The sequence below is a fragment of the Salvelinus namaycush genome, chromosome 27 (assembly GCF_016432855.1).
Source record: "Salvelinus namaycush isolate Seneca chromosome 27, SaNama_1.0, whole genome shotgun sequence".
Classification (NCBI taxonomy): domain Eukaryota; kingdom Metazoa; phylum Chordata; class Actinopteri; order Salmoniformes; family Salmonidae; genus Salvelinus; species Salvelinus namaycush.
In genome coordinates this window covers 25,513,444-25,801,801 of record NC_052333.1, presented here as the reverse complement: position 1 = coordinate 25,801,801, position 288,358 = coordinate 25,513,444, and the positions used below count along the sequence as shown (strand labels likewise).

Below are 288,358 nucleotides of genomic sequence, written 5' to 3'. Positions count from 1 at the left end.
ATAAACACAAAAGATGGCTGAGTGGTTAAGGTGTTAGAGTCATTATCAACTTAAGTATCATTCTTCTTGCTTCGAAACCCCGTTCTTGTATTAAGTTTGATTTGGATGTCAACAAGTCTCGTTTAGATATTGTCTGGCTCAACGCCAAAAGAACTGACTGTGTGCTCCTCACTTCCAATTTCACTGGGCTCTTGATGATACTTTACTTACACCAGGATGGCTGAGTTGTTTAGACTGTTGGAATAAAAATCTGACGAACAGTATGTTTTTGTGGGTACCAACCCCATTCCTGGAAAAAGCTTACTTAGGATGTAATCAACCCTCATTTCACTCATTTACATTTAGCGTGGATCAAATCTGAAAGAAATGACTATGACAAGTTCTTCCATTTTTGACTCAGCTCTTGTTAATCATTTAGAAACACCTGGATGGCAGTGTGTTTAAGGCATTAGACTCATGATCGATATTAAAATGTCCTTGTTGGTTCGAAACCTACATCTGTTAGAATGTTTGATTTGGATGTAATCAAGTTTCATTTACATATTGTCTGGATCAAAGCCAAAAGATCTGACTGTGTGCTCCTTATTCCATTTTGACTGGGCACTCGATTTCATGTTCTTTACACCAGGATGGCCGAGAGGTTAAGGCGTTGGACTTAAGATCCAATGGACATATGTCCTCGTGGGTTCGAACCCCACTCCTGGTAGAAGTTTATCTTTGATTTGGATGTTATCAATTGTTTGGATCAAAGCTGAAAGAATTGACTTTGTTCCCCTTATTCCGCCTTGACTAAGCAAGTGTTTATCCTTTATAAACACAAAAGATGGCTGAGTGGTTAAGGTGTTAGAGTCATTATCAACTTAATTATTATTCTTCTTGCTTCGAAACCCCGTTCTTGTATTAAGTTTGATTTGGATGTCAACAAGTCTCGTTTAGATATTGTCTGGCTCAAAGCCAAAAGAACTGACTGTGTGCTCCTCATTCCAATTTCACTGGGCTCTTGATGATACTTTACTTACACCAGGATGGCTGAGTGGTTTAGACTGCTGGAATAAAAATCTGACGAACAGTATGTTTTTGTGGGTACCAACCCCATTCCTGGAAAAAGCTTACTTAGGATGTAATCAACCCTCATTTCACTCATTTACATTTAGCGTGGATCAAATCTGAAAGAAATGACTATGACAAGTTCTTCCATCTTTGACTCAGCTCTTGTTAATCTTTTAGAAACACCTGGATGGCACTGTGTTTAAGGCGTTAGACTCATGATCGATATTAAAATGTCCTTGTTGGTTCGAAATCTACATCTGTTAGAATGTTTGATTTGGATGTAATCAAGTTTCATTTACATATTGTCTGGATCAAAGCCAAAAGAGCTGACTGTGTGCTCCTTATTCCATTTTGACTGGGCACTCGATTTCATGTTCTTTACACCAGGATGGCCGAGAGGTTAAGGCGTTGGACTTAAGATCCAATGGACATATGTCCTCGTGGGTTCGAACCCCACTCCTGGTAGAAGTTTATCTTTGATTTGGATGTTATCAATTGTTTTGGATCAAAGCTGAAAGTATTGACTTTGTTCCCCTTATTCCGCCTTGACTAAGCAAGTGTTTATCCTTTATAAACACAAAAGATGGCTGAGTGGTATTAAGGTGTTAGAGTCATTATCAACTTAAGTATCATTCTTCTTGCTTCGAAACCCCGTTCTTGTATTAAGTTTGATTTGGATGTCAACAAGTCTCGTTTAGATATTGTCTGGCTCAAAGCCAAAAGAACTGACTGTGTGCTCCTCATTCCAATTTCACTGGGCTCTTGATGATACTTTACTTACACCAGGATGGCTGAGTTGTTTAGACTGTTGGAATAAAAATCTGACGAACAGTATGTTTTTGTGGGTACCAACCCTATTCCTGGAAAAAGCTTACTTAGGATGTAATCAACCCTCATTTCACTCATTTACATTTAGCGTGGATCAAATCTGAAAGAAATGACTATGACAAGTTCTTCCATTTTTGACTCAGCTCTTGTTAATCATTTAGAAACACCTGGATGGCAGTGTGTTTAAGGCATTAGACTCATGATCGATATTAAAATGTCCTTGTTGGTTCGAAACCTACATCTGTTAGAATGTTTGATTTGGATGTAATCAAGTTTCATTTACATATTGTCTGGATCAAAGCCAAAAGATCTGACTGTGTGCTCCTTATTCCATTTTGACTGGGCACTCGATTTCATGTTCTTTACACCAGGATGGCCGAGAGGTTAAGGCGTTGGACTTAAGATCCAATGGACATATGTCCTCGTGGGTTCGAACCCCACTCCTGGTAGAAGTTTATCTTTGATTTGGATGTTATCAATTGTTTGGATCAAAGCTGAAAGAATTGACTTTGTTCCCCTTATTCCGCCTTGACTAAGCAAGTGTTTATCCTTTATAAACACAAAAGATGGCTGAGTGGTTAAGGTGTTAGAGTCATTATCAACTTAATTATTATTCTTCTTGCTTCGAAACCCCGTTCTTGTATTAAGTTTGATTTGGATGTCAACAAGTCTCGTTTAGATATTGTCTGGCTCAAAGCCAAAAGAACTGACTGTGTGCTCCTCATTCCAATTTCACTGGGCTCTTGATGATACTTTACTTACACCAGGATGGCTGAGTGGTTTAGACTGCTGGAATAAAAATCTGACGAACAGTATGTTTTTGTGGGTACCAACCCCATTCCTGGAAAAAGCTTACTTAGGATGTAATCAACCCTCATTTCACTCATTTACATTTAGCGTGGATCAAATCTGAAAGAAATGACTATGACAAGTTCTTCCATCTTTGACTCAGCTCTTGTTAATCATTTAGAAACACCTGGATGGCAGTGTGTTTAAGGCGTTAGACTCATGATCGATATTAAAATGTCCTTGTTGGTTCGAAATCTACATCTGTTAGAATGTTTGATTTGGATGTAATCAAGTTTCATTTACATATTGTCTGGATCAAAGCCAAAAGATCTGACTGTGTGCTCCTTATTCCATTTTGACTGGGCACTCGATTTCATGTTCTTTACACCAGGATGGCCGAGAGGTTAAGGCGTTGGACTTAAGATCCAATGGACATATGTCCTCGTGGGTTCGAACCCCACTCCTGGTAGTAGTTTATCTTTGATTTGGATGTTATCAATTGTTTTCTATCAAAGCTGAAAGAATTGACTTTGTTCCCCTTATTCCGCCTTGACTAAGCAAGTGTTGATCCTTTATAAACACAAAAGATGGCTGAGTGGTTATTAAGGTGTTAGAGTCATTATCAACTTAAGTATCATTCTTCTTGCTTCGAAACCCCGTTCTTGTATTAAGTTTGATTTGGATGTCAACAAGTCTCGTTTAGATATTGTCTGGCTCAACGCCAAAAGAACTGACTGTGTGCTCCTCATTCCAATTTCACTGGGCTCTTGATGATACTTTACTTACACCAGGATGGCTGAGTGGTTTAGACTGCTGGAATAAAAATCTGACGAACAGTATGTTTTTGTGGGTACCAACCCCATTCCTGGAAAAAGCTTACTTAGGATGTAATCAACCCTCATTTCACTCATTTACATTTAGCGTGGATCAAATCTGAAAGAAATGACTATGACAAGTTCTTCCATCTTTGACTCAGCTCTTGTTAATCATTTTAGAAACACCTGGATGGCACTGTGTTTAAGGCAGTTAGACTCATGATCGATATTAAAATGTCCTTGTTGGTTCGAAACCTACATCTGTTAGAATGTTTGATTTGGATGTAATCAAGTTTCATTTACATATTGTCTGGATCAAAGCCAAAAGATCTGACTGTGTGCTCCTTATTCCATTTTGACTGGGCACTCGATTTCATGTTCTTTACACCAGGATGGCCGAGAGGTTAAGGCGTTGGACTTAAGATCCAATGGACATATGTCCTCGTGGGTTCGAACCCCACTCCTGGTAGAAGTTTATCTTTGATTTGGATGTTATCAATTGTTTGGATCAAAGCTGAAAGAATTGACTTTGTTCCCCTTATTCCGCCTTGACTAAGCAAGTGTTTATCCTTTATAAACACAAAAGATGGCTGAGTGGTTATTAAGGTGTTAGAGTCATTATCAACTTAAGTATCATTCTTCTTGCTTCGAAACCCCGTTCTTGTATTAAGTTTGATTTGGATGTCAACAAGTCTCGTTTAGATATTGTCTGGCTCAAAGCCAAAAGAACTGACTGTGTGCTCCTCATTCCAATTTCACTGGGCTCTTGATGATACTTTACTTACACCAGGATGGCTGAGTTGTTTAGACTGTTGGAATAAAAATCTGACGAACAGTATGTTTTTGTGGGTACCAACCCCATTCCTGGAAAAAGCTTACTTAGGATGTAATCAACCCTCATTTCACTCATTTACATTTAGCGTGGATCAAATCTGAAAGAAATGACTATGACAAGTTCTTCCATTTTTGACTCAGCTCTTGTTAATCATTTAGAAACACCTGGATGGCAGTGTGTTTAAGGCATTAGACTCATGATCGATATTAAAATGTTCTTGTTGGTTCGAAACATCTGTCTGGTAGGTAGTTTGATTTGGATGTAATCAAGTTTCATTTAGATATTGTCTGGATCAAAGCCAAAATAGCGGCCTAAGTGCTCCTTATTCCACTTTCATTGGGCTTCAGATAGTTACTTATTTGCACCAGGATGGCCGAGAGGTTAAGGCGTTGGACAAATGTCCTTGGATGTTATCAAATGCATTTCACTCGTTTGGATTTTGTGTGAATCAAAGCTGAAAGAAAGGACTGTGTCCCAGGTATTCCACTTTGACTCAGCACTTGTTTATCAATTAGAAACACCTAGATGGATGAGCGGTTAAGGTGTTAGAATCAATATGAAATGATTGATTCTTCTTGTTGGTTCCAAACCCCCTTCTGGTAGAGTTTTATTTGGATGTAAACAAGTCTCATTTAGATATTGTCTAGCTCAAAGATAAAATAGCTGACTATGTGCTCCATATTCCACTTTGAATGGGCTCTTGAAAGTACTTTATTTACACCAGGATGGCTGAGAGGTTTAGGTGTTGGAATTAAAATCCGATGGACCACTGTCCAAACCCCACTCTTGGAAGAATTTTGATATGGATGTAATCAACCCTCATTTACATTTAAAGATGAAAGAAATGACAATGGATGGGCGAGAGGTTAAGGTGTTAGAATTAAAATCCAATGGACTACGTGTGCGTTCAATCCCCACTCCAGGAAGTTTGATAGGGATGTAATCAACCCTAAATTTATTCATTTGCATTTAGTGTGGATTAAAGCTGAAAGAAATGACAAGTTACTCCATTTCTAATCAGCACTTTAGGTGTTTATCCTTTATAAACACCTGGATGGCAGTGTGGTTAAGGCCTTAGACTCATGATCGAACTGAAGAATGTTATTGTTTGTTCAAAACCCCCTTCTGGTATAAAGTTGAACTTTTATTTGGATGACTCAAAGACAAATATCTGTGTCCTCCTTATTTCCCTTTCACTGGGCTCTTGATTGGACTTTATTAACACCAGAATGGCTGAATGGTTAAGGCATTGGTTTTAAGATCCAATGGACATGTGGGTTTGAACCCCACTCCTGGTAGAAATGTACCTTTGTTTTAGATGTAATCAAGTCTCATTTAGATACTGTGTGCTCCTTATTCCATTTTGACTAGGATCTTGATTGTACTTTATTAAAACTAGGATGGCCGGGAGGTTAAGACGTTGGATGAAAATCCAATGGATAAATGTCCTCGTGCGTTCGAACCACACTCCTGGTAGAAGTTTGATTTGGATGTAATCAACCCTCCTTTTGCTCATTTGTATTTTATGTGGATAAAGGATGAAAGAAATGTCTGTGACCCCTTTCTCCACTTTGGCTGGGCTCTTGAGTATATTTTAGCTACATCAGGATGATGAGAGGTTAAGGCGTTGGATTGAAGCTCCAGTGGATATATGGTTTCGAACCCCTCTCCTGGTAACACGTTTACCTTTGATTTGGATGTAATCAACTCTGATTTGGACTTTGTGTGGATCAAATCCAAAATAAATGACTATGTCCACTTTGACTCAGCACTTTTTAGTCTTTTGGTAACAGCAGGATGACCGAGTGGTTAAGGCATTGGACTTAAGCTTCAATGGACATCTGTCCACGTGGGTCGGAACCCAACTACTGGTATAAATATTTACCTTTGATTTGGATGTAACCCAGTCTCATTTAATTCCTTTGGATATTGTCTGGCTCAAAACAAAAAGGTGACTGTGAGAACCTTATAATGTACAACAGAATGAGTCATATTAAATGGCAGGGAAACTGTCCAATTGCAGGCTTACCCTGCAGTGAAGTTTTGACAACTGTGTAAACCTCTTTAGGACTAGGTGACCTTTATCAATATATTTGCGTGTATTTAACCAGAAAAAATGAAACGCTGATTAGGCTATCATAAAGAACATCAAATGCAATGATGATCTGGACGAGACTGCCGAATCAAGGCAAAGGTAAGAATCTCTGGATTAACTATCCAATGTTAGCAAAATGTAGTAATAAATATCTAGGCAAAATGTCTTTAAAATTGGACAATTCTGTGCAAGTTTTAAATTGACACAATACTTGTTAGCAAAGTTGTCTGCTAGAGATGACGTGCAAGAGCTTGCAGTTATTTGTAGTTTTGCATGTATACTTTGACGCTAATAGGCATTTTCAAATCAGAGTAAATAAAGCTGAATATATTGACAAAAAGTCACCTTGTCCAAGAGATTGCTGGTTATCAAAACATCACCCCAATAGTCAAAATGAACAATGGATAAACGATTGGAACCATTTGTTTGACCGCTAGGTTTTATGGGTATTACGACACCTCCACTGTGGGGCTCTACAAAGACTCTCATAAATACACTTTAGTGGGTTCATAAATTTAGATTTACCCATTTCACAGGATAAATAGGAAAATGCTTTGACAGGAAGTTAATGGCACTGTCAGATAGTGGACTTTTCAGTAAAAGATATGCCTGCCTTCTTGCATCCACCATCTAATATATTTAGTGGTAGCGTTGGTAAGAAAGTAGCTGGCACGAGCCTTTGCTTGAGCGAGCCGGAACAGCTCATAGGTTAGGAGCCCATCTCCTGTTTCTGTAGAGTGAGGCAGCTTAATGTACAAGTACACCCCCTGGACAGGATGCTAGTCTATCACAGGGCCTTACCCAGATCCAGCTCCTTTATGCTGAGTGCCAAGCAGAGATTGAACTCTCAACCTTCCAATCTCAGGGCGGACACTAACCACAAGGCCACTAAGTTGGGTGGGACGAACGTTAATGTCCAGGTTGAATGATTAGAGAGGAATGGGCACATAGTGAAGAAAGGCACTCCTGGTGGTGTGTCCTGACATAAGTTCACAATCACAGGCACATAGAAAAAGTTACAAACATGACAGGCAGGTGGACTCATTTTGTCATCAACAAGTTTATTGATTTTAACCAAATGGACTGGTGGCTAGCTACAATGGTAGAACCAAGCAGGAAGCGTGACGAACTGACAATCAGGCCATTTTTTTCTCCTTTACGTCCACTGTGAATTGCAAAGGTGGTGAGGATGTGGCAATGACCCCAAAAACATTTGGTATCCTTCTGACAGCATTAGGTTTTAAAAGTTGAAACGTAGAAGGGAAAAATAATGAAAGCTCCAGAATCATGCAGTAGGTCAGTCAGCATACAACGTTATCTATGAATGAGTGACAGTCTAGCAGTTGAAAAGAAAGACTCAAGTAAAGGTCTGGGCCATATTCAGTACAGACTTACAGCAGTTCTAAGGCCTGGTCCTGCAGCGCCCCTGTGAGTCATGGTTTTCAAAACCAGTCAATGAATGACTTCTGGAGTTCGAAAGACCTGATTGAATGCAGATATGGATTTCACCAAACATGGGCCACAACGAATGAATGACATCCAATCATACAAACCAGAATACACAGGGATCCCCCACAATGACAATTACAAAAAACATACAAATAAGGGAGGGACCAATAAAATGTGACAAAGGGCTCCCCGAAATAAAAATCCTATTGTATTTCAAACATCAACAAAAGGGTTATTCTTACAAGCTAAAAGTAAAATAATAATTAAACATTTGGTTTAGCATCCAAAATCATAGGACAATACTCAATCAAAAAGGTATCTTTGCTCCAGTTCAAAAGGTTTGAAGGACCAGTCACTCACACCGAAATATCAAGGTACACACAGTACACCACTCAAAGCATGTCCCACAGTGAATAGTATAATAAAAAACCAGAGCAACTTCAAATCAGAATCGTAACAACCATGTACCCAGACAGGTCGTCTACACAGTGTTGAAGTGTTCTGTTTTCACAGGTGGCCCAATATCACAATAACCAGGACACCATCTTGTTGGACATTGGCTGATGTCCTTTTCATTACATTGTCACCATTAAAGCACCATAAAAGATGGATGACATTGTACATGTATGGACAAATGAACAGTGCAGTGGATATTAACATGAACTATCAAGAAATATATTTAAGACATGAGCGATAACTTACCATAGAACCCTCATATTCAAATCTGAACCTTGAAGCCATTTCCACTGCTTTCATTTAAAAATGTATTATTCCTTCCCTCTAATCAGGGACTGATTAAAACCTGGGACACCAGGTAGGTGCAATTTATAATCAGGTAGAACTGAAAACCAGCAGTACTCCAGACCTCCTGGGTAGGTTTGAATGCCCCTGCCATAGAACAATGTCCTTCCTAGTCATCTTTCACACCTGGAAGTATTGTGCTCCTTCAAACATGTCACTGGTTAATACCAACAGTTTCACAAAACATTCAGGAATGTTTTTCTTGCTTTTAAGAATGCACCTTTAATTTTGGGGTACTTTCTGAAATATAGTTTCCCCTGAACTATTTACATGTGGGAATTTGATAGGGCTAAAGTGGAATGTTTCTTACAGAAGAAACATGAAAAGCAAATGCATAAGCAAGGTAGCAATGGAAAGTGAACAGTTAGAAGATGGAAAAATTTGACCAAAAGTTGAGGACATAACAGTTTACCTGACAAGACTGAATCCAAACAGTACACTTGATTTTATGTGCATTTTACATTTACTGTACTTTGCCACATTTGTTGATCAAATCTGAAAATACTCTGGATACATCCAGTAACATAAGAATACTCCTGGAAAATGTGGGGTAGGTGCAACATAAGGGTTGGAGTGAGAGGACTATCTGGTGTCTCCATGTGGCCAAACACCTCTCCAAAGTGTGCACAGTTACTAAGTAATTCCAATGCACTTTAATGACTCAAAGAGTCGTCAACTATAGGGTGCTTTTTTGAGCTCTCCTAGCCGTGCCATTGAGGAACTAGAGCAAGCACACTTGTAGTCGTTTTGTTTGGAACCCAACCCTGCATCCACGCCATCACACAATTACTGTTTATGCAATCCAAAAACAGACCATTATAATTTGAAATCTGGGTCAGGTGGGCATAATTTGAAAGCTTGTTCTATTGCCAACATCACTAGCTAAGTTATAAAGTACAATCTTACAATGTTAGGCTTTCACAAGGAAATTCAGAGAAATGGATAGTAATTTTGGTGTGCATAGAAAGGAGTCAAGTGCATTCAGTTGCGTGAACTGCAGCAAATTTTCTTCACAATAGACAAACACAGGCTCATTCTGTTCAGAACCACCCAGGATATGACGCCATGTCATCTTGTAACTGTACATCAAACAGTGATCATAAACGTTGACACAGAATATGACATGAGTTTTACAATATAGAAATGTGAAGTGCACATTTGGACTCGGCTTGCTTGATGGACATCAAAACAGTAATTATTATCTTCAACATCTCATCTTTCAAAATACATCGAGTCCTCTTAAAATGTAAAGCATTTCCCTCACTCAGACAAATTTGCCAAAGTTACCGAATTGGCGGGAGGGATGGCGGGAGGGATGGGGGCAACTTCTTCTCGTGTGCAGTACTCAAGTTCAGAACGGCTGTCAGTCAAAACCCATACAGCACTGTGAGGCACAGAACCTGAGCTCTGCCGTCATTTATAGCATGTTACTCTACAGCCACTGCATTCCAATTTAGTTGCTTATCAGGCATTTTTCAACCAATATACAGGTATGAGTGTAACATGTTAAGACAGGGCTTTGCAAAGTGGTTTTGTTCTCTTGTATTTGTGTTAATGTGAATAGATTTGTGACATTCAATAAAAACAGTGAATTCTATGGGATCTAAGTGTCAATGAAGACATTATTTGGTCACCTCCCATGTACAGGCAGCATGCAACATGTTATATAGCTTTAAAGCGATAGTTTTGCTAGCGACAACTTGCTAGTGATCTAAGAAAAGTTAAATATCTTAAAAGTGAAACACACCATGAGTAAGAAAATACATAACCTATTTCAAAGTCAGGCCGAGGAAAAACGCAAGTACAATTACTATTATGTACAGTGCATTTGGAGAGTATTAAGACCCCATGACCTTTTCCACATTTTGTTACGTTACAGCCTTATTCTAAAATTGATTAAATATTATTTTTGTCTCATTAATCTACACAATACCCCACAATGTCAAAGCGAAAACAGGATTTTAGAAATGTTTGCAAATGTATAAAATATTAAAAACAGAAATACCTTATTTACATAAGTATTCAGACCATGTGCTACGAGACTCGAAATTGAGCTCAAGTGCATCCTGTTTCCATTGGTCATCATTGAGATGTTTCTACAACTTGATTGGAGTCCACCTGTGATAAATTCAATTGATTGGACATGATTTGGAAAGGCACACACCTGTCTATATAAATTCCCACAGTTGACAGTGCATGTCTGAGCAAAAGCCAAGCCAGGAGGTCGACGGAATTGTCAGTAGAGCTCTGAGACAGGGTTTTGTCGAGGCACAGGTCTGGGGAAGGGTACCAAAACATTTCTGCAGCATTGAAGGTCCCCAAGAACCCAGTGGCCATCTTCTTAAAAGTTTGGAACCACCAAGAATCTTCCTAGAGCTGGCTGCCCTGCCAAACTGAGCAATTGGGGGAGAAGGGCCTTGGTCAGGGAGGTGACCAAGAACCCAATGGTCACTCTTATAGAGCTCCAGAGTTCATCTGTGGAGATGGGAGAACTTTCCAGAAGGACAACCATCTCTGCAGCACTCCACCAAATCAGACCTTTATGGTAGTGGCCAGACGGAAGCCACTCCTTAGTAAAAGGCACATGACAGCCTGCTTGGAGGCACCTAAATGACTCTCAGACCATCAGAAACAAGATTTTCTGGTCTGATGAAACAAAGTTTGAACTCTTTGGCTTGAATGCCAAGCGTCACATTTGGAATAAACCTGGCACCATCGCTACGGTGAAGCACGGTGGTGGCAGCATTATGCTGTGAGGATGTTTTTCAGCGGCAGGGACTGGGAGACTAGTCAGGATCGAGCCAAAGATGAACGGAGCAAAGTACAGAGATCCTTGATGAAAACATGCTCCCGAGTGCACAGGACCTCGGACTGGGGAGAAGGTTCACCTACCAAGATAACGTAGGAAAGGCTTCGGGACAAGTCTCTGAATGTCCTTGAGTGGCCCAGCCAGAGCCTGGACTTGTAACCGATCGAACATTTCTGGAGAGACCTGAAAATAGCTGTGCAGTGACGCTCCCCATCCAACCTGACAGAACTTGAGAGGATCTGCAGAGAAGAATGGGAGAAACTTCCCAAATACAGGAGTGCCAAGTTTGTAGCATCATACCCAAGACGACTCAAGGCTGTAATCGCTGCCAAAGGTGCTTCAACAAAGTACTGAGTAAATGGTCTGAATACTTATGTAAATGTGATATATTTTTTATTTTTTAATACATTTGCAAAAATTTCAAAACAACCTGTTTTTTCTTTGTCATTATGAGGTATTGTGTGTAGATTGAAGAGGGGAAAAAAACTATTTTAGAATAAGGCTATAACGTAACGAAAATGTGGAGGGGTCTGAATACTTTCCGAATGCACTGTACACACCTTAAAGCCAAGAACATAAAGATGTGTTCTTTTTATAAAGCACAACGTCATAGATAAAAGCTATCTAATATTCTCAAACCAACGAACCACAAAACTAAAAACGTATTTAAACAGGATAAGCAGGATTTTGATGTCAAATGGAAAAGCATGAATGTGATGTTCAAAAGATTTCCCCCAACATTGTGTTTTTGTTTGCTTATGTTCAGATTGTTAAGAAACCGGCGGGCATGTGTACTCTCTAAACTGTAATGCATTTTGACACCTAGCAGCTAGACTTCATAATTGCACTTAAAAATAAAAAAAACTGTATATATCCGAAACCCATTTCCTCTTGAGCATTGCATTTCTCCTCACTATTGGTTTGACAACAATTTAAATCCTGGGATATTCAATACCCCCAACTGGCAAGTAAGTTTGTTTTGCCTGTACAATTTCTATATAGGTCTTAACACTTTCCAGTTACTTAATAACAGCAGAAACCTAGCACTCAAAGATTAGCTAATTATGTTGATGCCCAAAATTCCATGGAAAAGAACCACGGGTCCTTGGTCATCCTCGGAGGATTGACGTTAAGCACTGTCAGTCACAGGCTGAAAGAAAAGCATGGAGAAAATGTTACATTGCATCAGTAATTTATGTTTTTAAATAATGTTGGAAATGAACCAAACACCACCAACTATTCAAAGTTAAGTGGATCAGGGGTGAGTTTCTCATAAACCTCGTTGCCAGCACAGTACTACACATCTCCTCATGACACAGCTCGCGTAGGACAGCAAAGTGCTTAATTTGGATTTCGTTAATTCAAGCACAGAAGATTGTCAAGAGAAATAACAGGCCATATTAGCTACAAGGCGTTTGGAAAACTCACCCTGGGTCAGCCCTGATGTATGACCAAATGAATAGATCTTCCCCAAACAGGAGGTTGGTGTAAAACATAGTGAAGGGTACATTCATTATTATTTTTTGTTGTTGTTTTATGTCTCTGTAACTCAACATATAAAAGTCAGCTTCCCTCACCTTCTCTGATGTTAATTGGGCCTCGGTCGGTGGTTTTGCTTGGCTCTCTGGCTTTGGTTCACCCGCAGAAGACAGCGCTGTGGGCTTAGGCCCTGCCTTGTCATTGAGCTTCAGCTCGGTGTCAGACTTCTTGCTATCCACCTTCGAGTCACCTTTGCTCTCTGTGTCCTTAGGTCGTTTAGGAGAGCTCTTCAGAGAGAAAGACACATGACCCTTATTCAAGTGCCATGTTTCCCCAAGTTGGCAAACATATACGATTGCTTACTTTCTTAAGTTTTTTTTTACTGATTCAAATGAACAACCTCTTAAAATCCTTTAAAATACCATGTAAAAACAATTTCTTTACGAATAGCAAAGTGACCCACACCTGCCACTTTCCTATTTAATATTTGGCAGCTCTTTATAATAACACCTTGTAATAAAGAATTTCTAATGGATTAGTAAATAGTTTATTCATTAAAATCAGTACTCCAACATTTGTTAATGTTAGTAAGCTAGCTATTAACATATTTATAAACTTCTAAAGTATGTAGTAATGATCCATACGATAATTTATATGTATAATATAGGTCCTTATATACCATTTAATCATTAGCAATGTCTTTTTGCGTGACTTCATCTAAAGTGAGGGCTATTTATACATTAGAAATACTTTATGTTTTGAGTGACCAGTGTAATTTCTTACAAAAAGATGGACATTAATTGGGAGACATTCCAGCAGTACCTGATGCTCCTTATTAAGGTCTCAAAATAGCCTAGAACATATGGTAAAACAGTAAAAGAATAAGCACACAATACAGGATGTTAAAGGAAATATAGCGAAGATTTCTGTCACAAAAACTGATGTAAAACAACTGTTTCAAGGTCATGAGGAAGTATTGTAATGCTAATGTTTTTCTAACGTTGTCAACCTCTCAAACTAGAACTAATCATAAAACAGGGAGATGTAGCCTACACATACAGCAGGCCGGATCAGCCAGTTTCTCTCTAGTGGATTTTTATTCCTTCATTACATACAGTGCCCTCAGAAAGTATTCAGACCCCTTGTCTTTTTCCACATTGTTACGTTACAGCCATATGACAGAGCTCTAGAGATCCTCTGTGGAGATGGGAGAAACTTCCAGAAGGACAACCATCTCTGCAGCACTCCACCAATCATTCCTCAGTAAAAAGGCACACGACAGCCCTCTTGGAGTTTGCCAAAAAGGCACCTAAAGACTCTCAGACCATGAGAAACAAGATTCTCTGGTCTGATGAAACAAAGTTTGAACTCTTTGACTTGAATGCCAAGTGTCATGTCTGGAGGAAACATGGTACCATCCCTATAGTGAAGCATGGTGATGGGATGTTTTTCAGCTGCAGGGACTGGGAGACTAGTCAGGATCGAGGGAAAGATGAACGGAGTAAAGTACAGAGAGATCCTTGATGAAGGCCCTGAGCACTCTAGAGCAGGTTTCAGACTGGGGGCGAAGGTTCACCTTCCAACAGGACAACGACCCTAAGCACACAGCCAAGACAACCCAGGAGCGCTTTGGAACAAGTCTCTGAATGTCCTCGAGTGGCTTGCCAGAGCCCGGATTTAAACCTGATCTAACATTGCTGGAGAGACCTGAAAAAGCTGTGCAGCAAAACTTCCCATCCAACCTGATGGTGCTTGAGAGGATTTGCAGAGAAGAATGGGAGAAACTCCCCAAATACAGGTGTGCCAAGATTGTAGTGTCATACCCAAGAAGACTCGAGGCTGTAATCGCTACAAAAGGTGATTCAACAAAGTACTGAGTAAAGGGTCTGAATACTTATGTAAAAGTAATAATTCAGTATTACATTCTTTATAAATTAGCAACCATTTCTAAAAACCTGTTTTTGCTTTGTCATTATGAGGTATTGTGCGTAGATTAATACATTTTAGAATAAGGCTGTAAGCTAACAAAATGTGGAAAAAGTCAAGGGTTTTGAATACTTTCCAAAGGCACTGTATGTGATTGAGTTAGAAATGTTACATGCATAACCTTTAAATGCTTCCAGTGCCTCAGTCTTTTTAAAACGCAGACTATTTTCACGCTTTGCTTTGTTTGGCGGCAAATTTGAACGTAATGGGTTAGTTCAGTGAAATTATGTATTCAGGTATTTGTTTTCTTACCACATAAGAAGTCTATGGACTTCTCTAAGGAGCAACTGCAATCCACACTTGGGTTTTGGTAGAAAAACCACTGCCAAGAAAAGGGTCATGTTTGCATTTTCGGATGAAGGTATACACCACACTATTACAACAGTGTGACTGTTTGTATTTGTATTTATTAAGGATCCCCATTAGCTGCGGCCAAGGCATACTCTTCCTGGGGTCCAGTAGAATTAAGGCAGTTATTCAATTTAAAAAACTATACATTCAACAGATTTCACAACACATTAAGTGTCTGCCCTCAGGCACCTACTGTACTACCACTGTTCTGGAATCAAATGTTTATTATATTCCCTTAAACATCCTCTGTAACCATCCTCTGTAGAGAACCATCCTCTGTAGAGAACCATCCTCTGTAGAGAACCATCCTCTGTAGAGAACCATCAATATGTTCTAGGACATTTTTAAAACTTAAATCTGGAATGCTTAATGGTGAAACTGCCATGTTCATTTGCAATATTATAAGAAAGAAGTTACTGCAAACGACAACAAAAGAAATTCCCCTCAGACATCACTACATGCGCGATAAAACAGCAGAATATGTACTGCACGCTGTGCGACACTCCTCACCTCCGCTTAGTCTCCCCAAAAAACAAAAACACATACAGTATAATAACAGTGGCACTGTTTCCCCTACTGCAGATACCATCTTTAAAGGAGCATCGAGTACTGCTGGAATGTCTACCAATGGCATGTCCATCTTTTAATGAGAAATTACACTGGTCACCAAAACATTATATATAGTATTTATAAAGTATAAATAGCACTCACTTGAAATGAGGCCATGCAAAAAGACAAATTTTTCTTAACTGCATTGTTGGTTAAGGGCTTGTAAGTAAGCATTTCACTGTAAGGTCTACACCTGTTGTATTTGGCGCATGAGACACATACAATTAGATTGGAAAGCGTTCCACAGAGATGCTGGCCCATGTTGACTCCAATGCTTCCCACAGTTGTGTCAAGTTGGCTGGATGTCCATTGTGTGGTGGACCATTCTTGATACACATGGGAAATGATTGAGCATGAAATACCCAGCAGCATTGCAGTTCTTGGCACAAACCGGTGCGCGTGGCACCTACTACCATATCCCGTTTAAAGGAACTTTCTTTTGTCTTGCCCGTTCACCCTCTGAATGGCACACACACACAATCCATGTCAAGGCTTAAAACGCCTTCTTTAACCTGTCTCCTCCCCTTCCTCTACACTGACTGAAGTGGATTTAACAAGTGACATCAATAAGGGATCACAGCTTTCACCTGGACAGTCTGTCATTGAAAGAGCAGGCGTTTCTAATGTTTTATACACTCTGTATAATGCAGCCTAAAGCAGAAAATGGTATTATTGCCTGTGAGTAAGTTCTTCGCCAATACCGGCCAGTGCCAGTCATTCGCATGAAGAGGAGACGGAGATACAGGGTTTGCAGATGTGGGTGCCTTGTGAGAATTTGTCGGGGAGTGGGTGTTACTTTTTTCATTTCTTTACATTCGTTTATTTAATAAATATTTTTTTAACCTCTATTTTCTTAACTGCATTGTAAGTAAGCGTTTCACGGGAAGTTCTACACCTGTTGTATAAAGGGCATGTGACAAATACAATTTGATATCAAGAGCACTGTAAGCCTACCGCTGGCCAATCGGATGGCTCAGATTACAGTGTCTGCAGTAACGTAGCATGTATAAAAGAAAGCCACAGTAAAGTTGATACTGTGAGATTTCAAAACATGTAAAAGCATGACTAGAGAGAACCTGTCAACGAACACAGCAAAGAGCTGTTGTTTTTATGAGTGCGTTCATGTTTAAGTTCTTACTCAGCACTGTCAACACTTTGTATTCAACACTATTATGAAGCCATTAAATGCACTTTCCTACTATTTCCACTCAGCGCTACAACAAGCACTCCAGCAGTAATGAATGAGTAGGAAAGTATCTATAGGCTTGCATTGTTGTTATTATTAGCGGCTTGGGTCTTATTTAATGTCAAGTAATATTTCACTTTCTCTGTTCATAAGAGTAACATGAATTTGTGCATGAGGCAGAAAGTATGCGGTGCGAAGGTGTCCCTTTTTGGTCAGTGTCAGTGGAGGAAAGGGAGAGCAGAGGGATGTTGAGAGGCGGACCCTCAGTCTGCTGCTCTCTCCCTCCGCTAAGACCATCAGATGCAGGTGCCATCAGCCCAGTAAAATAAAAAATAAAAAGCACATTTAAAATGTATGCTCACTCAGCTGCACCTCACAAGTAATACAACAGATCTATTACCGGTGTGATCATACAGCCTACTTCATATTTTGAAATATATATATTTTTTAAATGGCCCCAACAACAGGGCACTGGCAGGGCAATTCAAGCAAAGCCAATGTGCTGATAAAGTATTGGGCCTATAGCTTACTGCACAAACCAAGTACTGTTTTTAAATTGGTCAATGTTGCATAAGCTTATGTTTTTTAAGTAACACAAAAAATTATCTGAGCAGTAGATCTCTGCCTGCATTTTTTTTATTTTTTATTTTTTTTTATCCCCAATTTTCGTGGTATCCAATCGCTAGTAATTACTATCTTGTCTCATCGCTACAACTCCCGTACGGGCTCGGGAGAGACGAAGGTCGAAAGCCATGCGTCCTCCGAAGCACAACCCAACCAAGCCGCACTGCTTCTTTAACACAGCGCGCCTCCAACCCGGAAGCCAGCCGCACCAATGTGTCGGAGGAAACACCGTGCACCTGGCCCCCTTGGTTAGCGCGCACTGCGCCCGGCCCGCCACAGGAGTCGCTGGAGCGCGATGAGACAAGGATATCCCTACCGGCCAAACCCACCCTAACCCGGACGACGCTAGCCCAATTGTGCGTCGCCCCACGGACCTCCCGGTCGCGGCCGGCTGCGACAGAGCCTGGGCGCGAACCCAGAGACTCTGGTGGCGCAGTTAGCACTGCGATGCAGTGTCCTAGACCACTGCGCCACCCGGGAGGCCCTTCTGCCTGCATTTTGACTCAGAAAAGGTTGGTGACCACTGTTCTAGAGCATTTCCCTTTACTGTGGCAATTGTGATCGAATCAATGCAATGTTAGCCACTTCCAATGCAACATACTGAAACAAAACAAACTATGCAAGAGATTTTGTTGTAGGCGGAACGCATCAGAGTAGGATACTATTGCATTGACACACACGTCTCATCCCATACTCTACACAGACCAGTGCGGCATAAACAATCAGAGCTGCAGTAGGCCTATATGCAAATAGACCATTGCCTTATATGGATCTGTGCCATTTACTTTGAACTGGACTGTGTTTACAACATGAGCAGTCGTGAATAGATGAGCTTGGTTTGAGATCAAAGCGAGAGCTGCATATAGCCACTTGTGCACATTTTTTTCATATCATTTGCGAGGTAGTGAGTTATTAACCCAGTTATAGATCATTTGTAGTTCCTACACGAGCACAAAATGTATACATTTCTAGACATCTTCAAAAATCGATCAGTCACCTTGTCTGAAGGACAAGCGGATAAAGAGGTTAACTTCTCTAGGATAGGGGGCAGCATTTTCACGTTTGGATGAAAAGCATACCCAAATTCAACTGCCAGCTACTCATCCCCAGAAGATAAGATATGCATATTATTAGTAGATTTGGATAGAAAACACTCTGAAGTGTCTAAAGCTGTTTGAATCATGTCTGTGAGTATAACAGAACTTATTTAGCAGGCGAAACCCAGAGGACAAACCATTCAGATTTTTTATTTTTTGGGGGTCACTCTTTTCAAAAGGGTTTTCATTGGGAATACAGATTTCTAATTGACCTTCTTGCAGTTCCTACCGCTTCCACTGGATGTCAACAGTCTTTAGAAATTGGTTGAGGTTTTGTCCTTTGTGTAATGTAGAAGTACGGCCATCTTGAACGAGGGTCACTGGAAGTGTACTGTTAGTTAGAGGCGCGTGACCAGAAAGCTAGCTACAGTTTGTTTTAATCCTGTATTGAATACAGATCATCATCCGGTCTTCAATTTTATTGATTATTTACGTTAAAAAATACCTAAAGTTGTATTACAAAAGTAGTTTGAAATGTTTTGGCAAAGTTTACAGGTAACTTTTGAGATATTTTGTAGTCACGTTTCATAAGTTGGAACCTGTTTTCCTGGATCAAACGCGCCAAATAAATGGAAATTTTGGATATATATCGACGGAATTAATCGAACAAAAGGACCATTTGTGATGTTTATAGGACATATTGGAGTGCCAACAACAGAAGCTCGTCAAAGATAAGGCATAAATTATATTTTTATTTCTGCATTTTGTGTCGCGCCTGCAGGGTTGAAATATGCTTCTCTCTCTTTGTTTACTATGGTGCTAACTCAGATAATAGCATCGTTTGCTTTCGCCGAAAAGCCTATTTGAATTCTGACATGTTGGCTGGATTCACAACCAGTGTAGCTTTAATTTGGTATCTTCCATGTGTGATTTAATGAAAGTTTGATTTTTATAGTAATTTATTTGAATTTGGCACTCTGCATTTTTACTGGCTTTTGGCCAAGTGGGACGTTAGCGTCCCACATATCCCAGAGAAATTAAAACTCGAATTTAATGTAGGCCTTCATTGAACACCACACATTGTCTGCTACTGTAGGCTGAAAGATAGAACAGCTATCTCCATATTAAAATGTTATGGGATGCATTTTCTCCATTGTTTTTGATGGTAGGCCACTCTGGTAGGCCTACATTATGATAAAATAGCCAACTTGGCCACTGTTAAAACTAACTTAAAGCGGGTACAGCCTCAGTGTTCACTATAAACGTTCAAGTTGGTGCTCAGCAGACATGAAATTTGCTCTGTGCCGTAAAAATATTAGGGAACATTGCTTGTGACTGACTTACCTCGACGGAATCCCCAGCTTTCCTCTTGGCCCCTCCCTTGTCGGTCTTCTCATCGATGATGAGGGTCCCTTCGTCCTCATCACTGCTTCCTTCTGCATTCCCCTTTCGCGGCCCACCTGCCTCCACCGCCCCCTCTGCTGGGGTCTCCTTTGCCAGCTGAGGGAGAAAGAACATAATTTTGGCAGGAAAATATGGTGAATTACTCCCTGTATTTGCTGAGGTTGAGTATAGGTAAATCTGTATTTGGGAGTACTTTTCGTCATGGATGATAAAGTAATAGGGATTTTGTGTTACTAGAATAGGAAAAATAAACATTGTGTGGTGTGCTTCTTAATATTTGCTAAAATCATATGTCATGTGTCACACAGGAACAAAGGCTCATGCACGTCGGCAGGTAGACAGACACGACCCTTTCCGCCGTAATCTAAGCACACACACACACACACCTCATAACCTGCGGGTTCGTGTATCACAGTAGGGTTGTTCTCAATTTCCCATAGACCCTCACTGAAGCCTTTCCTCTTGGTGGGCTTGCCAAACTTCTCCTTGCCCTCCTCATAGGGGAACAAGTCCTTGGGACCCAGGAATGCACTGAGATGGCAAATGTTAGAAAGTTCAAAGGTTGACGCATGCAACTACCTACAGAGCTTCAAAATACTATTCTATGGAGCTAATTCTAATTCCAAACGAACCGCCTAATGCACTTGTGGAGATTTGGAGAGAATTTGATAGGCGAAAGGAACAATATGGTGGTAGCTCCAACTTGTTCTCTGATTAGCTAGTCTGTATTTTCACCATATTACTTGTACATATCAAAGCCTCTCAGATCTCCACAAGTGTATTGAAGGTAGGGGCTCATTTGGAATTTTGATAGGATTCATCGCATCAAAAACCATATTCACTTACGTCTCATGTGTCCCAAAGAAGAACACTTGGTACTTGTTGGAGGGGGACTTGACTGCTCCTTCGGGTAACTCATTAATCTGCGGAAGGAAACAGGGAGTGCAATCTTTTAGTGAGTGCATCTGTTACGTCCCTCAGAAAGAAACCAAAAACTGTATCTCAAACAGAAGGTGAACTAACAAAGAGTCACTAACATCCAAAACGAAACAGGTTCAGAAAGGGTTTCAGAAAGACACTCATGGGGTGTCCACAGAGTTGTCTAGCAACAACAACTGGGACTTAAAGGCACCAATCATGACTAAATTTGCCCAAGAGGAGGCAAACAAAATTTAAACCCACACCAAACTTAAAGACAGGAAGCAAACCAAAAAAAAATGGAGCAAAACAAAAACAAATATAAGATAAAGGAATGCTTTTTAAGAAATCAAATAGGGAGAACCAACTAAAGGCGTTAACCCTCCACATCTCTCAAGGCAACTGGAGCACTAGGACAGCCGTTCTTAAATATCACTGTGCCAGCACAGGTGAAACACCTTCTGACTAACCAGGTGACACCAATCGGTGTGCCCAACGTCCAACCTCGAAATATAAATGGGAAAAAAACTAAGCATGTAAGACTTCATCAAACTAAATGAAAACTAGTGGCAAAACTTCAAAAAGCACACCTGATATGGATTTATGAATTGCAGGAGCTACCACAAACAAGTATATACAAAAAAATTGTTGGCTACTGAAACAAAGAGAAGAGACAGACCAGTGTAAACAAAAACACCAGTGCTCCAATAAGGTAATTAAAAATGTACTTCACACTCGACAGGCCTGGTTGTCGACAAGTTCTTTAATGACTGACCAACACTTTTGTTTTCTCACTCAAATACACACATAGCATAAATGACTGCCATTTAGTTTTCTGAAAATGGTGTCACTCTCCCAAAGGCAAATATTGGGCAAAAGTTAAGCACCAATCTCCAACCTACTGAGCCACATGAATTTCACATTATAGCATTATGTGACCTCCCGGGTGGCGCAGAGTCTCTGGGTTCGCGCCCAGGCTGGGCTGGGTTCGCGCCCAGGCTCTGTCGCAGCCGGCCGCAACCGGGAGGTCCGTGGGGCGACGTACAATTGGCATAGCGTCGTCCGGGTTAGGGAGGGTTTGGCCGGTAGGGATATCCTTGTCTCAGTATGTAAAATGTAATAAAATGTATGCACTCTACTGTAAGTCGCTCTGGATAAGAGCGTCTGCTAAATGACTAAAATGTAAATGTAAATAGCTTGATACTCGTGAAGTGGTGGAAAAAGTGTCCAATTGTCAAACTTGAGTAGAATTTTAGATACCTTAATCCAAAATAACTCAAGTAAGTCACCCATTAAAATACTACTTCAATAAAAGTCTAAAAGTATTTGGTTTTAATTATACTTAAGTAGGGGCACTCCAACAAAGCACGCGTTTAGTGAGTCCGCCAGATCAGAGTCAGGGATGTTCTCTTATTCAATAATATGAATAGTAAAGTACAGGTACCCTCACAAACTACTTAAGTAGTACTTTAAAGTATTTTTACTTAAAGATACAATGTGTAACTTTTTGGGCGACCCGACCAAACTTATAGATCTGTCATTCACATTGAAAGCAAGTCTAAGAAGCGGTAGATATAGCGCGCATAGAACATTTCTATGCTTCCCATGCTTACGTTTAGTTTTTTGCTCCACCATTTTCTGGTTGCTAAAACTAATAGTGGACTAATTTCAGTTTGTGACAAAATAAGATTGTACACTATCTAAACCGCTGTGAAATACATTTTCCATAACCCAAAATATTGTTTCAGCTCTTTGAGGCTGGTGTAAAAAAAAAAAGTAAAAGAAGCAAAAAAAATTAAGAACGGGAAGCATAGAAAAAGCACACCTAGAACATATTTAAATAGTGCAAAAACCAGTGTTGGAGAAGAAATTAAAAGTGCAATATGTGCCATGTAAAAAAGCTAACGTTTAGGTTCCTTGCTCAGAACATATGAAAGCTGGTGGTTCAATATTCCCAGTTCTCCAATATTTGCAGTTAAATTAAGAACTTTTAGGTTGTAGTTATTATAGGAATTATGACGCGTCGACTATTTCGCTCTATACCATTTGTATTTCAAATACCTTTGACTATTGGATGTTCTAATAGGCACTTTAGTATTGCCAGCCTAATCTCAGGAGTTGATAGGCTTGAAGTCATAAACAGCGCTGTGAGTCAAGCATTGCTAAGAGCTGCTGGCAAACGCAGTAAAGTTTGAATGAATGCTTACGAGCCTGCTGCCGCCTACCACCGCTCAGTCAGACTGCTCTATCAATTATCAAATCATAGACTTAATAATAATATAATAAACACAGAAATATGAGCCTTAGGTCATTAATATGGTCAAATCCGGAAACTATCATTTCGAAAATGAAACTTTTATTCTTTCAGTGAAATACAGAACCGTTGTGTATTTTATCGAATGGGTGGCAACCCTAAGTCTAAATATGTATGTTACATTGCACAACTTTCCATGTTATGTCATAATTATGTAACATTCTGGCAAATTAGTTTGCAACGAGCCAGGTGTCCCAAACTGTTGCATATACCCTGACCCTGCATGCAATGAACGCAAGAGAAGTGACACAATTTCCCTAGTTAATATTGCCTGCTAACATGAATCTTTTAACTAAATATACAGGTTTTAAAAAATATACTTCTGTGTATTGATTTTAAGACAGGCATTGATACTTATGGTTAGGTACATTCATGCAACAATTGTGCTTTTTTCACGAATGCGCTTTTGTTAAAACATCACCCGTTTGGCAAAGTAGGCTGTGATTCATGAAAAATTAACAGGCACCGCATTGATTATATGCAATGCAGGACAAGCTAGTTATTAACCTAGTAATATCACCATCATGTGTAGTTAACTAGTGATTATGTTAAGATTGATTGTTTTTTATAAGATAACTTTAATGCTAGCTAGCAACTTACTTTGGCTCCTTGCTGCACTCGCGTAACAGGTGGTCAGCCTGCCACGCAATTTCCTCGTGGAATGCAATGTAATCGGTGTCCAAAAATGCTGATTACCGATTGTTATGAAAACTTGAAATCGGCCCTAATTAATCGGCCATGCCACTTCCGTGAAGGGTAGTGAACAAGTGCACACTTCGGAAGCAAGGAGAGATTATTGGGGCATAACACTGGACACCTAGGCTACCTTGTTTTCAGATTAAGACTACATAAAATTGAGAGGTACCCATTATCTTTCTCTGTGGGACACAGCTATGGTGTGTTGTACAGGAAGCCCTGTGACAACGGTTGGGCCCTGAGCCACCGTGCCTGCCTCGCTGTGCCACCTTGCTTCCTGATGGGCGTCATGCCAAAGAGGCCCTATAGGCGTTCCTGTTGCGTGTCTTACCAGAGTGTGTGTTTGGTGGGCTAGGACAGGGGCATTGACTGTGGACAGTCTGGTAAAGGGGAAGGAGGGAGGGATAGTGGGAGGAGAGACAGACAGAAAACAGGGGGGGTGTATATGCATTGTTCCAGAGATCTGACCAGCCATGTCCTGTATCTATGGTCATCGTAGACTGACAGACATTCTGAGCTTTCTGATATCATGCTCTATATCTTACTTTTGTAACAGTGCCCTTGAGGTATCTGGTTGTGAATTTCTGTAATGTACAGTATACTGCCATCATGAGCAATGCACAATTAATACAAATGAACAAATAACACATTCTCCTGAAGACTACTTTCTTTTATTAATTTTATGTTTCAGCTGGTCATTTCCCAATGTTATTTGGGGGAGGCTACTGTGCAAATGTATAGATTACAGAAGTAAATTGGGCATGACTTTTGACGAAAATAAATTAATGAAACTTTTAGTAGTTTCCAAACGCTGTTGTTGCAGAAATTGGTAGAAGATTCACTTGAAACTAATCCACGTTGCCGAAACAGTTAATTACACTTCAATGGATTTGGAATGCCTCAGGAAGGGAGAAACATTTTCATAGAGCACCAATTCAGGCAATGTGTGTTGTCCTTTGCCCGAGGATATAAAAAATTTTTTTTTAATAAACAATGTCAATTCTCATTAATGACAATAAATCACCTACTTTCCCCTCATTTGTAATGAAGTCTAGGCTAAAATACAACATTTACATTACCGTTACAATAGGCTCATGCATTCCTTCCAGACAATCAAACGCCGCCGCTGCCGCCAAATATTAACCATACGGGAATTACCACACTGTAGCAAACTCGGTTACAGTGTTTCAAAGAATCCATTTCACGACTCGCCTCAACTTTGTCTCACATTCACATTGTAAAATGTTACTGGTTGGACTTGGAATAGCCTAATATCCTAGTGGTAACTGTTCTTAAACGTAGGCTACTCGAGCCTATTTGTTACCGAAGTTGAAGATGTTATACATGTTTGTTTACATGAAGCCAGGATCTATCGAACAGCCTATACTAGGCCTCGTATCAATGGTTAAAGTAAACAGTGCCTCTGCGAACTGAACAGTAATCAGGACGGCATTTGCTAGGTTACTGTAAAAGTATGTTTACTGCTACAAATAGAAGATTTCGCATTTCTCAAAATGAAACACCGAATGTACAAAAAATGTCACTTGCCTATTTCACACCACGTAGTCATAGGCCAATAAACTTTGCAAAGACCAGGGGGTAGGCCTCATTGAACTGATCTAGCAGATAGGCCTACATGCATTGTGTACTAGAAACAAAATGACGTAAGCCTACTATTAGCGTTTGGTTAAGCAAGAAGAAAAGTATGAAGGAGCTTACCCTCGCGGGCCAATGTGGATAACCCTTCATTTTCGCAAACACGAGATCCCCAGGCTTGTATTCTTTTTGCCTATTCGACCTCGGCATAGCTTCTCAGCGGATGAATAAGATATTTATTTTTAAAATATAAATGTACAATGTCAGTTTACTGTTGCAAGTAAGAACAACGAGATATAGCCACCTAGAGGATTGCACTTGTTAGGTTAAGAGCTCCAACTTTGGGTGGCTTCAGGTTTTCGCGTCAAAATTAAATAATGCGTAGAAATTTGGAACGTGGACGCAATCGAATTGGTAACTTTGCGCGGTCCAGTGCTTTGCAGAGTGTGGTTACAAGATGCAGCTATTAAATGTAATTTTCTTATTTAAAAATAGAATAATAATCCCGTTATTCCTGCTGTCGTAATCCTCTGTAGTCTATCTACAGACCTTGTTTTTGTTTGAAATTGGGAACCGCTTCCCTCTCATGAGCAGATTCATTATCTGAGATTGACTAGTATGGTCTAGGCCAAAACCGAGGTAGCAAAGATATTGGAATTCTGCAAGATTACATACCCTCCATAGATTCTAAGGAACAGAAGCCTTCCAATACACCAACAAAAATGCCTGTTTTGTATTTGATTTGTTTTAAAAGGTCAATTGTCTATAATATTCTACTGATAAAATATTATTGATGTATTTGGGTAGCCTATCTAGGGAGAACCAATACCATTTTCTCCACTATTGTGCCGATCCAAAAGGGTACTGTACTGGCTCTATTTTCTTTCACACTTTCCTTTGCAGCACAGTTCCAGCAATCTTATGGTGAATGAATGCATAACCGGGCCAGGCCACAATTCAGCTTGGCGCAGCTCCACTGGACTCAGTACTGTGAAAAGGGTTGAGTAGTACACTAAGTATCTCAAACTGATAATTAATCCTGAATTGTCCAACTCTAAAATGTCCCCGAGTTGCTCCTGGTATTCTCAGATCAAGACACCATGTGGGAATATTGAGAAGTCCAAGGTACCTGTAAAAACCTGTGTAAAAATTATTGACATTACTGGATATATCAAGTACATTTATTTTTAGCAGTAGGCCTACTTTCAGAGTTCATTAGTGAGCGCTGTCAAGGCGAATTTCTGAATTTCCACGAATGGTGGAAGAAATTCGATTTTTTTAAAAATAAGAACAGAAAAGTAGTCTTGTAACAACATAATTTTCCCAAATGCCCTTAGGGAAGACACACCACAACACAGACAACACCTTTACATCAGAGCACTTATACGAGAGAGAGAGCACTTGACAAGGACTGTAACTGTAATCATTGAAACTGGGATTGGTTATCTTGCAGTTTAACCTTATCTTTGTATTTAGGCCTCTTTTTAAGACATTATGCATCAAATAAAGATAGGCTCTGTTTGGAATATCTTGGAGCAGAGACTCATCACTCTTTACATTCATCCAGAACACAATCTGGATGATTGTGTTCTGGATGAATGTAAAGAGTGATGAGTCAAACACAGTGTGACCATCAATAGGCTGTAAAGGAGTCCAGTCTTATTTTTAGATATTAGTAAAAATCCAAGACCAAACAAAGTATCTCCAACCAAACCTGTTGGGTTTTTATCATGATCTGTGATGCCAGACTTACTATAGTGCCTTAGTCTCACATATAATCTTTTGACACTTCATTGTATAGCATCTCAAGTACCTAATTTGACAGGTTCTGAGCCGCACAGACAAATGTGTGAGCCTCCTGTTTGCAGAAAAATCTTTCAGCAGATTTGGGTCCCTCCACAGTCGTGCCTGAGGATAGCTTCCTTGATATACCAAATAAGGCATCTGCAGCTACAATTTGACTCTTATCTGCCTAAAATAAATGAGTCCCATTTGCCTTATGATATTGTTTAAGAAGCCCCTCACCTCTCCACCTGTCAAATCCATCATATTGTTGTTTCTTGCTGTATACCTGAGGACATAGAGGGGTTCTGCTGCCATCTGAGGAGGCTGGTGGAATCCAACAACTAGCGTTGAGTTCATGCTGCCAATGTCTGAATTCCTCATATGACTCATTTGTGGAGATTCGTTAAGATCGTATTGCTGCTTCAAATAAAGTACAGGAAATGAGAACCGTTTTGTTGTTGGCAGTATTAAAATCAATTTTAGGATGTTGGGAAATCAGTATTTCAGTATTTCAAACCAAAAACGGTGTTCTGAGTAAAGACAGTAAAAGTTTTTAAAACACACTCTTTGGATCAACATGATGGCAACATTACATTTGTAATTTTTTTTTAATAACTTCTAAAAAATAAAACTTTTGAGTGATTGGCTCGCTGAAAAGCTGCTGCTACCCCCTTCGAACAGTCCCATGCGGCAGTCTGTGACAGAAACATAGCATAGCATTTACACTTCATTCAACAATATTCGTTTTAAACCCAGCAATTGCCATTTTATAAAAATGTGCCCAGACATAAGGAGATGAGAAAGCCAAAAGCAGAATATGGATTATCAGTACTATGATATTCTATGCAGAATATTACTACTATGGTTAGTCCGATTATGCAGAATACTGCAGAAAAGCTAGAATGATCAGGTGCTAACAAACAGGTGCTCTAAGGTCAATTGACTGTTCATGGGATACACTACATACCTCCCACAATTCCAAATGATGGACAATGTTTCCACCATTGTGAGACCTAATGATGCCAGTGCCACAGTCGCTACACCGCCTCCCTCTTGTGACACTCCACAACTGCCACAGCATGCTGTGTCTGGTGGAGTTGAAGCTCAACAGCTGGGAAGTGAAGCAACAACTCCCACAGTGTCCTCCAGGCATCTATATCAGTCTCTTGGTATTTGTATGTTTAGGGGGTTTGTTTCCCTTACATGTTTGAAGGATATCCATGTACTTTAAAGATACCATGAACTAATGGGTCCTTTTTTCAAATCACCATAGCAATGGTAGATTTGGACCTGCTGGACCTACTGGACCTGATAGGAAATAGGTAGCTGCTGTTCTCATTCAATGGGTAGATTTGTTTTTAGGGTTAGTATTTAGAATTTTTGTTAGTTTTTGTTTTGGGCCATCGGGTGCATGAGTTCAGCAAATCTAGCTTAATGTCAGAGTCCAATCTAACTGTTTGTATCCTTTTACAACCTAAAATTATGTAAATGTACTTTTTTTTTGGTCTGATATAAAAGTTAGTGCAAAAAGGGTCAATGCAGATGTATGCACTACCCTCTGTAGCGCCATGCGGTTGGATGCCAAGCTGTTGCCATACCAAGCGGTGATGCCAGCCAGTCAATATGCTCTCAATGGTGCAGCTGTAGAACTTTTGAAGGATCTGAGGGTGCTTACCAAATCTTTTCAGCCTCCTGAGTGGGAAGAGGCATTGTCGTGTCCTATTCACGACTGTGTTGGTGTGTGTGGACCATGATAGATCCTTAGTGATGTGGACACCGAGGAGCTTGAAGCTCTCAACTCGCTCTACTACAGCCCTGTCAATGGGAATGGGGGTGTGCTCGGCCCTCCGTTTCCTGTAGTCCACAATCAGATTCTTTGTCTTGCTGACGTTGAGGGAGAGGTTGTTGTCCTGGCACCACACTGCCAGGTCTCTGACCTCCTCCCTATAGGCTGTCGTCGGTGATCAGGCCTACCACCGTTGTGTCGTCTGCAAATTGAAAGATGGTGTTGGAGTCGTGCGGGACCACGCAGTCTTGGGTGAACTTGGAGTACAGGAGGGGACTAAGCACGCACGCCTGAGGGGCTCTGTGTTGAGGGTCAGCGTGGCGGATGTGTTGTTGCCTACCCTCGCCACCTGGGGGGCGGCCCATCAGGATGTCCAAGATCCAGTTGCAGAGGGAGGTGTTTAGTCCCAGGGTCCTCAGGGTCCTTGAACACTGAGCTACACTCAGTGGTCAGACAGTGCTGCAATTGTGGTGGGAACCATGTTCCTGAGTTTCAGGAGTGCCCTGTAAGAGTGAAGGAGGTCGAAGTAGCAAGAATCAGGGCTGTCTGTCCAGCAGGTGTCCTATTCAGAGACAGTGGAAATTGCTGAAGGAGTGAGTGGAAATGAGGACGAAATGTGTTTTTTTCACCCATTCCCTGTGTTTTTTTCTGTGTTAATGTTCCCTAGCTTTCACCCCCCCCACCCAGTAGGTGGCATCTCTAACATTTGTTTGCGGACCGCCATAATACCATGAAGAAGAAGAAGAAGGGCTCATGGCAGCAGCGGGCAGCAATCGAAATGGTTGCGATAATTGTTGGATTGCAATGGTGCAACCAAGAGTAGTAATATGTTTGGAGTTTTGTGTAGTTTAAGATCTGGAAAGTCAGAACGTGAGGATTTACGGTTAGAAAGAATTATGCTGTTGTTGGGGTTACACATAAATGGTATTGAAAATCAGTTCTGTTGGATTCCGGCTCATACAGAAGTTTAGTAGATATAATACAAAAAGAGCAGTGAAAAATAATATTGTGGATATACAGGTGCAGTTAGGTAAAGGGGAAATTAAAACATTGATTCAGAAAAATGGGTTTGATTGCTGGCAGAGACAATGGGATGAAAGTAGTAATGGCAGACAGTTTTATAGTACAAGGAAATCTGTACGGGACATAGTGTCATATAATAGGAACAGAAGGGAGGAAGTTATGTTGTGTGGGATGAGATTAGGCCATACAGGAATTAATTAATCTTTGAATGTATAATGGCTTTATGGTAGAGGAAACAGTTGAATATGTATTATTTTATGAAATGTATGATCTAGAAGGGAAAGGTTTTCTGACAGGGTCAGAATGCACCTGTCAGTTGGGTGTGATTCGCCAATAAAACTTGAAGAAGAAGAAAAAGCTGCAGCGGGCAGCTCGATTCTGAATTTCCTGAAGTCCCACACGGAGATGAAAGTCATCAATGTCGGAGGACTGGGGTTGGAAGAGAGTGGATGGTGAGAAGAAGTGAGGCAGAAAGAAGGGTACAAGGTGAAAACCCGAACCTACTGTGAAATACAAGCCCGAGTACTTTCTCCTTTGGATCAAGTACAGGAGAGAAAAATGCATGTTATGTGCCTGAAAACCCTGAGTAGTCTTGCTGGGGATCAGAAACATTGGATGCCAAACACCGTTAAACTCCATCGAAGAAGACCTACAGGGGGTTTTGAGAGAATGTGTTCCAGCCTCCCAGGCTGATGGACTGGTGTAGGATCTGTTGAGGTCAATGTAGTGGGAGGGGGTGGTGGGAGTGTGTTGGGGATAGTGGTATGTTTATATAGGGTTAGAAGGCAGTGCAATTTACTTTTTTTGTGAACAAATGTGCAATGCATTTTCCAAACTGTGAAAGGCAGCAATATGCAACAAAGCGTCTCGTCTGCCGGAAAACCACAAGAAGAAGAAGGTAGATTTGCGTCGAAGCTGCGCAATAAGTAGCAGCTTGAACACTTCTGTTTTGCACGCATCTATCCATGATTGGCATTAGAGACCCAAAAAGGAAATGCTAGCAATTGCTAATGTTATTGGATAGAAATAGCTATTTTGGTGGAGGAAAGAAAGCATGGGGTATTGACTAAATTGATTGCATAATATTAAATGTAACGGTTAACTAGAATTAGCTTAACGTTTACATTAAAATTCTGTTAAAACGACCTGCTGAGGCCTTGTTAGCTTCGAGTCAATCAATCCTCGGCTTGTTTGAAACATTACCCTGCAGTGTGGCTCGACTTGACTTGAGCCTCGCTAGCTAGCCTTTGGCAAGCCAGTTGTTTTAAAATTCAATTTTAAAGCTAGCAATGAAGTTGGTCCAATTTTAAATGGTTGTCCACAATTTAATTGTTCTCATGCAATACGTCTCATATACTTTTCTGGCCAAACAATTGTAGCTAACTATTGTGAGCTTGGAAAGTGGGTCGTTGGTGCAGCTATAGCTAGTTAGCCATATCTGTATTTACCCGCTACTTATGCGAACAAGCTGCTGCAGAAACATCAATAATGTCTTTGGTAGCGTATGCAAGCAGTGATGACAGTGATTCAGAAACATCTAGTTCCATAGTCCCGGGGAGCAAACCTGGGGGACTTTTCGCACGCCTTCCTACCCCAAAAATATCTGCCTCAGAGGCACTAGGAAACGTGCGACCAAGAAAAGGGACAACACACGCATCATCACGGAACACTGTGTCAAGCGATGGCAACGAGGACTCAGTTACCCGTTCTCAAGCATTCAAAGGAGGGTTACTTTTCGATTTACCTAAGCCGAAGAAGCGAACAGAGCCTGTCAAAATCACTATACCAGAGATAAAAAGAGATGTAAGTAACAGGACCACAGGCTCATACCTAGGCTACATTTTAAACATTCAATTACATATCTTGTTTGCTTGTTTTTAAATGGATTAAAAGTGGAGATTTCAACATGATTCTATGTCTTGTCAACAGTCTGACTCTGATGAAGATGAACCAAGGAGAAAGAAATCCCTGCCCCAGGTAACCTGACACTGCACTTGCATTTTAGATAATTCTCAATGACAAATTCTCTATGTGGACATGGGCCTTTCCAACCATACATATCATGATCTAACCCCTGACCTAAGTCACCACTAGCTGGCCTCCGCCCACTACACAGCCCTGAACCGTAGTCACTGTTCTAGCCAGCTACCACCCGGTACTCTACCCTGCACCCTAGAGACTGCTGCCCTATGTACATAGTCATGAACAATGGTCATTTTAATTATGTTTGCATGGTGTTTCACTCACTTTATGTATATACTGTATTCTATAATTTATTTTCTTTCACTTTTTTTATTGCTACTGTAGGTATTACTGCACGGTTGGAACAGGAAACATAAGCATTTCGCTGCACCTGCGACAACATCTGTAAATCTGTGTACAAAAAACTTTGATTTGAAGACATGCTTTCTCATTGTCTTTCCACCTCTATCTCTCTCTTAGGGCCCTGGCACTGGCCTTTCCTCCCTCCTGCCTCAGCCCAAAAATGTGGTTGTGAAGGAGATGCAGAGGGCCCTAGTGCCTCACACCCTCACCAAGCGGCCGGAGCCAAAGAAAACCACAAAGCCCTCTTTAGGGTCCTCCCAGGGCCACGCCAGTGCTTGCGCATCCCCCTCCGCCATCAAAGCAGCAGCCAAGTCGGCTGCCCTGCAGCTAGCGAGGCAGATAGCTGCTGAGGAAAGTGACGAGGAACTGGCCCCAGAGAACTACTTCTCCCTGGGAGAGAGCGCCAAACCTCTCCCCGCTGTGATCCCCAACCTGAACCCGGAGCCTGTCCCCACCTCAGGCCTACTACCCGCTCCTGCAAGCATACAGCGTGGTACCTTCCAGTCAGACGCCCCTCTGGACTTTAGTGCGAACCAAGAGGGAGCTTGGGGAGGTCAACAGCTAGGGGTGTACCAACAGCCCTCGGCAGAGCCTCAGGTACTGAGAAAATGTTGGGTTAATAGATATAGCTGTCTTTCTCTCTAGATGGATGGACAGATATAAACTGTATTGCTTTGCAATGTATTATATAAAACAATGTTGCCAATACACCAAAATAAACTACAATAATACTCAACTTCCACAATATACCAAATACAAATAGACCTGCTGTGCATTACCTACTCAAATCTCCAACTACAACTTATTTTAGAAGAGAGCAAATGATATATATCAGTCTCTTACCAAGCTGATATACAGGTTCAAACATCAGATATACTCTGCCCAGAATGGATCCTTATTGACCCCTACGAGTTGCTCTTGCAGACAACATTTCGCTGTAAAATCTCTCTTGTTTTTATCCATTGAGACACATCAGGATAGCGTAATGCTTTTGTCATGTTGCGTTGATACAGGCTAACAAAAACATTCTTCTGTTGGATAGGGCTACTACAATGAGGCTTACTACCAGGATCCTGAGTCTGACCCAGCGTTGCCTGAGCCAGAGCAACCTAGCTCCTCCGCCCTGTTTGATGATGAAGCGGTATGAAGGTTTCTTGACTTGACAATGGTTTATTGGCTTGTTATTGATCAGGAACGTTCTCCCCCCCCCCCCCCCCCCCCCCCCCCCCCGATTAATCAGGAAGTCCTGCTTGTCTGACATTATCCTGTATATCACTGAAATTGATTTGTTTTATATTGTCCTGATCACATCTTTAATTGTCGAGTTGTTCATACATTGATTAGAGGTTACTGCTTCAAGATATAGAAGAGTATATAATGTTTTCTGGCTACAGTTCATGAGGCTGCAGGGGAAGAGGAACAGGGGCAAGGAAGAGGTGAAGTTCCTGGAGATCAAGGGTGATGACCAGCTGAGTGGCAACCAGCAGTGGATGACCAAGAGCATGACTGAGGAGAAGCAGGAGCGCAAGTCCTTCAGCAAGGTGAGGGAGATTTGCACAGGAGCTGTCCCGATATTGCTTACACTTGTCCACTCCTTCCAGATCTGTGAACATAGGGTTGTTAGGAGCTAGGGTTGTTAGGGGCTAGGCGCTGTATTGGAAACTGGATCGTAGTAGTGATGATGGGGTAGGGGAATATTAGGCAATAGTGGAACGAGAGCTGTGGAGTTGGTGGGGCAGGACTTTTTCCATGTGGCATAGGTGAGGATTTTGTCATCTGTTCTCAACCTTGTTTGGTCTGACTCCTTGACCTCTTCCCTCTATAGAAAAAGGGAGACCAACCCACAGGGCAACAGCGACGCAAGCACCAGATCACATACCTCATCCACCAGGTGAGTACGTATACATTGCTAGATCGTGTTACAGTACTGTCTTGGAATCTAACACCAAGGTCCCATTCAGTAGACACAAACGGGAGAAAAATAAATAATATGTGTTCCCACTGGACAAGTTGGACCTCTCTTCTGTTGAGAAAAAAAACAGGTTTTCTCCAGTTTGGCACCAACTGACCATGCATGACTTGGCACACCTATCACTTGCAATTTTTTAAACAATCAACATGCATGATTATTGGCTTCACATCAACATACCTAAATTTAACCAGATATGGGATGTTTACAAGCATGTGTCAGTTTGAGCGAACTTGTTCTAATTCTTATCACCTATAGGCAAAGGAGCGAGAGCTGGAGCTGAAGAACAGCTGGGCCGACAACAAGCTGACTCGCCGGCAAACACAGGCAAAATACGGCTTCTAAGAACCGTAACAGGAGGCTTGGTGGCATAGCCCTCCCCCTGAAGATTAGAGTAGTACAGTCCACAAGGTTCCCTCAACAACGGGGGTCATACTATACCCTTGCAGTGGGGGAGGGGTTATACACCTCATAGACCCATCCTTGGAGATGCTAGCACTGACTTTCCTTTTTGTTCACCCTTATTTGTTGGCCTCCCTGGATTTGTGATACTTAAAACATTTCTGATTTAAACCATCATTTTGGTGGGACTATTTTATATTATGTTGGTTCTTGGCTGCATAGGAAATCACATGGTTAACAGACACAATATGGTTTCATGGGAAATACTGTTTAAATGCAATTTCATGTGGCGGTATTTTTCATATTACACCTTGAACCACCAATGATCAATAGTCTGGGAATAAGAGGAAAGTTTCCCTTGTGGTGTCGATATTTTCTTCATCTTGTATGTTTCCAAGGGTGGGACAGTGACCTGTTCTTAAATCATGTCAATCCAACCCTAAGCTTTCCCTCGGTTTTTAGATGTTAGAAAACACATTTGGTGCGCTTGGTGGAATTGCCGTGTGGTGGCGACGCTTCAACCTGACCAGTTTGGTATATGTCTCTATTGGATTTTGGGGGAAGAGTTGGTATCTTTTTGAAGGAGCCAGAAACTCCTACTGTCATCTGTGAATAAACATGATCATATACAGTGATGACGGAGAGACTTATTGAAATTGTACACTTAACAAAAATATGAACATAACAATTTTAAAGATTTTACTGAGTTCATATAAGGAAATCAGTCAATTGAAATATATTAATTAGGACCTAATCTATGGATTTCACATGACTAGGAATACAGATATGCGTCTGTTGGTCACAGATACCTTAAAAAAAAGGGGCGTGGGTCAGAAAACCAGTCAGTATCTGGTGTGACCACCATTTGCCTCATGCAGTGCAACACACCCTTCGCATAGAGTTGATCAGACTGTTAATTGTGGCCTGTGGAATGTTGTCCCACTCCTCTTCGATGGCTGTGAGAAGTTGCTGGAACTGGAACACAGTCATACACCTTGATCCAGAGCATCCCAAAACATGCTCAATGAGTGACATGTCTGATGAGTATGCAGGCCAAAAAAACTGGGACATTTTCAGTTTCCGGGAATTGTGTACAGATCCTTGCGACATGGCCAGGCATTATCATGTATGAGGTGATGGCGGCTGAAGAATGGCACGACAATGGGCCTCAGGATCTTGTCACGGTATCTCTATACATTCAAATTGCCATCGATAAAATGCAATTGTATTTGTAGCTTATGCCTGCCCGTACCAGAACTCCACCGCCACCATAGGGTACTCTGTTCACAACGTTGACATAAGCAAACCACTCGCCTAAACATTGCCATACACGCGTTCTGCCATCTGCTCGGTACGTTTGAAACCAGGATTAATCCATGAAGAGCACACTTCTCTAGAGTGCCAGTGTCCATCGAAGGTGAGCATTTGCCTACTGAAGTCGGTTACGACGCCAAACTTCAGTCAGGTCAAGACCTTGGTGAGGACAACAAGCACGCCGATGAGCTTCCCGGAGACAGTTTGTGCAGAAATTCTTTGTGCAAACCCACAGTTTCCTCAGCTGTCCGGGTGGCTGGTCTCAGACAATACCGCAGATGAAGAAGCCAGATATGGAGGTCCTGGGCTGGCATGGTTACACGTGGTCTGCGGCTGTGAGGCCCGGTTGGACGTACTGCCACATTCTTTAAAATTACTTTGGAGGTGGTTTATGTTATAGAAATTAACATTAAATTCTCTGGCAACAGTTCTGGTGTACATTCCTGCAGTCAGCATGCCAATTGCACGCTCCCTCAACTTGAGACATCTGTAGCATTGTGTGACAAAACTTCACATTTTAAAGTGGCCTTTTATTGTCCCCAGCACAAGGTGCACCTGTGTAATCATGCTGTTTATTCAGCTTCTTGATATGCCACACCTGTCAGGTGGATGGATTGTTTTGGCCAAGGGGAAATCACTAACAGGGATGTAAACAAATTTGAGAAGCTTTTTGTGCGTATGGAACATTTCTGGGATCTTTTATTTCTGCTTATGAAACATGGGACCAACACTTTACATGTTGCGTTTATATTTTTTGTTCATTATAGTAATGAGCTGTGCAATTTGAATAAAATAAAACTTCCATTGTTTCTCAAGCTGTGGAAAATCTTTGAGGATGTTGCTTTCTCTTCAGAGGTAGCGTGGATGTAAAATTTGATCTGTTATGCATTTTACTGTCCCAGCTAGCCAACCAGGTTTTTAAATGGCTTCGCTGGCCAGGCCTCAACATTTAGTGATTAATTGGTCATCCATATTTCTGAAGGGTACACTGCACATTCTGCTGGTTTTGTTGTAGCTGGATATGGTGATATACGGGGACCACATCAATTCTGGATCTAAAGACATACTGTATGTGTAAGAAATATGCTAATAGCTCCATATAGCAATTTGATAGATAAAGGTGCATTCATTGCTTACACATATCCAATCCACTCAGATCTTCAAGGGTGAGAATTAAGGGAAATGGAGCACAGAGGGGCAGTTTCCTTAACTACTTTCGGCACTCGGCTCCTACAAAGGTCTGTGCTTTGTCAAGCTCCTTAGGAGGTATTTCGATACTGTATATCAATGAAGAGCTGTGGGAAATACCTTTTTGTTTTACCCTATCCTTTGTTACATGTTTTGTGCTGTTAAAATCAAATATTTAATTTCCTGACAATTTTTGTCCGATTTGATACGTATTGTACGATGTCCTGTCCACCAATATCTCAGCTCTTAACATTGCTTAAAGAGAAACTGAAGTAAATCAGTCGATGGTACCTACACCTGGAAACCAAGACCAAGTTAATGGCTCCATCACAGGCATTTGCACTGCGCACAGTAACTACTCTTCATATCAACTTGCAGTGAAAGTGACATGCATCATATGCATATGGAAATAATGAAATTACAAAATGAAAGAGTAGAATACAATGTACAACCATGAGTTTGTCATTAAATAACTACTTCTTCCACTTTCAAAACAGATCCCAATAATTGATTTACTGTTATTGCCAGGAGTCAAACAGAGTAAACTGTTCTGTGAGCATCTAGTAATGACATTAAGTGCTCAAACGCGGGGTTCTCTGTCTTTTTTCTGGTTCTCTGTGAGTGGAACTGCTTTTTTTTTCTTCCCTTAGTCGCCTCTGGTGTGGCAGCCACCTCTGGGGTAGCCTCAGCCACTGGGGCAGCCTCTGGAGCTGCCAACTCTGGAGCTGTAGCTGCCACCTCGGGCACGGCAACTTTTGGAGCCGCAACTGCAATCACCTTTGAAATGCTAGCCTCTGTAACTGCGACTGCTACATCCTCTGAAACGGCAGACTCTGGAACTGCAGCTGCAACAGCCTCTGAAACGACAGCCTCAGGAACACACGAAAAATAAAAGGTTTCTGGAGTATCCTTTAGGGGTTCTTCTTCAAATAGAAACTGTAGGGCAACCCCTATAAATTCTTTGAAGAACCCCTTTTAATGGATCCTCGAAGAACCCTTTTAAGAACCTTTTGGGGTTCATTTTTTAACAACCCCCCCTATTATTAATAAGAAGAATAATAAGAATATGCATAACAATAACACAACATTTTAGTTGTCAGTGTTTATTATGACTTTAAATAAAAAATTAGGTGAATCCCCAGCAAAGCCCCAAGTCCAATGGGTATATTATCTGGCGTGTTGATGTTCTCCGTATCCATAGCCAGAATGATTTTGCAGTAATATTCAGAGTTGTATGGAATATGGTCTTCTGAATCCAAAAAATAGTAAGTATACAGATGATTAACAAAGCATGCACACAACAGTATTCATACCTTGGTTTTTGTGGTAAATGTGAATGAAAAAAAACGTTTGAAAATGGTTTTCATACACATCCGATGGGATATTCATTGAAGAAGTATCGGAGGAGGATGGTAAATGTGATCTGCATAACATACCGATGCCAATTGACATACCTTTGTATGCCTCCTTGTCTGTATACCTACAGACACAAAAGTGAACAGTTCAGTCAACTGCACCCAATACAGCTATCCTTCAACATATTCTTATAGCCTACATATTCTTACTTCTGTTGGTTGATTGATAGCCATTGAATTGTGTCCATTTTCTGTTTTAGAAAGATTTGCACAAATATGAAAACATAGATGGTATCATCATAAAACAATATAAATTTAGATCATATAATGGACAAACCCTACCTTAAATTGAGATCTTTAAATGTTTCACATAAGTGCCTGCACCTGCTGTCCTTTCTAATTCAAATCCAAATATTTCAGTTGGGCAGAGAGGTTCCTGCTAGAACCCACCCCCCCCCCCCCCCCCCCCAACTAAGGAGATTCCTCGATAAACACCACCTCCTATGGGGTTCTTGGAAGAACCTTTTGAGGACAATTTTCAGTGCCAAGAACACTAAGGTTCTTCAAAGAACTTTGAGGATCTTAGAAGAACCTTTGTTGAAGCCCTAATTTTTAGAGTGCAGCAGTCTCAGAAATGGCAGCCTCTGTAACTGTGGCTGCAATAACCTCTCAAACGCCTGCCTCTGGAACAGTAGTTGCCTCTGAAACTGCAGCTGCCTCTGAAACTACGGCCTCTTGTACCACAACTGCCTTTTCCTGCTTTTGCTTTTTCAACAGTTTGAAAAAGGGCACCACCGAAATGGGCACCACCAAAATGGGAATCAGCACAGTGTCTATCCCGTTAACCTGGGGAGAATAGGCAAATTAACACTAGAACCACCAGATTACCGAAACGGGCACGCAGCGCATGTGTCCTGGGCCCCCAACCCCCCCAGAGGTTGAGGAACCTCCCGATAGCATATGAACACATAAATCATGGCAAAATGTGTAGAATTGCAGGCAATTCACTTTAAAATGGCAAATTCTCTCCACCTCATGACAAAATGTATAGAATAGCAGAAAATGTTGCTTTAAAAATGATAATTTCTCTCAGCCTCATGGCTCTTGATGGAACGTCAAGAGACAACTACTTAGTTAAGTGGCAAGGCATAGTGAAAACAAGCATACAATATGCAAAATGGACTCCCAGTTCTTATGTAGTCCCAGCAATTTTCATTTGATTGTATCTATGTTGATTGTATGGTAGCAGGCTTGGTAGATGAGGTACCTCTCTCTCAGTTGAAGTTGATGATCATTTGAAGGAGGGGAGCGGCGGGGAAGTCCATGGTGATGATTCCGAAGCGCCTGCTTTGCCCTATCTGTGCCGTCAGGTACAGGTGGGCGTTGATTTGCTGCACACACGCACTTCCAGGAAGCGCACACCGGCCTGGAGCTACGACGCCAGGCTACAGGACTGGCACTCGGCCAAGGTGCCGCTGTAGATGGCCATGGTGTCCAGCAAAAGTCCTGCAGGACAATGAGCTTCCCTCTGTTCTGTCCCACAGTGGGCATGGGCCGACTGTTCCACAGCAGGCCCCAGTCGGCATAGAGGTGGATGTAGCTGACTACCGCCTGTAGAGGTCGAAGGTCTCACTGAACTCCTTGAGCCGCACCAGCACCATCTCGCTGGGGTACTCACTTAGGAAGTTGGCCACGCCCTCCAGCACGTCGCCGAAGTGCGCCCACAGGTAAGACACGCCGTGGTGGATGGTGAGGTTGCCACGCACATGGCACACACGCACTTCCAGGAAGCGCACACCGGCCTGGAGCTGCGACGCCAGGCTACAGGACTGGCACTCGGCCAAGGTGCCGCTGTAGATGGCCATGGTGACCAGCAGGCAGCTGTCCGGGAGGCCCGCCATCCAGGAGGGGTTGACAAACTCGTGGGGCTGGACTATGTCGTCGTACTCGGGCCTCTGGATGGCACTGTTGCTCAAGCAAACAGCCCTGGTGGGTAATTAGTTTGGTGTCAAAGGTCAATACCTAATCCTGAAGTTAGCTAATTATACTCACAACTGACACACCACTCTTACACTCCTTCTCTAAGGGTTGTGTCTAAATTCTCCTGGATGTTGTCCTCTCCTTATATCCTTTACTTTATAACTACACAAGGCTTAAATTGGCCTCTACTATATTGCTTTGTCCCCTCCAGTCATTTCAGATCAGTGCTAATGACATTGTCTCCTTAAACTATTCAAGACTATTGAGACACAACCCCTGACTACCTTTGAAACAAGATACTCACCCCAAAAGGACAATCAGCTTGATAAACATATTCCACATCCTGGGGACTCCTTTGCCATATCTGATTCTTCAGTTATATAAATGGGGACTGAGTTTGGGGGTAAGAAAAGGAAGCACAAATGAATCTTTGTTTGGTGCTTTAGTTTTAGATTAGCAGCAATACAGGTGCATTATCCATTTCAATTATTATATTCTGTTTATTTAAAATATACCCGTGGGCTGCCACTCAATCAAAAAACACAAGTAAGAAATACATACAGAGTTTAAGTAAAAATAAATTAGTATAAACAGGAAAAGAAAAACAACCTCCCATCCCATGAAGGAATGTGCCTACCTGATTTAGGCAACACAGTGAACAGTTGGGAGTTGGGGTCAATTTCATCGGAAAATGTTTCCTTGGTGTTCAATACAGTCTGTGAACAAACTTAAAACGTATAAATTGATGGTTCGGATTACAGGATACCAAGGTCATATTTTTCCATATTCTGTTCCATACGCATGCACACACACACACACACACACACACACACACACACACACATAGGCATGCACACACACTAGACACATACACAAACACAGACAGTACATGTACACGCTTAGGTATGCACACACACACCTACGCAAGTGAACACAGATAGATAAATCAAAGTCTACCTCATTCATAACTACGCAGGCAACTGTGTAACCATTAAGAGTGGTTTGAAATTCAATACACAATAGCGTTGGAATTACATATATTTTTGGTTGTATGTTGAGCAAGTTCATGTTTATCGTTCACTGTCTCGTCACGTTTCGGTATGATTGCTGTGCTTGTGTGATATGAAATGTGCCTTAGTGCCAAATAGAAATATATAATGTGAATGATAATGTCCTGCCAAATATGTTTATTTTCACATCACGATGGCAATGCTACATCATTAAAACTCTTAGTGGCAGAAATCATTTCATAATTAAAGAGTAAAATAATGGAGACATTGTTTGCTATAATTGTACAATGAATATATATATCAATATAGATGAGAAAATTAGAAAAGGGGGCAAGCAGACAGGTATGTTGTTATAAGCATTGATGAGCCTTTATGAAGAAGGCCAATTATGTATCTTTATGTTTTCAACTGTAACACTTTTCGATCTTATTGTTTTTACTAGAGAACAAATGTAGTCACTGGTATGGTGCTGGAGATAATGGATAATGAATATGAGGTTAAAAAGTGGTGACATGCACCTTTTCTTATACCTATGTAGTAACAGTGTAATTACTACAGTGTTGTTGCATACTAACTTAGTGATTGCGTTGTAATGGCATACTAATGGATTGAGCAGTTTTTGTAATTACACATGTTTAAGGAGTAACGTTCCCGGTTTCTCAAAACAGCTTAATTTCATTTCTGTACAATTCTAATTCAATAACTGAAGTACAATGTAGCATATCAATATTTTGTTGTTACTAGTGTAATAAGAGTTACACAGGTATAAGATACATTTCATGCAAAGTGAGTAATAAAGGTTTACAATGTATTTCCAACCTGTGATCTCATAGGGCTGCTTGTTTTAGGACCCATCTTCTCTCTATTCCTAATATAGGACAGGACACTGGGAGTGTACCGGCAGTGTCCTGTGTGTCTGTGTGTGTGTGTCCGTGTGTGTCTGTGTGTGTCTCAGCGGTGGGAAAAGTATCCAACTGTCATACAGTACTTGAGTCAAAGTAAAGATATCTTAATAAAAAATGACTTAATTAAAAGTGAAAGTCACCCTGTGAAATACTACTTGAGTAAAATTCTAAGAGTATTGTTTTAAATATACTTAAGTTGTATCGGCTTTCTTCTGTGGACAAAGGAGAGGACCAAAACGCAGCGTGGTTAGTGTTCATCATGTTTAATAAAGACAATAAACGTGAACACTACAAAAATACAAAACAACAAATGTGAAAAAACCGAAACAGTTCTGTCTGGTGCAGACACACGAAGACAGAAGACAACCACCCACAAAACCCAACACAAAACAGGCTACCTAAATATGGTTCCCAATCAGAGACAATGACTAACACCTGCCTCTGATTGAGAACCATATCAGGCCAAACATAGAAACGGGAAAACTAGACACACAACATAGAATGCCCACTCAGCTCACGTCCTGACCAACACTAAAACAAAGAAAACACAAAAGAACTATGGTCAGAACGTGACATAAGTAGCAAAAGTAAAGGTATAAATCGTTTCACATTCCTTATATTAAGTAAACCAAACAGCACAATTTTCTTGTTTTTTTTTTCAAATTTACGGATCCAACATTTACACTCCAACACTCAGACATAATTTACAAACGAAGCATTTGTGTCTAGTGAGTCCACCAGACCATAGGCAGTAGGGATGACGAGGGATGTTCTCTTGATAAGTGTGTGAATTTGACCATTTTCCTGTCCTGTTAAGCATTTAAAATGTAACAAGTACTTTTGGTTGTCAGGGAAAATGTATGGAGCAAAAAGTGCATTCTGTTCTTTAGGAATGTTGTGGAGTAGTAGTAAAAGTTGTCAAAAATAAAGAACAGATATAAAAAAAAAAAATACTTATGTAGTACTTGAAATTATTTTTACTTAAGTACTTTACTCTACTGGTGTGTGAGTGTGTGTGAGAGAGAGAGAGATATATAAAGTTGTGGTGTGGTGTGTTGGTTGAGTACTGTGAAAGCAGAAAATAAAGAATTGCCATGCAAATTGATGAACATAGATATATTATATTCTGATGGATTCCCCCTACCCATATCCCTACATTCCCTACAACACTATAAAACAATTATTGCTACTGAAGGTGTGGATGTATTTGATATACCTAAAACAATAGACACCCTGCCTGTCCTCTGTTTGGGTTACAACCATAAAGCAGTCAGCTGCATTTTCCCCTCCATCCAATCAGCACAGCCCGGACAAGAGTCATGTTTCCTCGTTCCTCTGTCCTTATATGACAGAAAGTAGGCTGGGCTTCTCAAGACTGTGGGACTCCTGGAAAATGGTGGCTTGGAAATACTGACAGCTTGTGTGAAGAGAAGTATAACAATAGCTTGAACGCAGGTAAAAATAAGAAATGCAGCCTCAATGGCTTTATATTATCTTTTGGGGGGTTATCTGAAAAGGAACTCTGTTTAGATGTATTTAATTCAAAAGGGAAATCAGTGGTTCATGATACATGTTTGTGGTTGGAGATACAGGAAATGAATTTAGTTAGACCAAAATGAATGTGATTTACTAATGGCAAAAGGATCTCTGAATTGATGAAGATTGGCATGTGCCTTCATCATTTTGTTAATCTTTAGAAAACTTGCACTGTAATAGGAGGTCAATGATCATACTTAACGTACCCTGTAGACACCCACTGGTCTTCCTGATTTTTTTCTTCATTGCTGGCTTGGGCATGATGAGTAAGAGCGTTTGGCCACAGCCAAACAGATCAGTTGGTGTACACACACAGGACAGCAGCCACTCCCTTTAAACCAGTTACCCAAATAAATGTCTGTGTGGGGTTTTGAATTTAGAAGCATTCTATGCCCTGTATTTGAATGAAATACTCTACTTGATTTAAAACTGATCGCTCATAGTCATTAATATGAAAATGAAAAGTTTGATAATGAAATATATGTTTATCTTAGAATGGCATTGTCTCTCTTTCTCTTTCAAATAAGAAATAACAGTTCATCTTGGCTTCTAAACCTAAGTAATTAGGGACTTGTTGCCCTGGCCTATAGACTTGTTGCTTACTACACAACTAGGGGCTTTATGAGTGGTGTCACTCAGGAGTATTATGACTGTAACTTGATACCTGAAGCTAAAAGACACACAGTGACATAATGCATGTGTAGAATGTAACTTGAGAACTAAGATGCCTGATTTTGCCTGCAGCATTAAAAGTAATAAGATTGGAATTCTACTGAAACATTGGTCAATCCCCCATCTACAATAAAAACAGAAACAGTTCAGTTCATTGTCTACTCTCACAACAGCCTGACAGTGTCTGCTCTTTCTCTCCTTTCTCTTCTTCTTTCTCTATCTTTTTCTCTCTCTCTCTCTCTCTCTCTCTCTGTCTGTCTTGCTCACTGTTTGTCAGAGTCAGAAGCTCACAGCGATGGCTGACGCCGGGCAGATCAGAAAGACAGCGGTCAAGGTGCTGGGCTGCGTGGAGAAGGTATCCTCTTTCGCCTCGTCCATCAACCCCCTCTTCGGCATCGTCTCCTCCCTGGTGGGGGTGGTGCGCATAGGCCTGGTGGGCGATGAGGCGCACGCCCTGGACAAGGACTTCCAGGTGGTGCACGGCAAGCTGGAGAGCATCTCTGCGAAGAACCGCCAGTGCCTGCGGCAGATCCGTGTGGACGAGGTCAATGAGACATTTGGTAAGTACGAGGAGTACATCAAGCACCAGTATGCCGCCTTCAGCTCCATGGTGGCGCTGGTGAGGAAGGACCCAGAGGGAGCGCGGCGCCACATGGCCAACTTCGAGTGGGTCTATGAGAGGGACAAGAGCGACCTGAGCCTGGACGTGTACTACCGGGGCGTAATGGGCACCGGGTCGGTGTTCGGAAGGCCCCTGCTGAAGGTGTACCTGGAGCACTGCAACGGAAACCGCAGGGTCATGGAGCACTGGTGCTCGCAGGTGGGACACCTGTTCCACATCGGCCTGATCGCCCTCATGGCCTACACAGCGGTGACAGAGGACGACGAGGACAAGGTGCGAGAGAAGTGGACCAAGCGTGTGGAGGACATCCAAGCCAAGATGCAGGAGGTTTTGAGTCAGTGCAAAGAGGAGGAGGAGAGGAGTCTTCCCTAAAGCTTGGGGAAGGGGAGAGGTGGGGAACCTGTCCAGAAATTACCCTTACTCCCAGTCCTTGAGTGCTACTGGGTGTGTAGTATTCCTGGGTGTTCCTACCCTGCTCTAATATATCCGATTCTACTAATCAACTGCTGATCATTGGCCTAATTAGCTAAACCAGGTATGTTAGAGCAGGGATGGAATAAAAGCCTGCAGACCCAGTAGCTATTCAGTAAAAAGTCTGACCACCCCTGCTCTAACTCCTTTTTAGAACTGGATAGGTACAAGCAATATGGCTGTAGCTCCACCTTGCTCTATGAGAGGCAAGGTGGAATGTTTTGCCAAACATTTCTTAGACCTGTCCAATTTATTCTGATCAACACAAGTGCCAAGGGGTAGGGGCTAGGGGTTGATTCTTGACACGGCCAACAATTTGAAGGGAGGTTAGGTGGGTGAGAAGTGGAGTTTGGTGGTTAAAACTGTGGAGAAGAGGTTCGTTCCCACTTTCTCAGCAACCAGACTCATTCAAGTGGACCAAGTAAAGCAAGGAAATCATGTATTATGAATAGATGGGAAACTAAATTCACAGTAAAAGCATTCAAATGTATTGTCATTTATTTGGGTCAACTGAACTCTGTTGTTGTGGCAATAGTTCCTAATTTGAACTTGTGTTCATACAGCTGCCTTATATTAGCCTACCTGTCAATACATTATCTGACTGTCCGTTAATGTTTTATACACTGTCTTCAATAAACAAGTCTAAATGATGACCCATATTATGCACAATAATAATTTGACTGAAACACTAGTATCTCTCTCTCTCGCTCGGTTTGCTATGTGGCCAATGATGTCACCATACATCAGGGGTTCCCAACCTAGGGACTGTCAGGACTTCAAAAGTGGTGAGTGAAGGAGTCAGGCGCAGAGAGCAGGGTAGTTCCAAAAGACGTGGATTTTTAATATACCAAATAACCAGAGACGGTCACGCCACACACACAAGGGCGCGTAAAGTCCCAGTCCAACAAACAGGACGAAACTGAGCAGGAACAGACACCACAAGAATAAACAAACACCACAAACAGAAAAACAAGCCCGCACAAAAGCCGGCGGGCCAACTGGGTTTAAATAGCTCACAACCAAACCTAAACACGAAACAGGTGCAACAAATCAGACACAACTAAATGAAACAGAAAAGGGGATCGGTGGCAGCTAGTAGGCCGGCGACGACGACCGCCGAGCACCGCCCGAACAGGAAGAGGCACCATCTTCGGCGGGATTCGTGACAGGGACCTTCCTTGATTTGAGGGGTACAATTTGTAATTGTTTATACCGATATAAAACGACGCAGAAATCTGTGATGCTTTATGCTAGAAACAAGAGGTACAATGCCAGATGAAGACTGATGCACATGGGAATATCAATCAATCAAATGTATTTATAAAGGCCTTTTTTTACATTTGGGGCGGCAGGTAGCCTAGTGGTTAGAGCGCTGGGCCAGTAACCGAAAGGTTGCTGGATCGAATCCCTGAGCTGACAAGGGAAAAATCTGTCATTCTGCCCCTGAACAAGGCAGCTAACCCAGTGTTCCCCGGTAGGCTGTCATTGTAAATAAGAATTTGTTCTTAACTGACTTGCCTTGTTCAATAAAGGTTAAAAAAAATTAACAGTGAGCAATGCAGATGTAGTTGTAGAAGCATGGTGCCTAGGAATAACTCCCTAGAAAGTCAGAAACCTAGGAAGAAACCTAGAGAGGAACCAGGCTCTGAGGGGTGGCCAGGCTGTGCCGGGTGGATATTATAAGAGTAGATGGCCATTAAGGCCAGATCAATGTTCAAATGTTCATAGATGATGAGCAGGGTCAAATAATAATCACAGGGGTTGAAGATGGTGCAACAGGTCAGCACCTCAGGAGTAAATGTCAGTTGGTTTTTCATAGCTGAGCATTCAGAGGTGGAGACAGCCGGTGAGGGAGAGAGAGGGTCAAATACAGCAGGTCTGGGACAATGTAGCATAATTTCACCAGATAGGACAGACTGACCCTAGCGCCTCGACACATAGACTATTGCAGCATAGCTACTGGAGGCTGAGACGGGGTCGGGGGACACTGTGGCCCTGTCCGATGATACCCCTGGACAGGGCCAACCATGCAGAATATAACCCCTCCCACTTTGCCAAAGTACAGCCCCCACACCACTAGAAGGATATCAACAGACCACCAATTTACTACCCTGAGACAAGGCTGAGTATAGTCCACAAAGTTCTCCTCAACCGCACGACCCGAGGGGTTGCAAAACCAGACAGGAAGATCATGTCAGTGACTCATCCCACTCAAGTCGAGTATAGCGAAAAAAGCCTGACATGACATGACGGAGGGCTAGGGACGGCATGGAAGAGCACTAGTAAGCCAGTGAATCAGCCCCCGTAATAGGGTCAGAGGCAGAAAATCCCAGTGGAAACGGCCAGGCAGAGATAGCAAGGGCGGTTCGTCCAATCAGTGCCTTGCCATTCACCTTCGCACCCCTGGGCCAGACTACATTCATTCATAGGACCTACTGATGAGATGAGTCTTCAGTAAAGTCTGCGTCTCTCACATGGATAGGCAGACCATTCCATAAAAATGAAGCTCTATAGGAGAAGGCCCTGGCTCCAGCATGTTTGCTTAGAAATTCTAGGGACAATAAGGAGGCCTGCGTCTTGTGACCATGTAGCGTACTTGTTGGTATGTTCAGCAGGACTAAATCGGAGAGATAGGTTGGAGCAAGTCCATTTAATGCTTTGTAGGTTAGCAGTAAATCCTTGAAGTCAGCCCTAGCCATAACAGGAAGCCGGTGTAGCGAGGCTAGCAGTGGAGTAATATGATACATTTGTTCTGTTCTAGTCAAGATATCAGCAGCCGTATTTATCACTAACTGAAGTTTATTTAGTGCTTGATCCAGGTAGCCGGAGGGTAGAGCATTGCAGTAGTCTAATCTAAAAGTGACAAAAGCATGGGTTAGCTTCTACATAATTTTGGGACAAAAAGTTTCAGATTTTTGCAGTGCTGCCCTTGAAATATTCTTGATATGTTTATCAAAAGAAAGATCAGGGCCCAGAGTAACACAGAGGTCCTTCACAGTTTTATTTGAGACGACTGAACAACCATCAAGATTAATTGTCAGATCAATCAGCATATCTCTCAGCAGAACTAGCATTTCTGTTTTGTCCGAGTTTAAAAGTAAAACATTTGCCGCCATCCACTATTCTCTTTTGTTTGTCTCTGATATTCAGAAACGGAGCTACGACCTAAAGTCGAGGAGTCAAAGAAATTAGACTTTGGGAAGTAATCTTACACAATAGGTGACTATTAATTGATCAAAGCAATTTCTGTAAGAGAATATGTATAATTAAGTTGAGGGTTCATGTAAATGATCATAATACAACACTTGGTAGCAGAATAAGATTTGTCGAAATCGGGTCTAGACTTTATTTTCCTTATCTATTAATATCATTATTATCACTAAATAGCCTACCTAAAAGATATCATGAGTCTTGTTAAACTTGGTAGAATTGCAGGAAATTAGCTTTAAAAAAAAAATCCTAGGTCACTCAAATTAAACAAAATCAACCTGGTGTTTGATTCAAAAGTGAAAAAGGTGCCCTGTGGAAAAAAGGTTTGGAACCCCTGCCATACATAATCTGAAACTAGCAAAAGTGTACCTGGAATTGACTATTTAATATACAAATATTTGGAAACATGCCCGTATTCACAATTTATACCAAGATTGCCTGAATGCAATCAAATGAATTCAGAACAAAATTTACGAGTCAAAAGTGACTTGGCCTTATTTTATACCAAAGCAAATTACTTTCACATCCGATTTGATTTCTGTATAATTTATTTCCATCCGTCTACATTTTCAGAAGAAAAATATGCGCACTAAGTCCACCCGACCAGCAGAGTTCCCTGTTGTCAAAACTAGTCAGTATAGGCGCAATGTGACTCTTTTCCATTTCACTTGCTGTGGTCGCCAACCGATGTTATGCTTTTAGGAAACACACAAATATCTGCTTAGAAGCTTGCCTAGCTTATTGTTACTGCGTGTCTTTGCCTTATTACACCCGGGGAAATGAAAACACCGACAATCTATACTTTTTAAAGTTTGTGATAGCTCATAATTTCAGGTATGTTTGAAAGCGTTTCTCAAAATGTAACAGTGCGATACCTAAGCCTTCAAGTTATCTGACGTAAAGTTTCACATCTACTTTAAAGGACACAATATAGCTTTAATGAAAATTCGTGCCGCATAGTACTTTTCATGTTGTATTTTATACTGTATTGTGATATCAGTAGTCTTCTAGAGGAAGGCAACAGTATGCTTGGTTTCCGGGGCGTGACTTTTGTTGTGACATAACTTTAGACTTTTGAACGCAATCAAATTTGCCTTTGAAAAGATTTTCGCCATAATTATGTTACTATCATTATGCTATTTCATTTTAATGCGTTAAAGTAACAGCCTATGTGATCGTAGATATTAAGTAATTCATTACAAGTTAACAATTTAAAAGTCTTATCTTTTCCAGATTGATCAGTGATGAGAACCATATAATGTGTAATAGCCTAGCCTATTTTTAAATAATTAAAAAACACTCTACAATAGAATAGAATATAGATTATTAATAGAATAATCACGTTTTGCTGTCTCCCAATTAGATTCTGATATATTATTTGTAACATTTCAGGCATGGTGCTCCTCACATTCCTCATAAATCAGTCCTTATGTAGGATGCTTGAAAGGGATTGAAGGCAAGTCAACGCCATGGGCAACCAAGACAACTTGGAAGATGTGTTTGTTGCTGTCATTCGTCCAAAGAATCAAGTCAGTCTGAGCTCTAAGGAATATCGGGCTAAAGCCTATGAGGTAAGACTACAGTATATTTCATATGATACAGTAGCGACCATGCAACATCTAGCAACCTCATCCAGAGGTTAGGATCTCTTTTCATAACAGCAAGGGGTTGGAATGACAGTCGCAGGGTACTCTGTTTGTGTCCCAGTCTGGGCTACCTCCTGAATTTGTTACATTGGTTTCAGAAGTGCGATACACATTTCATATACATGTTTAAGTAACACTGCGAGTAGCAGACTATGGTTCATGCAAAGTGTCAATGCCTTTATTAATACATTTAGTGTAAGGAGGCTCAGTGTGCAAAGCTCCCTGGAAGTTCACAGTTCTGGTTTGTGCCTTGATACTGAGTGGCGCAGTGGTCTAAGGCAGTGCTACAGGCATCACTACAGACCCGGGTTTGATCCCGGGCTGTATTACAACCGGCAGTGATCGGGAGTCCCATAGGGCAGCGCGCAATTGGCCCAGCGTCATCCGGGTTAGGGGAGGGTTTGGCCCGTGTAGGCCGTCATTGTAAAGAATAAATTGTTTTTAACTGACTTACCTAGTTAAATAAAGGTTAAATAAGAAATATAAAAATATTACCATATCATCAACCTCAAATCTGCTTCAATATCATTTTACTTTAACCCAAATATTGTTCATGGCCAATTACAATTATTTAGCTTATGGTTTGATTTCATAAATGTTTCTCGTTCAGTTTATGTTCCCCATCAACATGTGTAACCCTATTACCCATCCTTTAGATCCTGTTGATAGAAGTTCCTTTGGAAGGAAAAGAGAAGAAACGGAAGAAAGTCTTACTGGCGACCAAAATCCAAGCGAGTGGGGACACAGCCAGATCCATTTTGGATTATGTAGACGAAATGACTAAACCCATATCTAACAGCCAGGGTTTTATTGGTAAATAAATACATCTTTGCTTCTTTTCTGTAATTATGGTAGCTTTCCAATTTTGGATGTGAATCGTTTGTTAATGTAAAAGATTTATGAAGAGTAGAAAGACATTTGAAATAACAAATTGTGTCAAAGCGCTGATCCTGTTGTTCATCACAGGAAAGCGTGTGGTGCACATGAGGAAATTCCCTCTCGATGTTGACAATGAAGGGAAAGAGGTCTCCCTCTTTATTGTGCCAGTCAATGTCAAAGGTAGGACTTGACACTAACTTGTCAGCACATAACACATAAAGGGGTATAAAATTATTAGAAATGGTATAAATGCTCATTAATTATATACAGTAGGGACCGGAGTTATTGGATCCCTTGATAAAGATAAGCAAAAAAAGACTGTATAAAATGAATTATGCAAATACTGAGCTATATGTATGCTAAAAAAAGGAAACATTTTATTATTTTATACTAATACAAATTACTCAGATAAATAGATTTTTGTTTAAGAAGTAATAATAAAAATAAAAAATCTCAAAGATGGGGTCAGAATTATTGGATCCGATGTCTTCTATACTCCAGCACCCGCCCCTTGCGAGGACCATGAAACTGGGCCTTTTTCTAAAATGTTTTTTGAGATTGGAGAACACATTTGGAGGGATCTTAGACCATTCCTCCATGCAGAATCTTTCCAGATTCTAGATATCCTTCGCCTGCGCTTATGGACTGCCTTCTTTATTTTCAAAAGACAGGTCTTCATTGGGTTTAATTCTGGAGAATAGGATTGCCATTGCAAAAGGTTGACTTTGTGATCAATTAACCATTTCTTTGTGGATTTTGATGTGTGCTTGGGGTTATTGTCTTGCTGGAAGATCCACTTGTGGCCAAGTTTCAGCCTACTGGCAGAGGCAACCAGGTTTTTGACTAAAATGTCCTGGTACTTGGTAGTTCACAATGCCGTTGACCTTAACAAGTGCAAAATAGCCCCATAACATCAAAGATCCGCCACCATATTTAACATTTAGGATGAGGAATCTTCTGTGTATGCATTGTTCTTTCGAAGGCCAAATCCACCGCTGGTGTGCGTGGCCAAAGACCTTCATTTTCGTGTCATATGACCAGGTTCAGGAGGCTGAAACTTGTCTGCAAGTTGATCTTCCAGCAAGATGATAACCCCAAGCATGCATCAAAAACCAATAATTTTGACATGTATCTTTTTATTATTTATTATTTGTTAAACAAATATTGTATTAGCAATTGTATTAGTATAAAATAATATAATTTCTTTTTTTTGCATACAATATAGCTCAGTATTTGTATTATTTAATATTATATAAAAAATGAATTTTTTGCTCCTTTATCGAGGGATACAATAATTCCGGACCCCACTGTTAGTGTTAGTCCACTTTTGTCTAGTGTACTTTTTAAACCATTCCTAATAATATAGTTTTAGCTAGCAATGTTTTTTTTATTGTTGTGAGCTGCTTATTGGTCTTTCTGAACAGATAACAGCAAGCCTATCTACAGCCCTGGTAGCCCCAGTTTTTACTGCCTGCAGGATATCATACGTGTGTGTAGTGAGACCAGTGCTCACTTCTCCCCTATCACCTCAAAGATGCTCCTGGCTTTGGACAAGTAAGTCTTTGTCTATGATTTCATATTGAAGTCATTTAGCAGGCACCCTGATCCAGTGTGACTTACTGTTTTTGGTGTGTATCAGAGAGCTGAAAATCAGTGTATATGTTAGCATCACTTACTGTACCATCTGCATGTCTGTTGTATTTAGGCCACTTCGGGGTCGGTAGGTAGCCCAGAGGTTAGAGAGGTGGACCGGTAACAGGAAAGTTGTTGGTTTAATTCTCAGTCCGGACGATGAAATAAGTGGGGAACTAGATTGGTTACTGGAGGGCTGCTGGTTTCAGATCATTAATACTATCCACTACTGTTGTTCCCTTGAGCAAGGCACTTAACCCCGCTGCACTGCGACTGTCGTTGTGCTGCTTCCAGCCTCCTGTGAGTTTGTGGTGTCCGGGGAGTTGGGATTGTGAAAAACAAAAGATATTTAAAGCGATATACAGTGCAGTGAGTGACACATAGTAGATAATTCACCTACCATAGAGACATTGGTAAACCTTACCAGAACGTCACCTACTAAACCTTAACCTTTGAAATTGTCCACCTGCCTTATCCAGGTGGCTGGCAGAGCAGCACACCATGCCTCACGCCATTCCAGCTCTGTTCCGGCCCACGCCGGCGGACCGAGTCAAGACCAACGTGAGTAACCCTGCCTACATCAGAGAGGGCAAACCCAGTGACGGGGGTTTGCACATGGGTTACACTGCCTTGGAGATCAAGAGCAAGATGCTGTCACTGGAGAAGGCTGACATGTGCATTCAGAACCCTCTCTACGGCTCAGACCTGCAGTATACCAACCGGGTGAGTGCCCTTTGCCCACATACTGTTTTTTTATTTTTAGGGGGTAGATCAGCTTTACAGATAGATTGTAGCTTCCATCAATGTAATTGTCTACATCATTTTCAATCCCCCATATATATATTTATTTATTTATCAATATATATAGTACCAGTCAGAAGTTTGGACTCATTCAAGGGTTTTTCTTTATTTGTACTATTTTCTAAATTGTAGAATAATAGTGAAGACATCAAAACTATGAAATAACACATGTGGAATCATGTAGTAACCAAAAAAGTGTTAAACAAATCAAAATATTTAATATTTGAGATTATTCAAAGTAGCCACCCTTTGCCTTGATGACAGCTTTGCACACTCTTCTCTCAACATATATAAACTCAGCAAAAAAAGAAACGTCCCTTTTTCAGGACCCTGTCTTTCAAAGATAATTCGTAAAAATCCAAATAACTTCACAGATCTTCATTGTAAAGGGTTTAAGCACTGTTTCCCATGCTTGTTCAATGAACCATAAACAATTAATGAATATGCACCTGTGGAACGGTTGTTAAGACACTAACAGCTTACAGACGGTAGGCAATTAAGGTCACAGTTATGAAAACTTAGAACACTAAAAGGCCTTTCTACTGACTTTGAAAAACACCAAAAGAAAGATGCTCAGGGTCCCTGCTCATCTGCGTGAATGTGTCTTAGGCATGCTGCAAGGAGGCATGAGGACTGCAGATGTGGCCAGGGCAGTAAATTGCAATGTCCGTAATGTGAGACACCTAAGACAGCGCTACAGGGAGACAGGACGGACAGCTGATCGTCCTCGCAGTGGCAGACCACGTGTAACAACACCTGCACAGGATCGGTACATCCGAACATCACACCTGCGGGACAGGTACAGGATGGCAACAACAACTGCCCGAGTTACACCAGGAACGCACAATCCATCCATCAGTGCTCAGACTGTCTGCAATAGGCTGAGAGAGGCTGGACTGAGGGCTTGTAGGCCTGTTGTAAAACAGGTCCTCACCAGACATCACCGGCAACAACGTCGCCTATTGGCACAAATCCACTGTCACTGGACCAGACAGGACTAGCAATAAGTGCTCTTCACTGACGAGTCGCGATTTTGTCTCATCGGGGGTGATGATCGGATTCGCGTTTATCGTCAAAGGAATGAGCGTTACACCGAGGCCTGTACTCTGGAGCGGGATCGATTTGTAGGTGGAGGGTCTGTCATGGTCTGGGGCGGTGTGTCACAGCATCATCGGTCTAAGCTTGTTGTCATTGCAGGCAATCTCAACGCTGTGCGTTACAGGGAAGAATTCCTCCTCCCTCATATGGTACCCTTCCTGCAGGCTCATCCTGACATGACCCTTCAGCATGCCACCAGACAATGCAACCTGCTCGTTCTGTTCGTGATTTCCTGCAAGACAGGAATGTCAGTGTTCTGCCATGGTCAGCGAAGAGCCCGGATCTCAATCCCACTGAGCACGTCTGGGACCTGTTGGATCGGAGGGTGAGGGCTAGGGCCATTCCCCCCAGAAATGTCCGGGAACTTGCAGGTGCCTTGGTGGAAGAGTGGGGTAACATCTCACAGTAAGAACTGGCAAATCTGGTGCAGTCCATGAGGAGGAGATGAGCTGCAGTACTTAATTCAGCTGGTGGCCACACCAGATACTGACTGTTACTTTGGATTTTGACCCCCCCCCCCTTTGTTCAGGGACATATTATTCAATTTCTGTTAGTCACATGTCTGTGGAACTTGTTCAGTTTATGTCTCAGTTGTTGAATCTTGTTATGTTCATACAAATATTTACACATGTTAAGTTTGCTGAAAATAAATGCAGTTGACAGTGAGAGGACGTTTCTTTTTTTTGCTGAGTTTACATACACATGCATGCATACATACATACATACATACATACATATAAATACACATCTTTTAAAAATATATTTTCCTTCTAACCCTACCAACCCTCCCCTAATTGGAATAAACTAAACAACAACTGAACAACAACACTTTGGCTTCTACTTCAAGCTTATACACACTATATACATTTTACCAGAAACAATTTATTTTACAATATTTAGATATGTTTGTTTTTAGTCCGGTCCTTCCTCTTACCTCAACCTCTCCCATCTATTTCTGATGTCCATCCAGTTTGATTTCTATTTGCCATATATTTTTTAACTGTGCTGTTTCACAAAAGTTCTGAACCTTTGTACATTTTACATACACAGTATATTTTACATTTGTTATCTTGTTATTATTAGTCCCACCCTTCAGCTCCATTCAACCCCTCCCATCTATCTCTTAACGCCATCCATATTGGATTTCTATTTGCCATATCTTTTTCAACTGTGCTGTGATGCTTAACAAAAGTTCTGAACCTTTCTACACGTTTCTACAGATTGTAAATTAAAGATAAACATTTTTGCTAAAAGTATTATTACATTATTGATCGGCTGACTGACTTTTCAAATCACCCAGTATTGCTATCTGCAGCGTTAGCTCCAGGTAAATGTTACAATTCTTCAGCCATTCCTGGACCTGTGACCAAAAACAAGCTACATATGGACAATACCAAAATAAATGATCTAGTGACTCTGTCTCTTTGCAGCAAAATCTGCAGAGCTAGGAAGGATGTATCCCCCGTATATATAACATTCTATTGGTTGCAAGAATTTTGTATAATCATTTAAATGGAAAAATTCTAAGTTTTGAATACAGCTTAGTTTTACGTATCAGTTCATAATCCATGTGCCGTGGAATCGGTACTTCAAAACAATCTCTTCCCGACTATTTTTAATCTATATGGAACAGCTGTAATTTTTTGGGTCTTTAAATGAAACTGATATATATATTTTTTATTCATCATAATTTTCTTTAACCAATTTTGGTCTTTAATGATAGCGTTTTTTCCAATCCTTATCCTCTCCTGAGGGACGACTTACAAGACAGTTCACATTTTTGTTTTAACCCTGCACTGATATACTTTTATTTTAAACAGTAATACTTTGTATCATCATCAAAATATTTCAACATAAACTAGTGTTTACGTATCCTCTCTACTTTTGCCATTTCTAGGTGGATAAAGTTATCATCAACCCTTACTTTGGCCTTGGTGCACCAGATTACTCTAAAATCCAGATCCCTAAGAGAGAAAAGTGGCAGCACGGCTCTAACAGTGTGACAGAGGACAAGTGAGTGAGCTTCCCAAAATTTTACTTCAAAACAACTTCATGCATTTTCCAGACCAGGGTTCAAATAGTATATGTTTTCCTTCAAATGAGCATGTCTGGAGTGCCAAATGGGCAACATTTGCACATTTGGGACAATTTCATCTGTTCCATTGCACCAGGCAACCTCAATCAAGCCCAATTCTGTCTGGCATTCTCTGGAGTTTGGGCCTTTTCAAATGCTTCATGACATTGTGAAGTCAGTGATTGAACGGGCCTATTCTCTGTCTCCTCCCTAGGGAGCGTCAGTGGGTGGATGACTTTCCCCTCCACCGCAGTGCCTGTGAAGGCGACACAGAGCTGCTCACCAAGCTCCTGGAAAGTGGCTTCTCAGTCAAACAGCTGGACAGCGACCACTGGGCCCCCATCCATTACGCCTGCTGGTACGTCTCATACGAGGGATGTTGTGTTTTAGCACAGCTGTAGACCAAAACAAGTGGCGGGGCTGCCATTTTGCTGAAAAACAAATCCCAGATTGTAAACCAATTCCCTAAAGTAAATGTTAAGTCCTCTAAGGACAATAACGTTTCTATTGATCTTTTTTTTAATCGAACAGCTGTCGTCAAATAAGAGTAAAACTTCTATGTTGTTTTGAATGTAGGTATGGTAAAGTGGAGGCGACCAAGCTACTGCTGGAGAAGGGAAACTGTAACCCCAACCTGCTGAATGGCCAGCTGAGCTCCCCGCTGCACTTTGCTGCTGGAGGGGGCCACTCACAGATAGTACAGCTTCTGCTCCAGCATCCTGAGATAGACCGGGTAAGACTGAGACGGGGGTTGCTAAACCTAACCCTTTTCTTAATGTTAACCTCATACTCCTAACCTGCTATGTTAATTATCCTAACCTGCCGCCTAAGTTTTGCTAACTTGTTACGAAAAAGTAACTTCCGTATCGAAATGGTATGAAAATAGTCTTTCCCTTATGGCTAAGGTTATGACTAGGGTTAGACTTCAGCCAGGGTGTGGACATAAAGCTAGGGTTAGGGTTGAGCCGGGGTGTGGACGTGAAGCTAGGGTTAGGGTTGAGCCGGGGTGTGGACGTGAAGCTAGGGTTAGGGTTGAGCCGGGGTGTGGATGTGAAGCTAGGGTTAGGGTTGAGCCGGGGTGTGGACGTGAAGCTAGGGTTAGGGTTGAGCCGGGGTGTGGACGTGAAGCTAGGGTTAGGGTTGAGCCGGGGTGTGGACGTGAAGCTAGGGTTAGGGTTGAGCCGGGGTGTGGACGTGAAGCTAGGGTTAGGGTTGAGCCGGGGTGTGGACAAGAGCAAAGGGTGGAGAGACAGCAGAAGGCCGTCAGCATGGTTTAAACCTAGTTCTAACACGTTTGAATTCCCAATTCAACACTTTAATGTGCTGGAATAAAAGCCTGCACACCCAGTATCTCTCCAAGACCTGAATTGGAGAAGCCTGGTTGAATACAGTATATCCTCCATCCTATTTGCATGATGGCCACATACTGTGCTGGTACCAGTGGAACATCATAGTTTAGGACTTCAATGTGTTTCCAGTAGTAAGTAGCAGTTAGAAAGTAACTTTGCTTGCTTGTTTTTATTAGCACACAGAGGATCAGCAAAAGAGATCGCCCATGCAAATCTGTGAAGAGAACAAGCAGAACGAATGGGAGGAGACAGTGAAACTCCTACAGCAAGCCAATAACAAACCAGTGAGTGTGAAGTGTGCGTGCATGTATGCTACTCCAACAGACTTGTCAAAGACTTTAAGTTTAGAAATGTATACAAAAACAGTGTTTTCCTTCTGCAGTACGAGAAGGTGCGCATATACCGCATGGATGGCTCGTACCGCTCGGTGGAGCTGAAGCACGGCAACAACACATCAGTGCAGCAGATCATGGAGGGCATGCGGCTCTCCAAGGACACCCAGCAGTACTTCACCATCTGGATTTGCTCCGAGAATCTCAGTGAGTCACACATACACAGATCCAAAATGTCCGCCCAATATCTAGGCTTAGGTAGTATATGCTTGTATTTGTAGTATCTTATTTCCAGGCTACCTGTGCTTATTATACCCTTTGTGTGTTTCTGTGTCTTGTCTTCCATCAGACCTGCAGCTGAAGCCCTACCACAAGCCCCTGCAGCACCTGCGTATCTGGACCGAGATTGTCACTGACCTCACTGTTCTGGACCCCCAGAGGGAGAACCCACAGCTCTTCCTCCGTAGAGATGTCCGTCTGCCCCTCGACATTGAGAAAAAGGTTTGTAACCAATTTGATTTTGATAAACTTTAATATTCCCTTGAGGAAATTCTGCATCTGTAAAGCAAGGATTTGGGATTTTGATTAGATCAGTGTTTCTCAACTCTGGTTAAGTGAGACCCAGAGGGTGTGCATGATTTTGTTCCAGCCCAGTAATAATACACCTGATTAAACTAATCTAGGGTCTGGTGTTCAAGTTAATCCATCCATGATTGGCTTGAATCTTCTCCCCCAGATTGAGGACCCCCTGTCCATCCTGATCCTGTTTGACGAGGCCAGACACTGCCTCCTCAAGGGCTTCTTCCCCTCCCCAGACAGCAAGCTGATCACCCTGGCCAGCTTGCTGCTGCAGATCATCTATGGAAACTATGAGAGCAAGAAGCACAAGCAGGGTTTCCTTAAGTAAATATCTTAAATTGGTCCCTGAATTGAATCAATTTAGCATAATACTCTTCTTTAAAACTGGTGAAATCTTGGTATGATATTCGAAGATAAGGTACAGTACATAAACCTGTGGTAATATGATATAACCGTAAATGTTTTGTTTTCAACAGTGAGGAAAACCTGAAATCTATTGTCCCGATATCCAAGGTGAAAAGCAAAGCGCATCATTGGACAAACAGGATTCTTCATGAGTATAAGGTCAGGTTTATTTTCATTATTTAGTTTTTGTGTAATATACATTTATATCTGTGGGGTCAAACTCTTACCCTTACTTCACCTTATCTGCCACAGAACCTCAGTATGAGTGAGGGTGTGAGCAAAGAGATGCACCACCTCCAGAGGCTCTTCCTGCAGAACTGCTGGGACATCCCAACATATGGTGCTGCCTTCTTCACGGGCCAGGTCTTCACCAAGGCTAGCTCCAGCAACCACAAAGTCATCCGCGTCTTCGTGGGTGTCAACACCAAGGGCCTGCACCTCATGAACATGGAGACTAAGGTGCCCCTGGGCTATTTGTTTGTTGGGACCAGAGTATATGTATACAGAGAAAACCAATGGTGGGAAAAGTACCCAATTGTCATACTTGAGTAAAAGTAAAGATACATTAATAGAAAGTGACTCAAGTAAAAGTGAAAGTCACCCAGTAAAATACTACTTGAGTAAAAGTCTAACAGTATTTGGTTTTAAACATACTTAAGTATCAAAAGTAAAAGTATAAATCATTTCAAATTCCTTATATTAAGCAAACCAGACGGCACCATTTTCTTGTTTTTTTTAAATGTATGGATAGCCAGGGGCATGCTGCAACCCTCAGACATAATTTACAAACAAAGCATGTTTTTCATGAGTCTGCCAGGCAGTAGGGATGACCAGCGATATTCTCTTGATAATTGTATGAATTAGACAATTTTCCTGTCCCGCTAAGCATTCAAAATGTAACGAGTACTTTTGGGTGTCAGGGAAAATGTATGGAGTAAAAAGTAGATACTTTTCTTTAGGAATGTAGTGAAGTAAAAGTATAAAGTCGTCAAAAATATAAATAGTAAAGTACAGATACCCCCAAAAATGACTTAAGTAGTACTTTCAAGTTATTTTACTTTATTACTTTACATCACTGGAGAGAACCTTGTTTAACCATGCAGTATACAGAATACAGTAGTATACTAAAACGCATGAAACATACTTCAGAAACATACTTAAGCTGAATGCATCGAGCTGTCTGTTTAATCTACTAGCACACAGCTCAGACACCCATGCATACCCTACAAGACATGCCACCAGAGGTCTCTTCAAAATCCCCAAGTCGGGGAATAGACGATGGGAGGCGCACAGTACTACATAGAGCCATGACTACATGGAACTCTATTCCACATCAGGTAACTGATGCAAGCGGTAGAATCAGATTTTTTTAAAATATGAAAATACACCTTATAGAACAGCGGGACTGTGAAGAGATACAGGAACAGACGCACGAATACAGACACAAATGCTAGCACACGCATCTACACATTGTAATATTGTTGTATGGTGGTATTATGCATTTTGTATTGTAGATATGTAGTGGTGTAATACATGTTATGATGTACTGTTTTATCTTTTGTTTCATATGTAATGCAAGCGCATTAATGTGTTTGGACCCCAGGAAGAGTAGCTGCTGCCTTGGCAGCAGCTAATGGGGATCCCTAATAAATACAAATACATTCTTATCTACTGGTCACAAAGTAAGCATTGATGTAAATATCTAAGTAAATAAAGTACGCCTCAAAAGTATTGATTTTAAAAGCTTTGTATATGTTTTACATTTTCATGTAAATGCCCTCTTTTACTGATACTTGTGCATATGTTCTACTGTGTATCTGTAGGTCCTTCTTATCAGTCTGGAGTATGGCTCTTTCATGTGGCAGCTAGGGCACGCTGATCAGTACTTCCAGATTCACAGTCTGGAAAACAAGATGAACTTCATTGTGCACACCAAACAGGTAACTGTAGGACCTTTCCCAAGTCATTCTGATGGATGTACCTGTGATTATCTTGAATCAATGTGTTGTAGCCTGGAAAACAGTGCAGATTGTATGATGTGTAAGAAAATATTAACCGTAGCGTACAGCTCTAACTTTGGAGTTCAATCTGGGCAATATTACATGAAATTGCTTATTCGTGTGCTTCTCTTTTCCTCAATAGGCTGGCCTTATTGTTAAACTGTTAATGAAGTCGAGTGGACAAATGACTCCAAATGACAGAAGTTTAACAGACAAGTATGCATATGGTTGACTCACCTTCAAAGACGATATTATTCCTATGTACTCTTTTTGTCGATTGCTTTGCTTTCTTGTATTGGACCATCGCTTTTTTTGAGGAAATAGTCTGTTTTCACCAAATACATCATTTAGTTTATTTGATATTCAGATTTCTGTAACATTTCGTGGTTGTAAATAATGTGTATTTAATGGTTTATGTTTAATAAAATGAATAATAGGAGTGCGAGTAATTCCTTGTTTTGCTGAAAATACAAGTCAGTCTTGTATTTTAATTTTTTTATCTGTGTGCATGCAGTGCAGTGCAAAGCAAAGATACATTAATTAGGCCTAATAAATTAAGGTCAATCTAAGATAGTCAATGAAAACAGTGTGGTGCCAGGACAATAACCTCTCTCCCTCAACATGGGCAAGACAAAGGAGTTTATCGTGGAATACAGGAAACGGAGGGCTGGACACGCCCCCATTCACATTGACGGGGCTGTAGTGGATTTGACATAGGCCCTCAGATCCTCAAAAAGTTATACAGCTGCACCATTGAGAGCATCTTCACTGGCTACATCACCGCTTGGTATGGCAACTGCTCGGCATCTGACCGCAAGGCGCTACAAGGGTAGTGCGTACGGCCCAGTACATCACTGGGGCCAAACTCCCTGCCATCCAGGACCTCTATACCACGCGGTGTCAGAGGAAGGCCCTAAAAAGGATCAAAGACTCGAGCCACCCAAGCCATTGACTGTTTTCTCTGCTACCGCATGGCAAGCGTACCGGAACTCCAAGTCTGGGACCAAAAGGCTTCTGAATAGCTTCTACCCCCAAGCCACAAGACTGCTGAACTGTTAATAAAATGGCAGTGTGGACTATTTACATTGACCCCCTTTAGAGAGAGAGTATGTGTGTGTGTACACACAGTACCAGTCAAAAGTTTGGACACCTACTCATTCAAGGGTTTTTATTTTTACTATTTTCTACATCTTATAATAATAGTGAAGACATCAAAACTATGAAATAACACACAATCAAAAAAGTGTGAAACAAATCAAAATATATTTTATATTTGAGATTCTTCAAAGTAGCCACCCTTTGCCTTGATGACAGCTTTGCACACTCTTGGCATTCTCTCATCCAGCTTCACCTGGAATGCTTTTCCAACAGTTTTGAAGGAGTTCCCACATATACTGAGTACTTGTTTTTCCTTCACTCTGCGGTCCAACTCATCCCAAACCATCTCAATTGAGTTGAGGCCAGGTCATCTGGTGCAGCACTCCATCACTCTCCTTCTTGATCAAATAGTCCTTACACAGCCTGTAGGTGTGTTTTGGGGTCATTGTCCTGCTGTAAAAACAATTGATAGTCCCACTAAGCACAAATCAGATGGGATGGTGTATCAGTGCAGAATGCTATGATAGCCATGTTGGTTAAGTGTGCCTTGAATTCTAAACAAATCACAGTGTCACCAGCAAAGCAACCCTACACACACTACATATGCTCCCATACACACTCACACATAGACACACTTTCACACTCTTCACATACGCTGCTGCTACTCTGTTTATTATATACAGAGTGTACAGAATATGAAGAACACCTGCTCTTTCCATGACAGAATGACCAGGTGAATCCAGGTGAAAGATATGATCCCTTATTGATGTTACTTGTTAAATCCAATTCAATCAGTATAGATGAAGGGGAGGAGACAGGTTAAAGAAGGATTTTAAAGGCTTGAGACATGGATTGTGCATGTATGCCAATCAGACCCTAATGAAAAAAGATTGCAGTCAGAGTGCAGTATAACTGCCGTATACTGCAAATACTGCATCCAAAATTACAGTAATTTTACTGTGTAACTACAGTTACAGTGTAGTACACTGCAGTTATTCTGCAATAACTGCGTCCAAAATACCACCGTCGACTGCAGTTACTGCACTTTTACGGCAGTTTCAAAACGGCATAATTGTTTTGTAAGGCGAGGGTGAATGGGCAAGACAAAAGATTTAAGTGCCTTTGAACAGGGTGTGGTAGTGTGAAGAACTGCTGTTGGGTTTTTCACACTCAACAGTTTCCTGAGTGTATCAAGAATTGTCAACCACGCAAAGGACATTCAGCCAACTTGACACAACTGTGGGATGCATTTGAGTCAACATTGGCCAGCATCCCCATGGAACGTTTTCAACACCTTGTGGAGTTAATGCCCCAACGAATTCAGGCTGTTCTGAGGGCAATACTGAGTGCAACTCAATATTGGGAAGGTGTTATTAATGTTTTGTAAACTAAGATCCTGATTGCCTACTTGCCTAGTCACTTTTACCCCTACCTATATGTACATGCTGAATTAGCTTAACTACCTCGTATCCCTGCACATTGACTCTGTAACGGTACTCCTATATAACCTTGTTATTTTATTGTGTTACTATTTCCTTTTTTATTGATCAAATATTTGTCAAACTTTTTAACTCAGCATTGTTGGGCTCGTAGGTAAGCATTTCACAGTAAAGTCTACACCTGTTGTATTTGGCGCATGTGACCAAAACAATTTAATTTGACTTGAAAATGTTGTCAGAAATCAGACCAAGGACTGGCAAGGTAACAGCAGTAGCTGCCACATGAGAGCACTCTGCTCAAATAAATGTATTTAATTTAACCATTATTTTACTAGGTAAGTTGACTGAGAACACATTCTCATTTACAGCAACGACCTGGGGAATAGTTACAGGGGAGAGGAGGAGGAGGAATGAGCCAATTGTAAACTGGGGATTATTAGGTGACCATGATGGTATGAAGGACAGCTTGGGAATTTAGCCAGGACACAGGGGTTAACACCCCTACTCTTTCGATAAGTGCCATGGGATCTTTAATGACCTCAGAGAGTCAGGACACCCATTTAACATCCCATCCGAAAGACGGCACCCTACACAGGGCAGTGTCCCCAATCACTGCCCTGGGGCATTGGGATATTGTTTTTTTTAGACCAGAGGAAAGAGTGCTTCCTACTGGCCCTCCAACACCACTTCCAGCAGCATCTGGTCTCCCGTCCAGGGACTGACCAGGACCAACCCTGCTTAGCTTCAGAGGGCCAACCGCACCAGCATATGGTCTCACAAGGGGTCTGAGGATCTCATCTCGGTACCTAATGGCAGTCAGGCTACCTCTGGCGAGCACATGGAGGGCTGTGCGGCCCCACAAAGAAATGCCACCCCACACCATGACTGACCCACCGCCAAACCGGTCATGCTGGAGGATGTTGCAGGCAGCAGAACGTTCTCCACGGCGTCTCCAGACTCTGTCACGTCTGTCACATGTGCTCATGTGCTCAGTGTGAACCTGCTTTCATCTGTGAAGAGCACAGGGCGCCAGTGGCGAATTTGCCAATCTTGGTGTTCTCTGGCAAATGCCAAACGTCCTGCACGGTGTTGGGCTGTAAGCACAACCCCCACCTGTGGACGTCGGGCCCTCATCCCACCCTCATGGAGTCTGTTTCTGACCGTTTGAGCAGACACATGCACATTTGTGGCCTGCTGGAGGTCATTTTGCAGGGCTCTGGTAGTGCTCCTCCTTGCACAAAGGCGGAGGTAGCGGTTCTGCTGCTGGGTTGTTGCCCTCCTGCGGCCTCCTCCACGTCTCCTGATGTACTGGCCTGTCTCCTGGTAGCGCCTCCATGCTCTGGACACTACGCTGACAGACACAGCAAACCTTCTTGCCACAGCTCGCATTGATGTGCCATCCTGGATGAGCTGCACTACCTGAGCCACTTGTGTGGGTTGTAGACTCCGTCTCATGCTACCACTAGAGTGAAAGCACCGCCAGCATTCAAAAGTGACCAAAACATCAGCCAGGAAGCATAGGAACTGAGAAGTGGTCTGTGGTCACCACCTGCAGAACCACTCCTTTATTGGGGGTGTCTTGCTAATTGCCTATAATTTCCACCTGTTGTCTATTCCATTTGCACAACAGCATGTGAGATTTATTGTCAATCAGTGTTGCTTCCTAAGTGGACAGTTTGATTTCACAGAAGTGTGATTGACTTGGAGTTACATTGTGTTGTTTAAGTGTTCCCTTTATTTTTTTGAGCAGTGTATTGTTGAAACAATTTAGCGATTGTTTGTGAGAATGCCAACAGGTGTGGTTCCTGTGGGGGAAAGGTTCCCGTGGGGGTTGCCATGGAAGCAAAGAAGGGGAGTGAGGTGTGTGTGTGCTCAAACACACATGCATGTGGGGTCTGGGAGAGGAAGTGTGTCCATCTGATGAATGGAACTCAATTTTATACACTAATTGTAGTCTCACCCATTCATTTCTAATGACCAGTCATTTTTGACCAGGAACACCACAGGTGTACAAAAGTTAAATAAAACACCCAACATTTCATGAAAATCATAAAAAAAATGTATTTTGTGTGTTCAGGTGCCCTGTGTGGACAAGGTTATGGAACCGTATGACAATCAGATTAAATGAACTACATTTTTCAGAGAGAAAACTTGTAAATCGGTCCAATTCGACCAGAACACAGCAGGAGTATTAAACATGCATCGCTACTGGACGCAAGCTGATTTGTAGGATAGTTAGTCAGCAATCGAAGCATTCGTTTTGATGCTCTCGAGCATCGCACTGTTTTGAGAAGAAAATAAAACAATTTCGGGGAGGGTCTCTTCGGCACCGTTGAACCAATCCTGTAAATGTTGAGGAGGAGTTCAAATGTGTCGTCTTGTACTCTGCCATGACATCATATAGCCAGACATCACTCCAGGTAGTGATAGCCAACCAGAGTGGAGGAAGGCAGCCGCGGAGCTGATGGACACACAGCGAATAGCCAATGAAATGCCTTTATTTGTCAGGCGGGGGCAGGACTAAATTAATATCGACAGGTAGAGATGCTGAGTAACAGTATTGGCGGTCACTTATCATTTAGCGTAATAGGGGAATAAACTATGCTATTGGAATCAAGAAGGATTTGACTGTGCTTTGGGGAACACTATTTTCCGTTTATACAAATAGCCTCGTGCCTTGTAGAAAACCTATTTAGATGGTGTAGAAGTGACAACCGGATTACGGATTGTTTTTATTTGTTGCAAATGCAAGGAATCTGTCGCAGTGGCCTACAATATTTTACAACGAATTGAAACAAACAGAAGACGTGACAATGGCTATGCATTTATATCAAGTTAGTAGTATGCTACTAGAAAATACCGTCGGGAAAATGAGCGACAACGTGACATCGGTGGTCCTTGCAGTGTTTGTGATCACCCTAACTTTGGGATATATTTCTAAACTGGTGCTCAAACAGTCACAATCTTCTTCCGACGAAGACAAGGTACGTTATGTACATGAACAACAAATCAGTTGAGATATATTACATTATTATTAGGGCTGCGACAGTGAATGTTATAGTTTCATGCCGCATTCATAGACTATTGCATATTGTGCATAATCAATTGCCTTGTGTATTTTATTCCTGTATCTAAATTAACGTTTTTATTTTCTCAGAAATACCCACCATACATACCTTCTAGCATTCCATTTCTAGGTCATGCCATAGCATTTGGGAAAAGTCCCATTGAATTTCTGGAGAATGCATATGAAAAGGTAAGAATACAGTACTGCTGCAAAGTATACTTTAGTTTACAAAATGTTACAGTAACTTTTCCTATCATACAGCTTCTGAACCTTACTGGTGTATAGTGCCATTTGAAAGTGCCCGTTATAGAAGGTGCTAAAACAAGGTTTATTTTCTTTATATTCACAGTATGGGCCCGTTGTCAGCTTTACCATGGTGGGCAAAACCTTTACCTACCTTCTGGGTAGTGAGGCTGCCACACTGATGTTCAACAGCAAGAACGAAGATCTCAATGCAGAGGATGTCTATTCTCGATTGACCACGCCAGTTTTTGGCAAAGGGGTTGCATACGATGTACCTAACCATGTAGGCAAATAAATACTTACTCAGATACTCCCATTCGCACTCACAAATGTAGAGAATTTCCCCCCACTTAAAGAAGTCTTGCCAGAAGTTTGTTTGTCCTTAGTTTATGATAGGTTTATGAGCTGAAACAAAGTATTGATTTAGCGAATATTTTGCCACTCATTTTCTTTTGTAGATTTTCCTGGAACAGAAGAAGATGTTTAAGACAGGACTGAACATTGCCCATTTCAAACAGCACGTTGAAATCATCGAGGAGGAAACTAAAGAGTACTTTTCAAGATGGGGAGACAGCGGGGAAGAAAGTAAGATGACAGAGACATTACAACCGGTCTGATCTTTTCACATGGAATACTGTAGAAACTAAATCCAAATGCCCAGCTCCAAATTGACCTCTAGTCCCTACTGTAGCCACTTAATGTAGACCTAAAAGAATAGAAAAGATGTTAGCAGAATTACACATTTTCCACTTGGCCTATCAGATAGCAAAGTGGAATTATTAGTACAGTATACTTATCCAATCCTTTCAGACCTATAAGAGCTCACGGGGTAGGGACTTGGGTGAAGTACAATGTCAACTGTTCAGAAAATTCAGCACAATTTCCCATCAACAAGTTCTCAAGCAATACCTCAATATAACAAAATCAAATCAAAGTGTATTAGTTGCGTACATAGACTTGCAGATGTTATCGCAGGTGCAGCGAAATGCTTGTTTTTAGCTCCAACAGTGCAGTAATACTTAGCAATACAAAACAATACACATGTAATCAATGTGTTGTAACTACTGTAATACAGTTTGAACCTTGCCATCCATTTTAAGATAGTTCATTTTTTTCTGTAAAGGTAGGGTAGCGTTATGACATTACCAAAAGTAGTGTTTAACAGAGCGACTTCTGACATGAGTAAGAAGCAAGCGGCTAATCTAGTCAAAATTTGTTGTCACGTACTGTAGCTACTATTACGTTGCTCAAGAGTGCATTGATCTCCCATGCACATGCACAGATGCTTAATGGGTTGCTAATGACTGCAGTCTTTTGCTTCACACTCTTGCTAGAATCTGTTTGCGAGGCGTTGCTGTTTATGAAGACGCCATATCACTTGTTACACGTCATAACATTTGAGCCGTACTGCACAGTCAAAGTTATCCAGTCCGCAATTCTGACCTATTTTCTCTTTCGCTCACTCATTCCATCGCTCTCACTCCTTCCTGTCTTTCCATCTCTTCCCTCTCTCAGACCTGTTTGAGGCCCTGTCGGAGCTGATCATCCTGACGGCCAGTGCCTGTCTGCATGGGAAGGAGATCCGCAGCATGTTGGACGAGAAGGTGGCCCAGCTCTACGCAGACCTGGACGGGGGCTTCAGCCACGCTGCCTGGCTGCTGCCCGGCTGGCTGCCGCTGCCTAGTTTCAGGTAAGAGAAATACTTCATTCATACTGTCCTCTCAACCAAGGGTCAATTCAAACTGTTCCATCTTCAGGTTAGGTTTTTTGTGTGAAAGACCAAGTTAGACAGTTACCAGAATGGTTGCTGGAAATTATTACTCTTGAAACTTAATTTATACTGTCTTATTGTACTATCCTCAGGTTAGGGTTCTGGGTGATAGACTGAGTTGGACTTAATTCTACTGTATTCATTCTGTAATAGCAATAATGAGAATGTCTTATTTCGTTAAGGCAGGAAAAAAACAAGTTGTCATTTTTGTACAGACGAAGGGACAGAGCACACAGGGAGATCAAGAACATCTTCTACAAAGTCACCCAGAAACGCAGAAGCTCTGGAGAGAAAGTGGACGACATGCTGCAGACCCTCATAGATGCCACTTACAAGTAAGACATAAGTGGGACAGATGCCAGTATTAATACATATGGGACAAGCATCTATGCCTCCCCACAGGACTGAAGTGAATGGGCTTTTGATTTAAAGGTGTTCCATAACTGTTGAACAATTTTAGATCGATTCCTCATTTCAGCCCTAACTATTTCTGCCTTTTTTGAAGGGATGGGCGGCCCCTGAATGATGATGAGATAGCAGGCATGCTGATTGGTCTACTCCTGGCTGGACAGCACACATCCTCCACCACTAGTTCCTGGTTGGGCTTCTTTCTGGGCAAAGATAAGGCTCTACAGGACCGCTGCTACGCTGAACAGAAAACAGCATGTGGAGAAGACCTGCCCCCACTCAACTTTGACCAGGTCAGAATCCATAACTGGTATATTGCCAACTGCACATAAATGGCCATAGATTACACTAGAATTTTGTTGTTGAAAATATGAATAATGTTGTTACCTTGACCTACAAATGTACATACATTTTTATGAATTATTTTGTTGAAACTTATTAAGATCCGTTTATTTTTTGACCATATTCTATTTAAAACTGGGTAATTGGACATTGTATGTGAGCAACTTCAGTTTAGAACTGTTTTTCTAGACTGTTAAACCATAAGTTCAGCTATTCATTTGGCATGGTCTTTTCTTACCTGGTCTCTTGTTCATTCATCAGCTGAAGGACCTGACTTTGTTGGACCGCTGTTTGAAAGAGACCCTCCGACTACGTCCACCCATCATGACCATGATGAGAATGGCACGCTCTCCTCAGGTAAGATCGATGTCATTATTTGTTGGGCGGTTACGAATGCCCATGAAATTATTCCTACTACCTTCATAGACATTTTTTCAATTCCCTTATAATATCAGTAAATAAAAATAAAATTTTGGGACACTGAATTTGAGAGAGAAATGGCCATAATGTAAATTGTCCATATATATATTTTGTACATTGAAATGGAATGGAGCCCCAACCCAGATAAATGCATGTGTATAATAGGTGAGTGACCATTGAACAACCATGACCCTTTACTTCCATTCACCCCCAGACTGCAGCAGGCTACACCATCCCAGCCGGCCACCAGGTGTGCGTGTCCCCGACGGTCAATCACCGTCTGCAGGACACCTGGACAGAGAGGATGGAGTTCAGGCCTGACCGCTACCTCAATGATAACCCTGCCGCAGTTGAGAAATTTGCCTATGTGCCTTTTGGAGCCGGTAAGAATATTTTTTTGTTATTTCCTCCCTTTTAACAGCATGTAATAAGTTAGGTGATCTGCCATCTTTAAGAGAAAACAGAAGTGTCAAAGCATATACACAATGGTAGGGGAAACAGCTGTCATACAGTGTGTTTTCATGTGTAAATAAGTATTTTGTCAGTAGGTGGGGCTCTTGCTCAATATATAAAAATATGGACTTTACTACCATACAAAGCTGTCTCATGCCACAAAGTATCACCTGATTTTACCCTCATTACCATGACTCATTAAAAAACACGGATGTTCTCTGTCTTCTAGGCCGTCACCGCTGCATTGGGGAGAACTTTGCCTACGTTCAGATCAAGACCATCTGGTCTACCATGCTGCGCCTTTTTGAATTTGACCTGGTCGATGGCTACTTCCCCACAATCAACTACACAACCATGATCCACACCCCACACAACCCCGTCATCAGATACAAGAGGAGGCAACACTAAGAGACACTGAGCTCAAAACACAGCAGAGAAAAGAGGTTACACCCAGGAGAAGGGCAAGGCTTTGTCCAAAATGGCTTTCTATTCTATAGTGTACTCATTCTGTCCAGAGCATCATAGGGCTGCGGCCAAAAGTAGTGCACTATATAGGAAATAGGGAGCCATTTCAGATTTCCCCCAACAAACAACCGTACTTACCATAAATGGTTTGATTTAGAGGAAATTATTGTACTTGAATTTAGGAACTGTGCAAGTTAATGCACAGAGTTCTGGCTGGAAATTAACTTTACTTTGTGTTGCCCCCACCTTATGTTTGCCTTGTTTTTTAGTTGTTAGAATGGACACTGAATCAGTTTGTTTCTTCACTAACAGCTTCTCTTTAGTAGTCTAATCCTAAATTAGATCCGTTTGTGCAGGCTTCATCTTTTGGCCATTCCATTTCAACTGTCATGGTAATACATATAACGTGAGCTACAAAAGTATTGGGACAGTGGCACATTTTTTGTTGTTTTGGCTCTGTACTCCAGAACTTTGGATTTGAAATGATACAATAACTATGATATTTATGCCTCTGTAACTTTGAGGTTAAAGTGCAGACTGTCAGCTTTAATTTGGTCCCCCCAATTTTAGGGGACCAAAAGTATTGGGACAAATTCTCTTATGTGTTTTAAAGTAGTCAAAAGTTTAGTATTTGGTCCCATATTACTAGCATGCAAAGATTACATTAAGCTTGTGACTGCAAACTTGTTAGATGCACTTGCTAATAGTTCTGGTTGTGTTTCAGATCATTTTGTGCCCAATAGAAATAAATGGTAGATAATGTATTGTCATTTTGGAGTCACATTTATTGTAAATAAGAACAGAATGTTTCTAAACACTTCTACATTAATGTGGATGCTACTATGATTACAGATAATACTGAATGAATAATCAGTGAGAAAGTTAAGAGGCATAAATATCATAGTATCATTTCAAATCCAAAGTGCAGAGCCAAAACAAATGTGTCACTGTCCCAATACTTTTGGTGCTCAGCGTAGGCTTTCAAGCTTCCACTGTCTGAAATGTGATCGTCTCCTGTGTGTATGAGTGACACTATTACAGTAAGGATGGATATTACTGGAGTAAAAAGCACTGCCTTTTACAGAGCAGTGAGAAATAGTAAAACCACTGATCCTTATCCATTGATTCATAGAGATTAGTGATCAAACTGACGAGCACTGACTTTGTATGTACTACTGTCCATTCATATAATTGTACAAAGATAGAGAACCTGGGCTGGGTCAAACAAAGAAAATGGACTTGAAACATGGAGGGACAACCTGCACTTGCTCAATGAGACAAATTTATGTTGTGTGCACTAATAAACACGACTAAGTGTATTGAGTGGGAATGTTGGACGGTCAGGGTAATATGGGTCAGTTTGACCCATGTAGTGCCTTGACAATGGAAAATTATTAGTCAATTTTGTTTTTGATTGATTTGACTATTTGAAGCCTACTGTTGTGAACATTGGTCCTTGTCTTTACACCATCATTTTATTGACTGTACATTTCCCCCATACCAGATTCACATTTTAGCTCAAGTTCTATTTTGTTTTACAACTGTTAGAACTAATTAAATGTGTACCTGTAAAATCAAATTGTGTCAGTGGAGTTGAATTGAAAAAAAACCCGGTGCGACCACATCTTTCAAGTGTTAAAATTCATATTTATTTCTGTTTTTGACAAAATACCCAGAAAATTCAAAGCTCCTACCTTTACAAAAATATGTCTTCTACAAATTGTCCTCTGTAGTCTGTCCAAGAAACCATTCTAATAAAACACAGTGTGGTGTATATAGATCATGTAGCAGCCTCAACAGTAAAGTCAAATTCTCCATGGCAGAGTTCTCCCAATTCCCGTCCTGGAGAGCTACTGGGTGTGCAGGATTTTGTTCCAGCCCGGCACTAACCAACATTTCCAATAATCCATCAATCATGGACTTCCATTTAAGAAACCACAGTTACTTTAATCTGGCGTGTTAGTGCTGGGCTGGAGCAAAGACCTGCACGCCCACCCGGTTCCTATCCAGGGCTGGAGTTGTCCGGAGAAGCCTGCTCTACGTATTCTTCCACCCACACAAAGTAACATACACAGTATAATTTAAATTATTCCAGGTTTTTCATTTAAATTAGCATTCCACAAATATACATTTAACGTGATTGTGTTCAACCACAACAAAGAGGCAGACCAAAGTTAACAAACATAGAAGCTGTTTCAAGTGCTGGTGACAAAAAGCCAGATTATAAGATGTCTACACACAACACAATGTTTTTTGGTCCCCACGTAATATACTGTACACAGCAGAATGATACAAAATACCGAAGCTCAGCACAAGAAAAGGCAACTGAGTTTCATCAAGCCAGTTCCAACGTAATTTATAGACTTCTATCTTTTTATTCCAAAGTGCAATTGAGCATATGAAGAAGAACCTAGGAAGGGCAAAATGAAGTGGTTTAGATCCCAAGACTGAACTCTTGACAAGAACATTTCAAGCATCATCTGCACATATTTTCATGGGTGATTGAATGAGAAGGCAATTTTTGCTTTTGCATTACATTATTTAACTCTAGATGGTGTGAAGTAGTACGGTTGGAAGTGTGTGTGCGTGTCTGTTACCTGACTGCACGCTCCCCAGTCTCCTCTGCAGGGCCTCCAATCTGGAGATGTAGTCGGTGAGCGCTCGGTCAGGGTCGTAGTTCTGGAGGTGGGAGCAGGTCAGAGGGCCAGAGTCCCCAGCCATGTGGAACCTGTGTTGTGCAGAGGAGAGGGCGGACCTGGGGGAGGCCCCTCTCCTCTCTCCGTACACCTCCACACTCCCCGGTTGCAGGTAGGGTGAGTCTGTCCTCACCTCATTACCTGAAGAGGAAGAGAGACAGTTGTCAGTCCTCTGTGGGGGGGTTTCTCTCACAAAACAGGATCAATGAGTCAGTCAACGAAAAGGTAATTATACATTTTCTGCTTTGCATTGAACCTGGCATTTTAGAATATTCAGGTTATTTATTTAGGTTAGCTAGCATTGTGTACCACCTGATCAATCAGCACTTCATTGACTACACGTGTGTAAGTCTAGGTTAGCCTAGCTTGGTTCTTTACCATTTAACTCAACCAGTCCATTCATTCCATGTGATTCTCCCAGTATATTTTCCTGGTGTTGGGATAGTGTGAGGAAATGTGATTTTCATACCCGTTGACTGCCCCAGGCCATTTCTGTTCACGTTGCCAGATGTTATGGAGCTCATCCCTGTAGTTTTATGCCATCGCTTGACCAGGAAACGCATTCTGGAAGAACAGAACAGTCTGATTCAAAGACTGTGTCAAACTCGCTCCACGGAGGGCCGAGTGTATGCGGGATTTCGCTCCTCCCTTATACCAGATTGATTTATTAAGGTCACTTATTAGTAAGAAACTCCCCTCCCTGGTTGTCTAGCTCCTAATCGAAATGAAGACACAGGCCTTCCATAGAATGAGTTTAACAACTCCATTAGAGTACAGAGGACCATTAGCCTACAGTACAATCAGAACAATCCATCTGTGTTTATTAAAATAACTACTGATATTGTATGATGCTGTATGAACTCAAGTTTTGAAGTAATAACTAATCAGCTATAAACTTGATTAAGGTTTTTAATAAGTATAATTTAGCTATAAGCTACTCATAAAGGTCTTTAAACTGCAGAGCATTATATTTTAGCAGCTATAGCCTCACAACAACAACAACAGTCTACGCTGCTCTGTTGACCAGGAGAGGGCAACATGCTAACAATAAAACCCATATGATCATAAGCAACCAGCTATCCTATAGCCTCCTAACAGGTGCAACGCCATCCTACCACTCCAGTTCCAATTGTTTACCTGAAGAGGGCGATGGAGACGCGGACGGCCGAGCGGAAGCGCGTCAGCCCCCGGTGGCTTTGTGTCAGGGACTCCAGGCTGCAGTGGGAGGGCCGGCTGCCCATGCGGGCGATGATCGACAGCGTGGCTTCCTCGCACTCCTGGAAGCCACCGAGCAGCAGCAGCAGGTACTTCTTCTGGTAGATGAGGGCCTTGCGGAAACTCTCGGAGCGTAGGTACTTGCCATATATCTTCTGGAGAAGGGGAATAGGAGAGAGAAAAAGGAGGGTTGAAAAAGTGTGTGATTGTTAAGTGGGTTGTATAGATGTGCAACAACGTATTTGCTATTCAAATTTGACAAAGAGTGGAAAAGTGGTAGATTTGAAAGAGGTAAGTGTCATGGAGAAATGCAGGGCAGATTTGAGCTCACAGTCAGTGTGGAGTTGTCTGTCTCCGGTCCGGTCATGTCTCTGAGGGACTCTGTCCTGATCTCTCCTCTGAGTCGGGTCACCTCTGCCTGGGCTAGACGTAGGACCTTCTCCAGCCGGCTCCTCTCCCTGGTCCAGGCTTCGCGCTCCGACGAGAACAGAATGCTGGCCGCCTCCTGCTGCTTGTCCGCGCCACCTCTCCTGGACTGGAGGGAAAGAGGTTGAGAGGGGTCGTGTTAGGTTGGTGCAAATTAAAGCAATGTCTCCACAAGCTACTTCTCTGCCATTTCTAGGTGCCTCCGCAATCCAGCATTGTACTCTGTCCCATGTCCCTATATTCCCGACCTGCCACTGGCCTTGTATAGTATTTGACTAGTGTTGTACTGATCCCAGACCCGTCACTAGCCCTTAGCCGCGTTAGTTCTAGTATTGTAACTCACGCTGCCCCCTGATCCCAGACCAGCCTGGCGGTAGCGTCGAAGCTCGTCCTCCAGGCGGAGGGTCTGGTTGCGCAGATCGTTCTTCTCCTCTGTCAGACGGCTGACGAAGCCTGTGAGCTCAGCATTCTGTCTCAGCAGCCGCTCTGCCAGGGAGCTGGACTGGCCACCCGCCACCAGGGCGGTGCTCTGTGGACACAGCGGAGAAGAAATACCAGTGTTCACTAGCCACTGAAGTCATACAAATACTCTATACATCAAGTAGAGTAGCTTCCTCCTACATGTGCAGGTGATGGGCAGGGGGTTACTATTTAAGTTTGACTAAGACTGTAGTTTGTTTCCTGTTGGGTTTTCTATGTGGTTTATGTATATAATGTGTGAGCTGTGCTAAGATATTTTTGTAGGACAATAAACATCAATCTCATCTAAGTAGTCTGAAATGAGAAGTGTCAATTCACCGAGGGGACCAAGGGGAGCGCTGGAGACTGCTGCAGCATAGTGATGACCTCATCAATGTTCGACTGCAGCCACGACAGTCCTTCACTGTCCACCTCCGTAGTCAGCCTGCACACACAAGCATCAATCCACACAACCACAACATAAATCTACACCTGCACATATATTTACCAGTCACTACAACAATTCACTTCAATCAAATGTTGAAGTCATGAATATAATGTACAACTGTTTTGAGAAAGTTGTTAAGAAATTGTGTCATACCTGCCAGAGCCCTTGCTGACCAAGGTTTGGATCTTGGCTGCGATGAGCTGCAGTTTGCCCAAGACCTTGTCTGAGTGTTTGGGGTCATAGTGGGGGGCGAGGTTGCCCCCTGTCCCAGTGACTTTGAGGAGGGAAGGTGTGCTGGGGTTGACAGTCAGCGTGTCGCCAGACTTCTGCTTGAACACCCAGTCTCTGGTCCGGTCTGTGGGCTCGCCTTGCCACAAAGCCTGCTACAGTCACAGACACAGTACAGAAATGTCATTATGATCACTTACCATTCAGAGCCTGCAGGTTATAAAAATTATAAACTGGGTGGTTCCAGCCCTGAATGCTGATTGGCTGACAGCCGTGGTATATCAGACCATATACCCCGCTATGACAAAACATTTATTTGTACTGCTCTAATTACGTTGGTAACCGGTTTATAATAGGATTAAGGCACCTCAGTGGAATATGGCCAATATACGACAGCTTTTAGCCGTCGTATATTGGCCATATACCACACCCCCGGGCCTTATTGCTTAAATATACAGATATTCTGAAAGTATTCAGACCCCTTAAAAGTTTCCCCATTTTATTACGTTACAGCCTTGTTCTAAAATTGATTACATCTACAAACAATACTTCATAATGACAAAGCAAAAACAGGTTTTTAGAAATTGGCACATTTTTATTTATATATATATATATATATATATATAAAAAGAAGAAATATAACATTTACATAAGTATTCAGACCCAATACTCCGTACTTTGTCGAAGCACCTTTGGCAGTGATTATAGCCTCGAATCTTCTAGGGTATGACGCTACAAGCTTGGCACACCTTTATTTGGGGAGTTAATCATATTCTTCTCTGCAGATCCTCAAAAGCTCTGTCAGCTTGGATGGGGAGCGTCGCTGCACAGCTATTTTCAGGTCTCTCCAGAGATGCTTGATCGGGTTCAAGTCCTGGGTTTGGCTGGCCACTCAAGGACATTCAGAGACTTGTCCCGAAGCCACTCCTGAGTTGTCTTGGCATTGTCCTGTTGGAAGGTGAACATTTGCCCCAGTCTGAGGTCCTGAGCACTTTGGAGCAGGTTCATCTAGGATCTCTCTGTACTTTGCTCCGTTCAGCTTTCATTTGATCCTGACTATTCTCCCAGTCCCTACAGCTGAAAAACATCCCCAGAGCATGATGCTGCCACCACCATGCTTTACCGTAGAGATGGTGCCAGGTTTCCTCCAGACGTGACGCTTGGCATTCAGGCCAAAAAGTTCAATCTTGGTTTCATCAGACCAGATAATATTGTTTCTCATGGTCTAGGAGTCCTTTAGGTGCCTTTTGGCAAGCTCCAAGCTGTCATGTGCCTTTTACTGAGGAGTGCCTTCCGTCTGGCCACTCCACCATAAAGGCCTGATTGGTGGAGTGCTGCAGAGGTGGTTGTCCTTCTGGAAGGTGGGAAGGTTCTCCCATCTCCACAGAGGAACTCTGGAGCTCTGTCAGAGTGACAATCAGGTTCTCGCTCACCTCTCTGACCAATGCCCTTCTCCCCCGATTGCTCAGTTTGGCCAGGCGGCCAGCTCTAGAAAGAGTCTTGATGGTTTCAAACTTCTTCCATTTAAGAATGATGGAGGCCAGTGTGTTCTTGGGGAACTTCCACGCTGCAGACATTTTTTGGTATCCTTTCCCAGATCTGTGCCTTGACACAATCATGTCTCGGGGCCCTACAGACAATTCCTTCGGCCTCACGGCTTGGTTTTTGCTCTGACATGCACTGTCAACTGTGGGTCCTTATATAGACAGGTGTGTGCTTGTCCAAATCATGTCCAATCAATTGAATTTACCACAGGTGGACTCCAATCAAGTTGTAGAAACATCTCAAGGATGATCAATGGAAACAGGATGCACCTGAGCTCAATTTCGAGTCTCCTAGTAAAGGGTCTGAATAGGTATTGTTTTTGTATTTTGAATACATTTGCAAAAAATTCAAAAAACCTGTTTTCGCTTCGTCTTTATGGGGCATTGTGTGTAGATTGATGAGGGAAAAATGGCAAGGGTTCTGAATACTTTCCGAATGCACTGTATGCTTGATTGTCACATACATGGATAGGTGCAGTTAAATGTGTTGTTTTACAGTGTCAGCAATAGTAGTACGGTGCCTGGAGCCAATTATGGGTTAAGTGCCTTGCTCAAGGAAAGACAGACTTTTGTTATCTTGGTGGCTCTGGTAATCGAACCAGCAACTCTTTGGTTACTGGCCCAATGCTCTAACCGATAGGCTACCTGCCACCCCTAGACACATGGCACAGAGTTTAAATAACTAATAACTGGCCCTAATTGTGGATTATCCTACATTATTATTCTGTTGCTGAGTGTAAAACAGCACCACATTTACATTATTATCTATTATTACCTTGGAGCAACACTGCACAACAGAGTTAACAAGGCTATGTACTATAGAATATTGTATCATCATACATAGCTGGGTTCTAACAACAAGACAGGCTAATAGACGCAATATCGTAGTATCAATAGCTAAAACATTTTCTCTAAAACATAATTCAATTGTACTATCTGACACTAAAGCGCTGTATTTGGTTCATTCAAAGTGTATGAATGTAGGATATATAAATGTCACCTACGTTTTGGTTATCAGGCTGCTGCTGCGTCCCGCTCCTCTCCACCTCTCTCGTCTCTCCCAGCTGGACCACTCTCTCCTGGAGCCTCTCCTTCTCTTGCTCCAGCCGCTTCCCCTGCTGCACCTCTCTATTCAGCTGCTCCATGGCCTCCCGTGCCTGCTCCCCCAGGCTTTCCAGCTGGCCCTTGGCCTCCCGCAGAGCCTCCTGGTCCTTGCATGACCTCTGAGCTGCAGAGGTTAGCTCCTCCTCCCGTTGCACCGCCGCCAGCTTCTGGGCCTCCACCTCGTCCAGCAGACTAACCACCTGAAGAGGGAATAGATGGTCACAGGATTTAGTGGGAATGCAGAAGTAAAGGTAAATATAGTCACTATAGCAGTAATGCCTATGTAAAGTCGTCATGACAGTTTGGAGAAAGCATATGCACCACCTGATGAGCCACTTTGTCGTGCAATTTAGTGGGGGTGCAGAATCACATCACATAACTGGTCACACTGCCAACACTATATTTTGCGAGCACTTTATGTGAATCTCCTGTGTGCAGGGCATTGATAGCAGACTGGCTGACGCGATCCACGTAGCCACACAGCAAGGAAGAGCTGTGACTCACTGGTCGGGACAGGAGGCCGTTTGTTAATGCAATATTCGCTCAGAAATTCTGCAGACTCATTGATTGGTTCTCTCAAATATTAATTTGAGACCTCTTGTTTGGGATTTGAAAATCCAACAGTTGTAATGGAAGGGGGCTATGTGTGGCCGTGCCTGTGGGTGTTTGAGTGAGAAAGACACAGAGGAGGAACCAACCAGTACAAACACAGCCCCCTTCATTATCGACACATCGTAACGACAACATCAAAACAGCCTTTCCGGACTAAAGTCAGGCGGACTGAGTTAGGCGTTAGCCAGACTACATTGATTGTACCTTGTATCACATACCCATAGAGCATCATACGACTTGATGTAACTAGTGTGTATGTAGGTGTGCGTCTGCTTCATCTACAAACAAACAGTCCACCTGAGCATGCTTCTTGTCCAGCTCCCTCTGCAGACCCTCTAGCAGACCTTCGGGTGACATCGCCCCTCCCACCACTTCATCCTCCCCCTTCTCAGCCACCTCCCCCTCTGGGTTTTCTCTCCAGGAGGAGCCATAGTGGCGATGCTCCTTCTCTCTCCCCAGGGCATTACTCAGCTCCTGGGCCCGGGCTCGCTCCGACACTAGCTGGACGTGGAGCTGCGAGGCCTGGGTCTGCAGCCTGGAGCGCTCCTGTTCGGCCTGGAGGGACAGCTGGGAGGAGGACTGGCGCTCCTGGCCTAGGGTTGAGGTCAGCTGGGCTACGAGACTCTGCTGCTTCTCCAGGGCCAGTTTGAGATCCTGGAGGGAAGGGGTGTAAAGACAAGAGATACTTGTGAAACACATTTGACTAGATAATACCCCAGTGACTAAAGTGAACATATCAGTAAATCACTACATTTAAGTAAACACACACTAAAGAGAAGACATGTGGAAACAAGTAGGCAATTATACCTGAAAACACAGGGACACTAGTCTTCTACCTTCACTACAAACTGTCTTACCTCCAGCTCCTCTCTCTCCAGCTCCTCTTTCTTGTCTGATTTACACTTCTCCTTCTCGAAGGCCCACTGCAGCTCTCTGGCCTTCTTCTGTTCGTCTGCCAGTCTGTCCGCCAGGGTGTCCACCTCAGCAGCCTTCTGTGACATCTCCGTTCTAGAAACAAAGACAATGACACCAGGCTGGATCCATCCAACAGCAACTAGGAAGGTAAACTTTATCTCTTTATCCCTAAATAGTCATACCTGACAATGTTCTGCTCTTTTATGCATCAAACTGTGTGTGAGCGTGCATTAAAACCTTACCTGACTGTGTCCAGCTCCTTCAGGTGTTTGTACTGGGCCTTGAGCGTGGTCTCCAGCTCTAGTTTGGTCTGGGCCAGCTCTCCCTTCAGCTCCTCCAGGGCCCTGTCAGCCTGCAGCAGAATGTGGGGCTCTGGAACACCACCTCTCTCCCTCTGCTGCTCAACACCTGAGTGGGATGAACAGCCAGACAAAACAACATGCAAGGCAATAGAATCAGCTGCTGTTTATCCTTTTTTAAATTAAATTATATCGGTTGCACTGAGTTGAATAACTGTGACCTCGTCTAAGACAATTTACTATATATATTAGTCAGTCATTAAATCAATTAATTTATCCATCCATCCAGCCTCCACTCATTCAGCCCCCCCCCAGCCATTCATCCATCATCCCTATGTGTCCTTACAACTAACACACAAATGGCAGAAGAAACCACTGGAGGCCCAGACTACAGACCATGATTGGATCTGCCTCTCCTGCCAGGCTCCTGGCCTTGGATTTGTTCTAGCTGGGCCCGGAGCTGCCGGACCTCTGTCAGCAAACTGCTTCTGTCTGCAGTCTGGAGCATCCCCATGGCATCTCTGTGATGGGTGTCCTGTAGATACACACAGCCACAGTTTAGCCTTGGAACTTAAAAACAACTGTACACAAATAGATATGACCAAGTTTTTCTACAAAGTGGAGAAACAGGCACTATACTAAAATGGCTCAATATTTTTTCTGTTACCTGTTGGCTATATCCCACTCTCCAGCTAGTTAATATGCTAATAATAACATAAGCAGGTAATGCTAACTTGAGTTTTAAGTGTTTGTTGCTACCTGCTTGGCTAGCCTGTGCTCCAGCTAGTTGAGGCTAATGCTAAGGTTAGCCAGCAGTTAGGCTAAAGTATACATCGTTTTTCAGTGACCTGCTCGGCTAGCCTGTGCTCCAGCTGGTTGAGGTGGATGATCGCGTCGCTAGTGTCCAGCAGGTCCAGTCGGGCATAGGCAGCGCTCTTCAGCACACTCCGCTCCCTCACAAACACCTGCTGCACTGCCCCCAGCAGCTCTCCACGCCAGTCCGCACTACCTGGGGTCTGAACATACACAAGTATGAGAATGAGAGAGAAAAGGGTTTCTGAAGGCTCAATTAAGCCTTAAAAGCTAAGTTTAATTTAAACTGCGACCAACAAAACCCCTACTGTATTTAAGAAAGGCTACCAGCACAAAGTATCCATGCTACAATGTACAGATGCTACCAGTCCTGTACCTGTGTTTCCCTGCTGCGTGTCTGAATCTGGGTTATGAGGGCCTTGAGGGACTCCACGGTGGCCAGCAAGGCCTCTCTCTCGTTGGGCCAGCCCTGGGAATGGTGGAACAGGCTGGCTGGGTCAGCCTCGCCCTCTGGGATTGGAAGTGCCGACAGGGACAGCACCTGCATGCCCTCCTGGTGCACTTCGCGCAGCAGGTTCTGGAGTGGACACACATGTATAGACATTCTTCTCATGAATATTAAACCACGTGCAAACTAGACATCTTCACCAATACACTCAAATTGCCATATAAAGACATTAAGGTTTTACTTCTAACCTACAAAGCATTACATGGGCTTGCTCCTAGCCATCTCTCCGATTTGGTCTTGCCGTACATACCTACACGTACGCTACGGTCGCAAGACACAGACCTCCTTATTGTCCCTAGAATTTCTAAGCAAACAGCTGGAGGCAGGGCTTTTTATGGAATGGTCTGCCTATCTATGTGAGACACAGACTCGGTCTCGACCTTTACAGTGGCTTGCGAAAGTCTTCACCCCCCTTGGCATTTTTCCTATTTTGTTGCCTTACAACCTGGAATCAAAATGGATTTTTTTCCCCCATCATTTGATTTACACAATATGCCTACTACTTTGAAGATGCAAAATATTTTTTTTTATTGTGAAACAAACAAGAAATAAGACAAAAAACAGAAAACTTGAACGTGCATAACTATTCACCCCCCACAAAGTCAAACCTTTGTAGACACCTTTTGAAGCAATTACAGCTGCACATCTCTTGGGGTATGTCTCTATAAGCTTGGCACATCTAACCACTGGGATTTCTGCCAATTCCTTAAGGCAAAACTGCTCCAGCTCCTTCAAGTTGGATGGGTTCCGCAGGTGTACAGCAATCTTTAAGTCATACCACAGATTCTCAATTGGATTGAGGTCTGGGCTTTGACTAGGCCATTCAAACACATTTAAATGTTTCCCCTTGAACCACTCGAGTGTTGCTTTAGCAGTATGCTTAGGGTCATTGTCCTGCTGGAAGGTGAACCTCCGTCCCAGTCTCAAATCTCTGAAAGACTGAAACAAGTTTCCCTCAAGAATTTCCCTGTATTTAGCACCACCCATCATTCCTTCAATTCTGACCAGTTTTCCAGTCCCTGCCGAAGAAAATTCATTCCCTGTGGGGATGGTATTCTCAGGATGATAAGAGGTGTTGGGTTTGAGGCAGACATAGCCTTTCCCTTGATGGACAAAAAGCTACATTTTAGTCTCATCTGACCAGAGTACCTTCTTCCATATGTTTGGGGAGTCTCCCACATACCGTTTGGCGAACACCAAACGTGTTTGCTTATTTTTTTCTTTAAGCAATGGCTTTTTTCTGGACACTCTTCCATAAAGCCCAGCTCTGTGGAGTGTACGGCTTAAAGTGGTCCTATGGACAGATACTCAAATTTTCCGCTGTGGAGCTTTGCAGCTTTATCTTTGGTCCCTTTGTTGCCTCTCTGATTAATGCCCTTCTTGCCTGGTCCGTGAGTTTTGGTGGCGGCCCTCTCTTGGCTGGTTTGTTGTGGTGCCATATTCTTTCCATTTTATTTATAATGGATTTAATGGTACTCCATGGGATGTTAAAAGTTTTGGATATTTTTTTAAAACCCAACCCTGATCTGATCTGTACTTCTGCACAACTTTGTCCCTGACCTGTTTGGAGAGCTCCTTGGTCTTCATGGTGCCGCTTGCTTGGTGGTGCCCCTTGCTTAGTGGTGTTGCAGACTCTGGGGCCTTTCAGAACAGGTGTATATATACTGAGATCATGTGACAAATCATGTGACACTTAAATAATGTCCACCTGTGTGATATCTAAATTGTGTGACTTCTGAAGGTAATTGGTTGCACCAGATCTTATTTAGGGGCTTCATAACAAAAGGGGTGAATACATATGCACGCACCAGTTATTTTTTTCATTTCACTTCACCAATTTGGACTATTTTGTGTAGGTCCATTACATGAAATCCAAATAAAAATCCATTTAAATTACAGGTTGTAATGCAACAAAATAGGAAAAATGCAAAGGGTGATGAATACTTATGCAAGACACATCTCTTCAGTAGGTCCTATGAGTGCAGTCTGGCCCAGGGGTGTGAGGGTGAAAGGCACTGGAGCGATGACCCGCCCTTGGTGTCTCTGCCTGGCTGGTTCCCCTCTCTCCACTGGGATTATCTTCCTCTAACCCTGAGTCACTGGTGCTCTACCATGCCGTCCCTAGGAGGGATGCGTCACTTGAGTGGGTTGAGTCACTGACGTGATGTTCCTGTCCGGGTTGGCGCCCCCCTTGTGTTCGTGCCGTAGGGGAGATATTCGTGGGCTACACTCAGCCTTGTCTCAGGGTAGTAAATTGGTTGTTTGAAGATATCCCTCTAGTGTTGTGGGGGCTGTGCTTTGGCAAAGTAGGTGGGGTTATAACCTGCCTGGTTGGCCCTGTCCGGGGGAATCGTCGGACAGGGCCACAGGGTCTCCCCGACCCCTCCCGTCTCAGCCGCCAGTGTTTATGCTGCGATAGTTTGTGTCGGGGGGCTAGGGTCAGTCTGTTATATCTGGAGTATTTCTCCTGTCTTATCCGGTGTCCTCTCCCTCCCGGAGGCCCTGAGCCCTGGGACCATGCTTCAGGACTACCTGGCCTGATGACTCCTTGCTGTCCCCAGTCCACGTGGTCGTGCTGCTGTTAAAGTTTCAACTGTTCTGCCTGCGGCACCCTGACCTGTTCACCGGACATGCTAACATGTCCCAGACCTGCTGTTTTTCGACTCGCTCTACCGCACTCACTGTCTCTAACTCTGAATGATTGTCTATGAAAAGCCAACTGACATTTACTCCTGAGGTGCTGACCTGTTGCACCCTCTACAACCACTGTGATTATTATTTGACCCTGTTGGTCATTTATGAACGTTTGAACATCTTGGCCATGTACTGTTATAATCTCAACCCGGCACAGCCAGAAGAGGAACCAGGCCTCCCCTCAGAGCCTGGTTCCTCTCTAGGTTTCCTCCAAGGTTCCTGCCTTTCTAGGGAGTTTTTCCTATCCACCGTGTTTCTACATTTGCATTGCTTGCTGTTTGGGGTTTTAGACTGGGTTTCTGTATAGCACTTTGTGACATCGTCTGATGTAAAAAGGGCTTTATAAATACATTTGATTGCTTAACTTTACATTGCCAAGTGCAGTTCTTGTACCTTAATTCTGTCAGGCAGTGCATCGTCTGTTTCTTTTCTGGCTCCCTCTGGTGTGGTCCTGAACTCCTGCTGCAGGTTAGGCAGGTCGTAGCCTGTCCGCTGACTCCACTCAGAACTGCTGTCTGCAATAGGGTACACACAAGGTTAACATTGCATATCAATGGGAGAAAAACACTTTGAATGGGCAAAGCATCCATCATTATAAACACCAGAAAACATGTGAATCAACTCAAAAGAGTCATGCCATGACTTGTGAAATTCTGTGTTTGTTGAAACAGTATGGTATAATACACTATATGACTAAAAGTATGTGGACACCTGCTCGTCGAACATCTCATTCCAAAATCATGGGCATTAATATGGAGTTGGTCCCTCCTTTGCTGCTATAACAGCCTCCACTATTCTGAGAAGGCTTTCCACTAGATGTTGGAACAATGCTGCAGGGACAGCGACAAGAGCATTACTGAGGTCAGGCACTGATGTTGAGTGACTAGGCCTGGCTCGCTGTCTGCGTTCCAATTCATCCCAAAGGTGTTCGATGGGGTTGAGGTCAGGGCTCTGTGCATGCCAGTTAAGTTCTTCCACACTGATCTCGACAAACCACTTCTGGACCTCGCTTTGTCATGCTGAAACAGGAAAGGGAATTCCCAAAACTGTTGCCACAAAGTTGGAAGCACAGAATTGTCTAGAATGTCACTATGCTGTAGCATTAAGATTCCCCTTTAGTGGAACTAAGGGGCCTAGCCCAAACCATGAAAGGCCCAGACCATTATTTCTCCTCCACCAAACTTTACAGTTGGCACTATTCATAGGGGCAGGTAGCAGGTACCATTCACCTGGCATCCGCCAAATCCAGATTCGTCCATCAGACTGCCAGATGGTGAAGCGTGATTCACCACTCCAGAGAACGCGTTTCCACTGCTCCAGAGTCCAATGGTAGCAAGCTTTACACCTCTCCAGCCAACACTTGGCATTGCGCATGGTGATCTTAGGCTTGTGTGCGGCTGCTTGGCCATGGAAACCCATTTCATGAAGCTCCCGACGAACAGTTCTTATGCTGACGTTGCTTCCAGGGGAAGATTAGAACTCGGTAGTGAGTGTTGCAACCGAGGACAAACAATTTTTACGTGCTATGAGTCGGTCCCATACTGTGAGCTTGTGTGGCCTGCCATGTCGCGGCTGAGCCGTTGTTGCTCCTAGACGTTTCCACTTCACAATAACCGCACTTACAGTTGATAACCGCACTTACAGTTGACCGGTGCAGCTCTAGCAGGGAGTAAATTTGACGAATTGACTTGTTGGAGCTCTTCAGTAAGGCCATTCTCCTGACAATGTTTGTCTATGGAGATTGCAAGGCTGTGTGTTTGATTTTATACACTTGTCAGCAACGGGTGTGGCTGAAATAGCCGAATCCCCAGATTTGAAGTTGTGTCCACATACTTTTCTATAATCAAATCGGTAAACATTTTTACAACACCTGCTCATTCAAGGATTTTTCTTTATTTTTTACTATTTTATACATTGTAGAATAATAGTGAAGACATCAAAACTATAAAATAACACATATGGAATCATGTGGTAACCAAAAAAGTGTTACACAAATCAAAATATATTTTAGATTTGAGATTCTTCAAATAGCCACCCTTTGCCTTGATGACAGCTTTGCACATTCTTGGCATTCTTTCAACCAGCTTCACCTGGAATGGTTTTCCAACAGTGTTGAAGGAGTTCCCACATATGATGAGCACTTGGCACTTGTTGGCTGCTTTTCCTTCGCTCTGCGCTCCGACTCATCCCAAACCATCTCAATTTGGTTGAGGTCGGGGGATTGTGGAGGCCAGGTTATCTGGTGCAGCACTCCATCGCTCTCCTCCTTGGAAAAATAGCCCTTACAGAGCCTGGAGGTGTGTTGGGTCATTGTCCTGTTGGAAAAACAAATGACAGTCCCACTAAGCCCAAACCAGATGGGATGGCGAATCGCTGCAGAATGCTGTGGTAGGCATGCTGGTTAAGTGTGCCTTGAATTCTAAATAAACCACAGTGTCACAAGCAAAGCACCCCCACACCATAATACCTCCTTCTCCATGCTTTACGGTGGGAAATACACATGCGGAGATCATCCGTTCACCCACACCGCTGCTCACAAAGACACGGCGGTTGGAACCAAAAATGTTCTAATTGGACTCCAGACCAAAATAACACATTTCCACCTGTCTAATGTCAATTGCTCGTGTTTCTTGGTCCAAGCAAGTCTCTTCTTCTTATTGGTGTCCTTCAGTAGTGATTTTTTTTTAGCAATTCGACCATGAAGGCCTGATTCACAGTCTCCTCTGAACAGCTGATGTTGAGATGTGTCTGTTACTTGAACTCTGTGAAGCATTTATTTGGGCTGCAATTTCTGAGGCTGGTAACCCTAATGAACTTATCCTCTGCAGCAGAAGTAAATCTGGGTCTTCCATTCCTGTGGAGGTCCTCATGAGAGCCAGTTTCATCATAGCGCTTGATGGTTTTTGCGACTGCACTTGAAGAAACTTTTAAAGTTCTTGAAATTTTCAGTATTGACTGACCTTCATGTCTTAAAGTAGTGATGGACTGTCGTTTCTCTTTGCTTATTCGGGCTGTTCTTGCCATAATATGGACTTGGTCTTTTACCAAATAGGGCTATCTTCTGTATACCCCCCTACCTTGTCACAACACAACTGACTGGCTCAAACGCATTAAGGAAAAAATTCCACAAATTAACTTAAGGCACACATTGCAATGCATTCCAGGTGACTACCTCATGAAGCTGGTTGAGAGAATGCCAAGAGTGTTGTGATAGAAACATTACATATTTACCTGTTTCTTTTTATATTAATGGTTAACAATTAATATTTAACTAATAGTAAGACATTTCTGTCCTGTTAGCGTCTGTTTTCATGGGCTCCACTCTAGTTCCATGCAGCTAATCTAGGCGTATGGTCACTGGAGATGGCTTGAGCTGACAAATGAGTTAAATACTGCATTACATAGACAGGAATGTGTTTTACTAGAGAATGCTTAGGAGTAGAAAAATCCCTCATTGTCTCAAAATCATCCTTGCATCTGGGAAACTAAGCCAGGGTGGGGTTAAGACAACAACCCACATGCAGTTAACGACAGGATGAACCCAGGGTGGCTTATGATGCTCCTTAGTCTGCATGAGGGGGGTTGAAGCAACCATGACTGAGCGTCAGCTATATATAGTACTCTGCATTTGTGTAAAGGTTAGGTTACTCGGTCCAAAAATTGTGAAAGTGTTATATAGCCTAGGGCAGGGTTCCCCAACTGGGGCCGAATTTAGCTCACGGGTGCTTTTATACTGTTCCCAAGTATTCCCACGCATAACAGGGAGACACGTGATCGTATACAAATGTAAGCAAGGTTTGAAATGATTATGTTTTAGTCAAACATATCTGTTTGGGCTTCTTGAGGTCAATTTGCAGTCAACTAATTATGTTCCAGACCCCTGACCATCCGCTTCAGAAAACATCGTCCAGCAGCTGAATCTAGTTGATGATCCCTGGCCTAGGGTATTGTGATTACTAGGGAAAACACGTGACCTCAAGAACAATTCGGCATGGAGGTGGGATATGTGACACTACATCAACTTACCACTGGTGTAGCCGTCTTTGAATTGCGATCCTGCGGGACGCTCTGGTCTCGATGAGGGGGCCTGGAGGGCATGAAACCAGGTCAGTATACAGAAGAGTTTGAGTTCCTTTACCTGCCTACTCCCCCATAAAAATGTCATGCTCATCATCTGGGTCATGTTAAATTAGGCACCAAACAGAAGAAAACAGACTGAAACCAGGTTTCTGCTGGGATGTTGTGAAGAGGGCACGACAACACCTTTTTCCCCTCAGGAGACTGAAAAGATTTGACATGGGTCCCCAGATCCTCAAAAAGTTCTACAGCTGCACCATCGAGAGCATACTGACCAGTTGCATCACCGCCTGGTATGGTAACTGCTCGGCAACTGACCGTAAGACGCTACAGAGGGTAGTATGTATGGCCCAGTACATCACTGGGGCCAAGCTTCCTGCCATCCAGGACCTATATACTAGGCGGTGTCAGAGGAAAGCCCAAAAATGTGTAAAAGACTCCAGTCACCCAAGTCATAGACTGTTTTCTCTGCTACCGCATGGCAAGCGGTACCAGAGCACCAAGTCTAGGACCAAAAGGCTCCTTAACAGCTTCTACCTCCAAACCATAAGACTGCTGAACAATTAACCAAATGGCCACCAGATTATTTACATTGACACCCCCCCTATTAGTTTTTTTTTTTTTTTTTACACTGCTGCAAGTTGCTGTTTATTATCTATGCATAGTCACTTTACCCCTACTTACATGTACACATTACCTTAACTAACCTGTACCCCCGCACATTGACTCGGTACCAGTATCCCCTGCATATAGCCTCGATGTTATTTAATTGTGTTACTTTTTATAATCTTTTACTTTAGTTTATTTGGTAAATGTTTTCTTAACTCTTTCTTGAATTGCACTGTTGGTTTAGGGCTTACACGTTGCATTCGGCGCATGTGACAAAAAGTTTGATTTGATGTCGTCCAATGGACTTACTTCGTGGGAGCGTTGCAGCTTATCGATGACGGTCTTGAGAGCCTTGCACTCCTCCTCCAGTATTTGATTGTCCCGCTTCAGGGCCTCGCTCTCTGCGATGTGCCGGGCCTCCATGTCCATGATCTCTGCCGCGTGCAGATCCTGCATCTGTACGATCTTCTCCTGGTACTCCCCGATCATCTCCTCCACCTCTTCCTCCTCTGAAACAGATCTGGGCTGGCCAGATGTCTGGGAGGAAAATGTCTCCGTCTGAGTGCCAGCGTCTGTATGAGGCGGACGTTGAGATCCATTAAGATCAGACGATTGACCGGACAATTTGTCGGAAGACTTTTGGTTTGCCGCGGCAGAGTTCTTCCTGGAGAGCGATGGTTTGTCTTTGACAGAGGCGGCCATTTTTCCCTTGGCCCCCTGGCGTTGGTTTTGCGGTTTGCCGCCTTTCTTTTTTGGATGGGAGGGTGGTGCTTGCTGCTGCTGATCGAGTGAGGGAGACTGAGATGGTGATACTGGGGATAGTGGTGACGGTGACGCCGCGGATTTCGCCAAGGCTACTCTGAGCTGTTGTTGCTCCTCTTTGAGCTGAGCGATTGACAGGTCGCGGACTTGGAGTTCGGTCTGGAGTTTCTCGCTGCACTCTTTGAAGCTGTTCAGGTGTCCTTTGGTAGCGGCTGCCTCATCTCGGACCTCCTGGAGCTCTTGGAGAAGCTCGGATGTGGAGGCACCGTCACCTTCCAATGAGGCCTGGGAGGTGAAAGGACAGAGATTTATCAAAGAAGTCAATAGTCAGATCTTTTTCCATATTGCTGAGTAAAGTTGGAATATTCTGCTTTGCAGCAAAATGTACAGTAGAAGTCGGAAGTTTATTGAAGCCACATCTCATGACATCAGTCAGGAAGTTAAAGCTTGGTCGCAAATGGGTCTTCCAAATGGACTATGACCCTAAGCATACTTCCAAATTTGTGGCAAAATGGCTTAAGGACAACAAAGTCAAGGTATTGGAGTGGCCATCACAAAGCCCTGACCTCAATCCTATAGAAAATGTGTGAGCAGAACTGAAAAAGCGTGTGCGAGCAAGGAGGCCAACAAACCTGACTCAGTTACACCAGCTCTGTCAGGAGGAATGGGCCAAAATTCACCCAACTTATTTTGGGAAGCTTGTGGAAGGCTACCTGAAACGCTTGACCCAAGTTCAACAATTTAAAGGCAAAGCTACCAAATACTAATTGAGTGTATGTAAACTTCTGACCCACTGGGAATGTGATGAAAGAAATAAAAGCTGAAATAAATCATTCTCTCTACTATTATTCGGACTATTCACATTCTTAAAATAAAGTGGTGATCCTAACTGACCTAAAACAGGGAATTCTTACTAGGATTAAATGTCAGGAATTGTGAAAAACTGAGTTTAAATGTATTTGGCTAAGGTGTATGTAAACTTCTGACTTCAACTGTACTTACCTGGTAGAGTTCTCCCTTGAGATGTGCTATGGTCATCTCTCTCCCCTTTGGTACAAAAAAGATTAATGAAATGGTCAGATTGGTTAATAACTAAAATGGTCAACATTTTCAAAAAATGTACTGTTACCCACACAAAATGGACAATTCATAAATCAACAATTAAGTTTGGCACTGGAAGACTTCGACTCCCATAGTTATTTCCTTTGCTGAACACTGGTTGAATGTGACTGTGTTCATACCTGTAGAAGCTCCTGTAGTTTGTCACAGCTTTCCCTGTAGCTGCTGAGCTCCTCTTTGACCTCCTTCAGCTCCCGATGGATCTCAGACATCTTGGCCTCACTGCCTCCCGATGACACCTGGGGAATAGTTAGATGTTAGAAATTCTAGAACTTGGATATCAAGACAATGGATTTAAGATAATGACAAGAAAGTATTGCAATACTTTAGCAAATCTGAGGCAAAGTAGAATTGTACTGTGTCTGGCAATCGGAGGAACTCCCTTTCACATTAGTTTCTTACCTTTTGAAGGTCTTCTTGAAGGATGGCCATTGCGACCTCTTTTGCCTAAAAAAGTAAAACGTGACAATTGTAACTCCCTCTCATGCAATAATAATAGAGGATTTATCCAACATGGTTGTTGAGTGTGATATTACATACCTTGAGCTCCTGCTGGAGTTTATTGCTGCTCTCCTTGTAACTGCTGAGCTGTTCTTTGGTGGCTGAAGCCTCGTCCCTGACCTTCTGTAGCTCCTGTAGAATCTCAGATACAGCCAGCTCGTTGCCTCCAGAAGATGCAGTCTGGTTCAGAGTTCAAAGAGATAGCAGCTTGTCAGCATTTAACCTGTGAAAAACATCTCCAGGCAGTGTAGGCGTAAGCAAATTCATTCATCCATGGAAAGTAGAGCAGGCTAACTCTACCCCACATAAACGAATTCATAGCTGTAGCCTGCACCGCATCCTAACTTAACCCCAGAGACAATATTGAAGGCTAAAGTTAACAACTACCTCTGTGGCTGGAAATGTTCTCTGGCGTCCACCAGGCTTGGTCGTCCTCATCTGATTGAGCAGGTCCATGAGCAAGACCAGCCTCTTCTCGTACTCCAGCACCTCCTCCTCGGAGCTGGAGAGTAACTGCTTCTGCAGCTCCTGGTCCTTCTGCATGCCGCTCAGGCCTACCTCCAGCTCGCGGAGCTTCTCCGTCAGGAGGACCACCTTCCCAGTGGGGCCATGTTTGGCTCCTTGGATCTCCACTGCTTGGGAAATTCCTGCAAACCCAAAGTCCGGTACCTCCATCTGTCCCCTGGGATCTTGGTGGACGGATTCTTTGTCTCTCTGGCCCTTGGACTGCTGCGATTGATGCAGCTGTTGCTGGATGGCACCCAGTTGGGCCTGGCTGACAAGCGCGGTAGCCACCCTCTCCCTCAGCTTGTCCTCCAGGTCCTGAACCTTGCGCTGGAGGTCGTCAGCGTCCTCCTGGGCCCGCTCCACCAGGAACCGGCAGCGGGTCAGTTCAGAGTCTCTCTCTGTGACACAGGCCTCAAGTTTCTGAACGCTAAGGCTCAGCTCCTTCACCCTGGAGGTGGCATTCTGCTCAAGTGCCTGGATCTGAGCCTGCACCACTACAAACGCCGCCGTCTTATCCCTCAGGGCATCTTGCAGCTCCATCGCCATGTCGTCCGACAGCTCCTTTTCCGACTCGGCTAATGCTAGTCTGCTCTCCTGCAAGCACCGGTACCTCTCCAAAAGCGAACAGTGCTCGGCTTTGATGGTGTCCAGCTCTAGTTTGGCCAGGTCCATCTTTTGCTTCATTTCGTCATACTCCTCCTTGCTGGGACCTCCGACTTGGCTCTCCAACTGGCGCTTGAGCTCTTCTTCCGTCTCCGAAAACTGCTTCCGCTCAATGTTGGCCAGCTCCTCCTGGAGCTTGTCGATAACGGCGTTGAGCTGCTCCAACTCTTCCTCGCTGTTCCTCTTCAGGCGCTGCTGCTCGCTCCGCATGCACTCCACCTGGGACTCCAGATCCCGCAGTAGCTCATCCCTCGCATTGATTTCCTGAAGGGAAGGACAGAGCAGTGAATATAGGAATAAGGACGAAGATAAGGAAAAAGACCGGCTCATGCTTTCTTTAAAACTCAGACACAGTTGTGCCACGGCAATATAGTTATTGATAATATTTATGTGATAGATAATATATGCGTCTCAGCCAATCAGGTAAAATGTTTGGTTGGGACCGTAATAAATGGTACTTCAGGTACCAATTATGATTTGTTGGACAATTCTAGGGTGTTCCAAGTGTCTCTTTAGTAAGCCAACTTAAAGAAAAATTCACAACACAACAGAGGCCTACTTACCAAAACCTAAAATAAAATGGTGGGTTACGCCACAACAAAAATACCAAATAAATGAACGGCTGTCACACAACACAAACACTTATCCACTATCACAAATATATACATATATGTGAACAGAAGAACAAGTGGTCTGTCTAACGTATATGTATATGGGGTTACCTTGTTGTCAGGGGCTGTTTCCGTGTGTTGAAGCTTAGCCATCTGCTCATTAAGAAGAGCTATTTCCCTGTCCTTCTCCTCCATCACCTTCAAAAGTTTATCATATGTCGGAGATTATAATCTGCTGGCTCTCAACACACAAAAAAGATCACCCTTAAACTGGGACTAAAACAGTAGGGAACATTAAAGGGGGGGGGTTCTTTATCTTTGGGTGGGGATACTACCTATCACTACAATATTAGCCCAACAGGTACCACATTGGTGCTTTGGCTAATGTGGCATACAAATAGCATTTGCTTGTAAATTACTTCTGTAGCATCTATACAGGCATTATAAAGGGTTTATGAAAGCTACATTAAACCATAAAAGTATATTTTTCAATTAAAATTGGGACTGCAATGTCTATGTAATATACTGTAGCTAGAGGAGTCCATATTAGCCATTTTTAAAGTTGGGTTGTCTTTTAGAATGGACTATGTTAGTGTCACAGTGTATATAGCAGACTATTCACTTAATTAGGGCCAGTTTGCACCGGTGCAGTCTTTTAACACTTGTCATTTCCAAAAGGTTAAAAAGAAAGACCGAAAGGTAAGTTTGAAATTTAAAAAAAGTTAAATGTAATGTTTTTATCACTGAACACTTTTTTTCATCTATTAGCTAGCTGCAAACATTGCCCAGGTGCAGACCTATCGCTTTGACCAAAAGAGAAGTCTACATGAACCATTCTACATAAAATCATTGATCTTAATCTATTAGCAGGTTTTTCAGTATCGATAAACATCGTAATATGTTTTTGTAGTGTAGCAACGGTTAACAGCACACTTGTTTTATCCTTTGATATATCATTTGAATGGTCTGTCTTTATGTAGCTTTGTTTAGCAGATGGATACCACGTGTCAACCTTGCTGGCTTAAGGATTACCTATAGTACAGGGATTCCCAAATGTTTTTGGCCCACGACTCCATTTTGATATCAGAAAATTCTCACATTTCCACCCATGTGAAAAAAAATCACAGCCAATGTTAACATTTTTAATTTGGGGCTATGGCAGTCAATTGAAAAACATTCTAACAATATTTCTGATTGTCCTCAACTCACCATCACATACTTTTAATGTGAGGCAGTCAATTGCAAATTAGTCTGACATAATGTCTCTTATCTCACCACCACTAATGAGATGGGTGCGCTTGACGCATGTCGTAACGGAGCTTCTCAAAGTCAGGGGGCGTGGTCGACAGTACGCACGCATCTCTGCTGTCACATCCAACCTGGATCGACAGGCCCATTTGGTTTTAATGCAAACGAGAGCACTGAATCCAGCATCACACAGACATGAGCTAACAAAGGGCAGCCTACGATGAGTTTTATGATGCTTTAAAAACAACTAGGACATCTGAAAGATACGAGGTCAAATCATGACGCAAGTGATCTTTAGGTCGGAAAGTCAGAGCTCTAGAAAGAGGCCAGAGTTCGAGTTGGAATTCCAATTTGGATGACCGTTCAAAATAATTTTCCCCCCAGTCGGAGCTCGTTCTTTCCGAGTTCCCAGTTGTCTTGAACGTACTGAAGTCTGAGATTTGAGTTCCGAGTTCCCGGTTGTTTTGAATGCGGCATTAATGCTCAGAGGGAGACGTCAAGGTATTCCCTTTGAGTCAGGAACTAAAACTCCTCCGTAGTGACCTGTGAATGCGTTAAGTCTGCAGCATTCGGTCACGACAGCTTGATCAGTTGTTCGATTTCACTTACCGGCATGTCAACTGATCCAGGATCACATTCATTGGGAAGGAGGTCCGTCGCAAAGTGCTCTTCCAAGAGTTGGAGGTGAGCAGTCATCACTCGTGTGGGACACTTACTAATGCTGTTTTCTGTTATTTTCTTTTTATTACATAGAAAGTCAACCAAGTCTATTTTTTATATACATCCATTATGACAACAGTTTTTCTCTCAATGCGAAAAATTCTTCCAACAATCCCCCTTGATAACCACCAAGTCTTGTGTGAAATAAAACACTGTCATGCTCTGATCCCATATCTCAACAGGCATACACGCAGCGGATGTTGTTTGATTTAGTTTACATACAATGCGTCCATATGGCAGAGGGAGACAAGTTCATTACTAGAGTGCAGAAGCCTGCCCGCCATCCCATGATAGATGGAGCCCCATCTGTGCAAAAGCCCACCATTCGATCCCATGGTATCTGTTTTTCGTCAATATAGCCACACAGCACACTGAATATCTTCTGTGCCGTTTCATGCTCGGGAATCATGAAACAGAACAATATGTGACTGACCTGCTCAAATCAGTCTTACGTAGTAAAATTTGAAATAGTGTTTTTTTTACATTGGATAAAAGAGACTCAGAGCTACAAAATGGTATATCATACACTACAACTGAGGAACAACGGGAAAGTAATTCTGTTTTGAAAGTTGATAAACTTGTAAATGTATGTCCTCGTGAATAGCATCCCCCGACATGTATAGCGAACAAAAGTCAATGCATGGGCATCTCGGCCCTCACAGCTAATGTCCATTTGGGGAGTATAAGCTGGGGAGGTTTTGAGTCGTTCAGTCAGTTCTCTTGATTGCTATCAATAGCATAAATTCTTAATTTAACATTGTTATCTGACAAAGGTATTCTATGCCTCTGCCTCCCCACATAATGTTTTCACCACATCAATTGCGGCCGGTAATATCAGTCTCTGCAATAGCGTGTGGTTTCATAGTGTAGCAGGCCTAGCCATTCACTGTGGGAATGATTCAAGTGTAACGATCAAGGCGCACCTTTCCCATTAACAAACGGCGCTCTCTGGTAGAATTGTATATTTTTGATTTAACCTGTTTGGGCTGCAGGGGCAGTATTGAGTAGCCGGATAAAAGGTGCCCATTTCAAACGGCCTCGTACTCAATTCTTGCTCGTACAATATGCATATTATTATTACTATTGGATAGAAAACACTCTAGTTTCTAAAACCGTTTGAATTATATCTGTGAGTAAAACAGAACTCATTTTGCAGCAAACTTCCTGACAGGAAGTGGAAAATCTGAAATCAATGCTCTCTTCTAGGGGCTGCCTATAAAGGTCCTTGATATTTATTAGAATACATGCACTTCATACGTCTTCCACTAGATGTCGACAGGCAGTGAGAGAAGAAATTGAGTGTATAACTTGATCTGGGCTCGAATAAATGCTCTTTGTATGACGTGTCACCAGTTTCCTGTTTTCTGGAGAGCGCGTGAAGGGACCTGGTTTTGCCTTCTGTACAGCTGTCGTTATAGACGACTAATATCTCCGGCTTTGATTTTATTTGATACATGTGACAACATCATCGTAAAGTATGTTTTTTCAATATAGTTTCATTAGATTATTGAAAATTTTTCGGGACGTTAGGCGTGTTGCGTTGTCTGCGTTTGTTCACGAAGGAGAGCTTAGCGCCACTTTGCTAGCTTTCCGTGCTAATTGACTGGAGAAGAGGACATTCTAAATCCAAACAACGATTGTTCCCGACAAAGGACCCCTTGTACAACATTCTGATGAAAGATCATCAAAAGTAGGACCCATTTTATGATGTTATTTCATATATCTGTCGAACATGTTGTACTAGTAGGTTGCGGCCAGGTTTTGGGCACGCTCTCGCCATAACGTAAACTGCATATCGTAATGAAGTTATTTTTAGAATTCTAACACGGCGATTGCATTAAGAACTAGTGTATCTATCATTTCCTATACAACATGTATTTTTTAGTTATGTTTATGAATAGTTATTTGGTCAGAATATGTGTGCCAGAAAAATATCCGGACGTTGTGGGAAAAAAGATGCTACGTTAGCACAATGTATAACCACTGATTTCAGCTCTAAATATGTACATTTTTGAACAAAACATAAGTGTATGTATAACCTGATGTTATAGGACTGTCATCTGATGAAGCTTATCAAGGTTAGTCAAAAATTATATATCTTTTGCTGGTTTATTCGCTATCGCTAACGTGCCTATTGCTATCGCTAACGTGCCTTGATGAATGAATGCGGTAGTGTGGTAGGCTATTGTAGTAAGCTAATATAATGCTATATTGTGTTTTCGCTGTAAAACACTTAAGAAATCGGAAATATTGGCTGGAATCACAAGATGCCTGTCTTTAATTTGCTGTACACCATGTATTTTTCAGAAATGTTTTATGATGAGTATTTTTTGGGTATTTGACGTTGGTGTCTGTAATTACTCTGGCTGCTTCGGTGCCATTTCTGACGGTAGCTGTGATGGTAGCTGCAATGTAAAACTGATTTATAGCTCAAATATGCACATTTTTCAAACAAAACATAGATTTATTGAATAACATGTTATAAGACTGTCATCTGATGAAGTTGTTTCTTGGTTAGTTAGGTTGGCTTTGTGCATGCTACCTGTGCTGTGAAAAATGTCTGTCCTTATTTGTATTTGGTGGTGAGCTAACATAAATATACGTGGTGTTTTCACTGTAAAACATTTTAAAAATCGGACATGTTGGCTGGATTCACAAGATGTTTATCTTTCAAATGCTGTATTGGACTTGTTAATGTGTGAAAGTTAAATATTTCGAAAAAATATATTTTGAATTTCACGCCCTGCACTTGAAGTGGCTGTTGTCATATTGTGCCCGGCTTCGGGCTTGCAGCCATAAGAAGTTAAATCATTTTCCTTTAAATTTTTAAGGTTAACCACATTACAATGACTTTGATATACAAATAATATTATAATATAGTGCCTTCGGAAAGTATTCAGAGACTTGAAATAGAGCGGGTACATCCTGTTTCAACTGATCATTCTTGAGATGTTTCTACAACTTGACTGGAGTCCACCGGTGGTAAATTCAATTGATTGGAAATTATTTTGAAAGGCACACACCTGTCTATAACACAAAGACATTAAGTCGAAGGAATTGTCTGTAGAGCTCCGACACAGGATTGTGTCGAGGCACAGACCTAGGGAAGGGTACCAAAACATTTCCGCGGCATTGAAGGTCCCCAAGAACATAGTGACCTCCATCATTCTTAAATGTAAGAAGTCTGGAACCACCAACACTCTTCCTGGAGCTGCCAAACGGAGCAATCGGGGGAGAAGGGCCTTGGTCTGGGAGGTGATCAAGAACCCGACAGTAACTCTGACAGAGCTCCAGAGTTCCTCTGTGGAGATGGGAGAACCTTCCAGAAGGACAACCATCTCTGCAGCATTCCACCATTCAGGCCTATATGGTAGAGTGGCCAGACGGAAGCCACTCCTCACTAAAAGGCAAATGACAGCCCGATTGGAGTTTGTCTGGAGGAAACATGGCAACATCCCTACGGGGAAGCATGGGTGGCAGCATCATGCAATGGGGATGTTTTCAGCGGCAGGGATTGGAAGAAGTCAGGATCGAGAGAAAGATGAACAGAGCAAAGTACAAAGAGATCCTTGATGAAAACCTGCTCCGGAGTGCTCAGGACCTCAGACTGGGGCGAAGGTTCCCCTTCCAACAGGACAACAAACCCTAAGCACACAGCCAAGACAATGCAGGAGTGGCTTCTGAATGTCCTTGAGTGGCCCAGCCAGAGCCCTGATTTGAACCCGATCGAACATCTCTGGAGAAACGTGAAAATAGCTGTGCAGCGACGCTCCCCATCCAACTTGACAGAGCTTGAGAGGATCTGCAGAGAAGAATGGGAGAAACTCCCCAAATACAGGTATGACGCTACAAATACATCTGTAGCATCATACCCAAGACTCGAGGCTGTAATCGCTGCCAAAGGTGCTTCAACAAAGTACTGAGTAAAGGGTCTGAATACTTATGTAAATGTGATATTTCATATGTATATATATATATATATATATATATACACATACACACACACACACACACACACACACACACACACACACACACACACACACACACACACACACACACACACACACACACACACACACACACACACACACAGAGTTGAAGTCGGAAGTTTACACACACTTAGGTTGGAGTAATTAAAACTCGTTTTTCAACCACTCCACAAATTTCTTGTCAACAAACTATAGTTTTGGCAAGTCGGTTAGGACATCTACTTTGTGCATGACACAAATCATTTTTCCAACAACTGTTTACAGACAGATTATTTAACTTATAATTCACTGTATCACAATTCCAGTGGGTCAGAAGTTCACATACACTAAGTTGACTGTGCCTTTAAACAGCTTGGAAAATTCCAGAAAATGATGTCATGGCTTTAGAAGCTTCTGATTGGCTAATTGACATCATGTGAGTCAATTGGAGGTGTACCTGTGGACGTATTTCAAGGCCTACCTTCAAACTCAATGCATCTTTGCTTGACATCATGGGAAAATCAAAAGAAATCAGCCAAGACCTCAGAAAAAAAATGGTAAACCGCCACAAGTCTGGTTCATCCTTGGGAGCAATTTCCAAACGCCTAAAGGTACCACTTTCATCTGTACAAACGCAAGTATAAACACCATGGGACCACGCAGCCGTCATACTGCTCAGGAAGGAGACGCGTTCTGTCTCCTAGAGATGAACGTACTTTGGTGCGAAAAGTGCAAATCAACCTTGTGAAGATGCTGGAGGAAACAGGTACAAAACTACCTATATCCACAGTAAAAAGAGTCCTATATCGACATAACCTAAAAGGCCGCTCAGCAAGGAAGAAGCCACTGCTCCAAAACGAAATAAAAAAGCCAGACTACGGTTTACAACTGCACATAGGGACAAAGATCGTACTTTTTGGAGAAATGTCCTCTGGTCTGATGAAACAAAAATAGAACTGTTTGGTCATAATGACCATCGTTATGTTTGGAGGAAAAAGGGGGATGCTTGCAAGCCGAAGAACACCATCCCAACCGTGAGGCACCTGGCATCATGTTGTTGGGGTGCTTTGGTGCAGGAGAGACTGATGCACTTCACAAAATAGATGGCATCATGAGGGAGGGAAATTATGTGAATATATTGAAGCAACATCTCAAGACATCAGTCAGGAAGTTAAAGCTTGGTCGCAAATGGGTCTTACAAATGGACAATGACCCCAAGCATACTTCCAAAGTTGTGGCAAAATGGCTTAAGGACAAAAAAAGCCAAGTTATTGGAGTGGCCATCACAAAGCCCTGACCTCAATCCTATAGGAAATGTGTGGGCAGAACTGAAAAAGCATGTGCGAGCAATGATGCCTACAAACCTGACTCAGTTACACCAGCTCTGTCAGAAGGAATGGGCCAAAATTCACCCAACTTATTGTGGGAAGCTTGTGGAAGGCTACCCAAAACATTTGACCCAAGTTAAACAATTTAAAGGCAATGCTACCAAACACTAATTGAGTGTATGTTAACTTCTTTCGTATTCTTAAAATAAAGTGGTGATCCTAGCTGACCTAAAACAGGGACTTTTTACTAGGATTAAATGTCAGGAATTGTGAAAAACTGAGTTTAAATGTATTTGGCTAAGGTGTATGTAAACTTCTGACTTCAACTGTACTTACCCGGTAGAGTTCTCCCTTGAGATGTGCTATGGTCATCTCTCTCCCCTTTGGTACAACTTTTTTTTAAAGAAATGCAATTTTTTTGTCCAAATAACATAACATTGATCAGAAATACAGTGTAGTCATAGTTAATGTTGTAAATAACTATTGTAACTGGAAACGGCTGATTTTAATAGAATATCTGCATACGTGTAGAGGCCCATTATCAGCAACCATCTCTCCTGTGTTCCAATGGCACGTTGTGTTAACTAATCCAAGTTTATAATTTTAAAAGGCTAATTGATCATTAGAAAACCCTTTTGCAATTTATGTTGGCACAGCTGAAAACGGTTTTCAGTTTTAGCTAACACAACGTGCCATTGGAACACAGGCATGATGGTTGCTGATAATGGGTCTCTGTACGCCTATGTAGATTTTCCATTTAAAAAAGTATGCCGTTTCAAGCTACAATAGTCATTTACAACATTAACAATGTCTACACTGTATTTCTGATCAATTTGATGTTATTTTAAAAATGGACAATTTTTTTTGCTTTTCTTTCACAAACAAGGACATTCCTAAGTGACCCCAAACTTTTGAACGGTACTGTATATATGTATATATATTTTTTTTATGGCATAAGATTCTAAAAACCTGGTTTGCTTTGTCATTATGGGGTATTGTGTGTAGATCGATGAGGGATTTATTTTTTAAGAATAAGGCTGTAACATAACAAAATGTGGGAAAAGTCAATGGGTCCGAATACTTTCCGATGCACTGTTCTAGCCTGGCTGTGTGGTGGCTAAGGCTACCTATATGCTAGCCTAGCTGTGTGGGGGCTAAGGCTACCTAAACTAAGCAAAAAAAAAGAAATGTCCCTTTTTCAGGTCCCTGTATTTCAAAGATAATTTGTAAAAATCCAAATAACTTCACAGATCTTCATTGTAAAGGGTTTACACAGTTAACTATGCTTGTTCAATGAACCATAAACAATTAATGAATACGCACCTGTGGAACGGTCGTTAAGACACTAACAGCTTACAGACGGTAGGCAATTAAGGTCACAGTTATGAAAACATAGGACACTAAAGAGGCCTTTCTACTGACTCTGAAAAACACCAAAAGAAAGATGCCCAGGGTCCCTGCTCATCTGTGTGAATGTGTCTTAGGCATGCTGCAAGGAGGCATGAGGACTGCAGATGTGGCCAGGGCAGTAAATTGCAATGTCCGTAATGTGAGACACCTAAGACAGCGCTACAGGGAGACAGGACGGACAGCTGATCGTCCTCGCAGTGGCAGACCACGTGTAACAACACCTGCACAGGATCGGTACATCCGAACATCACACCTGCGGGACAGGTACAGGACAGCAACAACTGCCCGAGTTACACCAGGAACACACAATCCCTCCATCAGTGCTCAGACTGTTTGCAATAGGCTGAGAGAGGCTGGACTGAGGGCTTGTAGGCCTGTTGTAAGGCAGGTCCTCACCAGACATCACTGGCAACAACTTCGCCTATGGGCACAAACCCACTGTCGCTGGACCAGACAGTACTGGCAAAAAGTTCTCTTCACTGACGAGTCGCGGTTTTGTCTCACCAGGGTTGATGGTCGGATTCGCGTTTATCGTCGAAGGAAAGAGCGTTAGAACCGAGGCCTGTACTCTGGAGCGGGATCGATTTGTAGGTGGAGGGTCCGTCATGGTCTGGGGCGGTGTGTCACAGCATCATCGGACTGAGCTTGTTGTCATTGCAGGCAATCTCAACGCTGTGCGTTACAGGGAAGACATCCTCCTCATGTGGTACCCTTCCTGCAGGCTCACCCTGACATGACCCTCCAGCATGACAATGCCACCAGCCATACTGCTCGTTCTGTGCGTGATTTCCTGCAAGACAGGAATGTCAGTGTTCTGCCATGGCCAGCAAAGAGCCTGATCTCAATCCCATTGAGCATGTCTTGGACCTGTTGGATTGGAGGGCTAGGGCCATTCCCCCCAGAAATGTCCGGGAACTTGCAGGTGCCTAGGTGGAAGAGTGGGGTAACATCTCACAGCAAGAACTGAAAAATCTGGTGCCGTCCATGAGGAGGAGATGCACTGCAGTACTTAATGCAGCTGGTGGCCACACCAGATACTGACTGTTACTTTTGATTTTGACCCCCCCTTTGTTCAGGGACACATTATTCAATTTCTGTTAGCCACATGTCTGTGGAACTTGTTCAGTTTATGTCTCAGTTGTTGAATCTTGTTATGTTCATACAAATATTTACACATGTTAAGTTTGCTGAAAATAAATGCAGTTCACAGCGAGAGGACGTTTCTTTTTTTGCTGAATTTACATGCTAGCCTAGCTGTATGGGGACAAAGGCTACCTACATGCTAGCCTAGCTGTGTGCTGGCCGGTTACCTGGAGCATGCTGTCCTTGGTCTCCAGGTCTTGCTGCTGGGTGCTCAGCTCCTTCCTCTGGATCTCCAGCTGCATGTGGAGCTGCTGCACCTCCTCACTCTTGTTCTCCAGCTCTTCCCGGAACTGCTCAAGCTGCTCCTCCAGGTTACTGATCTGGAGGGGAGGAGTGGGAAGGGGGGAGTCAGGCTGGCGTGTTGTGTGTTCTTGTCTAACTGAGGACCAGGGCATCGACACATGAACAGGGGACTTGAAATCCAAGTGGGGACCTGTCTTGTGTACATCATTGGTAATTGAAGGAGTGTGATTTGAGGCGAGGTGAAAGATGGCAGGCAAAGGGATGCAACAAGCAGAGGAATGGCCCATTTTGTGTAAATCATTGGGGGCGTGACAACCAATCAAGATTTTTGCTGGCTAGCTTTGACACTGTGCTGGATTGGCTACTTATATATTCCCTTCCAAACATGTGAAAGAAAGAAACCCCCCTTAAGTCTAATACATTACTTCTTTCTCTTTCCTGTCCAGTGCCTCTCTTTCAGTCTGTAGCTGAGCCTCCAGTGAGGAGTCCCCAGGCTCACTAACAGACACATCCTGCCTCTTATCCTCCACCTGAAACACACATGCATGCAACGCACACAATATTATTATTTAGCAACCAGGTCATGCGTGGCGAACACACACAATAATACACGCAAGCACACACACAATTGCACACGCAAACACCCACACACAGCCATACATCATATAAAGTAGCTGCGATCTCATAGACTTAATCATCTGTGCAGTAGCAAGTTATGGGGACATTTCTTTCACTGCTCAGTGTTTCAGCCTGCCAACAGTGATATTGGTTGCAGTACTTCAGGGGTGTCAAACTCATTCCACGGAGGGCCGAGTGTCTGCAGTGAGGGGAGTTCCTCACCTTAATTCATCAATCAAGTACAAGGGTGGAGCGAAAACCAGCAGACACTTGGCACTCCATGGAATGAGTTTGATATGTGCAGTACTTGGGTGCAGTACTCATTATTATGGGCGCACACACGCACATTCTCAGCCCTGACGTCAGGGACTGTCTGTAGTCTCCTTTCTTACTAATGTACACACACAAACACGCATATGCACATGTAGCTTCACGCTGGCATTCTCTCACACTCTACCAGAACATACAAACTCATTCTGAAACAGTCACACACACCCCATCTTCTCTCACTCACCCCCCCCTAACATTAACACAGCATCATTAACTATTCCCACTCCATTGTCCCGCTCCACTCTTTTTCATCTTCCTCCCCGTCTCTCTCCATCCCTCCCCCTCCCTTCGTCTCTCTCACCGTCTCTGTGCTGGCCAGCAGAGCCTGCTCCAGCTCGCGGATGCGGCCCTCCAGCTTGTCGATCTCCTCGTTGCGCTCGCCCGCCTCGCGCTGCAGCTGCTCAGACGCCAGTAGCAGCTCGCTGCACCAGTCCGCCTTCTCCCTCAGCTGCTGGGTCAGCTGATCCACCTGGGAGAGGATAGGGATGAGGAGGAGAAAGGAGCGGGAGGAGAGAAGGAGGGAAAGAGGGATTTTCAGTGAGGATTGTACAGTCTGTAGCTTCAATGTATCAATGTGGCTAGCTAGTAGCAACACAACACAGTAACTGGGAGGTCAGCTGATCCACCTGCCGTTTGGAAGAGAGGGAGGGAAAGAGGGGGTAGTAGGGCTGGGAATTGCCAGGGACCTCACGGTACAATATTATCACGATACTTAGGTGCCGATACGATATATCTTGCAATTCTCGTGATTCCATTTGTATTGCTATTCGATACTGCAATCTAATTGCAATTTGATGTTCCAAACTTATTGCTCAAAGACCACATGAGAAAATGTTTATTTTGATTGGTCATGGAAATAAAAGTGCTGGAACCATGTTGGCTCACTATTTAGAAAGAATCTATGGAGAAGAAGCTATAGGATGAAAAATACAAGAGTTTTGGCGCAAGTAGAGCGCTAGCTAATGCTAAGTAGCATTGGTGGTATTTTACAAATCGATACTTGGAGTCAAAGTATTGATATAATATTGTCCAAAAATTATACTGCGATAATTAAATGTACCGATTTCCCCCCCCATCACTAGGTGGTAGAGGGAATGAGGAGAGCTTCAGCGAGGATGGCAAAGAAAGTCTACCTGTCATTTGCCTTTTGGTAGGCCGTCATTGTAAATAAGAATTTGTTCTTAACTGACTTGCCTAGTTAAATAAAGGTTAAATATATATATATATATGTTTAATTATGCAGAATGGATGATATGCTTCAATATGAGAGAAGCTGCATTTCAGTATACGTTAGCTACTAGCAATAGCTGTTAGATTTGCTGAGCCACCTGCCGTGTGGGAGAGGGGAGGAGCAGAGGGGAGGAGCAGAAGGGAAGGAGAAACAAGGATGGTTATGCTATGGTGCGGCTGAACAAAGGCAGTATTAATGTAAGCGGGAGCAATTCTATGAGGTCAGAGGATCCACACCTGCTACATGGTAGAGAAAGGGAGAAAAATAGGGAAAGAGGAGAGTAAGGGGGGGAAGATGGAGGGAGAGGTGGGATTTTAATGCAGCTAATGATATTTATTAGAATAGCCTTTTCAATGATGCTAGCAGCACTAATAGCTGGGAGGGCAGCGGATCCACCTGCTATGGTGGACAGAGGAATATTTAAAGGGACAAAAAGGAGAAAGAGAGCAGAGGAAGGGTTAGTGAGGGGATCTAACGTGGTTTACAATGACAGGTTGCTACCATGCAACTGATGGAGTTTCGCTAATGAGAGAGAGGCTGTTTCAATGCAACTAATAGCAATACCTGGGAGGTCAGCTGATCCACCTGCCATAGGAGAGGCGAAGAGAGGGAGAGAGGAGGAAAGAGGAAGAGGAGGAAACAGAGGGAGAGAGAATGGCCTTTAATGAGCATAGCAGTGACTAATAGGAGAAGGTGGAGGGAGAAGGAATAGCGGTAAGATTATGATAGCAGAGAAAGGCTGCTGTGATAAAGCTAAATGCATTTAGCTTAGCAAAAACAGGCAAGTAAAACACTGGAATGGTGAATTTGCAGTGGAAGAATGTGTAAAGTAGAAAAATAAATATTGGGGTGCAAAGGAGCAAAATAAATAAATAAATAAATACAGTAGGGGAAGAGGTAGTTGTTTGGGCTAAATTATAGATGGGCTATGTACAGGTGCAGTAATCTGTGAGCTGCTCTGACAGCTGGTGCTGAAAGCTAGTGAGGGAGTTAAGTGTTTCCAGCTTCAGAGATTCTTGTAGTTCGTTCCAGTCATTGGCAGCAGAGAACTGGAAGGAGAGGCGGCCAAAGGAGGAATTGGCTTTGGGGGTGACCAGAGAGATATACCTGCTGGAGCGCATGCTACAGGTGGGTGCTGCTATGGTGACCAGCGAGCTGAGATAAGGGGGGACTTTACCTAGCAGGGTCTTGTAGAGGACCTGGAGCCAGTGGGTTTGGCGACGAGAGTGAAGCGAGGGCCAGCCAACGAGAGCGTACAGGTCGCAGTGGTGGGTAGTATATGGGGCTTTGGTGACAAAATGGATGGCACTGTGATAGACTGCATCCAATTTATTGAGTAGGGTATTGGAGGCTATTTTGTAAATGACATCGCCGAAGTCAAGGATCGGTAGGATGGTCAGTTTTACGAGGGTATCTTTGGCAGCATGAGTGAAGGATGCTTTGTTGCAAAATAGGAAGCCAAGTATAGATTTAACTTTGGATTGGAGATGTTTGATGTGAGTCTGGAAGGAGAGTTTACAGTCTAACCAGACACCTAGTTATTTGTAGCTATCCACATATTCTAAGTCAGAACCGTCCAGAGTAGTGATGCTGGCTGGGTGGGCAGGTGCAGGCAGCGATCGGATGAAGAGCATGCATTTAGTTTTACTTGTATTTAAGAGCAGTTGGAGGCCACGGAAGGAGAGTTGTATGGCATTGAAGCTCGTCTGGAGGGTTGTTAACACAGTGTCCAAAGAAGGGCCAGAAGTATACAGAATGGTGTCGTCTGTGTAGAGGTGGATCAGAGACTCACCAGCAGCAAGAGCGACATCATTGATGTATACAGAGAAGAGTCGGCCCAAGAATTGAACCCTGTGGCACCCCAATAGAGACTGCCAGAGGCCCGGACAAAAGGCCCTCCGATTTGACACACTGAACTCTATCAGTGAAGTAGTTGGTGAACCAGGCGAGGCAATCATTTGAGAAACCAAGGCTATCGAGTCTGCCGAAGAGGATGTGGGGATTGACAGAGTCGAAAGCCTTGGCCAGGTCAATGAATATGGCAGCACAGTATTGTTTCTTATCGATGGCGGTTAAGATATCGATTAGGACCTTGAGCGTGGCTGAGGTGCACCCATGACCAGCTCTGAAACCAGATTGCATAGCGGAGAAGGTGCAGTGGGATTCGAAATGGTCGGTAATCTGTTTGTTGACTTGGCTTTCGAAAACCTTAGAAAGGCAGGGTAGGATAGATATAGGTCTGTAGCAGTTTGGGTCAAGAGTGTCCCCCCCTTTGAAGAGGGGGATGACCGCAGCTGCTTTCCAATCTTTGGGAATCTCAGACGACACGAAAGAGAGGTTGAACAGGCTAGTAATAGGGGTTGCAACAATTTCGGCAGATAATTTTAGAAAGGGTCCAGATTGTCTAGCCCGGCTGATTTGTAGGGGTCCAGATTTTTCAGCTCTTTCAGAACATCAGCTGACTGGATTTGGGAGAAGGAGAAATGGGGAAGGCTTGGGCGAGTTGCTGTGGGGGGTGCAGTGCTGTTGACCGGAGTAGGGGTAGCCAGGTGGAAAGCATGGCCAGCCGTAGAAAAATGCTTATTGAAATTCTCAATTATAGTGGATTTATCGGTGGTGACAGAGTTTCCTATCCTCAGTGCAGTGGGCAGCTAGGAGGAGGTGTTCTTATTCTCCATGTCCCAGAACCTTTTTGAGTTTGTGTTGCAGGAAGCAAATTTCTGCTTGAAAAAGCTAGCCTTGGCTTTTCTAACTGCCTGTGTATATTGGTTTCTAACGTCGCTGAAAAGTTGTATATCACGGGGGCTGTTCGATGCTAATGCAGAACGCCATAGGATGTTTTTGTGTTGGTTAAGGGCAGTCAGGTCGGGAGAGAACCAAGGGCTGTATCTGTTCCTGGTTCTACATTTCTTGAATGGGGCATGCTTATTTAAGATGGTGAGGAAGGCATTTAAAAAAAATAACCAGGCATCCTCTACTGACGGGATGAGGTCAATATCCTTCCAGGATAGCCAGGTCGATTAGAAAGGCCTGCTCGCTGAAGTGTTTCAGGGAGCGTTTGATAGTGATGAGTGGAGGTCGTTTGACCGCTGACCAATTACGGATACAGGCAGTGAGGCAGTGATCGCTGAGATCTTGGTTGAAAACAGCAGAGGTGTATTTAGAGGGCAAGTTGGTTAGGATGATATCTATGAGGGTGCCCTTGTTTACGGCTTTGGGGTGGTACCTGGTAGGTTAATTGATAATTTGTGTGAGATTGAGGGCATCTAGCTTAGATTGTAGGATGGCTGGGGTGTTAACCGGTCTGGCTCCTGCGTTCCGCTAGCGGAACTCCTCCCACATTCCACTGAAAAGGCAGAGCGCGAAATTCAAAAGATATTTTTTAGAAATATTTAACTTTCACACATTAACAAGTCCAATACAGCAAATGAAAGATACACATCTTGTGAATCCAGTCAACATGTCCGATTTTTAAAATGTTTTACAGCGAAAACACCACATATATTTATGTTAGCTCACCACCAAATACAAAAAAGGACAGACATTTTTCACAGCACAGGTAGCATGCACAAAGCCAACCTAACTAACCAAGAACCAACCAAACTAACCAACAAACAACTTCATCAGATGACAGTCTTATAACATGTTATACAATAAATCTGTTTTGTTCGAAAAATGTGCATATTTGAGGTATAAATCAGTTTTACATTGCAGCTACCATCACAGCTACCGTCACAAATAGGACCGAAGCAGCCAGAGTAATTACAGACACCAACGTCAAATACCTAAATACTCATCATAAAACATCTGAAAAATCGATGGTGTATAGCAAATTAAAGACAAACATCTTGTGAATCCAGCCAATATTTCCGATTTTTTAAGTGTTTTACAGCGAAAACACAATATAGCATTATATTAGCTTACTACAATAGCCTACCACACTACCGCATTCATTCATCAAGGCACGTTAGCGATAGCAATAGGCACGTTAGCGATAGCGAATAAACCAGCAAAAGATATATAATTTTTGACTAACCTTGATAAGCTTCATCAGATGACAGTCCTATAACATCAGGTTATACATACACTTATGTTTTGTTCGAAAATGTGCATATTTAGAGCTGAAATCAGTGGTTATACATTGTGCTAACGTAGCATCTTTTTCCCAGAATGTGCGGATATTTTTATGGCACTCAACTATTCTGACCAAATAACTATACATAAACGTTACTAAAAAATACATGTTGTATAGGAAATGATAGATACACTAGTTCTTAATGCAATCGCCATGTTAGAATTCTAAAAATAACTTCATTACGACATCCAGCTTAGGTATAGCGAGAGAGTACCCAAAATCTGGGCGCAAACGACTATTTCACATGTTCGACAGATATATGAAATAGCATCAGAAAATGGGTCCTACTTTTGATGATCTTTCATCAGAATGTTGTACAAGGGGTCCTTTGTCGGGAACAATCGTTGTTTGGATTTAGAATGTCCTCTTCTCCAGTCAATTAGCACGGAAAGCTAGCAAAGTAGCGCGAAGCTCTCCTTCCTGAACAAAGGCACACAACGCAACACGCCTAACGTCCCGAATAAATTTCAATAATCTAATAAAACTATATTGAAAAAACATACTTTACGATGATATTGTCACATGTATCAAATAAAATCAAAGCCGGAGATATTAGTCGTCTATAACGGCAGCATTTCAGAAGGCAAAACCAGGTCCCTTCACGCGCTCTCCAGAAAACAGGAAACTGGTGACACGTCATGCCGAGAGCTTTTATTCGACCCCAGATCAAGTTAAACACTCCATTTCTTCTCTCACTGCCTGTCGACATCTAGTGGAAGACGTATGAAGTGCATGTATACTGATATATATGAAGCCCATTTATAGGCAGGCCCTAGAACAGAGCATCGATTTCAGATTTTCCACTTCCTATCAGGAAGTTTGCTCCAACTTGAGTTCTGTTTTACTCACAGATATAATTCAAACGGTTTTAGAAACTAGAGAGTGTTTTCTATCCAATAGTAATAATAATATGCATATTGTACGAGCAAGAATTGAGTACGAGGCCGTTTAAATTGGGCACGATTTTCCCCCAAAGTGAAAACAGCGCCCTCTGTCCTCAACAGGTTAAGCATGTCCCAGTTTAGGTCACCTAGCAGCACGAGTTCTGAAGATAGATGGGGGGCAATCAGTTCACATATGGTGTCCAGAGCACAGCTGGGGGCAGAGGGTGGTCTATAGCAGGCGGCAACGGTGAGAGACTTGTTTTTAGAGAGGTGGGTTTTTAAGTAGAAGTAGAAGTTCAAATTGTTTGGGTACAGACCTGGATAGTAGGACAGAACTCTGCAGGCTATCTCTGCAGTAGATTGCAACACCGGCCCCTTTGGCCGTTCTATCTTGTCTGAAAATGTTGTAGTTAGGGATGGAGATTTCAGAGTTTTTGGTGGTCTTCCTAAGCCAGGATTCAGACACGGCTAGGACAGTGAATAAAACAAACTTAGGGAGGAGGCTTCTAATGTTAACATGCATGAAACCAAGGCTATTACGGTTACAGAAGTCATCAAAAGAGAGCGCCTGGGGAATAGGAGTGGAGCTAGGCACTGCAGGGCCTGGATTCACCTCTACATCACTAGAGGAACAGAGGAGTAGGATAAGGGTACGGCTAAAAGCTATGAGAATTGGTCGTCTAGGACAGAGCGTAAAAGGAGCAGGTTTCTGGGGGTGATAAAATAGGTTTCTGGGGGCAATAAAATAGCTTCAAGGTATAATGTACAGACAAAGGTATGGTAGGATGTGAATACAGTGGAGGTAAACCTAGGCATTGAGTGATGATGAGAGAGATATTGTCTCTAGAAACATCATTGAAACCAGGTGATGTCATCGCATGTGTGTGTGGTGGAACTGAAAGGTTGGATAAGGTATAATGAGCTGGGCTAGAGGCTCTACAGTGAAATAAGCCAATAAACACTAACCAGAACTGCAATGGACAAGGCATATTGACATTAAGGAGAGGCAGGCTTAGCCGAGTGATCATAAGGGTCCAGTGAGTAGTGAGGTTGGTTGGGGTCACGGCGATTCAGACAGCTAGCCGGGCCATGGGTAGCAAGCTAGCAGAGGATGGAGGTCTGTTTTTAGCCACCTCGTGCGTTTCCGTCGGTAGATTAGTGGGGTTCCGTGTGGTAGAGGGGACCAATCCAATTGGCAAAATAGATATAGTTATAGTGGCCCAAGAAAATTGTCCGATAGACCTATTCAGATAGCAGCCGATAAGACAGCTAACGATTAGAGGGCCGCAGATGGGCGTTCAGGTTACGTCGCGACGGAGGGGCCAGTTGGATAACGCCCTCGGGCAGATAACGTCGGTAGACCAGTCGTGAAGGCCCGGTGGGGCTCCGCATCGGCAGTAAAACGGGTCCGGATAGGTGATTGTAGCCCAGGAGTGGCTGATGGAACACTTCAGCTGGCTAGCTCCGGAATAATTTATGTTTGCTCCGGGACCGAGGTTAGCCAATAGTCACTCGGATAGCAGCTAGCTAGCTGCAAGATCCAGGTATAAATGTCCAGAGCTTGCGATAGAAATCCGGGGAGATGGAGAGAAAATAGGTCCGGTATGCTCTGGTCTGAGTCGCGTTGTACAAAACTGGCGATAGCTTTTCGAGCTGATGACCGCCAACCGTGGTTAGCTGAATACTAACGTTAGCCAGTGAACTGGCTAGCTTCTGGCTAGCTTCTGTTGTGGATTTCAGATTTGAGGTGAATAACACTTTTTTTTATTTTATTAATTGGTGAGGCGGGTTGCAGGAGAGTGTTTTGAAGTTGAGTTTTTAGAAAGAAAAAATTAGATATAAAAAGATATGCGAAGAAAATATGTAAATATATATATACACGGGACACGACGAGGACAAAGGACATCTGACTGCTATGCCATCTTGGAGGATATACTGTACGTACATTTTCCTTCACAACACATGTTGATGCAACAGTTCCAGTTTGACTAGTCTGGGATCATATTCTGGTAACCACAGGAAATTCTACCTCCCCATTGTCCTGGCTGACACTGAGCCCTCATGTAAAGAGCTACAACAGTCCTCTTTTACAAGCTGAGCATCTACATTACTGCCTCTCCCATTGTGAGGGAACAAAAGGAGGGTGAAACTGACTGTGGGGTCCCACAGGGCTCAATGCTGGGGCCATTGCGGAAGTGAATTGTTACCTCTCTGCTTCTTTGTTCAGAGCCGGGCTGCTGCTTCTGGCTGTTCTTTAGCAGCTGCTCCAGTTTCAAGATCTCCTGCTGGAAGACATCCCTCTCGTGTTCCCGGTCGATGGCTTGCTCCTGGGGATCAGATTTTAAGACCAAGCCTTTAAAGGAGAGTAGCTAAGGGAAATACCTTATGCACTGCCTAATCCCCAATAACCAACATGCACATTCATATAACATTTGTGTAAATCTGTATACTTTAAAACAACATAGTTCCTACGGTCCTCCCCCATCCACCCCTCTCTCCCATCTCTCTATCCATATTCATCCATCCAGTCATGCATCCATCCCCCCTCCCTCATCTCTGCCTTCCCCTCTTTCTCTTACATCCAGGAACCTCCGGTTCTTCTCCAGCTGTTTCTCCAGGGCCTGGATCTGCTGCAGCAGGTCGCCGGTCTCTGTCTTACGGGCGTGCTCCAGCTCGATGACCCGGTTGACCTGCTCCTCCAGCTCAGCCTCCAGTGTTTTCACCTGGTGCAGGAGGCCCAGACTCTCCTTCTCTGCCTGCCGCTGCACCTCTACCTTCTCAGCCATCAGCTTCTCCGTCTCCTCCAGGAGGTCTGGGGGGGAAGGGAGGGAGGGAAGGACAGAAGGTGTCACACATAAGGTCGCTTTAGAGGGGAGGAGTCAATGATTTTGGACAGAGGTTTCATTCGATCAATGGACAGGACAGTATGCTGAGATGGAGTTCTTGTGGACTCAGTTACAGCCTTACTATTAATGTAAAATCTAAGTATATTCAGCCATTTTTGTCTCAGAAGTTCTAAAATGGTGTATTATTCATTTGAAAATCATTACATTATTGAGATGGCTGCTTTTAACAAAATGCCCCCAATACAGTCTGCCATTTCAGCATCACGTATAATATATCTAACAATCTCCCTCCCAGTATCTTCCCAACATATACTAATCCGATGCCATCATTTAACCAACCAACATTAAACCAACCAACATTGCTTCACCCAGGAGATCAAAACCCCCATTGTATTAGTACAACAGATAAAAGGGTAAGAGAGTGCAAACCACAGACCAAGCACGTAGACAGTGCTGAGACATTGCAATATCCATGCCTCAAATGCAATTGCAGGCAAGGGGTGGGACAAATTCCTTATTGAGCAATCATCTTAACTCCAAAGGTAGTGGACATTATCCATGCTAACATCGTGACAAGGTTAGGGTGAGCTAAACTCTAGGAGCAAAGATGATTGCCAATGAGGAAATACTTAAGCTTACAGTATCAACGTATCAAAATATAGCTTATCCAATTCCTTCAATCATGCTCAATCATAAATCAAATGAGAATGATCATACTGACCCATAAGACATTAACATGACAAACCATGACATAGAAAAGTGAATCAAAAAAGAAAAAGCGTAAGCAAGGGTTAGTGATTGAGTGAATGAGCCCACAGCAAGCGCCAAGATTTTTTTGTGAGTTGCTATATTTGGGTGTTAAAAAATATATTTGTGAAGTGCCAATCGACTAGAGACTAAAAGGTAACAGACTGGCCATGCTCTGATGTGGGACACACCTGCTTCAGGTGCTGCATCGACTGCAGCTTCAACTAGGCCTATGGGAGGAATAAGAAAGCACAGTATTTCAACATGCACTTGTTTTGTCATAAAAAGGAGGAAGACTGGAAGAGAAAGGATGCGAGAGGTGAAAACGAGAGGGCGGGGCCTCACTGCATGTGCTGTCATGGTATTGGTTAAAGCTGTGTCGGAAGAGGATGGATAAGCCAATGCCGTGAGGTGAGAGCAGGAGTGAGGTGTTACTGAAATGGCTCCCTGTACATTGAATTCATGTCCTTGCTGTATACTTGCCATTTCCTTATGGATTGTTCATTAACCTATGGAATACCTTGAAATAGTACTGGAAAGAGGTAATGCATCGGAAAATGCTTAGAAAATGTTTTGCAAAGGAAAACAATTGTGTCATTGGTCAAATGAAGGTAGTTCCTTCCTGTTTCAGTCCACTTCATTACGTTTGGTGCCTAATGAACACTACCCAGGTGAGACTTTTGTCAGATACAGTACATGTGTTACAAATGTTCCAGGATTCCGTTTTATCCCAGAGGATTTCCATCAAAAACAATTATCAATTGTAAACTTCATTACAACATGAATGAATTACCATGGTCACCGTTTCTATAGGAATTTAGTAAAGCACAGTAATAACAGAGTATATAAATTAAAATGACAAGGATTTCGTTAAAAAGTCATTGAGTGATAAGATGATAACAATGAGTGGCTACTCTTAAGCTGACACAGTGTGTGATGATGATGACGATGACAATGAGTCACACAAATAGTCAAATGTAGATCTAATCAAGGAAATAAACCAACCTTCTGTATGCAAAAGAACATTTTATCTTCGTCTTAGGACCCACAGAAATAGAATTACTAGAACGGACATGTCAAATTGCCATGGCCTGAGGGGTTTCTCTCAGTAATGCTAGTATTTCTATTTCAATGACACAACCCCCACTTCACTCTGCCCACTCTTTGGAGTAGTGATGTCATATAAATATGTAGTCATAGTTCTTTAGTATCACCAACTGCATGTTTTTGAGCATCTCTTTTGGAATAGGCATTGCGCATATCCAATACACTTTACATGATATGAAAGTAACATTCTCACCATTATTTCACGGTCTAGAAAACCAATCAAATCAAAGTTTATTTGTCACGTGCGCTGACTTACTTAGTGAAATGCTTACTTACAGGCTCTAACCAACATTGCAAAAAAGGTATTAGGTGAACACAAGCAATATTTGAATGTTTGTTAAACTGTATATTTTGTTCCATTCAGATCCAACAAGAAAGTAAGTGGTGGGGTACATACGTAACTCGCGCGGGCCGGCATGCTCCCTCATGGCGTCCTGTTGCCGTGACAGTATCTCTCGCTCCTCCTGCATCTGCAGCCTCTCCTGCTCCAGTTCGTGTAGACGGCTGCTTGTCACCTGCAGGAGCCAATGACATTCAGTTAGAGGCAGGTTGACAATGTGGTTAACCAATTAAAAACACTGACTCACTGCAGTGTGCGAAGTTGCCCAACATAGCGGTAAAATTTTAAACAGATGGGAAGCAACTTGAAACATAATTGTCCACAGTTTTCTTTAAATCTGCATAGAGTGGTTGAGATATATTGGACAAAAAATATTTACCTAGTATTAGGGTTGCAAAGGGAGGGTATATTACTGAAAACTTACCAGTAAACTACCAGAATTTTGGTATCTTTCAAGGATTTTATGTAATCCATCACAAGACATCTAGTGGCCCTTTTGGGTACTTAATATTTTTACAGGTTTCTAATTATCTCTGGCCCACGGTATGTCTTTATCACATGTAAAATATATGAAATAATAAATACGATGATTTTCAAATAAAAACTATAATGAAAGCTGTAAAATATCATCCTAAATATAAAACCATCAACTTAGTGAATACCATTGGTGTTTAATATTACGGTTTCAGTGAAAAAAGTAAATAGTTGTAAGAGTTGCAGAGTTAATTGAAAATAATGCCATTGCTGATTAGAAGCTTTTTTTCAATAAATTTTGTTATTTTCTCTTCAACCATATGATCTATGTATTAGAAACTCATGGACAAAATAGAGGCTGATATAAATGAACACTATAAATAAATATATTTAAAAAAGTAAAAGTATAAATTACCAAAGTTTACTGAAGATTAGGGTAACTTTGGTAAACTACCAGTAGCTTTGCAATCCTACCTAGCAGGCATTACTGGTTGAAATTACATTATTTTGACAAAGACTGCTCGCTGGGTAGTGGACAGAGCATGTCACCCTCAACGGTTATAAAACACAGTGATAATGGTGGTTGTAGACTGGGCCTGTGTCTCACCTGCAGCTCCTGCTCCAGGCTTAGCTGTAGCTCCTCCTTCTGACGCACCTGCTCCTCCAGCGCGGCCCGTTCACCCGTGTAGCCATCAATCAGGCCTAAGGGGGAGAGAGAGAGAGAGGAGAGGGAGTATTAATATATAGATTTAGCGATCGTTGAATGACACGTTAACACGTCACACACAGTTAGAGCCCAACCAATATATCGGTTCACTGGTACTATTGGACGATATTGACCTCTACCAATATTCAATAAATAGGATGAAAAAAGGGAATCTCATGATTATCTGAATACTTGGAGCCATTCTCATGATGCATCATTTTTGTCACAATGTAAGAAATCAACATTTGATGTATATTTCTTGGAATATTGCTATTTTGGATGGCAATTTCAGAACTCTGTGAAAAAATGACACTTACATTTTTCTCACTGTAAAACAGTAGATATCGGTAAGTTTTGTACAGAAACTAGGGCTGGGCGATACGGCCTAAAAATCATATCTCGATTTTCTCAAGCTTATGGGCAATTTACGATATATATATATATATATTTTTTTTTTCTCTAAATAAGCTTTGATGCATAATTAAAGGTCAATTCACTGCATTTCAAACAGTCAGGAATAATCTAATGAATTCTGGACTTGTAAAAGTATATTATCCTAAATAATAGCCTTCAACCATAAGACTCAATAATAATGGTCTTTATCAAATGTAATTATTTTATTAAAATAGTTTAACCTATAATCACTGATCTGACTTTCACAGCTATCTATGAAAATGCCCTTTTTTTTATTACAAATGTCACCAGAACCAAGCACAATGCACACCCACTAATAATTACCAACTTCTGTTAGCAGGCATTATATAAATTTAACACAGGTCTCATAAACAGTCTCTCAAGCACAAGCCAACTGCTAGTGAGTAGCCAGCTAATCTTTATATTTAAAGTCTAGCCAACTTGCATCTATTTGCTTGCTAACAAAGTAGAACAGTTGAACTGTTATGAATACACCCTCCTGTCCGTCTCCAACTGTTTTAACAACATAGCCTGCTTAGATGTTGAAATCAAGTTGCCTCCCTGGATAAGAACATCTGCTGTCTCAGCCACTGCCCGTTACCAAGTGAGTACCACCAGGCTCAATCCTAGGCCCCACGCTCTTCTCAATTTACATCAACAACATAGCTCAAGCAGTAGAAAGCTCTCTCATCCATTTATATGCAGATGATACAGTCTTATACTCAGCTGGTCCCTCCCCGGATCTTGTGTTAAACGCTCTACAACAAAGCTTTCTTAGTGTCCAACAAGCTTTCTCTGCCCTTAACCTTGTTCTGAACACCTCCAAAACAAAGGTCATGTGGTTTGGTAAGAAGAATGCCCCTCTCCTTACTGGTGTGATTACTACCTCTGAGGGTTTAGAGCTTGAGGTAGTCACCGCATACAAGTACTTGGGAGTATGACTAGACGGTACACTGTCCTTCTCTCAGCACATATCAAAGCTGCAGGCTGAGGTTAAAATCTAGACTTGGTATCCTCTATCGTAATCGCTCCTCTTTCACCCCAGCTGCCAAACTAACCCTGATTCAGTTGACCATCTTACTCATGCTAGATTACAGACACAATTTATAGATCGGCAGGTAAGGGTGCTCTCGAGTGGCTAGATGTTCTTTACCATTCGGACGTCAGATTTGGCACCAATTCTCCTTATAGGACACATCACTGCACTCTACACTACTCTGTAAACTGGCCATCTCTGTATACTCGTCGCAAGACCCACTGGTTAGGCCTCACTCCCCCCATCTATCTGAGATACCTACTGCAGCCCTCATCCTCCACATACAACACCCATTCTACCAGTCACATTCTGTTAAAGATCCCCAAAGCACACATATCCCTGGGTCGCTCCTCTTTTCAGTTCGCTGCAGCTAGTGACTGGAACGAGCTGCAAAAAACACTCAAACTGGACCATTTTATCTCCATCTCTTCATTCAAAGGCTCAATCATGGACACTCTTACTGACAGTTGTGGCTGCTTCACATTATGTATTTTTGTCTCTGCCTTCTTGCTCTTTGTGCTGTTGTCTGTGCCCAATAATGTTTGTACCATGTTTTGTGTTGCTACCATGTTGTTGTCATGTTGTGTTGCTGCCATGCTGTGTTGTTGTTTTAGGTCTCTCTTAATGTAGTGTTGTGGTGTCTCTTGTCGGGATGTGTTTTTTGTCCTATATTTATTATTATTTATTTTTTTTAATCCCAGACCCGTCCCCGCAGAGGCCTTTTGGTAGGCTGTCATTGTAAATAAGAATTTGTTCTTAACTGACTTGCCTAGTTAAATAATGGTTTAATAATTTTTTGTAAAAACATGTTCAAATAAGAAAAAGATTCTCTCATTGCACATTTATAAAACACAAACTAAACAACTGCTTGTGACAGAAACTGAGCATGAATTTTCCACAATCATGTTCATTAATACTCCTGTCTCAGTAGGGTCTGTACTGTTCAACATTAGAGTTGAGACATAAAAAGGATATTGTTATTAAGGGTAAGTTCTCCTCTATTACAGTAAAATGTCTCAAAGTGTTTCGGTGTACATATGACCGATTATGTCGGACCAAACCTCAACTACAAATAGCGAGTTGAAACTGCTTGTTGTCAGAGGAAGAAATTATCTTTAATCTCTTGTTGTTGTGAGTGGCAGGGGGAGGGGCTTGGTGTCTGTGTGCGCGTGGGAAGGTGCACAGTGCACACAACACAGAAGGAGTGAAGGAGACAAGACCAAAAATACACACTCAAAAATAGAAACTTAAAAAAAAAAAAAGTAAAACCTCAATTCTTGCGATACAGGCATTTGGAACAAGACGCTAAAACATAAATTAGAACTAATCAAATTAATTTGATATAATCGCCAAGCCCTAACGCAAACAAATATTCAGACAAACAAACAAACACACACACACAGGCAGAAAGTCCTGACCCATTTTGCTTGACAGAGTGTACTATAGAGGGCTATGCTGCCAACAAACACATTTAAAAATTCTATTATTACCCTTGTTACAGGTCACTAGATAAATGCACTACTGGCATGTGATTCAGCTGATGATAAATCTGTTTGGAAGACATGACTGCACACTAGCAATGTTCCCAAAGATCTGATAGAGATTACTAATGAAATCCTATCTAGTACTAGTATGTACTAAATAGGTGAAGTGAATACGCTTAATCATAGATAACTGTCTGATGTTCTTCCAAGAACATTGTTGTGCTGATGTGTGTTAAGCTTGATGTGCCTCATTCTGATCTCTTTGTTTACTGTAAACTCAACAAATCATTTGAATGGGTGGCTCTACCCTTGTGTCTTTGTGAATGATGTTATTACTACAAAAGTATACGAGCCCACGTTATAGTGGTAACACATTTTCACAACAAATGAATGTACCTTAGTAACATCCCCAAAATTCCTAATTTGCAGTGGATTAGACCACTCCCAAGAAAGCCTTCTGCATAATAAATACAACTCATATATAGACCTACCTTTAAGATTTCAATGCTGTCACTAACCAGGTTTCCATCAAACATTTTATGCGAGTAAAGTACATATTGAATAAACAGCCCTTATGGAAACAACAAATTTGTCCGTAAACTTTACAAATGTTGACAAAACAAAATACAAATGTTTATTTTTTTCATTGAACCTTAATCCAGGCGAGTCATTTAAGAACACATTCTTACTTACAATGACGGCCTGGCAAGGTGGGATCTTTGTGTGTCTGTAAAATGCATTATGCGAGAAATGGGAACTGCTTTTGAGCAAATATTGATATGATAACAATCATATCGAAGTAAACTTTGAGTCAAGCGATATGTTGTGTGGTCCTCCCACTACGACTCGGGAAAGTATGCTGTTTATTAGGCTACGGTAAAATGGGAATTTAACCGGAAAAGTAATTTTTATGCCCACTACCTCATCACGCACAGCCTTTTATCCGCAACAATTCAATTTGATGGAACATCTCTGGTGGGAAAATGTGAATATTGTTTTTATGTATTTTTTATGAAAATCTGTTGCCAATTGGATGGAAACCTAGCTAGCGTCATCTTTACAAATGTTGTTTGCGTGTTAAATTGTCAAGTTTTACGAGCACAACAACAGTATATTAATTGATCACTTGTAACTATGCTCCATACTAGCAACCAGAACTAAAACCACATCAGAGTAGTTCAAACAATAACTCATCATGTCTTAACTCATACGCTGAAACTTGGAATGCTGCTGCTCGTGGCAAGATGAGAACTTGGCCGTTCACCAGAAACTCAGCACTCTTGGATCTGCATTCCGATGGTCATAAGAGGTTGATTGTCAGAATCAATCCACCAACCATCAATTCACTCTCTCAAGGAAGTTATATTTTATAATAAATCTGACAAAAATAAAGGTGATATTTGACTACTGATGAGATGGCTCTGGTCTTAAGTATCGTGTCATTTTATTAAGCCACAGTCATGAGCATCTTGATAATATCAGATTATGTCTGATATAGCCTAACACTGGAAGCTTGTGATGGCCTCCTGGCTTCACCCTCCTACCTGGTACAGCAACAGTCAAAACTGGTTGACGTGATCTCATTACAACTAGAAATGGTAGTTTTGCCCTCTGGATAGTGATGGGGGGAAAAAATTTAATCAGCACACATTTCGCAATATTATTTTGGATGATATATATTACTTTGACTCAAATTATAATTATTTGTTTTGTTGCTAGGTAGCGCTAGTTGGCTGTACCGGCGCCAAAACTCAGCTATTTGTCATCCTAACTTGTTTTCCATCTTCTTTTTAAATAGTGAGCCAACATGTTTTTAGCACTTATTTCCTTGACTGATCGAATCTCATTTTCTCACCTTTGACATGGAATCCCTTAAGAATGAAAAGCACAAGGCTCTAGGGGCGGCAGGTAGCCTAGCAGTTAAGAGTGTTGGGCCAGAAACCGAAAAGTCACAGGTTCAAATCCCATAGCCAGTGGTGGAATTTGGAAACATCTGGCGTTCTGCCCTTGAGCAAGGCAGTCAACCCCCAGCTACAACTGCTCCCCGGGCGCCAATGACGTGGATGTTGATTAAGGCAGCCCCCCGCATCTCTGATTCAGAGGGGTTGGGTTAAACGCAGAAGACACATTTCGGTTGAATGCATTCAGTTGTGCAACTGACTAGGTATCCCCTTTCCTTTTCTAGTCTCATGAGAGAATCTATGTTGTCTCTGTCTCATGGAAACATATTGAGTACAATTAGGTGCAAACAGAGCACCATCAATCAGGCTGCAAAACAAACTAACCACAATGCTGACCATCCAGACACACATCACCTTTCTTGCATTAAAGACAATTTTATAAAAGGCCAACACTGTCTTACCAAATGGGTAATCTTTGCTCAGAATTGTAACACACCCCTCTTGCTACAATTGTCCACAATGGCATCACGATGCCATTACATTTCCTATAGGCCTACGTCTCTCTCTAATGCTCTACTGTAAACCTATCCTCTGCCAAACATAATACAGAAATACATCCTAACTCCCCCTGAGAGACTTGAGTGGCCTCAGAGCCTGGCTAATGGTTTCTGCCAGAATGGAACATCTTCAGAATTCAAGCAAAAGCAAGCCTGTTCCTCCATCTGCATTGAAACCAGTTTTCCACACCACACCAGGAGCTAGGTATTACAGAGTGAATTAGACAGGACAAAATGAGGGCATCATTTCGGCTTGACATTAACCGTGTTTGAATACGTGGATGGAAGAGCAAACACAATGGAGGATCATGTGGGTTGGAGGCATCTTCGAAAGCTTTTAAGTGCCTGAAATACATGTTGAAATATATAGGCTAATACTGCAGGTCACGTGAAATCTGGGTGATGTTTTGTTTGTGTACGAGTCCGTGAATGACAATGTCCTTCTACCCTATTTGTGAGTCAAGAAAAAAAGCAAAAGCGAACCAAATGTAAAGGCAGCAACATTTACTATCTTTATCTTATTTGTCCAGCTACATTTGACTGTGTGTATTTAATCTTTTTTTTCTTTTTTTACTGTGAGTCGCATGTCAGATGAAGACATATCACAGATGTTTTTTCCTTGTTTTACTATCCTTGTGGGGACTTTTGGGGATTGAACAAACTCACCCACCCTCACACACTCTCCATATATTAACTTTCCCTTTCACCCACAGATTCCCTAGCCATCTGACTCACCAAAACACACCATCCCCCACAAACACACTTTCACTGCCCTCCACCCACCCACCCAAATTTAAAACAACCCCATCACAAACACCCCCCACCCCTCCACTCACCCTCTGCCCTGTGGAGCTCCAGGGCCAGCTGCTCACGGGCACGCCCCTCCTCCCCCAGCCTTTCCTGCAGATCCTCCTGCCGCCGCAGAAGATCGCCAATCTCCTGGTTGTGGTGGAAGGACTCGCGCATCAGCTCCGTCTGGGTGACCTGCGCATGTTCCAGCTGATCAGGGATGGGAAGATAGGTGGCGAGACAAAGATAATTACTTTAGTGATCAAAGAGCATTTGAGGAAATAATTGAGGTGGAGAATAATTCTGAATTAAAAATTGAGATACACAAAGCCTTAAAGTAAGTTGGTCCACACAGACTGACTCAGTTTGTAAGAGTGTGGCACTAACACCAGGGTTGTGGGTTCGATTACTCCTGGGATCACATGTACAAAAAAATTGATGAATTCAGTGCACTGTAAATTGCTTTGGATAAAATAATCTGCTAAATGGCACATGGCATATTATTAAATATATCCCATGTCATGAATGAATACTCTGCTGTCATTTACAGACATAACCTCTCATTACAGACAACATGCTGAGCCTTGTGACAGTGGGTATAATGGGAATATTTATGATCACCAGTCATGGTTTCCAGTTAGTGTCCAAAGTGAAAGTAAAAAATGAGGACCAATCAATCAAAGCGGTAGGCCCACTTAAGGATAATGGGTGGAACAAAACTACACTAGCACATAAGATACACAGAGGGAAACAGTGGGTTTACAACACACATAGCCTGTGTGGCTATGCTTAAATGAGTAGGGAAACCCAAAAACAACTACAGGGCAATGCACAAAGAGGTGTGGAGAAGTTTAGCCGTATACAGTTCAGTGGTAAGTCTCGAGTTGTACAGTGGCACATCATGACAGTAAATATTTTCTCACTCGCTTCAAATACTCACATACAGAACCTGCATAGCTAAAATTAGTAAACCTACCCCCCAGTTTGACATTCATCGAGGAACTAACAACATGTATGACCTGCCATTTAATTCTTAGCCCTTTAACGTCAAAAACAGATGAGACAGGTCTAGTAGACGTTGCACTGTGACGGCATTCACAAAAGCCTTCTATCCTGGCTGAATTAGCATGGAATTGCTCTTCTGCAATAAACCACTGACTTGCACTATATATACACACACGTATGTGGACACCCCTTCAAATTAGTGGTTTCGGCAATTTTAGCCACTGCAGTTGCTGACAGGTGTATAGAAATCAATCACACAGCCATGCAATCTACATAGACAAACATTGGCCTCACTGAAGAGCTCAGTGACTTTCGGAGTGGCACAGTCATAGGATGCCACCTTTCCAACAAGTCAGTTTGTCAAATATCTGCCCTGCTAGAGCTGCTCCGGTCAACTGTAAGTGCTGTTATTGTGAAGTGGAAACGTCTAGGACCAACATCGGCTCAGCCGTGAAGAGGTAGACCACACTAGCTCACAGAAAAGGGACCGACGAGTGCTGAAGCTTGCCAAAATCATGTCTTCGGTTGCAACATCACTACCGAGTTCCAAACTGCCTCTGGAAGCAACGTCAACACAATAACTGTTCGTCGGGAGCTTCATGAAATGGGTTTCCATAGCCGAGCAGCCGCACACATGCCTAAGATCCCCATGCGCAATGCAAAGCATTGGCTGGAGTGGTGTAAAGCTTGCCTCTGGAGCAGTGGAGAAACATTCTCTGGAGAGATGAATCACGCTTCCCCATCTGGCAGTCCGACGGACGAATCTGGGTTTGGCAGATGCCAGGAGAATGCTACCTGCCCCAATGCATTGTGCCAACTGTAAAGTTTGGTGGAGGAGGAATAATTGTCTGGGGCTGTTTTTCATGGTTCGGGTTAGGCACCTTTGTTCCAGTGCAGGGAAATCTTAACGCTACAGCATACATTGACATTCTAGACAATTATATGCTTCCAACTTGGTGGCAACAGTTTGTGGAAGGCCCTTTCCTGTTCCAGGAAATGCCCCCATGCACAAAGTGAGGTCCGTACAGAAATGGTTTGTAGAGATCGGTGTGGAAGAACTTGACTGGCTTGCACAGAGCCTTGACCTCAACCCCATCGAACATCTTTGGGATGAATTGGAATGCCGACTGCGAGCCAGGCCTAATTGCCCAACATCAGTGCCCAACCTCACTAATGCTCGTGGCTGAATGAAAGCAAGTCCCCACCGCAATGTTCCAACATCTAGTGGAAAAAATTCCCAGAAGAGTGGATGCGGTTATAGCAGCAAAGGGTGGACCAACTCCATATTAATGCCCATGATTTTGGAATGAGATGTTCGACGAGCAGGTGTCCACATACTTTTGGTCATGTAGTGTATAAGCACCACAATTCACATGCAGTTGGCTTTACATCGTGAGACTTCCATATCTCCCACAGCAGCAAAAGTCATACTGCAACATTATGACAACGCGAACGTGCCACACCGAAATCTTGGAGTAATTTTTTGCTCATGTCACATGATCACCTGCTCAGATGAAAGCAGAGTAGGGAGTGTAACCTTTATTTTAACTAGGCAAGTCAGCTGACAATGGCCTACCCCGGCCAAACCCGGACGACGCTGGGCCAATTGTGCGCCGCCCTATCTTGGACTGTATAGGCTACTCACTGTGCTTTTCACTGTAGAAGTTGCCCAGTCAAAAATACTGCTGTCAAGCAAGTTAGCTGTATAACGTATTAGTGTAGACTCCTATATAGGAGGGGTTGTATGTAGGTCATGTTATGAACTGTATACAATAATGGGCAAAATAGCTGTTTAGAACATCAAGTCAGCCAAATGAAAGACACTTTCAGATGAATGAGAAAGAGTAACTGTCCAGACTGAGTCATATTTACTTCACTAGTTATACAGTTCCATATAGGTTACATGGCAGGTCAGCAGCTGAACGTAAACTTACTGTATAGGGCGGCGTGGGCAGGGAGATCTTAGAGATCACCTTAAGGAGGTGACCATTGGTCCTGTGGTTGACGTGCGAGATTTGCGTCTGTACCACCACAGCGTTTTTCTCATTGAGGACGCTGGAGAGGGGGAAAGGTCGGGGCAGGGGCACGCGAGATTCCACCTCGTACACATCCTGATCGTCCCCTTCCACCCACATTGCCTGGTGGCTCGAATTCCAGTAAGAGCGGTAGGAATCCATTGTGGTAGACAATTTAAGGGTTTTCAATTACCAACTAGTGTATCCTTGTGGTGCCTTCACTTCCCTACAAATTTCCACAGATTGTATGAATTCTCCGGTGATCCTTTCAGCATCTATAGTGCACCTGCTGCGATGGATGGAGTCTTCAGCTGAGACTAGCAAAGCAGGGGGAGAGCCCAAGAGGGAAGAGCAGCAGAAAGCAGATGAGTCCCGACTACGTAGCCGGGCTCTAAACAACAGTCTCTACAGAGCTGCCAGGCACAGAGCCTTGGGTAAACAAACTGGAGTCTCAGCTCAGAATCAGATCCACACGCATAGCGTGCTGAAGAGACAATAAAAGGTCCCAAGTAAATACTGAGAACTAGGTCCTCCCTTGAAACAAAGTTTCAAGTCATAAAAGAAAAGATACCGGTCGTGCTTCTCCTTGTGTAGGGGAAAAGTAATCCTTTGTGGGGTAGAAAGTCCAAAGTCACATGTTGTACCTGGGACAAAAAGGCATTCCTGAATCCTGGCAGTGATTGAGGGGGGTAAAATAAAGCGAGACCTAGGTTTAATATCCTGTGCACCTCTGACAGACTTATCTCTCTGTCTGTTTTGCTCACTATCTCAGAGCACAGCGTGACCTTGCCCCTCAGCAGCACTCACTCCCACTCCCTCACTCGGGAAGCTCATTAACAATTCCATGCCGCCACGGCGATGCAGCACCGACCCGCAGGGAAGGGAAGCCTCCCGGTCCCCCCTTAATTGCTTTACACATGGAGCAGCCAACCAAGTGTTAACTCTGAAGCCGCCCGATCCAGTGAGGCTCTCGTTGCTCTCCCCCTCTTTCGGTCTCCCTCTCAGTCGGGATCTATCCCTGTAGCCCCTCTCTAGTCTCTGTCACCACACTTTTCTAGCTCATTCTAGTTCCATGTCCCTCCCTCTCTCTCTCTCCCGGTCTCTCCTTATACACCAGCCTACATTTCATTGTCTATCTCGGTCTCGCTCTATCCCTCTCGAAACAGACATAAAAGAAGAGGTTGTGGTCTAAACTGTTCTCCCAGTGTGTTTTGCAGCAGGCAGGCAGAGTCTCTCCCGCTTTCACTTCCGGATTGATAGCATGGGCAGGATATTGTTCAGTGAAAAGGGGGAGGGAATAGTTAGCGTAATTTCAACCCCCCGGGCTAATGGGGCAGGTATCGCTTTGCAAATACACACACTCCCTCTTCCACACACTCTCATACACCCACATCCTAGGAGCTTGTCAAACAGGATTTATATTCCGTCAGTGCAGATGAACTGACAGACAAGTTTCCTAAAAATACCGCCGTAGCCGCCCCGGTCTCGCGAGCAAATGAACTGTAAAACAGTCATGGACTTACACAATCAACACGTTGGCCTTAAATGTCACTCTCACTGATCTATAATAGAAAGGTAAGTGAGAAACACCTACTACAGCAAATTATTTCCAAAGGACACTTAACATTCCAGAAAAACTCATTACAATCAAGCATAATTCACACGACCAGGCCCTACAGACAGGAAACAACGATCCACTATCATTCACTCACAAAGAACTAATTAATCAATTCTGTCAGGAAAGAAACCATTAAATGGGTAGTTCGGGATTTTCTCCAGAGTCATATGAACACGTATACTTTTTTTATGCATCTGTGACAAGTATGAAGGAAGTTAAGAGGTAGTTTCGTGAGCCAATAGTTGAGACATTTTAAGAGAGCCACACTCTAGGAGCTCAGATGCAATATTTTAATAACCTACGTTTCGACAAACAAGCTGTCTTCATCAGGGTATAATGACAAACATTACAGGTTGACTAGTTTATATAGTGTCAAAGGACAAACACAGGTGTCTGTAATCATGGCCGGGTGTGGCCTGATATCATTGGTTTCATTCTCAGATATAAAAATAACATACCACAAACATGAAAGGATAGCATACGATCATAGATACAATTTGGCAACATAGGCATACAAACATTTACACTAGCAAAATCACAATAATTGCAAGAATGGCTTCAGATCAAAGTCTACGTTGAGACCGAAGGGAGCAAGTGTCTTTAAATTAAAGATCCAGGCAGCCTCACGTATTAACAATAAATTGTCGAGGTCACCCCCTCTTCTAAGGAGGGTGACGTGTTCGATGCCGATATAACGTAGGGACGAAGTGGTTTGCTTCCAAAAAGAGGGCCGCAACTGGGTAAGTCGAGTTTTTGCACCTAATGATGCTACGATGCTCCGAGATTCATACTTTTAAATTGCGCTTTGTTTTCCCATATAATTTTTACCACAAGGACAAGTTATAAGATTAATAACGGCCTTAGTGGAGCACATGATAACACCTTTGATTGGGATCGGTTTCCCTGTTTGGCGGTGTTTGAAGGCTCTACATTTATAAGTGCCATTGGATTGAGCACAGCCATTACACTTGTAGTTTCCATCCAGTAGGGGCGCAAATAGACATTGTGCAGGGATATCTTGGGGTGGTAAATCATAGTTTACCAATTGATCTCTGAGATATCTGACCTGCGAGAACACGACCAAGGGAGGGTCCGAAAACACATTACCGATACGGTCATCGGATCTTAGAATGTGCCAATGTTTGTGAACGAGTCCCTTAATTTGTTCAGAGCACTTTGAATAGCGGGTAGTTAGAACGCAAGAATGCTTCTTTTTGCGAGGCTGTCCTTGAAAAAGATCATGTCTCGGTTTGTTTTGAATTTTCTCAATGGCAGTATTAATCTGACCATTTGAATTTTGTTTTTCAAGGGAAGCGGGAGACAACTATCAGCCCTCAAACTGTTACGATCAGTAAGTTACCTGTAAAGATCAGTGTATAGAACATTATCCTCACACATGATCAGAAGAACGTGAGTCAATACTAACTAGCATGCCAGGTGTTCCCATAGACTTCCAGTCATTGCGCTAACCCTAGTTAGCAATTGCACCAACGCTAGTTGGCAACTTCCTTCAAACTGAACAGAGACATACATATGGTATCCAAAAGTTCATCGGATTCTGGGGAAGTAGATAAAGGGCTTCATTGCCCAAATCCCGAATATCCCTTTAAATTAGCCATTAACATTAGGTCTTGTGAGGACAGAGATCTAGAATGATTTGTGAGCTTGGCTTCCCATCACTAGGCAGTAATCCCCAGTTTGAAGTGACACAGTGTTCGACATGTATTCGAGTAAACCTTGGTCAACATTCCAAATATAAAATAGGCTTTTTATTGATTTAAGGTTGGACCGTTGGCAACTTTACACTCACCCACTGATTCAGAGTACACAAACCGGTGACTTTTATTGGGCTGTCCGGGGTAGGGAGCAAGAGATACTGCATTGACCTCCACACACAGACACACTCAGTTTATCGGTCTGTATAAAAAAAAAGCTAAGGTTACAAGTGGCTTGTTAGGTCTTTAAAACGCCTGATAGATGCAATCACATCTAGCTCTTTTACATGTGTATTGGAATAGTCCTATATCATACAACATGCTTCAATAGAAGTTCTCACACACAGGTTGCATGCAAAGTTCACCCTTTGCATGCGGAAACAGTCAAGGGGACTGAATACTTTCCGAATGCACTGTATATACAGTTCCAGTCAAAGGTTCAGACACACCTACTCATTCAAGGGTTTTTCTTTGTAGAACAATAGTGAAGACAACAAAACTATGAAAGTACAACACATGGGATCATGTACTAACCAAAAAAGTGTTAAACAAATCAAAAAATATTTTATATTTAAGATTCTTCAAAGTAGCCACCCTTTGCCTTGATGACAGCTTTGCACACTTTGCATTCTCTCAACCAGCTTCATGTGGTAGTCACCTATTATTCTACAATGTAGACAATAGTAAAAAATAAAATCCCTTGAATGAGTAGGTGTCCAGACTTTTGACTGGTACTGTATATATAAACACTGGATTGCTGACGCTATGTATTGACCATTGAAAGGCTATGAAGGCACCAGTCGGCCATATTGGCACTCTCCAGTGGAAGCAGTCCTTCATAGGAATGAATGGAATTCTACAGTATTTCAATTAAATGTTTCAAGAACAAAATTACAAGTATTGCTTGTTGTAGTGGGGACAGTAACATTAGCACTAAGGAATGTTATATTTCTTTATAAAAATGTTACATTTGTATATTTAGCTCACATAATATAATTAAAACATATGCATCAAAGTGTCAGTAATAGAAGGAATGTGTCAAAAACAAATGTAGACATTAAGAAATGCATTTCTATAACTTCTAAAATATTTTTTACAATGGAGGAGGATTGTCAAGTTGGCTGTGCGGTGGCTACAATACAGCGCCTCCTGTCAGTCATCCAGGGTTTATACACATCATTGTGTGGGTGTCTATTGTGTGTGTTCGTAGGTGGGAAGAGTTAGCCAAATTATTTTGCCAATTAGCTTCTGCTGGCTGGTGTGTCGACCGTGTCGAGTTGGTTTGACTTCAGATAGCCTATCTCCGGGGCTAGTTAGTGACCGTCAAATTACACAATGTAATGAGAATATTTTCATGTTGCACACCTTTTAGTTATCATTAAATGCTTTCAAAAAGTGTATAGGAATTTCTCCAACTTAGTTGGTTTAAGGCTTTTAAGTTATGGAAATTTGGAGCTATTGGAATTTTTACATTGTCCCATGTACAATTGAAGTCGGAAGTTTACATACACTTAGGTTGGAGTAATTAAAATTCGTTTTTCAACCACTCCACAAATTTCTTGTCAACAAACTATAGTTTTGGCAAGTCGGTTAGGGACATCTACTTTGTGCATGACACAAGCCATTTTTCCAACAATTGTTTACAGACAGATTATTTCAATGTATCACAATTCCAGTGGGTCAGAAGTTGACTGTGCCTTTAAACAGCTTGGAAAATTCCAGAAAATTATGTCACGGCTTTAGAAGCTTCTGTTAGGCTAATTGACATAATTTGAGTCAATTGCAGGTGTACCTGTGGATGTATTTCAAGGCCTATCTTCAAACTCAGTGCCTCTTTGCTTGACCTCATGGGAAAATCAAAAGAAATCAGAGAAGACCTCAGAAAGAAAAATGTAAACCTCCACAAGTCTGATTCAACCTTGGGAGCAATTTCCAAACGCCTGAAGGTACCACGTTCATCTGTACAAACAGTAGTACGCAAGTATAAACACCATGGGAACACGCAGCCGTCATACCGCTCAGGAAGGTATGACGGCTAGAGATGAACGTACTTTGGTGAGAAAAGTGAAAATCAATCCCAGAACAACAGCAAAGGACCTTGTGAAGATGCTGGAGGAAACAGGTACAAATGTATCTATATCCACAGTAAAACGAATCCTATATCGACATAACCTGAAAGGCTGCTCAGCGAGGAAGAAGCCACTGCTCCAAAACCGCCATAAAAAAGACAGACTACGGTTTGCAACTGCACATGGGGACAAAGATTGTACTTTTTGGAGAAAAGTCCTCTGGTCTGATGAAACAAAAATAGAACTGTTGGGCCATGGAGGGAAAAGGGGGAGGCTTGCAAACCGAAGAACACCATCCCCCAACAGTGAAGCACGGGGTTGGCAGTATAAAGTTGTGGGGGTGCTTTGCTACAGGAGTGACTGGTGCACTTCACAAAACAGATGGCATCACGAAGGAGGAAAATGATGTGGATATATTGAAGCAACATCTTAAGACATCAGCCAGGAAGTTAAAGCTTGCCCGCAAATGGATCTTCCAAATGGACAATGATCCCAAGCATACTTCCAAAGTTGTGGCAAAATGGCTTAAGGACAACAAAGTCAAGGTATTGGAGTGGCCATCACAAAGCCCTGTCCTCAATTCTATAGAACATTTGTGGGCAGAACTGAAAAAGCGTGTGCGAGCAAGGAGGCCTACAAATCTGACTCCGTTACACCAGCTCTGTCAGGAGGAATGGGCCAAAATTCACCCAACTTATTGTGGGAAGCTTGTGGAAGGCTACCCAAAACATTTGACCCAAGTTGAACAATTTAAAGGCAATGCTACCAAATACTAATTGAGTGTATGTAAACTTCTGACCCACTGGGAATGTGATGAAAGAAATAAAAGCTGAAATTAAAATCATTCTCTACTATTATTCTGACATTTCACATTCTTAAAATAAACTGGTGATCCTAACTGACCTAAGACAGTGATGTTTTACTAGGATTAAATGTCAGGAATTGTGGAAAAACTGAGTTTAAATATATTTGGCTAAGGTGTACGTAAACTTCCGACTTCAACTGTACATTGTGTAATTTACAGATGCTCCCAACTAGCCACAGAGGGATATTTAAATATCAGTGCATGTCCTTGAATCTCTTCTGAGCTATTTTTACATGCACAACCACTACACCATGAGTAATGCTTGAATATAGGACAAACAGAACAGAAGATGCAGTATGATGCAGAAACTGTACCACATTTTAATGATGTATAAAGTATCTCTAGGCTGGCAGAGGGCACACACACAGTGAATGTGCAGTAGTAGCCTTTAGTTTTTATTAAACCTTTATTTAACTAGGCAAGTCAGTCAAGAACAAATTCTTATTTACAATGACGGTCTAACCCGGCCAAACCCTCCCCTAACATGGACGATGCTGGACCAATTATGTGCCACTGTATGGGACGCCCGATCACAGCCGGTTATGATACAGCCCGGGATCGAACCCAGGTCTGCAGTGACGCCTCTAGCACTGCGATGCAGTAGCCTGAGGGGTAGGAGTCATCGGAGTCCAGCTGGATTATAGTAGGCTAGGGGGAGGAAGAGACACAACGCTCTATGCAAATCCACGTGTATCTATAGGCAACCGCTGGGATTGAACCAGCCCTATTGTGTGGTGAATTAATTCTTGCTCCAGCTATCTAATAGTGAACATGATTCTGCAGTCTCATCTCTAAAGGGACTGTGTGTGAATAGACTAAAAAACCACAGGGGGTTATGATTGTGTAAAATACATAGTGTATTGTCAGTGAGTGGCCATTTACACGTTTGCCAATAACCTCATGCATGTAATTTATGTATTTGACAAAGAGCGCATGTTGCCCATGTCATTGTAACTTCCAAAAACTTTACAGCAACAAGCAACAATACGGGACTGTCAACAAGAGAATGTTTAGGTGATAAATACATTTCCAACCGTTGTATAGCACTGGTATTTCGCTCACACACAGTTCCCGGAATGGTGTATTTATAGTATGTAGCCTACCGCTAGATATGGCAGAGGCTTTAGTTTGCGCCACAATGCTTTAAATCAACAGCAGCCTTTTAAATGACGATCACCTTGTATAAGATAATACAAAATTATAGAACAAATTCTGTGTGGTCCACAACCTTTGTGCTGAGCACACCACGCTCTTACTAAGTGAACCTTGCTTTGACGTACCTGATTGGTCGTCTCTGTGATGGCCACCAGCAGTTTCTCTACGGCGGCCTGGAGGCGGGAGCTAATATTCATTAGGTACTCCTCGTTCTCCAGCTGAAGCTCCGCTCCTGGCAACAGGCTGTGGCAGTCAGTCATCATCTGCTGGGACAACTCCAGACCCTCGTCCGTCTCTGTCTCACCCGACCACACGCTCACGTCACCCGCCCCAGTCTCGCTGCCTTGGCAACTCTCAGTGGTCGACACATCTGGACAGGAAAAATGGAGGGCAAAGTTAATTGTCAGGAGAATACACTTCATTGGAAAATAATATTGTTTTCATTGTCACCAATATCAACCAGTCATTCATTTAATCATTTTCATCCAAACAATTTATTTTATGGCAAAGCATTCATCAACAATTATAATATAAGGCATGGTATCCCAGGTCTTAATCACACAAGGCTTCCGAGGAGTTTCCCATCCCTTCTTTGGTCTAGTAGTATGAGCACTGTCCTTATGTTTATTGGTCACATACAATTTAATTTGATAAATATGTGTATTTGTCACATGAAAACAACAGGTGTAGACCTTAGTGGAATGCTTACTTACAAGCCCTTAACCAACAATGCAGTTAAAAATATATATATTTCCCCCCCAAAATAAGAATAAGAGATAAAAGTAAAAAATAATTAAAGAGCAGCATTAAAATAACAATAGCGAGGCTATATACAGTCGTGGCCAAAAGTTGAGAATGACACAAATATTAATTTTCACAAAGTCTGCTGCCTCAGTTTGTATGATGGCAATTTGCATATACTCCAGAATGTTATGAAGAGTGATCAGATGAATTGCAACGAATTGCAAAGTCCGTCTTTGCCATGCAAATGAACTGAATCCCCAAAAAACATTTCCACTGCATTTCAGCCCTGCCACAAAAGGACCAGCTGACATGTCAGTGATTCTCTCGTTAACACAGGTGTGAGTGTTGTTAAGGACAAGGCTGGAGATCACTCTGTTATGCTGATTGAGTTCGAATAACAGACTGGAAGCTTCAAAAGGAGGTGCTTGGAATCATTGTTCTTCCGATGTCAACCATGTTTACCTGCAAGGAAACATGTGCCGTCATCATTGCTTTGCACAAAAAGGGCTTCACAGGCAAGGATATTGCTGCCAGTAAGATTGCACCTAAATCAACCATTTATCGGATCATCAAGAACTTCAAGGAGAACGGTTCAAATGTGGTGAAGAAGGCTTCAGGGTGCCCAAGAAAGTCCAGCAAGCGCCAGGACCGTCTCCTAAAGTTGATTCAGCTGCGGGATCGGGGCACCACCAGTACAGAGGTTGCTCAGGAATGGCAGCAGATAGGTGTGAGTGCATCTGCATGCACAGTGAGGCAAAGACTTTGAGGATGGCCTGGTGTCAAGAAGGGCAGCAAAGAAGCCACTTCTCAGCAGGAAAAACATCAGGGACAGACTGATATTCTGCAAAAGGTACAGGGATTGTTCTGCTGAGGACTGGGGTAAAGTAATTTTCTCTGATGAATCCCCTTTCCGATTGTTTGGGGCATCCGGAAAAAAGCTTGTCTGGAGAAGACAAGGTGAGCGCTACCATCAGTCCTGTGTCATGCCAACAATAAAGCATCCTGAGACCATTCATGTGTGGGGTTGCTTCTCAGCCAAGGGAGTGGGCTCACTCACAATTTTGCCTAAGAACACAGCCATGAATAAAGAATGGTACCTACACATCAAGAGAAGATCAACTCCTCCCAAACATCCAGGAACAGTTTGGTGACGAACAATGCATTTTCCAGCATGATGGCGCACCTTGCCATAAGGCAAAAGTAATAACTAAGTGGATCGGGGAACAAAACAATAATATTTTGGGTCCATGTCCAGGAAACACCACAGACCTTAATCCCATTGAGAACGTGTGGTAAATCCTCGAGAGGCGGGTGGACAAACAAAAACCCAGATTCTGACAAACTCCAAGCATTGATTATGCAAGAATGGGCTGCCATCAGTCAGGATGTGGCCCAGAAGTTAATTGACAGCATGCCAGGGCAGATTGCAGAGGTCTTGAAAAAGAAGGGTCAACACTGCAAATATTGACTCTTTGCATCAACTTCATGTAATTGTCAATAAAAGCCTTTGACACTTGTGAAATGCTTGTAATTATACTTCAGTATTCCATTGTAACATCTGACAAAAATATCTAAAGACACTGAAGCAGAAACTTTGTGGAAATTAATATGTGTGTCATTCAAAACTTTTGGCCACGACTGTACAGGGGTACCAGTACCGAGTCAATGTGCGGGGGCACCGGTTAGTCGAGGTAATATGTACATGTAGATTGAGTTATTAAAGTGACTATGCATAGATAATAACAGAGAGTAGCAGCAGTGTAAAAGAGGGGGCGGGGGGGGCAATGCAAATCGCCTGGGTAGCCATTTGATTAGATGTTGAGGAGTTTTATGGCTTGGGGGTAGAAGCTGTTTAGAAGCCTCTTGGACCTAGACTTGGCGCTCCGGTTCCGCTTGCCGTGTGGTAGCAGAGAGAACAGTCTATGACTAGGATGGCTGGAGTCGTTGACAATTTTTAAGGCCTTCCTCTGACACAGCTTGGTATAGAGGTCCTGGATGGAAAGAAGCTTGGCCCCAGCGATGTACTGGGCCGTACGCACTACCCTCTGTAGTGCCTTGTGGTCGGAGGCCAAGCAGTTGCCATTCCAGGCAGTGACGCAACCAGTCAGGATGCTCTTGATGGTGCAGCTGTAGAACCTTTTGAGAATCTGAGGACCCATGCCAAATCTTTTCAGTCTCCTGAGGGGGAATAGGATTTGTCGTGCCCTCTTCCCAACTGTCTTGGTGTGCTTGGACCATGTTAGTTTGTTGGTGATGTGGACACCAAGGAACTTGAAGCTCTCAACCTGCTCCACTAAAGCCCTGTCGATGAGAATGGGGGCATGATCGGTCCTCCTTTTCCTGTAGTCCACAATCATCTCCTTTATCCTGATCACGTTGAGGGAGAGGTTCTTGTCCTGGCACCACATGGCCAGGTCTTTGACCTCCTCCATATTGGCTGTCTTGTCGTTGTCGGTGATCAGGCCTATCACTGTTGTGCCATTGGAAAACTTAATTATGGTGTTGGAGTCGTGCCTGGTCGTGCAGTCATGAGTGAACAGGGAGTACAAGAGGGGACTGAGCACCCACCCCTGAGGGGCCCACATGTTGAGGATCAGCGTGGCGGATGTGTTGTTACCTACCCTTACCACCTGGGGGTGGCCCGTCAGGAACTCCAGGATTCAGTTGCAGAGGGAGGTGTTTAATCTCAGGGTCCTATGCTGGGTGATGAGCTTTGAGGGCACTATGGTGTTTAACGCTGAGCTGTAGTCAATGAATAGCATTCTCACACAGGTGGGAAAGGGCAGTGTGGAGTGCAATAGAGATTGCATCATCTGTTATTGATGTTATTGCGGTTTAGCGAAATGCTTGTGTGCCTAGTGTTAACTCGAAATGACACAACGACACGGTTCCAGTTTAACCTGTTATGGCTGCAAGCCCGATATCGGTACACCTATGACAACATCCCCCCACCCCCCCCACACTGATTAGCATCGCTAGCATAGCGTCACAATTAAATAGTAGCATCTAAATATCATTAAATCACAAGTCCAAGACACCAGATGAAAGATACAGATCTTGTGAATAAACCCATCATTTCTGTTTTTTAAAATGTTTTACAGGGAAGACACAATATGTAAATCTATTAGCTAACCACGTTAGCAAAATACACCATTTTTCTTTGTCCACCATTTTTTCTCTCCACCACTAGCTATCACCAATTCGGCCAAATAAAGATATTGATAGCCACTAACCAAGAAAAAACCTCATCAGATGACAGTCTGATAACATATTTATTGTATAGGATAGGTTTTGTTAGAAAAATGTGCATATTTCAGGTAGAAATCATAGTTTACAATTGCACCCACCATCACAACTCGACTAGAATTACTACAGAGAGCAACGTGTTTTACCAATTTACTCATCATAAAACATTTCATAAAAATATACAGCTCACAGCAATGGAAAGACACAGATCTTGTGAATTCAGACAATATTTCAGATGTTCTAAGTGTTTTACAGCGAAAACACAATAAATCGTTATATTAGCATACCACATATGCAAACGTTACCCCAGCATGAATTCAAGCCAAAGAGAGCGATATCGTTATCATCGCCAAAATATATTAATTTTTTCACTAACCTTCTCAGAATTCTTCCGATGACACTCCTGTAACATCATATTACAACATACATATAGAGTTTGTTCGAAAATGTGCATATTTAGCCATAAAAACCGTGGTTATACAATGAAAATAGTAGCAAAACAAGCCTGGAAATGTCGGTCGCCATCTTTCACAGTGATCTTGTCTCATGGATAACTATTCATAAACTTGACTAAAAAAATATAAGTTGGACAGCTATCGAAAGACAAATTAGTTCTTAATGCAATCGCTGAATTACATTTCTAAAATTATCCTTACTGTGCAATACAGGGTTCGCCAAGCGAAGCTATACCAAACAAAATGGCGGAATATGCGTTTAAATTTTTTCGACAGAACAACGATTTATCATATTAAATATTTCTTACTGTGAGGTGATCTTCCATCAGAATCTTGGGCAATGTATCCTTTCTTGGGTCTAATCTTCTTTTGGTCGAAAGATGTCCTCTGTCCGTCGAAATGCCCACTAACGTTCGACCGGGACCCCGAAACGTGCCCAAAGCTTCAAAGAGCATCACATAGAACTGCCTCAAAATCGCACTAAACGGATATAAATTGCTATAAAACGGTTTAAATTAACTACCTTATGATGTTTTTAACACCTCTAACGAGTAAAAACATGACCGGCGAAATATTACTGGCTAAACCCAAGCTTGGAAAGAGAGCAGGTCCAACGTACATCGTGCGTCAGGCGCAGCAGGAAAAGAACGGTACTTCCGGTATTTCTTGTTTTATACAGGCCATGATTGCGCAATCGACTCCATTCAAAGCGTCACCACGTACTGACATCCAGGGGAAGACGTAAGCAGTGTTTGTATCCTCATAGCATTTACAGGGACCTTAAAACCGACCCCAGATCAGGGGCCAAGATTTCTGAAATCTGACTCCCTGTCAGGAAAAGTGCTGTAGAAGGAGCTGTGTTTCACTCAGAGACAAAATTCCAACGGCTATAGAAACTAGAGAGTGTTTTCTATCCAATAATAACAATAATATGCATATTGTACGAGCAAGAATTGAGTACGAGGCCGTTTGAAATGGGCACCCTTAATCAGAGCTACTCAATACTGCCCCTGCAGCCATAAAAAGTTAACAAAGTTTACTATACTATATGAACACACTACAAGGTAGCCATTACCCTCAAGGCTAGGTCCATCGACAACTAGACTCCCTGCGCAGGCGCACTCTTGACTGAGTGATAGCCCCGTAATAACAGAAATATAGGGATACTTAAAACATGAACTTAAGTTCTAGCTCCAACAGTTCAGTAGTATCTAACAAGTCACATAAATCTAAAGAATGGAATAAAGAAATATTAGGATGAGCAATGTCAGAGTGGCATTGACTAAAATACATTAGAAGTTTGTATATACGTATGAAATGAGTAAAACAGCATGTAAACTTTATTTAAGTGACCAGTGATTCCATGTCTATGTACATGTAATTACTGGTGCAGGGTTGATCAACCGGGTGGTAGCCGGCTAGTGATGGCTATTTAACAGTCTGATGGCCTTGAGATACAAGTTGTTTTCAGTCTCTCGGTCCCAGCTTTGATGCACCTGTACTGACCTCACCTTCTGGATGAAAGTGGGGTGAACCTTCCTGTAACATTGGGTGCTGTAGGTGTCCTGGAGGTCAGGCAGTGTGCCCCCGGTGATGCGTTGGGCAGCCTGCACCATCCTCTGGAGAGCCTTGCGGTTGAAGGGCGGTGCAGTTGCCGTATTAGGCGGTGATACAGCCCAACAAGATGCTCTCTATTGTGTATCTGTAAATGTTTTATGAGCGTCTTAGGGGCCAAGCCGCATTTCTTCAGCCTCCTGAGGTTGAAGAAGCGCTGTTGCACTTTCTTCACCACACTGTCTTTGTGGGTGGACCATTTCAGACAGTGATGTGTACGCCGAGGAACTTGAAGCTTTTCACCTACTCCACTGCAGTTCCATCAATGTGGATGGGGGTGTGCTTCCTCTGCTGTCTCTGGAAGTCCACGATCAGCTTCTTCATTTTGTTGACGTTGAGGTTATTTTCCTGGCACCACTCCGCCAGGGCACTCACCTCCTCCCTGTAGGCTATCTCGCCATTGTTGGTAATAGGCCTACAGACACTGTTGTGTCGTCTGCAAACTTGATTGAGTTGGAGGCGTGCATGGCCACGCAGTCATGGATGAACAGGGAGTACAGGAGGAGGCTGAGCACTCACCTTTGTGGGGCCCGTGTTGAGGATCAGCGAAGTGGAGGTGTGGTTTCCTCCCTTCACTACCTGGGGGGTGGCCTGTAATGAAGTCCAGGATCCAGTTGCACAGGACGAGGTTCAGACCCATGGCCTCGAGCTTGATGATGAACTTGGAGGGTACTATGGTGTTATATTCTGAGCTGTAGTCAATGAACAGCATTCTTACATAGGTATTCCTCTTGTCCAGATGGGATAAGGCAATGTGCAGTGTGATGGCGATTGCATCGTCTGTGGACCTATTGGGGCGGTAAGCAAATTGAAGTGGGTCTAGGGTGGCAGGTAAGGTGGAGGTGATATGATCGTTAACTAGCCTCTCAAAGCACTTCATGATGAAATAAGTGAGTGCTACGGGGCGATAGTCATTTAGTTCAGTTACCTTCGCTTTCTTGGGTACAGGAACAATTGTGGACATCTTGAAGCAAGTGGGGATAGCAGACTGGGATAAGGAGAGATTGAATATGTCCGTAAACACTCCAGCCAGCTGGTCAAATGTGTCTTCAGCATAGAATGGAGTCGTGATCTGATTTGCCGAAGGGAGGGTGGGGGTGGGCAATGTAGCCATCCCGGAAGGGAGAGTAACAATGGTCGAGAGTTTTTGAAGCGCGAGTAGTACAGGTAATGTGTTGATAGAACTCCAGTAGCGTTTTCCTTAATTTGCTTTGTTAAAATCCCCAGCTGCAATATCACATGAAAGCAGGGCGTTACAGTCTCAATCCTAGCTGACTGGTAGTGCCACCCCAGAGACAACCACACAAAGAACTAAAAAGGAAAGAACAGACATTATGTTACTGAATGATCCACAATTGCCTCTTTATTCTCAGGAGGGACACAGGAGGGGACACATCTCTCTTTTCAGTGCATTGGTCCACACTTTTCTAGCAAGAGAATGCAGGAGGAGAGATGATGGATCAGTGGGCATCTTCTATCATGACTGCTAACCGAATTTGAATGCAAATACACATGCCACAGGATATGTGTGGTTGATACAAGATTATGAGATGATGGTGAAGGGGGAAGAGGAGAACCCTGAATGTCATGTACTTTGTGAAAACAAAATCTCAATAAGGAGTCAGTACTATTGTGCACATTGATTCTTTTTCAGTTCACGTCACATTCAAATAACCCGTCAACAGCTATACTTCATTGATAAAATACCAGAGCATTTGAAAAAGGTAACAAACAAAAAAAAGTTAAGCGGTTGGTTAACTAACTAGTTCTCCGAACTGTAAAATCTAACCACAATAATTAACCTTAGTTATGCACACCGCATATGTGTGTGTGTGTGTCTCATGTGTGTAGAGAGGGCAGGCAGATGTTTACTTTGGGGGAGATTTTCCCACACTAGAGCAGACTTTACCACTTAAAGGGATACTGCAAGATTCTGGCATTTATCCACTTACCCAGAGCCAGATGAACTTGTGAATAACATGTTAATGTCTCTGCGTGCAGTTTGAAGGAAGTTAGCAGTAGTTTGCTAACTACCTTTACAACTGTACCTGTAGACTTCAAGTCATTGCACTTAAAATGCCAGAGTCTCGCAGTATCCCCTTAAGCCTGTAGACACATAAGGGAGAGGCATATTGTTAAGCTTGGCAGTGGATTGGGTCAAACACACTTGTCATGTTTGGGGACTCCACCTTCGGGCCACATACCAAGAGATGAGTATACAGACGCTAAGGAGTGTAATGGTATAACCACTATTGTCTGATAGTTAGGGAGTAGTTGGTGGAATGGATGGACAATAAAATTGTCCAGGGTAGGGTATACTGCTGTTGTGCCCTTGAGCAAGTGCACCTGACTTCAATTGCTTAATTCAGCTCTAGTCGTGTGATCTAGTCGTGTGATTCTATGATGTGTGAAATAAAGGTTATGAGCAAGTATTGTCGGGAGGCAATTATACATTCTGTTAATACCAGGTGTGGGGCATGTGACCAGGAAAAACTCTGAGCCCTACAATAAGAGTCTGGTTAAAAGGTATTGGCGAAGGATTGCCATGTCACCTCCAGAGTTACATTAATTCCTATGATTCATTAGTTACAGCACGTGATTCTGAAACACTGCCTACTATTGACAGGAGTGTTAGTCTGGCTGGACTGATTTTCCTCTGGTAACTGTGGGAACTTGACTTTTAATAATGTTTGGCGCTGGGATGAAATTGCCATGAATGCTATAGTCATTATGTATTGCTCTCTCAGTCTGCACACTGAAACTGATTATTGTGCACTTAGCAGCCATTGGCTGTAATTAGGAAAATATACAGATGAGATCAATTTTACAAGTTTTGGTCACCCTGACGAGGGTAGTTTGACAGAAGGCTTGGTACAATAAAGATACATTTGCATTGATATTAAATGTACACTGAAGAAAAATATAAACGCAACATGTAAAGTGTTGGTCCCATGTTTCATGAGCTGGGGAAAAAAATCCCAGAAATGTTCCATAAGCACAAAAAGCTTATTTCGCTCAAATGCTGTGCACAAATTTGTTTACATCACTATTAGTAAGAATTTATCCTTTGCCAAGATAATCCATCCAACTGACAGGTGTGGCATATCAAGAAACTGATTAAACAGCATGATCATTACACAGGTGCACCTTGTCCTGGGGACAATAAAAGGCCACTCTAAAATGTGCAGTTGTGTCACACAACACCACAGATGTCTCCAGTTGAGGGAGCGTGCAATTGGCATGCTGACTGCAGGAATGTCCACCAGAGCTGTTGACAAATAATTTAAATGTACATTTTTTCTACCATAAGCCACCTACAATGTAGTTTAAGAGAATTTTGCAGTATGTCCAACCGGCCTAACAACCACGTGTAACCACGTCAACCCAGGACCTCCATATCCATTCACCTGAGGGATCATCTGAGGAGGGTTGGAGGGGATGCAGAGGATTATTTCTGTCTGTAATAAAGCCCTTTTGTCGGGAAAAACGTATTCTGATTGGCGGCGCCCCTCATCAGCCATGTGAAATCAATAGATTAGGGCCTAATTCATTTATTTCCTTATATGAACCGTAACTCTGTAAAATCTTAATAATTGTTGCATGCTGTGTTTATATTTTTGTTCAGTATAGGAATTTTCCCCCTGTATCTTTAGCAGCTTGGTTGGGTACGCAGCTGACTTTCACACAAACTGTATACAAGTTTTGAATATTGGCAAAGTTAACGCTATACACTCAGTGGGCAGTTTATTAGGTACACCCATCTAGTACCGGGTTGGAACCCTCTTTGCCCCAAGAACAGCCAGAATTATTCGGGGCATGGAAATGTTGCTCAATTGGTATCAAGGGACCTAACGAGTGCAAGGAAAACATTTCCCACACCAGCAGCATGTACCATTGACACCAGGCAGGATGGGGCCATGTACTCATGCTGCTTACGCCAAATCCTTACTCTGCCATCAGCATGACGCAACAGGAACTGGAATTTATCGGACCATGCAATGTTTTTCCACTCCTCAATTGTCTATTGTTGGTGATTGCATGCCCACTGGAGCAGCTTCCTCTTGTTTTTAGCTGATAGGAGTGGAACCCGGCATGGTCATCTGCTGCAATAGCCCAGCCGTGACAAGGACCAACAACAGATGCCATTCTGCACATCCCTGTTGTACTGCGACGTTATTTGCCTGTTTGTGGCCCCGCTGTTAGCTTGCACGATTCTTGCCATTCTCCTTCGACCTCTCATCAACAAGCGGTTTTCACCCACAGGACTGCCGCTGACCAGAAGTTTTTGGTTTGTCACACCACTCTCGGTAAACCCTAGACACTGTCGTGCGTGAAAAGCCCAAGAGGCTGACCATTTCTGAGATACTGGAAGCGGCACGCTTGACACATATGATCACACTACGCTCAAAGTCGCTTAGGTCACTCGTTTTGCCCATTCAACATTCAATCGAACAGGAACTGAATGCCTCGCTGCCTGTCTGCCTGCTTTATACAGCAAGCCACGGCCACGTGACTCTCTGTCTATAGGAGCTAACAATTGTCATGAACGGGGTGAGTGTACATCAACAATTCATTTAATGTGATGCATAGGTCCCATAGAAAAAGGTTCCATAAAGAAAGGCAGCAGGTAACCAGTCTGGCAGGACCTCTTTAGACTGACAATAATGGTTAGAAACTGTCAGGACTTCATTAATTATGATATGCAACATGGGCATTTTTGGCAATAAGTATTCTGTCTCCATCTTTCTTTCCTCTCCTGTGTATATTTCTGTCACACACCCAGACCTCAATCCTTGCACCTCTTCTTCTCTCCCTTACCTCATTGTATCTTTAGGTTTTCTCTGGCTCTATTTAATGAAATCTAAATCATCTTGATGGAGTGCTATTGTGCTCTTCCAAGACTCCGATCCCCAAGGGGGCTTGAAGGGGCATCAGGTAGCCTACTGTTCAGAGCTTTGGGCCAGTAACCGAAAGGTTGCTAGATAGAATCCCAGAGCTGACAAGGTAAAAATCTGTCGTTCTGCCCCTGAACAAGGCAGTTAACCCACTGTTCCTAGGCCGTCATTGTAAATAAGAATTTGTTCTTAACTGACTTCCCTGGTTAAATAAAGGTTAAATAAATAAAAAATATAATAATAATTGGTGTCACACGTTTGTCGCAGCCCTAGCTACTAATCATGGTCTTCAGTTAAGTGTAATCAGTTGTGTTTGTTAGAGTTAGCTTAATTAACTGTGACACCAGTAAGGCCCGGAGGAGCAATATTGCTGACCCCATTTTACAGGTGTGTGCCTCTCACAACATGCATAGGTGGTAGTAGGGGTTGATTTGAAATTGGCTGCTCAACGAACCTTCAGCAGCCCCTGTGACAGGCCTAAAGGGCTCGCCAACTGCTCTTTGCCAGGTGGGTCTCTGTGAGGAGGAGGGGGGTACCAGTAGCCCTTCCACATGGCACCCGATGGTCTCCTCAGCGGCCGCTGTGGTCTTGAGCACATCACTCAGCACCTGTCGGAGGCTCTCGTTAGCCTTACGCAGCAGATTCCTGTGGAAAGAAGAAAACAAACAAAAATATGAAATGTTGGTGGGAGCAAAGATTATGGTCTTTCATTCACTTAAAACAAATATTTTTGTTACAGGTGAGGTTGGCAAGACGCATACCGCACAAGTGCTTTGGTTAACTACATATGTACAGTGGCAAGAAAAAGTATGTGAACCCTTTGGAAATACCTGGATTTTTGCATAAATTGGTCATAAAATTTGATCTTATCTTTATCTAGGTCACAATAGAGAGTCTGCTTAAACTAATAACACACAAACAATTATACGTTTTCATGTCTTTGAGCACACCATGTAAACATTCACAATGCAGGGTGGAAAGAGTATGTGAACCCTTGGATTTAATAACCCTCCTTTGGCAGCAATAACCTCAACCAAACGTTTTCTGTAGTTGCGGATCAGACCTGTACAACGGTTTGGAGTCATTTTGGACTTGGGATGTCTGGTGTGAACTGCTCTCTTGGGGTCATGCCACAGCATCTCAATTGTGTTGAGGTCAAGACTGACTGGGTCACTCCAGAAGGCGTATTTTCTTCTGTTAAAGCCATTCTGTTGTTGATTTACTTCTGCGTTTTGGGACGTTATCCTGTTGCATCACCCAACTTCTGTAGAGCTTCAATTGGCGGACAGATAGCCTTACATTCTCCTGCAAAATGTCTTGATAAACTTCGGAATTTATTTTTACGTCAATGAGAGCAGGCGGTCCAGGCCCGAGGCAGCAAAGCAGCCCCAAATCATGATGCTAACCCCACCATACTTTACAGTTGGGATGAGGTTTTGGTGCTGGTGTGCGGTGCCCTTTTTTCTCCACACAGTGTTCTGTGTTCCTTCCAAACAACTCAACTATAGTTTCATCTGTCCACAGAATATTTAGCCAGTAGCACTGTGGAACATCCAGGTACACTTTTGCAAACTTCAGACGTGCAGCAATGTTTTTTTTAATAGCAGTGGCTTCTTCTGTGGTGTCCTCCCATGAACAGCATTCTCGTTTAGAGTTTTACATATCGTAGACTCGTCAACAGAGATGTTAGCATGTTCCAGAGATTTCTGCAAGTCTTTAGCTGACACTCTAGGATTCTTCTTAACTTCATTGAGCATTCTGCGCTGTGGTCTTGCAGTCATCTTTGCAAGACGGCCACTCCTAGGGAGAGTAGCAACAGTGCTAAACTTTCTCCATTTGTAGACAATTGTTCTTACCGTGGACTGATGAACATCAAGGCTTTTAGAGATACTTTTTGCAACCCTTTCCAGCTTTATGCAAGTCAACAATTCTTAACCTTAGGTCTTCTGAGATCTCCTTTGTCCCGAGGCATTGTTCAAATCAGGCAATGCTTCTTGTGAATAGAGGTTCTTGTGGTTCTGACTTAGAATATGTGGACAGCTACAAATACCTAGGTGTCTGGCTAGACTGTAAACTCACCTTCCAGACTCACATTAAGCATCTCCAATCCAAAGTTAAATCTATAATCGGCTTCCTATCTCGCAACAAAGCCTTCTTCACTCATGCTGCCAAACATACCCTCGTAAAACTGACCATCCTACCGATCCTGGACTTTGGCGATGTCATTTACAAAATAGCCTCCAACACTCTACTCAGCAAATTGGATGCAGTCCATCACAGTGCCATCCGTTTTGTCACCAAAGCCCCATATACTACCCACCACTGCGACTTGTATGCTCTCGTTAGCTGGTCCTCGCTACATATTCGTCGCCAAACCCACTGGCTCCAAGTCATCTATAAGTCTTTGCTAGGTATAGCTCCGCCTTATCTCAGCTCACTGGTCACCATAGCAACACCCACCCGTAGCACGCTCTCCAGCAGGTATATTTCACTTGCCATCCCCAAAGCCAACACCTCTTTGGTCGCCTTTCCTTCCAGTTCTCTGCTGCCAATGACTGGAACAAATTGCAAAAATCACTGAAGTTGGAGACATATCTCCTTCACTAAATTTAAGCGTCAGCTGTCAGAGCAGCTTACCGATCGCTGCAGCTGTACACAGCCCATCTGTAAATAGCCCATCCAACCAACTACCTACCTCATCCCCATATTTGTTTTTGTTTTTCTGCTCTTTTGCACACCAGTATTTCTTCTTGCACATCCTCATCTGCACATATATCACTCGAGTGTAAATTGCTAAATTGTAATTACTTTGGCTCTATTGGCCTATTTATTGCCTTACCTCCCTAATTCATTTGCACACACTGTATACAGATTTTTCTATTTTGTTATTGACCGTACGTTTGTTTATCCCATGTGGTAACTCTGTTTTTGTCGCACTGCTTTTGATTTATCTTGGCCAGGTCGCAGTTGTAAATGAGAAGTTGTTCTCAACTGGCCTACCTGGTTAAATAAAGGGGATTTTTTAAATAAAAATAAATAAAAAAGCAACATTTTGGGAGTGTTATCTCTAGGCCAAGGCAGCTCTAACCAACCATCTCCAATCTCTTCTCATTGATTGGACTCCAGGTTAGCTGACTCCTGACTCCAATTAGCTTTTGGAGAAGTCATTAGCCTCGGGGTTCACATACTTTTTCCAACCTACACTGTGAATGTTTAAATTATGTAATCAATATAGACAAGAAAAATATAATAATTTGTGTGTTATTAGTTTAAGCACACTGTCTATTGGTGTGACTTAGATGAAGATCAGATCAAATTTGATGACAAATATATGCCGAAATCACATACTTTTTCTTGAAACATGTGGTGCTTGGTCATATTCACTGCATACATCTCTTTTTGAAGAAACTTGTGTTGAACAATAAAAATAAAGTAGCTAAAACCCACTTATATAAAAGTATTACATTGTCATAGTCAGTCTAGAACACAACTTATACTTAAGACATTTTAGTATAGATCAGGTCCCTTGTCCGTCTAACCTTTTATCAGTTTATACAGTGCTTTCTGAAAGTATTCAGACCCCTTGACTTTAACCACATTTTGTTAAGTTACAGCCTTAATCTAAAATTGATTAAATCGTTCCCCTCATCAATCTACACACAATACCCCACAAGGACAAAGCAAAATCAGGTTTAGAATTTTTTGCAAATTCATAAAAAATACAAAATTTACTGAAATATCACTTACATAAGTATTCAGACCCTTGACTCAGTAATTTGTTGAAGCACCTTTGGCAGCGATTACAGCCTCGAGTCTTCTTGGGTATGACGCTACAAGCTTGGCACACCTGTATTTGGGGAGTTCCTCCCCGTCTCTGCAGATCCTCTCAAACTCTGTCAGGTTGGATGGGGAGCGTTGCTGTCCAGCTATTTTCAGGTCTCTCCAGCGATGATTCCTCGGGTTCAAGTCCGGGCTCTGGCTGGGCTACTCAAGGACATTCAGAGACTGGTCCTGAAGCCACTACTGTGTTGTCTTGGCTGTGAGCTTAGGGTCGTTGTCCTGTTGGAAGGTGTACATTTGCCCCAGTCTGAGGTCCTGGGCACTCTGGAGAAGGTTTTCATCAAGGATCCCTTTGTGCTTTGCTCTGTTCCTCTTTCACTTAATCCTGACTATACTCCCAGTCCCTGCCGATGAAAAACAACCATAGCATGATGCTGCCACCACCATGCTTCACTGTAGGGATGGTGCCAGGTTTCCTCCAGAAGTGACGCTTGGCATTCAGGCCAAAGAGTCTTGGTTTCATCAGACCAGAGAATCTTGTTTCTCATGGTCTGAGAGTCCTTTGGGTGACAAGCTGGCTGTCATGTGCCTTTAACTGAGGAGTGGCGTCCGTCTGGCCACTCTACCATAAAGTCCTGATTGGTGGAGTGCTGCAGAGATGGCTGTCCTTCTGGAAGGTTATCCCATCTCCACAGAGAAACTCAAGAGCTCTGTTAGAATGACCATCAGGTTTTTGGTAAGCACCCTGATTGCTCAGTTTTGACGGCGGCCAGCTCTAGGAAGAGTCTTGGTGGTTCCAAACCTCTTCCATTTAAGAATGATGGAGGCCACTGTGCTCTTGGAGACCTTCAATGCTGCAGACATTTTTTGGTACCCTTCCCCAGATCTGTGCCTTGACACAATCCTGTCTCAAAGCTCTATGGGCAATTCCTTCAACCTCATGGCTTGGTTTTTGTGCTGACATGCACTGTGGGACCTTATATAGAAAGTTGTGCGCCTTTCCAAATCTTGTCCAATCAATTTAATTTACCAAAGGTGGACTCCAATCAAGGTGTAGAATTTTTATTTTATTTATTTCACCTTTATTTAACCAGGTAGGCAAGTTTAGAACAAGTTCTCATTTGCAACTGCGACCTGGCCAAGATAAAGCATAGCAGTTCGACACATACAACAACAGAGTTACACATGGAAAACAAACAAACATACAGTCAATATTACAGTAGGGAAAAAAAGGAAACCAAAAAGTCTATATACAGTGAGTGCAAATTAGGTAGGATACGGGAGTTAAGGAAATAAATAGGCCATGGTGGCGAAGTAATTACAATATAGCAATTAAACACTGGAATGGTGGATGTGCAGAAGATGAATGTGCAAGTAGAGATACTGGGGTGAAAAGGAGCAAGATAAATAAATAAATACAGTATGGGGATGAGGTAGTTGGATGGGCTGTTTACAGATTGGCTATGTACAGGTGCAGTGATCTGTGAGCTGCTCTGACAGCTGGTGCTTAAAGCTAGTAATTTTTGCAGTTCGTTCCAGTCATTGGCAGCAGAGAACTGGAAGGAAAGTCGGCCAAAGGAGGAATTGGCTTTGGGGGTGACCAGAGAGATATACCTGCTGGAGAGCGTGCTACGGGTGGGTGCTGCTATGGTGACCAGTGAGCTGAGATAAGGCGGGGCTTGACCTAGCAGAGTCTTGTAGATGACCTGGAGCCAGTGGGTTTGGCGACGAGAGTGAAGCGAGGGCCAGCCAACGGGAGCGTACTGGTCGCAATGGTGGGTAGTATATGGGGCTTTGGTGACAAAACGGATGGCACTGTGATAGACTGCATCCAATTTGTTGAGGGGAGTGTTGGAGGCTATTTTGTAAATGACATTGCCGAAGTCGAGGATCGGTAGGATGGTCAGTTTTACAAGGGTATGTTTGGCAGCATGAGTGAAGGATGCTTTGTTGCGAAATAGTCAGTTGATTCTAGATTAAATTTTGGATTGGAGATCCTTAATGTAAGTTTGGAAGGAGAGTTTACAGTCTAACCAGACACCTAGGTATTTGTAGTTATCCACATACCCCCAAGCCATAAGACTCCTGAACAGGTAACCAAATGGTTACCCGGACTATTTGCATTTTGTGCCCCCCCAACCCCTCTTTTACGCTGCTGCTACTCTCTATTTATCTTATATGCATAGTCACTTTAACTATACATTCATGTACATACTACCTAAATTGGCCCAACCAACCAGTGCTCCCGCACATTGGCTAACCGGGCTATCTGCATTGTGTCCCACCACCCGCCAACCCCTCTTTTTACGCTTCTGCTACTCTCTGTTCATCATATATGCATACCGTAATTTCCGGACTATAAGCCGCTACTTTTTTCCCACGCTATGAACCTCGCGGTTTATACAATGACGCGGCTAATTTATGTTTTTTTTTTGTTTTTTTTCTCACAAGATTCATGCCGCCAAAAAACTGAGCACCGTCACATAATGTGACGTAAATCGAGCGCGCTCAAACTTGCCATCATTCTGATTACGGTAGTCATTTTGTCACCCTCATCATGGCAAAGACACGGAGAAATGCATATGATGCAGCTTTCAAGTTGAAGGCGATCGATCTGGCTGTTGGAAAAGGAAATAGAGCTGCTGCACGGGAGCTTGGCCTTAATGAGTCGATGATAAGACGTTGGAACTGTGCAGATCCGACTGAAAGCCATAACAATCGCCACCGCAATGAAGTTTGACTTTCTTGGTAGGCTACTGTTTACTGCTATTTATTTTTTATTTTTGTTACAAGCCGTGTTTCGTTAAAGCCTATTTATTTTTGTTACAAGCCGTGTTTCGTTTAAAAGCCTATTTATTTTTGTTACAAGCCGTGTTTCGTTTAAAAGCCTATTTATTTTTGTTACAAGCCGTGTTTCGTTTAAAGGCTGTGTAAAGTTCATGTACCGGTAGGCACTTGGCTTATAGACATGTGCGGTTTATTTATGTACAAAATACATATTTGTAAAAAATTCAGTGGGTACGGCTTATATTCAGGTGCGCTTAATAGGCCAGCAATTACGGTAGTCACTTTAACGATACCTACATGTACATACTACCTCAATAAGCCTGACTAACTGGTGTCTGTATATAGCCTTGCTACTCTTTTTTCAAATGTCTTTTTACTGTTTTATTTCTTTACTTACCTACACACACACACACACACACACACACACACACACACACACACACACACACACACACACACACACACACACACACACCTGTTGTATTCGGCGCACGTGACAAATAAACTTTGATTTGATATTCTAAATCAGAGCCGTCCAGAGTAGTGATGCTGGCTGGGTGGGCAGGTGCAGGCAGCGATCGGATGAAGAGCATGCATTTAGTTTTACTTGTATTTAAGAGCAGTTGGAGGCCACGGAAGGAGAGTTGTATGGCATTGAAGCTCGTCTGGAGGGTTGTTAACACAGTGTCCAACGAAGGGCCAGAAGTTTACAGAATGGTGTCGTCTGCATAGATGTGGATCAGAGAATCACCAGCAGCAAGAGCGACATCATTGATGTATACAGAGAAGAGTGTCAGCCCGAGAATTGAACCCTGTGGCACCCCCATAGAGACTGCCAGAGGTCCGGACAACAGGCCCTCCGATTTGACACACTGAACTCTATCAGAGAAGTAGTTGGTAAACCAGGCGAGACAATCATTTGGAGGACGATCAATGGAAACAGGATGCATCTGAGCTCAATTTCGAGTCTCGTAACAAAGGGTCTGAATACTTAAGTAAATAATGTGTGTGGTTTTTCTTTTTAATACATTTGGGGAAAAAATTTAAAAAACTGTTTTTGCTTTGTCATTATGGGGTATTGTGTGTAGATTGCTGAGGATAAAAAAAAATGTAAATCCTTTTTAGAATAATGTTGTAACGTAACAAAATATGGACAAAGTCAAGGGGTCTGAATACTTTCCAAAGGCACTGAATGTGAGTATAAAAAAATTAAACAATTCTCTGGTCAAAAATATACAATAAATGTGCAGAGGTAAAATCATGACACGTGCACAAGAGTTAATTATGTTCTCTACAATATAAATGAAACTGAAAGTATAGAACATTTCTATCATTCTCTAGTCATACCTCTCAGTAGTGATGACTTGATGATCTGGACAAGAAGAGTCATCCTCTCTATCTTGTGATGAGATATTTCCACCCATGGCCCTCTTCCTCCTGACCTCTTCATCTTCCTCACCTTCCTCTTCTCCTCTCTTCTTCAGTGGATGGACCGGCAGGAGGGAGAAGAACGACAACAGCCCTGTCATTATCACCCGTTTACAGACAAGCACAGACTTTCACACTGTGTTGACGATTCCTGGAAACATGAGACGGCGACGGCCAGGCAAGCTGAAGGCATGACCATTATAAGGAAAGTGGATTCAAATCAGACGAAAGTCGCAGCGCGCACCAGTACACACACACACACACACACACACACTTACACTTACACAAATCCATGGAAGCTAGGGAAACACTAGTATCTTTGTGCTGTTATGGCAACAGGTGCACCAGAGTCAAGGGCTGATGCAGGAAGTAGAGTGGCTCCCTCTCATGGTGAGGGAACAGAAATGCTGCTCATTCCGATAGAACGCTAATCAAGAGATGTTCATGTTCATTCCTAAATGACCACATTGTGTGTACTGGTGAAGGCTGTTGAGGTTTCTCCAACAATCTCTTTACCTTTGAGCTTCAATCTTTATATTTCGTCATTTGGTTGAGATTTAACAGTTTGACATTTAAATTAGAAACGAAAAGAGTAGGTACTTTTCATGTCATAATAAGTTAGGCTATTATGCAAAGAGCACATAGTGCCAACTGAACGTCAGTAAACGCAGTCAATAGATTAATAGGATTTAATGTACTGAGGGTATAACATATTAATAACTAAACACATCAAGGTGCCTTCGGGGGCTGGTTGCAAAAAAATAGCCTGAAGACATTTCAAATCACACTACTGAAAGTGAGTCTCCATTCATCAAACACTGAATATCATTTAGGGATTCTGAACACAACTCCGAAGACATTCCAACTCGCACTACTGATAGTAAGTCTCCATCAAACACTGAAAAACTGCATCATCACTATGGACTCTGAGAGCAACTCTGATGTCATTTAGGCTGAGGTGGAAAGTAGTAGAGGTGCAACTGAACTTTAAAATAAAAACATTACCTTTTCTTTCTGTGAGACTCTGCTTTTCACTTGCGCTTTTGCTCTTTCCTTCTTTCTACTTGCTTTTCTCTCACTCTCTCCCTCAGAGGAATATCCCATCTGCAATAAAAAAGCAAGTAGCCTTAATTTATTCAATGACCAAAATGATCGCATTCACAATGACATAAAATGGCAGTTTGATGCTTCGACTCAAAATGTTAGAACATTTGTGATGCAGTGGTGTGAACACTATGTGGTAGCTGAGCAAACACCTATCGCCTGTGCACGTTTGTCAAGTTGGTGGTGCATGTCTCTAAACATGCAACCTCTTCCACACACACACAAAGGGGAAAAAGTAGCCTAAATGCATGCAAACTCCAGCTATGAACAACCCTGACAACCAAAAAACACAATCCGGCAGTTGCAGTTACAGTTGAAGTCTGAAGTTTACATACACTTAAGTTGGAGTCATTAAAACTCATTTTTCAACCACTCCACAAATTTCTTGTTAACAAACTATAGTTTTGGCAAGTCGGATAGGACATTTACTTTGTGCATGACACAAGTAATTTTTTCCAACAACTGTTTACAGATTATTTCACTTATAATTCACTGTATCATAATTCCAGTGGGTCAGAAGTTTACATACACTAAGTTGACTGTGCCTTTAAACAGCTTGGAAAATTCCAGAAAAGTATGTCATGGCTATAGAAGCTTCTGTTAGGCTAATTGACATCATTTGAGTCAATTGGAGGTGTACCTGTGGATGTATTTCAAGGCCTACCTTCAAACTCAGTGCCTCTTTGCTTGACATCATGGGAAAATCTAAAGAAATCAGCCAAGACATCAGAAAAAAAATTGTGGACCTCCACAAGTCTGGTTCATACTTGGGAGCAATTTCCAAATGCCTGAAGGTACCATGTTCATCTGTACAAACAATAGTACGCAAGTATAAATACCATGGGAATACGCACCCGTCATACCGCTCAGGAAGTAGATCAATTATAATTCTTAGAGATGAACGTACTTTGGTGCGAAAAGTGCAAATCAATCCCAGAACAGCAGCAAAGGACCTTGTGAAGATGCTGGAGGAAACCGGTACAAAAGCACCTATATCCACAGTAAAACAGGTTCTACAGTGGGGAGAACAAGTATTTGATACACTGCCGATTTTGAAGGTTTTCTTACTTACAAAGCATGTAGAGGTCTGTAATTTTTGTCATAGGTACACTTCAACTGTGAGAGACGGAATCTAAAATCCAGAAAATCACAAAAGTTCTGCTTTTCTGATGTATCAAATACTTATGTCATGCAATAAAATGCTAATGAATTACTTAAAAATCATACAATGTGATTTTCTGGATTTTTGTTTTAGATTCCGTCTCTCACAGTTGAAGTGTACCTATGATAAAAATTACAGACCTCTATATGCTTTGTAAGTAGGAAAACCTGCAAAATCGGCAGTGTATCAAATACTTCTTCTCCCCACTGTCTATCAACATAACCTGAAAGGCCGCTCAGCAAGGAAGAAGCCACTGCTCCAAAACCACCATAAAAAAGCCAGACTACGGTTTGCAACTGCACGTGGGGACAAAGACCGTACTTTTTCGAGAAATGTATTCTGGTTTGATGAAACAAAAATAGAACTGTTTGGCCATAATGACCATCGTTATGTTTGGAGGAAAAAGTGGGAGGCTTGCAAGCCAAAGAACACCATCCCAACCATGAAGCACGGAGGTGGCAGCATCATGCTGCTTTGCTGCAGGAGGGACTGGTGCACTTCACAAAATAGATGGCATCATGAGGGAGGAAAAGTATGTGGATATATTGAGGCAACATCTCAAGACATCAGTCAGGAAGTTAAAGCTTGGTCGCAAATGGGTCTTCAAATGGACAATGACCCCAAGCATAATTCCAAAGTTGTGGCAAAATGGCTTAAGGACAACAAAGTCAAGGTATTGGAGTGGCCATCACAAAGCCCTGACCTCAATCCTATAGACAATTTGTGGGCAGAACTGAAAAAGGCGTGTGGGAGCATGGAGGTCTACAAACCTGACTCAGGTACACCAGCTCTGTCAGGAGGAATGGGCAAAAATTCACCCAACTTTTTGTGGGAAGCTTGTGGAAGGCTACCCAAAACGTTTGACCCAAGTTAAACAATTTAAAGGCAATGCTACCAAATACTAATTGAGTGTATGTATGTAAACTTCTGACCCACTGGGAATGTGATGAAAGAAATAAAAGCTGAAATAAATCATTCTCTCTATTATTCTGACATTTCACATTCCTAAAATGAAGTGGTGATTCTAACTGACCTAAAACAGGGAATTTCTACAAGGATTAAATGTCAGGAATTGTTAAAAACTGAGTTTAAATGTATTTGGCTAAGGTGTATTTAAACTTCCGACTTCAACTGTAAACAACTTATTTTCCAAGTTGTCTTCAACATTACAGGATTTGTCTTTAGTGTGTGTTAGGAGGACTCTCGTCACATTATGAACATCAAACCCGGCATCCAACGTCATCATGCAAGTAATGCCTAATCATGCAATAAATGTTTTGTGAAAAGCTTGGTGTGTTTGTGTGTGTGTGTGTGTGTGTGTGAGCAGCACACCATGAGTGTGAGCAGGACATCCACACAGTGAGCTTTCAAAATAAATGAATATTTAAATCAGCATAAATACTGTATCTCAAGCGTGTAAAACACAGGGCTCGAATGACAGCTCAAGTACTCAGATCATACCAAAATGGTGCTTATATTTTCTCCCACACTTACCACTTATGAGGACATAGAAATATCTACTGTACGCTTTCAGGGAAAGTAAGCAAGCACTGTTACATTGAGGCTTGCTAGACCCTTTAGCAATGCCAAAAATCTAAACGAAAAGTTACTATGGCATATACTTTTTGGCGTTGCGTTAGTTTTTGTCTCATACATACTTTTGGTGACAATGCTAGCAAACAGGCTACGGTCTTCCTAATGAAAATAAGACCCCTGTGGGTGTAGCCAATATTGCGGCCAAGTGAAGCATCTTCGGTTAGACGTCACAGCCTCTTCGATTAGGAACACTTTGGACATGTGTTAGTAGGCTATGGCTTAGGCTAAAAAAGTATTGAGAAAAAGAGCTAGAAGGAGAAGGAGCGAGGGAGACAACGAGTGTAAGGACACAGTGTTATCCTTCAAAAGGCCCCTGAAGGGGTTGTACAAAGCAAACCACACCATGTGAGGTATAATAATATCCCTCCCAAGGCGATCAAGTGGTTTAACCCACTAAGTGCTTCTCAATATTGAGAGCAATGGGTTAGACGAGACAATACTTGGCAGGTGAATGAAAATCACTTCACTTCATTTTCAAACTCGTCATTTAACACAGAACTACATTCAGCTTCTACGGAGAGTGGTTTCATGTGGTTAGATTGCATGTTTCGAAGAGCTTAAAAACGCATCCAAGTACTAAGCCTGTGCATCTTAGCAACTAATGCCAACCTAGGTGTTGTAACCCCAAATACAAACAATGAACACATGCTACTGTGCAAATCAAAAACTATCCAGAAATCCCCCAATGCTAACCTTCTCAGATCCTGGACCTCTGCGGCAAAGCTGCTCTTTAATCCCATGGAGCTCCGCAGTCCTCTCCTCCAGCTCCTTCTCCAGCCTTTCTTTTTCCTCCACGAACCTCCTCTGCACCTCCTCCAGAGAGATGCCCTTGGTGAGTGAGCTCCTAGTGGTCTGCTGCTCCTCTTCCACCCCTGCCTCGTCCTCCTCGGACTGGGTCTGCATGGCTGAGGTGGTCTCGCGGGCGCTCTTGGTTATTCGGGCCAATTCGCTTTGCTGGGCAAACTCCACCGACATCTGAACTATGACCTAGGAGATATGCGTATGAGCCCATCATAGTGGAATGGTTTAAATGTAATGTTGACAAGTGAAAGGCAAAACATTTTTAAATGTATATTTTCAAATAAATTTGAAAGGCAATTCAATCTAGATAGAATGACTAAAAGCACTGCTCCTCACAAATAAATGCTAAAAGAGCATCTTCCTATCAAAAACACCTTGGAGCAGGTTAGAATACATGCTTTGTACATAAGTACTTACGACACCGTGTGTGTTATTTTTTTGAAGTTCACAGGATTCACTACGCCCTAAGATACAGTTAGTGCTTTAAACATACAAAGGCTGCACATAAAAAAAATAGCCAAATGCCTGAACTCACCAATATTCTCAAGGATGTTTTTACATTTTTTTATTTATTTTAAATTCTTAAGGGGTGGATCAGCTAAATATTGCGGAAAGATTGTTGCTTCCATCAAGGTAATTGTCTGCATCATTTCCAATCCCCCATATATTTTTGGGGTAAATATATCCATACACATACAGTGGGGAGAAGAAGTATTTGATACACTGCCGATTTTCCTATTTACAAAGCATGTAGAGGTCTGTCATTTTTATCATAGGTAGACTTCAAATGTGAGAGACGAAATCTAAAACAAAAATCCAGAAAATCACGTATGATTTTTAAGTATTTAATTTGCATTTTATTGCATGACATAAGTATTTGATACATCAGAAAAGCAGAACTTAATATTTGGTACAGAAACCTTTGCTTGCAATTACAAAGATCATACGTTTCCTGTAGTTCTTGACCAAGTTTGCACACACTGCAGCAGGGATTTTGGCCCACTCCTCCATACAGACCTTCTCCAGATCCTTCAGGTTTCGGGGCTGTCGCTGGGCAATACGGACTTTCAGCTCCCTCCAAAGATTGTCTATTGGGTTCAGGTCTGGAGACTGGCTAGGCCACTCCAGGACCTTGAGATGCTTCTTACTCCTTAGTTGCCCTGGCTGTGTGTTTCGGGTCGTTGTCATGCTGGAAGACCCGCCCACGACCCATCTTCAATGCTCTTACTGAGGAAAGGAGGTTGTTGGCCAAGATCTAGCGATACATGGCCCCATCCATCCTCCCCTCAATACGGTGCAGTCGTCCTGTCCCCTTTGCAGAAAAGCATCCCCAAAGAATGATGTTTCCACCTCCATGCTTCACGGTTGGGATGGTGTTCTTGGGGTTGTACTCATCCTTCTTCTTCCTCCAAACACAGCGAGTGGAGTTTAGACCAAAAAGCTATATTTTTGTCTCATCAGACCACATGACCTTCTCCCATTCCTCCTCTGGATCATCCAGATGGTCATTGGCAAACTTCAGACGGGCCTGTACATGCGCTGGCTTGAGCGGGGGACCTTGCGTGCGCTGCAGGATTTTAATCCATGACGGCGTAGTGTGTTACTAATGGTTTTCTTTGAGACTGTGGTCCCAGCTCTCTTCAGGTCATTGACCAGGTCCTGCCGTGTAGTTCTGGGCTGATCCCTCACCTTCCTCATGATCATTGATGCCCCACGAGGTGAGATCTTGCATGGAGCCCCAGACCGAGGGTGATTGACCGTCATCTTCAACTTCTTCCATTTTCTAATAACTGCGCCAACAGTTGTTGCCTTCTCACCAAGCTGCTTGCCTATTGTCCTGTAGCCCACCCCAGCCTTATGCAGGTCTACAATTTTAGCCCTGATGTCCTTACACAGCTCTCTGGTCTTGGCCATTGTGGAGAGGTTGGAGTCTGTTTGATTGAGTGTGTGGACAGATGTATTTTATACAGGTAACGAGTTCAAACAGGTGCAGTTAATACAGGTAATGAGTGGAGAACAGGTGGGCTTCTTAAAGAAAAACTAACAGGTCTGTGAGAGCCGGAATTCTTACTGGTTGGTAGCTAATCAAATACTTATGTCATGCAATAAAATGCTAATTAATTACTTAAAAATCATACAATGTGATTTTCTGGATTCTTGTTTTATATTCCGTCTCTCACAGTTGAAGTGTACCTATGATAAAAATTACAGACCTCTACATGCTTTGTAAGTAGGAAAATCGGCAGTGTATCAAATACTTGTTCTCCCCACTGTATATACATACACATACCTATATATATATATATATACATTCTTTTTTTAGAATATACCTTTATTATTCCCCGCAAACCCTACCACCCCACCCCAATCGGAGTAAACTAATAAACAATAACACTTAGGCTTCTATCTTTAGTTTATACATATTATACACATTTTACAGACACAATCTATTTTACAATAGTTATATTTTGTTTGTTTTTATCCATCCAGTTTGATTTCTATTTGTAACTGTGCTATTTCACAAAATTTCTGAACCTATATACAATCAAACAGACCCCGTATGTTTACCATTGGTTATCTTGTTATTAGTCCCACCCTTCAGCTCCATTCAACCCCTCCCATCTATCTCTCAACACAATCCATTTTGGATTTCTATTTGCCATATATTTTTTAGCTGTGATGCTTCACAAAAGTACTGAACCTTTCTATTCTCATAGCTTCTACAAATTATTTTTAATTTACAAACATTTTTGCTAAAATAATTATGTTATTGATTGATTGACTATGGCTTTTCAAATCCCCCAGTATTGCTATCTGAAGCGTTAGTTCTAGGCAAATGTTGCAATTCTTCAGCCATTCCTGGACCTGTGACCAAAAACGAGCTACATATGAACAATACCAAAATAAATGATCTAATGACTCTGCCTCCTCACAGCAAAATCTGCATAGCTGGAAAGATTGTATCCCCCATATATATAACATTCTGTTGGTTGCAAGAATTTTGTACAGTAATTTAAATTGAAAAATTATACGTTTTGAATCAGGCGTTGTTTTGCGTATCAATTCATAAACCATGTGCCATGGAATGGGTACATCGAAAATCTATTCCCAACTATTTTGCAATTTATATGGCACAGCTGTCAGTTTTTTGGTCCTTAAATGAAATTGGTAAATGTTTTTATTTATCACATTTTTCTTTAACCATTTATGTTCATTAATACAGGGCCAACATACAAGTTTCCTTACTTTTTTCCCCTTCTACTTGCCTCTTCCATTAAGGCTGCAATTAGTTGGTAGTAATTTTGGGTAGAGCAGACATTTCCACTTGTCTGTGTTAGCTGCATGTGTGACATAACTCCACCAGTTCTATTTATGATATCATTCACAAAAATTATACTTTTTTTTAATCAATTAGTATATTTGAGTTTAACCACAATATTTGTTGCATTATTTGTTCTGTCTTTTCTGGTGGATTAAACTGAAATTGCAACCAACTTTCTAAGGCTTGTTTAAAAAATGACGATATTTTGGAGATAATTTCCTTTTCAAACAACCGAAAGTGAGCAGGTGTAATCTGAATAAAGGGAAAAAGGCCATTCTTGAACATAGGATGACATTCCTACCAATTTACTAGAGAACCAGTTTGGATTTAAGTATAACTTTTGTATGATTGATGCCTTTAGTGAGAGGTCTAACGCTTTAATAATTTCTTTCCACAGTAGCAAGATCTTATCTATTTTTGCTAACTTTCTATAAAAATGTATTGGAGTGAGATCATGTCTTTCTTTTGGGATTTGTAAACCGAGTATGTCCACATCTCCGTCAGACCATTTAATTGGTAAACTACACGGAAATGTAAAATATGCCTTTTTTTAGTGATCCAATACATAATATCTTATCATAATTTGGTTTTAATCCAGAGAGGATAGCAAAAGTATCTAGATCCTTTATGAGGCCGTGGAGAGATTCTAATTGTGGTTTTAAAACAAAACATGAATCATCAGCATACAATGACACCTTAGTTTTTAAGCCATGGATTTCTAATCCCTTAATATTATTGTTTGATCTAATTTTAACAGCCAACATTTCGATGGCAATAATATATAGATATGCCGATAGTGGACAACCTTGTTTTACTCTAGGTAGTTTTAAACTTTCTGAGATGTAGCCATTATTTACTATTTTGAACCTAGGGTTACTACACATAACTTTAACCCATTTTATAAGAGATTCCCCAAAATTGAAATATTCTAGGCATTTATATATAAACTCCAGTCGTGCTTTATCAAAAGCCTTTTCAAAATCAGCTATGAAAACCAGGCCTGGTGTCCCCGATATTTCATAGTATTCTATTGTTTCCAGTACATGTCTTAGGTTTTTTACATTGGAGCAAATATGTCTGATTAGGATGAAGAATATCTGACACTACTTTTTTAATTCTATGCGCCAAGCATTTTGCTAGGACTTTGCATCACAACACTGAAGTGTAAGAGGTCTCCAATTTTTTTTATGGATTGGATCTACCACTTGGGTCCTGTTTCAGTAATAATGATATCAGACCTTCTTGTCACGTGTCTGATAATATACCATTTATATAGGAGTGGTTAAAACATGCTAATAGTGGTCCTCTGTGTATATAAAAAAAAGTTTTGTATACATCCACTGGTATGCCATCTAGCCCTGGAGTTTTCCCAGCCTTAAAGGCTTTAATTGCATCAAGAAGTTCCTCCTCTGTAATTTGGCCTTCACAAGAGTCTTTCTGTACAGATGTTAATTTTACATTATTATTAGGAAAAAAATCCATACAATTAGTTTCAGTTAGCGCATATGGATATGTTTAGGATATGTTTTCTTGCTTGTTAGTCTTAAATCATTCTACAAGACCAGTTTTGGTCATACTCTTCAAAGAACATTAGGACCTCAGAGATACAAACACGTCAGGAATGGAGGTTGTTCAGAATACGAAAATGTTTGTCGTTAGGAAATCAAGTTTTTTTTAACCATGTAGAAAACATGAATTTCACACCTAAGTTTGTCTGTACCCTACAATAACTCTGTTTTTCGTTTAAAAAAAAATAATTGTCCCTGTTCGGCAGTCAACTTCTTACCTTAGCTATCTCCTCCTCCACCCTCTCCTGGTGTCTCCTCTCCTGCACACCTTGGTCGCCTTGGTCCTCCGTGCTGGGTCCCTTGATATAGCATTTGCTCCCGTTGATGCCCTCCGGGTCCGGCTTCACCTGCAACCACACGTCCTCCTCTCCTTCCTCTCTCCCTCTCTCTCTCTTTTCCTGCACCCACTCTTCTCTGAGTCTGGTGAGCTCAGCACACTGTTGTTCCTTCAGCGCTGCCACCTCCTGGTGGTACTTATGGTAGAGCGCTCTCCTCAGCGTCTGCAGCAGCGCAGTCATGCCCATAGACTTGGCCGGCCCGCGTAGCTCCGCGTCCAGACCCACCAACAACGCATCCTCCTCCACCAGCTAGAGACGAGGGGGAGGAGTGGACAAGGAATAGGATGGGGATAGGATAGACACAGACATAAAAATAAATTAACCAGAGGGAAACGTATATGGAAGAAAAATAGGAGAGGCGGCGAGAAAAACATAGGAATTGAGCAAAGGTCAGAGGAGAAAAGAGGGAAAGATCCAGAGGCTTTTCAGAGTGTGTGCCCCCTCCCTTCCCCCTCAGCCACCCACTGGAGAGAAATTAACTGATTCTACTTCCTATGCCTTGAAGGCTGAATGATGCACTGATAAATAGAAGTCAGACATCCTATAGAGTAGAGTTTCAGTTCGGCTAGAGCACCACTACGTGAAGCTACAATAGTAAGTCTTTCCTTTTTCTCTCTTTTTTTCAGCTATGCCTCTCACTTAGTGAATCGTTATTGTGCTATAATAGCACCTGGTGTTGGTTGCTCTCGATAACTCATTTTCTATCACTCTCCTCCTACCTCCACCTACTTCTCCCTCGTCCTTTCCCTCCACCTTACAGTCTACTCTATGCATTCCACATCTTTCTCTCTCTCACCGGACATCTCTCCATTTTTCCTCCCTCTCTAACCTTTTATTTCTGTCTTTTCTTTCTGTCTCCCTCAATCTCTGAGCTCCTCTATTCTCCGGCTTTCTTCTCTGATGTGAGAATCAGCGTCTCACGCTGCTAGACCGGAAAGCAAGGGAGGTAGCGAGAGCAAGTGAACAAGCGGGAGGTGGATTGATCGTGAGAGACTTGACTGAAACGGACCAGGTCACTCATGTAGACAGAATCGTCCTTTAATGCAGGCAAAGACTTGATTACCGTAGTAGTATATACAGTTGAAGTCGGAAGTTTACATACACCTTTGCCAAATACATTTAAACTCAGTTTTTCACAACTACTGACATTTAATCCTAGTAAAAATTCCCTGTTTTAGGTCAGTTAGGATCACCAGTTTATTTTAAGAATGTGAAATGTCAGAATAATAGTAGAGGGAATGACTTATTTAAGTTTTTATTTCTTTCCTCACATTCCCAGTGGGTCAGAAGTTTACATACATACACTCAATTAGTATTTGGTAGCATTGCCTTTAAATTGTTTAACATGGGTCAAACGTTTCAGGTAGCCTTCCACAAGCTTCCCAAAATAAGTTGGGTGAATTTTTGCCCATTCCTCCTGACAGAGCTGGTGTAACTGTGTCAGGTTTGTAGGCCTCTTTGCTCCCACACGCCTTTTCAGTTCTGCCCACAAATTTTCTACAGGATTGAGGTCAGGGCTTTGTGATGGCCACTCCAATACCTTGACTTTGTTGTCCTTAAGCCATTTTGCCACAACTTTGGAAGTATGCTTGGGGTCATTATCATTTGCGGCCAAGCTTTAACTTCCTGACTGATGTCTTGAGATGTTGCTTCAATATATCCACATACATTTCCTCCCTCATGATGCCATCTATTTTGTGAAGTGCACCAGTCCCTCCTGCAGTAAAGCACCCCTACAACATGATGCTGCCACCCCCGTGCTTCACGGTTGGGATGGTGTTCTTCGGCTTGCAAGCCTCCCCTTTCTTCTGCCAAACATAACGATGGTCATTATGGCCAAACAGTTACATTTTTGTTACATCAGACCAGAGGACATTTCTCCAAAAAGTACGATCTTTGTCCCTATGTGCAGTTGCAAACCGTAGTCTGGCTTTTTATGGCGGTTTTGGACCAGTGGCTTCTTCCTCGCTGAGCAGGCTTTCAGGTTATGTCGATATAGGACTCGTTTTACTGTGGATATAGATACATTTGTACCTGTTTCCTCCAGCACCTTCACAAGGTCCTTTGCTGTTGTTCTGGGATTGATTTTCACTTTTCGCACCAAAGTATGTTTATCTCTAGGAGACAGAACGCGTCTCCTTCCTGAGCGGTATGACGGCTGCGTGGTACCATGGTGTTTATACTTGGGTACTATTGTTTGTACAGATGAACGTGGTACCTTCAGGCATTTGGAAGTTGCTCCCAAGGATGAACCAGACTTCGAGGTTTACCATTTTTTTTCTGAGGTCTTGGCTGATTTCATTAGATTTTCCCATGATGTCAAGCAAAGAGGCACTGAGTTTGAAGGTAGGCCTTGAAATACATCCACAGGTACACCTCCAATTGACTCAAATGATGTCAATTAGCCTAACAGAAGCTTCTAAAGCCATGACATAATTTTCTGGAATTTTCCAAGCTGTTTAAAGGCACAGTCAACTTAGTGTATGTAAACTTCTGACCCACTGGAATAGTGACACAGTGAATTATAAGTGAAATAATCTGTCTGTAAACAATTGTTGGAAAAATTACTTGTGTCATGCACAAAGTAGATGTCCTAACCGACTTGCCAAAACTATAGTTTGTTAACAAGACATTTGTGGAGTGGTTGAAAAATGAGTTTTAATGACTCCAACTTAAGTGAATGTAAACTTCCGACTTCAACTGTAGCTAACGCTAGCATCCACGCAATGCTAACCGCTTACATAACCGGCGCCTCGACACTTCAACTTCCCCTCGGATAAAAATCGGTTTAAACGTGGCATTTCACTGCAGCCTGTCACCCAGGGATCTGGGGAAGATTTTAGCCAAAGGCAGCATTCCATTCATCCCCCTCCTCCATCGCTCGCAGTGACGGCTAATGGAGTGTCTTAATTCAAATCAGGGTTTTTGCCTCGAGAAGAGGTGGTGTGTGACGGGAAGATTTGGCTAAGTGAGAAGGGAGCAAACCTTTAGTTCCTCTGCGTCCTCTTCCTCGGTCCGCAAGCCAAGCTGGGCAGCACTGGACAGGCTGAAAGACAAGGCAGAATTAAATATAAAGACCGAAGACATTAGTGAATAGTAAAGGGTTAACAAACATCCACCATGCTGAAGACAGCGTACAAGTGAATCTACTAGTATTATTTTTCAACATCTGACTTCTTATTTTAGGAGATTGGAATTCATGATTTACTTTAAGTCTGAAGTTCAGTTAATTTTCAACCACCCACTGTGTGTGAATTGCACAGCGAAAGTGCCCTGTCCAAATTCCCCTTTGGGATTAGCTAACTGGCACCATTCTATCAATCAATGTCATCATGGGGAATGTACAGTGGGCTGTAATATTTGAAACTTTGTGGATAGAAATGTAATGCATAGAACCGACATACGATTCCCTATTATTCTACATGACAGAGAAGTACTCTGAGGGTTATTCAGATAAGCAATTATTTTAGTACATGATACATTTCTATCTGAACGTTCGGTAACCTAGCCTTGCCCTGAATAAGCCCTCAGGCTTCGATACCAAAAGGCTCAAAGTATTAATATAATTTTACAGCAGGGTGCAGTAGTATCTCAGTTAATCATACCCATTTGATTAGAAGATGGTTTATCATAGCGTAACCTAACGTAGCATGCATAGTAAGTTACTTGAGTGGAGTCCTCACTTCCGTTTCTCAGGGGAAAAGGTTGAAAATAGTGTATCCCTAAAAGCCAGAAACATCTGTTTTATGACAATGCCGCTAAGGGTGATCATAGTGAGACTGGCCTCTACAGTAGCTGGTTAGCAAGACTACTCACCGGTGTAAGTCAAAATACCCCAAATTAACATGCAACAACCCCAAAGCGTGAAGACAGAGCAGTCTCTGTGTCCATTGACTACTTACAGGGTAAACAAATGTCATTTTCAAATTTGGGAGAATTATCCCTTCAATTTTCTATTGATATGGAAACACCTTGAGGATGGCCAAATGGGGAGACGGATGTTTCTGCTCTTTGCCTAGAGATGTTGGGCAAGAGAAAGCGTACTTTGTGGGTTAGTAATTAACAAACTTTTAAACAGCATGTAAATATTTCATAAACTGGGCTGTGCTGCTGGCAGATAAGCTATCATTGCTTCACTAGACTCTCCCAGTGTTTTGCATGTGAAGAACTATATCAAAAGGTCAACCTGAAGCATTCAAATTGTCTACTGTCTGAAACCGTAACTATTGTTTTTATTATACCCTCTGGGGATCAATAAAGTTTACTCAATGAGATTCAACTGCGACAGACATAATCAGAGCCCTATGTAATAATGAATACTGTATTGAACAAAAATAATAAAAGCTAAAACCTGCCTGATAATACCTACAGCGGGTAATTTGGCCATTTTTATATAAAAATAATACAGTGGCACAGCTAGCACTGCGATGCAGTGCCTTAGACCAATGCGCCACTCGGGAGGCACGTTCACTATTCTTGTACAACGTAGAAAAACCCTTGACATCAAAACCATGAAATGACACATATGGAATCATGTACAGTCATGGCCAAAAGTTTTGAGAATGACACAAATATTAATTTCCAATTTCCTGATTCAGTGTCTTTAGATATTTTTGTCAGGTGTTACTATGGAATACTGAAGTATAATTACAAGCATTTCACAAGTGTCAAAGGCTTTTATTGACAATTACATGAAGTTGATGCAAAGAGTCAATATTTGCAGTGTTGACCCTACTTTTTCAAGACCTCTGCAATCCGCCCTGGCATGCTGTCAATTAACTTCTGGGCCACATCCTGACTGATGGCAGCCCATTCTTGCATAATCAATGCTTGGAGTTTGTCAGAATCTGTGGGTTTGTGTTTGTCCACCCGCCTCTTGAGGATTTACCACAAGTTCTCAATGGGATTAAGGTCTGGGGTGTTTCCTGGCCATGGACCCAAAATATCGTTGTTTTGTTCACAAAGCCACTTAGTTATTACTTTTGCCTTATGACAAGGTGCTCCATCATGCTGGAAAATGCATTGTTGGTCACCAAACTGTTCCTGGATGGTTGGGAGAAGTTGCACTCGGAGGATGTGTTGGTACCATTCTTTATTCATGGCTGTGTTCTTAGGCAACATTGTGAGTGAGCCCACTCCCTTGGCTGAGAAGCAACCCCACACATGAATGGTCTCAGGATGCTTTACTGTTGGCACGACACAGGACTGATGGTAGCGCTCACCTTGTCTTCTCCGGACAAGCTTTTTTCCGGATGCCCCAAACAATCGGAAAGGGGGTTCATCAGAGAAAACGACTTTACCCCAGTCCTCAGCAGTCCAATCCCTGTACCTTTTGCAGAATATCAGTCTGTCCCTGATGTTTTTCCTGCAGAGAAGTGGCTTCTTTGCTGCCCTTCTTGACACCAGGACATCCGCCAAAAGTCTCCGCCTCACTGTGCGTGCAGATGCACTCACACCTGCCTGCTGCCATTCCTGAGCAAGCTCTGTACTCGTGGTGCCCCGATCCCGCAGCTGAATCAACTTTAGGAGACGGTCCTGGCGCTTGCTGGACTTTCTTGGTCACTCTGAAGCCTTCTTCACAACATTTGAACCACTCTCCTTGAAGTTCTTGATGATCCGATAAATGGTTGATTTAGGTGCAACCTTACTGGCAGCAATAGCCCTTTTTGTGCAAAGCAATGATGACGGCACATGTTTTCTTGCAGGTAACCATGGTTGACAGTGGAAGAACAATAATTCCAAACACCACCCTCCTTTTGAAGCTTCCAGTCTGTTATTCGAACTCAATCAGCATGACAGAGTGATCTCCAGCCTTGTCCTCGTCAACACTCACACATGTGTTAACGAGAAAATCACTGACATGATGTCAGCTGGTCCTTTTGTGGCAGGGCTGAAATGCAGTGGAAATGTTTTTGGGGGATTCAGTTCATTTGCATGGCAAAGAGGGACTTAGCAATTAATTGCAATTCATCTGACCACTCTTCATAACATTCTGGAGTATATGCAAATTGCCAACATACAAAATGAGGCAGCAGACTTTGAAAATTCATATTTGTGTTATTCTCAAAACTTTTGGCCACGACTGTAGTAACCCAACAAATGTTAAACAAATCTAAATATATTTTAGATTCTTCAAAGTAGCCACCCTTTGCCTTGATGACAGCTTTGTACACTCTTGGCATTCTCTCAACCAGCTTCATGAGGAATGCTTTTCCAACAGTCTGGAATGAGTTCCCACATATGCTTAGCACTTGTTGGCTGCTCTTCCTTCACTCTGCGGTCCAACTCATCCCAAACCATCTCAATTGGGCTGAGGTCAGGTGATTGTGGAGGCACGGTCATCTGATGCAGCACTCCATCACTCCCCTTCTTGGTCAAATAGCCCTTACACAGCCTGGAGGTGTTTTGTGTCATTGTCCTGTTGAAAAACAAATGATCATCCCATCTGGTTTGCGCTCAGTGGGACTGTGCATCTCTGCAGAATGCTGTGGTAGCCATGCTGGTAAAGTGTGCCTTGAATTCTAAATAAATCAGTGTCACCAGCAAAGCACCCCCACACCATCACACCTCCTCCTCCATGCTTCACGGTGGGAGCCACACATGCGGAGATCATCCGTTCACCTACTCTGCGTCTCACAAAGACACGGTAGCAATCTCAAATTTGGACTCCAGACGACAGGACATATATCCACCTGGTCTAAAGTCATTGCTCGTGTTGAGGCTCAAGCAAGTCTCTTCTTCTTATTGGTGTTCTTTAGTAGTGGTTTCTTTGCAGCAATTCGACCATCATGGCCTGATTCACGCAGTCTCCTCTGAACAGTTGATGTTGAGATGTGTCTGTTTCTTGAACTCTATGAAGCATTTATTTGGGCTGCAAACTCTAATGTACTTATCCTCTGCAGCAGAGGTGCGGTCCTCATGAGAGCTAATTCCATCATAGCGCTTGATGGTTTTTGAGATTGAAGAAGTTTCTTCAAGTTTTCTGGATGGACTGACCTTCATGTCTTAAAGTAATGATGGACTGTCATTTCTCTTTGCTGTTTTAAGCTGTTCTTGCCATAATATGGACTTGGTCTTTAACCAAATAGGGCAATCTTCTGTATACCACCCCTACCTTGTCACAACACAACTGATTGGCTCAAACGCATTAAGGAAAGAAATTCCACAAATTGACTTTTAACAAGGCACACCTGTTAATTGAAATGCATGGTTGAGAGAATGTCAAGCGTGTGCAAAGTTTTCATCAAGGCAAAGGGTGGCTACTTTGAAGAATCTCAAATATAAAATCTATTTTGATGATGATTCCATATGTGTTATTTCATACTTTTGATGTCTTCACTACTATTCTACAATGTAGAAAATTCAAAACAGGGGAAAAAAATGGATTGAGTAGGTGTGTCCAAATGTTTGACTGGTACTGTACATCCTGTTTGCAACAAGGCACTAAAGTAATACTTCAAAAAATGTGGCAAAGCAATGAACACTTTGTATTAAGGACAAAAATTTGTTTGGGGCACATCCAACACAACACATTAGTGAGTACCACTCTCCATATTTTCAAGCACAGTGGTGGCTGCATCATGTTACAGGTATGCTTGTAATCGTTAAGGACTGGGGAGTTTTTCAGGATAAAAAAATAAATGGAATGAAGCAACATCCTAGAGTAAAACCTGGTTCAGTGTGCTTTCCACCAGAGACTGGGAGGTGAATTAACTTTTCAGCAGGACAACAGCATTGGTTTCTCTAATGACTGCCTCGCCTGATTCACCAACTACTTCTCAGATAGAGTTCAGTGTGTCAAATCGGAAGGCCTGTTGTCCGCACCTCTGGCAGTCTATGGGGGTGCCACAGGGTTCAATTCTCGGGCCGACTCTTTTCTCCGTATATATCAATGATGTCGCTCTTGCTGCGGGTGCTTCTTTGATCCACCTCTACGCATACGACACCATTCTGCATACATCTGGCCCTTCTTTGGACACTGTGTTAACAAACCTCTAAACGAGCTTCAACACCATACAACACTCCTTCCGTGGCCTCCAACTGCTCTCAAATGCCAGTAAAACGAAATGCATGCTCTTCAACCGATCGCTGCCCGCACCCACCCGCCCGACTAGCATCACTACTCTGGACGGTTCTGACTTAGAATATGTGGACAACTTTAAATACCTAGGTGTCTGGCTAGACTGTAAACTCTCCTTCCAGACTCACATCAAACATCTCCAATCCAAAGTTAAATCTAGAATTGGCTTCCTCTTTCGCAAACAAAGCATCCTTCACTCATGCTGCCAAACATACCCTCGTAAATCTGACTAGCCTACCGATCCTGGACTTTGGCGATGTCATTTACAAAATAGCCTCCAACACTCTACTCAGCAAACTGGATGCAGTCTATCACAGTGCCATCCGTTTTGTCACCAAAGCCCCATATACTACCCACCACTGCGACTTGTATGCTCTCGTTGGCTGGTCCTCGCTACATATTCGTCGCAAAACCCACTGGCTCCAAGTCATCTTTAAGTCCTTGCTAGGTAAAGCTCCGCCTTATCTCAGCTCACTGGTCACCATAGCAACACCCACCCGTAGGACACGCTCCAGCAGGTATATTTCACTGGTCATCCCCAAAGCCAACACCTCCTTTGGCCGCCTTCCCTTCCAGTTCTCTGCTGCCACGAATTGCAAAAATCACTGAAGTTGGAGACTTATATCTCCCTCACTAACTTCAAGCATCAGCTGTAGGCGCAGCTTACCGATCGCTGCAGCTGTACACAGCCCATAAATAGCCCATCCAACCAACTACCTACCTCATCCCCACATTTGTTTTTCTGCTCTTTTGCACACCAGTATTTCTACCTGCACATCCTCATCTGCACATATATCACTCCATCGTAAATTGCTAAACTGTAATTACTTTGCCACTATCGGCCTATTTATTGCCTTACCTCCTTACTTAATTTGCACACACTGTGTACAGATTTTTCTATTGTGTTATTGACTGTAAAATTGTTTATCCCATGTGTAACTCTGTGCTGTTTTTGTCACACTGCTTTGCTTTATCTTGGCCAGGTCGCAGTTGTAAATGAGAACTTGTTCTCAACTGGCCTACTTTGTTAAATAAAAGTGAAATAAAAAAAATTAAATTAAAAACTTAAAACACTGACGGCCTAAAACCATGAATGTTCTTGAGAGGCCTAGTTAAAGTTTGGACATAAATCGGCTTGAAAATCTAATGTCAGGATTTTAAAATGGCTGTCTAGCAATGATCAACAACCAACTTGACAGAGCTTGAAGAATTTAAAAAAGAATCATGGGAAACTATTGTACAATCCAGGTGTGCAAAGCTCTTAAAGACTCACAGCTGTAATCCCTGCCAAAGGTGATTCAAACATGTATTGATTCAGGGGTGGAATACTTATGTAAATTATTATTATTTTTTTTTTTGCAAAAATGTATATTATTACTTTTGAATCGATTTTCTGACCGATGCATGCTAGATTTGGATTGGTTTGGGGCCCGAAAATCAACATTTAATCGGGATGGATGCGTGAATGTTACATCCCTATTATATAGTGAAAATAATTTAGATATCAGGAGATGATACATTTATTTTAATTCTGTTCAATTTGTGATATCCAAATTGGTAGTTACAGTCTTGTCCCATCGCTGCAACTCCCGTACGGACCTGGGAGAGGCGAAGGTCGAGAGCCATGCGTCCTCCTAAACCCGACCCTGTCAAGCCGCACTGCTTCTTGACAAACTGCCCAATTATACCGGAAGCCAGCCGCACTGATGTTTCGGAGGAAACACCATACAACTGGCGACCAAAGTCAGCGTGCATGCGCCCGGCCGCCACAAGGAATCACAAGAGTGAGATTAGACAAGGACATCCCAGCCGGCCAAACCCTCTCCTAAGCCGGACGACACTGGGCCAGTTGTGCGCCGCCCATGCGTCTCCCGGTCGCGGCCGGAAGTGACACAGCCCGGGATCGAACCCGGATCTGTAGTGACGCTTCTAGTACTGCGATGCAGTGCCTTAGACTGCTGTGCCACTGAGGAGAGATATCAGGAGATTAAAGCCATGCTAATAATAATGGACTCAGGAGGGATTGAATAAAACGGAAATCTACTTTCAAAGGAATAAAGAGTTTGCTAATGCCTTGGCAATTAAAGTGGGCCTGAATGGCAGCTGTAGAATTTCACTGCCCGGTTGTATCGGGTCACAGTGATCTGAGAAGTGCTGCTGCACTCTTTCTATGCGCACGCACACACAGGAGTAGGATCCTCCTCATGACCGTTTCAGATACTCCCATGGGGGAGATGAAAATGTACTTTCTCACTTATGCACCGTTGGTTGTGTTTCTCCGATAATATGTATTACCTATGATGTACTTGTGGACTAACCAATTCATATGTTGAGTTGGATTCATGAGTTGGATTTAGTTTGAGTTTAATATTCGTGTCAAGATTACATGCAATGTGAAAGGGTTGATGATGCGGTTTTCCTCTTGCCTGGCTACCCAGACTCCTTGCTCTAGCCAAACATTACCCCACACCCACTAACGTTAGTTTCTTCTCTGCAAAGAGTCTGGATCTGAGTACCTTCCCAATCCTACACCGAATGCGAACACATTTGGGGCCGTCTGATTGGTCCAGAAATCGATAGGTTGTAGTGTCTAGTATAAACACACTGTGAGAAGCTCTTGCATGTGATTTATGCAGGGCCACTTCTAAATCATAGTCATGATCATCATCATCACTATTACCTGAACTGGGCCTCGGTGCCCGTGACCTCATCGAGGTGCTGCTGTAGCACGATGAGCTCGGTAGCATAGCGCTCCTCAGTCGCTTTGGCCTGCTGCTGGTAGTAGGCCCTGAGGCGCTCCACTTCCAGCCTGTGGCATTCCTCCAGCTGGGCCCGCTGCTGATGGATGTCGGCCCTCAGCTTCTGGATATCCTCAGCAGTGTGGGAGGAGGGCGAGGCCGCGGTCAGCTCCCTCAGATCTGGGTAGAGAGCGATGGTGTTAGCATTAGCATGACTATGTAGATGGAAGTAGACAGTGCCCATCTTTCCCATTCATTTTGGGATTGAGGCTTGCAGACCTTTCCAAATGCACAACAGATTGTGTAGAATATGAACACCACATAACCCAGCACCATTTTGGTTTAGACAGAGTATATATCTAAATTTACCCTTGAGATTGTGTGTAGAGATGCTGGAGCTTTCGATGTGCCTGCGCAGGCTGGCGATCTTCTCCTCACTGCTGCGCTTCAGCTCATCGTACATCAGCTGCATCGCCTCAATCTAAAAATGACAATAAGAGTTTGACAGCAGTGTTTGTTGGCGTTATCATTAAAGCCAATTAGCTTTCATTCGTCATATCATTATTAACTAGCAGAGTTAAAAATGTAAAAGCTGAGTGCTAGTGTCCTAGCAATTACTGTACCCAAATCAAATTATTGTTGCTTTTCATCCCCGTCATAATACTGTGATTACATGTCAAATAATAACAACGAGGTTGGTGTCGTGACATCTAAACATATCCAATCAAATAATGACTTATATGTTTTTTCCCCCACCAATTCATAAACTCTTGGCCTAAACCCCTTAAAGCAGGTGTGTCAAACTCATTCCATGGAGGGCCTAGTGTCAGATGGTTTTGGGATTTTACTTTTCAATTAAGACCTCGAAAACCATGTGAGGGGAGTTGTTTACTAATTAGTGACCTTAATTCATCAATCAAGTACAAGGGAGGAGCAAAAACCTGCAAACACCCGGCCCTCCGTGGAATGAGTTTGACACAAAGAGCTAACTAAATAAACAGTTTTACACACACAGTGTGTAGCAGTCCATCCTACCTTATTGCCATCTGCCTTCAGTAAGGACTGGAGCTGTAGAAGACGACCGTGCTCCTGTTCAATCCTCTGCTTCACCTGCTGAAGGTCTCTGTACATTTCTATAGAACCAGACAGAAGAAATGTCCATTACAAGTATGTCCTCATGCAGTCTCAGGGTGTGAAGTATGTTCACTACTATAAGATATTCCATTTATAATTGATGTAGCTGGATTTGATGTGCGTATGCAAAGTAAACTGGAGGAATTTTTGTAATTTGTAAAATTATCATGCAGCAGTCAAGATTGGTGTGTGACTTATTTAGACGTTTTCATTAGTCAGCCACTCATTTCATAGGCTGCGTGTTCTTTATGTGGTATTGCTATCATTTGGTAGACATCACAACCAATAAAGCACCTTTCGCCTCCTGTAAAACAGCACTGGAATCCCTTGTTTCTTCCCTTTCAAACGAATGAATCTTCCAGTCCTCGACATCAGTGGGGTGGAGATACTCCAAGAACTCCTCTCCAAAAAATTTAGCAAAGGACTGTATAAAGAGAACAGCAAAATAGCTCTCAAACAAAACTGATGTCTCAGTAAATATGATGCATTCGAGTGGTAAGAATCAATGTCTAAACCTGAAATAATTCTGTCTAATAACGTTCTCATATCAAAAATAATTGACAGTGCAAAGGAACATTAATCAATACTTGTTTTTTGTGTGTATGTGTGATGAATGTTAACTACCAGGATGAGTTGCTTGCACTCTTCAGACACAACTTGCACCACATTCTGGTACTTAGAGCTTCTGAGTTCATCTGTGAAGTCCGAGAAAAACAACATAAGCATACATTATTATTGGCTTATATTGAGCACAAACATTATTCAATTACTAAAATAGGATGAATGCAAAAGAGACTGAATAACTTCCGTAAAGAGTCTCCTGTTTTCTATCTACAGATTGTAGCATGGATGACATCACGAATGATAGATAAAAATAAACTAATTCAACATGGCCCGTCTAGCCCCACACCCCCAGATACACATACATAATTAAATATACATGTGCGCAGTGCACACATTGAAACATGTACACACACACCTCTAACCACCACAAGGTTTCCTACCACACAAACACACTTGCCATATCCCTACCTCAACCCCACCACCAGACAACAACCCATCCATACATCAACCTGCACTCAAAACCACACACACACCTTTGTCCCATGTTTTTTTCAAGCGACCCAGCTCCTGCTCAAGTGTGCTGACACGGGCATCTGTCTGCTCCCGGAGCAGCTCCAGCTGTGCAGCGTGCATCTGAGACAGGCTGATGCGCTGGGCCTCCAGCTGCAGCCTGCACTCCACCTGCACAAAGAGAGAGAGAGTAAAGAGAGCATAGAATTACCTAGACCAAAATGGACATAATCCCTCATTCCACCTATGGTTGCACAATAGAGATTGTTTCTGGAGTAAGACACACAAATTCCAAAGAATAGAATGTGCTTGTTGCAACTTACACATGATGAATTTAAGGTATTCTTAGCAATATGACATCATACACATATCAACAAGACGATTGTCAACCACTATTGGCCCCTCCAAATGTACTTTAGGCTTGCCAGTTGCTGTTTATCTGTAAGCAGGAAGTCGGCCTGCTGTATGATGCCATATTTTTGAGTGTACCTTTAAACATATATTCCAAAAGGTGCAACCCCAAATATGTTGGCCAGTCCACCCACCACAGGACATTGTTTTGAATGGAAATGGGGAATGCCTGTTGCCCTAATTTTATAAGAAACAGGGGGGAGCACCTGGGCTTTAGCACAACAAACAAGGGGCCAGCTATTATCTATTCTACAGCCAACACAATGGAGAGACGGCAAGGCTTTCCTCTCATCCTTGGATGGATGTGGAAACGCAGATGTGTTGCAGCTACACTTGTGAAGTCATGATTTTTTTCTTTGATGACAGTGCTATTTGCTGTGTGCAATGCATTTTTGTGTAGAATGGTAACACTGCTACTTTCATAACGCTTTGTTTGATTGCAATTTATCCAACCACTCAAGCACTATACATATTACAATAAGACATATATCAAATTGATGTCAAGCACATGCTTAGTAGCCTAATGCACGTAGCTACGTAGAATGTGACACTGCAAATACTGCAAGGATGAATAACTGCATACTGCAACTTCCTAAACAGATTCATAGGTCTTACTTTGGTTATTTCACACTAATTATTAGCAGTGTGGGCAGTATAACACTTGCTGACACAACAACCAAGCATTACTCATAATAATACAAATTGGTGACAAAAGGAAGGTTTGCCTTTATCACGGTCTTACTACTGGGTGCCCATAGTTCTGTATGAAGTTTTTCCACTGGTTGATTGACCTTCCCAACCCACTGTACTAAGACAGCGACTCAGGCCGGAGCGAAAAGCACAGGCAGATTTGAGCTCAGGTGACATTTACATGCTCTGTGGTTTCGCTGTCCCTGTCCTCCTCTTGCTTCGCTACAGGGTCCACCCAACACTCCATCCCATCTACGCTCTTCCCCTGAAAAGAGGAGAAAAAAGTAGCCATTGTAACAGAAGAGATTAAAAGCTAATAAAAAACACAATGTTGATGAGGTCTGGCGACAACAGTACAGTACGTATGGCATAAAAAACAATGAAACACTTACTGAGAAGGCCACACTGTAAAGCCTAAGACAGCTTCAGAAGCATTTCATATTAATTAGCAATTTATTAATAGCAATGAATGCTTATGTACTTCCCTTGCACATAGTATTGATACGAAGAACAAGATGCAATAGCACCATTTTCTTGATTTTGATATAAGCATTTATAAATGTGGTCTTTTTATAAACTACGGTACCAGTGAGGATTTCCTACGCTGGACAAGTTGTCACAGATATTTAGAAGATTGATGATAATATGCAATTTAAAATAAAATAAAAATTACATTAAGGGGGAAACATACCATAGCTTAGCTATATTCAATAAAATGTATGAGTTGATTTAAAATTCATGTTTAACACTTTCTCATGGTTGGTGTCTTGACGGATTTGTCCAAAATATTGCGACATAAAACACTTTTCTGTCGATGCATTTATGGCAGTTTAAATTGTCGTTATATCATATATTACGCATATATGATATATATTATTATATCATATATTAAGCAGGTAGCCTAGTGGTTAGAGTGCTGAACTAGTAACCGAAAGGTTGCAAGATCGAATCCCCGAGCTGACAAGGTAAATATCTGTCGTTCTGCCCCTGAACAAGGCAGTTAACCCACTGCTCCTAGGCCGTCATTGAAAATAAGAATTTGTTCTTAACTGACTTTCCTGGTTAAATAAAAGGTTAAATAAAAATATGTAATCAGTTAAATTAGACATTGAACTTGAACCCTGTACATACCTGGATCTAGCAGTTGGAAAGTTTTTTGTATAGAGATCTTAGAAATGCAGTGTAACTACATAACATTCCGTGTCTCCTTATGTTATGGGGTGAAAACAGTTTTCATGGGCAAACAAATCCCCCAAAAACCATGCGATTGCAAAATCGAATGCTTCTAAACAAAAGTCATCTTACCTTTATACTTAAAACCTAAATCAATACTGTCATTGACGTGGTTCTTCAATATTTATGCATAATACTTGTTGGATGTGCATTTGGTGTCAAGGTGTAATTACACCATGTATTTTCACACATCATCATCTGATTCAAGAAGGAATTTTCTGAATGACAGTCAAGTGACAAAAAGCTGTTGCATGCGCCATGTGTTGGGGAAAAAGTTGTTTGTCTTTATGCCGGTGAAGACAGTTGTACTTGGATGTAAAATCCCTAGCGAATTGATGTTAACCATCTGTTGTGGTCTGCTTACTTTACAGCAGATTTAACAGAAGAAGCATCAAGGTAATGAGTTCATGTTTTTGTGCCTCGGATTAGACACATAGTCTACTGTGAGCAATTATGTATTGCACAACACCCAACACTATTCCAATTCATTATTCTGGATATAAAGACAACACATGACATAGCCTAATGGGTTTCTTCACAATATGATCTGGGAATGAAATAACATAACAAATATATTTTGGTTTCCATGTTACACCTGCATTTTTAAACAATACAAATGGATCTTGAAATAGCCCACTTGAACACTCATTTTTTACCTCAGAAATCCAAGTACTGGAATAGGCCTACCTTGAAAATCATACATTTCCTCAATTTGGTACTTGAAAAGTCCTTGTAATTATTGTAGCCAATTTATAAGATCTTCTGATCCCTTATAATTATCCGTGATTTTCTTTTTGATCCGTTTCTGTAAGCGATGTGGCCACTTTTGTATGTTTCCCGCCACTTCAATTGACGGGTGTTGCGCTACTCTGTTGAGGTAAAACCATCTAATGCTGGCTTCAACTTGGCATTCCATGAAAACTGTTCCATTACAAAATGAACCTGGTTTTTAGTTGTTTTCTCAGTATGAAAACAACGATGGTAAGATTAACGCTGCCGCTATTCATGGCTTTATTAAAGTATGTGTACCTGCGTTGGCCACATAGGCAACAGCAGTGGTGTGTATTCATGGGCTTCCAAAAATTTTAAAACCATTTAATAATAATGTTTTTATTATTAATAATAATAATAATTCGTCCCGCTGTGGTTCATAAATTTCCTTCAATTCTCAAGAGTGGAGAAAGCATCCGAGCAAGCAAAGAATTTGGTCCCCCTTGATGAAAATAAATACAATTATAGCCAATCAGCATTCAGCAAAACTGAGTGAGCTCAACTGTGAATGATCCTGGCGCACCAAAGAAAAGTGTTAATTTCGTATTTGGCTTCAGACCAATCACATCACCCCAAAAGCAAAATGTCATTTAGAGACAAAAACTTGAATTGTTGCATCTCATTGTGTTGTTGTCCTCAGGTAGCTAGCTAGCTAAAACCGTCCCTTTCCTAAATTAGCCATGGATGGAGATTGGGATTTGGAATTGTGGTTTTACTTAATTCTCTGTACTGGCCAATGATTATAAGGGCAATTCTGATCCAACCATAAATTCATACATTGTGCCCCTGACCCGAAACGATGGAAGTTCAACATGTAGCTAGATGTAGTAGGCTAATGTTAACTAGCTGGCCTAGCATTTTAGCCAGGTAGCCTAGGACAACAACTAAAAGCGTGTACTGTATCATGACAGAGTCATAGACCGTTTAGGCAACATGAATGTGGAGGATGGCATTGGCATTTCTCTACAAGTAGGGTGAGTCAACATGTTTTTTATATTTGCGTGCACGCACACACACAAATCAGTACCATGGACAGCCACATCAATTTTAGCTTACGTTAATTGGACTAAATAGTTTTTGGCATCTTTTAGTTGTGACTCTATTAGACTAAGCAAAGGTGATTAGATGATGTTGAAATGCTGCCTTAATAGTGGAGGCAGCGCCTGTTTTCTTTGCAACGTGTGGTAACTCTGTTATTCCTGGGATCATCAACTAGATTCAGCCGCTGGCCGATTTTTTTCCTTGAGCGGATGGTCAGGGGGGCCGGAACATAATTACAAAAAAAATTGTAAATGGCAAATTGACCGTAAGAAGCCCAAACAAATACAATGTTTGACTAAAAGATAATCATTTCAAACCTTGCTAACATTAGCATACGATCACGTTTCTCTTTATTACATGTGGGAATAGTTGGAACAGATTTCTTAAATTAAAATCAATTGAATTTCCTGGTGTTTTTAGTATATTATGGCCAACAATAAACATTTTAAATATGTTGGTTTCATTGCTCAGAAAACTTGGGGGGACAAATAAAACAACCCCGCGGGCTGGCAGTTGGGGAATCCTGTTCTAAATCAATTGTTGTCTAGTAGTCTGAAAATGTCTGACAGATGTTGCTCTCTGGTTTTGTGATGAAACAAAAAGGTGTGGTCTAATTTATTCTCCCACTGTCTTCTTATTGTCTCAGCCTTAGGCCTATATATCACAGTGTCAAGGCATATGAACTAACGTTTTATAGAGCAAACAACGCAATGCATACATCTCATTTATTTAGTAAGACAAGTCCGTATTATTCTCACATATTTTAGAATGTAATAATAATAATTGGAATATCAATGCATTATTCTTAGTGTTAATGCCCTACTTTTTTGGTATACTTTTTGCATGCTATTTTTGGGGGGGGGGGGGGGGGGTATTTATATAAATTATACAATTGTATAACATTGACATCCCCTGAAAAACACAATTAAGTGCTTGAAAAAGTCCCTGAAAGTCCTTGAATTTGACTTGCCAATGTCTGTATGAACCCTGCTTGAAGGACGTACAGTCCTAGGACTATGTTGGTGTATAGGTGGAGTTACGGGCTAATTTGCATATATTCCTCTAAATACAATGCGGAACTAAATACAAAACATTTTTATTTGTGTCTCAAATAATTGTAAAATTTTGATCCCAATGTCACACATTGGCCCCCTTATTTATAGAAAGACCCATGTAATCTATTAAGGGGTCCTTCCCAGTAAGTGAAAGTGAACATACTGTGGTGCACTGATGCGAGATGAGGGCAAAATTCTATGCATCCTTGACATTGCTCTACTGAGGTGAAGCCTTGGACATATACATCTATTTTGATTTGTGTAACACTTTTTTGGTTTCCACATGATTCCATATGTGTTATTTCATAGTTTTGATGTCTTCACTATTATTCTACAATGTAAAAAAAGTTAAAAATAAAGAAAAACCCAAACTTTTGACTGGTACTGGGAATGACACAAAATGGCTTCTCACCTTTGAGCACTTATTCCCTGCAGAACGGAAAGAAACTATAATGTATAATACGTTTCTCTACATAAAAGCAAAGACGTTCCTTAGCTAGAAACGGATATTCATGAGAGATAACGACATATGTCTTTTCATGGCTCGTTTTAGCTTTGAAGATAAGAGCCTAGTAAATGAAGGCTGATTATAATTCTTATATAATGGCTTGACTAAAGCTTAATGGTGATTTCAACTTAATAATTGAAATGCTCTGTGTGTTCATGCAACAGCCTCTCCTACAGTCTTCAGAATCTCTGTGCATTGATCCAATTGATGCCTCCCATTCAGCCTCTAATGCTTTAAAATGAGTGGTATGTGTGGCCTGACAATCAAAGACAAAATATTGAATATTTTTACCTAAGGATGTACTTCTGTTATTCACTGCCTATGAGAGCCAGCCTCTGTCGGGCACTTTGTAATCAAGCCCATCAGTCATTACAGATTGGCTGAATATTATTATTTTTTAAACTGTTCAGTGCTAGAACAGGCAAACCTCACCTCAGCCAGGTTTTTAAATAAGCCTTTGATTCAGTCTATGTAGTGTATGAACACAAATACCATTCACCTGCATCGAGTAATGATCAACAGTAAGATTTAACAAGGGAGTAATGATACATCGTTACGTAGTACTGGTTGTGATCATGATCAATTGTTTACTGGTTATTTCAACAATAGTCCATTTGTGCATTAACATAAGACCAAAATGAAAATACTCTATTAAACATTTTAACAGCTCAATCAGAAAGATAATTTCAGACTTATGAAAATGCAGGGATTGAGAGAGCGAGAGAGAGTGAAAGAGGAAAAAATAAAAAGCATGGCAATTATCGTTTCCATAGCGGGGGCTATTCCAGCTAAGAGACTGCAGCAGCAGCTGTCTGTGAACGCCTACCTGCTTCACAACGCAGTCTCTCTCTCCGTCACCGTGGTACCCGTCTGTGGAGTCATCCTTCCCGGTCCTCTGCTGCGAGATCGACGGAACCTGGCTCTCCATCCGAGCCCGCGCCTTCCACTCTGCTGCAGCAGTAGCACCTCCAGCTTTGTTTCTCTCCGCCGCCTCCTCCTTCTCCCTCTTCTCTTTTGTCTGGGCAGAGCTCTGGCGCTTCTTCTTTCCTCGCCGCTGCTGTGTCTTGCGCCTGTGTGACCCAGAGGCTGAAGGCTCCAAAGCGGAGCTACGCTGAACAGGTCCCTCCCCAACAGTTGAGACCTGAGATGGGGCTGCAGATGGAGTTAGCGTTTGGCTCTGGTGCCAAGCCTCCGGGGTGTGTCGGAGGCGGTCTCGCTCTATTTCGGCGGGCTGTAAGGAGGAGGGGAGAACCACTACCTCCCCTTGGAGAGATTCGATTTGGAGGTGATGATCCTCGATGGAGCAAGCTGGGGCTGCAGACTGAACAGGCTGCCCTCTCTGTTGGAGCTTCGCTTGGCTCTGAGCAGCTCTCCCTCCCTCCTCTCTCTGCAGTTCTATCTCTCCCTTTCTCTCCTTCGGAGTCTCCCGCTCTCTTCCGAGCTCTTCCTCCAGGTTTTCATTTTGGGCGATTACCTCCTTGTTTTCTCTCCTGACCTGACTCAGCTCTCCTTCCAGCTCATCCAATTCACCTTCTGTAACAGTCAGCTGCTCGGTAACTTTAGACAGCCTCATAGCCAGTTCTTCCTTCTCTGCCAGAGCTACCTTCAGCTTCTCCATCAGCTCAGTAGTGTATTTTTCTATCGAAGCACCGCCGTTGTCTTTGGACTTGTCCTCCATTTTGTTAGTTTCCTTGTTCTCCCTCAGCTCCTGAATCTGCGACTGGAGGCTAGCGAGTTTAGACTCATACACAAGTGTCTCCTTGAGAATCCTCTCCTCCAACTGTGCCTTTACCTCAACAAGGCACATGTACTCCTCTTTGAGCTCCTGATAGTTCACCTCAAAGTTCCTTTCTGCAAAAGAGAATGTATTCCTCTGCTTTTCAATCTCCTCTTGCATCTCCACTACTTGTCGCTGCTTTCGTTCATTTTCTGTCATGAAGGATTGGATTTTTTCCATTTTGGACTCCACTTCCTCTTTCATGGCGTTGTTGGTTTCCATCAAAATCCTATTTTCAGATTCCTGCTTCCTCCATTTGTTGTCCCAGCTCTTTTCTTGCTCTTTGGACTGGTTTTCTAGCAGCTCATTCTTTTTCAGCAGCATTTGGATTTCCCTCTCCATTCTGACCCTTTCTTCTCCACCCTTTCTCAATTCCTCAACTTGAAGTTCATTGAGTTGCACCACCAGCTCTTCGGCTTTCGAGCTATGCAGCGCCATCTTCAAGTCATCTTTCAGTGCAAAGATTTGGTGTAACAGCTCATCCCGCTCGTCCTTGTATGCGTTCCGCAACTCCTCCAGAGCTCGGCCGTGCCGGATGGACGCCTCGTTAAGGAGGTTCTCAGCGTTGAGCTGGCTCTCCCTACGGAGGTCCTCCCGAAGGAGAATGAGCTCCTCCTCGTGGCTGAAGAGGAGCTGTGTCCTCAGCCTCTCCAGTTCTGCCTCCTGTGACTCAGCCATGCGGTCCAGCACTGCGTCCTTCTCCCGCTCCATCATCTCCAGTTTGATCTTGAAGTTGGTTGTCTCTGACTCGTGCTTGGCCTCGATCTCTACTGCCGACTCCGCAGCGGTGGCTAGCTGGGCCTTCAGGTCATCGATGGTTTCCTGGAGGCGCTGCAGCTCGCCCTGAAGACTCTCACGGACTGCGATGTTCTGGGAGGCCTGCTCCACTTTGGCCCGGGCTGAGCGGAGGTCATGGAGGTAGTCAACCACCTGACCCTGGAGGTTGAGCTTCTCCTGTGCCACTTGGGACAGCTCCTGTCTGGCCTTCTCACGGAGCACCTGGGCCTCTTGGAGCCTCTGCTGAAGCACTACGATCTTGCCCTTGAGCTCGATCACCACCTCGGGACAAGGTCTGTTCACGGATTGCTGGGCTTTTAGAAGCTCTAGCTCCTTGCGATGCTGCGCCGTGACCAGCTCCAGGGCCGCAGAGTGCTGCAAGCGAAGCTCCTGCTTCATCTGGACTATCTGCTCACCGTACATCTCGTCTAGCTCCGTCCTGAGATGATCCAGCCTGCGGGCTGAGTCCTCCTCCATCCTCTGGAGGGTGTCACACTCTGACAGGCTGCCCTGGTGGCATCGCTTCTGGAGGTCTTCCACGGTACCCATCAGCTGCTGGATCTCGCTGGAGGACATCCGCTCCTTCTGCCTGGAGGCTGAGAGTTCGCCCGTGCAGGACTCCAGCTCAACCCTACAGCTATACAACTCACCCTTACTGCCCTCCAGCTCAAACCTAAAGCTATCCAGCTCACCCTTACTGCTCTCCAGCTCAAGCCTACAGCTATACAACTCACCCTTACTGCCCTCCAGCTCAACCCTACAGCTATTCAACTGACCCGTAGTGCTCTCTAAGTCCCTCTTACAGTTATCCAAGTCACTCTTACAGCTCTCCAGCTCTTGGGCCTTTGCAGCAATTTGCTGGTTGAGGTCGTTTAAGCGTTTCTCAGAGGCCGTCAACTCATACTTTAGCTGGTGGAGGGAGGAGTCATGTTCTGACATAACTCTCTCTTGCTCAGCTATCAGCAGTTCTTTCTCATTCAACTTTTGTGCAAAAGTCTCCTCAGTCATTCTTCCCACCTGTGCAAGCTCCACCTTGAACATGGTCAGTGTACGCTCATGTTCTGTTATTATTGCAGTTTGCTCCGAAATCAGCAGGTCTTTTTCATTTACCCTTTGGGCAAGTGACTCCTCAGCACCTCTGCCCACATGTGTGAGCTCTTTTCTAAGTTGCATTAGGGAACGCTCATGCTCTGCCATAACTCTCTCCTGTTTAGCAATCAGCAGGTCTTTCTCATTTAACCTTTGTGCAAATGACTCTTCTGTTCTTCTTTCCACCTATGAGGAAAAGTAAGTATTAGACAAATGTAAAATGTCAAAAATATAATTAAATTCTCATATTTAAACGGCTGAAATAATTCTTCTACAAACAGCCTTTAAACTAAATTGTGTTTTTGTAAGGTAATAATACTAGGAAATCTAAATCAGATTTCAAAATACACCTGGTAATCAACCACCTATAAAACAGATCCATTAAATAGATCAATACATTTCATACAAGCAGACGTTTTCACATGAATGACAGGCACTGACTAACAGCAACTAGGCAGCTGCCTCACCATCTCAGCCTCCTTGAGCCGGTGCTGGAGCTGGCTGATCTGCAGCAGCTGCTCCTTGCTCATCTCATGGTGCCCTCTGACCTGGCCATCCATCTCCTCCAGCTGCTGTTGGTATTGGACAAGCTGCTGCTTGGCCTGCAGGAGGTCCTGCGCTGTGCTGCTGTGGCTGGTGTTCCTCAGCGTCTCACCTGCCTGCAGCTGTCAATCAAACCAGAGGGTGTTCATGTTCCCGTGGAAATGACAGAAAACAACATCACCACCACATCTGTTGTAGAATTATTAGGACGGTAATAAAATATATGAAAATGTTGATAGAGCAGGGGAAAGCTTCCAAGACAATAAGATGACATAGGAAAGATAAGATATAATAGGACTGGTACAGGTATGTGTCTAACCTAGGGTTGGAAAATTCCTGAAACTTTCCCAAAATTCCCAGGCTTTCCAGAAATTCCAGATGGAGGATACCCAGATTTCCTGCTTTTTCACACCTGTTCATGGGAATCTTCCAACCAGGTTCTCTGGAAAACCTGGGAATTATGGGAAAGTTACAACTCTTTTTTTTGTATTTTTTTATTCTAGTCTAACCCTACGCTTGTTATGGGTTTCTACTTCACCGGCCTAATGTATTTTTCTTACTATATTATAGACTAGGGTGGGATAATATGTTATAGGGTAGTTTCATAGCCTAGGCAAGAATGTCTTACCTGCTGGAACTGAATGTGCAGTTTCTGGCTCTGCTCAGTCATCTCCAGGAACTCCCTCATGACCTCATCCTTCTCTTTGCGAGACTGCTGCAGATTGGCTGTGAGTTGGGTGATGATGCCGTCTCGCTGCTTCAAGGCAGCCTCAAAGTCCTGCAGCTGGAGGATCAAAAAGAGTGCAGTGTGTATACCTTGCATAATCAACGTCAGTGATTCACAAGTCACACTTTACTATGAGAAAGAAAATAGTACACTGGCTTGACTTTGACAAAGACAAAGTGTGGTCTTAACAATGGAAGTCGCTAGTTTGGGATATTTTAGGGTAAAGGAGTATGGGTGGTAATACGATCACAGATCAATGTTTTTAAACCAAACAAAAAAAGTTATGTATTCCATTGAAAAGGGAAATACCAACAATAGTTTATATGCACATTACATGTGTTTGACATGTGTGATATATTTCACTTGATATTTACAGAGTACTCTCATATATTTGAGTAGTATTCTGAATATCAGAACATAAGAGAGCTCTCATATTGCTAATAACTCTGCTACCCTAACCATTTCTAAGCTGCATCCTCAACCAAAGGTCAGACCAGCAGCGTGGGCTAAGCAAGGCCAACCCCTTATGCAATCTGCTTGATGAATTAGACTAAAACATTTTTAATGTTATATGAACATTTGCAGTTGACAGGGGAAGCAGGTTATTTACTTTTTTCTTTAACTACCCATTTGAATTCCTTCATACATACACATAGAGCGTGCATGCACACGCAGCACATTACCTGTTGCACCCCCTCTGTGCCGAAGGCCGCTCTAAATTCCTCCAGCTCTCGGCTCAGCTCCTCCACCACCAGAGTCTTGGCAGCCAACTCTTCCTCCATGACCTGTACCCTTCCGCCCCTCGCCTCCTGCTGCACAGGGTCCACTTCCTCCTGTCGTGGGGGGGGGGGGGGGGGGGACAATGGCTAGATGAGAAATAACCTAACATCCAAAATTGCCACAGAACAGAGGAGGGAAATGGTACCTGTATCTTGCTTAGCAATAAATTAGCATCCAAGACTGCCACAGAACTAAGGGCGAAATGGTAGCTAGCTTAGCAAACAGCTAATTTCAAAAACTAGCACTGAAGCAATTAGTTAGCTTCCAAGGACGCCACAGAACTGAGGGGAATGATATAAATTAACTAGTCAACATCCAAAACTGCCAAAGAACTGGCAGCCATTAAAGAGCACAGTGCTGGCAATGGTTCCCTCTCTTTCGTTTTAGCTCTAGTCTTATTTCACTAGTCTTACCTTATCTGTCACGCTCTTCTCTTTTTCTTTCTACCTCGTTCTATCTTCTTTTCCTTCTCAGAATGGTTTTAACTTCTTTACTCTCAAACAAAATCACACACAGTCAATCACTTAATTTGCTGTTTTTCTCAGCCTCTATCCCCTCTTTCTCGCCATCCCTCACTCTTCCTACCTGCAAATGGCAAGATTACATGTGTGCAGCTCTTGTATAATTGTCCAGCGCCCCCTTATCTAGCCACTTCACCACTCCATCCCCAATCCCTCTTTTTCTACTTCTCTTCCTCCCTGTTTTCATCTTTCTCTTCTGATTTCCAGAGTAAATTACACCTCTGAAATGTCAAGTTCCCTACTCCCCATCCCTGCTGTTAAACTGGGGAGTGGAAGTTAAAGGATGACAGCAGCAGCCCGCCGACAATGCTGCTGTTGCTGCTCTGCAGTCCTTCGCCTTCAAAATAAAACCACTTCACAAGCTGAGGATCCCAGAAGCAGAGAATAAAAGGGACTTGGTTAGTGAGTTAGTCTGATGAAAATCTCAGGGTTAGGAGGTCAGAATGCAGTGTGGAGACAGAGAAAACATGTTACATTAAAAAAGAGAGTGCAGTCAGTGCAGAGGTGAGTCTGCTTGTTAACGAAAAACAGTGGCTTGTTCTCTATTCAATTGTCGTACTGTACCCAGATAAACTCCTTGGAAGTCTCCATTGGGATCTCGGTCATCTCAAGGCAGCCATTCACCTGTTAATTCACAATACTGTTTGGTAAAGCAGGAGGATTTCTTAGTTCAGCTACCCATTGTTCACTCATGTACAGAGCACAGAGTGAAGGATGTAATTAAATGTGGTATTTTGGTTCCGTCGTACGTGTCAGGCTTAATGTAATGACTGCCGCCTTCTTCAAACCATTAAACTCGGTGTTACAGAGCTTTTAATGGCGGCCCTGTAGAAGAGGGGGAGGTGAGAGGTGCGGCATGACTACTTTGACTTGTCAAGATCAGATAAATGCCAGACGGAGACTTGGAGAGCTGAGTGCCTGGCAACAAGCTAGCTGAGTCACGTGGTCTGTTCCAAGAGGAAACCTGGGAAAAAGTAGGACCTAAGCCCCGAACCGTAACACTAATCCTCAATAGCAGAGGCCCTTAGTAACAGATCTAGGGTCAGCTTACCCTTTGTCAAATCTGAACCAAATACTTTTAAGGTGAGGAAACAAATAAGACATTTTGCAATTTGGGTGAACTATCCCTACAAGTACAGTATATTAACACCAATAAAAAGAGTGTTCTCTGTTTGTTGTAAACTATGACGAAAGTAACTCACCTCGGAGGAGTAGTCTTCGGCTGTGGTGGACACTTCACTATCTGGCTGCCATAGGAAACAACAGGAGGATTCATCAGACCCTGCATGGGGAGGACTCACCATAATAGGCCCACCGTGTGTCACCAGAACAAGTGGCCCACACAAACACAGCCCCACCAACGGAGCAGAGTGGATTGCATTACAATACAACAAGCAGAAGGAAAAACAAAGCTTCAAAATGCATTAAAACTGAAGGACCATAACTACATGAGTAAGCAGTTTTAGCTAAAACAAGCCCATCCTAGGTCAACATTGTGTGTACAGTTAGCATTCTGCTTGACAGTCCCATTACTTCAAGAGTGAAAGTACAGGGACATTCTGGGGGAGCAGTTCATGATATGACAAGCTTATTGTCCTCTCATTTCCATTTTGTCTTTGTGTGGCAAGTTCTGGTCAGTTTCTGGAGAAATATAAGTCAATAATGCCGTTGTCAAATGCGGTCTGCCCCTTTGACCTAGATCCAACGGGGCATTTTGGAAGCATGCTGTGCCACATTCAATTACGGGGCGCAACCTACTTTTTATAAGATGGCTCCTTTCTCAATGGAATAATGGCAGATCATTAGAGCCTATTCTAAAAAGGGGCTAATTTCACTTTAACAAGATAAAAAGTTAGAACACTAAGGGGCAAGACGAGGAGAAATTAAATGAGAGGTTTTATTGTCCGAGTTTAATGGCACATTAGGTCAATAGTTCCTTTTCATTGAGGATCGAGAATGTTGCCGATACCAAAGCCAGTCTAGCCTACATTGCTTGGACTGCTTGTTGAATTCTGGTGATTCTAGGGAAGGTAGAATAGGAAACGGCATTGGATGTAGCCTAGTAGCAACACTAGATGTGATTTCTTAAAGAGAAGTGTCAAATTGTTGACGTTTCATGCTTGCAACTTTGCACAAAAAAATGACATGTCCAAGATCCTGTGGGGGATTGGAATAACATTTATCTAGGGTAGGGCTATCACTTGACAATTATGAAATCGGAAACGTGAATATGAATTTCAAAGATAGCCAAGCAGCTTATCGTGGATTTGACTATCAGGACGTCAAAACATCAGATAATCAGCCACCATTATACCACTTGTGTCAGATGGGAAATGCGGTTCATCTGTTTAAGATATGCGCAGGTGAGAGACAATACAACAGGTTAGCGCTCACACAGATCTCTGTGAAGCCATCTGCCTATACAAGTGCTTGGAGGCGAACACTTTGAAGCTGGTGTTTCCACAGCAACCCCTTCTCTGTAAGGGAAGTTGCATGGCTACTTGGAACGTCTCTGTGTTAATTCAATGGTGTGCCCTGGGCCAATTACACCCTTTGTCTTGGGTATGAAAACACATTGTGAGAAGAAAGACAAAAAATTAAAAGGTGTCAACTAAATGTTTGAAACGTCTCATTATTACAAATACGGATTCAGATGAGTCCGAATTCAACGGCATGAGTCCAAACTCATGAGCACCTTGGACCTATGAACATTTTATCATTAAAATGACAGAAGTGGCAATTCGTGACATAAACAGTTATGCTGTTCAAAATGTCTGCATGCCTACAGAAATACGGTAGTCACGATGGAAAAAGTGCTGAGCTATACCTCAAGAATACCGACCACCAAAAGAAAAGACAGGCAGCAGCCACTCTATTCAATCACCTCCGGGTCCGTTTTGTGCTGCAAGGCCACGAAGCTCTCCAACACTACAATGAGGCGGCTCAACCTGTTTAAAGGCAAATGTATGTTGCCATGGCAACCCATCATTTCCCAGTCACATTCGGGTGACAGGGGGGGGGGGTTTCAGCAACAGAGGGAATGAAAACTATTAATGCTGTTTGTGACACAAGTGCTACAAAAGAACAAAAGGGAGGAAAGAGAGGAGTTTGCATTGTTCAGCGTAGGCGGAGTGCGGAATTGGGGGTGGCATGGTACATGCACCTTGTTCGAGACAAGCAAATACGCTCAAGGTTGTGAGGGGCTTCCTGATTGTCTGTGAAACGCATAAAATATTTCACATTGACGATGTAACGGTGAGCCGAGTTATATTTATAACGACAGACTAAGGCGGTCATTTGAAAGAGGGAGAGATTTATTGAGCGAGCTTGCAATGAAGCTTTAAAAACAAATGTCTGAAGAGCTGGGAAAAGCAGCCTGAACAATTATTATTTTGCTCATTATCTAATCAAAGTTGAAGAAAAAAAAAAACACACTAAATAATATTTTTACCCAGCACAATAACAATATTCACAAAAAGAAAGAAATGCAGTTTGCCAGCTGTAACTTCAAATTCAGCTAAAAAGGTGTTGTGATTCAGCAAATCAAGAGCTAACAAGGACACTTATTGGTTGCTCCACTGTTTAATATTGAACCTTTGAAAATCGGCACTCACAAAAGTAGCTCATGGCAACTGCATAGGTTACTTCAGGGGACTGTTGTGTGATATTTGCTCAAATGGATTCAGACAATGTCTTTGATGCAACAAAATGTGAATCGCTTATCAGGGTCTACGGCATTGAATATATCTGTATGCGTGATAACCAAAACCTTTTTATGTCATGTTTGGACCACTACATTTTGCATTTTTATTTATCTACTGTAATGTTCTATTTAACATTGACATATTAGTAATTAATAGACACTCTATCCAGACCGACTTACAGTAGTTTTCATACTTTTTCAAGCCAAGCAACAAAAATGTGCACCTTAAAACTGTAGAAATGCTTTAGAAATAAAAGAGTATATTTAGCGTTAATTCATATTTGTGATTGAAGTTAACATGATCTTTTACTAGGTGATCAGTATGGGACAATACAGGAAGCCACAGACATATCGGCCAATACTGCTTACAATACTTCTCTACCATAGTATCAGCAAAAAAAAGATCATAGCACTAACGTACATGATTCAACTAATCTAGGTCTTGAGCAGTTAATTAGCTCAATCAGTTCACCCTGTCTAGGATCAAGTAGAGAAATTCAGCACAGAAGACCAATATCATTTTAATAAACCGTAATTTCAGGGCCAGGAGAATTACCAGTTCTCATCCCTTTACACACTAACGAACCAAGCCAGTTTCTTCTCTAGTCTATTCAACTCAGACTCTACGAATCAAGCAATGCTGCACGCTAGGAGAAGCTCAATTCAAATGGGCAATCAATTGTTAGGGATGGTCCAGTGGTTTTTGGCCTTACCTCTATGGTGTACGTCTGGTCGTGTTTGACCGTCTCACCACAACGCAGGGTCCTGGCGAAGGTAAACTCTGTGGTGGGGGGGTCCTGTTCACCTCTTCCTCCTCCTACCACCCCCCTACTCCCCGACACCTCCTCCCCTACCGACTGATCCAACTCCTGCTCGGCCTCCCCTCTCCCCGGTCCATTTCCACCTGGGTCGTCGTCTGTTTCTCTCCTCTTTTTCTTCTTCTTCTGTCTGTCTGCGTGAGCTTTCCTCTGCCGGTACTCAGCCAACTGGGGTCACACAGGGAGAACAGGGAAGAAGGACAGACAAAAAGGCAAGGCAGGGTCAGTGAGGTTAAATACAGAGATTACAGTGTGTCTGCGCTGTTTAAGAGGCAGTCCAACAAACTTAGCTAAATTCTAGGTTTAAGGCCAGATGCTATACTGAACACTGACTATATTAGATTTATCACAACAAACTACGCTAAAAGCTATGCTAAATGCTACACTTTACATTCCTTCAAAACAGCAAGCACAATCAACTTCAAATGATCTTTGATGATTAGTTCAATTGGCCTTTTCTGTAAGATTAGGCCTACCCAAGAATCAACTACTACTCAAATTCAATAATTGTCAGGGGGTAAAAATATGCAAAGCAGAATAATACCTACAGTAGTGCTACATAGCTTGGTAAACCTGGTGTGAAACATTGCGTGCGTCCCAGAGCTATCAACCTCCGATGCGAATGTGAATCCTTGCCGTACATAGGCCCCTAATAAAGAACAGTTTGCTTCCTGTTGTGGCTCCCTCTGATCTTTTAAATACACGTTAAAAGGAAAACAACAAAAAATGTTTTACTTCCTAGACGTCAAACATCTAATGACTGAAACGCATGGGTAATTGGGTGTATGGATGAGCCGCAGTTTTCACCCACCGTAAAGCTTTTGCCGTTTCAAATGATCCTCCCTCTCCTAAATATTAGTGTGCAAAGTGATGTCTTTAGGAACAAAGGGATGAAAAACTGTTTGGCTAGGCAAGGGGGAACACGTCTGGATCTATGAAAGTCTCGAAAGATAGCTAAATGATTCCCAGTTTACAATTGGTTTATTCATCCTACTCCTCTAACTATTCCCCAGGTTGCTGTAAATGAGAATGTTTTCTCAGTCAACATACCTGGTAAAATAAGGGTTAAATAAATTGTATTTAACCATATATATTTCACACACACACTACCAGGCAAAAGTTTGGACAGACCTACTCAAATCTTTTTTTTTTTTACCATTTTCTATATTGTAGAATAATAGTGAAGACATCAAAACTATGAAATAACACATCTGGAATCATGTAGTAACCAAACAAGTATTAAACAAATCCAAATATATGTTATATTTGAGATTCTTCAAAGTAGCCACCCTTTGCCTTGATGACAGCTTTGCACACTCTTGGCCTTCTCTCAACCAGCTTCATGAGATAGTCACCTGGTATGCATTTCAATTAACAGGTGTGCCTTGCTAGAAGTTAATTTGTGGAAGTTATTCCCTTCTTAATGCGTTTGAGCCAATCAGTTGTATTGTGACAAAGCAGGGGTGGTATACAGAAGATAGCCCTATTTGGTAAAAGACCAAGTCCATATTATAGAAAGAACAGCTCAAATAAGCAAAGAGAAACGACATCATTACTTTAAGACATGAAGGTCAGTACATCCAGAAAATTTCAAGACATTTCTTCAAATGCAATCTCAAAAACCATCAAGCGCTATGATGAATCTGGCTCTCATGAGGACCGCCACAGGGAAGGAAGACCTAGTTATCTCTGCTGCAGAGGAAAAGTTCATTAGAGTTACCAGCCTCAGAAATTGCAGCCCAAATAAATGCTTCAGAACTCAAGTAACAGACACATCTCAACATCAACTGTTCAGAGACTGCGTGAATCAGGCCTTTATGGTAAAATTGCTGTAAAGAAACAACTACTAAAGGATACCAATAATAAGAAGAGACTTGCTTGGGCCAAGAAACACGAGCAATGGACATTAGACGGGTGGATATCTGTCTTTTGGTCTGATGAGTCCAAATTTGAGATTTTTGGTTCCAACAGCCGTGTCTTTGAGACGCAGAGTAGGTGAACGGATGATCTCTGCATGTGTGTTTCTCACCATGAAGCATGAAGGTGGTGGTGTGATGGTGTGGGGGTGCTTTGCTTGTGACACTGTCTGTGATTTATCCCATCTGGTTTGAGCTTAGTGGGACTATCATTTGTTTTTCAACAGGACAATGACCCAAAACACATCTCCAGGCTGTGTACGGTCTATTTGACCAAGAAGGAGAGTGACGGATTGCTGCATCAGATGACCTGGCCTCCTCAATCACCCGACCTCAACCCAATTTGAGATGGTTTTGGATGAGTTGGACCACAGAGTGAAGCAAAATCAGCCAACAAGTGCTCAACATATGTGGGAACTCCTTCCAGACAGTTGGAAAACCATTCCAGGTGAAGCTGGTTGAGAGAATGCCAAGTGTGTGCAAAGCTGTCATCAAGGCAAAGGATGGCTGCTTTGAAGAATCTAAAATATATTCTGATTTGTTTAACACTTTGGGTACTACATGATTCCATGTGTTAAATTATGTTTTGATGTCTTCACTATTATTCTACAATTTAGAAAATAGTAAAAATAAAGAAAAACCCTTGAATGGGTAGGTGTGTCCAAACTTTTGACTGGTACTAATGTGTGTATATGTATGTATGTATGTATGTATGTATGTATGTATATGTACGTATGTACACACACACTTTCTCTACACTAAAATCCAATTAATACTTGATTCGGAAATGTGGTTGGAGGCTCCATATGGAGGGTGTGTTGCAATTGCGGAATCTCTAGAGGCACGCAGAGGCCTAATCGAGCTCTGTACCGCATCTCCATGTACCTCCCAGATTTTGGAACAATGCGGAGGGCTCTGTATAGCTCTGCATTGACATGATTGGTTGACGGTAGGTGGGGGCGGTACATCCTGCAGAAAGCACAAACTCACTTCCTTGACAACAGCTCTGCACCGCTCTGCAAAGCGCAAGAAGTATGAATGCCCTGACTTCTGCTGAGGCCATATCACATTAAATGCTGCCGTGGGAAAGACCATGCGCCCAGATGCACACAATCTCTCCAGAATGCGCTCTCTCCCGCCAACTTGTGCACATTCATTGTTTCATAACTTCATTGTGTGAATTGTTTGCATTTGATTGTTAGTGTATATCAATTCCCCATTATATATATCACCAGCAGTACATTTACAATTAATTCCTAACCTACAATGTGTGTTAATTTGGTTATGGTAATTTCTGTTAATTCATTCAATATTATTATTCCAGTCTTCCCCTTATCATTTTCAGAGTGGACACATTGTTTGCAGAGCGCACAACCTATGCTACACTTATGAGGAACAAGTTTAGGTTTATTTCATTCCATTTACGAGTTGTCAATTTAGTCATTGTCTTTTGTTTGGAGCACTCCTATCAATGTTGAGTTAGGACAGGCACTCATTGAAGTAGGCCTACCTGGCCTGCGTGCAAATGTAGGCATACAAATGTGCCCATTTGGTGTTTCTGATAGTATTTCTGATTGGCTTTAACGCACCACCACTAATGACCTGTGGAGCTTCTCAAAGGAATGTTTTCTTCACCTCAAACAGCAAGCACACAAAGTATGTCTCTACATCCATTGAGAATAACAATAGTTCCTCAATGTGTTTGAAAAGTCTTTCCAGCTCTCTCCCTTTCGATAACAACTCAGCATGAAATGGAAAAATGTCATGCTCTGATCGTGGAAATGTCATAAAATAGGACTACCTGCTACTTCTTATCAGTGATCGACTGAAATAGGTTCTGGTACCCATTTTGGGTGCTGGTACTGTTTATATTTAGGTGCAGGTGCTCCACAAGTCTTTTGAGCTAATTGTCTATAAAAGGAACAGGAGCTCAAGCAGTAGAACATTTGAGGTGTCGATGGTCAGCTCCGGTAAACTCCTGCCAACTCAAGCACTGCTTCTTATCCCCTGCGCAAATAGCCTACAGCTGTGTCTGTTCCAAGCTCACTGGCACAGGAAACTCTGAGGGCCCAGAATATTTTACACAATGTTGCAAGTTTGCTAGTGCACGCTTCAGCCGGACCCAAGTTAATAGTTGATAGAACGGTTCAAGTTTGTTGCAGACAGGCCATGTGTAGCCAACGTGATTTATAGGATTTTTTATTTATTTTTTTAAATCAGGATATTTTCTACCTGCAGGCTGCTATGTTTTTATTTGTTGGCTTTATGTAGGCTATTTTTACATAGTTGGTAATGGCAATAGAAGTTACTTTTTAGGTTTGTATCATTTTCATTTGGTTACAATTTTGATTAACCACATGACAATGATTTTGAGATATGAAGACGTTATTATAAATTAAATGAAACTCATGAAAATGTGCAAATGAAAACCAAAACTGGCACGCAGATTGGTAGAAATGGTAAGATAAATTGGCATTCCACATGAGAAAGGTTGCCGACTTCTTGTGTAGCCTATTACCGGCAACTTCAGGAGAGTAAAGGCAGAATCTGTGAAAGCCAGCAGGAGCGGGAGAAGAAAAGTTGGGTCAGGTTAAGTTATTTTTCATTCTGGTTATCTAGATCTCTGGCGCCCTCGAGACATTTTTCTTATTTCATTCAACCATAAGCTTAAAGCATCAGACAAGCTCAATGCATATAGTTGATTTTATTAAAACACATAAGGTGTGTCCATATGTAAAAAATACACGTTTAAACATTTCGACCAATCGATTGGTCGAAAGAACAGATGACTTACGGTCGACCAAGATTTATATATTTTTTTTTTCTCCCGGGGACAGCCCTACATAGAATAAACACAAATCAGCTCTCAGAGCATGCGACTGTGTGTGTGTACACACACGCACACAAAAACTTCCCTCGGTGTGCAGTCCGCACCCACAAACACACATACATGTAATTTCCCTCCGTGCACCAACAACAGGGGTTCTGTACAGTTAATCGCCACAACTGAATGCTGGCACTAATTACATGACTTGGACAGTAAAAGCCCTGATATCCATTATGGATGAAGGACTGGTGACAGCCACTGAGTGGGGTGAAGTGAGTGAGTTCTAATACAAGAGTCAGTGAACTGAATGGCCGGCTATGGGAGCTGGGTGAAAGTAGGGGAGCTCACACAGCAGGCTATTATGGGCAGCAGATGTCACACGGCATGGCGAGCAACAGGTAGCCCCTGTTGCCAAGGATACTACACCCCACTTACCTGGGAGGGGGCTGACTGCACCATCGGACAACGTAGCTTAAAAGAGGGCACATTTCCAGACTGAGGTTATCCTACAGCACTAGACCTCAATGCAGCTCTACCTAGCGCAACTGCTCGGCATCTGACCGTAAGGCGCTACAGAGGGTAGTGCGTACGGCCCAGTACATCACTGGGGCCAAGCTTCCTGCCATCCAGGACCTATACAATAGGCGGTGTCAGAGGAAAGCCCATAAAATTGTCAGAGACTCCAGTCACCCAAGACATAGACTGTTTTCTGCTACCGCACGGCAAGCGGTACCGGAGCCCCAAGTCTAAGACCAAAAGGCTCCTTAACAGCTTCTACCCCCAAGCCATAAGACTGCTAATCAAATGGCCACCGGACTATTTACAGTTAATCAAATGGCCACCAGACTATTTACATTGACACCCCCCTCCATTTGTTCTGTACACTGCTGCTACTCGTTGTTTATTATGCATAGTCACGTCACCCCTACCTACATGTACAAATTACCTCAACTAACCTGTACCCCTGCACACTGACTCGGTACCGGTACACCCTGTATATAGCCTTGTTATTGTGTTACTTTTTATAATTTTTTACGGTACTTTATTTGGTCAATATTTTCTTAACGCTTCTTGAACTGCACTGTTGGTTAAGGGCTTGTACGTAAGCATTTCACAGTAAGGTCTACACTTGTTGTATTCGGCACATGTGACAAATAAAGTTTGGTTTGAAAATCATCAAGCGGTATGATGAAACTGACTCTCATGAGTACGGCCACAGGAAAGGAAGACCCAGAGTTAACTCTGCTGCAGAGGATACATTCATTATAATAACTGCACCTCAGATTGCAGCCCAAATAAATGCTTCACGGAGTTCAAGTAACAGACACATCTCAACATCAACTGTTCAGAGGAGACTTCAAGAAATCAGGCCATGATGGTCGAATTGCTGCAAAGAAACCACTACTGAAGGACACCAATAAGAAGAAGAGACTTGCTTGGGCTAAGAAACATGAGCAATGGCCATTAGACCGGTGTAAATCTGTCCTTTCAGGTGAAGCTGGTTGAGAGATTGTCAAGCGTGTGCAAAGAAAGCTGTCATCAAGGCAAAGGGTGGCTACTTTGAAGAATCTCAAATATAAAATATATTTGGATTAACACTTGTTTGGTTACTACTTGATCCCATATGTGTTATTTCATAGTGTTGATGTCTTCACTATTATTCTACATTGTAGAAAAAAGTGAAAATAAAGAAAAAAGGAGTAGGTGTCCAAACTTTTGACTGGTACTGTATATAAAGACAAAAATGTACTTGTGTAGTTTATGCCCTTAGCCTTTGCATATACCATTATGTACAGTGTCTTCAGATAGTATTCATACCCCTTAACTTATTCCACATTCTGTTATGTTACAGCCTGATTTCAATTTATAAAAATAAAAAAATAAAAAATAATTCAATCCCCACTCGCCCATTTACAAACAATACCCCATTATGATAAAGTGAAAACATGTTTTCGGGAATTTTATCAAACGTATTGAAAAATAAATACAAAAATATTTAATTTAGATAAGTATTCACACCTGAGTCAATACTTCGTAGAAGCACCTTTGGCAGTGATTACAGCTGTGAGTCTTTCTTTCAGTTGTGAGACTAAGAGCTTTGCCCACCTGGAATGTACAATATTTGCACATTCTTTGCTAGATAAACATTTTTAGGTTTTGCCATAGATTTTCAAGTAAATTTAAGTCAAAACTGTAACTCGGCCAGGAACATTCACTTTCTTCCTGGTAAGCAACTCCAGCGTAGATTTGGCCTTGTGTTTTAGGTTACTGTCCTGCTGAAATGTGAACTCATCTCCCAGTGTCTGGAAAAACTCCTCATTCCTTAACGATTTCAAGCATACCCATTACATGTTGCAGCGACCACTATGGTTGAAAATATGGAGAGTAGTACCCTTGTAATGTCTTGTATTGTATTTGCCCCAAATATAACACTTTGCATTCAGGACAAAGGTTAATTGCTTTTCCACATTTTATGCAGTATTACTTTAGTGCCTTGTTGCAAACAGGATGCATGTTTAGATTTTTTTTAAATTCTGTACATGCTTCCTTTTTACATTTTTCCCCCCTTTTTCTCTCCAATTTCAATCCAATGACCATCTTGTCTCATTGCTGCAACTTCATCAGGCTCAGGAGAGGCAAAGGTCGAGTCATGCGTCCTCCGAAACATGACACGCCAAGCCGTGCTTGTCAACACCCGCTCGCTTAACCTGGAAGCCAGCCACACCAATGTGTCCGAGGATTAACAGTTCAACTGACTACCAGAGTCAGCTTGCAGGCACCCAGCCCGCCACAAGGAGTCGCTAGAACGCGATGAGCCAAGTAAAGCCCACCCGGCCAAACCCTCACCTAACTGGGCCAACTGTGCGCCGCCCTATAGTACCTCCGGTCACGGCCGGATCGAACCCCAGGCTGTAGTGACGCCGCAACACTGCGATGCAGTGCCTTAGACCACTGCACACTCGGGAGGCCTGGCTTCCTTCAGTTGACTCAGTCAATTAGGTTAGTATTGTCGTGTAACTACAACGTTGTTCATCCATCCTCAGTTTTCTCCTATCATAGCCATTAAACTCCAACTGTTTTAAAGTCACCATTGACCTCATGGTGAAATCCTTGAGCAATTTCCTTCCTCTCTGGCAACTGAGTTAGGAAGGACGCCTGTATCTTTGTAGCGACTAGGTGTATTGATACACCATCCAAAGTTTAACTATTTTTTGTATTTTTTTTTTTACCCATCTACCAATAGGTGCCCTTCTTTGCAAGGCATTGGATAACCAGCTTTTTAGATTTTTTTTTATACTTCAAGGGGTAATAAAACTCCAAGTAAAACAGAAAAATGATCCTTGGTATGACCTTCCTAAAACAATTCCATATAGCTTAGTAGTAAACCCCCCATTATCAAAATGTGTTTTTTGGTAGAAATGCCTTATGGAACTTTCCTGTGCCTTAAAAACACACTTATATGCTATCTGTAAGTAGGAATACAATAGTTAAATTAAGAGCTTAGTTGGTTTAGCCACAGAAAAAGTCACCAACCTTCCTGCAAGCCATTATTGGCTGAGATAATGATTGGGCTGGACACCGAGAGATGAGTTTGGATTGGTCTGCCATGTAGCACGCTTCGCTCTATAATATGAGCTGGTCAGTATGTGCAGGTAATCCTTTCTGAAGCAGCTTTTTTGAAAGATATCACATAGCAGAATTGCAAAAATGTTGCTCTCCACTTTCTGGAGGACTGAGTTTTGAAATCAGTGGAATTAGAGTATGATAGCTAAGGAGATGGATAAAATTCTGCCGTTTGATCTTCAAACTAAGGACAACCATGGCATCCGCGACAGAGAGAGAGAGAAGCGCTCATCCATGTATAAGGCAAGAGTCTAGCTAGCTACATTTTCAGATATTACACGTTTCTTATTTTGTCAGAACATTGCAAGTGAAAGTGCACTGTTAGCTAGCTAGCTAACGTTACATGTATGATCTGTGTAGTAAAATTACTCGTATCTCAGAGCCATTTGCATTGCTAGTTATAGCCTAATGTTAGCTAGCTAACATTGAACCTGGTTGGTTAGCTACCTGCAGATTCATGCAGGGTATTAACATATTGAGTTGGGATTATGGTTCATTGTTTAGCTAGCTCACTACACGTCCAAACAAAAGACTCCGCTATGCAAGTACAGTTGAAGTCGGAAGTTTACATACACCTTAGCCAAATACATTTAAATTCAGTTTCACAATTCCTGACATTAAATCCCAGTAAGAATTCCCTGTCTTAGGTCAGTTAGAATCACCACTTAATTTTAAGAATGTGAAATGTCAGAATAATAGTAGAGGTTATTTTATTTATTTCATCACATTCCCAGTGGGTCAGAAGTTTACATACATACACTCAATTAGTATTTGGTAGCATTGCCTTTAAATTGTTTCACTTGGGTCAAACGTTTTGGGTAGCCTTCCACAAGCTTCCCACAATATGTTGGGTGGATTTTGGCCCATTCCTCCTGACAGAGCTGGTGTCAGGTTTGTAGGCCTACTTGCTCGCACAAGCTTTTTCTGTTCTGCACACACATTTTCTATAGGATTGAGGGCAGGGCTTTGTAATGGCCACTCCAATACCTTGACTTTGTTGTCCTTAAGCCATTTTGCCACAACTTTGGAAGTATGCTTGGGGTCAATGTCCATTTGGAAGACCCATTTGCGCCCAAGCTTTAACTTCCTGACTGATGTCTTGAGATGCTGCTTCAATATATCTACATAATTTCCCTCCCTCATGATGCCATCTATTTTGTGAAGTGCACCAGTCCCTCCTGCAGCAAAGCACCCCCACAAAATGATGCTGCCACCCCCGTTCTTCACGGTTGGGATGGTGTTCTTCGGCTTGCAAGCCTCCCTCTTTTTCCTCCAAACATAATGATGGTCATTATGGCCAAACAGTTCTATTTTTGTTTCATCAGACAAGAGGACATTTCTCCAAAAAGTACGATCTTTGTCCCCATGTGCAGTTGCAAACCGTAGTCTCGCTTTTTTTATGGCGGTTTTGGAGCAGTGGCTTCTTCCTTGCTGAGCGGTCTTTCAGGTTATGTCGATATAGGACTCGTTATACTGTGGATATAGATATTTTTGTACCCGTTTCCTCAAGCATCTTCACAAGGTCCTTTGCTGTTGTTCTTGGATTGATTTGCACTTTTCGCACCAAAGTACGTTCATCTCTAGGAGACAGAACGCGTCTCCTTCCTGAATGGTATGACGGCTGCGTGGTCCCATGGTGTTTATACTTGCGTGCCATTGTTTGTACAGATGAACGTGGTACCTTCAGGCGTTTGGAAATTGCTCCCTAGGATGAACCAGACTTGTGGAGGTCTACAATTCTTTTTCTAAGGTCTTGGCTGATTTCTTTTCATTGACTCAAATTATGTCAATTAGCCTATCAGAAGCATTTTAAGCCATGACATCATTTTCTGGAATTTTCCAAGCTGTTTAAAGGCACAGTCAATTTAGTGAATGTAAACTTCTGACCCACTGGAATTGTGATAGTGAATTATAAGTGAAATAATCTGCCTGTAAACGATTGTTGGAAAAATTATTTGTGTCATGCACAAAGTAGATGTCCTAACAGACTTGCCAAAACTATAGTTTGTTAATACATGTAGGCCAATAGTTTGTAGATGGTCTGGTCCAGATCTTTGGGGATTTGCACAGCAGAAGCAAATTCAATTCATTTTCTCCCAAAAGTAAATTGGAATCCTTGGCTAATCTTTCACAGAGTTCAATTGCAGATGATTCTGTGTTGCCCTATTTGGAAAAGGACCATTGAGTTGGACAAGCACATGGGACTGAGGCCTGTGTAGGTGTATAATGCCATCTGCAGTCTCAAAGATGGAGTAACTCTGACAATGTTTTGCAAACATTCTTTATCTAGGACAGACAGGTAGCCTTAAGTCGTCACTGCTTATTCCTATGCTACTCTAAGCACTTCAAATCAAAACACTGGCTTGTTGGATAATAATTCTAGAGATTTCTGCATCAAGCATTCCATCATTGAGTTGTTTCACAAAAGTTCTAGGTTAGCTAATTCAGCCGCTGGCACCGTTACAAGAGAGCGATTATCTGTTACTCAGTGTCACTGCTTATCCCCCACTGATACCAACAATAGATAAACACAATTAACATCGAACACCGTACCATACTAGGTTCAGTGTTTTTTTGGGGCTTTCTATTTGATCAATTATGGCACATTGAGTAATGTTTGCTGTATGTGAGTGACGATTGTTCACTTAGACAGATCACACTATAGATAGCTTGTTTTCTGTGCCCACTAGGCTACTGTGATTTTTTGTTGTTGTAACAAGCACTGATTGAAAGACCATGAATAACGATCAACAGCAGATTAAATTAGGCGGTAGTGTAGTTAAAGGCCTAAATACGTGGGACCCTTATCACATTTGTAACACCCATCTTCATTGCCAAGATGAATACTAGAATGACTTAGGCTATAGCATTAGCTGCTCAAAGGCAAAAGGCTGAACAATACACTAACCACAGCTGGGTGTACAAACGGAAAATGTTTAGGTAGCCTAAAAGTTTTGTACCTCCAAATGGTCATGAATGTGTTCAGTTGGCTGTGGTTGAACTAAGGGCACTTGGCTCTGGAAACTAGACCATTACACAAGATTGCTAATGACTCCATTTCGGTCTAAAGCTGAGTCAAGACTGATTAATTACCCAAAGGCTCCGAACGTACGCTCAATATGGACTAAACAGAGTGTGACCACCATTCGGGGTATTATAACTTGATTCAAACTTGTAATTGCTTGCGAGTCGGAAGTAGCAGACAGTTTTACTATAGGAATTGCAGGATTGATTCAAAGTGCCACCTCAAGAGTAGAAGAAAAATGCCATACACCCACAAAGTAAAGATAGCTCTATTACTTTAAGGATCTTGTAGAAAGGAGCTTAGGTGGTGGGTGTTTAGAGGCCCCTATCTTGGCGGAGTAGAGACATTTTTGCATTTTTCAGCAAATTTCCTGCAATTCTACAAATTTTGCCATGGCTAATGCTGTGTTCATTTGCTCAAACAAAATCCATACATTGAAAAAACAAATGTGTGGGGTGGGGGGGGGGGGGGGGTTCTCCCTGTCTAGCTTTTATTTTGGTGATTGTAAATTCTCAAAGATAATATTATTAAAAGTGCAATATGCTGAAATCGCGCTGCCTATTGATGATGCTGAAATTCTAATAGTTGGAACTAATTTCAGTTTATGTGACAAAACAATCAATGTATTGTGTAGAGAATCATAGTACCATCTAAACAGTTGTGAAATATATTTTGTTGTATTATAATATATATATAATATACAATATAATACAATATAATATTGTATTTTCAGCTGATTGAAACAGGTGTACAAAACTCAAAAGTAAGATGCAAAAACAAAACTTAAGAACAGGAGGCATAGAATTAACGCACATAGAACAGATCTATCACTTACACTTGCATTCAATGAGTGACAGATCTATAACTCTCATTTCTGAATTTGATCAGGTCATCCAAAAAGTGACATATTGCAGCTTTAAAAATATATATATTAGGTATTTTCTATGTACTTTATATATGGTTGTAGTCATTTAAAAGCATTTTTCCATCACGGAAAATATATACACTACCGTTCAAAAGTTTGGGGCAACTTAAAAATGTCCCACTTTTTTAAAGAAAAGCAAATTTTGTCCTTTAAAATTACATCAAATTGATCAGAAATACAGTGTAGACATTGTTAATGTTGTAAATGACTATTGGAGCTGGAAACGATTGGAGCTGATTTTTTTATGGAATCTCTACATAGGCCCATTATCAGCAACCATCACTCCTGTGTTCCAATGGCACGTTGTGTTAGCTAATCCAAGTTGATCATTTTAAAAAGGAGTTTAGAAATTCCATTAAAGACCAGCCGTTTCCAGCTCCAATAGTCATTTCCGACATTAACAATGTCTACACTGTATTTCTGATCAATTTGATGTTATTTTAATGGACACATTTTTTTGCTTCTCTTTGAAAAACAAGAACATTTTTAAGTGACCCCAAACTTTTGAACGGTAGTGTATATATTTTTTTTTTCACTGTTTGGACTTAGGCCATGCAATAACCAAAAAACGCTTAGGCGGCCTGCCCAAGAATTTCAACGGCAGAAAAATCCCTGATTAATAAAATCAACTAGCCCTAAACTCCATTTCCGTGAACAGTCAAATGAGCTGTGTCAGAGCTCTAAAGCACTATTAGTGTCGTTCCAGTGACGAGGTAAGCCACTTGCTGTTGCTGGCACAATGCCCGACAGCCATCTTGACTGCTGCTGCGACAATCAAAAGTTGGCATATGTCAACACAGTCATGACACATATTGATTCCGACACCATCAAAAAAAGCATAGGCTACAGGCAGCAAAATCTAATAGGGGCGAAAAATAAAACATGTCAATGATCTAAAAAGGCCAGTATTGGAATTGAAATAAAATAAATGAGACAGCTTTCATGTTTCCAACAGTTCTCCATTGCAGACTGTGGAGAGGCTCTTCTGTATTATTTTTAAGCGAGAGCCTTTTGGGCCTCTGTGCTCCAGAGAACATATGAAATGGTGGGTTTTGTGATTCTCCTCAGCCACAAACTTACTACATGATGGCTCCAGTCCTTTAAATATTTAGCATAATATTAGGACGTGCAAGAAAATGGTGAAAGGAGAAGCTGTTGAGGCACAATTACAATACCATGGAGCACAGGGGTTGACTTGACTGTAGGATATTCATGTTGTTTCATTTGTGAAAAGTACACACTTTAAATCAAATGCATATCGACCTGGCTGTTATTGTTGAAGGTGCAGAAAGATGGAATGGAATTCACTAAAACGCTAGGCTATATGCTCAGTAAAACCCATGAGGTTTGATAAAGCCACCTGGGTGAATGGGAAATAGGAAAAGTAAGGCATTGGCAATGTTTTCCCTAAAAACAAAATGTTGATGGCGGGGTGCAGAGGAACCTGTAACAGCCCCCATGGAGCCAACATCAAAACATTTCTATTGAAGTCAATGGAGGTCAAACTCCTTCAGGTGAGGCAACATAACTGTGAGGGATAGCATTGGTAAGGAAATCACTGTATTATCCTTTTCATACACAGTCCAAAATCACACTAATTTACCATGCCTGCTTTTTTTATACCAGCTTTTTCAAATATCTGAAAGGGTAGGGGGTTATGGCAAATTCAAAGCCACCTTATGACCCTTATGCCTTTCATATCAAGACGTTTTTCAGCCAACATTACCATAATGTTAACATTTTCCACCTTTTCTTTATATCTGAAAGGTTAGGCAAGTATCAAAGCCAAAACTGTCATTTCCGCCAAACAACCTGATAATAATTTCGGTAAAGTTCTGCCTACGGGTTAGTATGAAACGTAGCCGCAATGCTGAGGCGGCGTTGGCAGGCACTACGCTCTTTAACTCTTGATGGTTGCTAGGCAGCGCCATGTTACCATCCTGGCAGTTAGACAAAGTGACATGCCTTGCAAAGTTTCTCTCTTCGCATAGCCCCTACTAAGCATGCACTGTTTTCTTAACCACAACTGGATGAATCAATAAAGAATTAGAGGGAATAAATATCACTGAATGATTATGAATAAAGTAGGCTAACGCAATTGAAGGCATGTATCAAATTGTTGCTTACTGAATCTCCCAGAGTCATCCAATCCTTGCAATAAATTTGCAATAGCCTACCCGCAAGTGGTCAACTTGATAATTTCAGCACTGTTTTGATTGGGACAGTGCCATCGCACTGCTTTGAGACAAGGGTGGGGATTCGTCTTGATAAATCAATAATGTCAGATTTTAGTTTTCACTGAATCTCCGTTTGGATATTGGTTAGGCTACAATTAGGTTGGGGAAACGTTAGCTAAGTTCAGGGGAGTGCTGCTCATGATCATCTTGTCTAGTTGGCTCATGTATTAGAAAATTGTGCCAGCATGTTATGTAGTTTAACAAGTGGATTATTTTACTCTTCAATCGCAGTTGCTTGGTAGCCTAGGGCTACTCCCGACCAAAAGCCTGTGAATTCACTGACTTGTCTGATAATCAATGTGATTTTGTTTCACTGAATCTGTCTCTATAGGCTATTTGGTTAATTGGTTTCTGACTGGGCAAATAAGTGGAGGTGGTATAAGCTAATTTATTGTTTGCTCATTTATCACTGATCAGAAACATTTAGCATGCAATAATGTAGCATAAATCAAGTGTAGGCCTATTATTTTGCCCGATCGCGTATAGGCAACTCCAAAAGTCTGCAGAGGTTGTGATATATGAACACGAGAGTCACATGCTTGTGAAAATAGGATTTGTATTATTTTCTATCGGTATCATGCTGAACACACTACGGCTGCTCCCTAACAAAGTAGAGAGGGTAGGAAAGACGAAACGTGGATCAAAAAAGCATGAGCTTGGATTTGTATATTTGGATCCCCCATTAGCTTTTGCAGAAGCAGTAAATACTCTTCCTGGGGTTCACAAAAAACACAAAACAACTAAGAAAAACACTGATACACAAGGACAGTCACAATTTTAAAATACAACAATATACTGTACAAACAATACAAAACAAAAATACAAACAATACAACTAAAGAATAATGTGTGTGTTAGAGTGTCTGTGTGTACGCATGTGTATGTGCTTGGGCTCTGTTTCAAAATATGACTTTATTTTATTTATGACAGCGGTTCCACACTTTCCCGTGACACAAGTTGTGTGGGAACAATATTATTTGTATTTTTTTCAGTTATATTCTTACTAAAAAGTATATGTGTGTTTACTGATCGGGTAGGTGTGTATTGTCTGTTTAATGAACAAAGTTATTAAAACAAATTTGTAAGCATTAGGCTACCAACAGAGTAAATGTGACATGTGGTGGTCCCACCTAGCTATCTTAAGATGAAAGCAATTTGAAAAACCGAGAAAGCAGATTGTGCTGATTTATTGGTGCATTGAACCATGTCATTTAAAAAATGTGGATACTGCTAAAACAATGTAATTATCTGTACTCTGCCATCTTTATGCACGTTCGCCATTTCATTGTATAAAATGTCAAATCAAAATACTACTCATAATACAGAGCAAGCGATAAAGCTTCATATCACACCAATTATTGCTTTGTAGCACCTACAGAAGAAACATTATAGTCTTAAAGGAGGCCTGCGTAAAGCCAGAATGTTGCAAATATTCCAACTTCAACTATTTATTAAGATAAAAATATGTGTCAAAAATCCTTCCACCAAAAGGACCCTCCTATGGATTATATTTTGTGAAAATAATTTTGTTGTTGTTGTTGTTGAGGAATCATCCAATTTGTGGCCATGTGCAGATTAACTGATTTAACTGATTTCAATATTGCTGATACAAAACCCTTTTCAGTCCTTCTTACCCCTGGTCCATCAAATTCCAAATCAACCTTGCAGTCCTTTTTAACGTTAATATAGCAGAGAATCGTAGCTGGGGGAGAGCTCTATGAAAGATAAAAAATTATCAAAGTTTAAGATAAGCTATGTTTCATATAACACTTAAGATGTTTTGTTTTATAGTATAGCCTATAGTTAGATGAGTGAGGTCAAGCCATGGCCTGTGTCCTGACAGGGGATTATCCTTAATCAAGCAGGTTATGCTGGGTACCTCTGTCATCAATTACCTAAAGGCTAGGTCTGGGTCTACTAATGTCTCATATAGGCTAGTTGGCAAGTGTCTTTGAAAGTCTTATAAGCCTAGTACTATATGTATCATAGCAATTAAGTGTTGAGTGGTGACGCTTGTTTCCATGTCGCAATTTCCAGATGCAAAGTTGTGTGTGCATTCACAGATTAAATGATGGCACGCAAAAGGAAAACGTCCTGCTTGATTGAAGATCACGCACACAAGAATATGGAAGATATTTGAGCCTCCACTTAGGTTGATTACCATAAAATTTGACTTGATGGAATTCAAGTTCTTGGAGTTTAGTGCTTTCCCTATATTAATTTAGATTTTTTTTTTTTTTATGTAAACAAATACATATTTCTGCCGAGACACGCTTTTAAATAGACAGTCTCAATTACTCAATGACTGGAAGTCTATGGGAACAGATAGCGCTAACGTTAGTAGCAATGCCCCCCTTTCCATAGAAAATCATTCAATCTGATTGTGGGGCCTGCTAAGTACCCACAATCAGAAAAGGACAAAGGAGTCGAGGAGAGGACAGACTTTGAGAATCTCCCATGGAGTCAGTACATTTCTTTGACTCCTAGATGGCCTAGACCTATACTTTTGCAACCACTCTGAAGCATTTCTTATTTTATTAAGTAGTTAACTTATTTTCTCCCATTGCTAGTTACAACCTTGTCTCATCGCTGCAACTTCAATGGGTTCGGGAGAGGCAAAGGTCGAGACATGCGTCCTCCAAATGCCTGGCCGCCTACTTCTTAAGAGACTGCTCGCTTAACCCGTAAGTCAGCCGCACCAATGAGTCGGGGGAAACATCGTTCACAAGGAGTCGCTAGAGCATGATGAGCCAAGGAAAGCCCCCCTCTGGCCAAACACTCCCTTAATCCGGACGGCGCTGGCCCAATTGTGCGCCCCCCTATGGGGCTCCCAGTCATGGTCGGCTGTGACAGCCTGGGATCGAACCCCCGGCTGTAGTGGCGCCTCAGCACTAATATGTAGTGGTGCCTTACTGCTATCGTTACTGAGCATTTAAATATAGCCTTGCTAGTTGATTATTGAGACAGTCTAGTTTTAATTTGCACGTTCCAAAATAGTTTCAGGTGTGGTGACACAAAAAGTGTTTTCCCTTTCAATAGATCTAGCCTTCAAATACTGAATAAATACTACTGGCTCAAAATAGATAGATTCATGACTCAAAATAAACCTCTAGTGGCATGGTGGAGAGGTGCCAAGTCAAGGTATTGTGCATTAGGGCATAAGCTCATTAAGGGACTAAGGTAAGGGAATGACACTGCAAAGGTCGGTAACCTCAAATTCTGAAAGGACTTTCAGTTTGTCTAAACATTCGACTGTTACCGGACAAATTTTGGTCTGTGCTTCAGTTAAACTCTGCCATTGGTGACATATGCAAATCGCGTGCGAATTACGTCAGCATTGAAAATACAAACCGACATACAGACCAGCGTACAGAAAGTCGTGTTAATAACACTACTCTGTGGATATTGTCTCAGACTACCTCCAACATATGGACAAAAATCAGCAGAAAACAGGTGAAGTACGTTCAAATTAAGTTTATTCAACAGTCTGACTTGTGACATGACTGTTTACAAAAAGTGAGCCTACATGTAAGAGACGAGGGAGGAGTCTTCCAGTCTCGGATTTGTAGAGGCTAACCTGCGCTCTCGGATTTGTAGAGGCTAACCTGAGGCCAGTCCAGTGTACTTTCCTTCCATCTGCCTCCAAGCACCCTTATATATTTTTGGGACTCTAGCAGGGAAGTGACTATTCTATTTTTAAACTATTGTCATCCTTCTCAGTTGACTATGAGGGTGGGTTATCGTATCATCATAAAGTAGGCTACTGTGCCTGTTCACTGGATATTTCGAAATTCTATTGAAAATTCTGATTAAAATAATACACACATTGAAATATTATGTGAGGTGAGCATATGTTGCATTGCAAAGCTTGATTGATTGATTGATTTCATGGAGAGCGGAGCTTGTGTGACCTCCCTTCTGCATGAGATAAGCAGTTGGCACCTTTTCTTTTTTTACATCATTCAGCAGGGTTGTTATGACCTCATTTATAGCACTGGTTGTTACATTGTAACGATAGCATACATTCAAAAAAGGAAACAAAGAATCAGTCACGTATGGAACATGTGAGTTTGCTCAAGCTAACTAGGGGCATGTCCTGAACCTGTCACACAAGAATCTCAATATTTTAATCACGTGGTGTTAATAAAGCATGACGTTGACAGGAAAGGATGAATTAGTTCGCTAACTATCGAAGTTCAAATTAATACTTCTCTTCAAAACTGGTAATTACATTTTAGGAGGAAACAGCACGTTTCTATGAGATACCAATGGAACTTCACATGACAAAGGAAGTCTTGCTAGCTGGCTAACACAGACACCTAACCCCCCGGGCTGTCATCCATGCCATGGGGGCGCATGTTTTCTAGTAGTGACAGCTGACAGGGACGGGAACACGGAAGGGACTCCCGAAACAACGAATTACTAAATAAAACGATATAAGCCCATGTATAACTGAGCACGTGCAGCAATGAATGTGGTTCCCAAGCCAGACTAACAGAAACGCAGATAAATAATTGACCTCGGCTAGATAGCTAGTAACTAGGCTATCATACCTTTGCCTTGCCGGCCTCGAGCTTCTTTTGCCTCTCTTCGTCTTCCATTACCGTTGTCACTGTGGCTGAGAGAAGAGGAAAAGGGCTTCATGCGAAGAGTTAGCCAATTAGCCCAGAGACTGTGGGGAAAGTTTCTGTTTGTTGACATTCACTTTGTTTAGTAATGGTTTCATATCACTGCGACAGGCTTGCATTAGGAGAAGATCCTTGCTACAACCACATCTCCGCCGCCATGTTATCCACGTAAACACGATTGCGTTGACGTCACGTAGGTGGATGTTTTCTGCTGCGACGCCCCTTTAGGAACGTACTGCAGGAAATGTCAAAACGTGTCATTTGATTAAAACAAATTACAGAGGGAAACATACTGTACACAAATTAAATATACATTGATTGAAATCATATGCGTGAGTAAATAAAAATAATTTCTGTCGAGGTGCAAACAAGGTCTCAGTGTTGCACAATTGCTAATCGTGATTCATTTCACGCTGCCCCGTTAAGAACAGATCTAAAACATTCACAATATTGTTCAAACTGAGTTTAGAGTTTAAAAAAATAAAGTTTTCGTACTCTAATAATAATATCATGACGAATTTATAGTGGTCTCTCCATATGATTATTTCTGCAATTTTGGTATTAAAACTAATATAAAACGAGAGCACAATTTGCACATAATCATAGAATATGTCCATCTGACATTTACAGTCACCCCAACCTCATCACAAATTATACCACTTATAGCATTTAGGAACATTCTCTGGATTCTCCATTGCGCTGGAAAACCATGCAGACCCTGATAATCAGCATTGTAAATGTGATTTAGGTCAAGAAAGCTCACAGAAAAGAAACATCAAACCTTTGAAGCTTCTACACAGACAGTGACACCTACACACCGGCAGCAGCAGGAGAAGGGGGTCTGTGTCTTCGACTGATGGGAGCTGTGTAGCTTATGGTCTGGCAGATCTTGAATTCCACCCATCTTCTCTTCGACATCCTTAGTTCAGATCCCACCTGTGAACTTTTGTTGTTTGTGCAGCACCTTCAGCAAGACCTGCTGCCCATCTGAACGTTTTAGGCTATGTCAGTGGCACAGTAACCCAAGCACCACCACGATTGCAGGGCATCAACAAATGGATCAGGAAACTGATCTAGATTATGTCAACACAGTGACAGTTTTCATAGAGTCCACAAAGACATTTCGACTGTTAAACTATAGGAGTTGGGTTGTTTTGGTAGAGGTTGTTTGTTTCCAGTTCGTCTTGAAAGAAACAATTAGGGCTGAGACGAGCCTGAAAATAGGCTTTGGGACATTACTGTTGGTCAATATCTATTTCCCTATTGATTTAGTCTTGAGGATCACAATCCTGCTAAAAGCCATTATCAGAGAGACCAATCCAGGGGCAACTATAGCATAGGAGGTTGGCGGAACCTTAATTGGGGAGGACAGGCTCGTGGTAATGGCTGGAGCGGAATTAGTGAATCCATTCATGCCGTTCCAAACTTTATCATGAGTCGTTCTCCCCCCAGTAGCTTCCTGTGGGTTTTAGGATTATGGGATATTCACAGTCATATCAGATACCGCTGCTGCCCTATGAGGTCTCAACAGAATCCCTTAACAAATACATTTGAGGGAAAAATGCTACAAGACCATGATTTGCACTATAACAAAACAAGCATTCAAGGCTTGAATAAATAACCATAGGTTACAATAATAAACAAATGTATTGGTTAGGTATCTTTCTGGATCACCAATACAGTTGGCCTACGTCAAGTAAAAAGAAAGAAACTCTTTATGCTCTCTATAAACTGAATTCCACCCATTTTCACTGGGGTGGCAGACAGCCTAGTTGTAAAGAGTGTTTGGCTAGTAACCAAAAGGTCTCTGGTTCAAATCCCTGAGCCAATTAGTTGATGTAGGCTTGAGCAAGGCACTTAACCCTAATTGCTCCTGTAAATCGCTCTAGATAAGAGTGTCGGATAAAATATGAATAAGCTGGCTTTTTAAGTGTGTGCATACAAATAAAGCAGTCACATTTCAGCAGTAGACTTAGGCATAACCATAAGGTATGGAGAAAGTTACTGATTTTAAGTGTATGTGCCCTGGGATGAACATAACAACAACAAGCAAACTAAAGAAAAGTGTAAGCCAGCACAATAACTGTTCATCACATCAGTAACTAGACACAGATGAGACCCTCTTTATGAGCTGTGGATCGAGTGGGAGAATAAGGAAGCGAGAGCGATCATAATGAAAAACATACTGCACTGCTGATTATGTGTACAGAACAGTAATATTGAGCCTCTCTCAAGCCAGACATTACTTAAATTAGCAGGGAGACCGGCGCCTTGACAAAGCATTATCTTTCCTTTAACATCCGAGCGGTGGAAGAAAAACCATTTGAATAATAAAGATAGCTCTATGTGCCATATTAAAATATGTATGAGCGCAGGGGCTCATCAAGGAAGAGATGGAGGATGATACTTCTTCCCGCAGTCGCGCTCTTGAGCTGCAAGGATTGGAACTGAAGAGGACAGCTGACAGAGGTGCACAGAGTCAGCTGGCTGTTGGGGCATTAAAAATGAAAGCTATTTCACTGTACTTGTGCACCTGACAATAACAACTTGAAACTTAGATGGATGGCATGAATAAAGTATAAAAGGCCCTTTTGTGTCTCATTGTCCAATGCCAAACAACACCTTGATAGTTCTCCTTCTCCAGCGTTGAGATGGGCTGATTGGAGGAGTCCATGGTCATGATGGCCTTCAATACACAAGAAGTTGCTGCAATTTACCAGAGATATTCTTCTAAAAATAATTATGTGATTAGGTGACCATCCCAAGTGCATTTCAGTCATTGTACTAGGGTTGAATATTTTCCCGGTATTTTACAAATGTTCCATCCCGAGAATAAATGACTTTTGTCCCGGGTAACCAGGTATTTCCCGCTAAACAGGAAGTGTCATTCAAAAGCATTATAAAGCAAATAAATGTCTGGATTTGATCAGAGCTTTGATCAGCATTAAAATTCAAACCTGATCCTAATGAGCCATATATTAAATACATTTTATAAGCCCTACATTAATGATATTTAATGAAGCCCAAAAATGCCCAAAAGATTTTGCCGTTATTCAATACATATAGACTACTGTATGATATAGGCTACTGCACATTATGCACGAAAGAAAAACATAAAAGCCCATAGAAGTAGCTAGCTATATCATCTCTTGGGTAAATAAATGAAACTAGCTCCAGTAGGCTAATCTTTTTGAGTGTGAACTGTATTACTGTACTGTATTGTATTATACTTAAGTGATAATGACCAAGAAGTCAGTGTTTGGAGGATATATTTGCATGGGTGTTGTTAGGCCTGAGACCAAGTCGAGGGCTGGCAAAACATGCCAATATATCCTCCAAACACCGATTTCAAGGGCATTATCACTTTTATACAACAGATTACCAACATATTCAAATAATGGTTTACATATTTTAATTAAAAACATTATTTTGATTAATTTATTCATACTATTTAATCCTTCCACAAGATATAGTCCAGCCACAAATATAGGGTCGCTACCCAGGCCTGCTTGTAGTCCCTTTTTATCGGTTTGGTTGCCAGAAACCCGACCCAGTCTTCAGTCTTTTTGTACTGTATCTATAATGTTCTTATCCCTTGCTTGCTAGTTAGCCAACTACGGCTAACTTCCAGTCACGTCAAAAAGTGCACCAGAATAACAGCAAAGTAGCTGCATTTGCATTTGTTGAAGCTGTTTTCATTGTGACATTTATTTGGACACATCCATAACAATGAGGCGCGATTTCGCCTGGCATAGAAAATGTGCTCACTGGTCAGGACACTGTTGATCAGAGAAGCTAGCCAACAACACAGCTAACACAATCACTTCAAACTGAAGCTGGAAAGACTGCAAACTACCTGCACTCGTTTGAATCAGCTGCACCTTTTTTCAATGTACATTTCTTTGTATATATCCATAAAAATGATGCCAGCTGATTCATGACTTCAACTGGCTGAGAAACACTGCCTGCCTTTCTGTCTTGTCCCGACTCCCAACACATTCATTACTATTGGACAGCTGGAGATTGAATTTGAATAGCGAAACAATGTTGCAATGTCGGAGAGACAGACAGCAAGGTTTATATAAATCTGTCCTGTTGAAAACTAAATGTTAGTCTAAAAGAAATATGAGATAATGTCTAGATGCTTTTTATAGTGGAGATCAAGTTCATAAATTGCCTGGCTGGGCTGATGAGACAGTTGATTGCAAAGTCAGATGGAACAGAGTAAATAGGCATTTTAACATCATTGATTTAGCCGGTGGTAACTTGAGAATTATAAACTGGGTGTGTTGAGCCTTGAATACTGATTGGCTGACAGCCGTGGTATGACAAAACATTTATTTTTCCTGCTCTAATTACGTTGGTAACCAGTTTATAATAGCAACAAGGCACCTCAGGGTTTGTGGTATATGGCCAATATACCATGACTAAGGGCTGTATCCAGGCACTTCGCATTGCGTCGTGCTAAGAACATTCCTTAGCCATTGAATAGTGGCCATATACTACACCCCCCCCCCCCCCCCCCCCCCCGTGCCTTAATGCTTAAATAGACACCATTTGGAATGCAGTTTTAACCAATCAGCATTCAGGATTAGACCCACCCGTATAATGTATTATATGGGCTGGAATTACACACATCATTCAAACCATGATAAAGCAGAAGAGAACATGCAATTCTTGTACAGCACATGCGGCCTACAAAGTTACAAGTATAGGCTAGCAAATTTTATTTTAATTTTGCAATATAATAAGGTCTATTTGTATAATTTGTAGGCTAACGCATATATAGGCTACCTTTCATAATATTTCCCCTAATGTTATTAGCTTACATCCTCTTTCTCTCTATTGTTGCTTCATTCCTTCTTCACTTTCAAAAGATAAATTGAATAAGTTTCGTTGTCCTTATCTTAATCCTTCTAATGACATCTTTGAATGATATAGGACTAGAATTAGATGCAAAAGGCTTTCACTTCTCTTCACGAAGATTGAATGGTTGTGGGTCTGAATAAATAACTGCTATAGCCTAGCGCCATCGCGCGTTAGCTCTTCTTTCAAACTACCTGTTTTAATGGCTGCTATATTTAACATTCAGCAAAAAAGAGCTTGCATACCTGTTCGAATAGTCTATTGGTATAAGAAAGGCAAGAAAAATATCATGTACAGGAAGCTATTCTAATCAAGCTTTTCCTGCATGGGACACAAAGAGCTAAGGAGTGTTTATTTAAAAAGAGAGGCCAGACGATCACAGGTGTTTGCTTACTGCGTAAGAGACATAGGCTATAGGTTAGAAGCTTATTATGCATAACCCATCATAGATTAGCTAAATATAAGGCTAATACTGCATTGACTTTATTACCTGAAAGAGGTAGACTAGAACCAGTGGCGACCCATCATTCAGGGCATGTGAGGCAGAAACTATTTAGCAAAAAAATAACACAAATTAAAAATGCATATTTTTGTTGTTGTTGTTGCCTGTTTTGCATGTTATTTTGGCATTAATACGTGTCACATATCATTTTGCAAACAATGTAATAAAAATAACAATTTGAGTTAATAAAGCCGCATACAAACAGGGGTTGCTTTCTTGAGTAAAGCAGCTCCAAAATGCAGGTGTTTCAGCCTAGCTCAGTGCTTTCTGTGGTGGTGGGGTAGCAAGCTGAAAATATGGAGTGTAGGTGTTAGTAGTGTTCTCTAGTTGCACCGTGACTGCCTGAGTGTTCTGTCACTCATGGGGACACTACGTCACCGCAAAATCTATGGGGAGAGCTCGAAAACTCAAGCCTTGGGTGCTGCCATAGAGCTACATTAAAAGAGCCCTTCCAAGAAGGCTCAAAGTCATTGACCACAGATAAAATTACGTCAAATCACGTTATATCTACAGTAGCTTTGATTGGACTGATCATGTCAACATCATACTTTCAAAATCTTAGCTAGCAAGCTAGACACAGTCACCTTCATGAATGAAGTCGACAATCTACTGGCAAATCCTTTTCAATCCTTGTCATATGAAGAGAAATAATGAAGGGAAATTATAGATAAAACGTATTGCTGCTCATCGGCGATTGGACATAAATGTTACACAACAAGTTGGAAGTTGCAAATTCAACAATGAGTGGTTTGGAAGGATTCAGTGGCTAACTGCAAAGCAATCACTAGCCTGCTATTCAGTGGAGTGGGTGTATGGTCCAAGTCTGAGTTTAAAGGTCTATTTTCCAAGCTTAAAAGGATAAACAATCACATGCAACACAATGGGCCAGAAAAGGTTGAATACATTCGCCATGCTGTCAATTCAGCATGACTACTGCCGCGTTCAAAACAACTGGAAACTTGGAACTGGGAAATCTCAGACTTCAGTGAGTTCAAGACAACTGGGAACTCGGAAATAAACGTTTTGAACGGTCATCCAACTCGGAAAAGAAAGTCGGGATCTCAGGCCTCTTTCTAGAGCTCCAACCTGAAGATCACTTACGTCATGATTCAACCTTGGTTTTTTTCCCCGAGTTCCCAGTAGTTTTGAAAGCACCATAAATCCAGAGAATGCCAGACTTTGATGACAAAGTTTGATGACAAAATTTGCCCAAAAGAAGGACCGCCGCGCCACCTTCCTGTTCAAATGAGCACAGCACAACAAGGTGAGTCCTAAAATGCATTGTATACTGCTGCATAAATTATGTAATATGCCAGGGAGATATGTATACTGTTGCTAAGAAAGTAATACTAAGTCTATGTTGTGTAGTAAGCTGTTAGTAGCCCATGTACCTCACCCTAATCATTTGGTCCTTTTCCCCCTCATTCTAACTTTGTGGTGCACATGTAGCCTATAGCCTGTTTTAGAGAAATTTTATAATTTAATATTATAAGAGCTTTCATTGTCTGCTTATATTCCCCCTTTATTTATCCTACGGTTCTGACTTGGTGTCCAGGGAGAATACTGTAAGAACGGCCCATGTTCTGAATTCTGTCGCTGTACATTTCAAAAATAAAACAAATAGTTATATTGACTACGTCCATCCTAGCTCGCTCTTTAATGTCTTAAACAAAATTACAGATTGCCTCTTATCCGCTCACCATCCCCTTATGCCATAGTTTGTACATCTCAATTGTCAGTAGCAAGTCAGCCATATCAGCTATGTTTTCTTTAAAGGTAGAAAGCAAATGAACTGTTTCGCTGCCAGACAAGGCTCTGCTGATAGCCAGGTGTAGCAGTGGTAAGGATTCACTCCACGGTGCTGTTGGTGGGCATCGCTTGTCACCGTAATAGTGCTAGTAATGTATTGTTTAGTATTGTGTTGTGTTATGTTGTGGAGTGGCTTTGCTGGCAAGCATAAACAAAAAAAAATATTTACATGCTAAAATTGCCACTGGCTAGGACATCTATATATAGGGCTATATATCAATCTAGAACAGGATTATCAATTTTGAATGCAATTTGAATGGAGTTGATGGAGAGAGAGAAAGACTGCGAGAGAGTGCTCGCCAGTGCACTGATTTAAAGCAACAACATTGATAGGCTGTTTTAATACTCTGCTGCTGCAATAAAAACAAGGTGAAGCCAGATGGATATGGGTAAATTAGAGGCGCATTTGGTATTTATATTACTGTAGCACAGAACACGCTGCAGCAAATGTATGCCTACCGGTCATAAGAAAAAAAGTTACCATGATGAGATGACAGGTCTAGATGCTTTGTGAACTAAGCTCCATACTGAGATGGGTCTGTCCCTAACCCGAGCGTTGATCCATCGTGTAGAGGCCGTAGATTAGCCAGATTTAGACATTGCATATCATTTAACAGTTCCATTTCACACCATGCCGTTCATATAAATAACTTATTATAATATATCGGTTGCTCGCAGTAATTTATCCCGGGGAAAGAGAGTGGTTTTGGATGATAAATCCTGGTAAATCTCAGAAACCGGGTTCCCGTCATTCAACCCTACATTGTACCCCATGAGAACCATGATCAACAGTAAAACACTCTTGAATCATTCTGACATGGAATTGGGAACTCGGTATATAGGCTTGTTTCCCATATGAATCTTCTCTTTGTACCGGACTGGGTTAAAATGCCTTCTGTTTCTTTTTTCTGTATTTATTTATCTGTATACAGTTTAAGTCGGAAGTTTACATACACCTTAGCCAAATACATTTAAACTCAGTTTTTCACAATTCCTGACATTTAATCCTAGTAAAAATTCCCTGTCTTAGGTCAGTTAGGATCACCACTTTATTTTAAGAATGTGAAATGTCAGAATAATAGTAGAGAGAATGATTTATTTTAGCTTTTATTTCTTTCATCACATTCCAAGTGGGTCCCTTAGTTTACATTCATACACTCAATTAGTATTTGGTAGCATTGCCTTTAAATTGTTTAACTTGGGTCAAATGTTTCGGATAGCCTTCTACAAGCTTCCCACAATAAGTTGGTGGAATTTTGGCCCATTCCTCCTGACAGAGCTGGTGTACCTGAGTCAGGTTTGTTGGCCTCCTTGCTCGCACACGCTTTTTCAGTTCTGTCCACAAATTTTCGATGGGATTGAGGTCAGGGCTTTGTGATGGCCACTCCAATACCTTGACTTTGTTGTCCTTAAGCCATTTTGCCACAACTTTGGAAGTATGCTTGGGGTCATTGTCCATTTGGAAGACCCATTTGCGACCAAGCTTTAACTTCCTGACTGATGTCTTGAGATGTTGCTTCAATATAACCACATAATTTCCTTTCCTCATGATGCCATCTATTTTGTGAAGTGCACCAGACCCTCCTGCAGCAAAGCACCCCCACAACATGATGCTGCCACCCCCGTGCTTCACGGTTGGGATGGTGTTCTTCGGCTTGCAAGGCTCCCCCTTTTTCCTCCAAACATAACGATGGTCATTATAGCCAAACAGTTCTATTTTTGTTTCATCAGACCAGAGGACATTTCTCCAAAAAGTACAATCTTTGTCCCCATGTGCAGTTGCAAACCGTAGTCTGGCTTTTTTTTATGGCGGTTTTGGAGCAGTGGCTTCTTCCTTGCTGAGCGGGCTTTCAGGTTATGTCGTGCAGCCATGGGTGGGCCTGGGAGGGCATAGGCCCACCCACTTGACAGCCAGGACCACCCACTGGGGAGCCAGGCCCAGCCAATCAGAATTAGTTTTTCCCCACAAAAGGGCTTTATTACAGACAGAAATACTCATCAGCAACACCTCCACCCCACTCAGACAACTCCGCAGATGAAGAAGTCGAATGTGGAGGTCCTGGGCTGGTGTGGTTACACGTGGTCTGCGGTTGTGAAGCCGGTTGGGCGTACTGCCAAATTCTGTAAAATGACATTGGAGGCAGTTTACGGAAGATAAATTAGCATTAAATTCTCTGGCAGCAGCTCCGGTGAACATTCCTGCAGTCAGCATGCCAATTGCACACACCCTCAAAAATTTTGACATTTGTGGCATTGTGTCGTGTGACAAAACTGCACAATTTAAAGTGGCCTTTTATTGTCCCCAGCACAAGGTGCAACTGTGTAATGTAATGATCATGCTGTTTAATCAGCTTTTTGATATGCCACACGTGTCAGGTAGATGGATTCTCTTGGCAAATTATAAATTCTCACTAACAGGGATGTAAACAAATTTGTGCACACACTTTGAGAGAAATAAGCTTTTTGTGCATATGGAACATTTCTGGGATTTTTATTTCAGCTCATGAAACATGGGACCAACACTACATGTTGTTTATATTTTTGTTCAGTTTTTTATATTTTTTTATTTTAACCTTTATTTAACCTTATTTAACTAGGTAAGTCAGTTAAGAACAAATTCTTATTTACAATGACGGCCTAACCCAGCCAAAGCTCTTTCAGTGGCGAATCACAATTTGGACTACACTGGGCCTGTAAACATACAGTAGCATAACGTTATGCCTATATAACTCTGTCATATGGTAAAGAAAGCCAATTATATAAATATGACAGCACATGCAGAATTACAGGAGGCAGGAATAACAAATATTATGTTTATTCCTATACACCTCAGAAATTGAATGGCGCCATCCAAGGACTTCTGGCACCCTCTAGCGTATTGCTATATATTACATGGCATTACAAACTGCACGTCCACCCCCACAGCAAGAGTGCGCTAAAGGCTTTACGGGAAATGAATGTTAACAAACTACCTGCTTGTTCCTCGTTTGTTGGTCATTGGGAAACGGCATGTGTGTGGTAGAGGAGAAACCAAACAAAAGAAGGGTGAGCTGTTATTAAGACGAATAGCTAACTTTCAATAATGATTTGTTTAGGTAGCTAGCTAACGTTAGTTACTGTAATAGTACACAAGCAAATTAATGTATTTAAAAAGTATTTTCAATGTGGCACAAAGCGTGCACTGTCAATCGGAGAGTATACCAAATATGTCTGGTTGGTATTGCATAATTTCTTAAGGATCGGTAGTGCATAATTTACAGTAGCTAATGACTAAAGTAAGTAACTGCTTTTAACAGCGCTAGTATTTACACACTACTATCGTTGGAATTAGCTTACAAAAAAACGGATAGTCTGCCAGGAGTTAAGGAACATTCAATTTAAACTTTGCCGATTGTCCTTAGGGTTGGTCCTTATTCAGGGGGAAATTGAGAAAAATAATCTAATAGAACATAAATTGAACAAACGTTCCAAACGTGGGTCTGTTGTAGATTTACCTCCTCTCTGCCTACGTTTGGTAATGAAGTTCCATTAGATGTTTGTCCCCCCCAATGCATATGGATCAAGCTTACAGACAATCGACAGAGTAAGTTGAAATATAATTGTATTTAGCTCCGTTTTTTGCAAGCTAATTCCCAGCAACGTCAGCTAGCATGCAGGCGAAATGCTTGTTTACATTTAGCTAGCTAGGCTGTTATAACTAGCTACTTATCTCCATGAAACACTTACAATAGATTGTTAACACTAATAGCTTGTTAGCTTGTATATGTGGGACTGGTATTAATTATAGCTAGAAGCTACTGCAGTGCTGCTGAATGGTGCACAAACCGAGGGCCTATAAAATGACTATTCTCTGCACAGCTGTTTGGAGAAACCTTTTTATAATATCTCGTCCTGCTTAGAGAATGCACAAAGTAGCTTGACTTTGATCAGTATCATTAATGAGTTCAGTAGACTTTAAATGTCTACTATAATTTCACTGGAGGTAGACTTTATTGATAATATTATCTTGTATTTTTTTCCTCTAGGTCTGATGTCATGTTTCAACCGTGTTGAAAATGACATTAATGCCAGGAGTCCAGGGTCTGCTAGGCCTTCACAGAACCCTTGTACCAGCTTTTAGCCGCTTTGTCTCATCTCCCGCCCAGCTGACATCTGTCGGAGTTCCCAGGGGGCTTTGCACCGTCACTGCAACTGTCAGCGACTCAAAGCCTTCAGTGGGGCCTGAGAATGAGTCCTTGCTGGAGAGCTTGACCTTCATGGGGGTGGACGTGAAGATGGTGCGCCAGCGCCAACCGGGAGTGCTTCGCAAGGTCATCACCAATGAGCAAGGTCTGGCTCACTTTCTCCATGGCAAAGGCGCCAGCCGCAAAGTGGTGGCCGGCATCATCTCCCGGTACCCACGAGCCATCACTCGCTCGGGCGAGCACTTGGAGCAACGCTGGGCGATGTGGCGGAGTGTCTTCAAGAGCGACAGCGAAATCGTCAGCATTCTGGACCGCTCGCCCGAGTCCTTCTTCCGTTCGAGCGACAACGACAACCTGGAGAAGAACATCGTGTTCCTGGGCTCGCTGGGCCTCAATGCCAAGGACCTCCACCGCCTGCTGACCACGGCGCCACGGACCTTCTCCAACAGTGTCGAGCTCAACCGTCAGATGGTGGAGTTCCTGGAAGACGTGTGCGCCGAGTTGGGTGGAGAGGACCCTGGGCAGTTCGCCAAGGTAGTGATTTCCCGAAACCTCTATATCCTCATCCGCAGCACCAAGAGGGTGAAGGCAAACATTGACTTCCTCAAGGCGACTTTCAAGATGAGTGATCCGGAGCTGCTGGCTCTGCTGCAGGGTGCTGGGGCAGAAATCCTGGACCTCTCTAACGAGTACCTGAAGAGAAACCTCAAGATGCTTCATGAGAAGCTGGCGTCTCTCGGCTGTCGGAAAGTCGACGTCAAGAAACTGATCGTCTGCTACCCCACTGTGCTGTTCATCGGGTCGGATACGCTGAGTTCAAAACTGGACTGTCTATTAAAGGGAGGGATCACTATGAAGCAGATACTGGAGAAACCTAAAGTCCTGGAGTACAGCACGCAGAACATCACAGGGCGACTGGAGGAGCTGCTTAAACTCCGGTATGACTTTGAAAAGAACGGCATCAACATTCTGGACTCTAGCCGAAAACGGTTCGACGCCAAGTTGGAAAGACTGGCTCTCTCGTCAGAGGAATGAGTTGTATCAATGTTTGTGTTATTGGAATGAATCAGACATTTTTTGGCACTAGATTTTTGTCATTGCTGCCTGAAGCATGGCCTCTACATATCATTGTCCTCCTAAACTATAGGATTTGATTGTGCATAGCTGTAATAAGCAAAGTATACGGTAGGTAAAAACAAGTCAATGATAAAGAGAATCATGTCAGTATCAGGAAACATTTATTTTAATTTAAACCAAAAAGAGTATGTAAAGTAGTGTCATCATATTTGAACTATGATTTAGATTTTTACGTAAGCTAACAAACTGTGTTGTAGTACTGTGTCAATGTATTTCTCATGATTGATTCTGAGGCACCTTATTGAACTTACCAATGGTTTTACGGAACTGTAAACTGCCAAGAGGCATCAATACACTGTTTTCACTGACAGATTCTCAAACTTCTCTTTTGCCAGATGAGTTGTCCGATGAGAAATCAGCCAAACCCTTTCTTCCTAGCTTACAGTGCATTCGGAAAGTGTTCAGACTCCTAGACTTTTTCCACATTTTGTTACGTTACAGCCTTATTCTGAAATTGATTAAATAAATACAAATCCTCATCGATCTACACACAATACCCCATAATTACAATGCAAAACAGGTTTTTAGTTGTATTACAAATGATTTACGTAAGGATTAAGACCCTTTACTATGAGACTTTAAATTGAGCTCAGGGGCATCCTGTTTCCATTGATCATCCTTGAGATGTTTCTACAACTTGATTGGAGTCCACCTGTGGAAATTCAATTGATTGCATATGATTTGGGAAGGTACGCACCTGTCTATATAAGGTCCCACAGTTGACAGTGCATGTTAGAGCAAAAACCAAGCCTTGAGATCGAAGGAATTGTCCGTAGAGCTCCGAGACAGTATTGTGTCAAGGCACAGATCTGGGGAAGGGTACCAAAACATTTCTGCAGAATTGAAGGTCCCCAAGAACACAGTAACCACCATCATTCTTAAATGGAAGAAGTTTGGAACCACCAAGACTCTTTCTAGAGCAATTGGGGGAGAAGGGACTTGGTCGGGTAGGTTACCAAGAACCCAATGGTCACTCTCTGAAAGAGCTCCAGAGTTCTTCTGCGGAGATGGGAGAACCTTCCAGAAGGACAATACAGGAGTGGCTTTGGGACTAGGCTCAATGTCCTTGAGTGGCCCAGCCAGAGCCCGGACTTTATCCTGATCGAACATCTCTGGAGAGACCTGAAAATAGCTGTGCAGCGATGCTCCCCATCTAACCTGACAGAGCTTGAGAGGATCTGCGGAGATGAATGGGAGAAACTCCCCAAATACAGGTGTGCCAAGCTTGTACCATCATACCCAAGAAGACTCAAGGCTGTAATTGCTGCCAAAGGTGCTTTAACAAAGTAAAGGGTCTGAATACTTAGTAAATGTGATATATATTTTTTTCTATACATTTTGCAAAAATTTCTAAAAACCTGTTGTTGCTTTGTCATTATGGGGTATTGTGTGTATATTAGTGAGGGGGGAAAAACTATTGAATCCATTTTAGAATAAGGCTGTAACGTAACAAAATGTGGAACAAGTCAACGGGTCTGAATTCTTTCTGAATGCACTGAATCTGCCTGAATGAATGAATATGTGAAAAATCAAGGTAGTTTGAATTGCATCACAAAATATGATGCATTAGGTTTACTATAAGTAATAGTTATGTATGTTCTCTGTTTGATGCAAATATATGCCAATGAACGGTAATAAAATGACAGTTGATACTTTAATTAACCTTATGGATTTAAAATGTCACTTTCTGTATTTTGAAAGGTCTATATCTTGAATTGAGTGCATTTATCTGAAAACCTGCGGAGTCTACCTGCAATTAATGGTATTCAATATAATTGTATCCATATTCTACAGTGAAAGGCTACAGTGCAATTTTCATTGAACTGAGCAATGGATGGCATTCTGCTAACACAAGAGCATGAAAGAGGGAGATGATCGTTTCGGCAAAACCAATAAGTGTTTGAGGAGTGTTTCAATTTGTTGGTAGATGGAAAAAGTACCCAATTGTCATACTTGAATAAAAGTAAAGATACATTAATAGATAATGACTTAAGTAAAATTGAAAGTCAACCAGTAAAATACTGCTTGAGTAAAAGTCTTCAATTATTTGGTTTTAAATATACTTAAGTATCAAAAGTAAATGTAATTGCAAAAATATACTCAAGTATTAAAAGTGAAAGTATAAATCATTTAAAATTCCTTAATCAACAAACCAGACAGCACCATTTTCTTGTTTTTTTACATTTACGGATAGCCAGTAGCAGACTAACACTCGGATAGTAGGCCAGAGAATAGGACAAACTTTTTCCAATGGTAGACAGGCCTCCTCTGGTGTTAGAATCCGGTACTACAATAACTCAAGTCAGATTATTTCAACACAAAGCTTTATTATGATTGCTTTCATAAATGTGTTACGATTGCCTTACGTATACATCCTCCTTTCTGAGAACACAAGGAAGAATTGGATCAAGAAAAGGTTACAATAACTTTACCGCTACGTGTCAAAAGCTTTACAGCTAAAAGCCGAGCTGGGTACAAGAGTCAATCATTACCCGCAGCAATTTAAATATTACATTTTAATAATTGATATAAGGGTTTCATAACATGCCCTTTGATTGTCATTAAAGTAGATTAGATTGTCATTAAAGTTGAATTAGCATACTAATATGACACCAACTCTGTATATTTGAATATCCACATGTTCATGATATATTCCTCACTGACTCTAAATGATGTATTTGTTGAATTTCTACTAAATATGAAATACTACCTTTCATGAACATTTCTATTCAGTCTCTACGAGGAATGACATACCATATCCCACTAGAAAGGCTTTCTATGATACTTTTATCTATGAAACATTCCTTGTTAAATTTACGATAACATCACTTTTAGAGACACCTTTGAGGGGCAGATCTGGATGAATCCAGGTTCACTGGCATCTTTACATTTTCCAGTAGAGAAGTATGGGAAGAGTCTCTCATTAAATGTGTCTTTGTGAGTGTAGATTTTTGACATGTCACGGGGGTCATAGAAGGACAATTCCCCTCCACTGTAGTCTAGTTGCACCATAACCCTTTGGGGTCTCCTCTTCAGAGCAAGAAGCCTAGCCTCTGGATCTGTATACTCACTGTTTTCTAAACCTATAGCCCAGATTCCATATTTAGGATTTGCGAATGTCCTATCTTTTCTGTTGATTGAATCTTTAGCCACACCCAAATTCCAGCTGGGGTGGTTCCCCACCTCCACCTCCCAGCTGTGCTTTCCTGAGGTGAACCCTTCAGAACCCCAAATTTTTGCGTTAAACGTGCATCGCTCTGGATTATCTGGCAGCATCTGCTGCGTGCCTGAGTTTCGCACACTAGTCAGATCATCTGACAAAGTGAGAAAGCTGGGAGCAGTGTTGGGGTCCATAATCACAGGAGCTTGAAGATAAGGAGATACTCTGTTAGTTCTATGCAGTGTATACCTTTTCTTTGGTATAGCTACATCATGAAAACTGACTATAAAGACAAGTTGTAACACAAATAAAATGTTATTTTAAACCTACTCTATCATCTACAATACATATTAATCACAAACATATGCTCTTTTAACTGTTACTCACTGTGGTTAGCAATCACCAGCATCTTCTCCCAGACTCTGAACTTGAGGTTACCCAGGTGTTTGGCCACATCTATGAGCACTCCCGATAATATTTTAGGATCTTGTGGTGTGCACTGCAGCTGGGCTATACAACTGTAAATCATAATAATGGGTGAGTCTTCTCCTTAGCTTGTAAGGAGTCTATGGACAAGGAATGAGTCCTCCTAACCGCTAATGTTAGCATTAAAAAAACTGTGGAAATCAATTAACCTGATATGTTTTAAATTAATGCCCAAACAATCTGAGATACTTCAAACCAAGTCATTGAGCTACACAATCCCTTTCAGAAAGTTTTGGTGTTATATTATATATTTTTTTTTACAATACTGCCTGCTGTCTCTAAGGTTTTTGGTCAAGTTAGGAGTAGCACTTATCAATTAAGAGTATGCTTTGATTTATTGCTAATCCAATATGGCAGCTTGATTCCATATTTCTGCTTGATCATTGATGATGCACATTGGTGTGTTCCAGTACAATTGTACTTGGGTTGAGCTTGACACCAAGGATCTTCCAGCAATTCATGAACACCATCCATTCAAATATTGAGATGTGATTTTTAGGCCATATCGTTTATGTGTAAGAGGAGTAATTTCTCTATATTAGTAACAAGCAGATACCGTATGATATTGAGAAAGAAAAGACATTGGACGTACCTCATTTGGATGTTTTTGTAGCTCTAGCAATGATAAGACAGAGAAAAGCTGAATGTTAATCATTATGCTAGAATATAGTCAAGAAACCGTTGGAATATCCTATGCAGAAAACAACCGATTAAACCTTAGACAAGGAATCAAAGCCATCATCATAATGGATTCTATCCCAAAAGCTGCAGTAATGTCTCTCTATTCTTATCGGCAATAGCTCCTTGGGGAGTATACGTCACCCACAATCACATTGATTGCACCGCATATTGTGGTGGTGATACTGTAAGATGATCTAAGCCGTACCCTCAAACTAAACCACTAGCATTGCATGTACGTTATCCTAACTAACAGATGCAACATGCAATGTTTGCAGTCTAGTTTTGGGATTACTGTGTACATACCTTCAGAAAGCGCAAATCCTGCTTCTTTAAGTCTTGTTCCAAAGTAGTGATACCCATTGTAAGAGATGAGATTTGGTCGTGAATGATCTTCATTTCTGTGGTCATAGTATCTCTCTTCTGCTGCTCTTCCTTCCTCAGCTCACCTAGTCTGGCCTTCTCTTCATCTCTCAGAAACTGGTGAAGCTTCTCAAAAGCCTCCTTTATCTGCCTCTCAGTGTCCACCAACTGTGTCTATGACAAGGAAGCATCTTAATTAGCAAAAATACCTGGTTGGGGCTCATGATGTCATGATTTTGTTAGAAAGGTAGAAAAATGGAAGAATAGTTAGAACATTTCAGAACAACTAATAGAAAACACAATAAATTAACCAATTAAAAAAGTATAAAGTAAAAAAGTCTGTTCAATTTAATTCAGATAAAATTCTATATTTGTATTTTATTTTGTTGCTTCCATTGCCAATACACTTACCTTTGTGTGTTGAACAATATGCTTGTATTTTCTCTCAGTCTCAGTACATTTCTTCAGATTGTCCTGCATAGGCTTCAAGTACAGCTTCAGCTTTTCCTGTGTGACATTGTACAGGTTGTTAATATAGCCCAACCTGGTCTAAGAGTATTTCATATTATTCTGTAGGTAAATCCAGGACACTCCATTTAGTATATGTTCTGTTTTGTATGGTATGTATTAATTTGTGGATGTCCATCACCCATTTCGTATGATATGTTACGAATTACAATCCGTATTATATGTTAAGAATTTGAAAAACGTATATATTATGAATTTGCAAAATGTATGGCATGTTACGAATTCTAGCTAGGTGGCTAATGTTAGAATGACTAGGGGTTAGGGTTAAGTTTAGGAGATAGGTTAAAGGGTTAGGTGAGGGGTTAGCTAAAAGGATTTTTCCTGTGCTTAGCTGCAATGGTCCCTCAAAACAAATGTAGGCACTGAACACATTTCAGGGCTGCTGAGCACAAAATTTAAGGTTATGGAAATTCTGTGCAACTTCCAGCACGGGTTTACTGGGAACACTGAGGCTGTACCCGCTTTAAGTTACAGTTTCAGGCAGTGGTCAAGTAGGCTAGTGTGGCTACATTTTTGAAAAAATCCCTGGTCTTTGTGGTTGACTATGTGCTTGAAATTCACTACTCGATTGAGGGACCTTACAGATAATTGTATGTGTGGGGTACAGAGGTAGGGGTAGTCATTCTAAAATATTTTTAACCACTATTATTGAACACAGAATGAGTTCATGCAACTTATTATGCGATTTGTTAAGCACACTTGTCCTCCTGAACTTATTTAGGCTTGCCATAACAAAGGGGTTGTCTTAAAACAAAATTCCACTTCAACATTTTGGGATATTGTGTGTAGATCAGTGACACAATATTTAAATGTTATCCATTTTAAATTCAGTCTGTAACACAACAAAATGTGGAAAAAGTAAAGAGGTGTGAATACTTTCTTAATGTACTGTATCTCATCCTAATATACCTACTACTGTACATACCATTTTCTTCTCCAAATTATATATTTTCTATACACACTACATTTGTATATTCTGGATTCTGACACTGCTCAGTCTAATATATCTACTTTGGACTGTTATTTAGACTTTTTTGAATATTTGTGTATGTGTATTGTATTTGCTAGACATTCTACTGCACTGTTGGAGCTAGTAACATAACCATTTTTCTGCACATAACACCTGCAAATCTGTGTAGGCAACCAATAAACTTATATTTGATTTTTTTAAAGCCAGCTAAGGTGGCAGTGGCAAGCAACACCAGGTTACACCAGGTGAGGTTAGAGGGGATGTGACTTAATCTAACCATGTCAAAATTATACCAGTAACATGTAGAAATTTGAAACAGATGCACACATTTACCTTGAGGTCAACTACAGCCTTTTCTATAGCAATGACCTTGTGTCCAGAGTGTTGAGTTGGATTTTCACAGACGTTACACACAGCTTTCCCCTCGTCCATACAAAACCACTTATGCTTCTCTGCATGTTTACTGCACAACACCTGTCCAGCCAGCCCAGGAGAAACTTGCTTTTCTTCAGTTCTTGAATCTGTGGATCCCCTTATTTCTTCCCTCCCTGAGCCTGTGGAACCCCTCTTTTTTTCCACACCTGATTCTATGGGCTCCCTTTTTTCTTCCATCCGTAAATCTTTGGACCCCCTCTTCTCTTCCTTCCCACAGCCTGTAGACCCGATCATTTCATCGGTCATTGAGTCAATGACGTACACCCTTTTCTCCCTCTTTGTGTATGAGTCTGCCAGGTCCTTCAGGGCAAAGTTAGGCATCCACTCTTTGGAAGATTTCCTCTTACAGATTGGACAGTTACTATTTTTTGTTTGATCCCAGAACTTGGAAATACAGCTGAAACAAAAGTTGTGGAGGCAACTAAGAGACACAGGGTCTGTATAAATCTCAGAACACACATGGCAGCAAAGATAATTCTCAAGGAGAAAGTCTGCCATGTCTGCACCTTGAAATGGCGTTTCTTCTCAGAACAACTTGAGATGATCAAATGTTTATTGCAATATCACTTGCACATCAGCTCAAAGGTTCACCTATAAAAGGCCATAACGTCCGGGTTCAGTAGTGCAGATGACTGAAATACTGTCAGACTTTAACCGTAACAATTGATTTAAATTGTCAATCTTATTAGACTTTTTTTAATTACCTTGTGACGCAGCTATTTGTTATTCTGTATCTGACATGTACATGGCTTTATTATGGGTCATATCATGTTGTCCACTACGACTATTCATTCCTGAACACAGGCACATACTGCACACGAAAAAGTTACGTGTAAAGCATTATCCGTCATGATTTGTTGATTCAATGTGCAGAATCGCCACCATCATGTAAGTCTTAGAACATTGTATGCAAAAGCATGTGTTCAACAGGCTCCAAGTTGTTGCTGTACAGGCATGGCTTCTAATTTGATTCAAATAGCTGTGCCCATTTCTAATTTCAAAGCTTTTACAGTAAAATCCCCAAGACATTCCAAACCTAGTGTTGTGAAATGTGTCATAACTCAGGTTAGGCTTGCAACTGGTTCAGGAGGAATATTCCCAATACCTACTTCAATTCAAATAACCTTTTACCTGTAATATAACTTTTTTGTGGGTATGATTGCTTCCATTTAGCTCTCTAGGATGTTTTGTCTTCTGTGCCCAGTAGGGGGCAGTATGTTACAGTCACTCGGTGTCCCTGAATGTGCAACCATGTTGTCAGCCAAACCACACAGTTTTCCAACACAATGATGAACAGTCCTCACCAATGACTGATGAGTTATTCAAAGAAAACGCCATTCAGAAAAAAACAAGCACACAATGGACCTTGCAATCTGCCAACCACAACAGCCCCAAAGCATTTTGATGCTTTCAGCTTATTATTCATACATTAGCTTCGGATAAAAGTGTCTGCTAAATGGCATTTATTATTATTATTATATATTGTGTTAAACAAGTGCAGGTGGTAGCTTACACAAGATGAATTCTACTGAGGTGTTGTTTATACAATAAAAAAAATCCAGTGCTCTGGGTAAATGAAAAACAGTGCTGTCACACAATGCACTATTTGAGCATTAATTCAATTCGTGCTCTATAAATGTCAGAAATTGTGAAAAACTGAGTTTAAATGTATTTGGCTAAGGTATATATATATATACACACACACATATACACACACATACATACATACACATATAAACTCAGAGAAAAAAGAAACGTCCTTTTTTCAGGACCCTCTTTCAAAGATATTTCGTAAAAATCCAAATAACTTTAAAGATATTCATTGTAAAGGTTTTAAACACTGTTTCCCATGCTTGTTCAATGAACCATAAACAATTAATGAACATGCACCTATGGAACGGTCATTAAGACACTAACAGCTTACAGACGGTAGGCAATTAAGGTCACAGTTATGAAAACGTAGGACACTAAAGAGGCCTTTCTACTGACTCTGAGAAATACCAAAAGAAAGATGCCCAGGGTCCCTGCTCATCTGTGTGAACGTGCCTTAGGCATGCTGCAAGGAGGCATGAGGACTGCAGATGTGGACCGGGTAATAAATTGCAATGTCCGTACTGTGAGACGCCTAAGACAGCGCTACAGGGAGACAGGACAGACAGCTGATCGTCCTTGCAGTGGCAGATCACGTGTAACAACACAAACTTCTGACCCACTGGAATTGTGATACAGTGAATTATAAGTGAAATAATCTGTCTGTAAATGATTGTTGGAAAAATTACTTGTGTCATGCACAAAGTAGATGTCCTAATTGACTTGCCAAAACTATGGTTTGTTAACAAGAAATTTGTGGAGTGGTTGAAAAACGAGTTTTAATGACTCCAACCTAAGTGTATGTAAACTTCTGACTTCAACTGTACATGTGGTAAGGCCACACAGAAAGTTAGCAAAAATCTGGTAGTTTACTGGTAAACTTCAAAAAATGTCCTCCCTTTGCAACTTCTTTAACCTTTTACAGCAGTGGGCTAAATCATGCAGTCATATCAGTGCGGTATGTTGGTTACTTGAGCGCATCTCATATGGGTCTCAAGTGAGCATTAGGCCCATATGAGCAGGAATACTTGATTTAGGGTTGCAAAGCTACCAATAATTTACCAAAGTTATCGGAATCTTCAGTAAATCTTCTGTAATTAACGGTCACCTGACATGTGCTTCTAAATCTACATTGCTTGCGGTTTGGGGTTTTATGCTGGGTTTCTATATAAGCACTTTGTGACATCTGCTGATGTAAAAAGGTCTTCATAAATACATTTGATACCATGTCAGATATAGAGTTGAAATATATGAAATTTTGAGTTTGAATCCCAATATTACACTTTATATACATCACAGAAGACTGAAATATAACAAAACCGTTTGACATAGAAACACCGGATTTTCTGCAGTTTTTTTTGTTGGTAAGTTTATTAATTAGGAAATTATGAAAGATATGAATAACATTCCACGCATGAGGCCACTAGGTCATTTGACTGCAGGAAAGGGTTACAGTTGCCCCCAGAACTATTTAAACAGCATAAGCCCTGTGAGTGTGTGACATCCCGTTTTTGTGCAGATTCCAGGCACAGGCACACACATTATTTTTCTCCCTTTCAAAAATACTTTCTCATAATGATTCATGACATAGCATTCCTGTGTACAGCCAAACCCGTTATTACCCTCTAAAATGTAATTATACCTTGTTATTTCGTCAATTCAAATGTTAACAGACAATGCTGGAGTTGACAGACGATGGAGACATGGGAATTCTAAATCGCAAGTTTGGTCCAAGACAGCAGTGTGTAGCTGTCTAGTCTAGAGGGAGCACAATCCAACGTTATAGAGAGAGAGAGAATGCCTCAGGTATGATGCTGAAGATTCCCATGGCTCCTTGGCATTGATACAATAGGAAAAAAGGAAATCATTCAGTATGTACGGTCAATAAATTATTGAACATTATCATTTGCAGTGCTGTTTATCTCATTTTCCCTATGCTATCAAAACCAATAACTGTGAATCTGACAGAGGAAAGTACATAACTAGTTTCGCAAAAATGCACATTATTATCTTCTGATAAAAAGTAATTATACTAAGTCACATCAATTGGGATGATTGATGTCATCTGGAATGTCACCTTCAGGTAAACAACAACAAACATAGAGAGAGAGAGAGAGCTGATTGGTGTTCCAGAGTGTTAGATGTACAGTGGCAGGGTTATAGACCAACCATGGCAACACAAACACCCCTTATACATTGCACTAATTCATCAGTAGCACAAGTAGTAAATGAATGGGAAACATCTATGGAAATGTACACACACACACACACACACTGACAGTGACAATAAAATCCATAAGCTACAGGATTGTAACAAACCTAGCCTACTAACATCATGTTATGTAAAATGTATGTTCTGCTGTGCTGTCAAAAAAAGGTCACATCTGATCAGGAACTGTCTGTTCCTTGTTCTCTCCGGGTCATGGATACAATAACAGTTATGGCTAATAGGCAGAGGCTTGGTGTGTAGTAGTAGGCCTATATGAAGCAACCTGTAACATTTCTAAGTATGAAGATGTATGTGGAACTTTCTGTGATCCATGCCCAATTATCTCCACATCTATATGAAACATGTAACCTGTGATATATCTTCTTGTTCAGAACACATGGGACCCACCAAAAAGTTAACAAAAATGCCTTCAACTTTCAGTTTCAAAACATGCAGTAAACAAAACCTGAAAACACATCTCATGGCTCTGTATTGATTTATTTGTCTGAAAAAAGCTTTACAAAGTATTTCCTCTCTTAGTTTAGTCTCTGGCGTCAAAATTTAAATATGCAAAGTGAAAACAAATTGTAACAGATATCCTTTGGGCAGTAGCGGTGCATGTGTAAAATCACGGGGTAAGCCAAGTCAGGAAACAAGTTCCATATTCCATATTCCAACCTATGTTTGCTCTATACCCGGTTAGTTCATATGCCTTTGCCACCATGGTATATAGGCATAAGGCCGAGACAATAAGAAGACACAGTGGCAGAATAAATTCAACCACACCTTTGTTTCATCACAAAACCGGAGAGCAACATCTGTCCGGTGAAGTCCGCAAAACATATTGTATGTAACAAACAGTTACATGACCTACAGCATGGTGAAGCCATTTCTGCCATTTTCGGACTACTAAACAACTATTGATTTAGAACCACAGAGAGTTACGCAAGTCGCAAAGAAAACAGGAGCTACCTCCTCAATTCTAGCTCCATTTCAACATCATCTAATCCCCTATGCTTAGTCCAATACAGTGACTAAAGAGAGCAAAAACAACTTAGTCCAATCAACGTAAGCTAAATATGATGTAGCTGTCCATGGGTACTGATTTCTGTGTCTGTGTGCGCTTGCAAGTAGAAAATAACACTCACCCTACTTGTAGAGAATAGCCAATGCCATCCTCCTCTTTCATGTTGCCTAAACGGTCTATGACTGTCATAGAGTACACACTTTTAGTTTTTGTTGTCCTAAACTACCTGGCTAAAATGCTTGCTCGGTAGCCTAACTTCCTTTCATCGGCAACAATGATTTAGATGGTACAACGATTGTGAGAAAACAAGCAAACTGAAATTAGACAAACTATTAGAATTTTTGCAACCCGGAAATGGCGGAGCAATTTCTGCATATTGCACCTTTAAATCCACTTCAATCAGTGTAGAATCTGAAGGGGAGGAGACAGGATAAAGCATGATTTTTAAGCCTTGAGACCTGAATTGTGTATGTGTGCCATTCAGAGGGTGAATGGGCAAAACAAAATATTTAAGTGCCTTTGAACAGGGTATGGTAGTAGGTGCCAGGCGCACCAGTTTGTGTCAAGAACTGCAAACACAGCAGAGTTTTTCACGCTCAACAGTTTCCCGTGCGTATCAAGAATGGTCCACCACCCAAAGGACATCCAGCCAGCTTGACACAACTTTTGGAAGCATTAGAGTCAACATGGGCCAGCATCCCTGTGGAATGCTTTTGACAACTTGTAGAGTCCATGCCCTGACTAATTGAGGCTGTTCTGATGGAAAAAGGGGTCCTAATGTTTGGTATAGCCATTGTTGCACTCAGTATTTACAAGCATGACAGTGGTCTTTAGTATAGGCCAGGGGTTCCTAAAGTTTTTCTGCACATAACCCCAATTTGACACTAGACCCTAGTTAATACTGTGTGTTTCATATCCACTCAATTCTAGGTCCAGCAGGCTGTTTCAACACACTAAACGTTTGTATTCTATACCCATTTGAAGAGAAGAAAGTTCTTACATTTTGTTTGAAAAAAATCCCAGATTTTCTCAGGGGACACCATTTCAATTTCACCCCAAATTTGGGAACCACTGGTCTAGGCCCTATACTTTATTACCTTCTTTCAATGTATACTTTTCTGTTCAGTAACACCAGGGTTGTGTTCATCAGGGCACACAACAGCGAACAGTTAACGTTTTGCAACAGAAAATGAAAAGTATTGGTAGTGCCTCCCTGTTTCAGCCTATTTTCTAGTGAACCCGACCCAATAGTAAATCAACTAGACTGTCAGCGGTTTCAAATAGTCTAATAGCTTTGAATTACCTTTGTTGGCTTACATTTGATAGATGAGTGTTACAGCAAAGGAGAAAGCACTGTACTGTACACTTCCACATTGGCAAGATTTTAGCTGAAACTCTTCGAAATCTAAAAATGTTTGTAACTCTCACCACAAAGGAAGATTAAGTCCAAACCACTATTATAGTGAATAAATTGGGGGTAGATTTTTATTTAAATGATGGTATTCTAGGATTATCTGTTTAATATACACATTGGTAGAAAAAAGGGTGTTAGAAAGTCATATGCAATTTATAAACATTGGTCGGCATACAAACAACATTGACCTCTATACAAACATAGTGCTATAAAAAATAAATGGCTCTGATTAAGAAAATGTAATACCTGGGTAAGAGAATATACCACAGCGTTAAAACAGAAAGATCAATATCAGCGTTGATGCCTTTGACAAAAATTTATAAATGGAGAGAAGCAATGTGCAGAATCATCAAGAACAAGTGAACAACATGGTCGTGTTCATTAGGCCATGCAACAGAGAATATTTTGCAATGGATAATTGGACAAGTCCATATATTCCCTCCCTGTTTGTCTGTTTTCTTCTGTTTGGTGCCTAATGAACGCAACCCTCTATGTGCATTAGGGCAGCAAGAGCTCAATGACTGATCTCTATCAAAGAATTTATAAAATTTGTCAGTATTTTTCATTGAGATTCAAAATACCATCCATTATAGAGCTGTGACTCTTTTAAAAAATCGGATGCAAGCTTTGTTTTGTATTATTAACCGGGAAGTTTGGCTTCTGGATGCTGATTGGCTGAAAGCTGTGGTATATCAGACCGTATATCACGGGTATGACCCAAAAATATGTTTTACTGTTCTATGTAAGTTGGTAACCAGTTTATAATAACAATATGGTACCTCAGGGTTTTGCGGTATATGGCCAACATACCATGGCTAAGGCCTGTATCCAGAAAGAAAAGCCTTTAGCTGTGGTATATTGGCCATATACCACTCCCCCCCGTGCCTTATTCCTTAATTATAGAATAACGAATATGACATTATGCGCAACATGCATGTATGGAAACACTACAGTGTGACAGATTTCTAAGGACTCCTCATTAAAGTTGAGCATGTTTTTCATTCAAGGATGCCAGGTGACTAGAAAGAGGATGGATAGTTGTGTAGACAGCTGGAAAGCTGGATTATTGGACTTCAATCACAATAGCTCCACCCATACGCTCTTAAAACAAAGGCACTGGACTGAGGATTCCATTATTGTCAAAGTCAATTCCAGTCATATAGCTTGTGTGCAGAAAGTAATAATTTTGGATCTATCCCCGTAAGTAAAAGGCCTTTAAATGAGTGCTAAATTCAAAATAGTTCAATAGCGACAGGCTTTTGTTTACACATAGGGATATTGATCTCATCCCCTAATCCAATATTTCTTTGGAGAAGTCTGCATTCACTTTAATGGTAAAATATCCCCAAAACACAAAATACACATGGTGAAAGAAAAATGAATGCTCAGACGTTCCATAAAAATATGGTAAAACAAATAAATAAATAGAAACGAGAATAAACTATGAAGTGGCCTGTAACCAGGTTTGAAATAGTGGTCTATGGAATGATTGTGAAAAAGGTTATTATGACCCATAAAATACAGCAAAAGTCCAACAGAACCTTGTTGACTGTTTCTCAAATACAGGGAAGATCAAAATTGCACAGGGGAGTGAACACTGGCTCTCATCCAATTCGTTTTTGAGAAGGGATGAGGAGAGAGGATGCGAGGAGTATGCAATTGAGATCTTCCCATAGTTCACATGAAACACCACTAAAGGGATGACATGAAAAAGTTCAATGGAGCACAAATAGAATTAATGAAAAAGTTCAGACAGTCTAATTCTCCTCATTGAACTAGATAAGAGCTATCCTTCTTTTTATATCAAAGTGTGATTGATTAGAATCAAATGTGTGGGCTATTTTAAATACAAATATGTATATGTAAAAAAGTCTCCCCAAAAAAGCTTATTTAGAACTTAAAAAAAAAAAAAGTGTGTCACAGTAGCTTTTTCTTCAGTTCATGCATCTGTGTGTGTGTGTTCAGGGGACAACAAACAGTATTAGGTCTTACACTGTTGTCTCACCCTGTTTATTGCTCGCCAGTCTTGTATAAAATCTCCTCCACGAATTCAGCGTCTTACTCGACCAAATCCAGAAGCCAGAGGTGATACCCACAATCAACATCATCAGGTACTTGATCATGAAGACGGTAAAGTCTGGCGACATCTGCGGGTGGTGGTGCCCAGGGCACGGCACTGCGTAGTTCTTACACGTCCGACTCACCCAACTCTTTTCCCACTGTTCCCTGAACGCCTGCTCATAGAAGTAGCACGCAATGACGACGGTGGCAGGCACCGTGTAGACGCTGAAGATGCCGATGCGCACCATGAGCTTCTCCAGTTTCTCCGTCTTGGTGCCGTCGTGCTTCATGATAGTCCGGATGCGGAAGAGCGACACGAAGCCGGCCAGAAGGAATGAGGTGCCCAGGAAGAGGTAGATTAAGAGCGGCGCCAGAACGAAGCCTCTGAGCGCGTACACGCTGTTAATGCCCACGTAGCACACGCCACTCAGAACGTCGCCGTCCACCTGCCCCACCGCCAGGATGGTGACGGTCTTGATGGCGGATGCCGCCAGGTGGAAGTACTGCGAGTTGGCTTCGATGGCCTCGTGACCCCACTTCATCCCGGCTGACAAGAACCACGTCAAGGCTAGGATGACCCACCAGATGGAGCTGGCCATGCTGAAAAAGTAGAGCATCATGAACAAAATGGGGCAGCCCTCCTTTTTGGTGCCTTGGATGACTGTTTTGACGTCACTGTCAAAGCGGTTGTTGCATACCACCTTGTCCCCCAACAAGAAGCCAGCGATGTAGGCTAATGATACTATGGTGTAGCAGCCTGATAGGAAAATGATGGGTCGCTCTGGGTAGCTGAACCTCTGCATGTCCACCAAGTAGGTCAAAACTGTGAACAGAGTGGACCTGCAGCATAACACAGACCATATTCCAATCCATATTTTGGCGAATGTCAACTTGTCCTCATTGAAGTACATCATTCCATGTGGTTTTGAGGGCTCACAAGGTGCACCACAATCCTCCTCCCCAAGAAAACGGTAGTTCAAATAGGGGGGTACTCTCAATGCAACTGGGCATCTAAACTGTCCCTTTACAGTCCTAAACTGCCCATAAGGTGATTCTGTTACATCCGAGGTAGGATTAATAGGAGCGCTTCTATCAGACACGTTTTGCCCGACGCACAACTCTCCCGCTCCGACGCACAACTCTCCCGCTCCGACGCACAACTCTCCCGCTCCATGCGAGCGACAAGGAGGCAGTGCTTGTTCCAGCACCGTACAAACGGGGGCATACATGGAGCAGAGGAAAAACTTCAGGTCAGGAGAGCATTGAACTTTCACAAGCGGATAGAACTGGTGCACTTCAAGCCCCGCGTCCTCTTGGTTGGTGTGCTCTAATAAATTTGTCATGATAGTCTCGTTATAGGCAATATCTGTACAGAGAGGAATGGAAATAGGTTGGCAAAAGCCATGTTCAGGAACAGACATTCCACGGTGGCCATGCTGACCATCTGCTCCCCGTAAAAGTGCAAGAATAATCAGAACCAGCAACTGGGAAAACATTCTACAAACTTTGTTGTTCCCCATTCCAAATTAATTCTAATACGTGACTTTATGTCCGCGCGTAAACAAGCAGGCTCGAGACCACGGGATTATTTTCCCGGAAAAAACAAAAGCAGAAACGACAAGTCTTTTATGACAGGCTACATACATTACTTTATATCCTCGCTTCCACAATTTACCTCGGATACTCGGAAGAGGTTTTAAATTCATCTGTTGTAAGTGTAATCATTATCTTTCTCCTCCAACTGTCTGTGAGGGTTGCGGTCCGGTATCTAGACTCCCCACTATTTACGGAGGGAGGAGCCTTGAAACAGACTGTAGGTTACTTTTTTAAAATAGTCTCAATCTTCCAAGATTGGTAATATTTGGTTCAAAAAATGTGCATGTCTATTCTATTTTATTTTGCATTTTTCGAGAGAAAACTATATATACGTATCTACTCTACCACCACTATGTCATTATCATATCATATGGGTACTGAAAGTTGCACCCTCCCTCTTCCTCGGAGGCTGGGAGAGTAGACTGCGTGCACCACGCCACTGTCCCTGGTCGGATTAACGCCTGATGGAGAGAGAGGAGGTGTGAAATTAAAGCCGATTGTGGAGTGACAGATTCATAGCTGGCACCAGTAACCCTGCAGGCTGCTGTGGCCTTGGTGGAAGGGGGGTTTAGGGAGACTTTAGCTATGCCAGCCAAGGAATATTAAAAAGGGGGAAAGAGACATATTGCAGCACACGTTCACATACACATAAACACACACACACAAACCAAAAGCCCACTAATGAATATTAGCAAAAAGCCCTATCCTTCTACGTTTGTCACTGCAGTCCCAGCAGCAGTCCGGATCTGGCCACATTATCTCATTTTAATAGGCTGACCTCATGGCTCCTACTGAATTATGCATAGTTTCCCAGTCCCACCTCCCAGTCCTGGCTTTGGTAGTCAGCACTTCCCAGCAGATGTGGGTCTTAAAAAGCCTGAAATCTGCACTTTTTTAACAATGCGTCCTTTTCTACACTACAGATAAGAACAAATCTTTTGTTTTGTAATGGGCAGCAGTGTAAAACTGATAATGTACAGGCAGTACTTCGAATGCTGCTTTTTGCTAAAGGTGATCTTTTAATTAACCATTTTCAAACCTCACAACTTCATTGTGCAATTATGTAAAACTGTTCATCATTACCACTAGCATATTATTCAAATAGGATTTCACACAAACATTAAAAATAATGTTTATGAAAACAACTGTCTTGATTATGATTGCGTCATTGCTACTGTAGTACATCTCCAGACTTGACTACTAAGAATCAATGCCCAGTAAGCCTACTTCATGTCCTATTAACACCACTTTTGACGGACATTGTTTACCCTCAGTGTTCCTCATGGGTGACCATTCAAAAGCTCACTCCTCGTGAGAGTGTTTCTTGAACTCAGTCTGAAATGGACACATCTCCACATTAAGCTACAGTATCACAAGAAAATTGCATAACAATATCGAGGCTACAGTATATACAGGGGACACCGGTACCGAGTCAATGTGCAGGGGTACAGGATAGTACCGCTGCACTGGCAATGCCAGTGTATAAATACAGGATTCGTTCCTAATTCAATTTGAGTTGAAATGCAGGGAGAATGGCATTTCAAAATGAGAGGGTACATGCTGGTAAAATGTTGAGAATCATTATTTGGGTGCCTGTAGGGGATGTTTGAATACATTTTCATAGCTACGCTGGTGGTGGTACCAAACCAAATGTAAAATTCTAACAGTCACTCTGATTGGGATTGACAAGCTCCCCTCTGTACTATTTTAGGTTGCTGCAAGGGAAAGGGGGAAACCTAGTCAGTTGTACAACTGAATGCCTTCAACTGAAATGTGTATTCCGCATTTAACCCAACCCCTCTGAATCAGAGTGGTGCGGAGGGCTTCCTTAATCGACATCCACGTCTTCGGCGCATGGGGAACAGTGCGCCCCCCCCATATAGCATCTGTGCTATTGAACCTGTTGGGTCATTGCCCATGTAAAGGTCAGGGGTAATTGAGGGCCGTGTTCATTAGGGCGCATTCAACATAATAAGAACGTTTGAATTTGTCATTGGACAAGTCCAGGTAATTCTCCATTTTACTCAGTTTTCTTCTGTTTGCTGCCTATTGAACACAACCATGTAGTCTCCCAGTCTGCATTCTGCGTGCGAAGTGTAGTCCACCAGTGAGCGCCACTTCCACCACCGCTGCATGGGAAAGATATTTTAGATCATTCATACCTCGGAGCAACAAGCTGACAGGTAAGAATGAAAACTCTCCCCTCCCTCCTCTCCTCTCCTCTTCCCTATTGCAGATATTATCATCAAATAGAGCTCTAAAGAACACAGCGTATCAAGTTGAATCGCCTCGGGTCTTTGAGGACACTAGTTTAGGAGAGGTGCAGTACAGCAGACTCATGGGGTTGCTGTTCTAAATCAGAGTTAATGAGTGTGAAGAAGAGCATAGTAGTTTTCATCAGTGTATTGTATATAAGGTTTTGAACTGGCAGTGTATTTTTGACTGTACCCCTGTTCAGTCTACTAACTAGTGTACAGAAAAGTTTTTGAGACAATCTACTATTTCTGGTTTCACCTCTTGACTATGTCAGAAAGGCAATGGGAATACTGTAACTACTGTATCTCATACCCTGTAGAGGAGATGTACTGCAGTTCTGAGAAATATTTACAGTGCAGAATTGCCATATTTACAGAAAACATATAGTGCCAACTCAGACTCCAAACATATGGAATTATGAGAGAGGGTTCATGAAAGGTTTGCTTCAAAGCCTCCCCTTATATTCAACTAGGTCATGTCCTGGGGGAGAAGGTAGGAAAAGGACAGAGATTCATTGGAAGAGGGGATATCTTTCTGGTTGAATTTAAATGCCAAGATAGATGGTAGCAATTACTGTGTAGGGTCTGTTGCATATGCAAAGTATCGTATGTTTATGTCTGTGCCTTGGTTTGAAGTTACTTAAGGAGATATTTTACTCCTTGTATCCTTATACCTCAGCTATGAGATTTAGATTAATTCAGACGTTGTCGAACGACGTAGAATAGATACTGCAATGCAGGTCTAGTTGAATTGAGTGTGTTACAGTAGCCGAGGTATAAGCCATGGGCTTATTTAAAGTCACAAACAGTTCATTCACCCAATTGTTGGAACTAGGAAGAAAAATCGATTATTTATTTTGTAGTCAACTTTTAGTTAATACTACTATGACTCTTGCAGAGGAGGCCGGTGGAAGGAGTTATAGGAAGACGGGCTCATTGTAATTGCTGGAATGGAATTAATGGAACGGAGTCAAACATGTGGTATTAATGGAACGGTATCTTCCATTAATTCCATCCCAGCCATTGAAATGAGCCCGTCCTCCTATAGCTGTCACGCCCTGGCCATAGAGAGGCTTTTATTATCTATTTTGGTTAGGCCAGGGTGTGACTAGGGTGGGCATTCTAGTTTCTTTATTTCTATGTTTTCTGTTTCTATGTTTTGGCCGGGTATGGTTCTCAATCAGGGACAGCTGTCTATCATTGTCTCTGATTGGGAATCATACTTAGGCAGCCTGTTTTTCCACCTTAGTTGTGGGTAGTTGACTTTGTTAGTGGCCTGTATAGCCCGAGAAAGCTTCACGTTCGTTTTTGTTGTTTCTTGTTTTTGTTGGGGACATTCATAATAAAAAGAAATGTACGCTCACCACGCTGCACCTTGGTCCGGTCATTTCCCTGACGACGTTCGTGACAATAGCTCCTCCCACCAGCCTCCTTTGGAGACAAGAGTACCGTACATTTATAAATGGTCTCTAGTGTATAAATTAGGCAACTCAGTGCTTGTCTAATTACCCAGTCAGTTTAATGAATGTATGTGTGTTCATAACAATTAAAGAGTACACTTGAAAAGTAAATCTGCTCTGAAATGCGCTGCATATTTCCATACATTTACAGACCCCTGGGACAGGATGGAAATAGGCTATGATTGGAAATATATATTAATTTAGTGTTCTTGGGGTAAGTTGCCAAGATACTTGGTTTTAAGTTGGCTACTTCTGTCATTCCAGGTGGAAAATTAAGTAAAACATGTTGTGATGTGCACACACAGTGTGTGTGTGTTTGTGTGTGTGTGTGTGTGTGAGAGAGAGAGAGGGATATGAAGGAGAGAGGATGAAAGAGGTGAGACAAAAAGAGAAAAGATCTGTGAGTTTGTGAGTGTGCATCTGCATGCGTGCGTGCTTTTTGCTTGCGTGCCTTCGCTGAACCCCCATGTTTCAAATTAAAACCTAATTACTCCGGACACGTTTTACATCCCTCACTTCTCCTTTCACTCTTCTCCATGACTTATGTTCCTGATATCTATGCCACGTAACCCACGAGGCGCCAAACTGGAGCAGACTGGGATGGAACAGCGCCTCTTCCCTCCTTTTCCTGATCCCAATCCGGATCCACAGCCTCACTGCCAAGCAGATCTCCTTAGCCAAACAATTAGGGTATATTTTTGAGGCCTGGAAATTCATCCTCTAATTATCCGTGTCGGGAGCATGCGGTTTGTGGAACGTCGTTGCCCTCAGCACCCCACAGCAAGTCTTCTTACAGGGATGTGGAATATAAGACTGATCGGAAGCACGGAGAATAATCTTTCAGAGTATTACAGTCAATGAGATTGGGGCATAGGCCATGTGAAATTAAGCATGTGAAAAAGGCCTAGTTTTAGAAGGCAAGCACATGTAAGGTACAATAAGAAATACAGTACCAGTCAAAAGTTTGGACACACCTACTCATTCAAGGGTTTTTCTTTATTTTTACTATTTTCTACATTGTAGAATACTAGTGAAGACATGGAATCATGTAGTAACCCAAAAAGTGTGAAACAAATCTAAATATATTTTATATTTGAGATTCTTCAAAGTAGCCACCCTTTGCCTTGATGACAGCTTTGCACACTCTTAGCATTCTCTCAACCACCTTCATGAGGTAGTCACCTGGAATGCATTTCAATTAACAGGTGTGCCTTGTTAAAAGTTAATTTGTGGAATTTCTTTCCTTCTTAATGTGTTTGAACCAATCAGTTGTGTTGTGACAAAGTAGGGGTTGTATACAGAAGATAGCCCTATTTGGTAAAAGACTAAGTCCATATAATGGCAGGAGCAGCTCAAATAAGCAAAGAGAAACGACAGACCATCATTACTTTGAAAGTTTCTTCAAGTGACGTCGCAAAAACCATCAAGCAATATGATGAAACTGGCTCTCACGAGGAAAGGAAGACCCAGAGTTACCTCTGCTGCAGAGGATAAGTTCATTAGAGTTAACAGCACCTCAGAATACAGCCCAAATAAATGCTTCACAGAGTTCAAGTAACAGACACATCTCAACATAAACTGTTCAGAGGAGACTGCGTGAATCAGGCCTTCATGGTCGAATTGCTGCAAAGAAACCACAACAAAAGGACACCAATAATAAGAAGAGACTTGCTTGGGCCAAGAAACACGAGCAATGGACATTAGACCGGTAGAAATCTGTCCTTTGGTCTGATGAGTCCAAATTTTGGATTTTTGTTTCCAACCACCGTGTCTTTGTGAAACGCAGAGTAGGTGAACAGATGATCTCTGCATTGTGTGGTTCCCACCGTGAAGCATGGAGGAGGAGGTGTGATGTGTGGCGGTGCTTTGCTGGTGACGCTGTCAGTGATTTATTTAGAATTCAATGCACACTTAACCAGCATGGCTACTACAGCATTCTGCACCGATATACCATCCCATCTGGTTTGCGCTTAGTGGGACTATCATCTGTTTTTCAACAGGACAATGACCCAACACACCTCCAGGCTGTGTAAGGGCTATTTGACCAAGAAGGGGAGTGATGGAGTGTTGCATCAGATGACCTGGTCTCCACAATTACCCGACCTCAACTCAATTGAGATGGTTTGGGATGAGTTGGAAGGCAGAGTGAAGGAAAAGCAGCCAACAAGTGCTCAGCATATGTGGGAACTCCTTCAAGACTGTTGGAAAAACATTCCTCATGAAGCTAGTTGAGAGAATGCCAAGAGTGTGCAAAGCTGTCATCAAGGCAAAGGTTGCCTACTTTGAAGAATCTCAAATATAAAATATATTTTGATTTGTTTAACACTTTTTTGGTTACTACATGATTCACATAGAAACGTATAGGGGCCACATGCTATTAGGAATATATTCATATTGCATCAAAATACACATAGAAACACTATTAAAGTGATGCTCCAGAGCTTTTGTATAATTTCAGCCATTAGTTTTGAAAGTATTACTCACGAGCCAAAACTGGTCCCCGAGCATTGTTCACAATTGTGTACTACGTCATCCATTTCATGTAAATTACCTCCTGCAAAAAATAATGACATACTGTACCAGTCAGAAGTTTGGGCACACCTACTCATTCAAGGGGTTTTCTTTATATGTACTGTTTTCTACATTGTAGAATAATAGTGAAGACATCAAAACTATGAAAAATCACATATAATTAATTGAGTTAATAAAGTCGCATACAAATTTAGTCTCTTTTTTCCTTTATTAAGTAAGGCAGCTCCAAAATGCAGGTGTTTCAACCTAACTCGGTGCTTTCTGTTGTGGTGGGGCAGCCAGCGGAAAATACAGAGCGTAGGGGTTGGTAATGTTCTCTAGTTGCGCTGTGATTGGCTCAGTGTTCTGTCACTCATAGGAACACCAGGTCATCGCAAAATCTACAGGTAGAGCTCGAAAATTCAAGCTCCGTAGGTGCTGCCATAGAGTTACATTAGAAATGCCCATCCAAGAAGGCAAAAAAAATCAAATGACGTTATATCTACAGTAGCTTTGATTGGACTGATCATGTCCACATCATATTTTCAAAATCTTAACTAGCAAGCTAGCAGTCATCATCATGAATAAAGTCGACAATCTACTGGCAAATCCTTCACAATCCTTGTCATATGAAGAGAAATGATGAAGAGAAATTATAGATAAAACGTATCGGTGCTCATGCTGTCAATCCAGCATGACTTCTGCCTCGCTCAAAAAAACTGGAAACTTGGAACTGGGAAATCTCAGACTTCAGTGAGTTCAAGACAATCTAGAGAATGCCAGACTTTGATGACAACATTTCCCCACAAAGGACTGCCACGCCACCTTCCTGTTCAAGTAAGCACAGCACAACAAGGTGAGTCCAAAAATGTATTGCATGCTGCTATACATATGCCAGGGAGATATGTATACTGTATGTATGTAGATATGTATACTGTAACTAAGAAAGTAATACTAAGTGTATGTTGTGTAGTAAGCTGTTAGCCCATGTGCCTCACCCTAACACCCTTTGGTCCATACTGAAAGAATGGCCCATATCCTGAATTCTGTCGCTGTACATGGTGTCCTGTTCAAAAGTGCTAAACTAATAGTTATATTGACTACGTCCGTCCTCGTTCGCTCATTAAGCTCATTAATGTCTTAATCAAAATTACGGATTGCCTCTTATCCGCCCGTCTGCCTTGGGCTGCCTTCTGAGAATTTGTAGGCGATCGAATAAACCCCCACTTCCTTCCATTCTGATAGCAAACGTGCAATCTTTGGAAAATAAAAACAATGACCTATGTATTTTTGTAAATAACAGCTGGTGCACGATATCTAAGGAAGTCTCGAGGTTTTGCTTGCTTGAGGTAGAGTATCTCATGATAAGCTATAGACCCCACTATCTACCTAGAGAGTTTATCTGTATTTTTATTTTTATAGCTGTCTACATTCCACCACAGACTGATGCTGGCACTAAGAACGCACTGAATGAGCTGTATTCCGCCATAAGCAAACAGGAAAGCGCTCACCCAGAGGCGGCGCTCCTAGTAGCCGGGGACTTTAATGCAGGGAAACTTAAATCTGTTTTACCAAATTTCAATCAGCATGTTAAATGTGCAACCAGAGGGAAAAAAACTCTGGACCACCTTTACTCCACACACAGAGACACATACAAAGCTCTCCCTCGCCCTCCATTTGGCAAATCGGACCATAATTATATTCTCCTGATTCCTGTTTACAGGCAAAAATAAAAGCAGGTCCCGGGTGGCGCAGTGGTCTAGGGCACTGCATCGCAGTGCTAACTGCGCCACCAGAGTCTCTGGGTTCGCGCCCAGGCTCTGTCGCAGCCGGCCGCGACCGGGAGGTCCGTGGGGCGACGCACAATTGGCATAGCGTCGTCCGGGTTAGGGAGGGTTTGGCCGGTAGGGATATCCTTGTCTCATCGCGCTCCAGCGACTCCTGTGGCGGGCCGGGCGCAGTGCGCGCTAACCAAGGGGGCCAGGTACACGGTGTTTCCTCCGACACATTGGTGCGGCTGGCTTCCGGGTTGGAGGCGCGCTGTGTTAAGAAGCAGTGCGGCTTGGTTGGGTTGTGCTTCGGAGGACGCATGGCTTTCGACCTTCGTCTCTCCCGAGCCTGTACGGGAGTTGTAGCGATGAGACAAGATAGTAATTACTAGCGATTGGATACCACGAAAATTGGGGAGAAAATGGGATAAAATAAAAAAATAAAAAAAATTAAAGCAGGAAGCACCAGTGACTCGATCAATACAAAAGTGGTCAAATGAAGCAGATGCTAAGCTACAGGACTGTTTTGCTAGCACAGATTGGAATATGTTTCGGGATTCCTCTGATGGCATTGAGGAGTACACCACATCAGTCATTGGCTTCATCAGTAAGTGCATCGATGATGTCGTCCCCACATTGACTGTACTCACATAACCCAACCAGAAGCCACGGATTACTGGCATCATCCGAACTAAGTTAAAGGGTTAGAGCAGGAATTCCCGCTTTCAAGGAGCGGGAATCTACCCCGGAAGCTTATAAGAAATCCCGCTATGCCCTCTGACGAACCATCAAACAGGCAAAGCATCAATACAGGACTAAGATCGAATCGTACTACACCGGCTCTGACGCTCGTTGGATGTGGCAGGGCTTGCAAACCATTACAGACTACAGACTGCCCAGTGACACAAGCCTACTAGAAGAGCTAAACTACTTCTATGCTCGCTTCGAGGCAAATAACACTGAAACATGCATGAGAGCACCAGCTGTTCCACGCTCTCCGCAGCTTATGTGAGTAAGACCTTTAAACAGGTCAACATTCACAAGGCCGCAGGGCCAGACGGATTACCAGGAAGTGTACTGCGAGCAACCTCTCCCTGTCCGAGTCTGTAATACCAACATGTTTTAAGCAAACCACCATTGTCCCGATGCCCAAGAACACTAAGGTAACCTGCCTAAATGACTACTAGTGCCATCAAAGCTCATGAATAAGCTAAGGACCCTGGGACAAAACACCTCCCTCTGCAACTGGATCCTGGACTTCTTGACGGGCCCCCTCCAGGTGGTGAGGGTAGGTAACAACACATCCACCACGCTGATCCTCAACACAGGGACCCCTCAAGGGTGCGTGCTCAGTCCCCTCCTGTACTCCCTGTTCACTCATGACTGCACGGTCAGACACGACTCCAACACCATCATTACATTTTCCGATGACACAACAGTGGTAGGCCTGATCACAGACAACGACGAGACAACCTATAGGGAGGAGGTCAAAGACCTGACCGTGTGGTGCCAGGACAACAACCTCTCCCTCAATGTGATCAAGACAAAAGAGATGATTGTGGACAAAAGGAAAAAGAGGACCGAGCACGCCCCCATTCTCATCGATGGGGCTGTAGTGGAGCAGGTTGAGTGCTTCAAGTTCCTTGGTGTCCACATCACCAACAAACTAACATGGTCCAAGCACACCAAGACAGTTGTGAATAGGGCACGACAAAACCTATTCCTCCTCAGGAGACTGAAAAGATTTGGCATGGGTCCTCAGATCCTCAAAAGGTTCTACAGCTGCACCATCGAGAGCATCCTGACTGGTTGCATTACTGCCTGGTATGGCCTCCGACCGCAAGGCACTACAGAGGGTAGTGCATACGGCCCAGTACATCCCTGGGGCCAAGCTTCCTGCCATCCTGGACCTCTACACCAGGCAGTGTCAAAGACTCCAGCCACCCTAGCCATAGACTGTTCTCTCTGCTACCGCACGGCACCAGAGCACCAAGTCTAGCCCAAGAGGCTTCTAAAACAGCTTCTACCCACAAGCCATAAGACTCCTGAACATCTAATCAAATGGCTACCGAGACTGTTTGCATCGCTATCACTAGCGGAGGGTATTTCTGCTCCAGGGCAAAGGCCTCTGAATACATAATATCACAAGGCTTAAAGCTGTACCGAGAGTACAGAAGCACCTACAGTACACACCAAAGTAATTTAATTTATGTTCATCTCAGTAACATCATGCCAGCACACATCAGATATTTGTTATTGTATTGTTAACCCAACACCCCTGAATTTACTACAATATTGTGGCAAGGCAAGGATGTGAACCCAGGTTGTTGGTGTGATAAGCAAACACCCTACGCATCACACCAATAGGGTTAATACACTTGGTGGTAATTTTAACTTGGCTCATATTGCGAGGATTGCTACACTGCCCTCTCTGAACAGGAAGGCATTTCACCATGCTTTGATTATTCAGCACTCTCACACCTATGGGCCGAAACGCTAGTGGCGTGGGGATGGGTAGTCAGGTGGAAGACCATTGACATAAAGGCATGTAACTATTTTGAGCCCAAACCTTCCTCTGCAGTCCTCTGTTGTCTAAAATACAAAAGAATCTAGACACAATTTTAATCAAAACATGTTTTCATTGGGGCTGAGCGATTAACTGAAATGTCGGTTATCTTTTGGTTTTTAAACAACTAATTGACCAACGTTGGTTCAATTATTTGAATTACATACATTTTTTCCCCTATTTTTTCTGGGAGCTCAATGCACAGTTTCCTAGAGATAAATCAGGTCAAGCCTGCTACATAAAATAAATAGAAGCAGGCGAAATCGAGAGGAGAGCAGTTGCTTTGCAAGGTATCTCTACCTGAAATTACATGATCTAAGTGATTGATAGTTGGTTTTAATAATCAATCCAAAATTTAACAGACCTCATAAAGCACTGAATGGGTCGCTCAGTACTATTTTATTCGAATTTTTTACATTATAGTATCAATGAATAAATATGCAAGATTGAATACAACTGAACCTCTAACGGAATTATTTATTTGCTGGGATCCAAATATTTAGATAAATGCGTCACACGGACCGGATAAGGTGTTGCGCAGGTCGATTGTCATGCTGTGGTAGCTAACGTTATTTTGTTTTGGATTATCAGGTACTCTTGAGTTTTTAATTGACTGGCATTGTCACCTCAGCATATTACCATAGTTTTAGTGATATTGTACTTTTGCATAGTGACTTTCTTCTAATTAATCAACGCATAATAATTCGGGAGCGACATGGTTAGCTAACGTTACGGGCAGCTTAACTTGATTTGCTAGTTAGCTGCAGTGCAAGGCTAGCTGTCATGCATTTGTGATAAAGTGCAGCTCGCTAAGTTAAGCTAGGTAGCTTTGCTTGCTTAATTTAACTTGTCATGAAGTTTCCATGGGTTTATCTCTAAGTGTATCATTTAATCATAATAGCTATGAGTGTTGCTTTTCCCGAATGTGCTACTGCAACATTGCAGTGGTATTTTGTTGCTGACATGGATTTCTAGCTAGCTACAGTAGCCATAACGCATTAAGTAAAGTTACCACCCTTGTTCGAGCCAGCCGAGCCCAGTGAATACTAACGTTAAGTGTTCAAGCAAGCAAATGTCTGCCACGTTAGTTAACAATTCTAACTAACTTACCAACTAATGTTGCGATGTTTATTTCAGAGGGAGTTATGGAGACCGAGACAACCCCAAATATACCCACAGAAAGCCATGGACATGGGATGAATGGGACTGATAAAGGTAGAGCTGCCATTAAAACACAGTAAGTGTGCTTCCTGTTGCTACTTGGCTGGAACAAAAGTCTGCTCACACAATGGCCCTCTGTGGATACAATTGGCTGCCCCAGACCATCACCAGTCTGACATGAATACTGATGGAACAGGCCTCAATGAGAGAAACTATACAATGAAAAAGAAGACTGGTTGATTATTTGGTCAATAGGCTGTTGGTTGACAGAGATTTCTTTAGTCACCCAGTCTGATATGTGCCTGTCTGAGTGGACTAATCCATTGTGGTGGCTGTGCGGATCACTCTAATACAGGTTCTCCCAAACTCTGACCTGGGGCCCCCCCTGGGTGCATGTTTTGGTTTTTGCCGTAGTACCACACAGCTGACTCAAATAACCAACTCATCATCAAGCTTTGATCATTTGAATCAGCTGTGTAGTGCTAGGGCAAAAAACTGAACGTGCACCCAGGATGGGCCCCAGGACAGTTTGGGAAACCCTCTTAAGACGTGCTACTGAAATTGTATATGGTTATATTACATAAGAATAATGGTAAGAATAACACTAATACAAATATTATTTTATAACAAATGCGCTTTCTCCCAAGTTTGATAGTGGTTGCTGTCCTCAGTTCTGAAACATCAGTGCGCTGTTAAATTGGTGCCTTTTCCTAGAACATGTTGCTATGTGCGTAATAGCAAAGTCACCCAGTATATTTGTGTTGAGAACAATGCGGCGGAGGCAGCAGTGAAGTTATGAGATGAGAAAACAGACTAAATTGTCTAGGAAAAGTGAGGAGAGAGGAAACCCCAACTTAATTAGATCTATAATCAGCAGCCTAACTGTTAATTGTGCCTGACTTTATAAATCATCCATATATATTTAGCTACAGAAATAAGATGGGCCCTGCTTGTGTTGCTTGTTTGAGTGTTTGTTTTAGGGATGCATGATATATCTGTGAACATATAGGAATCGTCTGATATTAGCTAAAAATGCCAAAATCCGTATCGGCCGATGTCTAGTTTAACTTCTCTGCGCTACGGATCCCTTTTACGGGATCATTTTCCTAAACAACCGCTGAATTGCAGGGTGCAAAATATTACAAAAAATATTTATAATCATGCAATCACAAGTGAAATATACCAAAACACAGCTTAGCTTGTTGTTAATCCACCTATCGTGTCAGATTTTGAAAATATGCTTTACAGCGAAAGCAATCCAAGCTTTTGTGACTATCAATCAATGCTAGAACAGCTAGCCCCAAATTAGCTTGGTCACGAAAGTCAGAAAAGCAATAAAATGAATCGCTTACCGTTGATAATCTTTGGATGTTTGCACTCACGAGACTCCCAGTTACACAATAAATGTTCTTTTTGTTCGATAAATATTACTTTTATAACAAAAAAACGCCATTTGGGTTGCGCGCTATGTTCAGAAAACCAAAGCCTCGTTCCGTTAGACGAAAATTCCAAAAAGTATCCGTAATGGTCAAACATGTCAAATGTTTTTTATAATCAATCCTCAGGTTGTTTTTAACAAACATAATTGATCATATTTCAGCCGGACCGTAACCTATTCAATAAGAGAGAAAAAGAAAATGGAGAGCTACCCCTCTCGCGCGCAGGAACTAATCAGAGGACACCTGACTAGTTTTGAAAAATCTCGCACATTTTTCAAAATAAAAGCCTGAAACTGTCTAAAGCCTGGTCACAGCCCGAGGAAGCCATTGGAAAAGGAATCTGGTTGATACCCCTTTAAATGGAAGAAAAACGGGCCAGGAAACACAGATAAAAAATCACTTCCGGGTTAGATTTTCTCAGGTTTTCGCCTGCAGAATCAGTTTTGTTATACTCACAGACAATATTTTGACAGTTTTGGAAACTTTGGAGTGTTTTCTATCCTAATCTGTAAATTATATGCATATTCTACGTTCTGGACCTGAGAAATGGAAAAACTACATTCTAGCTAATTTTTCTAAAAACAAGCCTGAAACTCTTTCTAAAGACTGACATCTAGTGGAAGCCCTAGGAACTGCAATCTGGGAGGAATTCCTTTTATTTTCCCACTGACAGCCATTGTAATCAGGGGTGAGCTGGGGAAAAAACTATCTGGATGGATTGTCCTCGGCTTTTCGTCTGTCATATCAGTTCTGTTATACTCACAGACATTATTTTAACAGTTTTGGAAACTTTGGAGTGTTTTCTATCCTAATCTGTAAATTATATGCATATTCTACGTTCTGGACCTGAGAAATGGAAAAACTACATTCTAGCTAATTTTTCTAAAAACAAGCCTGAAACTCTTTCTAAAGACTGACATCTAGTGGAAGCCCTAGGAACTGCATTCTGGGAGGAATTCCTTTTATTTTCCCACTGACAGCCATTGTAATCAGGGGTGAGCTGGGGAAAAAACTATCTGGATGGATTGTCCTCGGCTTTTCGTCTGTCATATCAGTTCTGTTATACTCACAGACATTATTTTAACAGTTTTGGAAACTTTAGAGTTTTCCATCCATTACTACTATATGCATATCTAGCTTCTGGGCCTGAGTAACAGGCAGTTTACTATGGGCACCTCATTCATCCAAACTTCCAAATTCTGCCCCCTAGAGCGAAGAAGTTAACAAGTCGAGCAGTCATTTGTAAGAGTAAGAACATTTCAGCGAGACAACTCAAAATGCGAAATCCATTAAAGCCAAGATAATGGAATTCATTGCCCTTGACAATCAACCGTTCTCGGTCGTGGGTGATGTTGGCTTTCGCCGACTGGTCAAGCACCTGTACACACTACCAAGTGCGCTATTTTTCAGATGTTTCCCTACCGGAGTTACACAGTAATAGCGTCACTGATATTAGCTTCACGACATACATACTATGGAACGCCGTTTGGGTCTTTGCGTGTCAAAAAAAAAATACTGTTGCACTGTCAAATCTGTACAAAAAAAGTCTGCAAACAAGCAACACCGGCCACAAACGATGTGCTTACAATACCACTCTGGTAAAAAAAAAAGCATAATTTGTTCGACCGCAACTTCTGGTGTAGCTAGCTTTAGCTTGGTACCTAGCTACCATCAATACAACCAGCCTGAAAACAATGACCAGTAGAAACTGCAGTCATTTAAATTATTCTTAGCAATGATTTAGGAATCCTTGTCAGTAAGTATTCGCTAGGTTGCCACTTGTTGTTTGCCTATTGAAATTGAACTTCAGTTCATTAAAATAAATAGCTAGCCAGCTACGTAACCCTGTTGCCTAAAGTTAAAAGCAGCCAGCTAGGTTCATCTGGCTAGTGACGCTCGACCGGACCGGGTTATGTATTGTGAAGCTAGCCACAATAAGGATTAGGCACATTAGTGGAATTTGCAGTTTGCCTTCAAAATAAAAATTGAGAGTGATGCAAATGAACACAAATAGTAGAATTACGCCATACTTTTATTTTGAAGGCTAACCCGAAAGTCCACTATTGTGGCTAATCCTTATTGTGGCTAGCTTCACATAGATGGGTCTGACCACAATTAATCAAATTAGAACTGTGTTTTAAATTAATGTTATTTTAGATGATACCTAGCTATATAGTTATCTAGCTAACTATAGCTACTGAAACAGATTGTCGTTTTGCTATGTTTTTGGGGAAGACCGTTGTTTGCATCTTTGAGCTAGCTAGCTAGCTTTTTTTATGACTAGCACTGTAGGTGCGCGAGACAACTTTACAACCTTCCTGTGACATCGGGTGTTGTAGGTGTCCTGGAGGGCAGGTAGTTTGCCCCTGGTGATGCGTTGTGCAGACCGCACCACCCTCTGGAGAGCCCTGTGGTTGTGGGCGGTGCAGTTGCTGTAATGGGCAGTGATACAGCCCGACAGGATGCTCTCAATTGTGCACCTGTAAAAGTTAGTGAGGGTTTTCGGTGACAAGTCAAATTTTTTTCAGCCTCCTGAGGTTGGCGCTGTTGCGCCTTCTTTACCACACTGTCTGTGTGTGTGGACCATTTCAGTTTGCCGGTGATATGTCCACTGAGGAACTTAAAACTTTCCACCTTCTCCACTGCTGTCCCGTCGATGTGGATAGGGTGTGCTCTTTTTGCTGTTTCCTGAAGTCCACGATCATCTCTTTTGCTTTGCTGACATTGAGTGAGAGGTTATTCTCCTCACACCACACTCCGAGGACCCTCACCTCCTCCCTGTAGGCTGTCTCGTCGTTGTTGGTAATCAAGCCCACTACTGTTGTGTCGTCTGCAAACTAGATGATTGAGTTGGAGGCGTGCATGGCCACGCAGTTGTGGGTGAACAGGGAGCACAGGAGGTGGCTGAGAGCGCACCCTTGTGGGGCCCCAGTGTTGAGGATCAGCGGAGTAGAGATGTTGTTTCCTACCTTCATCATCTTGAGGCGGCCCGTCAGGAAGTCCAGGATCCAGTTGCGGGGTCGAGACCCAGGGTCTCAAACTTAATGAGTTTGGAGGGTACCATGGTGTTGAATGCTGAGCTGTAGTCAATGAACAGCATTCTTACATAGGTATTCTTCTTGCCCAGATGGGATAGGGCAGTGTGATGGCGATTGCATCGTCTGTGGACCTATTGGGGCGGTAAGCAAATTGGAGTGGGTCTAGGGTAACAGGTAGGGTGGAGGTGATATGATCCATGACTAGTCTCTCAAAGCACTTCATGATGACAGAAGTGAGTGCTACGGGAAAATAGTCATTTAGTTCAGGTACCTTAGCTTTCTTTGGAAAAGGAACAATGGTGGCCATCTTGAAGCATGTGGGGACAGCAGACTGGGATAGAGATTGATTGAATATGTCCGTGAACACACCAGCTAGTTAGTATGCGCATGCTCTGAGGACTCACCTAGGGACGCTGGCAGCCTTGCGGGGGTTAGCACGTTTAAATGTTTTACTCACGTAAGCCACGGAAAAGGAGAGCCAGCAGTCTGTGGTAGCGGGCCTTGTCAGTGGTACTGTATTGTCCTCAAAGCGCGCAAAGAAGTTGTTTAATTTGTCTGTGAGCAAGATGTCGATGTCCGCAACGGGGCTGGTTTTCTTTTTGTAATCTGCGATTGTCTGTAGGTCCTGCCACATACGTCTCGTGTTTGAGCCATTGAATTGCGACTCCACTTCGTCTCTATACTGATGCTTTTCTTGTTTGTTTGCCTTACGGAGGGAATAACTACACTGTTTGTATTCTGCCATGTTTCCAGTCGCCTTCCCATGATTAAATGCGGTGGTACGTGCTTTCACTTAACTAACTTAGGCCTACATTTCAGTACTTATCTAGGCTACTATATTAATTTATTCATTAGTTTGTCATCACACAGCATACGAGTCATTCTTGATTTGAAATGCAATCAAACAAAGCGACCCTTGAATAATTAGTGTAAACGCTTGCAGCACTTGCTCCAGTATTTTCCACAACTAGTCAAATTTATTCCACATATCTCACTTTCCCTTTACCTCCTGAGCAACCAAACATTCCCTCGTTTCGAGTTGATTTGTCACGTCATCTGCATCCATTTTGTTGTCACGTGTTACGGTGTTCAGCGTTTGTTATAAGCAATTTATTCATGTGATTATGATATGCTAAAGTCAGGCTCTATTTGCCACATCCTGTGATGCATACATGTGTCACGTAAAGAGAGCAAGGGTTGAAGGAATAGGGAATGCTTTTCCTAAATAAATGAGGGATTTTGGTAATAACTTTTCATTAAGAAATGGCTGTAATTATGTTGCCGCTTCAGCAACACTGATGCTTTGTGGTGGTTGCTGCAGCAGGGAGGAGAGAGACAACGGGTGCTAGTCAGTCACTCGCTGTCATTTTTAACACAGAGCAGAGCAAGTCTGAGCTTGGCCTGGCAAAATCATTTGTGTGCTTAAAGCATCATACAAGCTCAGTGCATATATATATATATATATACTGAACAAAAATATAAACGTAACATGCAACAATTTCGAAGATTTTACTGAGTAACAGTTAGTTCATAGAATGAAATCAGTCAATTGAAGTACATTCATTAGGCCCTAATCTATGGATTTCGCATGACTGGGCAGGGGCGAAGCCATGGAAGGCATATGCCCACCCACTTGGGAGCCAGGTCCACCCACTGGGAGCCAGGCTCAGAATTTGTTTTTCCCCAAAATGACTTTTATTACAGACAGAACTACAACTGAGCAACTCCCCATCCTCAGACGATGCCACAGGTGATGAAGGAAGATGTGGAGGTCCTGGGCTGGCGTGGTTAAACGTGGTCTGCGGTTGTGAGGCCAGTAGGATGTACTGCCAAAATCTCTAATATGCCGTTGGAGGTGGCTTTTGGTAGAGAAATGAGCATTCAATTATTTGGCAACAGCTCTGTTGGACATTCCTGCAGTCAGCATGCCAATTGCATACTCCCTCAAAACTTGAGACATCTGTGGCAACACACCACATTTTAGTGGCCTTCTAAATGTCCCCAGCACAAGGTGCACCTGTAATGATCATGCGGTTTAATCAGCGTCTTGATATGCCACACTTGTCAGCTGGATGGATTATCTTGACAAAGGAGAAATGGCCACTGACAGTGATAGAAACAACAATTTGTGCACAACATTTGAGAGAAATAAGCTTTTTGTGCGTATTGAAAATGTCTGGGGCCTTTTATTTCAGCTGTTAGTTTTTCCACTCTGTTCGTCAGAACCTAACTGACAACTAGTCAGAGCTCAAACCAAGTTTATTCACCAACTGGGTCAAAGAGCTGAAAGGACAAAGACATGTTTCTACCAGCACAAGTATTTATACCCTCCTATTAGGCGGAGTCTCCTGCGTAATAAAGGAATGGCGCCAGAAGGGATGGCTGCCGTTTTACAGGCTCCTAACCAAATGTGCTATTTTGTGTTTTTTCGCATTGTTTGTAACTTATTTTGTACATGGTGTTGCTGCTACCGTCTCTTATGACCGAAAAGAGCTTCTGGATATCAGAACAGTGATTACTCACCTCGAACTGGATGAAGATTTTTTGTTTAATGAGTCTGACGCGAAGGATATACTGCTTCTCTGAGACCAGGCCCAAATCCCTGTCATTCGCGTGAAGAAAAGATGGAAATAAAGGGGGCGGAGGTTGGGGTGACTTCTGAGATTTAGTCGGCGAGTGGGTAACCCACCTCTACCATCAGTTCTATTGGCCAACGTGCAATCACTGGAGAATTAACTGGATGATCGGCATTCGAGACTATCTTACAAACGGGACATTAAAAGCTGTAATATCTTCTGTTTCACCGAGTAGTGGCTGAACGACGACACAGATAATGTGCAGTTGGCTGGGTTTTCCGTGCATCAACAGAACAGATACGACTGGTAAGACGAGGGGTGGTGTTGTCTTTTTGTCAATAACAGCTGGTGCACAATGTCTAATATTAGTTATTGTTCGCTGGGAAGTAGAGTACCTCATGATAAGCTGTAGACCACACTATCTACCAAGTGAGTTTATCTATATATTTCGTAGCTGTCTATTTACCACCACAAACCTATGCTTGCACTAAGACCGCACTCAACGAGCTGTATATGGCCATAATCAAACAATATAATGCTCATTCAGAATCGGCGCTCCTAGTGGCCGTGGACTTTAATGCGTTTTACCTAATTTCTACCAGCATGTCACATGCAACCAGAGGGAAATAAAACTATAGACCACCTTTACTCCACACACAAATGCATACAAAGCTCTCCCTCACCCTCCATTTGGCAAATCTGACCATAATTCTATCCTCCCGATTCATGCTTACAAGCAAACACTAAGTGAGGAAGTACCTGTGGTCAGATGACACGGATGCTACACTACAGGACTGTTTTGCTAGCGCAGACTGGATTATGTTACGCGATTCATCCAATGGCATCTGCCACGTTGATCTTCAACACAGGAGCCCCTCAGGGGTGCGTGCTTAGTCCCCTCCTGTATTCCCTGTTCACCCAAGCACGACTCTAACCATCATTAAATTTGCTGACGACACAACAGTGGTAGGCCTGATCACCGACAACGATGAGATAGCCTATAGGGAGGAGGTCAGAGACCTGGGAGTGTAGTGCTAAGGACAACAACCTTACTCTCAACCTGAGCAAGACAAAGGAACTGATGGTGGACTACAGGAAAAGGGGTGCAGAACATGCCACCATTCACATCGACGGGGCTGTAGTGGAGTGGGTCGAGTGTTTCAAATTCCTTGACGTCCACATCACCAACAAACTATCATGGTCCAAACACACCTAGACAGTCGTTAAGAGGGCATGACAACACGTTTTCCCCCTCCGGAGACTGAAAAGATTTGGCATGAACCCCCATATCCTCAAATTGTTCTACTGCTGCACCATCAAGAGCATCCTGACCGGTTGCATCATCGCCTGGTATGGCAACTGCTCGGCATCGGGCCATAAGGCGCTACAGAGGGTAGAACGTACGGCTCATTACATCATTGGAGCCAAGCTTCCTGCAATCCAGGACCTATATACTAGGCGGTCAGAGGAAGGCCCAAAACATTGTTAAAGACACCAAGTCATAGACTGTTCTCTCTGCTAACTCACGGCAAGCGTTACCGGAGCCCCAAGTCTAGGTCCAAAAGGCTCCTCAACAGCTTCTACCCTCAAAGCCATAAGACTGCTGAACAAATTATAAAATGCCACGTGGAATATTAATACACGGCTGCTACTCACTTTACCCCTACCTACAGTACCAGTCAAAAGTTTGGACACGCCTACTCATTCCAGGGTTTTTCTTTATTATTACTATTTTCTACATTGTAGAATAATAGTGACGACAAACTATGAAATAAAACGTATGGAATCATGTAATATCCACAAGTGTTAAACAAATCAAAATATATTTGAAATTCTTCAAAGTAGCCACCTTTTGCCTTGACTGCTTTGCACACTCTTGGCATTCTCTCAACCAGCTTCACCTGGAATGCATTTCCAACAGTTTTGAAGGTCCCAGATATGCTGAGCATATTGTTGGCTGCTTTTCCTTCACTCTGCGGTCAAACTCATCCCAAACCAACTCAATTGGGTTGATGTCGGGGGATTGTGGAGGCCAGGTCATTTGATGCAGCACTCCATCACTCTCCTTCTTGGTCAAATAGCCCTTACACATCTTGAAGGTGTGTTGGGTCATTGTCCTGTTGAAAAACAAATTATAGTCCCACAAAGCGCAAACCAGATGGGATGGCATATCGCTGCAGAATGCTGTGGTAGCCAGGTTGGTTAAGTGTGAGTTGAATTATAAATGAACCACTGACAGTGTCACCAGCAAAGCTCCATCACACCTCCTCCTCCATGCTTCACGGTGGGAACCACACATGCGGACATCGTCCATTCCCCTACTCGGCATCTCACAAAGACACGGCGGTTGGAACCAAAAATCTCCAATTTGGACTCATCAGACCAAAGGACAGACTTCCACCGGTCTAATGTCCATTGCTCGTGTTTCGTGGCCCAATCAAGTCCATTCTTCTTATTGGTGTCCTTTAGTAGTGGCTTCTTTGCACCAATTTGAGCATGAAGGCCTGATTTCACGCAGTCTCTTCTGAACAGTTGATGTTGAGATGTCTGTTACTTGAACTCTGAAGCATTTATTTGGGCAGCAATTTCTAAGGCTGTTACCTCTGCTACAGAAGATAAGTTCATTAGAGTTAACTTTGGGTCTTCCTTTCCTGTGATAGTCCTCAGAGCCGGTTTCATCATAGTGCTTGATGGTGTTTGCGACGGCACTTGAAGAAACTTTCAAAGTTCTTGAAATGTTCAGGATTGACTGACCTTCATGTCCTACATGGACTGTCGTTTCTCTTAGCTCTATTTGGTAAAGCGGCTCATAAGTAACAACACAACTGATAGGCTCAAACACATTAAGAAGGAAATAAATTCCGGTGGTGTGTGCGTAATAGAACAATTTCTTTTCACTTCATCTGACCTCGGCCCACATTCCTCACTCCTCCCTAATCCATGGCTATGCAACCTTATCAGTGACTGAAACCAGACTTTTTACCCCTTTGGCCCTCTCAGTAGGATTCATGAGATTTAACTAACATTATACATGTAAAGTAGTTCTAGTATGGTAACATAAGTATGTATATATTTCAAGCTAGAATACAACACAGCTCATGAAAAATTGGACTAACACTTTCATATTGCGTTTATATTTTTGTTCAGTATAGTTGATTTTGATTAAAACACAGGGTGTGTCTATATATGGAAAAATTCACGTTTAAAAATTGACCAAAAGAACAGATGATTCTCGGCCGACCAATATTTTTTGTTGTCGGGGACAGCCCCAATGCCTACTTGTTGAATTGTATCAATTATATATCAATTTGATCAGCATTCTCTGTTTTCAGGTTTCTCACAACCAAAGAAAAGTTCCACGAGTTACTGGACTCTGGAGGGAAGGGTCCTAATGATGACAAGGCCAGTGACGATGCAGGACCAAAAGAGACAGCAGAGGACTCTCTGGAAGAGCCTCAAGAGAAAAAATTGAAAGTGGACCCAGATGAGCAGGAGAAACAGGACAGCAAGCGAATGCGAGGACAGAACAAGTCTAGGCCGCACATGAAACCCACGAGCTACGACAACAGACGACTGTGTCCTTCCATAATTCAGGTAGGACTGTCACTTTAGCGGCTAGATGAAAGGGCCAACTACTTATCATGCAACCTGGGACTTGCCATGTTCGAAATCCCCCCAAGTCATTTCAATGGCATGTTTTTCCTTTACCTATCAGGAGCATGCTCAATTGAGTTTCCTGTAGACCTAATTGTTTTTCAACACCAAATTGTTTTTTTCTATTTTCTCATTGAACTCCCCCAGGAGCGTGAGACTAAATGTGTCTACGGCGACAAATGCAAGTTCATCCATGATGTTGCTGAGTACATGGCCTTAAAGCCCGCTGACGTTGGAGAGCACTGCTACCTCTATGACACCTTCGGGAAGTGCCACTACGGCTTGAGCTGCCGATTCGCCCGGGCCCACATCAGCGCTGACCTAAAAAACATGGCCAACGAGGAGCGTGCGAAAGCCATGGAGGGGAGAACGCCAGTGAGGAATAGCCTGGACAAGGACCTGCAGTGGCGCCTCCGCAAGAAGGTGGTCCCCTTTACAGCGTCTGACGCCTACATGAAGATCATTTTCGAAGGCGGACACAAAGCAGGAGAGTGCTGGAAAAAGGCTGCAACAGCAGAGAACGGTAAGGCTCGGCGGGTCTGCCATTTTGTGGAAGCTATATGTTGCCTGGGTTATATTCATTAGTCATACACCGTAGCAAAATGTTTTGCAACGAAACAAGTTTATATTAGCAAATTCAGGTAGGTCCCTCCCCGTTTGGTTCCTAGTGAATACATCCCTGGTGGTTTTGCGATGTATCACCGACTGATATTCACAGGAATTTCACTATTTTTAGTTGCAGAATTGGCCATATTTTTATAATTTTTTTTTACAGTTTTCTTTGTGTACAACTCTCAATGCCAAACTCCATTTCAAGTGGCTTTACAGTTTGTAAAAGACTTGTCAGGTGCAGAGATGGTGTTAGATTAAATTACATGGATTAATTCAGCTATTAAATATTTATAATCTGATTTTGATAGTTTAATGTTTTATTATCAGAATAATTATATCCCTTAGTTGATAACTGTTGTTCAGCGGTGGTCCACTCTCAGTGTTCTGAAGGGGAGAATCCACAAACATCAGACAACCAGGGAACTGAGGTACAGTAGCAACACTATTACACTACAACTACTACTACATTTGTCACAAAGCGCTTAACAGCAACCTGGACCTTAATCTTCAAAAAGTAATTAGAGTTGACAGTGGCAAGGAAAAAACTGCCTGGCTAGAAAATATAATAAATAGATCTGTGCTATTTTTGGATTTACTGTATGGTGGCTAAGTTTTTTACCTCAAGTTGTTTACCTTTTGGAAAATTGCAGGTTAGCCAGGAGAATCTGGCTTTAGTGAAAACCATTGGGCCGTTGACTGATGCTGATGTTATAAAGTTACGACAATGTGAAAAGAAGCAGGTATGTTTGAGCCGCTTGACTTAAACACAGTGCTAGGTATTGTCGTGAATCTGAGTGGCACTTTGTATATTAGGCTCGTTTAAATATTAACAGCGCATTTTTAATATTAAGTAGTTGTATAAACCAAATAGTAACGTTATGAATAGAAATAATTGTTTTATTCTTCCTAAAGGTGGACTTCAAAGACAAGCTGTATCTTGCTCCCTTAACAACGGTAAGTCGGTCCTTGGAACAGAGTTGGCCACTTTCTCAGACTGATTAATCCTATGCTCAACTGCTCAACTGAAAATCTCTTTTAATAGGGTTTCTTAGTCCAGGAATAAGCTTGTTTTGGGTCCAGGAAAGCGACCCAATGTGCACACACTAATGGCTTGATATTTCATATTCCAAAGAGGACAACAATGAAAATAAGTGACTTTGTTAGATATAATCTATGATTTTTCATGTGTATTGTGTTCTGCATTATGTATTTTAGAATGATCTAATAACATTAATATATTCGTCTCAGTGTGGAAACCTCCCTTTCCGTCGTATATGCAAACGATTCGGCGCCGACATTACGTGTGGAGAGATGGCCATGTGTACCAACCTGCTGCAGGGCCAGTCGTCCGAATGGGCGCTCCTCAAGAGACATGAGAGCGAGGACCTTTTCGGCGTGCAGGTTAGAACAGGCAGGAAGTGAATACATACTTATGCCCATTGCTCCCCAGGGATAACTCCACTTCATTGTACTCTGTTCTGGGCAGTGTGCTTGAGCTTGTTCCACCTCATTCCGGTTTTAAAAGTGAAAAAGTGGTAGTAGATCACTCCTAAATTTGTCAGACATTTTGAGTTTAGTCCTATGTCCCTCATTTGCGTAGATCTAGCTATTTGCCTCAATCTTGAATTAATGGTAAAGATGGGGATTATCTTAGTCCATCATTTCAGATTTAACCTCCAGGGCATTTGAGCCCAAAGTAAAGATCTTTGAAACTGTTCAATTTTAAAGGTAGAATCCTTAATTGAAGCGATAACAAAGCATTACCCCACCTATGTTTTGGTAAAAATGCTGAGGGATGGGCCTAAATTCATAGACAGAGCTATGGATGTAAGCACTGACCATCCATGATGTCAACATTATTATAAAATAATATCATTAGGTTTAACCATGTTTTGGGGCTATACAGTGTTTGTTTAAATTTACATGGTTTATAAACGTTGGAGTAAAACAAGCTTATATTTTGGGTTCTGATGGGGTATGACAGTTGAACTTAACTCATGAGGTCTTTACAATTTATATTATTTAAGAATCGATGGTTTATCATTCATTTATAAGAAAAAAATATATATAGCAACTAAGGGTTCTAGCTTTAAGTCCTTGGTCTGTACTAAAAGTCTGCTAATTTACATTTTTAGGTGGAGGGATGCTTTCCTGACACAATGACCAGATGTGCAGAGCTACTCAACAACAAAATCGACGTGGACTTTGTGGACATCAACTCGGGGTGTCCTATTGACCTTGTATACAAGAAGGTGTAATCTTCTGGACATTCTCCATTGAGCTTACTTTTTAGTCCAGGATTTGTCTTAATGTGTCTGGGAAACCGGCTGTCTAAAACAGATGATCAGTATGATCTTCCTTTCCCGTTCTTTAGGGCGGAGGATGTGGGCTGATGACGCGCACCAACAAGTTTGAGCAAATCATCCGAGGAATGAACTCTGTAAGCAATGTTTTTATATACACTGCTCAAAAAAATAAAGGGAACACTTAAACAACACAATGTAACTCCAAGTCAATCACACTTCTGTGAAATCAAACTGTCCACTTAGGAAGCAACACTGATTGACAATAAATTTCACATGCTGTTGTGCAAATGGAATAGACAAAAGGTGGAAATTATAGGCAATTAGCAAGACACCCCCAAAAAAGGACTGATTCTGCAGGTGGTGACCACAGACCACTTCTCAGTTCCTATGCTTCCTGGCTGATGTTTTGGTCACTTTTGAATGCTGGCGGTGCTCTCACTCTAGCGGTAGCATGAGACGGAGTCTACAACCCACACAAGTGGCTCAGGTAGTGCAGTTCATCCAGGATGGCACATCAATGCGAGCTGTGGCAAAAAGGTTTGCTGTGTCTGTCAGCGTAGTGTCCAGAGCATGGAGGCGCTACCAGGAGACAGGCCAGTACATCAGGAGACGTGGAGGAGGCCGTAGGAGGGCAACAACCCAGCAGCAGGACCGCTACCTCCGCCTTTGTGCAAGGAGGTGCACTGCCAGCGCCCTGCAAAATGACCTCCAGCAGGCCACAAATGTGCATGTGTCAGCATATGGTCTCACAAGGGGTCTGAGGATCTCATCTCGGTACCTAATGGCAGTCAGGCTACCTCTGGCGAGCACATGGAGGGCTGTGCGGCCCCACAAAGAAATGCCACCCCACACCATGACTGACCCATCGCCAAACCGGTCATGCTGGAGGATGTTGCAGGCAGCAGAACGTTCTCCACGGCGTCTCCAGACTCTGTCACGTCTGTCACATGTGCTCATGTGCTCAGTGTGAACCTGCTTTCATCTGTGAAGAGCACAGGGCGCCAGTGGCAAATTTGCCAATCTTGGTGTTCTCTGGCAAATGCCAAACGTCCTGCACGGTGTTGGGCTGTAAGCACAACCCCCACCTGTGGACGTCGGGCCCTCATACCACCCTCATGGAGTCTGTTTCTAACCGTTTGAGCAGGCACATGCACATTTGTGGCCTGCTGGAGGTCATTTTGCAGGGCGCTGGCAGTGCACCTCCTTGCACAAAGGCGGAGGTAGCGGTCCTGCTGCTGGGTTGTTGCCCTCCTACGGCCTCCTCCACGTCTCCTGATGTACTGGCCTGTCTCCTGGTAGCGCCTCCATGCTCTGGACACTACGCTGACAGACACAGCAAACCTTTTTGCCACAGCTCGCATTGATGTGCCATCCTGGATGAACTGCACTACCTGAGCCACTTGTGTGGGTTGTAGACTCCGTCTCATGCTACCACTAGAGTGAGAGCACCGCCAGCATTCAAAAGTGACCAAAACATCAGCCAGGAAGCATAGGAACTGAGAAGTGGTCTGTGGTCACCACCTGCAGAATCAGTCCTTTTTTGGGGGAGTCTTGCTAATTGCCTATAATTTCCACCTTTTGTCTATTCCATTTGCACAACAGCATGTGAAATTTATTGTCAATCAGTGTTGCTTCCTAAGTGGACAGTTTGATTTCACAGAAGTGTGATTGACTTGGAGTTACATTGTGTTGTTTAAGTGTTCCCTTTATTTTTTTGAGCAGTGTAGTAGAATTCCTTATTTGCTCAGCTATGGTATTGGAGATGTTGCACTACATGCAGGCTCAATAAAACCCTTAAAGCATTTGAAAGAAAACAAATATTACTTGAACTCAGGTCTGGTATGTAAAGGGACTTTTGTTCTTTCCTCAGGTTCTGGATGTCCCTTTGACTGTCAAGATTCGTACCGGCGTTCAGGAGAAGGCCAACATCGCACATAAACTCATCCCAGAGATGAAGAAGTGGGGGGTGTCCATGATCACGGTACGTCTGTCAGAATGTAATGCTGAATCCTAAATCGATCTAGCCTAAGTAAACTGTTCTGTGTTGGTTTCATCACAGGCAGGGATGTGTAGCATAAGAGTAATTTCAAGTCTCTATGCAGTTGCATGGCAGGTCCAGGGAACAGCGCTATACCAAGTCAGCTGACTGGGACTACATTAATACCTGCTCCCAACTCGCCAGCCCCATCCCACTCTTTGGTAAGTTTGATTTAGAGAGTTTATTAGTCACATGCACAGGGTTGGAGATGTAGCAAGGTACAGCGAAATTCAACAGTGCAGGTCAAAGGGAAGTGAATGAAACAATAAAAACTGGCATTGTTGAATACTCATTTCTGATTGGCTTGAAGGTCATTCTAGAGCATGCATTATTTCTATATAAAGCACAGTGTATTTGCAAGGTAATTCAGTGGCTTATAGTTCTTACATGTTTGAGCTGCTTTTGAAAGAAGAAGTCTAATTGAAAACATTGGCATTGTTGAATTCGATTTTCGTAATGGCAAGCTAGGACTGATGGTTTGGTTGGCTGTTTGTTTGGTTACTAAGGCAACTACTGTCGCTATCTAGTGTTAGGTTCTTATTCTTCAGAGTAAATAACTCGCGGACACTAGAGAAGCTTAACCAAGTTTAATTCTTCCCAAAGGCTCAATACAGCTGTATTCAGATATCACATTACACACAAGCACTGATATTTAACCCTTTCTCCTAGGTTGAGTCTCCTCCTCCACACTGAACAGGCAATGCCCCTCTGTTGATAGACAGAACCTTAGTTATATCTGTTATTCCTCACTTCATCTAACCTGACCTCTACCCCAAAGTGTTCACTCCTCCCCAACTCGAGGCTGTCATGGTTATTGATACCAGACTGTGTCTCTTCTCCTCCCAGAGGATCCCTCCCATAAGATCCCTGATGGCTAACAGTAACATATCCTGACATAATGTAAACAGTATACATCACCCTCTCTCCCTCAGTGACATTGTTAGTTTCTAAGATCTCCACCCGTCTCCCTTACACATTCCCAAAGCCATCTAACTCCTACAGAAAACCATTAACTACTGATGTAAAAACCATTATCATCCCTCAGATACCATTACTTCTGATCTATCATGTCTCTAGAAAATCAGTGTTCAAAGTTTACCCAGAGTCCAACACTAGTAAATGTGCTAGCTACTTCATTGTATGTTGAACACATTTCTACCTGCAAATTAACTAATTTCTAGCTGTAAATGTGTTAAATTATAGCCATCGTATAAAGGGATAATCAACTTGGGGCTCTATGCGTTCTCTGGAAAATAATGCAACTCTGTGGTTATTTCCACTCCGCTAGCATACACCTTCCACGTCATTATTTTCCAGAGAATGCATAGCCCCTCGTTAATTATCCCTTACATGATATATACATATTGACAACTGTAACACGATAAATGACCATTCTTCAGTTTCCTGACACGGGTGCCATCAATCCACTGTTTTTCATTCGGGTAAGTTTTGAAAGACACCGTTGGTATCACATTTTTAGTCGGTGTGTTCATACTAAACATACTTCGGTTCACGTGATCAAAACGGTCTTGGAGCATGGATTCTGATTGGTCGGACCAGTGTTGTACAGACCTGACCACTGGAACGTCCCTCTTGAGTCTTGTTATGTAGGCGGGGAGGAGCAAAATGGAGTTGTGGTCAGATTTGAGGATGGAGTAGAGCCTAATACCCGTGTCGAAAAGCGGTGTAGCAGTGGTGAAGTTCTGTGCATATTTGTAAACAACAGCTGGTGCATGAAATCTAAGGAAGTCTCTAGATTTTGATCGCCTGAATTAGAGTATTTTGTGATAAGCTGTAGACCACACGATTTGCCAAGAGTTTTCATCCATACTTTTCGTGGCTGTTTATTTACCACCACAGACGGATGCTGGCACTAAGACTGCACTAAGTCAGCTGTATAAGGAAATAAGCAAACACGAAACCGGCTCACCCAGAGGTGGCACACCTAGTGGCTGGGGATTTTAATGCAGGGAAACTTAAATCAGTTTTACCTAATTTCTATCAACATGTTAAATGCGCAACCAGAGGGAAAAAAATTCTAGATCACCTGTACTCCACACAGATGCATACAAAGCGCTGCCTCGCCCTCCATTTGGTAAATCTGACCACAATTCTATCCTCCTGATTAGAAGCAAACATTAAACCAGGAAGCACCAGTGACTCGGTCTATAAAAAAGTGTTCAGATAAAGCAGATGCTAAACTACAGGACTGTTTTGCTAGCACAGACTGGAACATGTTCCGGGATTCTTCCGATGACATTGAGGAGTACACCCCATCAGTCACTGGCTTTATCAATAAGTGCATCGAGGACGTCGTCTCCACAGTGACTGTACAGACACCCCAACCAGAAGCCATGGATTACAGGAAACATTCGCACTGAGCTATAGGGTTAGAGCTGCCGCTTTCAAAGTGCGGGACTCTAACCCATAAGCTTATAAGAAATCCTGCTATGCCCTCTGTCGAACCATCAAACAGGCAAAGCGCCAATACAGGGCTAAGGTTGAATCATACTACACCGGCTCTGATGCTCGTCTTATGTGGCAGGGCTTGTAAACTATTACAAACTACAAAGGGAAGCACAGCCGCGAGCTGCCCAGTGACATGAGCCTACCAGACGAGCTAAATCACTTCTATGCTCGCTTCGAGGCAAGCAACACTGAAACATGCATGAGAGCATCAGCTGTTCCGGACGACATGAGTAAGACCTTTAAACAGGTCAACATTCACAAGGCCGCGGGGCCAGACAGATTACCAGGACGTGTGCTCCGGGCATGTGTTGACCAGCTGGCAGGTGTCTTCAATGACATTTTCAACATGTCCCTGATTTGAGTCAGTAATACCAACATGTTTCAAGCAGACCACCATAGTCCCTGTGCCCAAAACACTAAGGCAACCTGCCTAAATGACTACAGACCCGTAGCACTCATGTCCGTAGCCATGAAGTGCTTTGAAAGGTTGGTAATGGCTCATATCAACACCATTATCCCAGAAACCATAGACCCACTCCAATTTGCATACTGCCCAATCAGATCCACAGATGATGCAATCTCTCTTGCACTCCACACTGCCCTTTCCCACCTGGACAAAAGGAACACCTACGTGAGAATGCTATTCATTGACTACAGCTCAGCGTTCAACACCATAGTGCCCTCAAAGTTCATCACTAAACTAAGGATCCTGGGACAAAACGCCTCCCTCTGCAACTTGATCCTGGGCTTCCTGACAGGCCGACCCCAGGTGGTGAGGGTAGGTAGCAACACATCTGCCACGCTGATCCTCAACACTGGGGCATCACAGGGGTGCGTGCTCAGTCCTCTCCTGTACTCCCTGTTCACCCACGACTGTGTGGCCAGGCACGACTCCAACACCAGCATTAAGTTTGCAGGCGACAACAGTGGTAGGCCTGATCACCGACAACGATGAGACAGCCTATAGGGAGGAGGTCAGAGACCTGGCCGAGTGGTGCCAGAATAACAACCTATCCCTCAACATAATCAAGACAAAGGAGAAAATGTTGTACTACAGGAAAAGGAGGACCGAGCACACCCCCATTCTCATCGACGGGGCTGTAGTGGTGCAGGTTGAGAGCTTCAAGTTCCATGGCGTCCACATCACCAACAAACTAGAATGGTACAAACACACCAAGACAGTCGTGAAGAGGGCACGACAAAGCCTATTCCCCCTCAAGAAACTAAAGATTTGGCATGGGTCCTCAGATCCTCAAAAGGTTCTACAGCTGCAACATCGAGAGCATCTTGACTGGTTGCATCACTGCCTGGTACGGCAACTGCTCGGCTTCCGACTGCAGAGGGTAGTGCATACGGCCCAGCACATCACTGGGGCTAAGCTGCCTGCCATCCAGGACCTCTACACCAGGCGGTGTCAGAGAAAGGCCCTAAAAATTGTCAGAGACCCCAGTCGTATAATGTTCTCTCTAGTACTGCATGGTAAGCGGTACTGGAGCGGCAAGTCTAGGACCAAAAAGCTTCTCAACAGTTTTTACCCCAAGCTAGAAGACTCCTGAACAAGTAATCAAATGGCTAGCTGGACTATTTGCATTGTCACCCCCAACCCCTCTTTTACACTGCTGCTCTCTGTTTACCAGATGTGCGTAGTCACCTTAACTATACATTCATGTACATACTACCTCAATTAGCCTGACTAACTGGTGCCCGCACACATTGGCTACCCGGACTATCTGCATTGTGTCCTGTCACCCATCACTCGCCAATCCCCTCCTTTACGCTACTGCTACTCTGTTTATCATATATGCATAGTCACTTTAACCATACCTACATGTACATACTACCTAAATTAGCCTGACTAACCAGTGCCTGTATATAGTCTCGCTACTGTTCTTTTTCACTGTCTTTTTAATGTTGTATTTATTTCTTTACTCATCTATTGTTCACCCAATACCTATTTTCTTTACTTAAGAATCGCAGTGTTGGTTAAGTAATCATTTCACTGTAAGGTCTACACGCATTTGACAAACTTTGATTTGATTTAGTTCATATCCTCTGTGACAAATGCTGCCTCCGGTTATGCGGTCTTCAGCTTTTTCAGCGTCCAATGAAGATCTTTGAGAGCATTTTTGGTGTCCGCTTGGGGCGGGACGTACACATCCATGGCTATAATCCCTGAGAACTCTCACAGAAGCTAAAAAGGGCAACATGTATTACAAGTCGGAAGAGCAGAAGCTCAAAAGTTCCTGTACGTTTCCCCCGTGGGACCACTTGTTATTGGTCATAAGGCAGAGCCCTCCGCCTTTGTTCTTGCCAGAGAGAACCCGCTTCCTATCCGCTCAATGAACTGTAAAATCCACTGGTTGTATATAATCAGTTTGTTTGTCAGAGGAAAGCAAAGTCTCAGTAAAACAGAGTATGTTGCAGAATCTGATGTCCATTTGGAAGGAGATCCTCTGTCTTAAGTTCACCAAGTTTATTCTTTAATGATTGAACATTGGCAAGTAGTATGCTCGGTGATAGAGTACGGGTCGCGTGGCGTCTCAGTCTCAAAGTTAGTGTGTTCGTGCGTGCATGTTTTATTTTCTGTGTTTGTGTGCGCACCTGTTAAACCTAATCTTTCTTATATGCAGGTAATGGAGACATTTTGTCTTATTATGACGCCATGAAAGCTAGAGAGACTGAAGTTTCGGGTATTATGCTGGCAAGGTTGGTATCTTAATGGAAAAGAATAGACATGCTTTTGATTTCACACAATTTGACTGATCAGATTAGTGCACTGATAGGATGAGTGGATACCATATAGCTTACTTTTTATCCAATCCTTTCGGATCTCAATTCAGTCCCTTATCTCAGTGGTTCTCAAACCTCTCCTCGGGGACCCCCATGACGTTTCACAATGTTGTAGCTCTGAACTAACTCACCTGATTCACCTAGTCAAGGGCTTCATAATTAGTTGACCATTTGAATCAGGTGTGCTAGCAGTGAATAGTTAAAATACATGGAACAGCTGGGGGTCTCCGAGGAGGTTTGAGAACCCTTGCCTTAATCGACTCCAGGTCTAGTTGTAATACTTTTCTCTTGGGCAGGGGCGCGCTCATCAAGCCCTGGGTTTTCACAGAGATCAAGGAGAGGCGGGACTGGGACATCTCGTCCAGCGAGCGGCTAGATGTCCTTAGGGACTTCACCCACTACGGCCTGGAGCACTGGGGCTCGGACACCCAAGGCCTGGAGAAGACCAGGAACTTCTTGCTGGAATGGCTGTCCTTCATGTGCAGGTACGAAGTATCAGGTGGTATTCACACTGTAATAATGTTTAGAAACATACACAATAGTTGTTTTAGTGCATTATAGGTTGATCAATAGGTTGGTGTAGGTGAAGACAAACAAACGAGAACCTTCAGGTCTGCTGAAAATCATTTTTCTCTGTATTTACCATCTTTCACAAACCTAGAATTCAACCAATTCAAAATATTCTTAATTTATAACTGTAAACATCAACACCATAACACATTTAATGTGGACATGCCAATCTTACCCTCTCTCCTTTGTAGGTACATACCAGTTGGGCTGCTGGAACGAGTGCCCCAGAGGATCAATGAGCGACCACCCTACTACATGGGCAGGGACTACCTGGAGTCTCTCATGGCAAGTCAGCACGTAGGGGACTGGATCAAGATCAGGTGAAGATCACTGTTGCTTATCCTAACCTAGGTTGTTATGGCCGCCAGTGTATGCTGGTTTTCATTTGCACTGACCTCTTGAATCATTCTCAGTAGTTGAAGCTTCCAATTAAAAATAGCATAGGAGGTTGCAAGAGCAATGTCTCGTGTCTCAATCCATATTCTTGAGGGCTTTATATGGTGGCTTTTAGCTTAACCAGCCAGTAAGATGTGAGTGCGTTAATGCACTTTAAAAATAATCACATTTTAGCATTTATCAGTTGGTTTGAATTAGTATAGACTACCTCTATACTAATGTATTTATACAGGCTGAATATCTGTTCCAATTACACACATGCTGAATAGTTTCATGGAGAAGGGTTGTTAATAACGGTCTGTTTCCCCTTCTCCACAGTGAAATGCTGCTTGGACCTGTACCCAAGAATTTCAACTTTCTGCCCAAGCATAAGGCAAATGCTTACAAATGAATTGTGTATGAATGCTCAACAACAAGTTATGAAGGCAAAGCTTTTGTCAATTTTATTTCCATTCAAGTCAGCAGTCCTGAATATACCTTTTACATGAGTAATTTAAAAATTGCATAAAGTTTATGTAAATGATTTTTTTCAACTTTGTTTGGAGTGGAGTGTTTCTTTTACTTGGTGATGCATTTGTTTTACCATTGCACCAAATAAATACTGTATATGGAATAAAATGCAACTTTGATATTTTCTGAAGTTTTTACATTAGTATGTTTGTTTCTAATGTTTGAGTTTTGATTCTCTCGTTTAACATACAGCTGGTCTTAGCGTGAATCTGACATATGAGAAGATGATTTTGGATATTAGCATTACATATGCAAAGAATGAGTTCTTAGTTTTGTTTTTTGAGATATCAATACCAAATGGTTCATGTTAGGGATGTTTATAATGGCTATGACAAGTTTCAAATTGGTAGGCCACTGTGTAGTGGATATACAGTGGTTTAAATGGACATGTAAAGTCAGATTTATGTCAATAACTCAGCCATCTTTTGACCAATCCCTTTGCTTTTCTCAAACTAATTTAAACTTCTTATGGCTGCAATCCCGCTACCGGGATCGATGTGACAACAGCCAGTGAAAGTGCAGGGCACCAAATTCAAACAGAAATCTCATAATTAAAATTTCTCAAACATACATGTGTCTTATATCATTTTAAAGGTAATCTTGTTACGCTTTTTATGCTTTTCAGCGAAAGCACTACAAACGATTGTTAGGTCACCACCAAACCACAATAAGCACTGCTATCTTCGGCTGGAAAAATGGCTGTCAGAAAAAGCAGAAAGAGAAAATTAATCACTAACCTTTGATTATCTTCATCAGATGACACTCATAGGACTTCATGTTACACAATACATGCATGTTTTGTTTGATAAAGTTCATATTTATATAAAATCTGAGTTTACATTGGCGCGTTACATTCACTAGTTCCAAAAACATCAAGTGATTTTGCATAGCCACATCGTTTCAACAGAAATACTCATCATAAATGTAGATGGTAATACAAGTTATACACATGGAATTATAGATATACCTCTCCTTAATGCAACCGCTGTGTCAGATTTTTAAAAAACTTTACGGAAAAAAGCAAATCATGCAATAATCTGAGACGGAGCTCAGAACAATAGCCAAATTAGCCGCCATGTTGGGGTCAACAGAAACCAGAAAATACATGATAAATGTTTCCTTACCTTTGAACTTCATCAGAATGCAGTCCTAGGAATCCCAGGTCCACAATAAATGCTTGATTTGTTCGCTAATGTGCGTTATTTATGTCCAATTAGCTACTTTGGTTAGCGCGTTTGGTAAACAATTCCAAAGTCACAAAGCGCGTCCACTATAACGTGACGAAATGTCCAAAAGTTCCATAAGTCAGTAGAAACATGTCAAACGATGTACTGAATCAATCTTTAGAATGTTGTAAACATACATCTTGAATAACGTTCCAACCGGAGAATTAGATTGACTTCAGTTGAGCGATGGAACGGAGATGCCTATCACGTGAACGCGCGTGGTCAAAGCATGGTCAGCTCGTGGCAGTGGTGACTAATTCCTGTCTCCTTCGGCCCCCCTTCACATTAGAGTCATCAGACAAAGTTATATTGACTGTTGACATCTAGTGGAAGCCGTAGGAAGTGAAAACTCATCAATATCTCGCTGTAATTTCAATCTAGCACCCTCAGAAAAAAATCCAAACAGGAAGTGGAACTTCTCAGGTTTTTGCCTGCCATATGAGTTCTGTTATACTCACAGACATAATTCAAACAGTTTTAGAAACTTCAGAGTTTTTTATATCCAATACGAATAATAATATGCAAATATTAGCAACTATGACTGAGGAGCAGGCCGTTTCCTCTGGGCACCTCTGTGCACCTTTCATCCAAGCTACTCAATACTGCCCCTGCAGCCATAAGAAGTTAAGACGGTCCTATGGTTTGTGAGAATATTTTTAGCGTATGTGCTAATATGCATCTGGTATAGTGTGGCCATCTTTGAATGTATCAACGTTATTTTCTCTTGAGGGACTATTGTGCTATTGTGACTAGTCCAGGGACCAAATTTGGAGTGAATCTGAATTTTTGTCCATGAGAAGATTTTATGTGATATATTTTAAGCATTAGCGTTATAGTCAAAACAGTTCATTGTTAAGTTAGATTTTTAAGATATCAATGCAAAACTGAACATGGTTCATTATTGTAATGTATTTGATGAATAAACAGTTTCAAGTTGATAGACCATTTGTGGCGTGTATTTACAAAGCATTTAAATGGACACGTAAAATCTGATTTCCTAATTCATCAAAACTCGGCCATCTCTTAAGTAGTTTTTGGGTGTATCTGTACTTTACTATTTATATTTTTGATAACTTTTACTTCTCTACATTCCTAATTTTTTTTACTTTTTACTCCATACATTTTCCCTGACACCCAAAAGTTACATTTTAAATGCTTCGCAGGACAGAAAATGGTCCATTTCACACACTTATCAAAAGAAGAGTCCTGGTCATTCCTAATGCCTCTGATCTGGCAGACTGACTCAACACAAATGCTTTGTTTGTAAATTGTCTGAGTGTTGGAGTGTACCCCTGGCTATCCATACATAAAAAAAAAACACAATTGTGTTGTCTCTTTTGCTTAATATAAGGAATTGTAAATGATTCCTACTTTTACATTTGATACTTAAGTATATTTTAGCAATTACATTTACTTTGATACTTAAGTATATTTAAAACCAAATACTTTTACTTGAGTCATTTTCTATTAAAGTATCTTTACTTTTACTCAAGTATGACAATTGGGTACTTTTTTCCACCACTGCCTTTTACTGAGGAGTGGCTTCCATCTGGCCACCCTATCATAAAGGCCTGATTAGTGGAGCGCTGCAGAGATGGTTGTCCTTCTGGAAGGTTCTCCCATCTCCACAGAGGATTTCTGGAGCTCTGTAAGAGTGACCATCGGGTTCTTGGTCATCTCTCTGACCAAGGCCCCTCTAGGAAGAGTTTTGGTCGTTCCAAACTTTTTCCATTTAAGAATGATGTGCCTTGATGATGATGTGCCACTGTGTTCTTGGGACCTTCAATGCTGCAGACATTTTTTAGTACCCTTCCCCAGATCTGTGCCTTGATGCAATCCTGTCTCGGAGCTCCACTGATAATTCGTTAGATCTAATGGCTTGGTTTTTGCTATGACATGCACTGTCAACTATGGGACCTTATACAGCTGTGTGCCTTTCCAAATCATGTCCAATCAATTGAATTTACCACAGGTGAACTCCAATCAAGTTGAAGAAACATCTCAAGGATGATCAATGGAAACAGGATGTACCTGAGCTGAATTTTGTGTCTCACTGCAAAGCGTCTGAAAACGTATGTAAATAAGGTTTCTTTTTTATATATATATATATATATATATATATATATATATATATATATATTTGTACATTTATACACATTTCTAAAAACCTGCTTTTGCTTTGTCATTACGGGGTATTGGATTAAGATTGCTGAGATTTTTTTTTTAATTTAATAAATTCTAGAGTAAGGCTGTAACGTAACAAAATGTGGGAAAAGTCAAGGTGTCTGAATACTTAACGAATGCACTGTACTGTTACAGTACCATACTATATTACTGAGGAGGAACAGTCTGTCCTGTCACACACACATATTTCCACACCCATGACGGTTCTAGAGGGTATAAATATACAGACGTAGCCAAATATACTTAAACTCAGTTTTTAACAATAAAAATGCCCTGTCTTAGGTCAGTTAGGATCACCACTTTATTTTAAGAATGTGAAATGTCAGAATAATAATAGAATGATTTATTTCAGCTTTTATTTCTTTCATCACATTCCCAGTGGGTCAGAAGTTTACATACACTCAATTAGTACTTGGTAGCATTGCCTTTAAATTGTTTAACTTGGGTCAAATGTTTCGGATAGCCTTCCACAAGCTTCCCACAATAAGTTGGGTGAATGTTGGCCCATTCCTCCTGACAGAGCTGGTGTAACTGAGTCAGGTTTGTAGGCCTCCTTGCTCGCACACGCTTTTTCAGTTCTACCCACAAATTTTCTATAGGATTGAGGTCAGGGCTTTGTGATGGCCACTCCAATACCTTGACTTTGTTGTCCTTAATTGCCACAAATTTGGAAGTATGCTTGGGGTCATTGTCCATTTGGAAGACCCATTTGTGACCAAGCTTTAACTTCCTGACTGATGTCTTGAGATGTTTCTTCAATATATCCACATCATTTTCCTACCTCATGATGCCATCTATTTTGTGAAGTCCCAGTCCCTCTTGCAGCAAAGCACCACCACAACATGATGCTGCCACCCCTGTGCTTCACGGTTGGTATGGTGTTCTTCGGCTGCAAGCCTCCCCCTTTTTCCTTCAAACATAACGATGGTCATTATGGCCAAACAGTTTTATTTTTGTTTCATCAGACCAGAGGACATTTCTCCAAAAAGTACGATCTTTGTCCCCATGTGCAGTTGCAAACCGTAGTCTGGCTTTTCTATTGCGGTTTTGGAGCAGTGGCTTCTTCCTTGCTGAGCGGCCTTTCAGGTTATGCCGATATAGGACTCGTTTTACTGTGGCTATAGATACTTTTGTACCTTTTTCCTCCAGCATCTTCACAAGGTCCTTTGCTGTTGTTCTGGGATTGATTTGCACTTTTCGCACCAAAGTACGTTCATCTCTTGGAGACAGAACGCGTGTCCTTCCTGAACGGTATGACGTCTGCACGGTCCTATGATGTTTATACTTGCGTACTATTGTTTTTACAGATGAACGTGGTACCTTCAGGTGTCTGGAAATTTCTCCCAAGGATGAACCAGACAGGGAAAGATGAACAGAGCGAAGTACAGAGAGATCCTTGATGAAAACCTGCTCTTGAGTGCTCAGGACCTCAGACTAAGCTGACGGTTCACCTTCCAACAGAACAATGACCCTAAGAACACAGCCAAGACAAAGCAGGAGTGGCTTCGGGACAATTCTCTGAATGTCCTTGAGTGGCCCGGACTTGAATAGCTGTGCAGCAACGCTCCCCATCCAACTTGACAGAACTTGAGAGGACCTGCAGAGAAAAATCGTATAAACAGCCCCAAATACAGGTGTGCCAAGCTTGTAGCGTCATACCCAAGGAGACTTGAGGCTGTAATCGCTGCTAAAGGCGCTTCAACAAAGTACTGAGTAAAGGGTCTGAATACTTATGTAAATTTAAGTATTTTCTGTTTTTTATTTTTTATAAATTTGCAAAAAATTCTAGAAACCTGCTTTTGCTTTGTCATTATTGGGTATTGTGTTTAAAATAAATTATTTAATCTATTTTAGAATAAGGCTGTAACGTAACAAAATGTGGAAAAAGTCAAGGGGTCTGAATACTTTCCCGAATGCACGGTACATATATTTACAAAACAAATACAGTGGGGCAAAAAAGTATTTAGTCAGCCACCAATTGTGCAAGTTCTCCCACTTAAAAAGATGAGAGAGGCCTGTAATTTTCATCATAGGTACACTTCAACTATGACAGACAAAATGAGAAAAAACAATCCAGAAAATCACATTGTAGGATTTTTAATGAATTTATTTGCAAATTATGGTGGAAAATAAGTATTTGGTCACCTACAAACAAGCAAGATTTCTGGCTCTATAGTTCTACAGCTGCACCATCGAGCGCATCCTGACCGGTTGCATCACCGCCTGGTATGGCAACTATTCGGCATCTGACTGTAAGGCGCTACAGAGGGTAGTGTGTACAGCTCAGTACATCACTGGGGCCAAGCTTCCTGCCATCCAGGACCTATATAATAGGCGGAGGAAAGCCCATAAAATTGTCAGAGACTCCAGTCACCCATGTCATAGACTGTTTTCTCTGCTACCTCATGGCAAGCGGTTCCGGAGCACCAAGTCTAAGACCAAACGGCTCTTTAACAGCTTCTACCCCAGGGCCATAAGACTGCTGAACAATTAATGAAGTGGCCACCGGACTATTCACATTGACACCCCCCTTTTGTACACTGCTGCTACTCGCTGTTTATTACCCATGCATATTCACTTCACCCCTACCTACATGAACAGATTACCTCAACTAACCTGTAGCCCCGCACACTAACTCGGTACCGGTATCCCCTGTATATAGCCTCGTTATTGTTATTTTATTGTGTTACTTTTTAAAATGTACTTTAGTTTATTAAATAAAAATTTTGGTAAATATTTTCTTAACTCTCCTTGAACTGCACTATTGGTTAAGGGCCTGTAAGTAAGCATTTCATGGTAAAGTCTACAGTTGTTGTATTCGGCACGTGACATATAAAGTTTGCGCCACTACGCCAGGGCTTACTTACAGGCTCTAACCAATAGTGCAAAAACGCTATTAGGTGAACAATAGGTAAGTAAAAAAATAAAAACAACAGGAAAAAGACAGTGAAAAACAGTAGCGAGGCTATATATAGTAGCGAGGCTATAAAAGTAGCGAGGCTACAGACAGACACAGGTTAGTCAGGCTGATTGAGGTAGTATGTACATGTAGATATGGTTAAAGTGACTATACATATATGATGAACAGAGAGTAGCAGTAGCGTAAAATAGAGGTTGGCGGGTGGTGGGACACAATGCAGATTGCCAGGTTAGCCAATGTGCAAGAGCACTGGTTGGTCCGGCCAATTTAGGTAGTATGTACATGAATGTATAGTTAAAGTGACTATGCATATATGATAAACAGAGAGTAGCAGCAGCGTAAAATAGGGGTTGGGGGGGGCACACAATGCAGATAGTCTGGGTAGCCATTTGATTACCTGTTCAGGAGTCTGATGGCTTGGGGATAAAAACTGTTGAGAAGCCTTTTTGTCCTAGACTTGGCACTCCGGTACCGCTTGCCATGCGGTAGTAGAGAGAACAGTCTATGACTGGGGTGGCTGGGGTCTTTGACAATTTTTAGGGCTTTCCTCTGACACCGCCTGGTGTAGAGGTCCTGGATGGCAGGCAGCTTAGCCCCAGTGATGTACTCGGCCGTACGCACTACCCTCTGTAGTGCCTTGCGGTCGGAGGCCGAGCAATTGCCGTGCCAGGCAGTGATACAACCAGTCAGCTGCTCTGTTGCAGCTGTAGAACCTTTTGAGGATGTCAGGACCCATGTCAAATCTTTTTAGTTTCCTGAGGGGAATAGGCTTTGTCGTGCCCTCTTCACGACTGTCTTGGAGTGTTTGGACCATTCTAGTTTGCTGGTGATGTGGACACCAAGGAACTAGAGGCTCTCAACCTGCTCCACTACAGCCCGTCGATGAGAATGGGGGCGTGCTTGGTCCTCCTTTTCCTGTGTCCACAATCATCTCCTTAGTCTTGGTTACGTTGAGGGATAGGTTGTTTTTCTGGCACCACCCGGCCAGGTCTCTGACCTCCTCCCTATAGGCTGTCTCGTCGTTGTCGGTGATCAGGCCTACCACTGTTGTGTCATCGGCAAATTTAATGATGGTGTTGGAGTCGTGCCTGGCCGTGCAGTCATGAGTGAAAAGGGAGCACAGGAGGGGACTGAGCACGCACCCCTGAGGGGCTGAGGATCAGCGTGGCAGATGTGTTGTTACCTACCCTTACCACCTGGGCGCAGCCCGTCAGGAAGTCCAGGATCCAGTTGCAGAGGGAGGTGTTTAGTCCCAAGGTCCTTTGCTTATTGATGAGCTTTGAGGGCACTATGGTGTTGAACGCTGAGCTTTAGTCAATGAATAACATTCTCACATAGGTGTTCCTTTTGTCCAGGTGGGAAAGGGCAGTGTGGAGTGCAATATAGATTGCATCATCTGTTTATCTGTTGGGGCGGTATGCAAATAGGAGTGGGTCTAGGGTTTCTGGGATGGTGTTGATTTCAGCCATGACCAGCCTTTCAAAGCACTTCATGGCTACAGACTTGATTGCTATGGGTCAGTAGTCATTTAGGCAGGTTGGTTACCTTAGTGTTCTTGGGCACAGGCACTATGGTGGTCTGTTTAAAACATGTTGGTACTACAGACTCGGACAGGGAGAGGTTGAAAATGTCAGTGAACACACTTGCCAGTTGGTCAGCGAATACACGTCCTGGTATTCTGTCTGGCCCTGCGGCCTTGTGAAAGTTGACCTGTTTAAAGGTCTTACTATTTAAAGGCCTACCACTGTTGTGTCATCGGAAAACTTAATTATTGGGTTGGAGTCGTGCCTGGCCGTGTCTGGCCCTGCGGCCTTGTGAATGTTGACCTGTTTAAAGGTCTTACATCGGCTGCGAAGACAGTGATCACACAGTCGTCTGGAACAGCTGGTGCTCTCATGCATGTTTCAGTGTTATTTGCCTCGAAGTGAGCATAGAAGTAGTTTAGCTCGTCTGGTAGGCTCGTGTCACTGGGCAGCTCTCGGCTGTGCTTCCCTTTATAGTCTGTAATAGTTTGCAAGCCCTGCCACATCCGACGAGCGTTGGAGCCGGTGTAGTACGATTCAATTTTAGTCCTGTATTGATGCTTTGATGGTACGTCGGAGGGCATAGCGGGATTTCTTATAAGCTTCCGGGTTAGAGTCCCGCTCATTGAAAGCGCAGCTCTAGCCTTTAGCTCAGTGCAGATGCTGCCTGTATTCCATGGCTTCTGGTTGGGGTATGTACTTACGGTCACTGTGGGGACGACGTCATCGATGCACTTATTGATGAAGCCAATGAAGCATGTGGTGTACTCCTCAATGCCATCGGAAGAATCCCGGAACATATTCCAGTCTGTGCTAGCAAAACAGTCCTGTAGCTTAGCATCGGCTTCATCTGACCACTTTTTTATTGACCGAGTCACTGGTGCTTCCTGCTTTTATTTTTGCTTGTAAGCAGGAATCAGGAGGATAAAATTGTGGTCAGATTTGCCAAATGGAGGGCGAGGGAGAGCTTTGTACGCGTCTCTGTGTTTGGAGTAAAGGTGGTCTAGAGGTTTTTTCCCTCTGGTTGCACATTTAACATGCTGATAGAAATTTGGTAAAACGGATTTAAGTTTCCTGCATTAAAGTCCCTCGGCCACTAGGAGCGCCGCCTCTGGATGAGCGTTTTCCTGTTTGCTTATGGCAGAATACAGCTTATTGAGTGTGGTCTTTGTGCCAGCATCGGTCTGTGGTGGTATGTAGACAGCAACGAAAAATACAGATGAAAAATCTCTATTTAGATGGAGTATTTCATGATAAGCTGTAGACCACACCAACTCAGGTGAGGAAAACCTTAAGACTTCCTTAGATAGCGTGCACCAGCTGTTGTTTACAAATATACATAGACCGCCCCCCTTGTCTTAGCAGACGCCGCTGTTCTCTCCTGCCGATACAGAGTATAACCAGCCAGCTGTATGTTGATAATGTCGTCGTTCAGCCACGACTCCGTGAAGCATAAGATATTACAGTTTTTAACGTCCCGTTGGTAGTTTAATCTTCCCCATAGGCCGTCGATTTTTCCCCCCAATGATTGCATGTTAGCTAGTAGAACGGAAGGCAGTGGTGGTTTATTCGACCGCCTACGCATTCTCAGAAGGCAGCCCAACCTCCGTCTTCTTTTTCTCCGTCTTCTCTTCACGCAAATGACAGGGATTTGGGCCTGTTCCCGGGAAAGCAGTATGTCCTTCACGTCGGGCTCGTCAGACTCGTTAAAGGAAAAAAAAGCTTCTGCCAGTTCGTGGTGAGTAATCACTGTTCTGATGTCCAAAATATATTTTCGGTCATAAGAGACAGTAGAAGCAACATTATGTACAGAATAAGTTAAAACATTTTTTACAAACAATACAAAAAAATGAACAAAAACGTCAGCCATCTTCTCCGGTGCCATGATACAGTCAATTTTGGTTTGTAACCTTGAAAAATGTCTTTCAACTTGCCAAATTGAGCCTCGTTTCAAATGATCACTCTTTGAGAATAACTGTTCAAGAAGCAAGATGCAAATCACTTCACACTTTTCTGTTCTATTTTATTCCCTTATCTTCTTATGGCTGGGGGCAGTATTGAGTAGCTTTGATGAATAAGGTGCCCAGAGTAAACGGCCTGCTACTCAGTCCCAGAAGCTAAGATATGCTTATTATTAGTAGATTTGGATAGAAAACACTCTGAAGTTTCTAAAACTGTTCGAATGATGTCTGTGAGTATAACAGAACTCATATGGCAGGCAAAAACCTGAGAAAAAAATCCAACCAGGAAGTGAGTAATCTGAGGTTTGTAGGTTTGCCTTTCGAATATACAGTGTCTTTGGGGTCATATTGCACTTTCCAAGGCTTCCACTAGATGTCAACAGTCTTTAGAACCTTGTTTGATGCTTCTACTGTGAAGAATGAGGGAAGGAGAGCTCTTTGAGTCAGGTGTCTGGCATGAGTTGACCACGCGCGCTCCCATGAGAGCGACCTCCCATGAGAGCTACCTGCGTTCCATTGCATTTCTGAAGACAAAGGAATTCTCCGGTTGAAACATTATTGAAGATTTATGTTAAAAACATCCTACAGGATGATTCTATACATCGTTTGACATGTTTCTACGAACTGTAAAGGACTTTTCTGACTTTGTCTGGACCTAGTGCCTGCGCATTTGGATTACTGTACTAAACGAGCGACCAAAAAGGAGGTATTTGGACATAAATTATGGACGTTATCGAACAAAACAAACATTTTATTGTGGAACTGGGATTCCTGGGAGTGCATTCTGGTGAAGATCATCAAAGGTAAGTGAATATTTATAATACTATTTCTGGCTTCTGTTGACTCCACAACATGGTGGATATTTGTATGGCTTGTTTGGGCTCTGAGCGCTGTACTCAGATTATAGCATGGTGTGCTTTTTCCGTAAAGTTTTTTAAAAATCTGACACAGCGGTTGCATTAAGGAGAAGTTTTACTAAAGTTCCATGTTTAATAATTGTATCTTTTATCAATGTTTATTATGAGTATTTCTCTAAATTGATGTGGCTCTCTGCAAAATCACCGGATGTTTTGGAGGCAAAACATTACTGAACATAACGCGCCAATGTAAACTAAGATTTTTGGATATAAATATGAACTTTATCAACAAAACATACATGTATTGTGTAACATGAAGTCCTATGAGTGTCATCTGATGAAGATCATCAAAGGTTAGTGATTCATTTTATCTCTATTTCTGCTTTTTGTGACTCCTCTCTTTGTCTAGAAAAATGGCTGTGTTTTTCTGTGACTAGGTACTGACCTAACATAATCGTTTGGTGTGCTTTCGTCGTAAAGCCTTTTTGAAATCAGACACTGTGGCTGGATTTACAACAAGTTTATCTTTAAAATGGTGTAAAATACTTGTATGTTTGAGGAATTATAATTATGAGATTTCTGTTGTTTGAATTTGGCGCCCTGCCCTTTCACTGGCTGTTGTCAAGTCGATCCCGTTAACGGGATCTCAGCCATAAGAAGATATTATATTACATCATGTTTTTACTATAAAATAGATGTCTTGACTGTGTTAAGGGGCTCTGTAAATAAGAGCTAAATTAACAAAACAAGGCTATGACATTTTTACAGCCATAGGCTTCTACAAGCAGACGCCACACTGCTGAGTTTACTACCTTTTTGTTCCAGGATATAACCAGTTGATAATACAGTTTCAATAAATGTATCTCCAATGGCACTTGTTTTTTCATTAAATTAATATTTTGTACCAGTCAAAAGTTTGGACACACCTACTCATTCGATGGTTTTTCTTTATTTGTTACTATTTTGTACATTGTAGAAAAATAGTGAAGACATCAAAACTCTGAAACAACATATATGAATCATGTAGTAACCAAAAAAGTGTTAAACAAATCTTAAAAATATATTTTAGATTCTTCAAAGTAGCCACCCCTTTGCAAGGATGACAGTTTTGCACACACTTGGTATTCTCTCAACCAGCTTCATGAGGAATGCTTTCCCAACAGTATACTGCCATTAAAAGTAATTTGATACATTACACTGTTACTTACTGTGGAAAGTAACTCGTTAGTCGTTACATTACTTTTGTGTTACCAAAAACAGATAACCCTCTTAAAATGCCTTGGGCGTGTTAGTCATTGTTATGACCAGTAGAGGGTGCACACTACCTTAGAATGGCTTGGCTACTTAGTACTCGCGGGATATTCAAAGTGGAACGTTACGCTTAACACCTAAAGGGTTGTCAATGCGCCACACTGTAGGCAGCACTGATGTAATCGGATATCACGGGAGAGCTCAAGACCGAGAACTGACATATTTCCTTATATTTTTTTCAGTAAATTGAACTGGGTATTTTGCAAGAAACAAAGTCTTATTTTTTTATCTCATTATTATTTGGCCTTTGTAGTTCAGCAGCCTATTGAAATGTAACTGTTCCACAAAAAAATGCGTGATGTGGGAGAAATGTATACACATTATGATAATAAAGAAAGATGTATAAATAATAGCCTTTGTCCAAGTGTTCTGACAAAATTCTACATTAAACCATCGACTGTCTGATGAATGCAAAGAAAAGTGTTGCATCACAACTAAATAAATCTTGCTATCCAACGCATCAAAGGAACATTGTCCTTGAATCAAAAACAACATTTAGGCAGCTTTATGAAAGTCACTAAATACAGCCTACAAAGTCACAACAAACCCGACTTGAAGTATCGACATGAACATTTAAATAACCTGCGCACTAAATTGATGACTACGAATGCAAACTGTCAAATATATCCAGAACATAATGCACTGAAATAAATGGCATGCGATCACAGGAATTACTTACACTTATCAAAGAGCATACAATTTCATTTAGTTCTCGGAGTGACAGGTTTAACCGAACAGAAATCGAACTTTTGCTGTTTTGGAGCAGAAAAAACGTCATACTCAGCATCAATGTCAATCGACTGGCGTGTTTTTTCCCCCACCAGTCTTGTGGAGCTGTGCTTGGCCTGAAGGTGCTTCTTGATATTTGAAGTTGAGTTCTTTGCAGCTGACAGGTGCTTATCCCTGTTGTTTTTCTCATTTTCTTCTACCAATTAAAAATAATGTGAATACTTCCACGATGTTAAGGCTGTTGTCTCTGCCATCTTGCTAGCTGGCTTCCCGCCACAATTTTCTTGAAGAAACAGGAAGAGCTTGAACTTAGAGTAAAGGATTTACATTTTTGGAGGGTAAAAAAGAAAACTGGAAATCAGATTTAAAAGTAACGAGTTAT

General features: G+C 42.1%; 10 protein-coding genes, 5 non-coding genes and 1 pseudogene across 18 annotated transcripts; 11 read left to right on the top strand and 5 right to left on the bottom strand.

Moving 5' to 3' along the window:
- Positions 1 to 623: 623 nt before the first annotated feature.
- Positions 624 to 706, top strand: trnal-uaa. The gene has a single exon. It is a non-coding gene; the product is annotated as a tRNA-Leu (tRNA).
- A 726-nt stretch (positions 707 to 1,432) lies between these two features.
- On the top strand, positions 1,433 to 1,515 carry trnal-uaa. Its single transcript has one exon. It is a non-coding gene; the product is annotated as a tRNA-Leu (tRNA).
- Positions 1,516 to 2,244: 729 nt separating this feature from the next.
- On the top strand, positions 2,245 to 2,327 carry trnal-uaa. Its single transcript has one exon. It is a non-coding gene; the product is annotated as a tRNA-Leu (tRNA).
- A 726-nt stretch (positions 2,328 to 3,053) lies between these two features.
- Positions 3,054 to 3,136, top strand: trnal-uaa. Its single transcript has one exon. It is a non-coding gene; the product is annotated as a tRNA-Leu (tRNA).
- A 732-nt stretch (positions 3,137 to 3,868) lies between these two features.
- On the top strand, positions 3,869 to 3,951 carry trnal-uaa. Its single transcript has one exon. It is a non-coding gene; the product is annotated as a tRNA-Leu (tRNA).
- Positions 3,952 to 11,931: 7,980 nt separating this feature from the next.
- LOC120022440 (hepatoma-derived growth factor-like) lies at positions 11,932 to 26,273 on the bottom strand. 3 transcript variants are annotated; one of them, XM_038966339.1, is made up of 7 exons: positions 26,221 to 26,273; positions 20,994 to 21,070; positions 20,534 to 20,678; positions 20,088 to 20,243; positions 13,049 to 13,237; positions 12,900 to 12,936; positions 11,932 to 12,621 (listed from the first exon to the last, which is right to left on the bottom strand). In XM_038966339.1, exons 1-7 carry the CDS (start codon positions 26,269 to 26,271, stop codon positions 12,611 to 12,613), a joined length of 666 nt encoding a protein of 221 aa, XP_038822267.1. In that variant the 5' UTR covers positions 26,272 to 26,273; the 3' UTR covers positions 11,932 to 12,610. The 3 variants fall into 3 exon arrangements, with proteins under 3 accessions (XP_038822267.1, XP_038822265.1, XP_038822266.1); XM_038966337.1 differs by lacking the exon at positions 26,221 to 26,273 and adding an exon at positions 25,795 to 26,214; XM_038966338.1 differs by lacking the exons at positions 12,900 to 12,936; positions 26,221 to 26,273 and adding an exon at positions 25,795 to 26,214.
- Positions 26,274 to 31,073: 4,800 nt separating this feature from the next.
- LOC120022691 (proline-rich protein PRCC-like) lies at positions 31,074 to 35,596 on the top strand. Its single transcript, XM_038966674.1, has 7 exons — positions 31,074 to 32,068; positions 32,195 to 32,242; positions 32,708 to 33,187; positions 33,633 to 33,731; positions 33,985 to 34,131; positions 34,416 to 34,481; positions 34,818 to 35,596. The coding sequence occupies exons 1-7, from the start codon at positions 31,754 to 31,756 to the stop codon at positions 34,902 to 34,904; spliced, it is 1,242 nt and encodes a 413-aa protein (XP_038822602.1). The 5' UTR covers positions 31,074 to 31,753; the 3' UTR covers positions 34,905 to 35,596.
- Positions 35,597 to 40,092: 4,496 nt separating this feature from the next.
- Positions 40,093 to 41,131, bottom strand: LOC120022307 (annotated as a pseudogene).
- Positions 41,132 to 44,074: 2,943 nt separating this feature from the next.
- Positions 44,075 to 46,673, top strand: LOC120022479 (protein rapunzel-like). Its single transcript, XM_038966399.1, has 2 exons — positions 44,075 to 44,168; positions 45,199 to 46,673. The coding sequence occupies exon 2, from the start codon at positions 45,217 to 45,219 to the stop codon at positions 45,913 to 45,915; it is 699 nt and encodes a 232-aa protein (XP_038822327.1). The 5' UTR covers positions 44,075 to 44,168; positions 45,199 to 45,216; the 3' UTR covers positions 45,916 to 46,673.
- A 3,199-nt stretch (positions 46,674 to 49,872) lies between these two features.
- Positions 49,873 to 62,458, top strand: LOC120022569 (krev interaction trapped protein 1). Its single transcript, XM_038966526.1, has 17 exons — positions 49,873 to 50,058; positions 50,617 to 50,795; positions 51,527 to 51,683; positions 51,837 to 51,929; positions 53,174 to 53,303; positions 53,861 to 54,104; positions 57,178 to 57,293; positions 57,569 to 57,712; positions 57,931 to 58,087; positions 58,880 to 58,987; positions 59,086 to 59,242; positions 59,385 to 59,536; positions 59,772 to 59,938; positions 60,091 to 60,178; positions 60,272 to 60,478; positions 61,843 to 61,959; positions 62,162 to 62,458. The coding sequence occupies exons 2-17, from the start codon at positions 50,694 to 50,696 to the stop codon at positions 62,249 to 62,251; spliced, it is 2,229 nt and encodes a 742-aa protein (XP_038822454.1). The 5' UTR covers positions 49,873 to 50,058; positions 50,617 to 50,693; the 3' UTR covers positions 62,252 to 62,458.
- Positions 62,459 to 67,108: 4,650 nt separating this feature from the next.
- LOC120022204 (lanosterol 14-alpha demethylase-like) lies at positions 67,109 to 72,241 on the top strand. The gene is made up of 10 exons (XM_038966078.1): positions 67,109 to 67,540; positions 67,714 to 67,812; positions 67,973 to 68,149; positions 68,325 to 68,451; positions 69,382 to 69,556; positions 69,853 to 69,972; positions 70,143 to 70,338; positions 70,649 to 70,744; positions 71,022 to 71,190; positions 71,490 to 72,241. Exons 1-10 carry the CDS (start codon positions 67,370 to 67,372, stop codon positions 71,666 to 71,668), a joined length of 1,509 nt encoding a protein of 502 aa, XP_038822006.1. The 5' UTR covers positions 67,109 to 67,369; the 3' UTR covers positions 71,669 to 72,241.
- A 1,110-nt stretch (positions 72,242 to 73,351) lies between these two features.
- Positions 73,352 to 212,281, bottom strand: LOC120022203 (A-kinase anchor protein 9-like). Its single transcript, XM_038966076.1, has 55 exons — positions 212,056 to 212,281; positions 192,845 to 193,117; positions 189,631 to 189,675; positions 188,993 to 189,052; positions 187,811 to 187,960; positions 187,029 to 187,184; positions 186,325 to 186,522; positions 183,041 to 186,043; positions 177,788 to 177,871; positions 176,529 to 176,676; positions 176,056 to 176,126; positions 175,726 to 175,855; positions 175,333 to 175,430; positions 174,667 to 174,778; positions 174,240 to 174,477; positions 166,465 to 166,525; positions 163,360 to 163,728; positions 158,144 to 158,437; positions 154,594 to 154,692; positions 153,508 to 153,638; positions 146,048 to 146,238; positions 134,765 to 135,009; positions 124,245 to 124,407; positions 117,918 to 118,012; positions 116,894 to 117,011; positions 115,581 to 115,619; positions 114,376 to 114,608; positions 114,004 to 114,123; positions 105,848 to 106,015; positions 105,024 to 105,128; positions 104,523 to 104,675; positions 94,647 to 94,733; positions 93,142 to 94,188; positions 92,794 to 92,934; positions 92,656 to 92,700; positions 92,376 to 92,492; positions 92,137 to 92,181; positions 90,682 to 91,419; positions 89,713 to 89,773; positions 86,080 to 86,201; positions 82,861 to 83,061; positions 82,520 to 82,687; positions 82,068 to 82,206; positions 81,615 to 81,780; positions 81,315 to 81,465; positions 80,755 to 81,111; positions 79,746 to 80,045; positions 77,123 to 77,352; positions 76,861 to 76,966; positions 76,406 to 76,591; positions 75,968 to 76,171; positions 75,559 to 75,791; positions 74,891 to 74,985; positions 74,323 to 74,562; positions 73,352 to 74,135 (listed from the first exon to the last, which is right to left on the bottom strand). The coding sequence occupies exons 1-55, from the start codon at positions 212,101 to 212,103 to the stop codon at positions 74,092 to 74,094; spliced, it is 12,621 nt and encodes a 4,206-aa protein (XP_038822004.1). The 5' UTR covers positions 212,104 to 212,281; the 3' UTR covers positions 73,352 to 74,091.
- Positions 212,282 to 222,271: 9,990 nt separating this feature from the next.
- LOC120022218 (transcription termination factor 1, mitochondrial) lies at positions 222,272 to 225,423 on the top strand. Its single transcript, XM_038966097.1, has 2 exons — positions 222,272 to 222,352; positions 223,333 to 225,423. Exon 2 carries the CDS (start codon positions 223,363 to 223,365, stop codon positions 224,524 to 224,526), a length of 1,164 nt encoding a protein of 387 aa, XP_038822025.1. The 5' UTR covers positions 222,272 to 222,352; positions 223,333 to 223,362; the 3' UTR covers positions 224,527 to 225,423.
- Positions 225,424 to 227,442: 2,019 nt separating this feature from the next.
- On the bottom strand, positions 227,443 to 231,569 carry LOC120022306 (zinc-binding protein A33-like). Its single transcript, XM_038966205.1, has 4 exons — positions 231,147 to 231,569; positions 229,255 to 229,489; positions 228,176 to 228,331; positions 227,443 to 227,993 (listed from the first exon to the last, which is right to left on the bottom strand). The coding sequence occupies exons 1-4, from the start codon at positions 231,567 to 231,569 to the stop codon at positions 227,443 to 227,445; spliced, it is 1,365 nt and encodes a 454-aa protein (XP_038822133.1).
- Positions 231,570 to 239,152: 7,583 nt separating this feature from the next.
- Positions 239,153 to 240,536, bottom strand: LOC120022692 (frizzled-1-like). Its single transcript, XM_038966675.1, has 2 exons — positions 239,693 to 240,536; positions 239,153 to 239,635 (listed from the first exon to the last, which is right to left on the bottom strand). Exons 1-2 carry the CDS (start codon positions 240,461 to 240,463, stop codon positions 239,477 to 239,479), a joined length of 930 nt encoding a protein of 309 aa, XP_038822603.1. The 5' UTR covers positions 240,464 to 240,536; the 3' UTR covers positions 239,153 to 239,476.
- Positions 240,537 to 252,221: 11,685 nt separating this feature from the next.
- On the top strand, positions 252,222 to 275,395 carry dus3l (dihydrouridine synthase 3-like (S. cerevisiae)). Of its 2 annotated transcripts, none has more exons than XM_038966615.1 (16): positions 252,222 to 252,297; positions 252,844 to 252,943; positions 263,253 to 263,514; positions 263,722 to 264,097; positions 264,550 to 264,614; positions 264,837 to 264,926; positions 265,099 to 265,140; positions 265,435 to 265,587; positions 266,322 to 266,438; positions 266,561 to 266,626; positions 268,363 to 268,473; positions 268,595 to 268,691; positions 273,630 to 273,705; positions 274,086 to 274,274; positions 274,551 to 274,679; positions 275,074 to 275,395. In XM_038966615.1, exons 2-16 carry the CDS (start codon positions 252,852 to 252,854, stop codon positions 275,144 to 275,146), a joined length of 1,938 nt encoding a protein of 645 aa, XP_038822543.1. In that variant the 5' UTR covers positions 252,222 to 252,297; positions 252,844 to 252,851; the 3' UTR covers positions 275,147 to 275,395. The 2 variants fall into 2 exon arrangements, with proteins under 2 accessions (XP_038822543.1, XP_038822542.1); XM_038966614.1 differs by having other exon boundaries at positions 264,532 to 264,614.
- Positions 275,396 to 288,358: the final 12,963 nt, after the last annotated feature.

Bases quoted from the DNA above. Each gene is read 5' to 3' on its own strand.
- LOC120022440 (XM_038966337.1), bottom strand. From the start codon at position 25,881: ATGCCGAGGTCGAATAGGCAAAAAGAATACAAGCCTGGGGATCTCGTG. The intron at 20,679-20,993 runs GTAAGTGAATAT...TTGCCATCTCAG, and splicing joins TTCTTTGGGACACATGAGAC to TGCATTCCTGGGTCCCAAGG. The intron at 13,238-20,087 runs GTAAGTCAGTCA...TTCTCTCTGAAG, and splicing joins AAGCTGGGGATTCCGTCGAG to AGCTCTCCTAAACGACCTAA.
- LOC120022691 (XM_038966674.1), top strand. From the start codon at position 31,754: ATGTCTTTGGTAGCGTATGCAAGCAGTGATGACAGTGATTCAGAAACA. The intron at 33,188-33,632 runs GTACTGAGAAAA...TCTGTTGGATAG, and splicing joins AGCCCTCGGCAGAGCCTCAG to GGCTACTACAATGAGGCTTA. The intron at 34,132-34,415 runs GTGAGGGAGATT...TTCCCTCTATAG, and splicing joins AGCGCAAGTCCTTCAGCAAG to AAAAAGGGAGACCAACCCAC.
- LOC120022479 (XM_038966399.1), top strand. From the start codon at position 45,217: ATGGCTGACGCCGGGCAGATCAGAAAGACAGCGGTCAAGGTGCTGGGC.
- LOC120022569 (XM_038966526.1), top strand. From the start codon at position 50,694: ATGGGCAACCAAGACAACTTGGAAGATGTGTTTGTTGCTGTCATTCGT. The intron at 58,088-58,879 runs GTAAGACTGAGA...TGTTTTTATTAG, and splicing joins AGCATCCTGAGATAGACCGG to CACACAGAGGATCAGCAAAA. The intron at 59,243-59,384 runs GTGAGTCACACA...GTCTTCCATCAG, and splicing joins GATTTGCTCCGAGAATCTCA to ACCTGCAGCTGAAGCCCTAC.
- LOC120022204 (XM_038966078.1), top strand. From the start codon at position 67,370: ATGGCTATGCATTTATATCAAGTTAGTAGTATGCTACTAGAAAATACC. The intron at 67,541-67,713 runs GTACGTTATGTA...TTATTTTCTCAG, and splicing joins CTTCTTCCGACGAAGACAAG to AAATACCCACCATACATACC. The intron at 70,745-71,021 runs GTAAGATCGATG...ATTCACCCCCAG, and splicing joins GAATGGCACGCTCTCCTCAG to ACTGCAGCAGGCTACACCAT.
- LOC120022203 (XM_038966076.1), bottom strand. From the start codon at position 212,103: ATGGAAGACGAAGAGAGGCAAAAGAAGCTCGAGGCCGGCAAGGCAAAG. The intron at 81,466-81,614 runs GTAAGGTTTTAA...CTTTGTTTCTAG, and splicing joins AAGGAGCTGGACACAGTCAG to AACGGAGATGTCACAGAAGG. The intron at 76,172-76,405 runs GTGAGTTACAAT...CTTTCCCTCCAG, and splicing joins GTCTGGGATCAGGGGGCAGC to TCCAGGAGAGGTGGCGCGGA.
- LOC120022218 (XM_038966097.1), top strand. From the start codon at position 223,363: ATGACATTAATGCCAGGAGTCCAGGGTCTGCTAGGCCTTCACAGAACC.
- LOC120022306 (XM_038966205.1), bottom strand. From the start codon at position 231,569: ATGCCTAACTTTGCCCTGAAGGACCTGGCAGACTCATACACAAAGAGG. The intron at 229,490-231,146 runs GTAAATGTGTGC...TCCTTGTCATAG, and splicing joins AGGCTGTAGTTGACCTCAAG to ACACAGTTGGTGGACACTGA. The intron at 228,332-229,254 runs GTACACAGTAAT...GCTAAGGAGAAG, and splicing joins TTTGCGCTTTCTGAAGGTAT to ACTCACCCATTATTATGATT.
- LOC120022692 (XM_038966675.1), bottom strand. From the start codon at position 240,463: ATGATGTACTTCAATGAGGACAAGTTGACATTCGCCAAAATATGGATT. The intron at 239,636-239,692 runs GTGAGTCGGACG...CACCACCCGCAG, and splicing joins AACAGTGGGAAAAGAGTTGG to ATGTCGCCAGACTTTACCGT.
- dus3l (XM_038966614.1), top strand. From the start codon at position 252,852: ATGGAGACCGAGACAACCCCAAATATACCCACAGAAAGCCATGGACAT. The intron at 263,515-263,721 runs GTAGGACTGTCA...GAACTCCCCCAG, and splicing joins TGTGTCCTTCCATAATTCAG to GAGCGTGAGACTAAATGTGT. The intron at 266,627-268,362 runs GTAAGCAATGTT...TTCTTTCCTCAG, and splicing joins TCATCCGAGGAATGAACTCT to GTTCTGGATGTCCCTTTGAC.